Source organism: Telmatherina bonti, assembly GCF_933228915.1.
Source record: "Telmatherina bonti genome assembly, chromosome: 13".
NCBI lineage: Eukaryota > Metazoa > Chordata > Actinopteri > Atheriniformes > Telmatherinidae > Telmatherina > Telmatherina bonti.
In genome coordinates, this window is record NC_136611.1 from 24,241,685 (window position 1) to 24,529,324 (window position 287,640).

At 38.6% G+C, this 287,640-nt stretch overlaps 17 protein-coding genes across 28 annotated transcripts; 4 read left to right on the forward strand and 13 right to left on the reverse strand.

Moving 5' to 3' along the window:
* Positions 1–37,941: 37,941 nt before the first annotated feature.
* adrb3a (adrenoceptor beta 3a) lies at positions 37,942–39,207 on the forward strand (the record flags this gene model as incomplete). Its single annotated transcript, XM_079251689.1, has 1 exon — positions 37,942–39,207. One exon carries the CDS (start codon positions 37,942–37,944, stop codon positions 39,205–39,207), a length of 1,266 nt encoding a protein of 421 aa, XP_079107815.1.
* A 27,405-nt stretch (positions 39,208–66,612) lies between these two features.
* On the forward strand, positions 66,613–68,385 carry prlhr2a (prolactin releasing hormone receptor 2a; the record flags this gene model as incomplete). Its single annotated transcript, XM_079251437.1, has 2 exons — positions 66,613–67,061; positions 67,749–68,385. 2 exons carry the CDS (start codon positions 66,613–66,615, stop codon positions 68,383–68,385), a joined length of 1,086 nt encoding a protein of 361 aa, XP_079107563.1.
* Positions 68,386–70,584: 2,199 nt separating this feature from the next.
* On the reverse strand, positions 70,585–85,794 carry rab11fip1a (RAB11 family interacting protein 1 (class I) a). Its single transcript, XM_079251410.1, has 5 exons — positions 85,103–85,794; positions 77,152–77,588; positions 76,086–77,025; positions 72,352–72,457; positions 70,585–71,941 (listed from the first exon to the last, which is right to left on the reverse strand). The coding sequence occupies exons 1-5, from the start codon at positions 85,450–85,452 to the stop codon at positions 71,738–71,740; spliced, it is 2,037 nt and encodes a 678-aa protein (XP_079107536.1). The 5' UTR covers positions 85,453–85,794; the 3' UTR covers positions 70,585–71,737.
* A 1,153-nt stretch (positions 85,795–86,947) lies between these two features.
* On the reverse strand, positions 86,948–125,604 carry adgra2 (adhesion G protein-coupled receptor A2). The gene is made up of 19 exons (XM_079250928.1): positions 124,626–125,604; positions 105,830–105,901; positions 96,306–96,377; positions 95,317–95,388; positions 95,145–95,216; positions 94,787–94,950; positions 94,204–94,417; positions 93,842–94,006; positions 93,526–93,724; positions 93,288–93,437; positions 93,016–93,177; positions 92,625–92,825; positions 92,289–92,475; positions 90,444–90,652; positions 90,230–90,357; positions 90,011–90,134; positions 89,776–89,924; positions 89,039–89,128; positions 86,948–88,897 (listed from the first exon to the last, which is right to left on the reverse strand). The coding sequence occupies exons 1-19, from the start codon at positions 124,925–124,927 to the stop codon at positions 87,478–87,480; spliced, it is 4,152 nt and encodes a 1,383-aa protein (XP_079107054.1). The 5' UTR covers positions 124,928–125,604; the 3' UTR covers positions 86,948–87,477.
* Positions 125,605–130,706: 5,102 nt separating this feature from the next.
* pdlim2 (PDZ and LIM domain 2 (mystique)) lies at positions 130,707–167,525 on the reverse strand. Its single transcript, XM_079251788.1, has 10 exons — positions 167,269–167,525; positions 160,448–160,572; positions 158,472–158,623; positions 155,537–155,606; positions 153,898–154,046; positions 152,031–152,094; positions 137,509–137,627; positions 132,892–133,037; positions 132,373–132,484; positions 130,707–131,723 (listed from the first exon to the last, which is right to left on the reverse strand). The coding sequence occupies exons 2-10, from the start codon at positions 160,538–160,540 to the stop codon at positions 131,540–131,542; spliced, it is 1,089 nt and encodes a 362-aa protein (XP_079107914.1). The 5' UTR covers positions 160,541–160,572; positions 167,269–167,525; the 3' UTR covers positions 130,707–131,539.
* Positions 167,526–168,034: 509 nt separating this feature from the next.
* On the reverse strand, positions 168,035–189,556 carry sorbs3 (sorbin and SH3 domain containing 3). 8 transcript variants are annotated; one of them, XM_079251947.1, is made up of 21 exons: positions 186,954–187,056; positions 181,771–181,838; positions 180,853–181,041; positions 180,639–180,711; positions 180,293–180,426; positions 180,141–180,204; positions 179,431–179,469; positions 179,247–179,334; positions 178,105–178,213; positions 175,958–176,011; positions 175,692–175,799; positions 175,031–175,080; positions 173,659–173,729; positions 173,087–173,148; positions 172,927–172,973; positions 172,598–172,712; positions 172,377–172,502; positions 170,389–170,928; positions 170,166–170,257; positions 169,963–170,069; positions 168,035–168,881 (listed from the first exon to the last, which is right to left on the reverse strand). In XM_079251947.1, exons 2-21 carry the CDS (start codon positions 181,789–181,791, stop codon positions 168,862–168,864), a joined length of 2,109 nt encoding a protein of 702 aa, XP_079108073.1. In that variant the 5' UTR covers positions 181,792–181,838; positions 186,954–187,056; the 3' UTR covers positions 168,035–168,861. The 8 variants fall into 8 exon arrangements, with proteins under 8 accessions (XP_079108073.1, XP_079108072.1, XP_079108070.1 ...); XM_079251946.1 differs by having other exon boundaries at positions 168,035–169,461; XM_079251944.1 differs by lacking the exons at positions 168,035–168,881; positions 186,954–187,056 and adding exons at positions 169,521–169,815; positions 189,514–189,556.
* A 4,080-nt stretch (positions 189,557–193,636) lies between these two features.
* LOC306764515 (E3 ubiquitin-protein ligase NEURL3) lies at positions 193,637–196,707 on the reverse strand (the record flags this gene model as incomplete). Its single annotated transcript, XM_079251690.1, has 3 exons — positions 193,637–193,812; positions 194,243–194,752; positions 196,677–196,707. 3 exons carry the CDS (start codon positions 196,705–196,707, stop codon positions 193,637–193,639), a joined length of 717 nt encoding a protein of 238 aa, XP_079107816.1.
* A 3,770-nt stretch (positions 196,708–200,477) lies between these two features.
* Positions 200,478–202,305, forward strand: nkx6.3 (NK6 homeobox 3; the record flags this gene model as incomplete). The annotated part of the gene is made up of 3 exons (XM_079251415.1): positions 200,478–200,892; positions 201,484–201,653; positions 202,075–202,305. 3 exons carry the CDS (start codon positions 200,478–200,480, stop codon positions 202,303–202,305), a joined length of 816 nt encoding a protein of 271 aa, XP_079107541.1.
* Positions 202,306–204,097: 1,792 nt separating this feature from the next.
* On the reverse strand, positions 204,098–219,543 carry inpp5l (inositol polyphosphate-5-phosphatase L). Its single transcript, XM_079251266.1, has 16 exons — positions 218,755–219,543; positions 215,007–215,048; positions 214,593–214,693; positions 214,072–214,159; positions 211,449–211,512; positions 210,781–210,884; positions 210,503–210,555; positions 209,228–209,347; positions 208,888–208,972; positions 208,696–208,791; positions 208,535–208,609; positions 208,310–208,383; positions 208,093–208,204; positions 207,864–207,932; positions 207,718–207,777; positions 204,098–205,792 (listed from the first exon to the last, which is right to left on the reverse strand). The coding sequence occupies exons 1-15, from the start codon at positions 218,812–218,814 to the stop codon at positions 207,736–207,738; spliced, it is 1,185 nt and encodes a 394-aa protein (XP_079107392.1). The 5' UTR covers positions 218,815–219,543; the 3' UTR covers positions 204,098–205,792; positions 207,718–207,735.
* Positions 219,544–220,500: 957 nt separating this feature from the next.
* LOC306764216 (glycerol-3-phosphate acyltransferase 4) lies at positions 220,501–233,264 on the reverse strand. The gene is made up of 13 exons (XM_079251265.1): positions 233,161–233,264; positions 231,826–232,438; positions 229,955–230,024; positions 229,557–229,857; positions 227,256–227,330; positions 227,076–227,165; positions 223,976–224,069; positions 223,741–223,856; positions 223,440–223,495; positions 223,266–223,351; positions 223,006–223,134; positions 222,651–222,730; positions 220,501–221,829 (listed from the first exon to the last, which is right to left on the reverse strand). The coding sequence occupies exons 2-13, from the start codon at positions 231,991–231,993 to the stop codon at positions 221,721–221,723; spliced, it is 1,374 nt and encodes a 457-aa protein (XP_079107391.1). The 5' UTR covers positions 231,994–232,438; positions 233,161–233,264; the 3' UTR covers positions 220,501–221,720.
* Positions 233,265–233,871: 607 nt separating this feature from the next.
* On the reverse strand, positions 233,872–237,020 carry polr3d (polymerase (RNA) III (DNA directed) polypeptide D). Its single transcript, XM_079252009.1, has 9 exons — positions 236,887–237,020; positions 236,086–236,250; positions 235,901–235,944; positions 235,647–235,801; positions 235,420–235,544; positions 235,177–235,336; positions 234,777–235,021; positions 234,544–234,696; positions 233,872–234,366 (listed from the first exon to the last, which is right to left on the reverse strand). The coding sequence occupies exons 2-9, from the start codon at positions 236,242–236,244 to the stop codon at positions 234,241–234,243; spliced, it is 1,167 nt and encodes a 388-aa protein (XP_079108135.1). The 5' UTR covers positions 236,245–236,250; positions 236,887–237,020; the 3' UTR covers positions 233,872–234,240.
* A 4,909-nt stretch (positions 237,021–241,929) lies between these two features.
* phyhip (phytanoyl-CoA 2-hydroxylase interacting protein) lies at positions 241,930–244,734 on the forward strand (the record flags this gene model as incomplete). Its single annotated transcript, XM_079252081.1, has 4 exons — positions 241,930–242,097; positions 243,602–243,776; positions 243,967–244,084; positions 244,188–244,734. 4 exons carry the CDS (start codon positions 241,930–241,932, stop codon positions 244,732–244,734), a joined length of 1,008 nt encoding a protein of 335 aa, XP_079108207.1.
* An 887-nt stretch (positions 244,735–245,621) lies between these two features.
* ppp1r3c2b (protein phosphatase 1 regulatory subunit 3C2, duplicate b) lies at positions 245,622–247,340 on the reverse strand. Its single transcript, XM_079250985.1, has 3 exons — positions 247,060–247,340; positions 246,829–246,905; positions 245,622–246,628 (listed from the first exon to the last, which is right to left on the reverse strand). Exons 2-3 carry the CDS (start codon positions 246,846–246,848, stop codon positions 245,776–245,778), a joined length of 873 nt encoding a protein of 290 aa, XP_079107111.1. The 5' UTR covers positions 246,849–246,905; positions 247,060–247,340; the 3' UTR covers positions 245,622–245,775.
* A 2,769-nt stretch (positions 247,341–250,109) lies between these two features.
* gins4 (GINS complex subunit 4 (Sld5 homolog)) lies at positions 250,110–253,277 on the reverse strand (the record flags this gene model as incomplete). The annotated part of the gene is made up of 7 exons (XM_079251208.1): positions 250,110–250,206; positions 250,344–250,434; positions 250,539–250,627; positions 251,030–251,127; positions 251,206–251,319; positions 252,954–253,040; positions 253,179–253,277. The coding sequence occupies 7 exons, from the start codon at positions 253,275–253,277 to the stop codon at positions 250,110–250,112; spliced, it is 675 nt and encodes a 224-aa protein (XP_079107334.1).
* A 3,313-nt stretch (positions 253,278–256,590) lies between these two features.
* On the reverse strand, positions 256,591–263,725 carry arid5a (AT-rich interactive domain 5A; the record flags this gene model as incomplete). The annotated part of the gene is made up of 7 exons (XM_079251691.1): positions 256,591–257,814; positions 257,908–258,067; positions 258,153–258,250; positions 259,039–259,091; positions 259,208–259,376; positions 262,360–262,421; positions 263,605–263,725. 7 exons carry the CDS (start codon positions 263,723–263,725, stop codon positions 256,591–256,593), a joined length of 1,887 nt encoding a protein of 628 aa, XP_079107817.1.
* Positions 263,726–267,116: 3,391 nt separating this feature from the next.
* dbnlb (drebrin-like b) lies at positions 267,117–279,367 on the reverse strand. 5 transcript variants are annotated; one of them, XM_079251487.1, is made up of 15 exons: positions 279,240–279,367; positions 275,879–275,934; positions 275,544–275,656; positions 275,378–275,452; positions 274,706–274,855; positions 274,246–274,323; positions 273,619–273,770; positions 273,470–273,524; positions 271,821–271,895; positions 271,415–271,538; positions 271,013–271,135; positions 270,606–270,680; positions 270,359–270,417; positions 270,184–270,271; positions 267,117–268,341 (listed from the first exon to the last, which is right to left on the reverse strand). In XM_079251487.1, exons 1-15 carry the CDS (start codon positions 279,320–279,322, stop codon positions 268,205–268,207), a joined length of 1,443 nt encoding a protein of 480 aa, XP_079107613.1. In that variant the 5' UTR covers positions 279,323–279,367; the 3' UTR covers positions 267,117–268,204. The 5 variants fall into 5 exon arrangements, with proteins under 5 accessions (XP_079107613.1, XP_079107612.1, XP_079107614.1 ...); XM_079251486.1 differs by having other exon boundaries at positions 270,184–270,274; XM_079251488.1 differs by lacking the exon at positions 271,013–271,135 and having other exon boundaries at positions 270,184–270,274.
* A 2,353-nt stretch (positions 279,368–281,720) lies between these two features.
* Positions 281,721–286,700, reverse strand: ube2d4 (ubiquitin conjugating enzyme E2 D4). Its single transcript, XM_079251036.1, has 7 exons — positions 286,407–286,700; positions 284,819–284,882; positions 284,643–284,674; positions 284,450–284,527; positions 284,225–284,330; positions 282,958–283,051; positions 281,721–282,824 (listed from the first exon to the last, which is right to left on the reverse strand). Exons 1-7 carry the CDS (start codon positions 286,428–286,430, stop codon positions 282,779–282,781), a joined length of 444 nt encoding a protein of 147 aa, XP_079107162.1. The 5' UTR covers positions 286,431–286,700; the 3' UTR covers positions 281,721–282,778.
* Between the last annotated feature and the right edge of the window lie 940 nt (positions 286,701–287,640).

The window sequence follows — 287,640 nt, forward strand, 5'->3', positions numbered from 1 at the left end:
ACAATGTAGGATGTTCAAGCAGTGGGTAAAATATGTCCAGCACATTATTAAAGTTTCTGTCAGTTCACAGGAAATACCTGATCAGTTCTACAAAGAAATGGAATTTGTTACATTCAAGGTACACATGTTGTCAAAAATATGAGCCAGTCCACTTCACTCTGGGAGTTTTCTTCAAGTGCGGTTTTCAAGCAAGAATCAGGTGAAAAAAGTAAACCACAAAAAGGACCATTTCTATTCATTCCTATTCAGATGTTCATTGGCTAACTTGTTTTTTTTTTAACATTAAAACTTTCTCCATTCACATGACAGTCTAATTAAAATGGACTTTTAATTAAAATGGACTTTTAAACTGATCACTGTCATCCCGACGTTTGATGATCTTCTTAAGAATCTTAAGAAACCTGAGCTTGCTGTAATGCAGGTAATTTTTTTTTTTTTAGCTTGAAACTAATATTGTTGAGCCTTTGTTTGACTGTACATCTTCAGATTTTCACAAAAATGTATTTTTTTTGCAAAAGAAATACTACATAGATTTAATTTTTTTCCACATGTACAAGTTGCTATACAAAAGGGAGTTGTGATAGTGGCGGCAAAAATGATCATTTCAACGAAGTGACAAACTTTTTTAACATTAACGGCGGCAAGGGTGTCTTACAAAAGGAAGGATCCATGATGAGACAAAATCCAAGTGAAAATAGGTGTCTCCTTCGAGGAAATGCTGTAAGGGGAAAAAGAAAAGCTTTAAACAATTTTGTTTTTATGGACAGAAAGCACAATAAAATGGTCCTTTTGGACCATTAAGGATACTGCATTTCTTTGTTATTATATTTCAATAAAAATAATAATCAACATTGTCGTCATCACTTCAGTTGCATCACACAGCATCAGTAATGTAAAGGGAAGTGAAGGTGAGGAAAGCAACTGAAACAAAAACATTAAAAGCTGGACTTTGGTCTGAACTAGATGACCTGAGTCTTTGCATCTAAGAGCTCTGCTAGTTTTATATTCTCTAAACCAAAGATCAGTAAATCCAGTCCTTGAGGGCTACCATCCTGCAGGTTTTAGTGTTTCCATGGTACAACTCACTTGCTGTAAATGAAAAAGTTCTCCAACTACTTGTTGTCACCTTCTGCACATGCCTGTTAATGAGCCATTAATTTGTGTCAAGTGTGAACATCAAATTACTCATCAACAACAGTCAGTAGTATCAGATAAAATCAGGAAAGTTTTCTGATTAAAATGTTTTATAAGAACATCTTTAAAAGAGGATACTTACTCTGCTGACTCCTCAGGCAGCTCACTCCAGGCTTTTCAGGGCTGTAAGTGCAAAATCTCTGTCACCTCTGGTCTTTAGTCTCGTCTCTAAGATAACTAAATGCCCTCCATTATAGGCTCTCAAACTTTTGCCGGCTCATATGTCTAATAAATAAAGGAGAGTAAAAAGCCATGAAGGGATTTAAAAGTCAACACTTAGATCTTAAAATGAATTCTAAAACATGCTATGAGCCAGTGCAGAGGCTAGAAGGGGAATGCTGACATTTTTCTATCACTGATATTAGATATGTAGGGCAATCTATTGCTGAATTTCAGAATTGAACAAAATAATAATTTTTTTTTATTCCTTTCATGTGCAGCCTTGACATACTTGTAACAATAAAAAACGAAAAAATGCATCTTACTGAGTCACATCTTTACTCAATATAATATCAGCTGAATATTATCGACGTTAAACAATAACAAATATCTGTTGTTTTCTTGAAGTAATTATTGAGAAACTTTATTTTAGTTGCTGCAACTATAGTAAAAGGTTATTTTCATGACATTTGTCAGCTGTTAATGGTTGTCAGAAATCTTCCACATACCAAAAGTCTGAACTTTGTATTTCTGCTTCAGTGTTCACACACTTCACATTTGGGATTAGTAAACACAGCTAAACGCTATAGGTTTACTGAGTGCATATACATGCAGGAATTAATTGTTGTGTAGCGGATCTTGGAAAAATGGTTCCAGCAAGCTAGGTACTTCTTTTTTATCCCCATATGTCCCCATATGGCAACATGCTGACTTATTTGTGTGGCTCAGTTTCTCTAATGGACTTATCCTTGTGTAAGTCTGGCAATACTTGAATGAAAATGAAATTTTGTTTGTGTGAGACAAACTAACAGACGTGACAGGAATTGATTGAACCAGAACCTTTGACCAGGCCAAATTTTACGCTACTGCTGAAACAGTATAACAAATCACTAAATGACACTTAAAAATCTTTTATATCAAACATTTGGTTTGAGAGCTCACCAACGGTCCTGTCGGCCCTCAGCAAATGCATGAGCTTATCCAAGCAGCTACCAGATGACAGGTATGATACATCTTGGAGATGTCACCAGTTAATACAGCAAGACAAGACAACCACTCACACTTAACACTCACTACTAAGGAGAATTTAAATAGACCTAACATGCATGTATTTGGATGGGAAGAAACTGGAACACCTGAAGGGAACCCATGCATAGGGAGAACATGTGATCTACACAGAAAAACCCTTTGCACTTACCTGCCACCCCAGCATACATGCTTTGTCTTTAAATTTGTAAAACAAATGCAAATCTCACCCTGCAAGACAAGACGACCGGTTATTTTGTTAAGAACCATGCCAAACTCTGACTAGTACTACTTTTAATGTTTTATGCAAAGCACTTTGAATTTTAATGAACACAAACTGTGTTATTTAAACAAACTTGCCTTGTTTTATTCTCTCCTAATGCTTGTCTTTAACAAAGCTGATGGAACAGGTAAAAATGCTCAGCTATGGTGGCGGCTTTATTTTACTCATAACATTGTTCTCATATGTAAGAATAACAGAGTTTTCAATGTACAGGGTTTTTTTTTTTTTTTAAAAAAGAAGAAAGAATTGTTGAGGTCACAGATTTATGTTCCCCAATAAGTCCACATTGCGGACGTGCAGATCGAAGCTCTCCTGAGATGAGGCCCAGTCTAAGCTTACTTCATGCTTGGCTGAGGAAACAGGTTGACAAACATAAGATAAATGACCAGTCACTGTAAAATGAGATGGATGGTGTGAATTGGAGCAAGCATTAAGGTGGTTGTCATACGCATCAGCAATGTTTCCTGAGTTTGACGTCTCATCACTGGTCACCAAAATAACACATACGTTTCTGTCAGGCAATAACCACTGAACTATGTTGTACAGGAGGAGGATAATGCTTTCTCCTGCTTTGAGCCTGATTTCAGAAACCCACATAGACAGTCCCTGCTCATTGTCAAGACAAATTATGGATATATAAATAAAAAAGATATTTTTACTTTTATTTTTGCTTTTGGTTTATATGGTTAAATACAAGTTTTAGCTTGGTTTTGGAGATACGTTGTGAATGCTATTGTAGTGTTGTGTACCCAGCTGTATTTTTTATGTTCTTCAGATATCAATAGAGTTGCGCAAAATCATTTTACAACACTAAACAACATTTCCTGCAAAGTATTTTCCTGTCAAGATGTTTTCTCCTACACTACAAAGACATAAAACCCAGGTTAAAAAACAGGATAACAGATACTGTTATCAGTAACAGTAAACAGTTACTGTTTACTGTTAACAGTAAAAAGTAACTGTTTACTGTTGTAAAGAAAAAAGAAAAAATGCAGCTAAGTGAACATGTTTTCACCCCATTTGAATTATTGTTTATGTTCTAGTACAATGTGGAACTCAACTGTGCAACATTTGCTAAATCTTTCGTAATGATGACATTATGCTGACCCTGTTGGCTGCAGTATGGAAGTGGGATAATGTTTCTGTAAACTGGTCGAACAGAGCAAACAACACAAACGGGAGAGGTACTATAAATAGTTGTTCAAGTCAATTCAATCAATTCAATATAAATTCAAGAAAATAAATAAATAAATATATATTTATATATATATATATTTTTTTGTTTTACTTGAAAATATATATACATACATATATATATATATATATATACATACATATATATATATATATATATATATATATATATATATATATATATATATATATATATATATATATATATATATATATACATATATATATATATATATATACATATATATATATATATATATATATATATATATATATATATATATATATATATATATATATATATATATATATATATATATATGTATGTATGTGCTGCACGGTGGCACAGTGGTGGCCTTTCTGTGTGGAGTTTGCATGTTCTCCCCATGTATGTGTGGGTTCTCTCCGGGTACTCCGGCTTCCTCCCACCATCCAAAGACATGCATGTTAGGTTAATTGGTTACTCTAAATTGCCCCTATGAATAAGTGTGTGAGTGGTTGTTCGTCTCTCTGTGTGGCCCTGCGATGGACTGGTGAGCTGTCCAGGGTGTACCCTACCTGTCGCCCAAAGCCAGCTGGGATAGGCTCCAGCTTCCCCGCAACCCTGAATTGGATTAAGCGGTTTAGAAAATGAATGAATGAATATATATATATATATATATATATATATATATATATATATATATATATATATATATATATATATATATATATATATATATATATATATATATATATATATATATATATATATATATATATGTAAATATGGGAAGTTTTGTTGCAATATATGTTGACCCATGCAATAAATCATTGTCTGCAACTATTAACTACTGTTCAGGGGTGTGTGTCTCCTGTTCATGTCAATGGATGTCGTCCGAGCATATAGAAGCAATTTCCCTTGTGTTTTTGCTCGGATCTGCCAGGTTATAAATCTTAGGACCAGATGGGTGGTGAAATGGCAACATTATGAAATAACCTCTGTTCCAACTGATTATTGGATGTAGTCAGCATGAGGCTGGGAAAGGATTAATGAAGTATGAGTTTGGGCTGAGTGCCCAGCACCAACTGGAGAATTTATACTGAAAGTTCACTTCAGCCTGTAGGACGAAGCTCATTTCAACCCACAGTATGCTGCACTCTGATCTAAAGTTTCATCACATCATTAATGGTGAAAAAAAGATTAACTACCTTTAGTTGCTGACAGTGTGAAGCACATTATCAACATTCCTCCCTCTCTCTCTCCCTCTCTCTCGCGCTCTCTCTAAATATATATATATATATATATATATATATATATATATATATATATACACATAAAAATGTATATATATATACATACATATATATGTATATATACATACATGTACAAATGAAACCTTTTGGGGATTTTTTTTTCTTTTAATTTTTTTCATTCGACATTTAGAAATTGTATTTGAAAGGTTCATAAACAATAATCAGACAGTTTCAGACGCAGCAGTTTGCACATGTCAGTAATGGCTTAAGAGTCATTACTGATCATAGGAAAATTATTCATGACAACAGCAGTCTTGCAAGACTGTTATTCATTCCTATATGATGAAACAGACTGAAATAACTTTTTTTAAATGTTATTTTATGTTAATTTTCTTTCAATTAGGTAACAGATCATGAAGTCATGCATTCCTGCTAAGAATAAAAACATTCCAGATGATAACATTGTATAGACTGGGTAAGTTCGGTCCCAAACAACCATCCTGCAGGTTTTAGATGTTTTCCTGCACCTGATAAAAATTAAACAGAATCAAAAGCTTTAAGTTCTGCTTAGCAACTCATTAATTTAAACTAGGTGAGTTGAAACTTGTAGGACCGAACTACGCCACCATAGCCCATGACAAACTAAAGTAACAATTTCACAATCCCTGTGTTTATGTGGCTGCAGGTTCAATGACATTGCATTCAGATGACGTGCAGTCAATAATAGATGCCATTCATCCATTTTCTGGCTGCTGCCTTCCCTCACCCGAAACAAATCCAACTTACTGCTTACAATGGGCACCAATCTCTGGCACTAGAACTGAAAGATACTGTTCCTCCTCACTCCGAGGTTTGAGTATCCAGTGGACCCTTTTCTCCAGGACCTCTGAATAGATTTTACCAGGAGTGCTGATGAGTGTGATCCCCTTGTAGTAAGAGCACACTGTCCCATCCTCCTCCCAAAGAGGTCTGTCAGTCTGCCAGCCTTGAAGAACTGCCCCCAATGTCCATGCGTTTCAACCACAACAGCCCCACAGCATCCAGAACCTTAAGGAGCTCTGGGCCGATCTTGTCCAACCCCTGGAGACCTGCAACCAAAGAGTTTTTTTTTTTTTTTTAAACAACTTAGTGACATTAGTCCTGTAGATATGAGAGCTCACTCCTGGGTTCTGTAATCTGCTCTTAAGTATTCCTTCCACTGACTTACAAATTTCCCCCCATACCCAAGTTTTTGCCTCAGCGACCGCTGAAGCTGCCAATACCTGTTGAGTACCTGCCTCTAGAGTCCCACAGACCAAAAAGGCCCGATTGGACTTGAATCTTTTTCCAACATAGGTTCCCAGCAGACCCTCAGGACATGGTTTGGGCATGCCAGGCCTGACCAGCAGCCTCCCCTATCATTTGATCCAACTTACCACCAGGTGGTGATCATTTGACAGCTTCACACCCTACTTCACCCGAGTATCCAAAACACGTGACAACAAAATGTCAAGTAGATAAAATTAGGCTTAGGGTGTTGTGACGTTTGTATGAACTGAATCCAATTACTTCGATGTGAAATCACAAATATGTACATCAGCATTTACATTTTTAATATGTCAGCCATAGACTGTGTTACTGTTGAATTGTGGAGCTTATATTTCAGGTGTGGATTTGTCCTGACCTGATGCATCAAAGTGTTCAGCCAATGTAAGCATGTGGGTGGGTGAAGGATAGCGTCATGATGGTTATTACTAAATGTAGCATTGGTGCATCCATTAGTCCCAGCTGTCTCAGGTAAATGCCTGTAACACAACCGGGTGAAAAATGAAGTTTTAGATTCTGTACAAAGTCCATGTGACCATCGTTACTCTAAAAGTTGGTTCTCAAAGTGACTGCTTAACTCAACAAAGATAACATTTGTTATATAAGTCAAACAGTTTGCTAGATCTTAAGCACAAAGATGTGGTTGGCTAATTGGCATTAATTAGGTTTCATTTGCCTCAAAAACACACTTTAGTCCATTTTAGACCAGCTGTAAAACTTGTGCTCAGAAAATTGATTAATAAAGAAAGAAAATAACTGCACACACAGCGGCTGGACTAACAGCACTTTCTCTGAAGGAACACAAACCAAAGTCAACTGTATTTACTGAATATAAAAGAGGAATTATTACATGGTATACTGTAATTCCCTACCTTACCTAGTATATTTTTGTATTTCACCATAAAAGACTAGTTTAAGTTGACTTGAATTTATGCAGCATCTGCTTCCAAGTACTTCAATAAAAAAAACAAAAAAAACTTGAATGGAGTTCAGCTGTGGCGGGGGACGACCCAGAGGGTGGTCATTTGGAGACCAGCATGAGGGCCTGAGAAAAAGAAAGGAATGTAAGTGTACCAATTCACAAGCAACTGTAAACTATGGTTCTGGTACTGAAATAAACCCCACAGGCATCATAAATAAATATATAGATTTGTGTAATGGCCTCTTTTTTTTTCCTGTTTTGAACATATACCTTGTGTCTCAGTGGGATAAGCTATTGGAGAAAGTAATATTACTGAGGATTCTCATTGGTCTCTGTAAAGTTCACACAGAGTTCTATTGGCCATGACTGGCCATGTGTCTGTGTGTGAGAGAAAGGGATTAATCGTGCTGGTGTAAAGTAAACCAGACATTTCTTAGTTCACAATGTACATTCACCCTCAAGTCGCTCCAACCGCAGCCCAAACCCTCATTTCCCATCATCTCCTCCAGGAAAAACACTATATATTATCTACTGGATTGCTGATAATGCTAGTCTTTCAGATGCAACACTGTTTGTTCAGCTATTATGAACTAAATTCACCAGAAAAGCCTCCCTATCAGAACAAAACTTATTACCCAAGTCTAAAAACATAATTTTCTGAAAAAAAAAAAAATCCATTTGGACCAACTGTGATAAGGCTGTTCCTGTCACAATATCCAATAAGCTCATGGCATCACTGATGCAGACTCAGTTCTACGCTTCGGACTTCTTAGCAAACAGGTGGATGCGAGACTGAGGTGAAATGTGACATGCAGATTTATTTAAGGAATGAAAACAAAAAGGAATCTGATCATCTAATGTCTGTGTCTGGCTTTGAGAATAGCGCCTAACTGAAGTGGCACACCATCCTCCAGCCCAAGGTCGTTTCTAAAATAAAAGAGGAGATGAGACTGCAAGGGAAAAACAAGAGTATTGCCATGTGGATGGCAGCCTTGTTCTCAGACCACATGCTTAGAATGACACGTAGCACCTTTTTTCCCCTTTCTTTTTTTAAAATAGGAGATTGTGTATCACCTGATCAAATGTATTTTTACCTCATTGACATGAGAAAAGGATGTCTCCTTTCATAGTAACTAAAATTAACATTGTTTTGCTGACTTCATCTAAGATGTTTGTGCAGTGATGATGATCCAGTTCATGGGTTTCAATCTTCTATAAATTGCTGCTTATATTATGACAAGCTGTCAGAACCATCAGTTGGAGCACAGCTGCTGGACAGCCTGCCAACTTCATCACTCATCTACTCTCTTATCAAGGTGGCAGGGAAAAGTGAAACAGATACAATGCAAAGCAGGCTCAAACTCAACCTTTAAAACTGTACTTTTATTATCCTCATTCATTCATTATCCTAACCACTTAGTCCAATCAGGGGTCGCAGGGAAGCTGGAGCCTATCCCAGCAGTCTTTGGGCAAAAGGTGGGGGACTTTTATTAAGATACAATAAAATACTTTTGTCTTTTTGTTGTGAAGCTGTTTTCCCAGGGTCTTAAGAGTCTAAATGTGGTCAAGTTGTAATCCCATCATCTGGGCTTTACCTGCTCTTGGAACCACAGGAGGCGGTTTACACAGCACACAGCGCAACGCCATTCATTCAACACACTGACATGTTGCTTTGGAAATTTTCTTTGTACCATGATCACCTTGAATTTTGAAAAAAGCTCAGTCGGGATATTTGATTCATTCAGGTTCTGGGATTTGTTGCTGAAATACATGAGAGGAGACAGATTTGGAATAAACATAGTTTTCATACAGTAAAATGAAAATGATTGCAAAAACAAAACAAACAAATGAAAACAAAACCAAACCAAACAAAACAAAAAGTTATTAATCCCAGATGGAGAACAATACGTTTTAGATTTATAGATAGCAAATTTTTAATGTTTCAAGATAGTAAATTAATGAATAAAAGCTAATGTTTGTTGGCAACTTACAGTGAATGGTATTTTTTGTGTTTCTCAGAGACATTAAAGCAGCTTACTTGTGCATCTATGAAAAGGGATTTAAGATGGACGCAGTATGTGACTGACGGTGTGATCAAATGTTAAAGAGTCTAAAATATGCCTAGGTAACTTCAGGGGATGGAGTCCCTTATCATCAGTTTAAAATTAGAACCAGCCTGATTCCTGAAAAGACACCGTAAATTTAAATACTTAATGTCATATTACATTACAATTAATGCTTAAACAAGTAAGATATTTCTGTAAAAGTAGTTCAAATGTTCTAACTTGTTGTCAAAGGTAGAATGCACCTTCCATATAAACATATATGGACATATAAACTGTCTTCCCCATCAACGTCTTTGTCAAACTTTTCTCCTTTCAAAACGAGAGTTATGGGAGAGACATAACTTTGGAGGGTATATGGAAGTAAGTAAAAGAAGTGGACCAGAAATATTCAGCCAAACCTAAAAAGTCTCACCATCTTTCCAAAATATCAAATGACCAAAAGCAGATAAAAACAAAGATCAATATTGGAGAATACTGAGAGACCAGATTAATTTCAGTTCGGATGCAGAACTGGAAAAGTGTCTCCTCGACAGGTAAGCTCTGGAATTTTACTTAAATTAACCAATTAGTTGACTAAATTGGTGGCTATAAGTTTACAACAACAAATGTAATGATGTTTTGGCTAAGTGAATAGTGTGGTCTGTTAAACTTTTGAAATTTCTATCAAATATATTCAATAAGTCATGGAAAACAGGAGCTGTGTGACATTTGTTGATTAATGCAGCGTCTGTTTACCTTATAATAAATTAGCGTGTCTTTGTCTTATGTCAACTATAAAGCAGTAGTTAAAATTTGCAGAGTGCCTGCACCTTGATAACAATGTGTATGCTGATACTTTGGATGTAAACACTGCAGTTGGTGGGAAATGATTGCCGTTTCACAGCTGCAACAGACTATGGAGGTAAATGGACATCAGCTGGACATTTGCTGTTGTTTTCTGCGGCCAGTCGTCGGGCACTTTTGGATCTCTGCATACACTATGTGTGTGTTTGTGCAAGCTAAAACTTTCAGGCTATTCAATAACAAGCCACTGTTTCAGGCATTAGGCAACTTAGGGCACATTTGTGATTCCAATCCGAGTCGGTTTGCTCAAAAAGTCCGCTTTGTTTGGGGAGCTGTGAATGCGGCAAATGAAATCTGATTTGGACTCAAAGAAGCGGTCTTGGTCCGCCAACAAATGCAGGTCTTGGCCTGATTCATGCGGACCAAATACAGAAAGCAGACTACCAAAAAAAATACACTTCCTGCATTTGATGTTGCATTGCATTGTGGGTAAATACATAGCAATCGCGTCAAGAGTCCTCTGCCTTGTTTGTTGTTCATACTGTGGTCATTGTTGCAGTGTATTTCTGCAGTATACTTGCATCAGACAAAATAAAAAAAACCCAAAACAGTGATAGTTTTGTACTCTATGTTTAACTCACAATGGAGTTTTCTTCTTCACAGAGGTCTTGTCCAGTCTTTTGCTAAATTCTAGTGCAGCGCCATCTCTGGTAGGAATGGTGATATGTTATTGTAAAGGTTTGGCGCATTTGACCAAAGTGCAGCGTGAATGTAATCTCGATCTGAATGGATACAGCCCCCTACAACTGAGTTGAGTTCCCAATTGGACCAAGTCTAGCAGACTATCCTGATGTGGATGCACCCTGAGTCAGATTAGGCAAAGCCCTGTATGAGGATGAGAGAATCTCCATGACAAAGGAAGCTTAAATGGTCCAAATGAGCAACACTATAATTTTTTGTTATAACAACCCATCTTTTTTGTGTGATGTGGACTCATGTTATGTATGAAGGGCCACACATTTATACCAATCACCTTTCCAAAACCAGCGATACCAGTCCTCATTATGCTCACGTCAAGGTCTTGTAAACTGAGTCAGTGAATAAAGACAACATGGCCTGGAAACTTCAATAGTTTTATTGAAAAAAAAAAGACCAAAAAAAAAAAAAGAAAAAACAACAAAGAAACCTGAGAGTTGCCCTCTTTTTATGAAAAACCTTTGTAGACTGGCCGACTCCTGAGTCCAGGTATTTTGCTGGCGTTATGTTCACCATCCTTGCACAAACTGCAACCTACTGACACTCTCTGAAGGGGAGGGGGGAGGAATGCGCCCCATGTTTTTTCTTTCTAAATGCAACACTAGGGGTCACTGTCACTTATTTCACCTTTAAATCAGAAACCATTTTGTGATAGCCAAGGTTGACAATAGAAATTTCCATTACTCCATTTTCCTAAGTACGTAATCCAGTTTAGGGTGGTGAGGAAACTGGAGCCTATCCCAGCAATCATTGGGCGAGAGGCAGGGTACACCCTGGACAAGTCGTCAGTCCATTGCAGGGCCAACACAATTTAGAAAACCAACAATGGAAAGTTGGCCACATTAGTAAGTTATTACATTTAATCATACAAAAGATTTAGACAATAATTACATTCTGTGTTTCTTTGCTTAAACTCAGACTTTCTCTCAGGCATTCTCTTCAGGCTAAGCCTGGACCTGCCTGACAAGCATCAGGGATCCATCTGTGATGGGGCAGATAGGGGAATGCTTGAGACAACTTAACAGGCAACAACCCAGGAAACTGTAACTCCAAAAGGGAGGTGTGATTTTACTCTTAGATAAATGAAGAATTTCATTAGGAGACATCCTGTGAGACAGCAAAAAAGTGTAAGTCAGAGAGAGCGAGAGACAGGAAGGAAGTTAAGAGATGACATATTGTACATGATTTAAATGCAATATACAAAATTAATCCTACATTAAAAGAGCTTTGACTTCATGGATATAAACCACCTGTCATCTTCCTGTCAGCCTCAATGCTTTGACAGACTAAAAAAGGTAACACTAATCAAATCAAATCCCATCTTGAGAGCGCTGCTTGTTAGAAAAACCCTCTTGGTTTTCCCATGGCTCATTGTAGATACTTACATTAAATTTCTGCAATTAGAAGTGTGGGAATTTCAAAAATGCATGAGAAATCACTCAAGCATGTTTAATTAACTTTTTATTTGTGGCATTAACTCCTGTCGTACTCGTCTTTTCCAGTGGCCTCCTCCAGATACATTAGAGTACACAGACTTTATCTTCCACTCTATTAAGACTGAGTGGGTCATGACAATAGGCAGGATAATCAGATAGCTTTATTCAATTTTATCCAGTACAGATTCTTAGCCATATGTTGGACCTTTGTCAAACGGTGGGAAGGGCCTCTGTGCAGAATCACACAATATCAAGGCTTGTGTGTGTCCTCATTTCTGATTTCTCACTTGGAAAACTGGCGATCATTTCCACACTCCATGGAAAGATGGCCTGTGGACAAATATTTGTTTTCACTTTAGCAGCTTGTGTCCTTCATTTTGCAGTCTTCACAGACATTTCTCACTTGGCAAACTTAAAGAGAACAATCATTACAAAATGCAGTTTACTTTTTGCACTTCAGACACAAACACATATGGAAAATGTGTGCAATTAGACACTGTGTGCACGGATGAACAAAGGATCCTGCTCAGCTGCTCAGCTTAATATTTGACCAAAGAAAATTGTGGTGAATTCGATGAACCTTTGGCTCAGGATTGAGGGAAAGAAATCCTTGGATATGAGAGGGAAAACATAAAATGTGTTAATCTGCTATGATAATTGGACTTTGGTCTTCTGTTCTGACCAAGGCAATTGCTAATGCTACGAGAAAGCAATTACTCAGCAAATAAAATGTGTTTTGATTAGAACAGTATATCATACAGACCCCTTTGTTCTCTACAATAAAATCTGCAAGTGGATGCAAGGTCCTGAATCAAACTACAGCCACAATAAACTGCAGATAAAAGGTTCAATTGCATTGGCTACGGTTACATGATGTTTTTTTAATCAGAATTAAATAATTTGGAATTGACGTATTCTCCTACGAGTTTACATGAAAATAATAGCTCTGAATGAAGGTGTACATGAAACACGTCGTCACTTAAGTCCTCTTTAGACTGGCGGATTGGGAAGGGTTCGGATTGGACGATAGGCTGTATATAAAGAGATGGACGGAGCCTCTGTGACGTCACTCATAGGTTTCTGAGGTGCTGAATTGAAGCTCAGTGGGCGGTTCCTACCATCGCCATGTTGGCAGCGTCATGCACGTCGTCTCGCCCGGAAAATACAAATATGGGCAAAGAGGTGGAACTGAGAGGGCAGCCGGCGTGTCATGGTGGATGATTGACATCGAGTGAACTCCGAGCTTTCTGTAGCTAAAAGCTAACCGAGCTAACCCCGAGATAACGGGAGCTAACCAGCTAACGGAGGTAAGCGGGCTAAAGCTAAGTCACGTTGTTAACCGGCTAAAAACCGCGGTTGTTCTACGTTCATCTTACTTGAAGCCGGAGATTGGTACCTGTCAATCAAAAGGCCACGCCCCTAAATTTGCCAAACTTCGAGATTAAATTACTTTAAAACGGGCAAGTTAGAAAAAAATTCACTCCCCCCACAGTTGTCATGACGGTAAAACCTGACCTATTAAACATAAAAAGGATTTTTAAACGAGGCTGTAAAAATGTTTATTTCTGCTGTGAAGTTGGCCATTTTAACATGGGAGTCTATGGGGATTTGCTCTGTTTTGCAGCCAGCCCCTAGTGGATGAAGGGGGAACTGCAGTTTCATGCACTTCCGTATAGGCTTCACTTTTAACCGCCGGCGGTTGACGCTTAGATTGGACAGAGGGTGCATGTGACGTATGGCGCATACCGTAAATAAACAAATTTGCTCCCTGCTTCTTGTCCTTTCAGTCGTAACTTGTCAAAACTACATAATGAGTTCTAGTTTTTCTAGTTTTTAATTTTGAAGTACGAGCTCAACACAAGCATACTACTTCCCTTTTAGCAGCAACTGAGAAGGAGACGAAAGAAAGACCACTGAACACGGGAGGCAAAAAAACGTGCTCCATCGGGACAGGACAAGGTAATGAGCATGCACAGAACAACCGGGATAAATTTAGAGTGGAATGAAGGTTCACAGATGACAGAGAAGTTAAATAGTTCAGAATTAAAATGCGAATCAACCAGCCACTTACATTGTAGTTAAGTTTAATTCTGAATAGAAATTTGCATTAGGAATTAAATGTTTACATGGTCATCTTTAATCAGTTAATCAATCAAAGCAGAATTAACTTTTATTTGGAATTAAACAAGAATTAAAACTCCCATGTAAAAGTAGCAGTTATGTATGCATCCTTATGCTCCAATTTATCCATCAGTTTACACTGCATTTAAACTTGCTTTGTGAGGAAATTCAATCTAATTTGACCAATATTCCAGTTCAAGTATTTAGGAAAGTTTAATTGTTGATGACATACTTTCAGGACAATCACATCAGACATCACTGACAGCTAAAATAGTTTTTTCCCACTTTTAAAAGGAATGTTAAATCATTACAAACTGAAAGAACTAATTTTCTATCATGTTTGGCAGGTTCTTAACAAACAATATAACAAAACGAATAAAGTAAAAATAGTTTTGTAATATCTATAAGCTCATTGGCTTCTTTTTATAAAGCAAAACCTGTTCATTTTAATGGCAAATCAAATCAACCACATTTCATGCAACCAGCAGCACAAAGTGCCTTTACATTAATAAAAAAAAAAGCATTCACCCACCAAAATATTTGAAAAAACACACCACATAATAATCTCTGTCACACATGCACACAAAACAACCTCCCCCCAAACAAACATGAATTCCCATCCTTAGTTTCTGTCTCTTAACTGAATGTAGAAAAAAAATGTTAAGAGAAATAAACATCTGGCTTGACACTGCTGTGAGGAAACAATATCTTGGGGATTCATTCACAACAGGAGCAAGCCCCCCCCCTCTGCCAGAGAGGGCATTACCACAGGAGCAGACAAGACCCATGCAGGCCGAGGTCCACACCACAGCCACCCACAGCCTGCCGTGGGAACAGCCCTGCAGACCAGGCAGGCAAAGCCCCTGCTGAAGAGGAATATACACTCAGTAAGCAGCCACAGAGTTTGATATTTGCCTCAGCTGTAAGGGAAGACAGAAGCTAAGAGGAAAGGGAATTTGGCAAGTCAGACAGCAATTACTGGATGCTAATGTTATTATAACTTGTTTCAGCTGCAATATCAGAAGCATAAGCAATTAGAGAAGCATTAAGTAATTATTCCAAATTATGACATATATTTCCGTGTTCACTCTAGGGTATAATTGTACAGGTCTGTCATTGATTTTTCTCTTTATTGCTAAAAAATGCAAATGTATGAGAGCAATTTCTTCTAGGTCTGACTACAAAGCACTAAACACTTTCAACAAATCATCTGGGGTGTCACTTCCAAGGAGCAGACCACTACTTGTTACACTAAGAGTGATCAGATTTGTGTCAAACATTAATTTCAATTCTATCCAGCCAAATACTATGGCTTTTAGGTAGTGTTAGCCACCTGATCACATCCACATTACGCTATTGCCGATGAAGTGATGATTACAGGAGCAATCAAAGTCTCAGTGACATGTAATTCCATTAGAAACCTGTCATGTTCGTCTAAACTGTAATCAACACTGTAATCATACATCTGTCTCCCACCTCGTTACCCTTTAGATGACCTTGCTGGCGCTCCTTCTCTCAAACTTGACTGACTGGAAGTAAGATAACAAAAAGAGCTGTACAAACACTTGGAAATGTACCCAAAAGAAATAGGAGGTGTAAAACCATGTGTTTAAAATATAAAATCTGCCTAATATTGTGGGGTCACTCAGGCTTGAAGTTGGCAGCAAGAGTTGAGCATTTTATGTCCATATCTTCAAGAAACAGGTCACATTCAGGGCTATTGCTTATTATTTTGGCTCAGCAGCAAGAAGTACATCTAATGACTTGAGGATAGCGAGGCATGTTTCTTAAACCATGTTGTTGTTTTTCCTCCCCCTACATAATGAAGATTGGTTTTTCCTGAGCACTGAAATGTCCTGTTTGCATTTTTGAGCTGGTACGAGACTGGCCTTGCCGCAAAGGAAGAGCCAAACACAGGAGCCGGCTGTTCTATTTAAAAATCAGAAGAACAGGTTTAAGCTTGTCAACTGCCCACATATACCATTAGCAATGTGAGCAATGTTCCAAGGCAAAAGGAAGCTGTCTGAAGAGATGCTATCGCAGAATGTGAACCCATGTTTTCATGCCATTCATGTTGTCTCAATCTGCAGCCTAAAAACCTCTGCGAGCTATCTTCTCCTTCATGCACACATTCTGACATTCACCTCTTTCATTTTACTTCTTCTATCTCTGTCTTTAACAATGCAAATCAGGTATTAACTAACTAGTCAGGATTGCTCAAAACATACAGATAATCGGATAATTTTAGCCAGAAAGCAACACTAAGGTGTGTCTTTCTAATCTTACTCTAACTGACATTGAGGAGGTGAGCATGTCAAGGGACTTGCGTGCAGCGCAGGAATTTTATAACAAAGGAAGGCAGATGCCGCCTTTCCCCTACTGCCTGCTTGTCACTTTATCTATACAGTGCCCTGGGAAGCACCAGCAGAACAGCTGAAGAATTAAGCTTAAACTAACTAAAAACGCAGACTGTGATTTTATTTTCTGAAGCATGATCCCCAAAAATAAAGTTTAATAGTACAGTGTGTTGTTCTTCTCAATGAGGGATCATTCAGTACTAGATTACACATCCCAGTTCCCCTTCCTCTACATTTCCTTTTCTCAGCTTTATCTTCCATCAGCATGTTAGGCCTTATTACAATTTGCTTCCAATGGCGCCAGGGGCCGAGCCCTCTGACACAGTCTTAAAGGTGCAGTCATACTGGGCACCAATAAGTATTTATTTCATTTCTTTTCAATCTCTCACAATATATACAATAATGACTTAATTGAGTAAAATGCTTGACGACTAATCACGTGAAATTTTCAAACCATCATATTTTAATCTTGTAATCTGTGAGTGATAGTGAATTAGAAAGACTGAATGAATGGTTGAAAACATTTGAGAATGGGTCTTAGATTCAAATCTTAAAGTTGGCAAATCTTTACTTTTTGTTCGGTCGTTACTATTGTCAACACTGTCAAGCAACAACATTGTTACATAGCAACCATGTCCGGTGACAGCAAAGTTTAACATAGATGGAGGCAGTGACGATGCAAGACAGAACATTTACATAATTACATATCGAGATTCTAAACATAAAGTTTGTTGAACAGTGACATCAGACAAATTGGGATTCGTCCACCGCTGCGACTAAAACCCATTAAACACTGTGAAAACGTTATGGGAATGTTTTTGATTCAGGGTAAAAATGATAATGGTGGAAATTAAAAGACCACCACTATAAAAGTCTTGCAAGCAAAAATAGGAACAAATATCCTGAATGTAGAATGACAGTCCTGCAGTTTGACTGCTTCTATGATCAATGTCAACCAACAGCTGAAAGAAATGTATCACGGAGTGATTCGTTAGATGCTGGCATGATTGTATAAAACCTAAAACAGGACCGAACACCGCAGATGGAAGCAATACTGCACCAGCAAACCAGCAAAATATTTACAATCAGGTTTGTTTGGCTCTTCTTTTCTCTGTGGTAGAAAGAAATTTGTGGATTTTTTTTATATTCATAAAGCTATTTATCCCCCCTTGGTGCAAGCAGCGAAGATCTACAAACACAGTACCGACACAGCTTTTCATCCTTTTGTACTGTTTGGGTTATTTTTGACCCATTTTGATTTTTCGTAGCAGCAACATCATCTTCATGAAGTTCATGAACAGTTTAATTTGCTGTTAAGCTGTAAAAACTACGATGAAATACATCAGGTGGTAAACTTTTATATACAATTAGTAAAAAGAAGGGAATTTAACATCTTCTGATAAGAATTGATAAACTTCACCAGACTTTCCTCTGCACACAGTTTGCTCTGTTTCACTTTTTGACATTCTTTCCCATCCAATTAAACATGACATAACCAGTCCAACACTGCCCCTGTGCATACGCCTCTGAACGCTGAGAACTAAGTCTTTAAGCATTCCTAAGGCTGAAGGAAACTGATATGCAGGACCATTATGGTCATCCACAGCACCAACATGCAAAGCTTTGTGCCACAGGGTGGAAAAGTTTTGCACATCAAACAAGCATGTAGCAGTAAGTCCCTGAATACACAATGAATCTCCTTTTTTCCATTGGCATACTGAACAGCTCCTGCATCATAAACTTTCCTTCCTTGTGGTACCCCTTTTTAAGATTTTTCAGTATTATATGGTCGATTTTATAAAGTGCAATATATGTTACAAGTATAAAAAAATTTTAGGTTGACAGTGTTTATCAAAGACAGGATTTTCTTCATTAGAAATTAAAATTTGAACCATGCCAGACACTCCGATCTTTAAAAGATTATTTATACATAAATAAGAAAAGATAGAAAAATTACTGATACTTTGGAGCAGACATGGCCAACTCTGGTCCTGCAGTCCTGCTTGGGTTGGGAGTTTGACTCATGTCAGACTTAATGAGCAGACTTGTGTAGAGCTTGACATCAAACTCTCCTCTAGTCTGATAATTATTGAATCAGGTGTGTTGTGGCAGGGAAATTCCTAACACTTGCAGGATTGCGGCTCCTGAGAACCGGAGTTGGCCACATCTGCTTTACAGGCTGATTTTATCTTTAAAAAGTTCACAATAAAAAATAAACAAAAAGAAAACATGAACATATAAGCAAAAGCAAAAGAAAATGAAGTATGCAACAGTAGGTCATGCTAAAGACAAGATTGTGATTCATTCTTCAGACAATCATTAAGGAGAGATTCTTGGAACATGTCACAATTGGCCTTTATAAATGTCAAGGTAAAAAAAATGATTAAATAAAAAATAATCTGTAAGGGTTAATGAATACAAGCCAGGTCTCCGCTGCTGTATGTTTATTTTCATTTAGAAAGTGGAAAGTAATTAATGGCAATAATAAGAATAGTTCAAACTTTCAGCAGTTTGGCAAATAGTTTATTCTCTGTTTTCAAAAATCCACTTGAGAAGAAATTGAGGGTAGCATGGCTCTAGTGATAGTGCTGCTTCTCTTGTGACCTGCTGGTCAGAGGTTCAAGTCCTGCTCCTCTATGCTGCTGCAGCCCTGAGGAGGATTGCTCTCTAAGGACTGGTTTAAAGCTGGATAAATGCAGAGGGTTGTATCAGGAAAGGCATGTGGTGTGAAACATGTGCCAATTCACCTGAGCAATGATTTGCTGTGGCCCTGAAGAGGGACAAGCTGAAAGAGAGCAACAACTTGAGAGGAAATTGCAATAACTTATTGTGTTTTACATCACGACTGAAATGGCATGTTCACTGACTTTTTAAGTCTTATCATGCGAACAATAAACTCATCTCTGTATTCAATATTACATAATATCTCCACATTCCCAGTTATGAAAGAAATTCTCAAAGGAACTCTCTATTTTCTAATGTAGATTGCATTGTGGTAATACTCTTTTTTCCTCTTTTAGGATTCTTTCTGGATGGAAAAACTACTCTGTCGGCTGAATTATGTAATTTGTGCTGCAAATATACTGGTGACACAACATCAGTTGTATGTTCACTTTAAACAAGTCAGTGGCTTTAAAACAGACAAAAAATATTTTATATTTATTTTGTTAGTGAACGGAGACATAAATGTTGGCTAAAAAACTATTGATTATTGATGAATACAACACTTTGGAGCAATATTTATTAGTTATTTAAAGGTATTTTTCTGTCAAACTGGTGCAGTCTAAAATCCAATATGTTATGTTACGGCAGTCAGTTAGTGCAGGCAGGCTGATCTAAGCTGCACTGTGCTTCCTACGGAAACATTTCCAATAAATAAGTCTTAAAAGGAGAAGCTACAATGGCTGGAGAGCTGAATTTGTCTTTTTTGTGGGTCCATCACCACAAGATGGCTTGTTCATGTAACCTGTCAGGGTATAACCTAACCATTTAGAGGTTGTTAGTTTTTGTTTTTTTTTATCTTTAGTGTTTTCTCATTTGAAGTTTCTGTGGACAAACTTTGTTAATGTATTTGAGTGGATTTGATTATGTAATGTTTGGGAGATCAGCCTGTACACCAAGTTTCCCATTAGGGTTATTAAAAATGACTTAATTGACTTAATAAAAACGATGTAACGTGAAGAAGAGCATTAACAGCATTTAATGCTCTTCTTCTCATGAGCACAAAAAATCCTAAGTGTTTCTCCACCTCACCACTTTCTTGCAGCTTCCCGAAACTGCTACAAGAGAAAATACAGCTGTATTTATTCAAGCATAGAAGGAAAGAAAAAAAGCAGAAAAAAACACATCTTTTTCTACTCCACATGCAAATCTAAAAACAGTGTAGCAGCAGCTGACCATTTTGTAAAAGTTTCTGATAAGTCAAAATACATTCCTGATTCTCCATTAATGCAGAAACAAAAGAGACACCTGCAAATGCAAAATGTGGGTTGATGTGGGTCAGTCAAGTAAAACTATAACAAGGAAAATTCTGTGTAGCTGAAAAATTAGGACGCATGAAGAAATATGAAACTTGAAGTTCTCTTTGAAGTGGTAAAAATACTCCTGTGATTATTCTATATTGCAGTATAGAGATGCATTCTCAGCTGTATGTTGAACTCCCAAACATGTCCCAGTATGGCATAAAGTCCCCTTCAGTGTGGAATCATATCAAAAGGTTCTCAGCAGTGCTGATAATAACAGCCTTTTGCTTTAAGCTTTTGTTGTTTGATGGGGAAGTGATATGCAGAGGTTAAGAGCTGTTACAGTTGAAGAAAAAATGCCTTAAAAGGACATGTTGAGGCACTGTACATGAATAACGTGAAAACAAACAAGTGTGAAACTAGGTAAAAAGGAAAAAAAATAGCAGTGTTTGTTGGGAAAGAATGCCTTTAAAATGTCTCAAATTTATATTTGAAATAAACTTTCAACCCACTGAAGGCTGATATTTACACATTAAAAAAGATCCCATATCATAAAGTCTATGAGTGCTACTGTTACTGTTTCTAACAACATATTCCCTCAACAAATCCTCCTTACCTACAGTGAAAAACATGGACATACAAAGTTCTGTTTTTTTTTTTTTCAATGCCCAAACAGAAACATAAATGTTCACAAAGTTTAAGTCCAAAAGTCCTCATAATGAGGCAATGCATGTGAGATAAGAACCGCGGCAGCCCCTACCGATCCCGTAGGGACATTAGAAAAGGCTAAACATCTTGGACGCAGTATAAATATGGAAGTCAATCAGAGGCTGAGAAAGTCGGGCTGATATGGGAATCATACAGAAGCCTATGAGATTTGGAGAAAGTCTCAAAGGATTCAAATAAGATTTTGTGCTTTCATAGAAATCCAGATTAAGACTTTTCGGAGTTTAAATAAAATAGAATTAAAGTAGAATTATTACTAAAACCAATTTTCGAAGACTGTTGAAGAATGTCACCTGAATCAATTATGGAAAAATATTTAGTAAAAAAAAAAAAAAATATACAGGAAAAGGGCAAAATCCCATTTAATAATTGGATGCAAATTAAAGCCTGAATATAAATATATATATATATATATATATATATATATATATATATATATATATATATATATATATATATATATATATATATATATATATATATATATATAATTTAAAGGCTTTAATTTGCATCCAATTATTAAATGGGATTTTGCCCTTTTTCTTCCTGTCTCTCATCTGCGGTATGTGCAATAACTCCCTGGTTTCCATGGTAAGTAGGGGAAGGGGTCACTGGTATGCTGAAAACTGAAGTACTAAGCTGGATATATTCTTCAAAAGATCAGAGACCTATTTCACTTCAGATTATTGGGTTAAATAAATCTGTAGCAACCCTTGAAGTCATAACTCTTGAATAAAGCTTGGCAATAACTCTCACTTTGTTGTCTCATCCTTATTTAATTGAAGCAAATAATTTTGCATCCCTATGTTTGCACGATCTATGCAAACGAAATGGTAGATCATCAGGTTAAAATTTACAGTGGATCTGCCGGCGGCACAGATTTGGGATTAGGATATGATTCACTAAATAGTTGTAGTCTTAACGTGTGTATTTTAATGCTGGCAGATTTACATGTATTTTTAAGAATTTCATTTCTCCAAGTTGAGAAAATATTTTCAACAAATCACTGTGTATATTCATTTAGGTTTGTGATAATTTACTGCTTAATGTTCCATCATTTACCATAAAATAAAAATAGTTTGAAATAAAAGCAGATGCTAAGAATATCTTTTCTTACTTCTATCAACACCATTAGAGGTCATTCCAGCCATCACCCTCCGAATCAGAGCACTAAATTCTTCTATTTCATCATTGTTATTGTTAAATGAATTTTTAAAAAAAACACCCTTGTACAGCATTTTTATTTCCATCCGGAATAAAAAATAAATTTTCATGTATGTTGGTATAATCTTCTTGTTTCTTACCCACACTTTCCTTCCTTAATTTTTTTTCTAATAATCTGGCTGTTTTTAATAGATTTTATTATTGTAGGTGTATTTTGATATATTATGGTCAACTAGAAAAGCTCTAATTTCTCAAGCTGCTCATTTCCACCCATATTGTGATTTACACTCTAACTCATAGTCCTACATTCAGTATACACTATCATATTGCTACATTGACAGTGAATCTACAGTTTCTTAGCTATTCTGTGGTGTTTAATTCATGTTTACATCCTAAATTGTTCTGCATAGAATAATTATAAGCCTCTAATGACTTTTAATAAAGAAGTGAAGTGTGTCTACAGTTTGGCTAGGTTATTATAAATGTCATGTTGCTGCCTTTGTAGTAATGTCTCTGACAGGTGGCAGTTTTGGAGGTTTTTAAACCAGGATTTTGGAAAATCATACAGGTCTTACGGACCAAAAAAAAAAAAATCTTTATAAAATTATATCACTGTTTGACCAGACCACTTAAGTGCTGAACTGGTTTGGAAGGTGTGAAGTGTGCTAGCATCTTTCTTGATGAGAAACAGTTAACAGCAAATTAGCAGTCGCTCGATAACAGCAGCTAGCTTTTTCCCACCTGCCATGGTTGTGTAACAAGTAATGACATGTCACTGAGAATTTTGGCATTTTGCTGCACAGCAAAAATGGCCTGCTTTTTTGTATGATGCTGCTAACATTAAAAATCAAAATAAGCTAATATTTTTAATGAAATTGTACAATGCTTTAATGCTAACAATAATGTTTTTGAATTATTGCATATTTATCAACATTTTACACAGCATGCCAAATGTTTTGGAATTAATATTTTATTTTATTTTATAAAAGAAAAACTCATAAGGATGATTTTTATCCTAGAAAATTTCAGATATATGAGAGTGCATTGCAACCTTCAGTGCACAGGCATCAAACTCCGGTCCTCAAGTGCTGCTATCCAGCAGGTTTTTGTTGTTTCCATGCTCCAACACATCTGACTGAAATCATGGGTTTGCTGTTGGATCCATTTGCTATGAATCAGCTGTGATAGAGCAGGGAAACAACAGAAACATGTAGGATAGAGGCATCTGGAGGACTGGAGTTTAATACGCTTGTAAGTGCATATGCCTCTAAGAACTGCCATCAGCAACATGTTCATTTTTGTTGTTTAACGGCTTTTATCACATTTGCGTTTATTGTTCTTGAAATCTGTCTTGCCTTCCTCTAATTGTGGGGAAGCAGTTGACGGCAAATGTCAGTCTGTGTTACTCAATGTTCTACTCAGTTTTTCCACTTTGATTTTAAAAAATCTTTGGCACAACCTTATCAATCTAGTAATGTCTGAAAAACAAACAAGTGGATACTAAATCCACCTCTACAGGCTTGTTTTCTTTAATTGTCTTGATATAAAATACATATTTTCATTATGTCAACATAAGTGATCATGTTATCAGTATGTAGAAAGACACGGCTGCCAGAGTATTCCAGATGAGATAGAATTTGGCCCATTGAAACTACATAAATGACAAGTTGGCTTCGCTATGAAAACTCTGCTAGCTTAATTTTCACACAGCTTTAGCCATTATTCTTCAGCACACTTGCTGTCTGTAATCTGTTAAAAATATGACATGAGGCATTGCCGGCTACATATTATTGGGTTTCCTCTTCCACACACAATTATTAAAACCATATGCAGCCATATGAAATGTCCAGTGAACAGCAGCAGGGTATAAGACTGACAAATACTTGACACAGAGCAGAAAAACTGTGACATGCTTGAAAATATGCAGTCACAAGGAAATTTTAATAGTGGTTATTGACAGAGAGTGAGTTAAGCTCATCAGCAAATATGCAACTCTTGTCAGACATTTAGAAATCTGCTTGCTATCGTAATAAACCTCAAATAAATCAGGCAATAATATTTTAATTAAGTTCAGATTAATAACATTTTAATCATATTAATTTTACACAAATTAATAATAATTTGATTAACTGGGAAATTATTCAGTTTCTAATTAACTTGAATGTTGCTTAATTTTTCAATTCAGTTTAGTTTTACACACTGAGTGATTGAAGTAAGACAGTAAGTGTAATATTTACCTGTTTTTTAAGAGGAAAATGTGTAGATAAATTTACATTTCATCTAATGAAAATTATAGTTTATGGCGTATGAAATGACAATATTTGGAGTAAACCTAAAACTACAAAATCTATTTATAAATCCTAAGAATTAATTTGATTTCTGTATTGATTTATAGAAATGCACCAGAGAACCAATCAAACATTGAAACTTATGTTTATTTTTTTAACCATTTGTTTTATTTAATCATCATAAAACATATACAGTTGTGTAATAGTAAAGTAACAGAACTGATTGGCAGAGTCCCAGAGAAGCACAATCTTTCAGAAAATAAATGGACGTTTCACAATTCTGAAACTGTGTGGGCAGAAGAACAGCAAAACAATCATGTTTCTTTCTGCCAAACTGCAAAGAATTCATCATGTTGGGTACATAATGTTATCAGAAGACTCAGAGTGTGGAGAATTATCAGTAAATGAGGGACAAGGCTGAAAATCAGTTCTGTGTGAAACTGCATTAAAAAAAAAGTATTTCTGTAACAGAAATGATTTCCTCGGCTCATTCAGGTGATAGAGTCTGTGTGTTAAGTTTCCTGTCCTGGACTCCTTTGCATCTTCACCTCGTTGCAAAGTAAATAAAACGCTTGCCACTTTGAGCACTTTTTGTGTGTCATACACAGTTAAAATTACATGCTAAACAGTTCTATGTAAGCATGGTGATTTCAGGACAGTGCAGATCTGTCAATAGCCCACATATTGTGAAATTCATTCATCCATTTTCTTGACCGTTTAGTCCGTTTAAAGAGTCGCGGGTGAGCTGGAGCCTATCCCAACAATCAGTGAGGAAGAGGCAGGGTACACCCGGACAGGCTTCCAGTCCATCACAGGGCATATTGTGACATTTTAAAATGCAATACAACAAAAATGCTTATTAGTAGAAGGACTCAGCAAATAAAAACTACACCTTTCATGAGAATAGGCTTTCCTGTCAGCTATACAAAACATATGTCATTAAAACGAAAGGGAGGAAAAAGGATCCCTGTGCTACTGTGTCTCTTTCAAAACTGCAGGAATGGATTTTAAGATTTCAAGGATTAAAACAAGAGTAAATGCTGCACATAATACTGTCACATGAAACACGTCACAGGTATCAAACTCAAGACTGACAAAACAACATTTCTGTCATTTTCATAGGGAGATGAGTTTAAATGAACTTCAGATCATAACATTTTGGTTTTGCTCAGTATCCAAACTTTTATGGAAACATGACTCAATAAGATTTAGAGATTAAATTGTTTTGACTTTTACACTTTTGATTTTAGTTCCCACTGTGCACCCACACATCTGAGATTATCTGCCGCAAATGTTCCATGGAGGTCTTTTTTATTCTCAGTCACCCAGCATATATGCTGAAAGTACGTGTTTACACACTAAGTACATATAGCTTTTGTGTGGGAACAGGATGAATGAAAACAGCAGGGGGGTTGTTTTGGGATTTGCTCTAAGTTTAAGTGATGAAGGTTCATGTTAAGGTTACAGATTGAGCGTAGCGAATAAATAGAAGTCAGTGTAATGTCTGCGTATTATTAACCGACCAAGAATGAATGTGAACCAGCTTGATCATAGGTGTGTTTTTTCCATTTACCTTATCTGGTGGTGTAAAATAAAATGCACTGATTAGGGACCATATTATCAGTGGCTTCACCTGAAACAGAACCACTGCTGCGAAAAAACATTTTACAAGAAATACTGGGAGTACCTTCCTTCTGACTGCATTAAGGCCGCTGTTGAGGAATTGGTCTCTAATGAGAACACTTACTGTGTGCAATTCCTACCAACTTACCCACAGTGCAATTCAAAATACAACGACTTACCTTGAAACACTATAATTAGAGGCCATGTACATGGCAAGTTGGTGGAAATATTTGGTTACCACACTGCATGATTTGACTCAATCAAAAGACTTCCTGTGAGTCCAACTAAAGACTATTTATGTCCCAGTTACTAAAAAAAAGCTAACTGGCATCTTACACTGAATGACCGTCAAATGGTAGACTTCATGTAGCCATGGGTGTATGGGCGGTACAGGTTGTTTATTAGGCAAGGCCCAAAGGACTCCATCAAACTGAGCTGCACTTGGATATTTGTCTGGGCAATGTGAGCATATTATCCAGTCTTTCAGTGTGGCAGTACATACTGTGCATCATACCAGCAGAACAATAAGTGTTTGATGGTATAACAGCTGATACACACCAAAAATGTCAAGAAATAAGATAAGCTAAATGCCCTTAAATACACAAGCTTAGCGTAAATGGATAACTTTCTGTAACTCAGCGGGACAAAATTTTGAAGGGTGCAGCTACGGGATCTTTCTTATCTGAACTTGGACAAGCATGACTGGCCAACAAGGTTATTCATAGAACTACCCATATCTTGCAATCTTGAACGCAATGTTCAGTCTGTTCAAACCTGTCTCAGTTTAGCAAACAATCACTTTACACAGGTTTCAGCATTCAGATAATCCAAGCTGAAAGAAAAAGTGGTGCCTTCAAGTCTATGGGACCACATTCACATGCATAATATGCTGCTGCGTTATTTATTCATTGATTTATTTCTTTAGTTAGTTAGTTAGTTAGTTAGTTAGTTAGTTAGTTAGCTAGCTAGCTAGTTGGTTAGTTATTGTTTTAACTAACCACTTAATTCTGTGTGTTGCTCTTGGCTTTGTCTCTCTAGTGTCAGAGACGATTGTTAAAAAAATCTCTGGGACTGTAAAAAAGAGAGTGGGTTGCCTGTGCAGGGAGATGCTTAATCAGTCGGTAAAGTTCATAAAATACAAACCAAAACATTTTGTTTTGGGTTCACACTGTTCAGATTTATGCTTTCATTGGATGTAGATTGGATCTGCAGACTAGCATTAACCTCACAGCCACTATATGCATGTTTGTTGCATTAATTATCAATGTTAAATGGAACGCACAACAATGTGTGCAGAATCGTTCAATCTCTGCTTCTTACAGAACTCTGTGTATTATGGACTATGTCGGGGATTTCATCAATAACTGTGAAACTTGGTTTAACTTTCCTCTTCCGCTCCTTAAAAAATGACAGGGTGAAATTGATAAAGCTACCAGGGAAATTATCATTTTAACTTTCAGAGCATCAAGTTTTTTTTTAATAAACAGCAAAAGGAAACAAAAGAAAAATAACAAGCTAAAAAAAAGAAAATTATATATAAATGAATAAATAAATAAATAGAGTAGTGTAGTACAGTATACAATGAAGTCGCACGCAGCTGCAGTTGTGGCATTTTATGAATAGTGTGCCTTAGGCTCTGTACTCCCATATTTGCCTTGTGCTATTCTCATACCCTCATTTTAATTTCCAATGCTCAATTAACTTTGCTGCTTTGTCTTCTTCTGGGCTGACAAGACTGACATCAAGATTTCCCACATGGCTGGGCTTCATCTGGCATTTGTAGCTGACAAATTATTTTACTGGAGGATTTCACCTGGGCAGTCATCAATAATTCAGTGAGATCACAGGCAATAACGTGTAATCATGATGATTAATGTCAGCTAAACTCTGGCTGACTACAGATGGTCAACATACTGCTGACACTAGCTGTAGTCCCTGATCCCCACAGGACCAGATGAGAAGTGAAGCAGAGCCCTTCTTTCCCTCCGTTTGAGTCTATCTCTGGCGCCAGCTCCATGCACCCCTGCCTTTTCACTCTGTCTGATCCAGAGGAAGATTGCAGGCAAACCATATTTTTTATTAAGATGTAGACCCAGTGTCAACCGTTGTCTCTAATTTATTGATTGTCTTAAAACAATAATGACAGACCTTGTGGCTGTGTGTATTTTTGATAGCATGTTGTAATGGCAATCGCCAACAGCCTCGTAGATTTACAACCTGTATCGACCTGGTCCCTGGCATAAGATCTAACAGCAGAAGGCCAAGGTCACATTTGTTTTTGTGACAGTGTTTACCAAATCGAAACACCAGCATGGCTTTCCTCAAGTTGTGTTGTGACAGCGCTTTATGTTCAAACTGGCCAATCAAGAACTCCATTAACCATTTGGTAACTGAAGAACCAAAGACACAACTTGCTTTAAAGAGAAACTTTATGGAGAAGGACTACAGTTGTAATCCGGAGGATAAGCAGAGCTGCTATCAGCTCTGTAGGTAGAATGCACAGATGTATGGTAAAACCTGGATCCTTACGTACTGTATGTGGGACCCAGGCAAAGGAACCATTTACTCACCATGCATTATTCAAGAAATTAAAGGTTACATCAACATGATCACTTTTTTGAGTTCCCCCACAATCCTAAATAGTACAAAAGAAGAAACGGGTTGATATAAATCATGGTGCTTGGAGTGAGTCACTGAGCCAGTGGCAAATTGTGGGAAGAGAGGAAGCAAAGGTTGTGAACCTGAAAATTTAAAAAATAAGCTTCTTAATAATAACTTCTGATCAATTTCAGTGAAATAGACAGCAGAAATGATAAATTTTCTATACTGCTCAGTCCAATTCAGGGTCTCTGAGAAGCTGGAGCCTATTCCAGCAATTAGCAGGCAAGAGGCAGGGTACACCCTGGAGAGTGAATGGTGATAAAAGCTTTATAGTGGTTTATTAATAGAGAGAAAATTGGTTTAATCCTGGTGCATTAGTTTATTCCATGGTGCAGCATGGCAAACATCCTCCAAAAGGCAGATGTTCCAGGTAGGGGTAGGAGAATCTGGATTGTATCCAAAAAAGAAAAAAGGGAATGAATGGAACAGGATCACTGAATAAGTCACAACAGAAAAGCTCAACAGATTTTCAGGTGGCTGTACAATACTGCCGGCAAGCAGACAAACTGGCGCTGAATGAAGAGCAGACCCAGGCTCATATGATGCAGACAAGCAGAACCAGGTGCATCCAATAATCAGCCACATGCCGGAGAGCTAGCAAAAAAAAGAGGAGACAAAAACAAGAAACCCCGAAGGTCTCACTTGCAACTACATTTTGGTATTTGTTAACATTAATGTTAAGGACCTGATTTTGGATCCAAATACCACATGGTTGGTATGGGAACACATTGGCTTCAAGCAAACCAATAATTCAATTCAATTCCATTTCAGTTCAGCTTTATTTGTATAGTTCTACTTCACAACAATGTCACCTCAGGACACTATACAAACACATAATTCATTCATTTTCTGAAACCGGTCAGTCCAATGAAGGGTTGCGGGGCAGCTGGAGCCTATCCCAGCAGTCTTCGGGCAAAAGGCAGGGTACACCCTGGACAGCTCGCCAATCCATTGCAGGGCACAAACACATCATGAAAGCCAATTCACAATAAACAGCCCAGATAATAGAAACCAACATATTGCATGAAATCTTGACCTCAATCTGATCCCCCATCCTGAGCATGCAAAGTTTCACAATTGCTCCTTTTTTAAATGTGAAAAGTTGTATTTCTTTAAATGGCATCCATAAAAGCTCTCAGACTAGTTTAAAATGTTCTGGTTGGTTGTCATTTCTCAAGTTTTCTGTGGTTATCGTGGCAATTTTTCTTATTCAAGTGGGTGGAAAATCCCAATAAACTGTAACACTGATAGTAATGTGCATAGAGGCCCTGATTTACAGGTATTCATCATTACATAAAGGATACAAGAATGAGAACGGCTGATTAAGAGATAAGGTGATGAACTTTAAAACATGGAACAAATTAGAGGACATATTACATATTTTTTGCTCGTTTGTCTGAACAACGTACTTCAACGCAGGCAAGTTATCACATGCAGACACCTTAATTTTGAATCAGTCCACATAATTTTGATTCTGTGTATCTTCTATAAACAACTTCTTGGTCCACTTAAAATGAGCAAGCTGTCTCTGAAACTTGCTGAATTTAGAAAGGACACTGATCATTGTTTGTGTTTCCTCTCAGTGCCCGCAGTAGTGAACATTTACCATCAGCTTCTCCCCTTTGCAAATGACCACTAATGTGAGTCAGGGGACACTTAAGCTAAATCCTATCAATCTCAGAAGACCACTTCATGCAGGAAAAATCTCTCCTTCATTCTAACATAATGACAAACTATTTGGAGTAATGAAGGGTACATAAATAAACTAGAAGTATCAAAGACTGGGAATGAAATTACTGGAAACAACATAATGTCCACTTTAAAGAAGACAAATCGGTCTTCCTGTTTTTTTCCCTTTTATTCATGATGTCATCCAGTTTCTTTATGTTAAACACCTGCAACATCACAAAGGTTTACCATGAAGTCCAAACAAATAGCTATTGTCTCTCACACTGTCCCTGAACTGCCTAAGATGCCATGTGTTTAGTTCTCTCTTCACTTCGGCTCACTTTTTGTCCAGTCTGCCCATAGTCATAAATATGAAGCTACATCTACAATCTCATTTTTCAAAAAGATCAATTAATCACTCAAAATATTTGTCAACTAATTATGGCAAAAAGTGTGAAAGCAAAATGCAGAATTACCAAAGAGAAGCACTCAAAAACAGCATCGCCCATCACAGGGAACTTACAGTGGAATTACATAAAAGTGAATTCATCATTAGATTAAATTTCATTAGACTAGACTAGAAACTCATGATTAAACTGCAAAAAAAAAACTAAATGATGTAGCTGAACTGTTGTTATTTTCAATGCTGATTGTGTTTTATTATTGTGTTGAAGAAGAAATGAAGTACCCTAAATATCCTCCAGCTATGTGATTAATGGGACATTTTCCATGCCAGCTCAGGGAAAGTATGGCCTCAGCCTGCTGGTTAATTTGTTACACCTCAAACAAGAAAGAATAGCTGCCTTGGAATAGCTGCTGTTATGTACCAGTCAGAGCAAATGTGGCTTTTTGTGAGAAGGGGCTTTTTCAAAGAGATGAGGGCATTCACAGAGTGTTTCATACAGATGGAGTTTAGCAGTGCATAAGAACAATCATGTATTTTATTCATATCAAAAGACTGAACCAGTTTATTTCATACTAATACAGTCTAAGCTACCAAGCAAATAGAAAAATCCAAGTTATTACACACTGCAAGTATTGTTTGTTTTCTTCCATAAATGATAAAAAAAAACATAAAAAACAAATAAATATCTAATGCAGAATACAAGAATGTTGTTAAAGGCATTAAAGTAAAAGTCGTATTTCACTTCCTTGACCAATTTAATTTTATATTAAAAACTGAGACATCTTCTTTGTACTAAGCTTTTACTCAGTTTTTTTTCTTTTGTTTTTATTCAGAACATGTGTTTGAGATTTCAAGCATCTGATTTCGTTCACAGGGGGTTGTAAGAATGAAATGCTTAGGATGGCCCCCAGAATAGACACTTATCTGGGACATCTCTCCTGAGAGTGCTGTGTATGAGAGGACAGAGGCCATCAGTGCCCTTAACCCTTAGTTTTCCCTGTACAAATCCCCCAAAAACCTCAGCATGTGGATGCAATCTGCATATAATAAGTGTGATTTACCTACAACATGATGGTTGAAGGGGGGGGGGGCTGAACCTCTCAGTCTCTAATGCTCTCACCTCAACACATGGTTTCATGCTCTGCATCTGCTGGCAGATAAACTGCTTTTGGGCTTTAACCCCGACAAGACACACACAAGTGAGAGAAATGTTCTCTGGTCAAATCTAATTTTCATTTTCAGTTATTCTTTTTATTTTTTATTTTATTTCATTTTATCTTTGGATGTTACAAAATGTGCTATGTTCATGATTTGATTATACAGGATAAAATAAAGCCATCATTTATGCCCTGGAGTCTAAAGTTTTGTTTAGCTCTTGCAGCCACTCCTTCTCTGGCTAATGGAGAGTTTCCTGAGCTAAAAAAAAAAAAAAAAAAGGAGGGGGTGGGGGTGCCAAACAAACTCTAAGAAGGCATTCTTAAACATCTGAGGTACAGAGAAGTCACAACAACAATGATTGCAGTGAAGGTGTGGTGGAAAAGAAAACCCATTCCATCTTACATTCATTTATTGGATGGAACTTTAATAATGAACATAAAGGAGGATATTACACATGGCGTTGTAGAAAATGAGGCAAATGGAAAAGTTTCACCTACTTTAAATAGTATGTTTATAAATGCTTATTTCTTATTTAAAGATGAAGACATAAAACAGGTCCCCTCGTTTCCTTCTGTAAAAGCAGTAGGTGGTGCTACTACAGATCCAATAAACAACCCAAGGAGTGAGACTTAGAGTTAAACAAACTGCTTCACCATCAGCAGTGCCAAAGATGATGGCTGCACGCTCCTGCCATTGAGCCCGAGAGAGTGGATGCCTCTTTAGTTTTTTTCAATGCATGGGAACGTTGGCAAAGACCAGATGGACTGCACTATGAAATTAAACATGTGTTGGCAAAGTCCAGATGGCTGATATGGATCATATGTCACATATATTCTGTTTCTATCAACAGCAAAATAGCCCAGGAAGATTGCATAACATACAGCTTCTGACGTTTCCATGAAATGGAGGCAAACATTCCCATTGGGAAGAATAGATGGGGAGAGATTGTGTACTGAAGGGGCTTTATTGAGCTTCATGACTGCTCTGATGATTTACAGCCTGCCATCATAAAATGAGCAAATTCTGGACTCAACATAAATCAGGTTTTCTTTCGAGGAAGTATGCAGTTGTTGTCATATTCAACACTATTTCAGTGTAACAATCTATTTCACATGAAGCAGGAACCACTGCTATAATAACTTTAAGGACCAAACCCCAAACAACAGGTGCATCGGGTTAAAACCATAACATCCAAATGGCCTGAATAGGTAAGTGGCATAAATAAAAGATGATCATTCACCAACAACATACTTTAGAGTGAAAGTAGAGAGATAATTCGAAGCAGTGAGCCATTATTAGGTATAAATTAGTAATGTTATACCATTACAGCCCTGTCAGGGACAAGGATGAGTAAACTCATCACGGCTGAATTGACTGTCAACAACTTTGTGCGTGCCAGTTGCTCTGCTGGACTGGAGTAGGACCAGTTCCAGATTCACCAATGGCATCTTCTCACGCAAAGACAAATGAGCAGCTGTCAAGCTGTCAGCTCCCCAGCAATGACCTTCATCTACAGAAATGCTGTCAGATGGGCCCTCTTGGTCATCAAGTTTAGAAAGGCACCAGTGTTTTGCTTTTGCCTCCTTTTCCCTTTTGTGAATTCACTTCCAGCAGCACAACTTCCTGCCTGATGAGTGACAAAGTGACCTAGACAAATACAAAGAAAAACAACCCATTTAAACCTAAATGAGGGGAAATGATGTATATAGAGACCAAATAAATGGATTAAAATGATCTCCAATACAACACAATCCAAATATGCATTTACAAGCCATTTGTAAAAAAAATAAAAAAAAACTGCTTATATTATTAAAGTAAATCATTCAGAAAAAGAGAAAGAGGTATTTTAGTAAATTTGTTTACTTTTTTGATAAGAAAAGTGACAGAACTCTAGGATCACTATGTTAAACAGGAAGCTGGATCCAGCAGCTGTTAGCTCAGCTGGGTATGACTGAGAACAAGGGAAACAGTTAGCTTCTATAAAAGTTTGCAATTTTTCATGTTATATCTTGTTTGTTTAATCAGTACAAAAACAAAAGTGCAAAAGCTCAGACAAAACTCACTCACATGGAAAAGAGAAAAAATCCAGAGGTGCCAATGCCAGCCAAGCCTCCCCCATTTCATCGTCCTATATTTAGCATATTTTCACCCCCTTTCCTTGTTGTGAACACAATGGTCTCAGAGCATTGTGAAACTGTCAAACAACAAACCCTGTTCAGTGTAATTAATTACTTGGAAATTACTTTTTCATTTTTCTTTCTTTTTGTCTGAAATGACATGAAACAGGGCGAAGCTGGAAAAATTTTGTTTTCAAATGTGATTAAGTCTGCTTTAACAGACAGAGGCTGGTGATGTCACTCAAAAATCATTTAGTTTTATTTTACATTTTGGTACCTAACCTGTTTGGTAAGGATTAGAAAAACCTCATGTTTGCAGACATGACACGAAATTTTCTATTGCTTTGGTTTTGTGCTCTAACAATGGGACTGGCAACAATGCTTCCTGGTCGGTACTTTAATGTAAATACCTCAAAGTGCAACACTTCAGAAAACGCAAAAAAAAGTGAAAAGTAATATATTTAAGCAAGAGACTGCCTTGATTTCTCCTTCACCTTTCCTGTCCTCCGGACAGCCAGAAAAGACGGCTTGTATGTTTTTATTTGAGTCCTTTTTAATGCAAGCCGCAATTTGACCTAATCCCGACACAAAGAGTTTGTAAAGTCAAGTCCCATCCAAATTGCAAACGAGAGATCAGCGAAGAGTGACAGAAAATCAGAAGCTAAACTAACACAGTGTAAATGTAAACTTTCACATACTCGTTCCTTTGAAATAAAATACCAATAGCGTGTTTTCCTTCACACAGAAAAACAGTCCAAAGATGCAATTTTGTGAACAGATTAATGGCAGTTTCAAAAATTTACATCAAACTGTGTAGAAACAGACATTCAAAGTTGATCCAGCTGAAATATCAAATACCAATAGTAATCATTCAAGTTGTATTTTTGACCACTTTATAAACATTAGTTTGAATATGTGCTGGCTTTTCTCTGCGAGATATCAGGCTTAGCTAAATGCTAACTACTGTCCCCTTGAATGGTGAAAAGTTATTTTATGATACCATTTTTAAACCCTTTTTTTAGAAGCAGCTGTTTGCTAAAAGAGATACTTTAAACTTAATATGATCATAACACTTTTGGCATGCACAGTGTCTTGTCCGGAAAAAGTTTTTTTTTTTTTTTTTTTTTTTAAATGTTTGACCTATCTATCTATCTATCACCTAGAATCAGTACCACAGAGTCCCATCTTTCTTGTGTCAGCTGAAACAATAGTAGATAAATAAAACAACATGAATTAAAACTGTTTTAAAGGCAAAATTGCAAGGTATAAACAATAAAAACTACTGGAACTACAACTCCAAAAACAAATGTGAATCTGCATGCAAGCCATTTCCTATTATACAAGTAAAAATACATTTTAAGGTGTAAACTAAAGACCACACACAAAGACCAAATTAGGAGCCGTTCTGTTACAAGACAGCTCAGAAGAACAGATTGTTGTCTGATTGTTCTTATTTAGTGGAACATCTTGAGCAACAGCGAGATACCAATCTATTCTTTTCTTCACAGCTCTGATACAAAAAGAGGCATTTATTTCCTGCTCTCCGCAGATGGAGGTGCCTCATCTGTATTAGTGGAGTTGTGGACATAAATGGTTAGAATCACACTTAAGTTGTGAGATGATTTGTGTATTGCTGCTTTTACTATAAAGCCTTTACAACACATTTAGCAGAAAAAAGGCTGTTCCCAAAAGTTGAAGAAGTCAGTTATTTTAAATATTTACTTGTGAACTGTCTATAAATGAAGTTTAAGGTTACCCAGTTACTTCAACTTTAGAGTCTATTAAGAAGAGTTTCAGACCTTTTAAAAGAATTAATCACATAGCAAGCTGTTAAAGGGATATTCCTTAAATTTGGTGGGACTTCTATCTTTGTGAAGCTATGCCGTAAAGATTCTCACTTGAAGAATTGGGAGCTAAGCTCAGAAATGTTTCTTTTGCAATGGCAAACCGAGATTTAACAGTTGTCAGAGAAAAGGTTTCTTCTGGGGGCTCCACTGTGAGCAGGTGTTATGTCTTTCTGTCAAATTTCCTGTGCTGTGACATTGTCTACTGCAGGTAGGACACTGATTACTCATAAGAGTTTCATTCCTGCTCCTTTAAAGTTCAACACATTGGTATGACTGAAACCAGCTATTTTCCACCTGGTGGTTTTTGGACATTTTATTGAAAGCAGTGCTTGATCAGGGTCATATTTCAAAAATGCTTTTAGCAGTGACACAATATGCTGAATGTTACCCTCAGCGAGGCATCATTTAGTTGGTTTTACTCCTAAAAAAGTTGTCATGATGTCACTGAATAAAACTGAATAAAACAAAAGAAAAAGAAAAAAAAAAACTCTCAAAGACTAAAAGCAGACATAGATCAACGCGAAAAGTAGTTCAAACAGCTGGTTTATCCTGCATCTGCTATCGAAACATCAGGATTAATGATCCATAAATGTCATCTAAAATTAAATATAAATTAGAAAAACCAATCAGAACTAATTTCCTGCTAGTATGTTTCCTTAAATAGGATTTTTAATGCAAGATTTTTACTAATAAGCTGGATTTTTACATACATAAGAAATCTGAATAATTGCTTGGCACATATTTTTATGCGTTAATACACAAGTACTTCTTAGGTTCTTGTTAAGTTTCTGTGAGGGATCTCTCACATGTGTGGCTTCCATACACAGAAACAGTGTTAGGCTCCTCCCTTCTGCTTTCAGCCAGCGTGTGATTACAGCCAATGCGATCTTGGGCAACCTCACAGAGAGAGAGAGAGAGAGAGAGAGCAAAAGAGTGAAAGAGCAAAGGAAAAAGTGGGCAGCCACTTTGGTGCACTCTGGTGGTTCTTGTGACAGTGTCACTCTTTACTTGATCTCCAAGCAGTCCAACTGAGGCTTCGTGGCTCAGACAGATCCAGAGAGAAGAAGAAGTCCCAGTGGACATACTGAAGCGGACATAGTTGAGTTTTCTGCAACAAAACTTTTTTTTTTTCACTTAATGTTTAGACTTTTTCCTGGGATTCACTGAAGCCCTGCTCCAGCTCTGTGAGCAGTTTGGATTAATCTATCTGCAAAGCATGTTGCTGAAGACAAAGGCGTCCTCAAACATTCATGCCTTTGGAAGGATGGAGACCCACTATTCCTCTCTGCGTGCTGTACGGCAAGAATCTTAAGGAGTAAAATATGAGCTTCAACTTCAAAGAGAAGAAAAGGGAAGAAATGAAATTTTCTCTTATTCCTGATGGAATTCATGTGTAGATGCTTGTGAAGATTTTTTTTACTTTTTACCTGTGATCATTTTGATGTTGGAACAAAACAGCCTTCAACTTGAGGCTGAGCAAAAGATGAATTCCACCTTCCCATACCACCAACCTATGGGACACTGGATCCTTGTCGTGCTGGTCATCATCATACTGATCACAGTAGTGGGAAACCTGTTGGTCATCATCGCTGTTTCGCGCACACCACAGCTGCAAACTTCAACAAACATTTTCATCATGTCCCTAGCATGTGCGGACCTTATCATGGGGGTCCTTGTTGTGCCTTTTGGGGCTAGTTATGTGGTCACAGGTGCATGGCTACTCAGTAAAACTTTGTGTGACCTCTGGACTTCTGTTGATGTCTTGTGTGTGACGGCGAGCATCGAAACACTTTGTGCCATTGCAGTAGATCGGTATATAGCCATTACAAAGCCCCTGCGGCACAGAGTTTTACTCAGCAAGTGTCGCGCAAGAGTAGTAGTTTGTTTAGTGTGGGTTGTGTCTGCTTTAATTTCCTTTGTGCCAATTATGAAAGGGCTTTGGCATGTAAAGAAAGCAGAGAATAGGGACGCAGATGCTTGCTATGGAAACACCACTTGCTGTGACTTTGTATCAAACATTTATTTTGCAACTGTGTCCTCTGTAGTGTCCTTCTACATTCCACTGTTCATAATGATATTTGTGTACGCGAAAGTCTTTGCAATAGCAAAACGGCAGGTCCAGCTCATAGATAAGAGTCGGATGCGTTTTCAAAATGAATGTTCATTAGCACAGACGCAAATTAGCTCCGGTGTCAGCAATATCCTGCCATCAACATGTACTGGCTCCAGCAGTGGCAACAGTGCAGCTCGGAGAAAGAGTGCCAAGAGGAGGCCTTCACGATTAGTGCTTGTCAAAGAGCACAAGGCTATTAAGACTTTGGGTATCATCATGGGGACCTTCACTGTGTGCTGGCTGCCATTTTTTATTGCCAACATCATCAATGCTTGGGATACAACACTAGTAAACCAGATGGTCTTCCGAGTGTTAAACTGGCTTGGCTACATCAACTCTGGACTGAATCCCATTATCTACTGCAGGAGTCCAGAGTTTCGCACAGCATTCAAGAACATTATGGGTTGCCCATGGTTGTCCGTTCTGTGGCTACATAAAGAACTGCAGACCCGTTGCTCCTGCTTTCTGTGGCAAGCTGAAACAAGCACATCCAGCTCTTTCCAAAAGTCTTCAGCTGGTAGGACTGAAGGCAATGACAGCCTGGGCAGCAGAAGTGAGGAGACTTCCCTTGGTCCTCCGCAGTCCAATGGCAGCACACCGTTCAGTGACTGTTCAGAACCAGAAACCAAAAAGTAAGTTTCTTCTTCAACAATTTTCAATGTCATCAAAAAATGGGGACAGAAAAACCCAAAACCTTTTTTTTTTTACTCTTTCAGCAAAAAAAAAAAAAAAAAAAAAAAAAAAAAAAAAGAAAATCAGCAGACATCCAGTTATTTCTTTCACTACTTTGATAATAATTTCAACATGAAAATGGTCATAATTCTGAAACCTAAATGCATCTATAGGTAACTCCTAAATTAAAACTTACAAGTAGTTTGGACGATGGTGGTTTTGGCAGCTGCTTTGTTATCAATATTTCCTATTTTCTTCTGTATGTTACACCATTGTTTCACCATATGATGTGCAGGGAATCCCCAATATTCTGGAGCCGCTTTAAAATAAAACCTTACAGCGTTGAATCAGTGACACGGGGAGTTAGTTTGAATTAGCCATGCAATGCTTTGGGACATCTTGATGCAGACTGATCATTTACCAGAGATGATCTGCTCATGATAACATGCACGTCTTGTTTCAGGACACAAAACAAAAAAAGCATGTGGAATAGTTTAATTTTTTTAATAGAAATGAGTTGAAATTAATAACTCATGAAAACTGTAAAACTGTTTATATTATTAAAAGGCCTCATGTTGTATTTGCACATGCATAAAAATACACACACATACAAAACTATATTTACTTAAGTTAAAGATACTTGAAACATTCAACTGAATTGTGCAAAATGGTGGATCTCATAATGTGTAATATTAAATGTCAAAATTACAGATTTATCAGTTAAATACAAATTCTGAAAGCATTTACATGATTTGACTGAATTTGGATCTTTACCTGGTCATTTAATCATTGGGTCTTTTTTTTTTTATCAGGCTTGATAAAATATCAAAATATTTGATGGGCTGCTAATAAAAGCCATTATAACATTTTAAATTAATAGTAAATTATATTTGGTGCACTTTAATAAAGCAGAAATCCATATCTGGACATGCTGTCTCACATCAGCGCTTTGAAGCTCAGCAGAAAAATATACTGAGTGGAATGGACAAATATTTAACAGCTGAACTATTGGCAGATGTCGGACCTTCATAGCACTTGAATGAAACTTGATAATTGAAACTTATTAATGCTTTACTTCATAAAGATTTTTATCTGTTATTGTACTTGCACATGAAAAACGCACAGATGCTTACAATGAATTGGACTGAAAGCAATGCAATAAACCTATTCATGTAAGAAATTGGCTTTGTTATTTGTTATGCATCTTCCTAATTTAGCACCTTAAAAAAGGATTAATGAAAGATCACAGTGAGGTTGCTCTATGAGCCCAGCGAGTGATCTGTAAAGGATGATTCAGCAGAACACATGGCACACTCAAGCGTACTTCTAGATATTGCTGTGGCTGTGTGCCTGTCAGTGGGCCTCAGTGGGCCCTGCCCAACACCCTCTGCTGCAGATAAATCTTTATCACTGATGTACAAGACTTCCCCCTTTAACTGGACATACTGTTTACAAGATTGACAGCCAATGAGAGTGAGACATTAGCGTAGGTTAGCTGGGGTTGGGCAGCTGCATATTAAATTCATCACTGTTCCAACAAAGGCTTGCAGCGCTCCTGCTAAAAAACATGGTGCCAGCTGCCATGTGTTAAGATGTTATTGGTAGAGTCTAGTGAAAAAGAGCTGTAAAAAATTGGCCACTTTTTATGCTTTGGTCATAAATTTCCAAGTCAGAATGAAAGATATCAAATGTTGCCATAACAAAATCAAATGTTCCTCAAAATGCTAAAACGTGACTCCTGGATGATGTTTGAATTTTTCAGATTTCTGATTCTCATGAACAGATATGCAAATGATATTCTCCATAATCACCGGAGCTTGTGCAAAAGTCTGAACTGAAACTGTAGCAATGCATATATTTAATTTTACTTAAAGAATTACGAAGTAAGTTTGAAAGTGTTTTGACCTTGAAATCTTTTTTTTTAATCTGGATTATTATGGATTTATATAATGAACATAGAACATGAGTAAATCATTTGCACATAATCCAAATTTTCAGCTCATATCACTGGAAAATGCTTATCTGAAATGTCCTTCAATTTTCATGTGAACTCCCATATGCAATTAAGTTTTATGGGCCAGGGAATCGTCCTTTTAAGTATTTACTTTACACGTTATACATCATTTTTCATGACATCCTCTTAGTGGTAGTTTTACGGACATCAATGGGTATTTATTACAGGAAATATTTAGGAGCATATAAAAGTCTTCCATAAAAGGAGGCTGGTGTGTTCTATTGTAAATCACCCCAAGGGAAAGGCTCAGTGGACTCTCACTGCTTATTGAGGAGGATTACAAATCTAAGTGAGAGCAGGCCTTCCAATAAGCGTCTGACGAGTCTGAGACTATTTGACAAGTTTGACGAAGGAAATGACAAGCTGTTTGAAATTGAAAGGGCATTGTTGAAGATGTTGCTATAAAGCGCAGGTCTTGCCACCGTTTGACAAACTCCCTGTCACCATCAGGCTAACTGTAACCACAACATCATAAGCGGCATATTTCCATAAAAACCCCGGGACAGGATGCAATAGCAATGCTGTTAAGTCATAAGCTGATGTATTGCAGGACTGATAAAAAAGTGAGATACAACCGCTGAAATGCAAAGTTACTGCTCCACTCTGTAAAGTACAAACATTGTCAATAGTGTTGCTTTGTTTTCATAGAATGACATGCTGGCACACCAGCCCTGCCCTTATCAACATCCAGAGCAACAGTCTGCTTGTGTCACGCACACACCGTGTTACACAATTCTTCACAGATTCCCTTCATAGCAATTCTCTTTATGTTCGCATGACTTTTTTTTCACAGTTATTCTGGGTTTGCTTTTTTTTTTTTCTGTCATGTCACTTCTTGTATTGGTCCTGCAGAGCATACATTGGAGGTATTTTAGCGTGGGATGAAGGGGGGGGGGGGGGGGGGTGGGGGGGTGTTATAACACTGGTATAAAGTTACAAAGCAAGCAGTGGCTACTTAGGTGGTGGAATAAATTGAAGGCTGATTGTGGAGCAGAAAGTGAGACATGGTCAGACATAAATTCATTTACATCAGAAACATTTTGGGAGCAGGAAAACGTTGAGACTGTGCAGATTTTAGTTCCGAGCCTTTCTGATGTGTTATGAAAGTCAGTGCATTGCTGAAAACGTGTCTTTGTTGCTAGTTTGTAAACCAAGTAAGCAATATGCAGCTAAACTTTACTTTAGCTCATCTTTTCTATAAAGACTTGTTTCTGCTGTGTGTGTATGTGGAGTTTTGCATTGTAAATGTAAATTTCTGAATATTTGCAGTTCAAAAATACGTGATTGACAAGCTCTTTCCTGAGCTGCTCCTGATGTGTGGTAGCTTACAGCATCATGTGATCTCAGCAGAGTTGTGAGCATACATAATTAGGCATAATGTTTAATGTGGGGTAGGAGGAACCATTGTACACTTTCCTGTGACCCCGTCATTCTATGCTTTCCTCTTCAGCGTAATTGTGTTTCCTATTCGGCTTGCTAGCTTGTGCAATGTGCCTTCAGTTAGCTAAGAGTGAGATCAGAGCCAAGAGTGCATTAAACAAGGTGCAGAATGAAGAAAAACATAGAGATGTTGACCTGAGGAAACCCTCCCACCCCCTTCCATGCCTGGCTGAAGCAATCATACTGCATCAGGTTTTTCAGCTGGAGACACTGAAAGTTGAGCAGCCATCCAACAGCTTTAGATTTTTGAGATTTGGATTATTTAATAAAAAGTCAAACTGTAAATGGATATTTTTCTGTTCTTTCAAGCCATAGAAGCTAATTTAGAGGATGTTCAGGTGTATTTATAAGGGCTTTCACGTTGAATATTAATATAATCCACAAAATCAATAAGAATAAATGTACTTCCAGTCAATATTTTGGAAACACTTAGCCTTTGGAGGAAATGGAAAAAGTATGTCCAAACATTTGGCTTGTGTTATATAGTTTCATTTTAACAAGTTTTCAGGTGTTCAGTTTAAATATATTATTGGATAAAAGCTCTTTCTACCATTCATCTTCATAATTCTGAAAGGATTTTATTAGATTTTACAACTCATTTTAATGTCATTTGGGATCGTAATTAATTGATGTTAATGACATAGCTGCAGTAAATAGTTTCCAAATGTTTCAAGTACAAATATTTTTGTAAGCAGGTTTGGCAATATGCCAAATATTTTTTTGTTTTTAGCTGCATTTTGATGCTTTTTTGTGTAAACATAGGTTTTTTCATCATTTCAACAATATTAATTACAATACTACTTAACCAAAATCCAAACTAAAATCATCCAAAGTATGCTATTTTTAAAAAATTATATGAATAAATTTAATAGACAAAACTACAGCAAAGTGATCTTTCCATGAAATAAAACAATAATATTCCTCTGAATGATGGTACTTGCTATAAAACCACTTGCCTGTTCTTTCCACATTCACATTCACTGAAGCTCACAGTTCAAGTTTATGTCTTCCTGTGCAGACATGCACAGTAAAGGTGATAGCATCACAATGTGAGCCTTTTTTTTTGGTGGTGGTGGTGATAGTAAGTGTGTGTGTGTGTGTATGGTGGGGGTGTATAAAGAAAAGAATGATGATGTTTTCCACTATAAGCTCTAAGGTAATCATGAGTAACATGTAAGAGGACAAACAGCTGCTGCTGTACAGGGTGTATCCAGCACAAGCCATCAAGACAGACAATAATACGGAAACTACAGACCGTTTTGGGTTGGAATCACAGCAGCCACGATGCCACTTTCAGACCTCAGCTACTTAAAGACAGCACATCACATGCCGAGACACTGGATGAGTCTTCATGTAGGCAACTGCAACTGCATGTGTGATGCTGGTTTTAAGTAGATCGGGGACTAGTGCCCCTTGGTTCTCTTTACCCTCCACGTTAACATAATTTATTTGACACAAAGCATAATTTTTTCTCAAGGTATTTTGTTTTCTTTAAATATATTAATAAATACCTTATTTATATTTGGTAACTATGTTGTGGCTAATAAGTGTTTTGTAAAGCAGTATTATCTCTTCGAGCATTGCATTCTGAGTCCTAAATCTTTGAAAGATCGAAGCACACAGATTTTAAAGAGCAATGACAGGTTATGACTGCAGGACCTTCACATTGTGATTAAACTGTCTTCTGTTTTTCTTTTATTGAGACACAGAGATAATGTACTATGTGTTTGAAAGAGAAATATATGAGAAAGGCTGATAAAACTGCAGCGGTGCATGTTGGATTTGTCAGTGTTTTTCAATTTTAGGATAAAGTCAAAACAGCACAAGTATTAAATGGTATAATAATATTTGATGCCGTGCCGCTGAGGTTGGGTTTGCTAATGTGTTTGTTTCTGTTTCAGTTTTGCATTTCAGGAAAAGGACGGCTCAACTGTATCATGTCAAGCTACTGAAGCAAACTGTTACTGTGATTCCTGCACAGTCTGAGACCAAACATCAGTAAAGTCAAGCTAAAGAAAAGTAGATCTGCAACAGAATAAGGCTCGACCTGAACAGATGACTGGACTGACTGGAATCAGCTGATTTGGTCTGGACAGGAATGCTGTGATTACATTTTTTCACCCCCCCCCCCCCCCCTGAGCTGCTGTGGCACAGTGCTTTGCAGACATTTGATGACACTGGATGAACTTCCCAGAGTCGTCTACATGTTGTTTACAAAAGACTTTCTGTTCTTTAATAAGACAAATGCATTCCGGCAGCCCTTTGGACACAGTGTATAATGTGTGGCCTGTGGTACCGTACATTATCTGGTAAATTATCTATTTATGATACACTGAATCTGTAGCGAAATACAAATATTGACTATAAGTTCTGTATTAAACTGTCTTCACTGTAGAAGTATTGTCATCACACACATCATTCAGTGTAATATCCAAACTATCAAGCTGTGCATTGAAATACTCAGCCTTATTGTCTGTTGTTGAAGCTTTAATGTTTCTGTTTTGAGCCCTGGCTCGATGTTCGCACAATGTTTCTTATATTCCTTTGTCTGTGTTAAATTAAACTATAGCTATAAGAAGTAGCTGTGAAAACTTAATGTCAGGATGACTTTAATATAATTCTAGTCAATAGTCCATCTGGTCATGTTAATGTACAAGGTACAGTATTATAAACTGCAGGTAAATGTAACAAATAAGAAAGTTATATGCTATTTTGCTAACAAAATCTACTTTTATTCATTACTTTTTTTTTTTTTTTTGGTAAGCTGCATTGTAAGCTCAGTAACACAGTACAAATAAAGATTAATGATGGATTTGATGGCGGAAACTTTGCGTTCACAACCATTTTTTCACAACAATGGATGATGGACTACAGGGTCATCGTAGGTTATTAATTTTAGAGATTACACTGTAGACTGAGTAAAACAAATTCTGAACTGAAATAAGTAAATTTACAGGATTTATAGGATGAAAAAGTCATTTTAAATTTGCAAAAAAACAAAATCAAAAAAAAAAAAACCAGGGACAAAACATTGATTTTTTTACTCTGTAAATGTAATTGGTTCATAAGTCAAAATTTAATCCTCCCCCCTGCATCAAAGATGCACCTGAATGTCATATACACACTTTGATAGGAAAACACATCCGTTCAATCTGTGACATTGTGTCAATTAAATAACCCATTTGAATTTAGTGCAGCTGTGCATCACAACACCTATTTATTGCCTGCATGTTCATGTGCATTCAGGTTATTGGCTCTTCCCTGTCTGGATTCTTCCAGCATGATGATACAGTGATTCTAGGCGAACATCACAACCATTTTTATCTGAAAGAAATTCAATGAAGTCATCCACTGTAAACCTGACAAATAGTATGGCATGATGAGGTTCATGAAAGTGTGCAAAGTGAAAGCACACTTTCATGAACCTCATGGACTATATGGACTAACAATTAAAAATAAATCTTGTCAGTTTGTATTTTTTTCCAGTTATTCTTTTCTTTTTTTTTAAATCTGCAGTGAAACATATATGATGCGGATGTTGTAGTATGAAACCATGGAGTTATCCCAAAGATAACATCTTTGCATTGAAGAAAAAACAGGTTGAGAATTATTGTAAAACTTCAAACTAAAATCAATATTTTTACAGAAATAAAATAATATAATGTATATATATATATGTATATATACATATATATATATATATATATATATATATATATATATATATATATATATATATATATATATATATATATATATATATATATATATATATATATATATATAAATGGTTTTATATATATATATATATATATATATATATATATATATATATATATATATATATATATATATATATAAATGGTTATATATATATAAATTATATATATATTTATATATGTATATATATATATATATATATATATATATATATATATATATATATATATATATATATATATATATATATATATATACCAGAAACTATTACTATTGGAAAAATTTAATCTTGCTACAACTTTTCCTTGAGATAGAGATAATAAACTTGAAAAATATACAAAAAGAAATGTTTAAGTAATAAAATGTTGAAACTACTGACAACAGTTTTTTACCACATTAACCCCAACAGATCATCTTATTTATGCTTAAAATTATTCAAGTTTACAAAGTGAATTTAAAGCATTAGAATTATTTACTTTTTGTTTTTTGTTTTTTTCTTATCAGGATTATTTCCATAAAATAAAGCAGATGGATTTTCTTTTGAGAGTCCATCAGAGGTATATGACTTCATCATTCATGTGATTTTCTTTTCATGTGATTGTTTGTTTTTTCTTTTCTTGTCTTTTCCTTCTGACTTTGAGGATCTTAAACACTCTGAGCAGCTGAAAAGATTTGTACTATTAACAGACAAAAGGAAAACACTCAGGACAAAATAAAGATGATTCGGCGCACAAAAATACCTTGTTTTCATTCCTGTCCTCATCCCTAATTACCCCTCAGATTTATCTGAGGAGGTCCTCAGGGGTCCTGAACCACACACACTGGTAACCACTGTTCCACTACATTGAGCATTGTAAAACTTTTGTTGATATGAGCTCAAAATGCTGCACAACTTGTTATTCCAATGTTATTCCAAGTAATCCTCCGCCCACTAAAACGGCTGTCATCTCTGGCTCCGCTTCTCTTTGAGCGGGGATCATCTCCTGTTATGAGAGGAATTCCCAAAATTTGGGTCTCCGAAAAAAATAAACTGAGCAGAAAGCCAGACTTTTGAAAACAAACTACGGCCAGCTTAAGCTCTGCCAGATGGGCTGTGTGACTACTGAAATATCATCCGGCGAGAAACCACAACTCAAAGAGTGGAAACAATTACCCTGTCTGAAGTTAAACCACAGTCTTATCAGCTGATTCCTTTAACAGTGTTTTCCATAAGCGCAATTAGATTAAAATCAATTCTAAACATTTGTTTAAAGGAACATAAAAGACATTGATTAGATATAAATACAAATTGTTTGTTGTTTTGTTTGATTAAACACACAAACAAGAGTTTGCCAATGTGAATATGTTGATTTGGTGGTGAGAGGTGATAGCACACATATACAGCATGCACACATTTACAATTATAACAGATGGATGACACAGTTTGGTAAAGCATGTTTTTTTTCCACACATCATAGCGCCTACAAACAACGCAGGAATGCATGCAGAATGCATCTGGAAATTAAGACATTACCATTACCATTACTAAACGATCAAATTGGTGTCATTTGAATATGATTAAGTCACACTAATTGATTCTCTCACGTTAATTCACAATAAATATAAACTTGATCGGTGTTTTCATATCCAGTTAAAAATAAACTAGATTTAAGTGACATCAACAGTGTAACTTTACATGACATTAAGTTTATTTTCTGAATGTTTATATCTTACAGGCCGCTCACATCTGTTTACTTTCAACACATTGGAGCTGTTCCGGTTACAAGAAAATAAAATACTTGGAAAAAATAAAGATGTTTGCATCTGTCTGCAGGATGTAAAACGGCTGTCATCTCTGGCTCTGCTTCTCTTTGAGTGGGGATCAGCAGCTTATTGGTTTATTTAGCCAAACTCTTCACATTTCTAATGATTATGCATTACTGTGCTTTCAGAGGCCACACAAGTAGAGGTGATATAACGAAAACCCAGCTAATTTCATTGCAGTTCAAATAGCTGATCAAATATGAACTAACACTGCAAACTGATGATCTATTGAGTGGAAAAAAAATCACATGGGAACAAATTTAATTGTGACGTGGACAGTGGGATTTTATTGCATCAAATCACTGTGTCATGCTTTTGTTTATAGAAAGACATGATTTCTGGCTTCATTTTAAATTTCACTTAAACATCCATATTAAGCAACTTATTGAGACAGTTTGTGTTTCTTTGATAATTATGTAACTAATGTGCTTTATTAAAAGACTTTCTTACAAAGTATACGCCCTCTATGGGTGAACATGCAAATCTCATCTTTTTAATACAGTCGCTTGTTTAGGACAGTTTTTCTGCATTATTGAAGCCTGAGCCAGGGTTGGCAGCACAGTATCAGGACACAGATATTTCAGCCCAATAATTACGAATAATTTAGACAAACAGATAAGGATCCTTAAGCACTAAAGTCAGACTTCTGAAGTCGCCACCCAGGGCATCTTAAATCAAATGGAGTGGGCAGCAGATAGACTAGATAAAATATTGTCAATTCACCCTGGTGACATGGTAGCTTGACAACCTCCACCTTGTCATTGTCTTGCTCACTAATAACACCCTCATTATGTAACACCATCACTAGCGATAGGAGTACCAGTTTGTTTGTTTGTTTATTTGTTTTTGGGCAACCTGGGCAGTCATAAATAACCCAACATCTCATTGTCCAGCTGCTCCACTTCCCAGCATATCCAGCAAGCTACAAACAGGGTATGTTTTTCATGTTGTTAAGTAAATTCTGGCCTGATGTTCAAAAACGGCAGAAGATACACAGAGTTTCTGTGCTGACTGCTGCATGAATACAATACGGTCCAATTCCTCCCCAATAAATGTGTTACATTTTCCCTTGAAATAAAAAGGGAAAATAAAAGAAAAATTTTAAAAAAGAATTTATTATTAACCACATTTTGGTTAATAATAAATTCTTCTGCTGCTTTCTAAAGGCTGTTGTAAAGTATTGCAAGATTTATTGTGGAGGAAATTAAACTAAGGTCTAGTGAAAACTGAATCATTATGACACTCCCTCTCATGAGGCCCTTGGTTCGTTAATTGACAGAACTAATCTGTGTTGGCCATCTACTGCCATCTAGTGCAGTGATTTGTGATCTCCACCTTCATCGTCAAGCGCAAAGTCTGCTTCAGTTTTTTGTTTTCTTTCATATTGAAAATGTACTTTTCATTTAGACCTTTCTCAGCTGTAAGGATCTCTGTGTCTTCATCTCCTTGACTGTTATTTGGTCCTTTTCCAATAAAACGTTCAGTTTTTCATCTACATGATGCACAAACACCGTTCTGAGAACATGGGGTGGGTTGAGAGCTTTTTATTGTGAGTGTTTTTTAAATTAAAAAAGCTTGACTTGATGCAGCTGCTCATGCAGACAATGTTACCCATGTGCATTTTATTCATTCAATTGTCATTCATTCACTCATCCCCTGACCTCTGAAAACAACACAATATTAAAATAAAAAAAGACAAAGATCTGTGAAAGTCATGGATACACTTGCAGGTAATATTTCCCCAAAACAGGTCCAGGTCGTTCCACATGAACTAAACCGAAGCTGGCTCTTGTCTCTTTGCTAATTAATGAGAAGTGACAATAACTGAAGAGTCCCTGAATGATCCTTAGTGAGGACATGAAGGTCACGTTTACAAGTGATTTACTGCGACTGATGGTGCAGCAAAAAGCACCGGTGGTGCCTGTGTCCCCACTGAAACTGCTAACTGATCCTTTCATTTGCAGCAGTTCACTGTAATGGCAAATGTAAACTCAGCAGACCCACAATTTACCAAGTAACAAACTCATCCATCACCGTTGCCTGGGTGACTGTTTCCAAATGCGTGCTGCAGCTTAGCAACAGTGTATAAACAAAAGGCTTGCAGCTTGCGAGCTGTTCGGACTGGCTGGGTCTCATATGAGAAAACCCGAAAGCAGCCCTGATGAAAAAAGGGGTCAATCAAAATGGAGACCCCGGAGATCATTTGTCCATTTTTACCTGTACTCACACTGCAGCACAGAGACCTAATACAAGGTTATTCTGCACCTTCAAGAAAGACACTCAGAAAAGTTTCTCTGGCACAGAAAGGTGAGTCATCTCATTTTATGATGTTCTTTATTTGTTTCTTTTATGCAGAAGGAAGATTTAGTCTCCTCTGAGTACTGTAAGAATGACAGTGTTTTCAGATGGCTATACATTATTAAAGGTGTGCCGCAGGAAAACCTCTGAGGGGGTTGATAGAAAATCCAGATCCTCCTTTCCCTTTGTATCCGTCTGTACTGCAGTATAAAATCTATAACATTCTGCTTAGTTTTGAGCTGAGATGACAACGTTATCATCAAACTAGGAGATCGGTCTCCTGAGATCTCTCCACATAAAATATATTAAAGTCACAACTGATGCCCAGAGATCATTTTCCTTCAGACTTCAATAACAATTTAATGGAGAGCTGGAAGTTTGGGTTACTAGAACAAGGATTTAAAATTAATTAAAATCCACCCAGTTGTGGTTCTTGGACAGCTCCAGCATCAGAGGGGCAAAGCACTTATTTTATTGCACTAGTTTGCTAAAGAATTATTTCAACGCCTTAGGGTTGAGTTTCCTCTTACCAAATCATAAAGCTATAGCTCAGATGGTAACGGTGACGGCTCTGACTGAAGCTGTGTGCCTGAAAATAAACAATTCAGTATTAAAAATGTATGATATAGTTGTAATACTAACAAAAGAAATATTAATTGTTGGAATAAGCTGCAACATCAGGTAGCACCACATTTACTAATCTTTCTATTTTCTTGTTATCACTTATCTGTTTGTTGATAACAGTATAGTAGAAGAGCATCTTAATTTCTCAACGTGATGTAAATACATAACATCAGATCTGATTTAACAGATATGATGTTTTTTTTTGTTTTTTGTTTTTAAATGAGTTTTATTGCAGATGTTTAGAGGCTCCAGATGGTGAAGGGAGTTCAGCTATGGTTAGATAGTTGTTGTATAGTTTTATCGTATTGTTTTTAATCTATTTATCTATTTATTTATTTTCATTTAAAGCAGTATCTCGCAGCCCAGGTCTTTGGGGAACACTGTTCTACATTATTTAGTTTTGTCCAATTCCAGCAAAACTGGTGCAGATTAATTAAATGGCTCTAAGTTCTTTGCAATTCAGCTAATGAGTCTTTCATCTCAGCTGTTGATCTAAAATCATGAGAACAACCTAAATAATTTCTGTTCGATCCAGTTATTGTAAACTATACATCCAATACAGCACTATATCACTGGTTTAGCTTTTTATCATATTTTCAAGATGAAAATGCATTTGTTCAACTTGAAAAAGCCCCCCCAAAAAAAGGCCAACTGTGTCCAAACACATTATTGAAAGACATTTGCTGACTTTTTTTTTTTATATATAGTTGCCAGACACTGACAATTCACTTTATTTTTTCTAGGTGTGGGTAATATAATATGGAGTTGAAGATGAGAAAACAGAACTGTGAATGGAAGACAAGAAATGTGAGAAAAGCACCTCTGCACAGATGGAGGGCTTTCAAAACATGTAATATGCATACCCAAGATTACATTGAAGCCATACATTTACATTTCATTAATACGTGCTGTGTTGGCCCTGCGATGGACTGGTGACCTGTCCAGGGTGTACCTTGCCTCTCACCCAAGGACTGCTGGGATAGGCTCCAGCTTCCCCGCAACCCTTAATGGGACTAAGCGGTTTAAATAATGAATAAATGAATATTATGTGCATTTAATATAAATTATCTCCAGTTGTTGATTTGAATAGGAATGCTTACATAATCAAACCCAGAATTGGCCAAGTCAAATGAAACAAATAAGAATAATTTAAAAGCATGTGTCAAAATACAAATGAGCAAGCAAGATAAATTAAAGATGGTATTAATAGCATTTAACATAAATTACAATATATTACAAATAGGCTGTGCTACATGTTATCTATGAATGATATCTATTTTAAATTATCCACTTTGATGAATAATCTGATGGCAGAGGGGGAGAAAAAGACACGTTGAAAACAGCACTTAATAAAGTTATAAGTGGAGCTTAGACATGAAGATAAAAGGATAAAAGGTGTATGAATGTACATTGAACTGTAATTACATATTTGTAGGTCTTGATCTGCTATAGACATTTAATAAAATGTTGTGTACTGATCTTTTGCGCAGTGTCATCCACCGGAGACAGCAGGGATCCAAGGTATCTACGAATGTTATTACCATTGATGACGGTCGGCCTGGAATTTGTTTGAAGAAGCTTGTGGAGGATTCAGACGAAGCTGCTAAGCCGAGGCTGATAGTTCCGTGTCTGAAGAAGTCCTCTTTGAGGAAAGTCATCATGGTAACTGACAAACTCAGCTCTTCACAGTGCTATTAATTTTATTTTTTATTTTTTACTAAACAAAGGAGCAACGACTGTTTTATTGCAGACCTGATTCTGTTTTTTAACAGAGGCAAGAACTTTTCCCTTGTCATATGATGCCTTCACTGACACCTCGATTTTATGAATTTGAGATGTTTGGCCTGTGTTTATCTGGGAATGTAGTTCCTCTTTGCATATTTTCTCTTCCGTGTGTTCTATATGGTGAGAAACCAAAATAAGCATTGTTAAGAATGTGTGCTTGTTGAAAGAAGAGACTCCACATGTATTACTGTAAGACTGCACAGCTTGTTGCTGTTCTGCTTTTATAAAAGAATGCTGCAACTCTAATCTCAACTCAGTTTCCTCTCCTTTTCTGTTGTTGGATATTGTCAGACACAGATAAAAAAAACACACAACTTGTTCAGATTTGTTTTGGCTGACGTTTGTTTTCCATCAAATCTTCTGATCCTGTGACCCTGAGTTGGACAAAGTAGTATAGAAAGTGAATGAATGAACAAAATCCTCTGACATTTTTAGATGTGATTCTTGGTTTTCCATCAACACAGGACCAAGTCATGGTGACACAGATTCACTTCTTACAACTGGGTTGTCCAACATTAACTTCACTTCATTGACCAAGAGACATTTATTTTCTGTTGCCCCAGGTCCATCTTCAACCTGTTATCAGCACACAGCAGATAATAACGTCACACTGCTGTTTACCGTTGTGTAACAAACAGCAAATTATATTATATTATATTATATTATATTATATTATATTATATTATATTATATTATATTATATTATATTATATTATATTATATTATATTATATTATATTATATTATGAGATGTAAAACCATTCATCATGGTAAGAAGAATTTATCATCTGCACATTGCACAAAATCCTTAAGGTTGTCAATCATTTTCATAGATACTGCTGTAAGGTCTCTGCAAAGATTAGATTTCACAGCTAATAAGAAGACATTGGAGGGCTGGTGTATGGGTGTGTGTATGTGTGTGTGTGTGTGTGTGTGTGTGTGTGTGTGTGTGTGTGTGTGTGTGTGTGTGTGTGTGTGTGTGTGTGTGTGTGTGTGTGTGTGTGTGTGTTGGGGGGGGGCGGGGTTGGTAGAGAGAGGGTTTAGGGTTTAATGAGAGACCTTTGTTTTATGGGTATACATACCACAGAATGTGGCAAAACTGCTGATGTGCCAAATTCGACCAATGTCATACATTCAACTACTCATTACAGCATTACCCGCTAACCGTGAAATTAAAGCTAAATAGTCACAACATGGGCTGCACGGTGGCATCGTGGTTAGCACTGTGGCCTCACAGCAAGAAGGTCGCTGGTTCCATCAGGGGTGAAGCTCAAACGGTGGCCTTTATGTGTGGAGTTTGCATATTTTTCATTGTATGTGTGGGTTCTCTCTGGGTAGTCTGGCTTCCTACCGCCATCTAAAGACATGCATGTTAAGTTAATTGGTAAATCTAAATTGCCAGTAGAAGTGAGTGTGAGTGGTTGTTTGTCTCTGTGTTAGCCCTGCGATGGACTGGCGACCTGTCCAGGGTGTACCCAGCATCTCGGCTGAAGACTGCTGGAGTGCATTATTTGTATGACTGTATCTTGTCCATGGAAATGCTCATGAGGCACGAGGCTCATACTTATATTAACACTATAGTTTTCTGTCATGTTCTTTTGGGGGGGTATGGCTATGGTTGCGGTCATGGTCGGGGTATGGGTTTGGGGTTAATTGGTATTCTGTTTTGACCCAATCTGACCGGTGAACCAATAAATGCTCGCTTTAGGAATTTTATTCTGATGAGGTCTGCCAAACTGATAGAACCCTGGGCCCAGATGTCTGCAAAGGAAAGTTCACGTCTAGCATCAGATTGTAAAGGTGGTCTGAAAAAGGGAAAACTTAAAATTAAAGATAGAGGCGAGTAACAGTAAATGGTGAAACTGTAAAAGTGTTTCTCTTCTAAGCATGCAATTGGAAAGTTGCCAGATCACAAGTGAAATAAAAACAGCACATTGAAAACAGAGTTGTGTGTTCATTTCTTGGTTCTGACAGATTTTATTGCACTCGTGGTGATTTTCCTGCCAATCATTTTGCTGGACATGCGTTGGGTATATCATGAACAAAAATTCCCTCCTACCAGGCGATGTTCACAGATGTTTCTGCATTAACTTCTCTAGATAAGGCATTTTAGGACAGAAAACCCAAGATCACAGTTTAGTCTGGGTTAACATAGCCAGCTCAACCAGTAGGCCCGCTTTTTATTATATCCCGCTGGATGCCTTGTGTATGTGTTAAAACAGAACTCTCTCCTCTTATCTGTGCTGTCTCAAGCTGTCAAAACAGTGAGATCAACGTGGGTGCAGCCATCTGCAGGAGTGCTTGTGCTGGCCACAGTGCTCAGTAACCCATCTTATTGAGTGTTGAGACATGATTAATGAATTTTCCTCTGGGATTAATAAAGTTTTTTTTTTTTAATTTCATTTCGTTTCATGATATAGTATTAAAATAATGTTATCTTTACTGCTGTATCAGTAGGTAACTCTAATAATGGCTCCACTATTCCTCAGACAGCCAGGGCTTTATTCTATTATAACAAGCATCTGAACACTATTTGTTACAAAATTTGTGTTTTATTCAGTTCTTCTTCTTTTTTTTCTTTTTTTCTGGCAAATAATAAATTAAATTGCTTCCAAAAATGTTGTCCACTGTGTTTCACAGGCAGGGATATGTATGCTGATCAAAGCCATTTTAGGAGTGAACCTCAAATTTCAGAGTGACTCAACAAGGCAAGTTATCCAGTTTTTCAGGCATAAATGCTAAAAAGATTTAACCAGAGCTTTGAACTGAAACACTACAACTTTTTCACTTCACAAACGTCTGATGGGGACTAAAATAGAAAATGGGGACATCAATAATTAGTTTCCTTGCCTCTTGGATTTAAAGCAATTATATATCATTTTTAGAAATAATTAACTGGCATTTCCAGTGTGTTTTGCATATTAATAAACTGTAACAAGGTCTGTCACCCTGACTCTGATTTAATAGAATTAGAAATAGTTTTTTATGAGTCATTTTATACCTCTATAAATCAGTTTTTACATTATTCCCTCATGAATCACAGCCTTCTAAAGTAGAATAATATTATTTATTAAAAATTTGGTTGCTAAAAATATAATTATGGTTTTTCCAGAGTCCCATTTTCCACCCCGCTTACTGTGTAACTTTAGTTTCCTGTTTTTTTTTTGTTTTTTTTCATTGTATGTTAGCACGTTGAATTACTCTTACACAGGAGACACACATCTGCTCCCCACTGGTTGCCTCAATGTCAATCAACAGCTCTCGTCTGAACTACAGAGTCGAGTCCATCTGTCTGGCTCTGACCTACACATTGACAATGCCATTTATCCACATTGTAAAATCTGTTTGAAAGAGGCTTTTCGGTCTGCGTGAAACCCATTAAGGTTTACTTTAATATCTTCACTTTCATCCACTGTATTTACAGTTGCAGATCCTACTGTGATGCAGAGTAAATGTCAGTATGCTGATAAAGGCAGTGGAAAATGTAATACTTAATGAGTACTTGTTCAATTTCCTCTCACTTTCACATCAGAACTCTGTACAAAAGTGATTGCAACATAGGGCAGGCTGTGAAGGTCTCTGGCACTATGAGCCTTGCTTAGGGTTATAATCATGTTTTCTGTGAAGAGATACAGTAAAATATAAATGAGGCCAATTTTACTGAGGCGCTGAACAACTTTGGAGGGATTAAGTTATATTTTGTAATAAAAACCAAACAGTTCAATGTAAGTTTTTGGTTTTGTTTTGTTGGATTGAATCTTAAATGGGCAAACACAAGATAGATTGTTGTTTTGACTACACAGTTTTTGTTCTAATTTAACAAGTTACAGAGTCTCCTGTGTGCTGATGTGTGATCATTTATTAAAGTCATAACTCATGTCATATAAAGCTAATACATAAAAAAGTTGCCAGGCTAACAAAGCTAACAAAGTTAACAAACAACATAGAATCTTCTCCTCTGTTCATCCCTGATGCTGATCACGCAAAAGCCAATGTGTGTCAGCAGAGAGGAAAATTCTGCTCTGCAAGCTGTGGTCTACAGATGGACAAAGCTCATATGGTCCAAACAGATGGTTGTTGAAAAGGGGAATGTTTTAGAAATATATATTTTTTGGAGTAAATAAGAAAGAACCACAACAGTTTATCTGGAGAAGACATTGATAAAAAGGACTATTTAAAGAGGCATTTTTCAATTAGCAGAGCTTTCATGTCAAACTACAATACTTAAAGGTATTATACTAAATTTACTTTATAAAGGTTTTGTAAGGGTCATATGTCTCTGTAACCAGTGTATGATGCCCCAAAATGAGAAAATTCTGTCACCTCACGTGCTTGCTCCATTTTTCAGCAAATGTGTGCTCACATGGGTGAGTCTGAGATCTTTCAAGAAGGGAAACAACAACTTCCCTCTGTAGTGGCTATTCCTACCAGTGAAGGCCACATCTTCCCCTCCACCAGGGCATGGAGGGGGCACAGACAGGCATTGCTAATGAACATTTAAAGGGTTCAGACAGAGAAACAGCCCATTCTCTGTAGAGCTCTGTAGACTATTGGAATGGCTGAAATTGAGGACCAAGCTGAATTTGGAATAATACACTTTAAAAACAATGTTGCTGGACCTCTGAACCCCTCCATATTAAATAACTGAAAATGGTGATATGGGAAATTGTTTACATAACTACAGTTACAGAAAGATAAGAGTGTCATAAAGAGAAGTCATGAAATGAACTGTTTGTCGTGTTGATGTTCATTCTAAAACAGAAAGAAAAAATTGTGCTATTTTTGTGTTATTGCATACAAGGAGTACACAAAGTAACTACAGACAGAAGCCCTGAGTTAGGAGATATTCAGACTCAAGAGTCAGCTTTAGAAAAGATGTTGACAGCACATGCTGTGCCATCAGCTGCTATAAGAATTCACTGTGTTTCTTCAGTAAACAACATTTCAACTTCCTTTGAGTGAGTCTCATATTCTGTCTAAAACTTCTACATTTAATCACTTCTTTTGGTGACTACTGATTTTTCCACAGCTAAAATATTCTGGCTCATATAACAAATGTTCTTCCTTAACAAGATTTGCGTCACTGTTTCACTCATAACTACATCATATATGTCTCTCAAAAGGAAAACAGAGATATTCAAGAAACATGAACCCACATGATTCACATTTAAATCACATTTCCTAAAAGTTTATTTCCTGGATGCTACAGGTTTGAGAACTTTCATCGAAATGGAATTTGATTTGTACTGAATTATTTTTATGTGTCCATCAAATAATGTCATATAAAGTATTCTCCTGGTGCTGAATCTTTATAAATGATACAGAAAATTACTCTTCAGGTGACAGCATGGAGTAATAATTCTGTCCTGACCATAATTCTCATTCTGATTTTCCAACAGGAAACTATGTTCTTTGGGAAAACATGCTTCTTTTGTCAAACCAACTTTAAATCAGATGGGCTTTATTTTCCTTTTAGGTATGCCATTATTGTCAATGCATTCTGTTTAGTTCTTGTAAACAGGTTTTAACTTAGTGTTTAATAAAGGCAGTGCACTCCCTCTTTTCATTTCAGTGACCCAGAGTGAATAAGCAAGATAATCAACATGCTCTGTCATAAAGAGCTTGAGCCATTAGAGCCACCTACGCCTCTTTGATTTGCATCTTGCCGTGTTTGAATGCAGTGTGTTGCAGTTATTTCCCCACAACAAAGGTTGCAAATTTGTCAGACTGTTTATGTGCATCCTTTAAATGCAGCCAGTGCCAAAAATGTAGAAAAAAATCCCCCCAAATATGAACCTTTACTTGTGAAAAGCATTATTAAATGAGCAAAACTTCACATATGCTTTTAATATAGTGCTTGATTACAAAACTCAGCTGAATATTGAGAGGATATAAGAACAATTGTCATTCCTTTGATAATTATTTACCATTTCACTCTTAATTAAATCCATATTTGACCATCATCATTTCATTTTAAACCTCTCACATAAGCTCAGATGAGCATAATTGCTGTATTATTTTAGAATAGCAAAAACGATAATTGAAAAAAAAGAGAAAAATTTGAGCACTGAGACCGCATGCGAGCCCATGTTTCTTCAGGCTAATCACATGCCAGACAGACAAACAATTTCTCACTCAAACTTGCTGGAGCTTCCAGAGATCTTTGAATTATCACAGTAAACTGCTAAGCTATAAAAAAAAATTTTGGCATCTCTGCAGGCACCACAGAGTGGAAGTAGAGTGGAAGCTTTCATTACTACAGGAGTAATTGACTTCAGGAGCTCAGCTTGTCTGTAAGTGCACTTGGGTTTAGAACAGGATGCACTGATTGGCGGTGATCGGTGCTTAGCCATGACTGTGAATGCTGAACAAGAGCATTTTTTTCTCTAAAAAAGAGACTGTTATATAATTTAAATGCCAAATTGCTGCCAAATGGCCTTGCAGCGGAACACTTGTGTTGTTTCAGGCAGAAAAGTTCCGAGATAATTTGAACGGTGTCATTAATGTGAAAGTCATCCTGCTTAACCACAACCAGTCGTAATGGCTTTGACTTGTTTCTCCAAGTTCGGTAGGACTCATCAAGTCGTTTAGATGGATTGTAGAGATCAAATGATTATTCTGGTGATCAGCTGGTGTTGTATGACCAATATGATAAAGCATAATATGAGGAAATGTTGCACTAAGATTAAAATACTGTGGCACAGATCACCCAAGACACAGCTCCTGCACTATAAAGAGAAAAATAAAAAAAATTTAAGCTTAGACATGAAACTGGAGGGCACTGGATGATCACAATGTTGAAGTGTGTAACAGTACTTTTAGCAATTTCTTGGATGTGCTTTCACTAGACAACAGAACACTGAGAAGCACATTTTTCAATTTCTGGATCAGAGTTTTCTCTGACTTTTTTTTTCCTGTATGAGTTTCACATGTCTGCATCAGTGAATCAGGTCAGGGTTAAATTTAGAGAACATTTCCAGCATAGTATCAGTGATGCTTGCCACATCATAACATGCTTTCAGTCTGCTGCCATAACACTAATGTTTTTGGGGCAATCATCATCCTGTACTGGCAGGCACTGGCAGGTTTGGGATATTAAGACAGTTAACAGGATAAATGATGGTCCTGATTGTGGCACTTTATTGATATACTTGTTTAGCATATTTTTGTGACAACGATAGGTGAAAACTTCATCTAACCATCTGCTGGTGTTTCGTGAAAATGTCCATCTCTGTTTCTAGGCAATATCGCCCAGATGGCTCTCAGTGACAAATAATCTGAGACATCATACTATATTCTGGATCTGAGTGGAAACCATGTAAAGATCCAGTCTGCATAGTGAACAAAGCTGTCTGTAATTTAACAGGGCTGATCAGTTAATAGTAACTATTAATAAAGTTGAGAGCATGTGGGAAACCAATTAAACAGCAAATGTATAACCCAAACCAAACTGAATTAATTTTATTTTTTCACTGGAGCCCATTTTCTTTTCTTTTTTTTTTTTCCTCCCAGAATTAATTAGATAATAAACAAGATTCAAATACTAAATTATACATAATGTTTTGTAAGGTAAGTGAAATATGCTTAAAGAAGGATTTTTCTTTCTCTTCACTCAGTACTCTAACCTTTTGCAAGGATAAATTCTTTCAATGATAAAAGTCACATTGTTCGGGCATGAGAGTCTCCACATGCACACTTGGCACCAGGATACTCGAGGAGGTTGTTTGATGATCGACTTTGTATTCGCCTTGTCGTACTTGCGACCGCATGTCTTGTACACTTGGATGAAAAAAGATGAGGGGCTGTCAGCTGATCACCACCTGCTGGTGAGTTGAGTCAGATGGTGGGGGAGGATGTTTGTCAGGCATGGCGGGCCCAAAACATGTTGTGAGGGTCTGCTTAGAACGCCTAGCCTGTGTGTGTGTGTGTGTGTGTGTGTGTGTGTGTGTGTGTGTGTGTGTGTGTGTGTGTGTGTGTGTGTGTGTGTGTGTGTGTGTGGGTGCATTTGAGAGACAGAGAGACTATGATCAGGCTTGTTAGGTTTTATACTTTGGATTGTGAAAACTTGTAGACGTGGCTGTAAGGTCATCGGTGCCTGTCACAGCGGTAATCCCTGAAATTGCTGGTGGACACCAGCAGTGACGGAGGCTGTCAAGTTTAAAAAACGAGGTCCTGTTGGGCCTCCGCAGGCAGCTGGTGGGTATTGGAGGCTGTGCGGAACATTGCTTTGGTGGAGGAGTTAGGAGAGGCTACGGAGAATGACTCCTAGATGTATTTGAGAAGATTAGGCCCACCTTTCATTGGCTCAGGAAGGGAAAGCATTGCACCCATGACCACTGTGTAAAGTCAGGATGGAGGCTGCTCAGTTTGACTCAGGACGTTGTGGCTCAGTGGAAGAAAGACTTAGAAGGCCTCAATCTCACTGTTACGTTTCCCAATGAGGAAGCAGACCTCAGAGGACCCTGGGTTGGACTCCCTTGGATCTCCGTCCTGGCTTCCTCTTCCCAGGGGTGGACCACCCGATATCTGGGGCTGATTTAATACATAATTTGATACCATGCCAATTCTTTTATCCAATGCAGACATGCTAAGATACTTTGCCCATTTAGCCAGTAACTGTATCTGATGCACACTGAAGCTGCAAGTGCAATGGGATAGTGAACTTCTTTCTCGGACCACCAATTGAAATGTGTGAGTCTCTCCATCACCACTCAGAACTGCTGTATAGTGTAGTGTAGGCACAAAGAGCAGTTGGGACATATCCCCCTACCCGAAGGTGGAGGGAGTCTTTGTGTTCGTCCATCAGGTTAAACCTCTTTGTGCAGACACCAAGTCACACAACAATGAGTATGCACACGACCACGCTTTTGACCACCGCCCAGTTCACACTGCTCCTGACCCCTGTGGCCCCTCTGGAAGGTGGTGAATCCACAGGTGAGGAGGAGGCCCATGTCACCCGTTTCAGCTGAGCATAAACTGGCCCCATGGGCAAAGGCCATGGACTCCATGCAAGTTAGACAGAGCCCAGCCACCGGTCACTCACTTCCATGTACGATCCCCAGGCCTGGCTCCAGATGGGAGCCCAGATGACTCAGTGAGTCCAACAGGGACATAAAGCCCCCAAACACATAGCTCCCAGGATTTATGGAATATGGCCACCCCTCTACCATGGAAAGGTGGTGGCTCAGGGAGGGCATGGGAGTTCAACCAACCGGTGTGCTTTATGGACTTGAAGGAGGCATTTGACCATGTCCTCTGGTGGCTCCTTTGGGGGTGCTCTAGGAGTATGGCATGGTGGACCCCTTGTAAGAGCTGTCCACATCCTGTATGAACGTGCCAGAGCTTTGTCCACATTGCTGGTAGTGAGACAGATTCATTTCCAGAGAGGGTTGACTCCTCCAACACTGTCATAGATCCTGGTTATAACTTTTTTGTTGAAGATTTCCAAACACAGCTGAGGTGTTGAGGGGATCTGGTTTTGTGGCCCCAGAATTTGGTATTTGCCATTTTCAGATATTGTAGTTCTGCTGGCTTCATCTGACCGTGATCTCCAGTTTTCACTGTGGGTGATTCACAGCCATGTGAAGAGGTGAGAATGAAAATCAGCACCCCCAAATCAGAGATCATGCTCATTAGCTGGAAAAAGGTGGAGTCATGAATAAGGCCCAAGGAGAGGAATTCAAATATATTGGGGAGTTGTTCATGAGTGAGGGAAAGATGGAGACCGACAAGCAGACCATTGCAGCATCTGCAGTGATGCAGACTCTGCATTGGTCTGTCGTGGTGAAGCAGGAACTGAGCCAAAAGGTGAATCTCTTCATTAATTGTTATTCTTTGGCTCAATAAATGTCAGAAGCTGACGTGATTAGACTTGAGAAATACCTTTAGATAATATTTCTCAAACATAATCAACCTTTTTAAATATTTCACACAAAAGACTCTGATGTCTTGAAATTAGCCTTGAATGAAAGGAGGGCTTTAGTAGAGTTTTAAATGGCAGATGTAGGCAGTAGATAGCTGATAAATCGTAAATCTTTCCCATGGCTTGGATTGTCTTTCACTCACTTGGTTACCATTTTAACACTCGTGTCATTTTTGTAGTTAACATGGGAATATCGGTGTCCATAGTAACAAACTTTAAAGGTGTAGTTTTAAACCCTCACCCTGGATCCTAACTTTTTAAGTTAAAAGGACAAAAATCTTTAGAATACTGAGTGAAAACATAACAACCCTTAAAAAGCTTTAATGTAGACTTGTCAAAGAGTCATGTTTCCCTCTGACAGAATCAGAATGATTTGCGATCAAAAATAATTAAAAAATAAGTCCCCTGACTCAGCAAATATGCTGATTTGATTTTGATCTCCATCCAGATGGTTGCTGGTTGACATAAATACCAACATATTCTGTGTTCTGCCTGTTTGCTTCCATATATGAGGCTGTACTAAATATTCCATTTTATGTGAGTTTGTACTCGAGAGGCCAGAACAAACCTGATAAAATAGTTGATGACAAGATATCCAGAGCACTGAAAAGTTGGTCTGTGAGGTCTTCATTGTGTCTTTTTGTTTGTTTGGAGAGGAGATCCTTTCCATACTCAGCAACAAAACCAGTTATTGCAGGAACACCAGCAGTTTTTTTTTTTTTTTTTAAATCTATGTGGTATTTCAGGAGGTTCCCATTTGCTTTTATGCCATTCAGCTCTCTTCTGCCTCTAGTTTCATATGACTATTATTAAAACAGAACTAAACTAAACTAAATTAAATGTGCTTTATTTATTCCAGAGGGAAATTACAATGTTGCACTGGACTTAAAAAGAAAAAAAAAAAAGGCAATCACTGAACCTGAAACTCACTGTGTTGTTTAAAGGTTGATCATTTTCATCAGCTCCAGTGGATCCAGCATTATTACCAACAGAACCAGCCTTGATCAAGTTGTAGTGATATTATAAGTTAAAGTTTCCTGTCTCCTCCCACCACATAGTTTATTATTTTTAGCCTAAAGGTGCATTTGTTCCATTGTTATTTTATATTTTCTGTTCCTGTGCCCTGACTTCTCTTGGACTTGCGAAACCCTGCCGCCCAGGGTGTGTGGATGGAATAAAGGTTGTATGCAGAATGAACAGTGCACTTAAACTTCACAAAAAACAACTAAACTCTTGCAGCTTTAAATGAGCGTACTGAAAATTCAAACACATTAAATTCAACACCCACTGTGAGCTTCACATCAGGTCAACACCACATGAGGCTGCTGATTCAGAATCAATACGTTAATGACACCATGAGGGTACAGCAGTTTCCCTGCATCCTAAAAACTTGGTTAGCACAAATGGACCACCACACCTAGCACTTGATCTTTAAAACGTCCTCCTCACAAAGGCCATTCAGCAATCACAATATATCACCCCCTTATCACTCTGCCCCTCTGTCCTTTTGACAAATATTTGTGACCATGGAGCGATGACGTTTGAGGGACCGTAGTAACATGGCAGTGGGGCACACTCTAAAAAGACCTTTAAGGCATGGTCATGGAAACAAGTCCTTATAAATGATTTTATGGTTTCTTTTTCTTACAAAGATTTTTTTTAAGATGGCTAAGTGAATAGCTTTGTGATAAGTTTCCCCGAGGAATTAAGAAAAAATAAACTAAATTAGTTTCAGCCTGCAGGACTCTTGATGGGAGTGTGGGAGTAGTGCCATGGTTTGAAGGTTCAGCATAACGCACGTGTCACCGAGTCTTGAGAAACGTCAGTCAAGCCCAAGGCAGCTATAACAACGAGTCGTCCCCACCAGCTTGTGGATCATATCTGGTTTATCAACCTCCACAACACATCTGCAGCAGCTTATGAAAGGTTGAGATGCGCAGCTTCACAGTCATGCATTCATTTCTATGAAGAGCGCGCATCTTTCCAGACGCGCAAAGAAGCGCAAACAGGATATATTCCGCTGTGATATTCTGCATCCAAAAACCCCTAAATCCACGCACGGTAGGTGTGATTTCTTCCCTCCAAGAAGGAATAGCTTATTCTTGTATGTCTTGTTGAAAATGTATTAGGCTTGGTTAAAAGTCAGGGTATCGATTATCTGACAGGGAGAGGAAGGACAGACAAGGGTGCAGACGCGCCTGACATGGTTTGAGCTGAAATAGAAATAAGTAGTAGCTATATTTCATAATGTTTTATTTTACTTTATAGATTTGGAAATAGCGCGTGATTTAGAGTCTGTGTCCCAGAAAGATGCACTTTCAGCCCAGAGTTGGCTTGACTGGATCGAGGTATGCGTCGAGAGACTGATGCCTCATTTTCATTCCTGATGATTGTTTAGCTCTGGTTTTGAATATCATCTTTTTTAATCATTATTTTTCTTGAACGAGTTGATAGAGGGGGTAAAAAGCTCCTCCTGGCAGAGATGAGTGAGATGTGAGAGTCCGATCACATCGTGGAGCTTTCCCATTTTTTTTGCCTCACAAGTGTCATGCATTTACTCCTACACAGTTATGGGACTGGATAGATTAGAAACACCTTGAATCAAATGCCACTTTGGTTCACATTGCAAAGAAAATCTAAATGCTGTGTTTTCGACTCAATGCACAAGCCGCGCGTGTTATTCCAGGACACGCTGAGAAACAATAAGATGAGCGAAACGATTACAAATAAGACATTTTAATACATAAAAGATTAGAAATGTCCATCTTCAAAAACTGCATTTTTATCCTGATTTTAACGGAACTATTTTTTCCTTCTGAATCTATCACAGCAGATTATTGGGGGAGTTTTTGGTAACAGCATCTATAAAACTGCGGATCGCTGAGAAGTTTCTTGAATACAGGCTTTATATTTTCTTGGATGTTGATTTTTTATTTATTTATTTATTTATCTACGGTTTGTTTGGTTTTTTGTTTTTTTTTTTTGTTTTTTTCTTGTTTGTTTTGACTTTGTCTTTTGTTTTTCTGTTCCTGTTTCTTTTGTATGTTGCATGTTACCCACACACCCACACGTGTCAGGAAGCAATAAAAGTTAGTTCCGATGTTTAGTTTTATATATATATATATATATATATATATATATATATATATATATATATATATATATATATATATATATATATATATATATATATATATATATAGGTCTTAGCAGGTTTTCTGCTAAAATGTGCAAAGATTCAACATGTAAGATCTTCCATCTGGGAATTCACTTTACCAACAATACTCATTAGTCATGCGAGTGTGATCGTATTTGAGCCTTAAGCTTTAAAAAGTTAATCGGTTGAGCCAATATACTCTACCTGGAATAAACACTGTGATTTGATATGAACATATTGTCCAGAGCTTTTCCGTCGTACAGCAACATTCACTTCAGTATTTACAGTTTTTGGAGGAGGTCTGTTGAAAAAACTCAACAGCACCATGAATCAAGAGCACAGAAAGCCATATGTCGGGTTATAACACTGTTATAACTCTCTGTTTCTAAAATAGTTAGCAAATGAAAACTTTGTTTTCTAATAGTATTAAATTTCTTCTTTTTAGAGCTCCACCAGACTAAAATATGTGGTCATTAATTGCAAAAAAAAAAAGTAGTATGTTAATTAAAAGAACGTTTTCTTGGTGTGTAGGTTAAGCCAGCATATAGTAATTGCATATGATAGTAAACATTGTATCTCCCCTGCAGATTGACACCAGCCTTTCTGGATGGAGGGCACAGGCAGTGGTTGTGCTGCTGAACTCACCTCCTCATGTGTGAGTGGGAATGATACAGGTCCAGTGTTTGAGGTGGCTCTGCAGAACAACTCCTCCAAGCAGAGCCCCCAGTTCGTGGGCGTCGAGCTGCTGCAGTCTTTCAAGCTGCTCATCATCCCCTGCTATACTCTAGTTGCTCTGGTGGGCATTTTTGGCAATTACCTTCTCCTTTATGTGATTTGCCGCACTCGTAAGATGCACAATGTCACCAACTTCTTCATTGGAAACTTGGCTTTCTCTGACATGCTGATGTGTGCCACATGCGTTCCCTTCACACTGGCCTATGCCTTCAACCCTCACGGCTGGGTCTTTGGCCGCTTCATGTGCTACCTGGTGTACCTCATCCAGCCAGTGACAGTGTATGTTTCAGTCTTCACTCTCACTGCCATCGGTGTGGACAGGTAAGGATCCAGTGGACTGTGGAAATGAAAACAAAGTGGACAGCCCAGTGTCAGCAGAAAACATGTAATAGGAGGTGCCATTATCCATTGGGACATCCATCCATCCATCCATCAATTTTCTAAACCGCTTAGTCCAATTCAGGGTCGCGTTCCTTTGGGACAATTACTCAATAATGCCCAGGAAATGAAAGTGCAGCTGAATATAGTGGATCCTTGTGTCCACAGAAGCAGTGAACACAAACATATAACAGTGATTTGGGCCTCATTTCTTTCCAAACAGAAGTCATCATAAAAGCCCTGCTTTACACTGGAATATTTTATCTAAGAGGGGATATCCAAAAGTCTTAATAAAACAACTAATTGTGGGCTGTTTTTCTATCTGCACTCCAGATTTTTTGTCAGGCGCTAAAGCTTTGAAAAGATTTTGACTTCTGCAACCTTTTCATTTACTCAAATGTAAATGTGTTTTAAAGAGGATGGAAATGTTTTTATCAGACAGTAGTAGTTTACTCTCCTGCTTGGTAGCATAAACTGTGTTCTGTCTGACCTTGAATAGGCCACATAGATTGAGCTGAATTGGACTTGATATTTGTGAAGCCATAAAGAAAATGATGCCTCCCCTTTCAACTACTCATGGATTCCATTTTCCCATAACTTTACATAATTTTAACTCTTCTTTTTTTTTAGATATTATGCCACTGTGCACCCACTGAAGAAGCGCATCTCAGTCTTAGCATGCACCTACCTTCTGTCTGGGGTCTGGCTACTGTCCTGTGGTCTTGTGGCTCCAGCTGTGGCTCACACCTACCACGTGGAGTTTAAAAATGAAGGCTTCATCATCTGCGAGGAGTTCTGGATGGGTCAGGAGAAGGAGCGGCTGGCATACGCCTACAGCACTCTCCTAATCACCTACGTCCTGCCTCTGTCAGCGCTCTGCATCTCTTACCTGTGCATCTCAGTGAAACTGCGGAACTGTGTCATACCCGGCCACCACACCCAGAGCCAGGCCGAGGCTCAGCGCACTCGTAAGCGCAAGACGTTCCGGCTGGTGAGTCTGGTGGTGGCAGCATTTGGCATCTGTTGGATGCCCATCAGCGTGTTCAACGTTCTGCGGGACATTGATATCGATTTGATTGATAAGCGCTACTTTCTGCTCATCCAGCTGCTTTGTCACCTGTGTGCAATGAGTTCATCTTGCTGTAACCCCTTCCTCTATGCCTGGCTGCATGACCGCTTTCGTGCTGAGCTGCGCAAAATGTTCACATGCCGCCGTCGTATTGGCATCTCTGCCAACAACTGCGCCACAGCCAGCGTGGTTTTGTGAAACTTTTCTCTACAGATTACAACATCAGTCTCATTTGGATGATATCTATGTTGAAGGAATGAGGTAAATGTGGAATTTCTGTCTCTGTGGTGATCCAGCTGTTACTCGAGGGGCCTACTGTCAGACATGTTGTTTACCGACGGACTAAAAAAAAGGCATCTCCTCTGTTAATGAGATGTATTTTCCACAGTTTGACATAAAAAAGTGCTGTCTATCCTCCTACAGTTTGGTTAGGGCCGAGTAATGAGGAACAACCACAGTCAAGCACAGTTAGGCACAAAATTCAGTGTTCCAAACTGATACGCTGTCTTTAAGTCACAAAACAGGGAATTTTCTCCTAATAAAGTCAATTTTACCATTTTTTCAGGTGTTATTTGAAAGTGAGACATTTGTTAGATGTCGAGGTGTTTTCTTCCCAGTCACTTAGGCATCTGTACAACCTCAGCATGTTAACATTTCGAGTAAATGTGGAACAATATGTACTGCCAATAAGAAACTTGCACGACATTGAAATATAGTCATAGCAATTCCGTGCTTTTACAATAAGAAAATGAGTTTCCTGCTATTATAAGCATTAACGAGAATTTTGCAATGCTAGCTGTGCTTTTACCACATGATTATATTGCTGTAGGATTCATATAAGATGATGGTGGAGCTTGTTAGTTACATGGAGTGCTTGTAAATAAAAGTACCTGAGTTGCAAACACTTTTTCCAATCCGTATGAAACACAGGGAAACAATCAACACATTCAAAAGGTTGATGAAAAAACTTTGACTTTTAAATACTACTTTTCAGAGGCGACCACAGCTGGAAAAACCTTTTCAAATGGAACTGTTTCAGCAGGAATGAACACCGGCGCTTGCATTTGTTGTTTACAGCAGATGACAGCTCTACTGGGAGCAGGTCTGGTATGCTCGTTCCTATTTTATTCCACATCAAGAGATTATCTTTTATTATTATCATTTCTAAACATGTAGCCTTCTAGAGGACATCTTTTAATGTTTTTGCTTGAGCCAGATCCTGTTAAAGCTTGAGCAGTAGACTGATCACCTGCCATGTGTCTGTACAGATGCTATCCCCTGAGTAGCCTGCAACTTTGCAATATTGTTATATTTCTTAAATGTTTGCCATAAGTCTTTTATGAGGACACTTTCTTTGAAAACACTTGTTTATAATATTGAATATTTTGGAGTTAGTGTTAGGGTATTTAGTTTCTGTCTATTATAAAAAAGTAAGAAGAAACAGAAACTTTAGACTATCCCAGCAACAAATTTACAATGTTGTAGGTACCGTTTGATGAGACAAATTTGTTATGATTCATTACTAATACATATCAGGATTATATTTCTCGCGATCAGTGTGCGTTTACAGTTGTGTTTGATAGTCAAATTGAATTAAAACAATTTCCTGAGAAAAATGCGGGACAAATGATAATCTACATTGTTGCTTGTATTAAAAGTCCGTCCTGATTGAAGTTGGTCCTGCATTCTTCCAATTCAACAAAAATGGTGTCAGTGCTTTGTGCTACATTTGATTTTTAATAAAAGTTTCAGATTAGGTCAAGCAGCCCCCCCCCCCTTACCGTATATCAGACATGTGCTATGCTGCACTGTTCTTTTAAACATATATATTTTATTGCCCATTACTCACAGGTATATATATAACTTTTATATTTTAATATCATTGGAATTGTAGAGAGAAAAAAAAACTTAACACCTTTTTCTTTTGGGGGGGGGGGGGGGCTACCTACTTTAAATTTCATTTAATATATTTAAAACGGAAGCAGTACAGACATCGCACAAACCAACTTGGTTAGATCTAGGCAAAACAAGTGGCTGGATGAACTTTGATGACCCCCTGTGAACTTTAGTTAAAATCTTTAAAAGGCTAGTTACATTAACAAGAAATGTTGCTGCACAAACTTTTGATTTTATTTTTATTATATTTGAAGTGTGAAGGGGAGACTGAAGTTGTGTATGAAATCTGGCATGTGCAGTATCTTTCTATGATCCCATTCATTTTGTTTAAATGGTGACACAGACAATGTAAACATTTTATTAGAAGTAAAATTGTGAATGCATTATACACCATTTGAGCATTAAATGTTGACATTTATACAGAATAATATTTTATTAAAGTGTGTGTTTCCAACTGAAGTAAAAAAAAAAAAAAAACTTCACTGCCAATAATGTGGGGTCACAAATAGTGTCTTTATTTCAAATAAAACCCAACTGCTCAATATTACATCTTTCGAATGTTTGCATCAGCTGTAGTTTATTTTCATGTCAAACACTTAAAAAAATGAAACTACATGCTTCCAACAGAATATTTTGTCAACAATTCACCATCTTTCAATTCTTATATAAAAATCTGAAAAAAAGGCTTGAAGGCACATTTTAACCATTCTGTTGAATATTGCTTTTATTTCAGCTGACATATCAATTAGTTTGTTTATAAAGGCATCCATATGTGTTGCTGATATCCAAAATCAATGTTGGTTATTACACTTTCTTTGTAGTAGCTGCTGATTACTTTGTTGATTGCTTTTCATTACGTAACCACAACAAATATCACAGTGATCAGTTATATTGCTTCATAAAACTCTGAACTGTGGGAACAAGCTTTACAACCACAAGGGAAAAGGCTGCAGCAGCTGCTATGCTATACAATCATCGATGCACGACTGCCAGCTTATAGTTGCTTGTTTTCTACATAACAGCAGCAAGAGACACATCTTTTAAAAGGACTAAATGACCAAACAAGACTCAACTCTGTGGGGAGTACAGAGCTTTCAATGTTGTTCATTATCTGCTTAAAAGAACATTTTAAATGATCAAAAAAGAAACTAATTAAGACTTTAGTGATCTTAGTGACGTGCAATATGTGTACAATATGAAATAAATGGATGAGGTTATGTAGAGGATGATTCATCAGGAATCTTTGAGTTACATAAAGTCCAGAATAGAATAAAAAGGCCAGAAAACAGCTAAAGAGAAAAAAGAAACTATATAAAACATAATTCAACCTTGATTTCATCAGCTAGAATATAAGGATATATAGAAATCAAAACTCTGAATTTAACATTATCTGACATGTTGTTAAAGCTATTTGTAGTACCTTAGTGTCCAAAGAAATACATTCAATTGCTTATAAAGATTTCTTATATCGTTTTTATAGATAACTTTCCATCACTAAAACTTCTCTTACTCCATAACTGAAAAAAGTGCATATGCTCAAAAACCTCCAATAGTGGTGACTGTAACTGAGTACAGAGTGACGACAGCAAAAACACTCCACACCTGGAACATAACAGTCCTTAGGAGAGGCCCTCTCCTTCCAGAAGACATTCACTTAGACTTGCTTAGCAGAGTTGAGGGCATTCAAGATAGTAGGTTTCTCTTCTATGACACGAACCAGCAGATTGTCAATGTACTCTTCAAGCTCAACGATCTTTGCATCCTTCCTGGACAGGTCCGCCTGCTGCTTCACCACCAGAGTGATGAGCTCTTCTTGTGTCAGCTGACTGTAAGGGCCGCTTACTCCTGACTCTACCACCTGAGAGTGAGGAAGAGAAGTAAATACACCAGTTTCTGTGAAATTATACTGAGATTTATGAGAAGTATTGAAATGCATAAAAACATGCTGATGATCTAAGCCTTCAGATATTCATCTAAACTTTTCCAGCATAAGGGCTTCCTGGTTTTAACAAACAAGAAAAACTGCATCTGTCGAGTGGAGAACACCAGAAGTTGGTCATGAAACAACTTTTTGGGAGATTAGAATTGCATGTAACCATTTACTGTATAACTAGTTTGTAATAAACAAACAAAAAAATCCCAATTATATTTATATTCAGATTTCTGAAAACTAAATCAACAGAAAGGTTTATTCAGCCTACAATCCCTCCACTGAAAATACTATTTAAATCTGCCATAGTTTTCATCACTTATGCCAGCATGACTTACCTTGATATTCCCTGGCGCACCGTCTCGCACCTTTATCTCTTTCACAGCAGGGCTGCTGATGTGATGTTGGCTCTCAGCTGAGCTCATGGGTTTCACAGGATGAGGCCTTTAAAAAAGAAAAAACAAAAAAACTGCAGCTTACTATGAAGTCCACAAAGACAATAACTTTGTGCAGAGACTGTAAGTAGCGCAGGTACAGAACCATTAAAAAAAAAAAGAAAAAGGGAAGCATTCACCGTCTGAAATAAAGATTAATGAGGTTGTTTGTTTGGTTTGTTTTTTTCTTTGTAGCCTGAAAGTTAAAAAGCCCCACACCAGAGATTATAATTGCCTCACACAGAGGACTCCTTAACTGCTTGAAATGCCTCGTTCTTTGTCATGTTTTTTTTTTTTTTAATACTTAACATCAGATAACCCCGGCGTGGGGGAGGGCTTTACAGACGGAAGTTAAACCAAAGCATTTCAGACAGATGTTGATAAGTTATGCAAGGTAAATTGTGAGTAAAACAATGTTATTTGTTCTTTATTAAAACATTTTAACCTATTATAGCAGACAGCCCAAACAGAATGAACAACATGTGAATACCAAAATGTGGGCTCTTTAATCAATGTAGTTTGAATGTTAATTCTCCAGATAATTCTTCAGTGCATTTAGACTTTACCTCAGAATAAGAAGAGTTGCCAAGAGCCCAAAACTACACTAGTACCCAAGGAAAAATACCACCAACATGGTTTTTGCCTCTAAACACAAAGGGACGAAAAGTCCACAAAAGTGAACTGTATAAAGAGTCTGTTGAATCTCACCTGCGTGGAGTAAAAGCTAGCCCACTTCCACTGCTACTCTGAGTACTGACAGGCTGAACTTCAGAGGGTGAGACCCATGCTCTCAAAAGTGTCTTTCCTCCAGATAAATTTCCTGCCTGTGATGCTGGTTCCTCCATGACTACTGGGATGGATGAAGATGCTGTAGGAACATGAAAAGGTCCAGCTCCAAATGGATCCTCTACTGCATAAAGACTGTTCTGCGTTTTCACATCAGCGTGAGGCTGCAGAGTGACAGACGAGTTGGTGATATCTCTTGCAGAGAAACCTTGATTTGCTGTGGGCAAGGTCGTTCCCTCTTTATATGATGCTTCTTGTTGAGACACGAAAGTCTTATTATCTGAACGACCAGTGGGTGAAGGAATCTTCTTTCCTCTTTGGGAATTTTTTCTTTGAAAAGCAGGACTAATTTGTTTTGAATCTTCATCCCATCTCGTGGAGTCCCTCTGTCTGTCTGAATCAAAGCCATTAAAATTAGCAAATGGATCAGTTGTTTTTTCTTGATTGAAAATTTGATCAAGCTCATTAGCTGTCATTCCCAGATCTTCAGGTTTTAGTTCTTTCTGCACATTGCCAGTAAATAGGTCTAACTTTTGATTCTGCTTCTGTTTTACCTGTGGATCTTTGCTGAAACTATGTGTACTGGGAATTGAATCAAAGTCTGCAAAGCTCTCTATTGCCTTTTTGTCCCCACTGCTCACATTTGGATTGGTCTGGATGCTGTCACCCGCAGCAGTTTCTTCTTGCCATTTTGAGTCTTTGCCAAGAACCCGCTGTCTCGGCTTAGCTGTGGGCGCCTCTTTATTCAAAACATCTTGCACTTTCCTTTCATCATCTAATGGAATTTCGTCAAAACCCACTTGGCTTGATGGTCTTGGTACAGATGTTGGTCCGGGTGAGGGTTGCAGTGAATTTCTGTTTCCTGCAGACATCCTGCTCCCTGAGGTGTTAGTTCTTTCCGGTGCCAAGAGTGCAGGTGGATTTGGCCTTGTTACAGATTGGGTAGTGATGCTCTGGCTCTGTCTTTGACTGGAAGCTGAAACTGGTTGAGGGAGTGGAGTGGCCATTGTTTTAGGAGGGGCTGGGGCCAAAACTTTTTTTGACGAAACAGGCTTGGTCTTTTGATAATTCCTTGCAGCAGGACTCTCCAGTGATATGGAAGATCTTGGACTTGGTTGACTCTCCTTTGGGTCATCTACACTCATTTCTGGGCCTAGAAGTTCAACTGGAAGGTCTCTATGTCTCTGATTGACCTCAGCAATTATGTGATCCCATCTGGTCAGCCCTTTTACTCCATGCCTCTTCTGAGGAAAGAGTGTTTCGTAATCAGGAAGTGGTAGAGACAATTGTGTTCCTTGTTGTGACCCATCTTCCTCCACATATGCAGGATTTTGTATCTCTCTGACAGGAGCCTGATGTCCCTTACTCTGGTTGCCAACTGCAGGATATGAAGGTGGTAGAAGGGCTCTTCTTTTCTGATCTGCCATGGTGGGTAACGACTCTTTTGATCCCACAGAAGATAAATTCTCTGTGCTGCCAAGAGGAGAACTGGATATGCTTGAGCTTTTTTTCGGCGGAGCCAATGACGAGTGCAGGTTTGAGAAAATATTGAGGGATTCAGGTGGAACAGAAGAGATGGTGGAATCAGAGGTGGCTGAGGAAGGACTTAGCTGACTGGGAGTTTGGCAGTCAGCAGGTTCACACTCCAAAATTTGAGCCAATCTGCCAAGGAGTGCAAAACAAAGGCCTACAGGTCAGTGTGACAAAGGTCGCTGTCACCAATATACAACCCATCACCAAATGAACCAGGGTGTCACATGTAAGAAGCTGGAAACGGCTACGAATAAATTCCTGTCAGTGATCTAATATAATCTATGCAAACAACAATAGTCTATAATTAATGCTTGAAGCTTTATAAAGAAAACATACATCTGTGGTCTGTGACAAAATAGTCTGAAATAATTGGCCCACTGTCCAAAAACCCAGACCAACCATTAGACAAAATGTCTGACATCTTGCAGATCACTGACTATTCAAAGCTGTGACTCACTATGACCACAATGAAACACCTGAATGAGTTCATAATATTTAAACCAACATCATGAGAATGATATTAATACCCTTGACTGCCTTGAGTGTTATTTGCTTTCTGACAAGCATTCTTGACAACAAGGACAACTTAAAGAAACAAAACTAACAGTCTTACCATTATAATGCAAGAATCTCCAATTTAGTAACAAAAAACATATTTATATATATATATATATATATATATAAAAACAAAATAACAAGAACAAAAAAAAACTTCAGTTATCCTCGCCTTGGACACGGAGTAACACTGTGGCTCAGTTGCTTCTTATGACTCCTTAGAAGCTCAACTTGTTCAACAACATCTTCACAAACACAAGCCACACCTTGATTATCACCTGTTCTCACACCAAACTGGTCCAGCTGGTCTGACAACTACTTGAAGGCACGCTGTGTTTTTGTCATTCAAGAGCGTGACGTTGTCGAGTCATTGTGACCACAAACAGGACAGAAGAGTTGAAGTAGGCTATACACAAATTTCCATGTTTACAATTTATAAAAAACAAATCGGAAGCAAATGTTTGAAGTTTTTTTAAATTAATATTTCTCTCACTGCTTGCAGTATACAACAAAGCGGAGGATAATAAACACATTTTTCTGCTTTGCAGTCACTGCTGGGCATTTAGGTTGAAATAAAATGCAGCAATTATCCAGATGAAATCTGTGTGAGCAGTTCGACATGCAGGACGATTTTCAAAACCCAGCCAAGCAAAACCATAAACAGCTGATGGCAACGTATGTGTCAGGAAGCTGAAATAAAGGATTATTTATTACATAAGAGTGATGCTTGTTTTGTGTACGTGCAGGGTGAGAAGAAGGCCTACCTGGGTTTCACAGCAGACACTTTAGCAGTGCGGTTGAGGAAGACCATAGCAGACGGGGTTTGAGGCTTGCGACTGTATTTCTGGTCATCACTTGGAAATTTATTAGTGTTTGTTGGAGGATCTGAGCTGAGGGGAATGTCTTCAAATGGGTTAGTGGAGTGGTGGGGGGCGGGTTGATCTGATCCTTTTGAGTAACTTTGAGGTGCTGGGGTGGGCAGCTGCTCCTCTCTAGGTTGCTGCTGCACCTCCTCCTTTTTCTCCTCCTTCTTTCTGATCATTCCAAACAGGGATGACAGCCTGTCAGCCATGGAGGCTTCCTCCTGACGTTTCTGCTCCTCTACTCTTCTACGCTCCTCCTCAAGCCTCTGGTTTTCGGCTGCTTCCAGCATGCTGAGTTCTTCTTCTTTCTTTCTCCTCTCCTCCGCTTCCTCCTGTTTCCTTCTCCTCGCTTCATCCTCAAGGATGTGCTTTCTCCTTTCTTGCTCCTCTTGCTGTCTACGCTGCTCTTCCTCCTGCAGTCTCTTGACCTCTGCCCTGCGTTTCTGCTCTTCCTCCAACCTCCTTGCTTCTGCGAGATGGCTCTCCTCTGCCTGCCTTCTCGTCTCCTCCTCTTGATGGCGCTGTTGTTCCATTAAAGCTTTATCTGTGGATTCGCGGCTGTGGACAGGTACTGTTACACTTCTTGAGGAATCTGCAGTGGCATCAGATGAGTGTTTGCGAACATCCTCCACAGAGCCTTGGCCTGAGCTGTTCAGACTGAGAGTAGACCCGCTCTTGGCCTCAGCATCCTCAGCGTACACGTGGCTGCCGTTGATGCACAGGTTGTTCAGGTCACTGTTGCTCTGCTTGGAGCGGCCCAGTAGGGAAAACGCACCCAGAGACACTTTGCTGTCAGAGCTGCCTGTTCGCTTGTGTCCCAGGAATTTGAATTTCTTTTTCCCTGTGGGAAAAGAGAGACAGAAAAGCACGATGTCATTGTTGACATGCAAAACATTATTTAGCTGTAGTCGTGCAGTGGATGACTGCAGAGCTGTCAACATGCAGGAGAGCATAAAGGTTAACTTACCTTCAGGGGAATCTACATGGAGGCCAGATGAGCGGCTGCCACTGAGAGAGGAATTCTTTTCAGGGAGTGTCCCAAGCGTAGACATGGACTGAGAGATGTTGCGCTGCAGGTTAGTTTTGGGGGCAAACAAGGTTTTTAGCTTAGATTTCTTTTTTGTTCCTGGAGAATGATTAAGTGACTGTGCATCTGGCTCTCCCTCACTGTCTGTGAGGACCTGGCTGACAGGAGGAACAATGGCTGAGGCAGAGTCAGAGAAGCTATCCCTTTTCTTCCCACGGACTTTGTCTTTCAGTTTGGAGATGCGAGAGCGCGGTTTGTCTTGCATTGAAAGGTCAAACATGCTAGCTGACATGTTGTTTCTCATAAACTGAACATCTAGGAGCACCTCCCCTCGCACCTTGTCCTCCTTTCCAGTCTTGTCAACCAGCTTGAACCATCTGAAATGACAGAAAGAATAAAATTTAAAAAGCATTCCTGGAAGGTTCACCAGGTGAAATAATCACAGCTCCAATCTCTCTAAAAAAAAAAAAAAAAGAAGTTTAGGAAATAACATTTTTTGTGTCAAACCTTCTTAGTTTTGGTACAACACAACATTCAGTCACAACTAGGGCTCCATAAGATTGGAAAAGACAGACATTGTTTTTTTTGTAGCATATATATATTGCAATATGAAAGAAATATGGAGATAGAGCTTTAAATAATGCAACACTCCTGCCATCTTGTTGATCATCACTCTGTGCTCTCTTTTTGAGAGTGATTCAAGTATGGCTTTTGTCTGTTAACTTATTCTTTTATTGCTTGTGCAGGGTCCCGATTAGATGCTTAATTTTATAAAATGCAAACATGAATTGTGTTTTACCGTAAAGGTTTTACCATAAAGGTGCCATTGGAAATAAACAAATCTGTGTGTCAGGTAGCCATGAAATTGATGAGGACATAAAGTTAATTTGCCTCCAACATTGCAGGACATTGGATGTGACTATTACACACATATGCATTGAGATGATGCTCAAACTATATACACTGCTCAAAAAAAAAAATAAAGGGAACACCTAACCAACACAATATAACTCCAAGTCAGCCACACTTCTGTGAAACTGAACTGTCCACTTAGGAAGCAACACTGATTGACAATCAATTTCACATGCTGTTGTGCAAATGGAATAGACAACAGATGGAGATTATAAGCAATTGGCAAGACACGCCCAACAAAGGATGGGTTCTGCAGGTGGTGACCACAGACCACTTCTCAGTTCTGATGCTTTCTGGCTGATGTTTTGGTCACTTTTGAATGCTGGTAGTGTTTTCACTCTAGTGGTAGCATGAGATGGAGTCTACAACCCACACAAGTGGCTCAGGTAGTGCAGCTCATCCAGGATGGCACATCAATGCAGCTGTGGCAAGAAGGTTTGCTGTGTCTGTCAGCGTAGTTTTCAGAGCATGGAGGCGCTACCAGGAAACAGGCCAGTACATCAGGAGACGTGGAGGAGGCCATGGGAGGGCAACAACCCAGCAGCCGGACCGCTACCTCTTTGTTTGTGCAAGGAGGAACAGGAGGAGCACTGCCAGAGCCCTGCAAAATGAACTCCTGCAGGACACAAATGTGCATGTGTCTGCTCAAACAGTCAGAAACAGACTCCATGAGGTGGTATGAGGGCCCAACATCAACAGGTGGGGGTTGTGCTTACAGCCCAACACCGTGCAGGATGTTTGGCATTTGCCAGAGAACACCAAGATTGGCAAATTCGCCACTGGTGCCCTGTGCTCTTCACAGATGAAAGCAGGTTCACACTGAGTACATGTGACAGACGTGACTGAGTCTGGAGACACCGTGGAGAATGTTTTGCTGCCTGCAACATCCTCCAGCATGACCAGTTTGGCAGTGGGTCAGTAATGGTATGGGGTGGCATTTCTTTGGAGGGCCGCACAGCCCTCCAGGTGCTCAACAGAGGTAGCCTGACTGCCATTAGGTACCGAGATGGTGCGGTTGCTGGGTTTCTCCTAATGCAAGACAATGCTAGACCTCATGTGGCTGGAGTGTGTCAGCAGTTCCTGCAACACGAAGGCATTGATGTTATGGACTGGCCTGCCCGTTCCCAGACCTGAATCCTATTGAGCACATCTGGGAGATCATGTCTCGCTCCATCCACCATCGCCAAGTTGCACCACAGACTGTCCAGGAGTTTGTGGATGCTTTAGTCCAGGTCTGTGAGGAGATCCGTCAGGAGAACATCCGCTGCCTCATCAAGAGCATGCCCAGGCATTGTAGGGAGGTCATACAGACACGCGGAGGCCACACACACTACTGAGCCTCATTTTGAATTGTTTAAAGGACATTACATCAAAGTTGGATCAGCCTGTAGTGTGTTTTTCCACTTTATTTTGAGTATAACTCCAAATCCAGACCTCCATGGATTGATACATTTGATTTTCATTGATAATTTTTGTGTGACCTTGTTGACAGCACATTAGACTATTGAAAGAACAAAGTTTTCAATAAAAATATTTCATTCATTAAGATCTACAACGTGTTACTTGAGTGTTCCCTTTATTTTTTTTTGAGCAGTGTATTATGCAACTCTTGTCACAACTATGAAATAATATTATTAAGGGACTTTTTCTGCATGTAAACAGTAATGGCTTAGTTAACAATGTCAGAAGTAAAATGCCACTAGTGGTTGAATGATGGCTAGTCCCATCTGCTTCCTCAAAAATAACATGGCCTTTACTGAAGTAATAATGTTTTACAACAGAGGAATCTGCCCAGATGTGGATCTCTTCATTCATGTTTGTATTACAAAACCTGCTTTAATATTCTCTTCCACGTGATTGGTTGAAACTTTCATTGTGATTAAAGGTAGCAACACACTGATGCTAGGACACAGTTTAAGTGAGTATCCATTCGAACTCAGTGAAATTTTTAAGAGAGATTTGGTTTGGTCTCAATCCCAGTGCAGCCCCCTACTATGCAGTACGAAACCCTTCCTACACATCATTTGTCGTCTACAACCACTCCAAGAAAACACAATGAACAGATTAATAAAAAATAAAAAAAAAGATCATTTGAATTGTGGCTTCTATAATGACCCATATGTATGGTATATAACAATAATTACAATATCTATGGGATTCACTTTCAAATGAGAGGAGTGATGGTCATTTTTGTGTTGCGATTAGATTTGACAAATATGCCATGCAAGCAAGGCATTGTATAGAACAACCTTAAGTAGGCCAAAGTAATAAACTAGATCATTCATTTCAAGCAACTGTGAATTCAAATATTTCCCACCTGTTGCTTTAAAAGTAACATATTGCTATAACTAAGAGTGATGCATATCAGTAACTAGTGTACAGTTTGTTCCAGTTCCTGTAGGGCGTACCGCAATAGCCTAACAATTACAGCTTTGTTCAGCCCCCACCCCCACGTCCTTTTTTGTTGCACAGGATCAGCACTAATTGTCTGCAAGGGAAAGGTTGGAGTATTCTGGAGAGACCTATTTTAAGTCAAATCAAAACAAACAAATTAATGCCATAACATACAAGCATTTTCTGTTTTTATTATCTAGGCCTTGCTGTTATAATATGCACTAATAGGGTAACAAAAATGTTTATAATGGCAACACTTTGGTGTTCAGCAGCAGTTATACTACTGTTACACTTAATTAAAGGTTGCCTTCATGAATTTCTCTTACTTTTCATTCAGTGATATATAGACCGTATCAATGTTCAGTCTACCTCTGGGAGAGTTAACCTGATAGCTTCAAGCTATCTGTTACCGTACAAGACAACCAGTCAGCTCATATGGGGTTTAATTTAGCAGGATCCATTTTCTTATGTGGTAGCAGAAATCCACACAGGCTTTTCTAGGATAACAGTCAGGAAACAAGTTTGGGAGTGAACCAACATTCCTCAAACACATTGAACATGGAGGGAGGTGATGGACAGCACGCCATGCAACAAGTTAAAATGACAAACTCAAACATTCCGCATCTCCCCTCCTAAACCAAGAATGTCAAGTCAAACAATCACTAACCCTGTCAAACCACAAGCACGTAACACTTTCTCAAGCCTGTCAAGAAATTGTTCAGTGTTCTTGATTATAACCATTACACCAGGGTTGGATCTGAGACGACAGTAAAAAACACAATGCATTGATGCATTTACTAATAGGTTTTCTGGGTGTTCCAAGAGATGTATTGTATGCAAAAAAACTATTGAGCCTTGCCCCTGATGGATGAGCTCACTGGTCCTGCTGGACAGGTTTCCTCTGTTAACTGACACTTGCACTTCTCTCTCACATGTAATGATTACCTACGAGAGACTGTTAGACTGTGAGCAACACCCTAAAGCATTCAGCCAATAAAATAATTTGGTGTAATATAGAGTAATAAAAATAGATGGCAATGAAATCATATTGTGGTTGTTGATATTATTCACTAACTCATATCATGCATTATTTGGCTGAAGCTAGGCTCTTCTGTATCATTAAGAAATAATATCCAAGTTGTCTCAACAGGAAAGCTGTATGTGAACTTACTGAAAGTAATTCTAATGTTAGACTAATACAGGATATTGTTTGTCAGGTCAGGAGGCGGAGTACCAATGCCATGCTACCGGTATCCACAATAAATAGAGGCATATCAAATGTCTGATTATATGAACTCGACTCGAAAACTGGTTCTTTGACAACTAGAACTGATCCATTGTTAATGTCACCTTAAAATAAATGTATAATGTAATGCAGCTATCATATGTTAAGAGTGAGGAGGATAACCAATGCATTCAAATGTAAATGGTTTTTAAAATAGCTGCCAATGAATTTCAGTTTATTAGTCGGTGACACTGCCGAATGCGTTTTGCATGTGAGCCAGAAAGCTGACTTGTAGGTGATAGGTGGGAAATGAACAGTAGTAGTACATACATATCATCTTCAACATATCCAAACTGTTGCAGCGTCACCCTCAGACATTAAGTTTGGAAATGTTATCATCTGTAATGCTCACACTGCAAGGCAAGGGAGTCCATCTGTTACAATGACACACAGGCACATTACAACTTCAAATGTGCCAACTGTCCATTTAGGTAGTTAGCAAGCAAAATGTTGAAATCCATGTGACTCAACATAATCAGCAGTTGTCTTCATCTGTGTTTTCTTTGTTTTCAAATTTAGACAATCTAGCATGAAAACCTGAACCCCTAATTCTTGTGCATACACCAGTTATTTTATAGACGTATGGACCAATCAATCTAGTGATAACCAGAATTAACTAGTTTTTTACATAATATATCTGAAGCAGGACTGCTACACTTTCAGGGTAACTTTGTTAACAAGTTTTAGGTCACACCAAACCATCTCCATACTGACAAAAATCATTTCATTCCACAAAATCAAGGTCTCCTTCCATAATTCATGTCAGGTCACTAAAATGTTTAGACGGTCTGAAAATTTTGACTACTCATGTCTAACTTTGAATGAACATGCTAAATGGCGCTCTATTTCACCACCATGAATAGTGTCGTAATTTTTTATGAAAGAAATGGTGTTGCATCCCTCAAGCAGAATGAAGACTGAAGCTGTACCAGCGGTGGATCCAACACTGCATTATGTGTGTTTTTTTTCTCTTTAATTTGCCACACGACCGTACATTTTCTCCATGATTAATGAGAATGATTAGTAGTTAGCACAGAGTGGTAAGTGATAAGATATTATTCGTAAAGGTCCTTTTTTACAACATAAAAGTGCCTCACCATTACAACTTTAAAACAGCATATGAATCACAGTGATTCATGTGATAACACAATGTGATAACACAGATAGACAATGTGTTGATGTAAAGAATACAGATCAACTTTTTAGTCTTAATGTTTGTATACTAGTGGTAAGAAGTGACTTCCAGTCATGTCTTAAAGCTTAACGCTAGAAACTCATCTTGTACGCTCGTATTAGAAAACTGTAGATATCCCTTTCAGTAGGAATAAGAAGTCTTGAATGTCACACCCTGTGTCAGCACAACAGAAAAGCAGTATAGCAATCCAACACCACACACTTCCAGGCAAAAACAGCAACATCCAATACCTAGAGTGCATGCTAGATCTGAAAGGAGACAGAGGCAGCACAACAAAGTGAGAGAATAAAGGAACTCATACATCAAGAGGAAACGGTAAGAAATTAACTTTGCCATAAAGTTGTGAAAACAAACTGTGCAAACACGAGATACGATGGTACAATAACTGACTAAGTGAGGTCATTCCAGCCCGATATGAAGGCAGTCCTTGGATGAGTGATAACACACCGACTCACTCACTTTTTCCAAAGGTCACTTTAAAATGAAGGAAGCTGTTACGAGGGTGGTGTAAACACATTGTCTACATCAACATGTCTTTATTTCTGTAGGGTGTGTGTACGTCACTCTACCCAACTAAAGCCTATTTATATAATCAGCTGTGTCTTATCATTGAATGTTTTATTTTGATTCCTGTTGCACCCATATTACATCCATGCCACGTCAAACCACATGTCATGTAATGCGTATCTGGGTGTGAGCAGATGTATTATAAGTAACTGAACTGCCCTGAGGATTGTGTGAGATTATGAGTAGCACAAAGACAGGATGATTTGCAGGTATGCCTCAAGGATCAAGTGACAAGTGGTAGTGTTCACACACCAATTTCTGAAGTGAAATTTTCAGACAAATGTTTATTGTTGGTCCAAAGAATGCAAACATGAAAGATTAAATTTCACATTTTTGCTGCCTGAATCTAATAAGCAACAAGGGAGTGGGATTCTATTAAAGCTACAGTATATGGCATGATTACATTAATATAGACTTTTGTGAAACAAGAACCCTATAAAATAAGCTAGTTATATCCCCAAACCCCTGACAAGTTGCATTGCAGCCGTTGAGAGTATTTGGTTGGTTGTAATTTGCCATTTTTGCCACTAGATGCTCTACACCTTACATACTGAACTTCTAACGTGTACATATTTTTATGCTCAATTAAAAATGCAAAACTATAATGTTCTTTATTTGAGTATCATTTCTCCCAAACAAATCTTTATCAGTGCTACAAGGCAAGAACTCCACAGTGGCTAAAACAATAGAAACTCACTAAATAATTTCCTTTTTCTCTGATGGGTTGCAGAATATAAACATGAAATGCTGACTAGGTTTCCCTTCAAACAAGATTATAGGTTTCAGTGGAACCTGCTGGTAAGATCAAGGTAAAATAAGTAGTGAAGACTGAAGGGCTTCTCCAACATATGTGGCCTACTGCATAAATGTGGTAGATAAAATTCCTATTTTTCAACTTGGTTTAATGCAAACCTTAGAGTTCAAACTATTTTTTCATAAAATAAAAAGAAACACCAATCATATGTTTAATGAAGCTCAACAATGTTTCAGATAATAGGAATAAATATTTTCTGCTTTGACTAAGTCTAAAAATGTGCTGATATGCGTATATGTATTAATAAACAAACAAACAAAAACAAAACTGACTGTAAAGATGCATCTGCATAAGTTGCATAAGTAAAATTACAACCGGACCCAGTTTGGTGAAAATCCTTTTTGAGGGACATGTTTCTTTAAGGCTGATTTAAGCTTCACCACTGAGGGGGAAAAAATGGAAATATGTTAGAATTATGTCAGCTAGGGAAATAAATGCAAATGAAGAGTGGGGCTTAAGTCACATCTTTTTAAATTTGTATTTTAATACCTATGTTTTGGATTATGACACCCTTCACATTTCTGTAGTGAAGTCTACAGCGTGTTTATGTTTGGAGTATTTTAATCTTGCATGTGTGTATCGTCTTTCTAGAGTAATGTTGAATTCAAGCAACGAAATTCTTTCATAAATGGACATATGTGTTACATTTGGACAGTCAATTGTAAACACCTAAATATCAAGGGGAGAAACATAACAGACTACAGATTTCAAAACTGTCACTTACTCTGTCTTTTTGCGAGACTTGTTGTCATGAAGATCCAGCAGGTTTATTACAGCTTGGCCCAAGAACTTGTCGAGCCCCACCTGAGCACGGTGCATGACTATGATGTACAGCGTACAGCGCTCCGCGTTTCCAGGGTGGAAAAGTGGCAGGTCAAACGAAGCCTCTTCCTTCCAGACTGGAGCAACACATTTCTCTGCCACAGATGTAGAAAACTTGTCTTTGGCCACCTGGATGATGGCATAGGCGTCGTTGGTGCCATTCTTGCCCTTCACACGCAGGTTACGAGCTTGATGCACCGTTACCTGGACACTCGTAGGAAACCACTGCTGGCTCTGATCAAGCAGTGACATTGCGTAAGTCCTTTAACTTTAACTAAAAGTTACTCTAAACTATCCAGTTATGATAATTTAGGCGTCCGTGTTTTGGTCAACCTTTTTCCCAAATGTTGTTTTCACCTTCGGCGTCCTCTGCAGTCGTAGGTCTTGGTTACCTCGCGCTGGACTTCAATTCAGGAAGCTCAGTTTGATGTCGTAACGCTTCAACCTTTTTTCTTCTCAAGCTATTTCTGAGACTCTAATAACACTGAGTTGACTTAATACTTGGTTAACCAAGTCAGTGCTAATACTAGCCTACTTGACCAAAAACAGGACATCACCGCAGTGCGACTATTTCTTTTAAGAGACTTTCATAAACATAACTCCTCGGCTGTGCCTCTGATACCAAGTTTCACAGTTCACTTCCCTGATGGCACAATGTCCCACCCATGTTCTACACAGAGTTTACTGATTGGCTGAAATTTATGTCAGTTTTTTTCAACTCTATAAATGATTGGTTAATAAAAGAAGAGGGCGTTAAAACTCGTACCGTTAATTTGTTTTTTATTTGTTGATAAGGAATCAATAAATAGAAACGTTATACTTGGCTGTATGTCTGTAAAATGAGTCATAAAGTTGTGAAGAGGTTATGAGTAAATAGGAAATAGCAAAAATGGAATAAGAAACCACTGATTAGATTATGTGGGTTATTAATCCTGGATCCAGGAATTTTAAAAATATTTTTCACTCAGTGGAGATTTTGCCATTAAAGCTTCTAAATCAAAAATAATTTCCACATTGTACAATTGTACAGTACCTACAGAATTTATATTAAATTATGAACAACACATGTCTATTTTAGGTATCAGGGTGTGAATCAATGTCATATTGTGGCTGTGACAGATAAAAATTCCCATGCCACACAAAGAATTTACAACTCTACGTACAACAAATATAGCATACTGAGACACATCAGACTAACAATGCACACAATCTGTTTTAAAGTATTATGGAAAAACCCACGACAATGACTTGCATGGTAGAGATGCTATGTCCTGTTTATGCAATGCCCTCAATGGCAATTGCATAAGACAGGTTTAAAACAAAAGTAGTACTCAGGCTTTTGTAATTCTTATCATACTGATTAAAACTATTAAAATTGTTATTTAGTTAAGTCTTTTTATTTAGCATGTTTGTAGCATTTTTAATCCTAGCCAGATGCTGAAAAGTTTGTCCAATATCCATGATTTTATAGCCCACATTAGAAAGGGTCTTCATTTTTCTGGACATGAATACCATCAGTGGATATGAAAACCCCTGGTTTATTCTCTGAATTTTAATCACCCATCCATTTTCTTTCACCAATCTGAAACTGATATATATCTTTGTGAATTTATTATACAAGGATCGCTCCCTCACTGCTGAAGAGCATAGAAAAAATGCAAAAGCTTCTATATTCAAAAGTCTCACAAATTATTTTTAATTCACTTTGAGATTCTGTACAGCCACATTCATACAAGTCATCCCTTATTATGTGTGTGCACATACACAAACATCCCCCACACACAGACACATGCACATTCACACTAAAACTCAATAAACAAGTGCATACATGAACACATACAATCATTTGAAGCAAACATAAGGAGGAATGGTTGCCCTTAGATTAAATGCATATAGCTGTACTTTAGAAATGGACCATTTCAAATTCCATTTAATGCTATAGTTGATATGCATAGAAAAATTACAACTAAAACAATAAAGCTTTCATTAAACATCCAAAATTAACATTATATGCCAACTTCAGAAAGATCTTGTACATATTTTCTAGTGAATAAAATAAATGTGTATCTTATGCTTGAAAATGACAAAAAGAATTACCTGCCTTAATACTTCACAGCAAACTCTTAGATTGCTACAGAGGCAAAAGTACCAGTTTTTGGGTCCTGAATGCCTGCATGATATTACATCTTAAATTATATCACCATTAAGAGACTATTAAAACATAACCCAATAATTTCTATTAAGGTCATGCATAGATGTTCACCTGTAAGTGTAGGTTTACACAGTGGTTTCACTTTTCCACAAACCACTCTTCATTCCTACAGAACTTTGGGACTGGTCTGTGCCACTCATGTCCTGCTCGAGCTCAAGCACTGAGGTTTTCAGGGTGCCGTTTGGGGCAGCAGCCCCTGGCACAGTGGTGGTAATACTGTTCAGAGGGTAAGAGCAGCGCTTTGTTTCTTGCTCTGCAGATGCTGCCATCTTTAAATTGTCTCTGCTGGAGCATCGTCTCTGAGCACCGTGCATGGCCACCCTGCTAGCCACAGAGGGTGGAAGAGGGTAGGGTTTGCGGCTCCCACTGCTGCCCCCATCACTTCCCTCTGATGGGCTGGTGGCCGCTGACTCTCCTACCCGCTTCCCGTTTGTCAGCAGGCTGGCCTGGTTCTCTGAGAGACTGTGGTGGATGCTGCCATTCTCACTCGTGGCTTGTTTATAGACACCATGTGATGAACTGAGGTGCTCTAAACTTGGGGGTCCTAAGGCTCCAAGACTGCCCCCACCACCAGCAGTCCTTAGAGCTTTGAGACGATAGTGGCCTCTGCCCTCCCCCCGATGATAATACTGACTACTCCCTTGTTTAGTTCTGCAACTTATTTTTCTTCTCTGGGGATGTACAGCAACTGCAGAGTTAACAGAAGGCAGAACATTGTTCGTTGGTTTGGTGATGTTGTCAGTACTGGTGCTTGTATTGTTGCCTGTAGGGGCACGGGAAGTGTTGTTTGGACTCTCTTGTGCCACCTGCAACAAGTTGGTGAGCTTACAAGGCCCAGGTCCAACACTGCTGATCCCACTCGGCGTGGAAGATGACCTGGCTGATGAAGAGTTAAGAGAGTCAGCTGGTGGATGGCAGTTGATAAAAAGATGGGATCCCTGCTCAGAGGTCTGCACTCCACTTCCAGTTGTGCAGGTTTGTGTGTAAGTAGACATAGGATGTGAGCGGTGATAGCCTGGGCAGCAAGACAGCCATGACGCCTGCACATCAAGACGTCGAAAGCAGTGATGTGCCACCAGAAACACCCCCAAAGTTGTGGCAACTATTCCATAGAGACAGCTAAATAGCAAGCTAATGTGGCCTGCCAACCACACCGCCATGGCCCCACAACACCACAGAGCCACAAACAGGAAGTGGGTGGCTACCAACACAGAGAACTGTGTCTTCAGAGAGTACTGGTCCTCTTGAGGAGCAGCTGGGGTTATAGGTCCCACCACTGAGTCAGTTGAGAGGAGGCTGGTGCTTCCTGCCAGTCCAGGATGACTCTCAGTCCCAGGAGAGGTCAGGGTGGTTCCTGTGCATTCTTTGGTCACACGGTGCCTCAGGCGAAACACAGTGCACAAGAAATAAATCCAGGTCACCAACACTACCAGGCCTGCAGGGACAAAGAAAGAGCCCAGGCTGGAGCGCCAAACCAACCAGCAGCTGCAAGAGGCAGAAAGGATGGAAGAATCAATGCAAACACAATAATGTCTTTGTGTGTTCAACTTAGTATTATTCACTCAAGCAGCAAACAAAACAACATAAAGTCAAGGGCTAAATGCTTGAAGGAAAAAAAAAACTCACTAAGGGCTGTTGTCTCCGTAGTTGTTGATATTGACAGCTGCAGTAATCCCACAAATGATAAGAGGAACTCCATCAGCTATTAAATAGAACCTTGAATAATAGAAAAAAATGAATCAAAAAGTATTTCAACAATTTCTGATATGAAGTGCAGATCTTGCCCATGCCATGGTATACTGATCCACCTTTCAATGTTAAGATGTCGTCCCACCCCCATCTGTTTATTGTCTGAAGAAAGTGGTGTGATCTGTCATTATTTTAGTGACTGTTTCTATAGTCAGTATAGACTCCAACAGTCAGTGATTTATCACAGCCTGACCTCTTGTGGCTGTGTGGGCAACAAAGTGGTGTAGTGTATGACTGCAGCTTTAATAATACAGGGGCAGGAAAGCAGGCTGAGAAACAGAAGGGAATATTGGACAAGACAGTGTCCCCCTTTGAATCCCTGTGCTCAGATTTATTACAGTTCCTATTACTTCTTTTCTGTTGGTGTCATGCCTTTTTTTCCCCTCCTCTGCTCCATATTCATTTGGCCTTATGGCTTATTTGCCCCTATAACGCCCCACCAAGGTTTTAAAAAGCAGTGACTTTGTGTCATTGGACACAATGATTGCCATTGATGCTGCACAGTTTGGGTGGTCCACATTAAGAACTATTGCATCTGTCTAAAACATAAACCATATTGCTCGCAAACAGTCAGGGAATTGGGGAAAAATTTTTAATGTGGCTTTCTCACTGACCTCAGCATGGGTCGCTGAGTAGGCGGCACAGGAGAATCTTCCTCGGTCTGTCGTGGCATTCTCCACACAGCTTCTTTGTAAATTACCCTGGCGCTGACGCCGATCCAAAGCAGCGTTGACAAGGAGGAGTAGTGCAGAGAAATGCCCACCTGTCAGGTTTTTGCAGCTGAATCAGACATCAAGCTTGCATTAAGCTGAAAGTAATTTTTAAATTAACTCTAAATTCAAAACTTACTGCCCGACAAACCACAGGATAGCTGGTCAAGCTAATGCCTCCTGCATAGATGGCTGTTGTCATGGCGATGTGGAAACAGGTATTCAGTAACGTATGCCAACTTTTTCTTGATATATGAATTGAGCTGTGAGAACACAGAAAACAAAAAGCTTATGAGATGATGCAGCAAATAGTAAGTAAAAGGAAGACGTTTGTTACACATAGGCTGTGGTAACTGACCTGTGATGTAGTATGTGTGTAATAATGATGGTGAAGAGGCAAAGGAGGAGCAGTGCAGTGCAGGCGTACACCACAGGGTGGAGCACCCTCACAGAGTTTGTATTGTGGTTCGGGAACTCAGGCACTTCCTAGAAAAGAGAACAGGATACAGATGAAAGTCTCATTCGTCCATGCTACTGCTGAATGCCCAATGGTAAATTCAAGTTCGTTCTACCTGCAGCACAGCATAGTTGCCAAGCAGAGAGCAGCGCATCGTGGAAGTACTGCTGTCACTGTGGACAAGCTGACAGCCCTCTTGACTCCAGCTTTCCTGTCTCTGCAGTCCATCAAAGCGCCAGTGGGCTGCCACTGCATCAGTGCCAGGGGACAAGTGGCGCAAGGACACCCAGATAGGCTCCGAGTAGTTATACATGCTGCAACCGTCTGTCACAGAAAGAGGAATTTGTCAAAGTAACACTCAGCTGCAGTTTTACAAGTGAATTCCACTGAAAAAGTATTTTGATATACTGGTATATTCACTGTATTCAGTTAGTGATACTTCACACACTGTATTTTCTATTGGCCTGATGACTTTTTTTTTTCATATTTCTTCTTAATTTTAATAAGTGTCAAGAGAAACAAATTAAACAAAATGATTTATCATTAATGGGGTGTTTTGTATGGATCACACTTTGCTCTGCTTGTCCTATTTCTGGATCAGCCACTTGCTCTGATCAGCCTTACATTTCAGCCCTGTTCTGTATCTGAATTCTTCTGAACCACGTTCTGGAAGGACAATTGATCACAATGAGTCATTTCTCTTTTTTGCAACATTATTAAGTCTATTGGGATATCCTGGACTACATTGCTCCCTTAGCAGTTCTGTCTACTGATAACCAGCCCTGTTGGTCCCCCTGGTAACAAAATTACCTAGCAAGCAGGTCACTGGGGTTACAACTCCTGTGCCAAACAGATCTGCTACAAACAGATCTGCTCAAGCCTTCCTAAATATCCAATAAAGACCCATATTTTTACCCCTGGGGTGTCCAAACTCAGTCCTGCAGGTTTTTAATATATCCCTGCTTCAACACAGCTGAGTCAAATTAAATGGCTCCAACAACCTATGAAGTTCTGCACAATGATTTGTAAATTTAAGTCAGGTCTGTTGGAGCAGGGAAACATGGAAAGCCTGAAGGGTTGTGACCCTCAAGGACTGAAGCATATCACCTCTGTTTTACCTGGATCTTTGTGTTGTAATTGAGACCTTTTCACCCCCGTTTCAATATGATAGGAGCATTTTACTTTATCTCGCAGCAAGTCATTAGCACATCAACACGTCTCACATTGGAAGTGAGATTGATTTCTATTGTTTAAAGTCCAAGAAAAGAAAATTTAGAGATTTTTACTTATTTACTTTGATAAAAATGTGGTGTTAGACATTAGATATCGCTAAAAACATGTACATATAATAAGGCAGAAACATGTGTTTTATTGTATATTGGGGGTCAAAATTCAAAGACTCATAAACTGAGTGGGATTATATGAGGAAATCAGCTGATACTTCTAAACAGATCTGCTACAATACATTAGCCTCAGATTAGCAACTAGCTAACTGTTCTGCATCTTTGCTGGATACCAGAATTTCTAGATCTTAGGGTGTCTATTCAAATCAAAGGAACAACAAGACTAAGAAAATATGGATTCACTTGCTTTAGAGTGAAGAATATTTAAATAATTTTAAGTGTTGTGTGAATTTAAGTTTTACATTTTAACCATGTTGGTAACATGGTAAAAAGCTTCAAATGTTTTAGTGTGTGCATTTGAAATTTTACATCTAAGCAGTTTGCGATTATTTAAATGAGCTTTCTTTACTGCTGTTCATTTACAGTGATCCAACATCACTTTAAGGTCTTCAGTGGCCACACCTTCAGTTTCTAAGAACAGACTACATAAACTAGAACATTAAAGGGTACATAAAGCCAGTGTGTAAATAAAAAAGAAAAACTGTGTTTGGACATTCTATTTCAAATGCAAAAATAAAAGTTGCATATATCACAGTGAATGATCTTTCATTTCTTACCAAGGCCAGCAAAAATGACGGGAGTGTTGATGCTTCGTCTGCGAGAGTATTCAACAGTACTAGAGTTTCCAGACAGAGGGAAAAAGCTGCCTGTTCGAAAGGCTACAAACTGTAGCTTACAGTCTTGAGCAGCATCCGGAGGAAAAAGAGTAGCAGGAAGAGTCACAGAGGCCAGAGCTACAGAATTCTGGAGAAAAGACATGCAAATCATACTTTTAATGATAAATCAAGGTGAAACCATTAAAAAACACAATTATAACCATTTAGAAGTGGTTGCTAATGGCATGTATATGTATGTATTAGAGGAGGACAAAAGGCAGTGCAAGAAGATCTTACCTTGAAGGGAAAGCTGTTGAGGGACGTGTTATGAGAACCAGTATTACAGCGGAAATGAAGACTTTGTTCATGTGGAGACTCTGACATTTCCACTCCAGGTCGGCCTCCTAATGCCTCACGGCGCTGATATGCAGTGCAGGTTATACCAGTGAAGTGGGCTGGTCGAACTAGATGGGCTTTCATCACAATGTTCTTAGACACCTGTACAAACGAAATTAAATATAGTTGTTCAGGAAAACATATTGCCATTTAATCAAGTCAGATATTTAAGGAAAAATCAGTCAAATTTACATTCTGATTTATATTTTATAGATATCCCATAATTTTGTTTTATGACACAAGCAAAATCATTGTCTGAAAGCTGAAAACTTAGGTTGATATTTTTCCCCACCACAGAAAACTCTTGAGCATGACTGTGTAGCTGAGGCCAAGCCAAGGTCTCCAGAGAGTAGACAATAGAGCTGCAAGCTCTCTTCTCTCTCTGAGCAAGTGCAAGTATCTGGTCATCCACTTGCATCAGGTTACTGCCCATCTCAACCATCACCTCCGACAACTAGAACAAACACAGATATCCATACTGTAAGGAAGGAATAATCAAAAGAAAACATGACCAAGAGACGCTTGTGGATTACTGTCTTAAAAATTAAACCGAATCTTTCCCACCTCTCTCAGCTGTTTGACATATTCCATAAACTTCTCCATGATCTGGGCCACATACAGCACATCCACAGAGTCGGTGAAACCTGCAGCCTCCAAAGTGTATGTTCGCACCTGATGTGCCACAGTGACGGCATTGGATGCATTAATGGGCCTCTGAAATGCAAAAGTATTTTTAGTACGGTCATAAGCATGTCATGACTGAACAGGAACTACGTGCTGTGGCACCGACAGCTATACTGACCAGGATGAAGGTGTGCAGGACACGAGTGATGCCGTTGGTGTAGTGACAGTTTGAGTAGTCGCCCTCCTGCCACTTTCCAGAGCGGTCACAGAATCGAGAGGCTTTTTTCTGCTCCATTCCCCCCTCGAGAGACAGGGAGGGATATCGCAGCTGTAGGCAGTACTGATGAGAGGTGATGCCTGCCAGAGTCCTTGGCCACCTGTGGAATAAAAACCAGGATTAACTGAGATGCTAAAACTTAAATTTACAAACAGCAACAACTAAAGTCTATTGCATGATAGATGACAACAGATGATAATGTGTCACAATAGCTAACCTGAACTCTCCACGGTTGTTGACAACTTTATCTTCCGGACAGAAGGAGGCGCTGTTTTCCAGCACTACTATTTCAACAGTCTTAGAGATGTTACCCCGCTCAGTTGTAACCACACACTCCCAATCACCACTGGCTTCCACATGGACGTTGAACAAAATAAGCTCGCTGAATGAATGAAGAAGACGTGAACAGCTCATTACAACACTTCACCAGCACATGCTGAGCTTTTCTTCTTCATGCACTCACAGTTGTCTCTAACTAAAAACCTATGAGAAGTAAATAAGTAAGTAAGACAGTGTCATCAGGGCAGATTATGTTGAGATAAAACTCAAAGAGAAGCTGTGAAACTCCAGTTACTACACCTGGTAATGAAGGTGCAGTCGTGCAGCACGCTGTTCTCCAGCTGGACGCCCGTTTCTGGGTCTGATGTCACCACCTGTCCATTGTGACGCCAGTGTAAGGTGGTGAGCTTGTCCGCAAAGGCAGCAGTGCAATGAAAGGGGAGCCTGTCACCTCTGAAGACCACCTGACGCTGGGAAGGTAGCAGTGATAAGGTGTGCAGCTCCAGTGGACCATCTGAGCAACATGGTGAGTGAAGATGAAGATGAGCCCGTTATATTTTACTCTGAATTATTTCCTCTTCTCACTGACAAGTAAATGTTAGTTAAATATTTCCACAGAAGCTATTATAAGTCTGCTTTTCTGCAGCAGACTGGATGCAGACAACATTCCATAAAGGCAACCCATAGGATTAGCTGTCAATGCAGTTCACTGATACTTTCAGAAAAATGTCCCTGGTGAGCTTCTGGGACAAAACTCTTAAAATAGCTCCAATGATCTTCAGCTTCATAATGCGTTTGCTGTCATTTTTGTTCACAGCGCAGCGATCTGTGAAATAAAGTGGCAAACCACCTCATTCATGTCTCATTGTAGCCAAGCTCTCACCACAGTTCAGCTGGCTTTCCCTCAGTCCACGCAGGGGCTTTCCCCTCATGCTCCTGGGGTAGGCACACAGGGTTTCGTCCCCCAACCGTGCTGAACTCCGGCGTAGGAAGTTTGGAACCCAAGCCAATCCACAATCACATGACAGGTAGTCTGAGCTGAAACTCCTGGATAGAGAAATGATGATCAATCATCACAGAGGATTCAGGTTTAACCATGCCTAGCATGAAGATACTGAACCACACCTGCACATGAAGAACACCTGAGGTTTATTTCAATCTGTAACAATTCTTTTGCATACAACAGATTTTTATTTCCTGCTGCTTTTAAAGGAGCCGCATTGCTATACATGAAAACTCACACCAGCTTCAGAGACGGCAGCTCGTCCAACACTCCTTCATTGAGGGTTGACATGATGTTGCCAGAGAGGTTTCTAAGAGATCACAAATTAGATATGAGCAAGTTCTCTTAATAGCTTTACCACAAGTCAGAAAGTTCAATAGTTTTATGGAACCAATCAATCTGTCTCTTACAATCGAGTGAGGTTGGTCAGCCCCTGGAACATGTCTGCAGTCAGACAGCCAATGCGGTTGTTGGAGAGGTCGCTAAATTGTGAAAAAACAAAGGAATGTGTTAGTCATTTTCAAATTAGGGAACATGCCTCAACACCTCAACAACAGATTATTATGGCTTGACTCATTCAGTGTCAGATTAAATGTTACATATTCATACAGTTCTATTTCCTTGTGAAATTTCAAGGATCTTTCTTTTTTTTTTTTATTTCTACTACAGCATGCAAACTTCCTTTTACAGTCCCAGATACTTTTCCTTATCAGGACTCCATAGGACCTGAGTAAAAGGTTTATCAACAGTGGGATAAAAGCAGGGCCCCTGTTCTGCAGTCCATCGCTGAGTGTGATGTATAGCTATAGCCAGAGAAGGATCTGCTCTGTTGCACCTCTGACACTACCCAGCAGAGAGCTGTCCAGAGCATGTGTTTATCTCCCCCTGTTTGTTTTAAGAAGCCCCAGACCTTGCAGGGAAAATACAAGTAGGGGGAGGAGGGATGTGGAGTCACGCGGTGCGGCGCAGGCAAACACTTTCGACCCGCGCTACAACCAAAACTCAGTGTCCAGAAACACAAGGAGTGAGAGACAAGCAGCTGCAAACAGCTGTTTTGTCACATTGCAAGACTTGTAAGAAGCCTCTTCGTGGCTCTAAGGGTCCCTCAGCAGTGACAGAGATGACATCTCAGGTCTTTCTCAGGATCGTTTAATAAAGGAGATCCTTTTATTCATACTGACACCAGGAGCTCAATACAGTGCAAGACAGATGTCATGAGATGCAAAAATTGGTGTATAGAGGAGTTTGACTGCTGTTCATGTGGTGAGCAATTATAAACAAACTAGGATCTACTGTCTTATGCTATAACTTCTCTGAGACTATGCTTGTTATTACTTATGTTTGTATATTTGTTGCTCTGAAACCAACAGGAATGCAGATCATGCTAACATCCACTTACAGTTTCCGAAGCTCAGACAGGCCCTGGAAGGCTCCGGGCATGATGGTGCTGATCAAGTTGTACTTAAGGTCCCTGGAAAGAGAGAGAAGGAAAATCAAATGCTTATTGGAATGATTCTGACAAAAGGATTGCTCCACATTTTGGGATTTGCTTATAAGCTTTCTTATAGGGAGTTATATTTTCAGATTTGCATGTTTTGTCTGAAATCATGGGCAGACAGTCTGCCAAAATCTTCCCAAAGGCAACTAAATCTGTCTCCACTGTAATGTGTTTGTTAGGAGGTTCCTCAGCAGCACAGACTCAAGAATTCATAATGTGACAGAAAGTGAGATCTAGAGAAAAGGCAGTCTTCAAATTTAAAGTGGAAGAGAAGGAACTCATTCCTGTGACCTGGCTCCTCCATGAACACAGCAGGATACTTTGGCTCAAATATAGAAATGTTATCCCATCAGCCACCTGGGTTTAAGTCGAGCAAGATGAAAATTCTTAAGAAAATAGAAATATTAGTTTAATGTAAAACTGCTGCCAAGAGGCTTCTTTAATTTTTTTTTTTGTCTCAATTAAAGTTCTCCCCACAATAAACATGAGCCTAGAAAACCATTAATATAGATTTTTTTAGACCGCCTTTGAAGATCTAATTTCATACAATGCTTAGCACTGATGCCCACCCTTCTCTCACACCCATGTGTTAAACTACTCAGCCAGATGCTTCTCCATCACCTAACCTGCATTAGATTTTTGGTCCAAATTTTTTTTGTTTTTTTTAGCCAATTGGGACTAATAAGTTAAATTTAAATGAAACAAATGGCTATCAACAGGACATGCGATTCATGTTCCTGCAGCATGAAAACTTCCTGTTTCTGTCAGACTTGTGATGGAGTGAGATTTTCTTGCAGGAGTTCAAAAGCATCTTTGCAGTGGCTATATTTTTGTCTATTTCTTCTTCAACCACAGAGCCTCTGTGGAATGGAACCCCTAGGGGACTTTCTTTTCCTTTTTCAACAAAGATTGTCTGTCATCGCTTCCCTTGACCACACAGCCTTACACCATGCACAACCTCAAGCATCTCTTAACCATTGTTTTGTCCACTGTCCAACAGATGAGTTTTTTTCTGGTCAAACCAAGGCAGGGAAATTGTTTTAGAAAATGGCCTCCAGCAAAAATTGCAACATGCATGGCTGAAAAGATCGGGGCTTTTTGTGTTGGTCCATGTTCTTTCTAAGCCACTGCTCATATTTGGATTTCCAGATGAAAGACAGGTTGTAATGACGGAGCAAAAAGCCTTCTGAACACAGATCAAAATAAGACTGTTGTGTTTTACTCTAAGCGTCGTCATGGAGAGCTCTGCCTTGTTCTCTGAGTTTATGCCAGCTTATCACACAAAGCATTTAGTAACAATTTCACAGCTTTTTAAAAAGGTGGATTTATCTTCTCCATACAAAGAAGTAAAACATGATAAAATAAAACGCAGAATGATTGATAACAAATAACAAGTCTGCAGAGTGTGTGTGTGGCCTTGTAGGTCTGTTATGTTGTATGCAGTAATTGTGTGCCTGTGTCCCAGTCTGCGTATGCATGTGTTTCAGTGTTTCTGTCACTGTATAGGATTTGTTGACCAAGGCAGAAGGAGAACAATACTGCTGTTTCCAGTCTGTGTGTCGCGGGGCTCATTAGTGCCGTGCTGAAAGACGAAGCACTGCCCACCATTTCCTCTCTCTAAGTCCGTCTCCCTCCCTGTCTGGCCCTTTCATAGATACACACAAGCAGGCATTTAATGTGGGACATTGACCTTTATGTTTAAGCACTTTCACACACTCTGCACACTTTCAAACTTGGATTTACAATTAGATTTACAATTAGGTTTGTAGTGATAAACCGGGCAGGGACAAACCATCTTTCTTAACTTAAAAATGTTACCTGATGAAGCTCTTCTTTTCAGACTGTGTGTTTTACATGTTTCAAAAGGTAGTGATTTTTTTTTGTTTTCATATCTGTGCTTGCACAACAAATGTTCTGCAGGTTTTGCCTTTCAGATTATATGTTGCATGATATTAACAGGAGGAAATACAAGAAGTCTACTGTGCATTTTTACTGAGACAATTTCTTAAAGACAATGTCTTAAAATGAATATTTGTTTTTCATAGATTACTTCATAGGCTTTATGCATTATATAGTGTATATTTATGCTTAATGTTTTAAAATAAATGTATTACTGGGAAAAACGTGTTTCCAGAATAATTTGAATTGTGAAAAGTGCAAATGAAAAGAAAGAAGAATTTATAAATCACTTAACCAGATAAATCATTAATAGTGCTACAAATACAACATATATAATGTTGAAGAATGAATGCATGTGACAAATATTTTCATATTTATAAATTTATTCCAGTAGTACATTTAACATCCTACATTTTTTAATTAAGTGTTATTAAGTGTCAAGAATTAGCAATGTTGAAATAGATTTCTTTGGCACCTAGATTTCATATTTAGTAATATTCTATTTCTTTGGACATCTTTAGCTGTAGGACTTTTTAAAAATAAATTAAAGAATTTTAAGTTTTTGATTTGTAAGACCAAAGGACAGCTTCAAGCTTCACCTTAGTTAGTCCATCTTATATAAGCTTAGAACAAGACAAGGCATGATTTTTTTCTGGTCAGAAAGCTCTACATTAAAAGTTGACATATAATGTTGAAATGAATCAGTCATAACATAAACACACGCATTTTTACCTGCAAACATGGATATGCATGATCCAAATCCTCAAAGTGCATCATGCCAGATAAAATAATCCACATGCAAACACTCCCATTAAGTTTCTCCCAGAGAAAATAATTCTAACCAGGAATGCACGACGCCATGCGCTGATACTGATGGTCTCAAACTCAACAATTCCTTAAACAGTCTGAGGGCAAATCTTTAGATCATTGATGTTTAAGACCAGTATTATATTCATGATATGGATCAAACTTCTACACATTAACTCTGCTTTGGTCTGCAGTGCAAATGAACTCTGATACTCTCTTATCACCAAGCTGGGGAATGTGAAGATGCTCACCAGAGACAACAGGACTTAAAGTACTGCCAAAGCCCTCAACCTTGCTATGGTCCAATGTCAGCTCCTGTTCACCGCCACAATCAGTGATTAAAAATCTCTGCTGCTGCCCCCACAACTCTCCTGCACACCTCTTCATTTGTTCCCAGCTTTATCTAAAAACCTTAGTATTTGAGCCGAGGCTTTATGTCACACTCAGGTCTGTGCCCTCTGGAGTATCCAGCACCCACCCTGACAAGTTTCACAGCTCAGTGGCCTTGACACTGATGACAACAGCTGTCACCAAGCAAGAGGATATTAGTGGAGACAAGAAATTCTTCAAAGCCTCATGCTTGTCTGAGATCCTAGAAATTTCCACTGTATTGGGTTTTTTTTTTTGCTTTTTTTTTTTGTCCTCCTCAGTAGCAGTTCAGAAAGTCACATTTTCTTTTTCAGTTATCCTTTGTAACCTACAGTACGGCGCTTGACCACATGTGGCCCGGATGATTGGATTGTGACAGACTCAGGCTCACTCCCAGCCAAAAAGGCTCCATTGTCTCCCGCCGCTATGCCTAATACCAGAGGCTGCCATTAAGAATGTCCCCCCATGAACTCATCCTAATAAATGGAGCTGATCCTCTGCCATTCTTAAGAGTGATTGCTCTGTAGGTAAAAGCAACGAGCACCTGGGCCCCATGCAGGCTGGAGAGGAGCGATGTGCTTGTAGGGCAGCAAGAGGGTAGTAATGAAGACATCCTCTGCAAAGCTCTGCAGACATGGAGTGCTCCATTATCAGGAGCACAGTGGCAGGGAACTGGAGTGGTGACATTGTTTGGGCCTTTGGACTGGAGAGAGCTGGGAAAATGACTGAAGCCAGGGAACGACTACTCATTATCACCAGACTGGAATCAAGAATTTCCTGTCGGTGGAAATGTTTAAAATAAAGACGTGGCATGAAAAAGAAAACTTCTATACTTGAATTATACTCTTTTGTTGACACAGACTAATATCAGCAACAACCTGAAGTCAAACAAATATGTCTATGGATTAAAGGTATGTTGGAAAAAGAAAAAGCACAGAGAATTAACCACCTTGGCTCTTGACAGGGGTCACTGGAGACCATTTCTGTGCCGCGTGTCATTTCCTGTCTGGTTGGCGTCTCTAGCAGAGGCCCTTGCTCATTTATTTTTACAGTTTCCTTTTTCTCCTTTTTTTTACTAGCTAGCTTTCCCCTGTAGGGAGGGGCAGGTGGGTTAGGGGATTCAAAACTAAGCAAAATTGTCCCTGCGTATGGCCCTGTGGACCCCACCTCCCTACTCAACAACACACTTGCTCACAATGGGGGCTCTGTAACGCCGGCTCCAAATGCTCTCTTGCCTTCCCCCAAAACAGGAAACCAGGATTTGCAGAGCTCTTGTTTTTCTGCTAATTTCCTGCTTTGCTACCCCTTCCCCAGATTATTTTCTTTATTTTTTTGTGGTTCCTCTCAGATTGGATACACCTGATCAACTTTTTGTCTGCAGTCACGAATGCTTCACTGTAGCCAGAAAGTAAAATACCTGAAGAAATATACAGTTCTGTTAGACTCATAAAAGCCTGCTGACATTTGAGTTGTCAGTAGGCACGTGCATGATGATTATCTATTGCTAATGGCAAATTCATCTGCACATCTGCTCATGACTGACAGGGCCGTAAACCATAGATCCGACTGCGTAGTCGTTAGTGGGATTCACAGAAATAGCAACATATATTTATTTGAAGTGTAAAATTTCCTGAGTTGATTGCATGTTTCTATAATCTGCAGCACAAGGAGATAAATGATATTCTGCCAAGGAAAACTCTCGAACTATTTTGGAACTATTATTGACTCCAATTCTGGCTTTTTGAGTGGCCAAGTGGTTTTCATGAGGCCCACCAGCAACCAAAGCGTCCAAATGAAATGAAAGCCTTGTTATGAGTTTAAAAAAACATGTAGTAAATCATACGGTAATATTTTTTCGATTATTGATGATGTTAAACTTTCTCTGCGTCAAATGATTCAATTTTCATGGACAGCTTTGTCCTTGATAACAAAATACAAAATAAGATTACCAGTTTGTCAAAGAGATTGACTGGAATGATATGACAGTCAGGGGCAACAGAAACTAACACTTTTCCGTCAAGTTTTTCATGAAAAGATATTTCCGAGGTGGCCTGTAGCATACAGAGAGTGTCAAATGGGAAGAACAATGAAAGACCCAGCAAAGTGGGAAAAGGGAGATGCAAAAAGAAAGCAGAAAAGGAACACAAACGGAAGTGGGGGGGGAGTCAGTCCAGAGAAATCTCAATTTCCACCATAGAAAACTGCCATTGAAACCATATCAAGTTTGCCCAAAGTGTATGAGAGAGAGTTACTGGCATATAAAGCGTACAATTAGGTAATGGGCTTATGAAGGGGCTTGCACACTGTTTCAATAAACCCCCAGAGCCATGACTGAGCTAGGCTTGCAATACAAACACACCCCGTTCCTTCAGTTTATCTCAAAGACACATCTGGAGTCTATCAGCTCGAGCAGCACCCCCTTTCTGTTTCCACTCTCCAGCACGCTTAACCCCTTCCTCACCCACTCCACCCCTTAGTGTCATGCACTCTCATTAGAAAACTGTTGCCTAAGCAGGAGCCACTCAATGGCGTGTGCGGGAAAACATACAAACACAAATGTTGATTTTTTTTTTTTATTTTTATTTTCTGTGAGGCAGGAACCAGATTCCATGTGCAAACTCTACAGCTTCCTTTTGCTTTCTTCAGAGAGGTCTGCTGCTCCCAGACTGGACCAGACAGAGGGGCTCCTTACCATTCATACACATTCTCCACTGTTCTTACATGCTAAAGTGCAGCTCACCTCAACTATGTTCCGACTCATCAGGATAATTTGTTTAGCCTGAATGGAAATAATGTTAATCTCTTGCTAAAGAAAACAGCCTCAGACTTATACAAGACAAAGTGCAGGAGTGTGCTTTCCTTCTTCTCCGCTTCTCCCCCCCCCCCACTCTTCAGCCACCATCATACCATCTTTAGCCATCTCGGCTCCACTTCCCCTGTGTCAGATGGTAAAATTGTTTAAGTTGGACCTCTTCCTAACCCCAGCTGCTCAGAATGGCAGACGCGATTTCAAGGTTGGCTTTGGAGAGTCTCAGGCACTGAGTCTGAGTGGTCTGTCTGTTTTTGTAAAGCAAACACTATCGAGCTAAAAACGTTGTAAAGTGGTATACACATTCATAACTATAATGTTACAACTCTACTTTTTAGCAAGTCTGGACAGGCTCATGCAATGTGTGCCTTACTGGTCACAGGCTGAATTAGAAGCTTTCCTTAATTCTGGTTGCTTTACAAGCACAAGTCATCCAACTTTGTTCTTCCTTCTGCTCTTGAATGAAATCAGAATGAATCGCTGATAAGATTTGGGTTATTATGTTATCATTTCTGCACATACTCTTCTGCAGTGCAGCAGGTACAGCCATATTTTGCAGATTCCTCCAGCAGAGTATGTCATGTTGGCAAAGTCTATTATACTGCCAACACCTCGAGCCTCTGAACAGTCCTAACCACAAGGTTCACTCCTGCCTCTCAGACCTGTCCACTACGAATGCCCTGCTGCTCCCTCATCCATCATCAGTGGTGCCCTTTGCTCCCCCCCTGCCCCTCCCACCATGTTGGGCGAACAGACCTGGTAATGAGGGCCCCTTGTGCCCTGCCTGCCTGTCCTGTGTCCCATGGTGCAGTGAGGCCCAGTTGGATAAGAGCCAAACAGCTTCGGACCTTTTTGCTCATTATTCTCATTACTTTGCCTCAAATCAGCGCAGGACAGGCTGCTGGGATCTGTCCACAACTCATAAAGTTCCTGGCTTGTTAGTGCGGCTGCCAGCAAGTGCTTCTGTCACAAAGGGTGTGCAGAAAGGTGGAGATACTCTAACAGGTACATAAGTACAGTTTCTAAGGCCCGATGGTGCACATGAATGTGACTTATACTGCACTGTGCAGACACACATGGAAGCAAGGACCGATACAACTGATGTTTTCATCCCTAGAGCTGTACGGACACAAGGTACTCCAAGATCCCAATGTAGCTGTTGGATGGCAGGCCTATTAAAAAAGAGCTAGAAAAACAAAGTGGTCCGGTAAAAGGGCAAAAAACAAACAAGCCTAAATTGCTTCTCCGTACTTGGGTGGTTTGGCAGGTTTTGAAGGTAACAGTGCCTACGAGGTTTGTAGCAATGAAAGGGCTAACTGTGTGTGATTGCTGCACTGTCTGAGCCAAGTCTGAAGGACGGTGGGCTGCCCAGGAGATGAATTATACCACAAACAACAGCAGATCAGGCTGCATGCAACTCTGACTACATGTCTGGTGTGAGCATGTCGACGTTAGAGTGTGTGTGCTGACAAAATTACCAGACCCCTATAAAAATGACTGAGCAAGAAGAGGGGGCTACCTAAACTAGGAAACACTCTCAGAAGTTACAGTAGACACTGAAGTCACTGTGTGTGTGTGTGTGTGTGTCTGTGTAGTTATGGGAGCAAACTTTGTTTATTCTTATCACATCAGGGCAGAGATGCAGTGTAATCCCCTGATGTGTGTTTACTCAGTCCTAGTGGGCTGGCCTTTGATTACAGCGTTGACCACATAATATGAGTGTTCACTACTGCTGCAAATGACAAGCACATGTAGACTGGGAACAATGAGAGGACCTGAAGAGCCATGGTGGGCTAAAGAGAGAAAACAAAACTGAAATCTCTCAGTATGAACATGAAGTAAACACAGACTAAATTTCAAATCTCAATTCATCCCCTTCAAACCTTTCCATCACTGCAACTGTGAATTTCAATGTGGCTTTTTTTTTTTTTTTTTTTTACAACCAACAGCAAATTTCCCATGAGCTCAGATGTAATTATAAGCTATGTGCAGTGCTCAATTAAAGGTTAAAGATGTCAGAGTGACGGAATAGACCTCCACCGCTCTGTGTCAGAAAGCCAGAAGAGGTTGAGGCAACGCACGGAAACAAGGTCTATATAATTAACGTTAAGTACTCGCCTTCACCGGACACCAACATCTTGGGTAGACCTCAAGCAAGTGTGTGGGTCGTTCTTAGTTTGTGTCCAAGGTTTTGTCTTACTCTCCATTTTGTTAGTGTTACTCCACCGTGTTGCCCCCTCACCAGTTTTATCCCTGCTCCAGGTACAGGGGCCAGTTACTGAATAAGATCAGGTTACCTGACCTGTTGACTCTGCAGCGCTGTAGGGAGCCTCATCTGCTCTCAGAAAAATAAGCAGCATCGGGTCATTTTACATCAAATGCTTGAAGCTACAGATCTATTTTTGTTTTATATTTATATCCACTATTATACAAGTGACATTGGCACCAGGACCATGTTGTTGTGTGTTCCTGCCAACAGATTTATCTACATCTGTGGTGCATGACTGTTGAGTTGAGAACTGACAACTTGGCCTTGAAATTATTCACCCCTGGTGTTCTCATGCCAGACATTAAAAAACACAGCAATCTCAGCAAATTTGGCTTTTTGTTCTCGACTGGCACGTCTGGTGCGAGCTCCAGTAGGTAGGTACTAATAAGCTAACAACTGCAGCAAATTACCATATTTGTCTTTCTTTCAACATTTTCAAGCTTGTTATCCTCATGGGTGGCAGCTTCAAGTGGCATGTGGAAGTAATATCCCTTCAACATACCCACAATCCCTCCCCCAAAAAAATAAGTGTCTGCCAGACTACAGTATCTACACTGGAGCTGCTACATGTGTTGTTCTCGTGAAGCTTTACTGGAATGCTTTGTGAAACAGCACACCTTGAAAAGAATTGGGATTTAGTGGGCAAAAAAGTAGAGGACACAAGTTTTACATTAAAGTATCCCATGGCCCCTTCACAAATCTACAATGAATTTCCTTACTTTGCCATCAATGCAGCAGAAGAGCCAAGAGCATGGTTCAGTATGCTTCCCTCCCTGTCTGTCGCCAAGGACCCCGAGCATAATGTCATAGTTGCCCAAGAAGCAATATTACGCATAATGTGTCTCACACCTGATTCATATATTATGATGCTATGAAGGAGGGCCAGACTGTCTGAGATCCACAGGCAAAGCTGCCAACACAAACCTCCTGCTTGAGATTTCCTTATCTTGTCCTGTGGAGCGGGGCTTACCAGATAATGAAGGACTGAAGTGTAATTATAAGAAGTTTTCAACATAATTCTGTGATAGCCAGTCTAAGTGAATCATCCTCCCTGCTGGACTTAAGCCCACTGTTGGCTATATGCACATAGAGCTGTTCAGATCTGGTCAAATCTCTCTGATATCCTTAGTATCTATGAGGCTTGAGGCATGTGAAAAAGCAGCTCACACATGGACTTAATGAAACATAAACATTAATATATGAAAATGGAGCATATGCAGGAGTTAATATTTAACAACAAATGAATGAAATGATAGGAAACAGAATACTTACAGCTTATCCAAAGTGTTAAGTCCAATGAAGGATCCATTTCTAAGAACTCTGATTTTGTTGTGGCTCAGTATCCTATAAAAAGCAAAAGCAAAGTATTGTTAGAAATATTTCACTGTGCTTCAGTTGAAATTCTCACATAGAAAGTAACCAGTTAAACCAGTTTCACGGTTTTGTCACACAGTGAGGCACATGATTAGCCTGACATTTCTCAAAATTGTTTCCAATAAATGTGAGACATCAAGATAAGAAGTGAGGCTATGATCTTGATAATCATTCAGCGTTCTCACATCAAAGGGGGACTTCTCAGATCAAACAAAATGGCAAAAGGATTTGTTAATCAGATCTGTCCTCGCTGGCAAATCATTTAGCTTATGGGGCTCTTATCAGGCCAAAGAACAAAGTGCTGGGACATACTGGAAGTAAAGCTTATTTCATTCGTTCTCACAAAAAAAAAAAAAATGCATTGGACATTTTTCTGTTATCCCTCTGCTCTGGTAAACTTACCAGTCCCAAAAATGACTAGTGCAGACTTCTAAACATCTGTTTACAGGCAGGGGTGGTTTTGTTTAGGGGCCAATATGTTTTGTTTTATCTTTCTTCTTTGCCAAGTGTTTCATAAGAATACCAATACAATTTTCATATTTGAATGCTAAATATGAAAATACTGCCAGAAATCTGCCAGCTTAGCCGACATTGCAGCCCAAGCCTCAATGTGCCCATGCTCACATGCTCTGAACCTGTTTGGAAAACATCAAACCATTTGGATGGTTTTGGAGATAAAAATTTACATTCTTGTCAACTATTGTCTTAAAGATGTTATTTATACTTTATATGGCTTAGTAAAAAAAAAAAGAAAAGAAAGAAAAAGTCATGCTTAGGATCGGCAAAGAGAGAAGATGTATTCAAAAAATGCATTTACTGCAATGTTTTACAATGATTTCCCTGTAGTGCACAAAAGAAGGGAGAGGATGGGTTAAACACCTGGGCAGACAAAACTAGGTTGGTATGGCATGCCTCTGCCAGTTGTGAAGTTTAACCTCTAAATCATTTGAGGCTAAAGACAGGAGAAACTAGAACAAAATCTGTGCAAATCCACTAGACAGACTCCAGGATTTATATCACAACTATGTCTGGATCCAGAGACCTGCTACAGCCCTGCCCTGGTGTTAGGCCGGCATCATTAACACACCCTTCAGTTTCACATCATCTTCCCTCCCACCACATGCTGTTTAATGGGCTGTTTGTGACATTAAGTGTGTTTTTAATCGAGAGAGTGGAGCGGTGTGTGTGCCTTTAAAAGAGGGAGCTGACTGTGAACAGTCTGAGATTTACAGATTCAGCAGCTGCAGTCAGCCCCTCTGTTTCCTGCCACATCAATAAAAACACTGCCTTCAGCTCTGCGCCTTCCAACTAACTTAATGACCAGATTTAATTGTCCAGTCTTGGTATACAGGCATAAACTAGCCTGACTTACCTCTGCACTCAGTGCTTTACTGAGAGCCACAAAATAAGGACAATTTCAAGATGGAAAAAACAATATGGAAAGTCACCTTTGGTTTCAATTATCTTGAACAGTTTAGTCAATAACAAATTATTCACCAAAATGAAAAAAGGAGAAACTTGTTTTTGAACTAAGTTGTATTGAAGAAACTGGATATGCTCCACTGATAATGACTGTAATAGTGAAACCCAAGCACCTCTGACAGGTTTATTGCCCATCTGAAGCCAAAAAAAGTCTCTTATAACATGTGAAAGAATTGCTATTATAGAATCTCCATTCATTCCCATTTCACTTGTAGCCTCAGAAAATAATTTCAGTCTAAATCAGAGCTTTATTTCCAGCCTTGAGGAAGAAAAAAAAAAAGAAAAGGGGAAGAAAAACATATCATGTTCACAAATCCACACTGAGACGCGGAAATAAATCACTGTTAGCGATGACGATCTAAAGTGCATGTTAGATGAGAACAGTCCTCTCGTGGCATAGCCTGAATTTGAACCCATGACTCCTGAGCCTTAAGGTCTCTCTCTCAACTTTGGGCACAGAATTGCTCCTATAAATGGATGCAGGCCCAAGATGAAAGCTGCAGAAGATCCGGAACTGCCTGAATAATTCAACACAGATAGGAAAGGAGAAAGTCACATCTGGCAATGACACAAGCCATTTAATTAAACACAGACCGTTCAGACACAGATTTTTTTTCTTTTATTATTTAAATAAGCTTAATAAGTAGGAAAAATAGTCATTAGATGTTTTGGTGTGCTTAAATGTCCATACGTTAGCATGTCATCTCTACGGAAACTTAACATTACTTTTATGTAATTATAATGTGAGTGATGAGTATTTTATTTACAAACTTTCACAGGTTGCACAGCATACTTAATAAGTACAGCACTGTGAATGTCCAGTAATCAAGATCCATAATCTAAGACACATAATACTTTACTTGGCACACTAATATGACTTTTTTTTACATCTTGAGAGCTGACATGCACAAATAAACAAAAGCCACAAAGTGAGCAAACTGAATTCCTGCTACAGACAACCAAAGATGCACATTTCCAGGAATGCAGAGGAGCTGCAGAGGCTGGATACTTCTGCATAATTCCCAAAGCCCGCATGTTTGGAGCACAGTTGCAGCAAAGCACATTGTTCTTTCATAAACAATACAGGGAGTTCAACTCTGAGAAAGAGAGACAAGCAGAACTCTGTAAACAGACAGAAATAGTCAGCGTTCCCATCAGGCTAAACAGGAAACCCAGCCAATTAGCTGTTTATTCAGAAACCGGTCTCAGAGGTCAGGGGTTGTAGAGAGAGCACTTCCTGGACGGCCATCAGACAGACAGAGCGGTGTCCGGAGGCAGGTGACAGCTGAGACACAGGAGGATGCATCTCTTCATCATGGCAGTGTACAGAGGTTAACAGAACTTTACAAGCAGAAAAGATGACTAGCCTCTAAGTCACAGAGGTCCATGCTGCTGGAGGGTTTTATTTTGCTCGTTGCTGTTTCACAGCTGAAGCTAAACTGTTCACGAGTGGTTTGTTTCTGTGCTCCATAAGTGACAGATCAGATGGCAGATTGACTTAATCTGCTTTCAAGAACTATCAGATGTATGGTGCATGCAACTGTACTAATTCGGTCCAGACTATAGATGGTATCTCAGAACTGCATTTGCAATCTCTTATTCGCTTAACCCTTTCAGACCACAAAGGCCTCTAAGAAATCAGATGAGCTAATTGAATCCATCTAATCAGGAAAAAAAGAACAGGGCCACATGTCAGGCTCCAGGATCTTGTTCAGCCATTTAATGTAATTCATTTACACGAAGATCAAAAAGCAAAAGGTCATACAAAAAAAGAGACAGGTCAAACAGAAGCACAGACAGCAGCTTCTTTTCTGCATGTTCACATGGGTTGCAGAGGTTAAACTTAGTGGGTGAAAGCTCACAAATACCAGTTGTAATGGCATCATTGGAAGTCAGCTATGACTTGGACTTTTATTTATGGTTAAATATAATTCAGTTCATCATAAGTTTTCTGACATCAGCTAATAAATGAAACAAGTTGCAAATAAAGTTCAAACACATCTTGTAATTTCCCAGAACCTCACTAACTCCTAACGGCTAGGACTGACGGATTCTGTATGAGCACATGAAAAGATTTCATCTGACAAGCACTAAATGAGTTGACTAACACACAGCACAACAGAAAAGTAAGTGTAGAGTTTGAAATCACCTTGTGGGTGTTTCAAAGGATGAGGAAGAACTGCTGGAACACTAATGCTGAGTGAGCTTACCTTCACAATGAAAAGCTGCTGTCCAGGAAAGGAAGCTCACATTCAAACTTAGATAAAGTCCAGAACTGGCCATAAAAAAACACCAAGATGAAACCAACAAGTTGTTCGTCAACAGTGACCACAGATATGACAGGACGGGTAAAGGTATTTAACCCTGAAAGAACTGAACCAGCCCTGCGATGGACTGGCGGCCTGTCCAGGGTGTATCATGGCCTTCGCTCAATGATTGCTGGGATAGGCTCCAGCTTCCCTGCAATAGTTAATTGGACTAAGTGGTTAAGAAAACAAATAAATGAATGAATGAATGAATGAATGAATGAATGAATGAATGAATGAATGAATGAATGAATAAATGAGAACTCTAGCAATGTGAAACAAAGTATAATGAATTGGATATTGAAAACTCTGTCACACCTGGTTCTCCAATGATCCAATGAGACAATGGACAATGGCTCAAAACACAAATTAAAGAAGACCAAGTTTAGGAGAGTCTGTTGAAATTTTTATCTTACCAATATTAATGATATGTATAGTTGTGGTTCCTGTTCCTTGGTGGGCGTGGTCAGGATTCTGGAGCAACACCTGACCAGCAGCTGGCAATCAGCATCGCCTGTATTTAAGACCAGCCCAGCCTGCTGATCGTCACCAGATTGTTGCTTGTAACAGCTCTTGGCCCCTGATTATTTGCTCAGTGTGAATTCTCAGTTAGTAACCTGTCCTGTGTTTTTCCCTGCCAGAGATCCTGCCTGCCTGCCTGTTCGCCTGCCTGCCCGCATACTCCCATGCTTGTCTGTTTCTCTCTTGTCTGCCTGCCAGCCTGCCAACCAGCCTATTTCCATGCATGGGAGATTATCAGAACCCAGAAAATACCTTATAAACCATTTTCTGGAATTCTGAATGGTGTCCACTCTCTGGATCCAACTTGCACCTCCGCAAAACATTATATTATACATATATATATATATATATATATACATATATGTATATATATATATATATATATATATATATATATATATATACATATATATACATATATATATATACATATATATATATATATATATATATATATATATATATATATATATATACATATATATGTATACATACATAGAGAAAGGGAGAGAGAGAGACTTTATCTGCCAATGCAGGATGCTGAAAGTTGAAAACCTTACAGTTTTACAGATGTACAAGAGTTCCAACCTCGACTGTAATTCCTTAATCCCAAAATCTGTAGGATGCCTAAAATGTTTTAAAACAACATTTAGCATGGCTTGCGCAGCGTGTGAAACTTATCAAATAAAGCCTACAACTACTTAAGGTTTTTCTTGTTGTGCGTTGGAGTGAACAAAAGTAAAAAACACAATACAAAGAGTGTTATACTTAGTAAACCACAGCAGCTCGTCACTTTACTTTGTCAGTGCGTTCAGTTTACTTCCTAAATCCATAAAGCCTTCGAGGGCCACATAAGGGTATGACAGCATGTAGCAAATTGTATTTGCTCACTGATTTATTTCCACCCTGCCCTCTGAATTTTAGGGGAGTAGCAGTCCTACTTTAAGGTACTGCACCAGCATTGTGGGATCAGTCCTGATGTGGGTGTGAATGTGCATGTTGATATACTTAAGTGTGATGTACACTAAAGCTGCCTTCGTTTTAGTTCATTGTCAGCCAGTCAGTTCACTGAGGAACTGTAGCTGCGGTGGAGCTGGGAAAGCCAACTGTGCATTGTGGAGCATCAACACAAGGAGCAGATCACAACCTGACACACTTCTATATCCGGTCCTGACCACGGTCAGATGCCATACACTCAAAGCAGGATGTCCTGTTTGCTGGTCTTCAGCATTAACAGTTTGATGGTAGTATGCTTTCACTCTTCAGCATGTCTCTCTGCCAGATACACTTAATACTTCAGTTTTATTTTTTTCTTTTGCTTTTTTTTTTTGTTTTTTTTTAAGTTGGAAGCACATACAGGAAATGCTCCAGCCTGGTTTGGCATTTAGTGTGGGACATGAATGAGATGCACTTGAGTAAAAAGCTCTGCTTTCAATTGGCCCATGTTGGCCTCTAAATATTTAGCTAGACTGAAGCAGTGAGCTCTGGGTTGCTGCAGGCCTCCACCGTTAAACCACAAGAAGAAAAATGCTTTTAAGGAAAGATTTATATTTAATCAAGAATCATCTACAGGCTAAACTGCCTACTCCCATTTACCTATGTATTACCATATTTAGCCTTTTAATAATAGTGGTGACTTCTTTTATTTTGACAATATAGCAAACCAGCATCACAAGCACAATCACGATCACCAGCTTTATTCTGCGATGAAACAACATGGGTGATAATTAGACACTCCACCTCCTGGCCCTTCCTTTGCATTTATTTAACCTTCTGAGGCCAAAAGCCACAGCAGAGCACAGGGTCAGTGGGATTAAAAAATAAGAACTGTTGTGTAAACATATTTTAACTTTGAACTGGTCTCTTACTCACAAGGACCACACAAAAAGTGCAAGACAAGAACCCTTGAAAGAGATTGGCAATGTGGCAAAAATCCAGTTTAACTCAGAGACCAATGGGAGCCAGATAATGAGAGTGATTTTAAATGAGGGTCTCCAAGAACCATTATTGAATTAAGTCTGCTTTAATTAACATACTGATTTGATAATATACATGCTGGCCTGTGGCATAGCAGTGTTTAAGTTCATAAAAATAGAGATTAATACAAATTGAACCTTCAGAGCCTGAACTCTGCTGAGAGCTATTACCCACTTGTGCACAGCTTGTACACATCACATTATTGTGTGAGTCGTTTCATTTATGGTTGCTCCAAACCTTCTTAACCATTTTTTTACAGCTTTTAAACTTGTTTCCCAGTAAAGCATCTCACAAGAAAGCTGAGTGGGCAGGAAAGTGTTTCTCTTTATAAACATATCACACACTGTTCATGGCACTGACAGTAATTTGGAAAGATGCAGAAAATTAACAAAATACTGTGGTTACTTATTTTGGCTTTCCCCAGTTTCTCCATTACAGCCTGCTGCATCTGGATGCCAGGCACAATGATTCAGGTGTCGGGAAAAATCTGAATCACACAGCAGTTTAACCTCACAAAGAGCTCCCTCAAAAAGAAGGAGTTTTATATGTACTGGCACATGTCAGCAAACGCCAAAAACATCACTGTACCTGTGTCATAATAGAGCTGTCACAAATCCACTACAAATGTACATTTTCACAGAAATGTATTGAAGCAGTTGCAGAAACTTGGACTCCTGTAAGAATACACTTGAACTATGCCAGGAGTCTGACAATGAAATAGCTAAGTGAAATGAGACGTTGCTAAATTTGATAATTAACATGTGCCAACAGAGCAAGTGAAACCAAGTTATAGTAAGACATAACTGCAGCAAATCAACAAAATACTGTAATATGTTATTGTGGTAGCAACACATAACTGTTTCCTGCTGATGTTGATATGATCTGATTTTTTTTAAACACAAATATTTGCTTACAAAATATGAACAATTTCTTAGCAAAAATGAATAGTATATATATATATATATATATATATATATATATATATATATATATATATATATATATATATATATATATATATATATATATATAAAATAATAATGTTTATGTTGAAAGTGGCTCTAGGGGCTCCTCAACATTCAGTAACAGCGCCAGTGGTACACACTGAATAAAGATATTAGATATTAGAAGTTTTTTTCAAAAGGAGGAATATGAAATGAAATTCAAGCTGCTATCCAAAGCTCTTTTACGGAAACATTTAAGTTTAAATGAAATAGGGAAAAAAAACAAAAGCAAATGGACACATGACTCTTTTACGCCTATAAGCTGAACTTGTTGTGTAAAACTGCCAACAAGTCTGAGTCAAATTCTTGTTCATGAAGGAACAAGAACTAATCATAGAGCTCTCATATAATTAATGACAAAATGATCATCATTCGTAAGCTTCTGGTTAGTGCTACTGAGGATGTTTGATCTTTATTAAAAATAAAGATAAATATGAAAGATGAGGGCAGTTATGGAAAAGAAGCATGCCTGTTATCTACTCCCAAAACTTTCAAGTCCACTAATTGCCTAGATAATCACTGTTGATCTCTGCAAACAGAAAGGAAGAAATACAAAAAGAAGTCAGGAACTGTATATTTATATTCTTGTCAATATAAAAAAAGATATAAATCAAATACAATAACTGTTTTTACCAAAAAAAAAAGTTGTGTATGTACACACATTTGACAAGATTGTATCATTTCTAATGCTTTCTTTATGACCTTTTTGAAATTAAGGTAATTTTTATTACATATGTATTTTTGCTCAAGACAACGTGTGCAATTCAAAGAAAAGAAGTAACCGGTAGTTCTGTTCAGATGGAAGATAAGATGTTTTGCATAAAATGTTTAATTTAGTCTCTGATTGCTGGGGTTTGGCTGGACTGAGTGTGGTTTTGTGTGGTCACAGTTTGGGCAGAAAATAAATTGACATTTCAGGAAATGTGTGTGTGTACGCAGTCTGTGGAAAAAGGAAAAAAAAAATCCATAAAGATCTCCCTTTGGCTGGTGTGTGTCTACCGAGCCCAGCAGAATGACTATTGTGCAGATTCAATATGGTTCAGATGCAATAATATGGATTTAGCTACGGTTGTGGCTGTGCATGACACTATATTAATAATGCAAAAGATGTTTATTTTAATTCTTTATAAGGAATGAAATATATCCAGTCCAATGAAATTAAAAGCAGCTGTTTACGAATCCAAGGTTTCTCACTATGTTTGCATCAAGCTTCAGAATCCTGCACCAGCCCAACCCTTGCCTCCAAGTCTCTTTCTTGCTAATGGACACTTCTGGCGAGATGAGAAGAGGATGGAGGATGGAAGAGGGATCAAAGAGACCATGAGCAGAGAGATCTCTCAGACTGGGAGGTGGTTGTGTCATCTTTGTTACAAGAAGTACTTTACAAGAGGCCCACAGACTGCGCTGGCTATTCAGTGCATGGGTCCATCCAAATAGCTTAACCCTTTTGTTGCAAAAAAAAAAAAAAAAAGAAAAATTAAAAGACAGAGAGCCACCTAAGACAGCAGACCCAGGAGCCCCTTGCACCCTGATCCTGTCCTCAGAGTCATGGCACTGAGTGCAACACAGAGACTAAATGCCCTTGAGCACAACAGGCACTTTAGCAGCAAATGCATGTCAAGATGTGAATGTGCCCATTGTGCCTGACCTACCAGAGGGCCTATAGCAGCCAGCATGGAACGCTGCCAAGCCAGAAGCCCCACTTACCGCCTATCGTGGAAAGGAGCATCCATGTAATTGCATGTAAAATATTTTTCATGAAATCATTCTTCAGAGCTTGATTGAGTAATTCAGTCATCAAACAGGGAGAGGAGGGAGAGAAAAGCCACATGAAGAAGTGGAACACATTCTTGTCATATGTGTTAGTGACGAAAATTTTGAGATAGATGATTTATAGTATGTAAAGAATCTTGCTCTACTCGGATTTACCATCATAGTTTTGTGCCCCGAGGCTCAGTACGGGGGAGTGTACTCCTGCATCTAATATGTGCAACCACTTATTACAGAGTATGCCGCATTGCGCTTGGGTTAGCAGGCTGCGCCATGGAGTTAGGCTTTGTGGTTTGTGGGTGTGTGTGAGTGTGTGTAGATTTAGATGCGCATGTGTGTGACCTATTGGATTTATTTATACGGAGAGAGTGTATGTTTAACTCTATGTATGTGTGTGTGTGTGTGTGTGTGTGTGTGCAAATGTGGTCCAAAAACTACTAGTCTAAAATTAAAATCTAGGTTTTTGAAATGTCTCTAATTAGAGAGGGGAGGACTGAAGGCCTATTTTGAGAGCTGTGGCCATGCACGCCCTTCCCACATATGTGTGTGCACACAGGCAAGGAGTAAGTCTTATTAGGTAATTTATCGAGTTTTGCAAACAGCAGCTGTCCGTGGAGTGTGGTTCTATGCGCAATTTATTACAGTTGAAAACCAGTGACCTTAAACAACATAAACAACAAGCTGCCACAAATATTAACATCCAGGCAACACAAGCTGAAATACGACTGCTCTTAATGTAAAGCTACAATAAATTATTGTGATATTTGGAGTCAAAGACTCATCAAAACAGACCAAATTGGTAAGTTTATGGCTGCAGAGCAGGAACACAATGGTGGATTTAATCACTGTTTAAAGTGTTTTTACAGCGTTAATGAGGCAATTTAGTGAATTTAGTTGTTTGAGACAGTGAGTGGAATGTGGTGTATGCCTGGCTAACATTGTCTCATTGTTCTGTCTCATAACCAGTCTCTGTTTTCTGCTACTGAGCAAAGACGGCTGAGAAAATAGGCTGCCTTTTTTTTTTTTTTCTTTAAAAGAAAGGCTCTTCGGCTTAAAATTTTCTGCCCCAGATAATCTGACTTCTTTAGAGGTATATGTGAGGAACAAACTCGAAACTTTTGTTTGGAACTTGTTTTGTTTGTTTAATTCTGTTTTTTTTCTCTCTCCCTCTCTCTCCCTCTCCCTGTAGGTCTTTTTTGTAAATCACACTGATTGTTTATTGACCCAATCCTAAAGCAGTCATTCCCCGCAGACCAGTTTCGACACCAGAATTTACCACAATTTATTAAACAACCATGAGGTTGGTATTACAAAAGTATGGTAGACCAACATGCTTTCCAGTGGATGATTTGATTATAGTTGAATGAATACAAACTATTATATCTGTTAACAGTGATTTATGGCTTCAAAATGATTTTGATAAACATTTATTGCTTTATTTCATAACTGGCTTTGTTACTTTGACCAGTTCTGTAAAAAAAAAAACATCTTAGATAAAAACAAAACGGATACATACAGTATATTAAATGATTTTATAACCTTGCTATAATTTTAGCGGTATTCTATTTGGATTGATGGTAAAATTATTAGAAAAATGCCTTGTTCATCTGAATTTAAATTACTTAATCAGACAAACAAATCATGAATAAATGTTATATTTTGATTTATATGTAAATGTATTTCATAGTGAGTCAAACTGGGAGCAGTTTGCACACTTTTCTTCATTGGCTTTTCAAGTGTTTGAATTTAGCGACGAATTCCACTCCACTAATCTGACTAGTTTAGGCTAAACCATGACAGATGATGACAGATAGATGGTTCACCCAATCAATCAAAGCAACTGATAGATCATTTTCAAAGAGCCTCCCCAATTCCCACAGCTTCCAACAAAATCTTCCCACATGATTCACTGCACACAAAGTTAGCAGCATAGACACAGCACTTGCCGTAGCAAAATTTATTTACTTTGCACATGTATGCGGCAATTTTCTATTTGACTCTGTTTGATATCCGGAATTAAATTTAAAAAAAAAAAAAAAAAAATTAGGTATGCTGTAAAGTAAACTTTTATTGATCTTGTCAGCTCAAAATGCCTTGACAATGATGAACATATATTTCAAAAAGGCAGCTCTTCAGTCAAACATTCAGGCTTTCTCTGCCATTTTATGACAGAAAAAGAGAAAAAAATGAGTGGTTTGATAGAGAATCTGACTGTATTAAGACAGCGGCATGTCTGGACAGTAGAGAAGAGAAGCAACTAAAGTGACTGACACGACATATAATGTAAATATGGCATCACGAATATACTGATTATCTCATGAGGCCCTGTGATGGACTCGCTACCGGTCCAGGGTTATTATAAGTTCCAGTAACTGTCTTATATGATTCCCATACTGTGAAACTGTTTTTTCTGAAGCAGAGACTGAAAAAATGCTGCATTTGATATTTATCACAATATTAATAAAGCGGTTCACTTGGGTAAGGCCTCATAAATTTGGTTCTAAGATTCAGACTAATGAGACAAACAAGGCAAGAGTTTCCTTGTTTTGCTGTAAGTGTCTTAAGCAATTTCAGCAACTATTTTTCAGTCCCATGCTTTTGAGCCACGCTGCATATATCTCTAATACATTGGTGCACAAAGGTTGGGAACCACTGGCTTAGCCTAAGGGAATGAAGGGAAATAAGTTATTCATTTATAATCAACCATACAAAAGAGAGGTTTACAGGCCCTTGAAGAAATATTCATTAGATTCATTTCAGGAAGAGTCAGGTCCAGTTACTTGTTTTCAAAGTTTGGACACACTTTCCCATTAAATCTAACAGAAAAGTGTGTCCAGACTTTTGACTGGTAGTGTATATTTTTACTTAACATATTTGTGAGCCTTTGAAATCCAGTAAATGCACTACCGTTGAGGATTAGTTCTCAAGTATAAGCATATCAGGAACACAAACATGCAAGGACACACACAAACACACACACACACACACACACACACACACACACACACACACACACACACACAAACATGCGCACACACTTTGACCACAGGCATTCCCACTATAGACACCCATTATCTCCATCTGTATCCATGTGTAGCCGACCCCAAGCAGGAACTCTGGGGGCTGCTGTGGTCAGACACAGGGAGAGGGAAGTTAGCGCTGGCAAAGAAAAGCCAAAGTCAGGCATTTTTGGAGTAAGATAAGAAGAGAGCAAGGAGAAAGGAAAAACTAAAACAACAAAAAGCCTCTTGGGGGTATGAAATTACTATGACAACACATTGCTGTTTTTGCCAAGTTTTGAAATATTGCAGGGTTTTATTCAACAAACACAACAAGGTGACAAGTGAAAATATGCGTTCATGATCCAGACAGGCAGGAAGCTGCAGAGCTGTGCAGTAGGTGTGTGCCAAAGTCCTACTATGGTCATGGTACCTTGACCTGATAGGGCACAATAAAATCCAGTGCTTGTGTGGCACTGGCAGGTGCTGCAGCTGCAGTCTAAAGCTCTGAGTATCCAATGTCAGGTCTTTGTTTGCTTTTTTGATTTATTGCTGACCACTGCCCCACCAAACATGTGCAGAAGAGAACCAGCTCCCCCTTCTCTCAACACCTTTCCACACATAAATAAATCCTATCACTGCAGGAATGCCTAGGGTCCAGCATTCTGCCTGCCACTGGAATTCTCCCAGCTGATAAGATGAAGGTTTGGGACATTTTGTCCACATCCTCCCATCTCAACACATAATGGCTTAAGGTCAGACAAATGGGAGAACGATGATGTGGCGCAGAAGATGAAATAGTGACTCGGGTCATGCTGTAGTCGTATGTGGGCTTTGAAAAGACACAAATTCAAAGAACTCATCAGATGTAGTAAACTATAACAGAGAGCATGATGGTCAACTAAACACAACCAAAAGTGGATTCAGAAAAATCAAACAATGTGGGATTCGGCATATAAACAAGGTAGTCGTTTCCATCAAAGGCTTCATTCCACCAGGATATCGGTCAAATGTTGCTTGTATTGTACTTGCTGTTGCAGAATTATTGTTATATAACCCCGTCAACAAAGCACAAAAGCAAGTTACTCTTCTATTTTTTGTGAACCACAGATACCTTTTTCTAGCTCAAATAGTCGTCCCATAAGTCTGTTACCTGTGCCAGGGAAAATAATAGAGACCACAGTATATGAACAAGTAAATAACTATCTAGCAACCAATAACATAATCTGTCACTCGCACGTCTGTCACTCGTACAGAAAAGCTCATTCTAGTGCAACAGTGTTAATAAGTATGTCCAATGACTGGCTTACAAGAACTGAAATGTAGAAGCTGGTAGGGATTGTTTTCTTAGACTTCTCAGCTGCGTTTGATTTAATTGACCACCATCTACTACTAGAAAAACTTGCCTGTTATGGCTTTGAACAATCTGCACTTACTTGGTTTTACAGTTATCTAACTAACCGAACATAAACAGTATACTTTAATGACTCTTTTTCAGAAAATCAAATTGTCCAATGTGGTGTACCACAAGGGTGTTGTCTAGGTCCTCTCTTATATTCTCAATTTTTATAAATGATCTACCTTACATACTCGAAAGAGCTAAGATAGTTATGTATGCAGATGACTCAACTATATATACATCAGCAAGAACAAATAATGAATCGGAAAGTATTATGAATAAAGAACTAGTAGGAGTGGTTAAATGGGTGAACGCAAATAAGCAGATATTAAATATATCAAAAACAAGTAATCCTGTATTAAACATTAATACTGACAATTCTCCCATAAACAATGCGCATGAGACTAAACTTCTGGGAGTGACAATTGATAACAAATTATCATGGAGAAAACACATAAATAATATGATTGCAAAGATGGGTAGGGGGATCTCAATTATAAGAAGACAGGCAACTTTTATGATTACTGCCCAGTCGAATGCCACAAGGGATGTGTTAGACAGACTACAACATCTACAAAATAGAGCTGCCCGAATGGTACTGAAGTGTGATTTCAGGACAAATATCATCACAATATATAAGAAACTTAACTGGTTGTTGGTCAAAGACAGACTCTTATATTCATTGACAGTTGTAATTAGAAATATATCTGAATTAAAATACCTGTTATTTATTCAATAACCTTACTTTTAGTGGTGGAAATCACAAATATACCACAAGACATGCAAAAGATGTAAATTTTAGCTTGCCTAAAGCATAATCAGATGCCATAAAAAGAACTGTTATGTAAAGAGGCATGAAAATATGAAATTCATTACCGAAGAACATTAAATTAACCACTGACCTTAAAAACTTTAAAATATTATTAAAAGACTATTTTTCAAAAGTACAGGTATCAATATAAACCAGAATAAAATAGATAAAAAGTATAATAAATACAAATGAAAGTGTAATAGAGTAAAAAAAAGTTGATAATGTGGAAAGAGGTGTACTAGAAGATTTCTTTTATAGATAATCAAATATATAGGTTGATATTCAATAATGAGTAAGTGTATTTTTGTGAATGAATAGTTTATATGATACGATGTAACATGAATGGATATGACATGGATGCATTTTAGTATGTAAAAATGGATGTAAAGAGATGGATTTGAATATGTAAATAGCTTGTATTCCAGATTGAACTGAAGTCCTGATGTGCTGTGTAACGTTTTACAAGTTTTTGCTTTTTTATGTTATAACTGAGCCGGACCCCAGGAAGAATAGCTGTAGCTTGCTACAGCTAATGGTGATCCTAAATAAACTAAACTAAACTAAACTAAACATTTTATCCTAACATTTGAGTGACAGGGAGTAAGGCCAGGCTTTTTTGGGTCACAAATGTTATGATCATAAATGACAACAATAAAACCATCTTAAAATACTGTTGAATTCATTGCTTCATTTAATCTGCATTTCAATCCATTCTAATTGTTTTCAGTCCTCTTTAAGTCACCCAACTTTGATGGAAAATTAAACAAACTTCTATTGATTAGAGAAGATTAAGTTATCAGAAAAGCCTCAAAGAGACAGGCGTTCAAATAGCGGATTAGAAGAGGAGAAGAGGATTAGGAGCAACAAACAACTAAATAGGACTTTTTTTTTTATCTTTTGTAAATCCAATAAAAAATTAAAGTCCAAGATTGAGAATGGGAATGAAACCCTGGGAAAGTAAGGGAGCTGATCTGTACTTTCTCATCTAAAACAATGAAGGAAAAAACCAAATGAAGAATGAGAAATAGTTTGGAAAGGATGCTTTTCTGCTTTGGTTAGTTGTACAAGCAGTTGGTTTGCTTAGCCCAGTGGTTCCCAAACTGGGGGGTGAGGGAAATAAGTTACTCTTTAGTAATCGGCCATGCAAACAGAGGCTTTACTATTCCTTGAAGAAAGATTCAATAGATTAATTTCGGAAGACTCAGTTACTTGTTTCCTGCTCTTATCAGTTGTCAAGCTAAGCTAAATACCTACAAACTGCTCCTTTCTCTTTATAGCATGATGTGGTTGTTCAAGAACAGCCTCATCCACAACTAGATGCTGATGCTCCTCACAAACCATTCCAACAACCATTACGCTTACTGTTAAAAAATATTGTCCAGTTAGAATATTTTTACATCCTTGACTACAGTCCAACAACGATTACATTCATTCAGGCATCAGCTGCAGCTGTCTTAAGCAAAAGGGCATCAGACTACGACAGGGTATGCTGACCCCCCACCCTGAGCATCTGTGCCCACTCATTAAGGATGGCACCCACTAAGCCAAGGCCATCAGTCACTGACAACGATGACAACAGAAAATGCAAAAGGGAGGAGTAGAGTTTTGACTTTGGTAAAAACCACAAGCAGTGGAGCACAAGCACATTCGCACATAAACTGCCACTGTACATTTTCCTCATTTGTCTGTTATCCATTAGAACACCGAAACAGACACAGCTGCTACCATACAGCTCTGAAAGAAGCGCTTTTTCTCTGTGTTTTTCAGGACAGTAGAAATGTGAAAGATATATTCCTTCCCAAGAATTTTCCCCATTTCCCAACAAACAAATCTTTCTGCTATACAATCTTCAAAAGACTTGTAATAATAGAGACATGGAGCATTGCTTTGGAAGCAGAACTTTGTTGCTACACTGTAGAGCCTTGCCTCCTCCTCCTCCTCCTCCTCCTCCTCCTCCTCCTCCCTCTCACCCCAGTGTTGAAGATCTGTTAGTCAGGGGCTGGGGAGTTTCGGGTCTCCAGGGGCACATCCCTCTGAACCGCCTGCCAAGCTTCTCCCCTCTCTCCTTCACTCTCTTTCTTTGTTCCCTCCTTCTACTTCTTCTGCTCCTCATGTTAAACTTTCTTCTTCACTTTGGCATCTTATCAGCCTCCCAGTTTAATTCCTTACTTTTGTCCCTAAAATGTTTCTTCTCACTCTTACAGTCCTGTCGTTCCTTTCTATACCCTTCCGCTCCTCTTCCTAACCCAGTGATCCAGCTCCTTTGCAGCCGTGCATAATTAGGCCTAAACACAAGCCTGTGCAGCCTCACATCTGGAAGGAGTTTGGACATGGCAGTTTCCTACCAAGACGACTAAATATTTAGGTTGAGAGTTACTGCATGTGGATGAACTCATGATAGTGGGGGTGGGAAGGGGAGGGAAACAAGAGGCTGGAGATAAAGAAAAGGGGAGAAAGTGGGACAGATGACTGGAACTCGTGGGGAGAAGAATTATGCATCAATAAGCAAGTGATAAGTGTGAGTTTGTTGAAACTATACAGTTTATCAGTTGAGTGTAATCAAAGTGCAGCTCAGATCCTGACAAGCAAGGAGGTGATAATATTGAGGTGACTTTGTGCTCCTTTTTGGCTGGCAGGAACAACAAACAGCCAACTAATAGTTTTAATAAACAAATCCCTATTGGGATTTCCCATGAGGCTGAGGGACCTCAGCTGGAATGTTCACAGGGGCCAGCTGTTGTGCATTACACGTAGCAGCCGGCCCCGGAAGCCCAGGACCCGGTGTCCTCCAGCCTTTGCCTGCTCAGCATGAAGAAGAGCATTCCTCCATGCTGCCTGCTGCCCCAGGAGAGAGGGCAGCGTGGCTTGGCTTCTCAGGCCGGGCACGGAAAAAGCTTCCCCGCTGCACCTGGGATACTGTTCTTCAGTCTCTGAGCGGCCTGAGGAATGTCAGGAATAACACGAATATCAACACAACTTCCCACATTCCACATCTGGAGCTAATGTCATGAGCAACGCTGGGAACATAGGCACATTTCAAACTCACCGAATTATCAAGAAAACAAACTTTCCACACACCAGCGTTCCCAGTCAAGGTAAAGAAAAATTCTGGTGGAATTGTTTGCTCTTCATAAACGTGTCGCAGAATTCCAAACATCTGCACAAAAACAACTCAACCAAAATGAGTAGGTGCGGGAATAGAAGATTATCTTCAATCACCTCAACCACTACCACCCAAGCCATTTTTTTAAAGAGTTTACAGCAATGTGTTCCCCAGATGTTTATCCTGCCTTTATTAAGCAAGAAACACAAAGCCCTATAAATGGACTGCTGGCTGGCTTCAGCTCTCCTGGGGCACAGATCCCCCTGCTTTACTTCATGCTTCTTGCAGTCGGGCACTTAAACATGTTTCCTTACTTTTTAAAAAAAAAATATGCTCAATGTGGACATGTGTAGCTTGCATTTTTCCCACTGTGTCAGAGTAGAAAAACAGCAATGCACTGTGGGAATGAGCAACATCTTAAGAAACTCTGAGCAGCTGTGAAGAAAGTGCTGCATTGCAACGGAACAAAACACCACCCAAAAAAATGTGTCACTAATAGATCAGCAATCTATCATGAATGATAGTGTGTTTTGGCCCATGATGGGGTCCTTTCAAGTTTGGTCCAAACAGACCACACAAATAAGCGCCACATAATTAAAAATATCAAACCAAACTGGCCTAGAATCAGCACTGTCCTGTTCTCAGATGTTTTTTTTTTCCTCCCTCTTTGCCAGAAGACAGAGACAGGGTGTTGCTGCCTTTTAAATGGGAGCCAGTCCACCAGTTAAGCAAAAAGTCTGACAGGAAATACTCAGTTTGTTTCTTTTTTATTCTAGTTTTGCAAGGCCGCGTCAGCTGGACCATGTGCACAGGGTGGAGGGCAAAAAAGAGTGAGCCTAACAGACTGCCTGGCTGACCCAAATTTAAAGTGACAGCGTTGTGTTGGGGAGGCAGGTCCCGATGATGAAGCTTTTAATGCTTTGCAGAAAGGCAATTCTCAGTCCTCAGCTGCAGGGATAGAGTAGATCAAGATGTAAACTTTTGACCTATAACAAGCTACGTTACTGCCTCAGATCCTGAGCAAAGTTAAAACTGGGAGCACACAGGTCATGGTTACAACACAAAATTTAAAATCTGTAAATATTGTGTTAATATGAGTTGTTGTAGCTACATTTAAGCTTCACATGGCATAGTTTCCTGATGGAAACACTTAATTTCAGACTTCTTAGATTCATTGGTTGACAATTATTGATCTTATAATAAGAATAATACATATAAGTAACATATATGAGATTTTAAATGACTCTTTGTGAGCCAACAGAATGATCATGATAACATGATATTAAACTGGCTCAGAGGTTAAAGTAAAGTCCCAACTCACAGTGTGACTGTCCTGTTGGGGAGCAAGCTGGCATCCGGAAGTTCATTCAGCTCCGCCTTGCTGCAGCTGACCTTTCTCCCCACAACCTGGACACTGTGCGCTTTGGGGCGCTCTTCCGTGCAGCTGCAGCCGCTGGTGGAGGCGAGTATCCCAGGACAAGCCCGGGAGAGCCTTAACTCGGAGGCGGACAGCAGGAGCAGCATCAGTACCAGATGCCTCGGCAGCAAAGGGATGCCAAAGCCGGGCGCAAACATTGTCCTTCTGCTGGATCTCACCTCAGCTGCACCCCCGCCTCCAGTCATCCCATATCTCCACCATGAAGTTCTCAAAGTGTTCAAGGAATGAAAAGAAGAATTCAAATGAGCTCCTATGACTTCAATGGTTCAGTTGGAGATCCTTAATAATGAACACACATCATCCGGTCACTGCAGAAATAACAGCTTCTTTTCTAAGTGTCCCGTTATGTCATGGCAGCCGGGAGCACAAGCTTCTTCGGTACCGAAAGTTAATAAGTCCAAAAGATGTGTGTCCATCCGATTAAGAGCTATGACATCGATTTAGTTCAAACTCTCAAAATAGTGATTTCCCCCCCCCATTAATTATGTGGCGAGAATAACAGTCATTTCATGGGTTCTTGGGTGTATCCAGATTAAAGTTATCCTTCCCTCTCAGTCTGTCCAGGGGTTGATGAGATTCCCGACTAGGCAGTCCCAGACACCTCCAATGTCACTGTGTCATGCATCTAAAGAAGTAAAGAAAAAAGTTAAACGTGTAACTTTTCTCTGTTGTTTCGAGGCTCCTAAAAGTTTTCCTCTGTACTTTCTCTGATCCCGAAGATCCTCGCACACTCACGCGCAGTTTCCTATCAATTTAAAATGGGTTGGAGAAAAAAATGATAAAGTCGGGAAAAGAAGTGACCCGGTCTTCTTCGGCTCCTGTGAAATTCCTAAAACCAAGCGGTTTTGCCTGCTTGTCTCTGTCACTCTCAAACTCAATCCGTTACTACCCAAAGTGCGCCTGTTCCGTCTGCGTCTGCGCGCTGGTCCCCGCGGTCCTAGCGCGTTCGGCTCGGCGCCGCACGTGACCAGGAATAAACCCACCTGGGCTTAAATCAAACACTCTTAGGTGTAATACTTTAATTAAACCCACTGCAAATGAATATTCGAAAAAATTGAATGAGTTTTCTAAGCTATTCGTTGTATTTGTACTAATCTTTCGGTCATTTGTTGCAGTTCATTACATCATGAAATCACAAAACACCCAAACTGTGAAGTCATAAACGGAAAACAGAAAAAAAAAAATGTTTTTTTGCAAAAGGTGTAGATAACCATCGACTGTTTACATGACACATTGGGTGGGTTTAGCTCCTTGTTGTTTTGAATGAGCTGTTTCCATCCAGAATATACCGGAAGGTCTTGATTTCAATGTGAGGCTGAACCTGGAGAGCAATCTTAAGTTATGAATGAAGGCAGAAGGCCTCTTGTGTATTGTGTGACTGAGCAGATCAAAGACTGTTCATTTAATCAGCGGGAAAGAGAGGAAGCAAAGACTTTTATGGCCTATACTTTAGCAGAGTCCTTCTTGGTGCTGCAGGAAGACTATGTATGTACAGAAAATCTGAAAACATTGCCATGTGGGTGATAACTTTATATAAGCTGGGACATTTTTTTGCTTTGGTCCACATGAACCACAGCAAAAACAGCAATTTAGAAGTTCAACTTTTAGCTTTTAATGAGTCTAACTGGATAAACATTAACAGTTCAAAGTCAACTGAGACTGACAGCGTTGTTTATGTTGTCAGAGTGGATGAAATATGGGCTCACTCTACTGAACCCGCTTGCGTTAGTAAATGTGCTGATTAATCGATTACTGGGCTTATTCAAAGGGAAAAATCATATTTCTCTTTTTTTTTAAAAACGAAACTCTTTTGTTGAAAGACATATTTTGGAAAAAAAAAAAAATCCTTCTCAATTTCTTCACAACTGTATCCTTCCTTAAGGTTTCTGGTTCACATTTGTCCTGTGTGTATGGAAAGCTCCCAAAATATTGTAAGATATTTCTGTTTTTAAAAATGCTTTTTGATATACGAGAGGCCCAGGAGGATGGAGACTGTGGTGATTCAAATCTGGAGAGCATTTCCAAATATGAGACGGTGAGGCAGGAAAGATTTTGAAAAGGGAGTTTATGCAATTGGGCTTGACGTGTATGCACTGACATATTCAAACTGCAGGCACCTCAGTCATGCAAGCAGCCTGGCAATATAATGCTGCACTGTGCTCTGACCCACACAGCGGACCCCTGGTTTGTTATTCCTGTATATGATACTGTACACTGGAGCAGCATGAGAGAGCTAGCATGATTATTGAAGAAAAAAAAAACAAAACACAAGTAGTAGATGGGCGCCTGCTCAGCAATGAAACAGAGGTCTGTTTATCCAAGCTGTTAAATAAGGCTTCAAGTACAACACCCCCCTCCAACCCCACAGGGCCCAAATCTCTCTCATCTGGAGAGCACAGTTTCCATTTTAAATGTCACGTCCCAAACTGCACATTACATCAAATTGTACTTAATGGCATCCAGACAAACTTTAATGTCGTTCCAACATTTTCTCTCTATGCACTCCTCAGCCGCCTCGCTCCTTATAGCTAAGCAAGCAGTTTCCCCTTTCCCTGTTCCACATCTGGACTCCATTCCAGGTGGAGTATTGAGAAAGGAGAGCACATCAGGAAGGAAAGGTGGGGCGCAGAAAGGCTTGGAGGCACAAAAAAGTGGAGCTGAGATAATGTCTTCTGTTTGGTTTTAGTGGACGTTCTGCAAGCTGTTGACAGATGAGTGATGACAGATGGGAGGAGGGATGTTTCATGATTCTTTGTAGGTACAGAATATTTATATCCTATTCCAAATCAGCAGAAATAATCCAAAAATAAAGGGGTGTTAGTGCAATCTGAGACACAGAACAAGCTCAAGATCGTGTTTATTCCAGTAGGAAAACAAAAGAAAAATTCCAGCCTGGAAACGCTTGTTGGATGTGCAGTCTTTCCTGATGAGGCCATGACATCTAGTGGTGTAACCAGCATACAGCTCACCTTGTCCAAGCTCCTCTGTAAATGGACCAGACAGTCCTGCAGCTGTTTTTTTTAGGAGGATTTAATGAGGACATTAAATGCACCGTTTTCACTTTGTGCCACATTTTCATCTCAAAACAGCTACTAGCTTTTAAGGATTACAAACCCATTTCTAGAAAGTTGTAATGTAAAAACAAAAAACAAAAAACAACTTAAATCTGCAACTTTATCAAATAAGACAATAAAGCAATGATTTTCTTAGTCTTCACTGTCAATTTAATTGGATTTAGAGAATATAAACAAATCTATAATTTGATGTCAAAACTCAACTTAAAGTGAAATTATTAGAAAGGATTTTCAGCAATCCTATTGTATCCTTTCTGCTAATAATACAGATAATTCTGACTTTTAAATATACTAAGACAAAGTTAAATTAAAAACTATAGACACACACACACATAGATGTGCAGCTCAGCAAAGCCACTAAAACCATGCTGTTAATAAGAAGCAGTGGGTAAAAATGTTAATAGGCTACTTCCCAACAGTGTCATTTGAGAATGAAATATTAAATATAAATCTATACTCCAGCATATAATATTAGAACAGTGTTATTCTATTTTTCTTTTGTTTCTACCAAGTTTAACTAAATATTTAAATGATTGAGGTTTTTCATCACTTTTTCTTTGATCACAATGATGCGATGGACTCTGGCAGCAAACAGCTTCATCAGGATTAACATATAGATTTAAGTGTAGGCTGAAAAAAATATCCGGTAAACCATCTAAAAAAAAAGTGTTTATTTATTGTCCCCAAACACCTGCAGAAGCTGTCTCTAGGACATTTTGACCCAAAAGTAACCACTATCAGCACACAAGCCATCAGAGACCATGCAGAAACCAGAAATCTGCTGACTCACTAAGGTTCATGAATGATGCTTAGAAAATGTTTTCACGTTCAAGAAGATAATTTAGCTCAGAAAGACATCAGAGACTAATTGAAGCTCGTTGGTTTTAACCAGTGAAGACAACCAGTTAACCAGGCAATAACTTTTTTTTAAAAATAACTTTGTCATAACATTATCAAGCGTGCCTGTGTTGTTAACAACCAACAGACTGACCAACTAGATCAGATCAGATTAACTGGGATTAATGGGTTTTTATATTCAGAATAGAGATGTGAAGCAGCGCAGCTTACCACTCCTCCACCACCACCATCATCATCATCATCATCATCCCCAGTATAGCTGAGGAAGGTCCCGCTGCTGTCGAACTGTCAAGCATATTTCTAGTGATTCGGCGGCTTTTTTCCCTCTTTCTATTTGCACTAGTTCTGTTTCCTCTCCTCGGTTCTGAAAGGTAAATGTCAGGACATAAAACGTTGTGCTGATTGGATGAATTCATTATTCGGGCGCAGGCACCACGGCCGGGCCAATGTTAGTTATTAGGGCCATCGATCGATTAAATTTTATGGACTACTCAGACCGATAAATAAATTGTGTTGGCTCCCGAACAGTATATTATCCCTCCAGGAAATGCCCGAAATGACACTCCCATAAATCAACAATAGTAGCAAAATAAAATAAAACTGGAACACGATTTAATGAAATATTTGTGTAAAGATGCCGTTAAGAATAAGTAAATTTCTTGCTACATTACAAATTACTATTTGCTGTCAAAGTGGCTGTTGGCGCCTCCTTGTGGCGGGTCGGGGGAATTACAGGTCATTTCTTTGTAGTCTAGACGTCACACGGAAAAATTTATTTAAAAAAAAACAACAACAAAAAAACAAACAAACACAACTAGTAGGGTTCCTAGTGGGTATTTTGGGATTGTAAAGCAGGCACATGTTATTACTATAACTGGTCTTTCTGCTGCACAACAGAGTTTTGAGCAAACTGGTTTAATGAACTAAACTCAATTTAGTAATGATATTTTAAAATGTTATTAGACCAACCCCTTTCTTAAGAATTGGAACAAGAAGCAGGCTGACAACATTTTGTGCAACTTCTGTTGCAGGCTGTGTGCATACGGTACACAGACTGAGATCTTGGGTTTTCCTCCAAACCACTGCTGCAAAAAAGAAAAAAAAGTGCCAGAGGGAATCAAAGCGGTTTATACATGTTTTACATTCAACTCATCAAGCTGGGTAATTCAAGATCAAACCCTTTGCCAAATCCTAGCAGGAAAATACAAGTATAATTAATACTATTTGAGGTGGATAAATTTTGATTTTAACTACCTGTATTTTACTGCGGATCAAAACAGTCATACGATCCTTGTTTTCACACCATTTAGTGATTAGAGGCTGACTAGCACCATGGTTCAGATTTGATTAGAAAAAAATATCGTCCCATAGAAATTAAACAACAGGTATGTTTACACACACAGCAACATGCAAATATTAGAACAATATGAAACAACACTGCTATGCGCACAGATTTTGACAATCTTGGTCACATGTAAAATTATGTATATTAACATATGGTTAAATGCTGCATTTTATGATACACACTGCTGCTTTATGTGAAGAAAATGAGAGATTCTGGGGGTGAGGATGGACTTAAGTATTGCCTCATGTTTTGATGGATATGGATATATTGATGGCTTTGGATAAACTGTACACTCTGTGATATGGGGGGGGGGGGGGGGGGTATAATGTAGGTCTGAATCATTATTTGGACTATCTTCTTTGATGTGTCAGGAGAAAAATGAATAAACACCTCGTACAACTGTAAGATATGAAAACAGAAACTGACAATGCAGTGAACAGATTTTAATACAAACATGACTGAAGGAGCTTTGTGCTGTGCCATTTTATTAAGTGCCACATAAAATGTTAACATTAAAGTATATCTCTGAGTATTGCTGCAATGGGACAAGTGTTGTATCATAAATTCTTTTCACACTAAATGTCCTGTGCATACATTATGCATTTTAAATGATCTATAGGATAGAAAACATTTCAATCACAAAAACATCCAAAACATTGCTATACTAAATATTTCTAGTCCCTCAAAAGCATCAAAACAGCCCCAAAAAAAGTCAGCAAATACACTACCAGTCAAAGGATAAGCACACCCTCTTTTAATGAGAAAATGTGTCCAAACTTTTGATCCTTTCAGTACTCTCATTAATAAATTCATAAAGATAAATTTAAGGACTTTGGGTCAAAATCTAAGACAAAATTCACAAACAACAAATTGTTGTCTGTAACAACAATCCCCCCTCCAATTTGGCCTTACTTTTGCTTTGTTCATGCACACACACACACACATCCACATCCACACCCCCACACACACACACACACACACACACACACACACACATATATGAAGAGAAAGCATTCAGAAGTCACCACAGTTCTGTATGTGAAAGCATGCATCCATACACACCCCAGGCAGCTGTGTGTGTGTACACCTTACAATGGCATGCGGAATAGATTCAAATTTGGTCCCTTGTGTCAGCAGGCAATTCTAATGTTTTTCGTATCCTCAGTCAGTCGTGTTGAGTCCCGACGCAAATCTGGCCTTAATTACAATGTGATGTGGCTTGAGTACATGGCAGCAGTTAATTGTGGAGCCAAAAATAACCTAAAGAGAGCATAGAAGCTGGGCATTATGAAAATAAAAAAAAATTGCCCCGATTCTTATACAGATACAAGTAAGGCAAGAAAAGAATATGATATTGCAAAATATGGTTAAATGTGATCAGAAATTATTCCCCTTAATGTCCGCCCCATGCATCATCCCAAGGTCTATAACTCCGATGGAGTTGGAATCAGATGAGATGGAGTTTCAGGCAGATAAGCAGCACTCCCTGTCCATAATGGGGCGAGTGCAATGTGACCGACTCATTGACGAGGGGACACGGTAAAGCTGCCTGGACCCTGGTACCTCTCTTTGGCATGTTTCTCGCAATACATCACATCTCCAACCCAAAAGTGACCTCTCATCCTGAGGTTAAGCCCACAATCTGTGCAAGTGTAGCACTCTGGGTGGCGGAAGCGATCATCCGTGATGCGCACTGCCTGCGTGCTGTGAACAAAACACACAAAAACACAAATTTTCCTCATTTCCAAGGCAAATCCATGGGAGAATTTTAAAGGTCACCATTGATCAACACTACCTTACATAGCTTCTTCAAGACAAGTGAGGATCCTTTCTATAAATATAAATGTGCTGTTCTCTTACTTGAACCTGTACAATGTTTGGATGATCAAGTCAAACATGACAAAAATACATTTTTTCTTTATGTTCCATACCCCTTTTTTAATGCTTCGTGTACCATGTTCTATGTTGTATCTTATGTGTTTCTAGCTGTATCTTGTGGTTTGAGCTTTTTTTTATTTGTACTGTATGCTATGATTAATATTTCTCTGTGAAAATTACGTCTTGAAAATGGTTAATTACAACACAGACTTATTAGCAGCGCAGTCTAAGGCTGGCAAATAGTTTTTTTCCAAACTAATTTTCCTTCAGTATAGTTAGTTGGCCCTATCACCACACTAAAACAACCCAGAAAAAAAAAAGAAAATATATAAACAATAAGGCCATAACTACACAAACTTAAATATCCTCCGGGCTGTGAGTAAAACTTCTATCTGCTTTGCCAAATTGTTATGGTTTAATCACCTGTGCATTGACCATCAGTGTGAGACACTGAGACACATGGCTAAACACTCACACAATGCTGGTGCCACACTTCTCACAAGTATGGTACTTGCTGACTCCTCCCACTGAAGTGCTTGGTTTCGGGGCACTGGGTGAGAGCTTCCCTGGAAACCGGAGGGCTGCCTCTGAAAATGAACACACACATAAACATCAACACACACGTACGTATAGCTGCTACTTACAATATACTGACCCACTATTTATTGCATCAGCAGTGTTCATCTACACTGCCCTGTCAGTGGAAATTGATTGTGTCTCCCACCATTTATTCCACATGGGACATGTCTTAGAAGCGACAAAACATTGTACATTACCACATCATGAAAGAATTTTTATCACTGCATGACTTTATTTACACTAGTATTTAGCAAAGTAAATAAAGATAGGAAAGGCACAATATGAGGATTATAATGTGAGCTGTAAACTGGACAGATCTTCTCTTCGTCCTGCACAAGTGATGACCAAATGGAATAAAGTCACTTGCACTTCCTTGTTCTGTTAGATGCATATTTGACAAGAATGTGGTTCTAACCTTTCTCATCTGCCTCCAAGACCTCTTGTAGCATCTTAAAAGTGTTTGACTGGCGAGGTGCTGTGCGGGACTCCTTGTTCTCCTGGATCATCTTGTAAACCTCTGAATCCCTGTCGAACCTCTGCATTGCTAAGTCTGAACTGGAACTGTTGCAGAAGAAACCCAAAACATTATGTCGCAGGTTATTACAATGTTACTAGGCTGTACATCAGAGAACTGCCTTCAACTACTCATCACATACATCATAAGAACTACTCTATAATCACTTTACCAACAAATTGTGTGGCTATTGATATGATGTCACTCTACAAGACAGGTAGGAAAAGAGAGGGAACTTTTTACAAGTTGACATTTAATTAGTGGAAAAATTACAATGGTTTGTGTTCCTAGCCAATTATTTCTCCTTGAAGTAGTGGAAAACAATGTATTTTACTGACTCTCACTGATGTTTGGTTGAATCCAAAATTTGGGTACATTGTAGAAAAAACATTTTAAAGTATAAACTGACTGACAGATGTATTAGTGCAGAAGTAAAAACACAAAGTTCATTTGCAAAGTCCATGTATCTATTTGCAAAGATCTGCGAGTGTTTGCTGTTAGTAGGAACCAGTTGTTCGAGTACCCACGAGTCATACTAGGTGTGGGTTAAAGCCTTCCATCTGCTTCCAACCTGTCAGCTAAAATCATTCAGCTGAACTAGAATGGCTGCTCCACCTGTTGCCACTCATAGCATAAACACTCATTTAGTTGTTCAATGAACAGCTGTTGTGTAGAGCAAGTCAAAGACCGAACCTTGGAAAAGCTATAACCATTTTTTTTTTTTTTTTTTTTTTTTAATGGTACAAACATGTATGTAATCTAGACGGTGTTTGGTATTTGGTTGTGTTTTTGTAGAAGGACAAAATGAAAGTGTGTAAGAAGTTGTACAATGAGACTAGCAGCAATCAAAAGCCTCAGATTTGGATAAAAAAAAGACTGTATGACTGTCTTTTTTGACTGTATGAAAGGAGAATGCATAATTCATAAGGAAGATTGGGCAACTAAGAGATTGATGCATATTTTTTTAGTATAATTCCCATATTCTGCTAAAATGATTTTATAAATCTAAAATCCTGGACAGTCATGTCAAATTTCATAGAACTTCCATGTCGTGATAGTATTTATGAGCTATTGACATTTGCCTTTTGTACTTTGGTTGACAAATTTGGTATTTACTCTGAATTTGGACTTTGGCTGATGACATGACAGACCAGGCCGGTCAATAAAAAAAAAACAAAGAAATCACAGCTTGTCTAAACGATGGGGGGAAAAACTCCCCTGTTGCATAGATTTTATGTTTAGTATCAGAGTTCGGTTGCCATGTCCAAAAACTGACAGATTCAAACAGTTCTTGGGTATATGGTTAGCACTCATTTATTATATCTAATATCATCTCTATCAAACATGTTCCGAGTGTTTTCATAAGCTCTATATGTTGCTGTGTGTGCATCTTTTGTACTGTATGTGTACTGTTATAAGTGTATTAATTTCAAACACAATAACATGAGCTTCACATAAGACAACAAATATGAGAACAAAACAGACGCTCAAAGTCTTTCCTCCATGTCTGTGAGCATGGTTCAAATTGAAAACAGACTTCTGCAGGACAACCTCCAAGTTTTCCACATGTTCCACTCCACCCTTGCTGCTCATTTCCCCTTTTTAACTCAATTTTCCCTGACATGCAATCTCAAAACAAATTAAATCAAAGCTAATAATAGAAGTGAGGGCAAGAAAATGGTATGTTTTTGAACAGGCACAAAAATCCATGAAAATATGGTCAAACTCCAAACAGTTTGATTGTAGTACTGTAACTTCAGGATAAGAAAGTTGTATTTTTTAACATCTACAGAACAGAGAAGAATCCAAGATCTAAAAACTGAGATATATGCTGCTGGCTTATAAACCCAACTTGGTCCAGGCTAGCAATGATAGCAATCTAGTCAAAGCAGACACTCTACATGTATGTAGCCATTACACATTGTAGATCACACAGCCAAACTGCAAACACATTTCTGAAACTGACATCATTGCAGTACAACAATTACAACTAAGGAGAAAAGCCAAATGACACAACTCACCTCTGTATAAAAAAAAAAAAAAAAAAAAAAAAAAAAAAGAACAAGGTTATAGATGCATGATTCCAGAAACAGTTCCTTTATTTCCAACACTTCCCAACAGTTCAGAATAAGAAGGAGAGAAAAGTTACAGCACACACAAATACAGAACACATAACCATCTAAACCAGACGAGACAGAAAAACAAGATTCTGACTGAAAGGTGTGCCTCTGGGCTTAAACTCATTGGCCACGCGGCAGAAAGGGGTGTGTAGATGGGTGTTACTGAATCTGTGATTGGCTGGTGAGAAGCAGGGAGAGGCTTATTGTCTAGGCTGGGGGCTCCAGACAAGGGGGCTGATCGAAGGAGAAGTAATGAATCTTTTTTGGGGAACTAGAGCTTTTGGAATGGACTACAGTTGCTAACCCGTCATATCTCAAGCCATACCAAGGGGAAACTGGGGCCAAAGTCAACTATCCTGTACTGTGCAAAAACAGGCACCAGATATTCCAGCAGAGTGTGTGCACACAAAAGATTATGAGAGCAATGAAAAGAAATGGGTTATTTTTGCTGAGGGAAAAACATAGTCACAATGGGAAATTTTAACTACAACAACTCGGGGAGGCATTAAATTTTTCAGAGAATTACAATTAATTTGCATTTACTGACACAACATGCAAGTACAAACATAAACAAGCACTAGGAAACAGATGTACAACAACTTGAACTTCACAGCTGACGTTTTGCAGATTTTCTCAGTAAGGCACCTCTATCCATCCATGTGGTATCCTACCTATACTGGTAAATCTCTCCAGCTGTTAAGACAGGACTCTTATCTATTGCTTGGCTCCTATCTCTCTATCTTCCTCCCATAATGTCTTTTTGCATTTTTTTTCTAAATCAGTCACAGTGCGGGGTTCAAAACAGCCAGTGTGCTCACATTCGCTGAGTAGCGTGTAACACAGTGGATGAAGTGCAATTCAGCTGCGACATCAAATGGCATCCTGGAAGAAAAAGTTGTATAATGCGGTTTCCTGGCCTCTGTACACTGTTGGGCAGTGACGGCTCCAGAAATGATCATCATAGATGTCACTGTGCTGTCAAATGAGCCCAGAATGCAGAGTTTAGGATTGGAGAGTTATTTAGTGCATCTTTGAATGACTTTTTCATGAATAAATTTCAGAAAATAGAAACTAACCCCCAATAAAACGAAATCTTTCAAGGAAATGTCAATGATAAAAACATTCAGTGCCTCCAGGTAGTAACAAAGAAAACTTTATTTAGTCCGTGTGGACCAGTTGTCGAGATGTAGACAAACACAATGAAGCAAAACTGTAAATACTATCTATTTTACATTAAATACAAGCAACAAGCTAGTGGATTTCACCATGAGTCTGTTTCACATGTGCACTGGAGCCCCAAAATTTTACAGATACTTTCTGGAATAACTGTATAAAAATGGGAGATTAAGTGGACTTTGGAGTTTATTCAGATGGAATTCTGCAGCTGTATATTAGTTAAAGAAAACCTTAGACTGAGTCAATGTGTGAACAGAGTATGTGATTCACTACAGAACTTAGGAGATCAGATGTGAGGTGCTAAACACCCTCTGCAGGCCAACCTGGAGCCTTGTGGGGCATTAAAGAAAAATTTCAAACTTTTTGGTCAAATTTAGGAACTGAAAAATAAAAATACAATTAGGAAGAACAAAAAGATGAAGAATATAAAGAATAACAAAGACAAAAAAAATTCATTTTTGTTGAGACTTCTGTGGTGATAAGTTTCATCCTTAAACTCTGTATACCACAAATCACATGTAAAACTAGGTTAAATACTAGCTGTGTTATTGGGGGGCAATAATGAGTACTGTGTAAAGCAGACGAGAAACACACACCCTATGCACTGCTCAAAATTTGAAACTTTAAAATCTAGAGAAACATCTGATTAAATCAAACACTACATCTAAAATGTCTTAAACAGCTTTACACATTTTCCTGACAAAGAAAGCATGTGGTGGACAAATGTAAGGTGGCATCTTCATGCTGTTCTAAGCAGCAAAAGCATGATAAAGTAAAGTCACGTGTTTACTACAGCAATTTCACAAGTAGGCAGAAGCAAGTATTGAGAAATGTATCAAACATTACCCAACAGATTTCTAGCATTGGGAAAAAAGACCTCCAGAACAACTTATATTTAGGGCTAACATCTGTAGTTGTACATTTACTTCTACACCCCTGTAGGTGGCGCTGAATGTTTGCCTGTTGAATGTGCTCTTGTTTGGTAGTATGGCATTGCAATACTGTGAAGAAGCTAGTCTGTTTTGGACTCGGGTCACTGAAGCTTTTAAATCACTGAGAACCAATGCAACAAATGATCTCTATGATCTCTATGATTTGTGAGCCAAAGTTGTGGATACAGAAATGTTTCAGCGTTGACATCAGGATACAAGTTTTAAAATAAAGGATTACAATTTCATATGCATGTAGTAAGTAACTAAGATGGAGCAAAAGATGTGTTTACCTGCGTCGAGGGGACATGGGTACATCCCGATCAATGGGGCTATGTGGCGAGTAGCGTCCTGGTGGGGTCGGGGTCCTGCTGGACACTGAGTTATGTCTTAAGTCCGATGAGAAGAACTCCTATGATAAACAGGACAACAACAAAGAATGAAAGCGAATATGAATAGGCATGAAAGGGACCATTTATGTAGAGGCTGAAGCCTATTCAACTCCACCAACACAGAGAGGAAGTGATTAGACTTTGATGCAATACAACTGTATCAGAGACTGAAAGAGCTATGTTTAGCTCTGTAGCAGGAGTCCCATCACGCTGTTTATGGATTAGCTCTCTACAAAAGGTGATTGGCTCAGGAACAAAATACAACAGGAAGCTCTAAATATAAGAAAATTGCATACATGACAGCCTGTGTTACAAGTTAAAGCTGTCTGGTCAAAATAACAACAGAAGGGATCTATCAGTAGCTTAATGCTATTTTTTATTCCAATGGGTGATGTTTGTTCCAAATGCTATTTGCAATTGCCGTGATTTGACACTATATAAATAAAGTTGAATTAAATTGAATTGAAAATTATACTTTCACTGTGTTTGGTGTTCACTGTGGGTTTTTTTCTTATGAAAATAACAACCAGCATTCATGTCTGCTAATGTCTCAATTATAGCAATGTACATAAAAAATTACAGATGATTGATTTACTTATTTGTCATCTCAGCTTTGCTTCACTAGCTCAGCTAATAGAGGTTAGATGTCAAGGCAATATATATTTAGTATCAACTGCAAGGCTGGTATGATAGGAAGGATTGTACTTCAGTAGTTTCCAGATTATGCTCAATATCAGAATTTGTTCATTTGTGGTAATCAGGGTAACCTCTGGGAAAAATTGGGGGAAAAATAAATTAATAAATAAAATACTGCACATTCAGCCGAAGCTTTAAAGCTTTAGCGTATTTCTCTTTTTAAAGTTGGCTTTAAATGTACCTTTTAATGCTTTCTGTACCATGCTGTAATGCTTAAATGTTATATGTAAAGTACTTGTGCAATACAAATCAATGTGGCTTTTCAATGCAAAGACTTACTTTATAAAATGCTAATCAGTGAAGAAAATGTAAAGCAAGAAAGAAAAAAAATTTGCTGCCTGTACCATTATATTGCTAACTGGACTGCAGCAGTCTGAATAGCACCTATCTGTGATTTCCTCTACTGTTTGATTTCTTACTTGTGTTTTTCTCACTGTCATATGTAAGTCACTTTGGATAAAAACTTCTACCAAATGACTGTAGACTAGACTAGACTAGAATAGAATATTTACTTAGGTAAACTGGTTAAATTGACAGAAGAGGGCGCTACATACCAACTGAAGACAATTAGCTTGTAAATGAAGGTCTCAGCAGATGTGACAGTGACTTCTAACAGTTTTCAATAAAAACCACAATGTAAAGCACACAGATTATTAAGTGAAAATGTTGACTTATGCAACTTGGGTAAGCTGAATGCTGAGGCAAATGGCCCAAGGCACATGTCCATAAACCCAACACCAGGACTATGTCTGCACAGCACATATATCATTCTAGACACTTTTACTGTCAGGAATTCCACAACTACAATGCTGTTTGGTATCCACCATGTCCACCTGTAATACTGACCACTTACTGATCAAAAAAGCATGCACATATACTGGAATATTTCAATCACTAAGTTGACTGCATAAGTGCTTCAATTTCAAGAATTTTCTGAGTAAACAAAGTCATAATTTCATTTTAGTCCTGGTTACAGTCCAGCTAATCAAACAGCCCACAGACAACTCAAGGGAATATCGTTCAAAACACAGATCATTGAGTTTTTCTTCTTTAAAAGTCACCAGTTAGCATTAGTGTTACACAGGCTGCAGCAGAGACAGAAATGACTCCACCCTGCTCTCTGAAGATCAAATCTTCAGATAGAAGTTTGAATCTTCAGGGAGTAGATTCAGTATAATCTGATACATACACCAATGCCTGACACAGTAGTTGGATGGAGTCAAAGATTTTGGGACCAATACCCGATTTCAATTCAGCAGCGTCTCTGTTCTCAATTTAGTCCAATTTTCCTCTTCTTTTGCTATAGTCAGTGAGCAGATTAATGGTGCATGCCAGGAAGCTTTTACCAGAAACGATCATGGAGCTGCTCCCTGCGATTCCTTCCAGAATAAACCCAACATAATAACTCGAGGCTCATAAGATCACGCATTTCATATTATTGGAGTCAAAGAATAGAGACATCCATGTCCTCTCCTGTGGTGAAGCAATCTAAAGGGCATATACCTGATGGACATACATGCTTTAAAGATTCCTCCAGGTAGTGCTAGTGAAGCCACACAGTATGTGCATAACAATCCACACTAATGCAAACCAAAAGGGTCTTATATAAGTGTCTGGATACTGACTGGATTTTCATGATATTCAACAGCATAAAAATCTATGAATAAAAATCAGTTCTCTGATCTATGAGACCCAAGAGAATTGCCATGAACTTTACAAAAACAAAGACAAGAAAAAACAAAAAGAAAAACAAGCAGCAATGTAACATGGAGTATGCACCTGTGATCAAACCTAATTTTTGTAAAATGTAAAAAAAAAAAAAAAAAATAAAATAAATGTTAATAACAGAATACAATGGTTTGCGAATATTTTCTCCAATTTTCAATTAAATACACTACAAAGACATTTGATGTTCACATAGATGAACTTGATTGTTTTTTTTTTGCAAATAATTACTAATTCTGGATATGATGCCTATAACACCCAAAAAAGCTGGGACAGAGGCAAAAAAAAAAAAAAAAAACAAAAAAAAAAAACCACTGGGAAACTTGAAGAATGCTCACAAAAAAAAAACCTGCTTGGAGCATTTCATGGGTGAACAGGTTAACTGTAAACATCAGTATCATGATTTGGGGATGCTACTTTTATGCCCAAAGACTAAGTAATTCACTTGTAGTGATGGGGTGGGGAACCGCTTGTGAACATCTAAATGAGCAAACAGTCTCCATACAATTGGAAGGAATTTAAGGATTTTATGATCTACAGTACATAATATCATCAAAATATTCAGAGAATCTGGAAGAATCTCTACATATAACCAGCAAAGCCAAAAACTAACAATGAATGCCCATGACCTTTGATCCCTCAGGCAGTATTGGATTAAAAACTGACATTTTGTAAAGATTATTATGATTATTATTATTCCTTATGTGGGCAAAGGAACACTTCAGAATACCATTGTTTCTTGACACTGTTTGTCGCTGCATTGAACAATTAAAACTTTGCCATGCAAAGCAAAAGCCATATATCATTAAAGCCCAAAAATACCACCAGATTTCTTGGCCAGAGCTCAACTTAGAGGATGACTGACGCAATGTAGAAAAGTATGCTGTTGTCTGACAAGTACACATTTCCAACTGTTTTTGGAAATCAAATACATCTTGTCCTGCAGGACAAAGAGGAAAAAGAACTATCTGGATTGTTACCAGGGGACAGTTCAAAAGTCAACACCTGTGATGGCATTGTGTTACTGTCCATAGCATAGGTAACTGGCACATCAGTGAAGCCACCATTAATGCTGAAAGATACATCGCAGTTTTGGAGCAAAATTTGTATGTCATCCACATCTTGCTCATTTCAGCAAGACAATGCCAAGCGGCATTCTGCATGTGGTACAACAGCGTAGCTGCGTCCAGATCTGTCTCCCGTTGAAAGAGTGTGGCACATTATGAAGCACTAAATATGACAACAGAGACACCCGACTGTTGAGTGACTGAAGTTGAACATGAAGCAAGAATGAGGAAGAATTTCACCTGCAGAGCTTCAAAAATTTCTGTCGTCAACTCTCAAAGATCTATTAAGTGTTGTTAAAAGGACAGGTGATGTAACGCAGTGGTCAACATGCCCCTGCCCCAGCTTTTTGGGAAAGTGTTGCAGGCATTAAAATCAAAATTAGTGAATATTTGCTAAAATTAGTGTGAACATTAAATGTATTGTCTTAGTATTGTATTAAACCATTTTTAAAGGTAATAAAAAGTTAAAAAGGATTAGGAAGTCATTGTATTCCATTTTTATTTACATTTCATACAACGTCCCAAAATCATTAGAAATGGGGTTGTAGAAACAGTACACACAACACAAAAGCAACTGCACATGCAATTCACTCATCACCTTCTTCTATTCAGCCAGATCTCATACCAGAATTTTACTGCAGTAACCATGGCACAACTGGCACCGACCTGAAACTATTGTATGTTCTCTACTACACCTTTGTTTTAAAATCCTTACTGTTCCAATGCCACCCATCAAACCATCACTCACGGCTGATACAAGAGCTACAATGCATGTGATAAACTGTGCCATAGTAGTGCCAACAATGTCCCCATGTTTTATGCACCAGCAAATTCAGGGAGGGGCACAGACAAACTGAGGAAAGCCTATTATTTAGTCTTGGATAGAAACATGGCCATAGATGGGAGAGAATGCAAGAGAATATCAGCCAATTTTCAGTGGTTCCTGTGGCTGCCAAGAGGAGGAAGCTCTGATTAAAGCTGCACTGAACTGTAATCAGGAGTTCACAGTCAACAAACCCAAAATCATTAGAGCCAATCACTGGGAGGCTGGGCTGGTTTTAAGTTGAATATACACCAACACATCAAGTACATTACAACTTATATGCCAGCCATTTTAAGTGTCATGTTTAGAGGGAACAAGTGCATGCACAACACTCCATAGAAGTCTGTAGAGAAAATATTTGGCATACACGTGACTTGACTTTTTTTTTTATAAAGAGAAAAAAATAAAATAGCCCCTGTTATTTCACAGAAGTAACTATAAACTCAAAATCTCAGCCTTTAGTTTGTTTGGAGCACATTTGTGCTCTGTAGGAGACATTGATTATGTTTGGTGTATGTTGGGAGGGGGGAAAAAACAGAAATTTTAAGTATATCACTAGTAAATTATCTATAATACTTTGGTCATCTGCAAATTTTACATGTTAGCGTACTGGCTAAAGAAGCATGGTGGGTAGTGCAACCAAACCTCACCTTTTTCAGGGTTTGTGTAACTTATTAACTTTAGGTGTCACTGCTAGAATACTCTTCTGAAAAGAAAAGAAAATGTGTATTTACAGAGATGCAAAACTTATAAATCCAGTTTGGTGTGCGGTAGCCCGAGCTCAGTTTGCTAATAGGAGCCCATATGCTTGGTAGGTTGCTGTAAGCTTCCTTGTCTGGTATCACACACTTGAATGGTGAATGAGCGTAATTTTGAGTTCAAATAATTCTCTTGCATGATCATGCAAAATGGTGCACCTGGTTGAAAACGAAGACCACCCTACTGCTAAGGCTGGCTGCTAAAAACATTAGAGAAAGTAGATGTTATTGTCAAAGAACAACATCAGTAGTAAAATAGAATTAAAGCTTTGTGTATGACTGGGCACCACAAGAAACAAAAGGAAATAGCCAACTGAAGTGAGGGCAGCTGTTTTAGATCAAGACCAATAGGAGACATTTAGGGCAATGTCAGCAAAGGAGTCTTCAGTCTGGCTCCAAGCAAGCCACTCTGCATCATCATTACCACCCTGCAGCTTCAATTACAGGGCATTGGACAGCAGTTCATACAAGTGAGGCCTGGAGCAGCTTATATTTTGGGAATCCTGGTGCTGCTGTGAGACAGTGCAGTAACTGCTCAATCTGTCTCCACCACAAATATGAATGATGCACTACAATGAGGCAAGGCAGAGTATGTATTTTGGGCTGGGTATAATCAGAGTAGTGTGCAATGTTTTCTATCCATCAGCATGCACTGCTGGAGGTCCTGAGCAAAGACTTCTGCTCATAGTAACCTACTTGTTACCCACTGCCACTGATGCCCGATGCCCTGTGCCTTATAATTACATCCAATGGTGCATTACAGTATCCACATTCTGCAACAAATAAAACAAAATCTTGTTGAAAATTAGACATTATCTTGTATCAACAAGTCAGGCAATAAACTGTGTTTACCTTTAATTTTCCCTCACATCTAACTGCTGTGGGTTTATCAAGAAGTCCGAACTATAGTGCTGACTGGAATAATGATGTGACTAGAACAGTTTGTTGATGGAAACATAGCAGCTCACACAGTCAGACCATCTGCAGGGCGCTGTGTCAGCACACGAGAATCATCTGGCAGCCCCAATCATTTCTGACACAGAAATCAAAGAGGGAGGTGTGTGTGTGTACGTGTTTTTCTCTACCAAAAGAACAGTAAATAACTGCTTTGTTGCATAACACAAAATTAAAATTTATAGCGCACACTATATTGCTAATTTGGAGAGGGTCTCATGTTGTGAATGGGATTTGGGGAAAAAATTACTGATACTGATAAAAAAAAAAAATACTGCATGAAATACATCAGCAATGAGATGCTTATAGCAGCAAAAAACTTTCAGTGTGTTAGACTATATATTAACTACAGTCCCTTTAGAACATGAGTAGGCAAGTTCAGTCCTAGAAATTTGTAGTCCTGCAGATGGTCAATGTTTCCCCATTGCAACTTGGCTGATTCAAATTAAATTGATTCAATAACTTAAAGTTCTGCTCACAGACTCATTCATTTGAAGCAGGTATGTTGAAACAGATAATCAAAAACCTGTAGGGCTGTAACTCTCTAGGGCCAAACTTTCCTACCTGTTATAGAATTTGCTAAATGAAATTAGCCAATTTGTTTTACTCTAAAAGTGTCCTACAAGTTAAATGAGTACAAGTAAAATGCTTAGAGGATTTGTTTTTCACATTTAATCCATGCATTTTTCAAAATAAAAGTGATAGTCAAATTACATAGGCTACACTGTACAGAACTCATTCCTTTCTGTAGGACACAGATGGCTTTAGGAGTACTCATTCTTCTTGATCCTCCAATGCATTTGACATGGATTCTTGGCATAATAATAACAAGAACTAAAGTGTGGGAGATTGTGTGGATACCAGGGCTAATATGTCCTCTGATCCCCATTCATTTACCATGACCACACACCATCAAACTGCTGCAGATATAAACCATATGTGAAAGATTAGAGGTTAAATGAACAGTGGAGGGAATATGACAACAGGATTCCTTAACATACAGTAATTCACTTTGTGAACAGTTTAGTTCTTGGTTAGAAAAAATAGATTTTATCTAAATGCTTCTTAAAAATTTACTTTTAAACATGTTAGACAACAAGACCATCTTCATAGTTGAGTTTTTGTTCAATAAGCCTACACATGATGTTTGACTCCAGGACGATAAATGAGGTTAAGCCTGAATGTGTGAATTATGAGCGAAGTAATCGCACAGTAAGTACTTTCAGACCCTGAGAGAAGCAAAAGCCGTCTCATATAATCATAACGTTGGTGGTCTGAGGGAAGTATTCACCCTCACTGCCACCAAATTTTAGTAATACAATGAGGGATGGATGTCATTCTCAAGGGTTTATTTATACATGTAGAGCCATGAGCAACACATTTTTCACCCCCATAAAATAAAGCCAAAAAAAGTTTCATTTGGAACAGCATATAAAGCTCATTACACATCTGCAGCTCATTATGGTTGGACTACAAATCACTGGACTTGAAAATTCTTAATTTATCATCATTCAATGCCCTTTTCTCAGTTACAAAAAAAAAAGAATAAAATTAAATTGATAAGATAAAATTTAATGGTATGGCCAAAATTGTCATGATGACAGAACACATTGAGTGAACCCCATCTCTGAAAAAATACTCTCCAAATCCTCCTGTGCTTTTTTCTTTTTTTTGTTATTTGTCGAATCTTTGGCCTTCCCCTCTTCAGGCAAAGTGTGAAGGTACCTCTTTTTTTCCTTTTTTTTTTTTTTTTTTTTAAAACCACCCACTCATCCTTCTTAATGTAATCTTTTCCTTATCCTGCATTTTTAAAAAAGTGTGCCGCTTTGCGGCTGCTGCTTCCATCTGCCTGATCCTGTTTATGTCACATGGATGTTGTTTTGTCTACCCTTGGACAGGTTGTATTGGAATTAATTTCATTGTGGCAGGATGCTGGCTCAATGACAAATAATGATTCTGATGACTATAACAGGCCAAAACTGTATAATTCAATTAGGATACAATTTAAACTGCAGGCACCAAAAATGTGTTAGCTCTCTATCAATTTCCAATTATAAATGAACGTGAATATAGTTTAGTTAATATACCCCACAGAACTTTTATCCTGTAATTTCAATGGTAAATTAATCTGACAGCATCATAATCCATTTCACATAAACCTATAGACAGGGTAACAGTAGCTTCAATGTGCAATCATGTAATACAGTGAAATAGAATACTTGATATTCATATCTGACAGGATTCTGCAAGTAAGCCAACATAAATCTGAAATGTTGGCAGCCTATGTATTTATAGTCTCACAATGTAGCAAAATTATTCCAGTTTTTACTGCAGAAGTCATTTTAAAAAGAAAACTATTTGGATTTATGGCCAACAAATGCAGCCCAAGTAACCACTACTCTAAAACATAGGTATTATATGATGTTAAACTAGGGAATATAAACCAACATGTTTGTTGGCATGAATGCGTTGACAGGCAGTTTTTAACATAGTTTCCTTGACAACAACTTTTAGAATGTTGACATATTACAAAACCACTTTCATAAACAGTACCAACTAGTGAAAAGAGCCCATCTCTCCACACCAACATTTCCCTGTAAAATCCACAGGGCCAGCAGTCCCCATGAGGGCACCTGGAGGCCTGGAAAGCACTGGGAATCAAAAGTGCACCAGTTTGCTTTTCCACTCCAGGGGAAAGAAAAACAGGCAGCATGATCAATCAGTGAGGATGATGAGAGGCATGCTGCCCATGGAGGGGCCACAATGGACCCCACGCTTAACGGCTACCAGACCACGTGAAAAGGCCTCACACTGACCAGTCACATAGCTCACTGTGCAGGAAAAACAAAACAAAACATCCCACTGCTAATTGGGTGCTGGGTGCGTGCTTGGGGTGCATTTTGGAGGGATTCTGACATGTGCCTGGTTAAATCAGCTTTCCATACACAGAAACTGCTAAACACGTCTTTAGCTGCAAATGATTTAAACACAATGGTATGTCCAACTTTAGGGAATCTTGGAGAATTTACTTCTTTTCTCATGAGCTAGCAGATATTGAAGTCTATGAACAGTCATTTACATTGTTTTATGACAAAAACAATTACTGTTAACATATCACTAAACACCCTTCATAAACAGTACCAACTAGTGAAAAGAGCCCATCTCTCCACATCAACATTTCCCTGTAAAATCCACAGGGCCAGCAGTCCCAATGAGGGCACCCGGAGGCCTGGAAAGCACTGGGAATCAAAAGTGCACCAGTTTGCTTTTCCACTCCAGGGGAAAGAAAAACAGGCAGCATGATCAATCACAGGGGATGAGGAGAGGCATGCTGCCCATGGAGGGGCCACAATGGACCCCAAGCTTAACGGCTACCAGACCACGTGAAAAGGCCTCACACTGACCAGTCACATAGCTCACTGTGCAGGAAAAAAAACAAAAAAAAAACATCCCTCTGCTAAAGCCACAGCCAGCAATCCTCCCTGGACACTGGCTTGGCTTAGCATAGCATCAACATGCCAAACCAAACAAGAGGCCCACTCATGTCAGCCCTAAAATAGTGCATCACTGAAAACCATCACTGTCAAGTTTAAGATACACATTTGTGCATTTAGTGTTGGATGAGAAGCCACTATAGGTGAGGCACATTCCCCTTCTATAACTTTCCACTCTGGATGATAAACACTTTCTAGCTTTAATTATTTACCAACAGTGTGTGCAATATAAAGTTTCACAATTTGGCTAAATTGAAAAAAAGACATTAAAGATTATTTCTACATCTGAATGCCAAGTCTTTGTTTCTGCTCCAAATCAACAAACACAGCTTTACACTCCAACCTGCCACAACCTTGAATATAAACACTAAATTTACTGCTGGTGTGTAAGCCATCAAGCTTAAGAAACGGTGGCTGAAAATGTTAAGATAAATCATGTACACATGCCTTGTTAAAAAAAAAAGAATTTGATTCAACATTTCATACCACCAAGCCCACTCCACCCAACTTAGCATTGAGAGGAAGAGTTTGGTTTACCATGAACTGAAATTGTGTGTCATTCTGCCATGCATAGCTGGCCATCCTACTCTTGGCAGAACATTTATACAGCAACCTTCTTGTCCCTGCACGGCATCAGGAAGCCTACCAAAGAAACCCTCAGAAACCTCAAAATGCAGCAATTAAAACCCACATGGAGAACCTGGTCTTAATGGCAGAAAAGCGGGTCAAGTCTCATAAAAATGGTTTCATTTTGCCTTGTTCAGCGCAACACTGATCTCATGGTCACTTCTTGATGATATAAACAGACACTCTGAAGCATGACAGGAGCAAGCCCCATTAACTCATTGGCTGCCAGGTATTGTTACAGCAGAGAGCCCCGTGCATTTTAGAGCATTTTGGCTCATCTGTTGGGACTGAGGAATGTGTAGGGTCAATTTGGCCAGGTGCGTATGTTGGGCCTTTTTGGGGTGTGCACTCGGAGCACATTCTCAACATCTTGGGTGGGTGGTGGGTGCTGGGTGCTGGGTGCGTGCTCAGGGTAAATTTTGGAGGGATTCTGACATGTGCCTGGTCAAATCAGCTTTCCATATACAGAAACTGCAAAACATGTCTTCAGCAGCAAATAAGTTAAACACAATAGTATGTCCAACTTTAGGGAATCTTGGAGAATTCACTTCCTTTCTCATGTGCAAACAGATATTGAAGTCTATAAACGGTCATTTACATTGTTTTATGACAAAAAAACAAATTACCATCAGGTACGAGATTACACATATAAGTTCATTGATACAACTTGTAACTTTACTTACTTCATCACATGAAGTTTTCCTACAACTGTCTGTCATATTGCACTATAATGTATTGGTAATCTGTTTTTAGCATAGAAGCTGAAATGTTAATTAAAAATACTTCTGAGGTCAAAGTTTCCATTAACAAACCTTTTAAACATCTCAATACGTTAAAAGAACAAATATTTACAAGTGTCAAATAGAATCAATAAAATGAAAAAATTAAAATGCATCCTATTATTTGCAGCCAAGCACAGTCATGGCAGAACGTGAGGAGGTGCATTTAACTTGAGGCCCTTTACAATAATATCATGGGATGTATATTTCAATTTTGAACATTTTTGTCAGATTTTTGCATTTTATCACAGACATGTTCTTCTGGTGCTGCAATATTGAAATCATAAAGATAACATTCCTTTCCTTTGATTAAAAAGTTACTTTGGTGATTGACAAACAGCTTGGGAATGTCAGAAAGCTCCCTGGTGTCCACTCTGCTTCAGGCAGACCCCTCTGTTCCGGCTCACATCACAACAACAGGACTTGTGACATGAGGGAAAAGGCAGCACCAGCCATTCACAGCATCTGCCATCACAACCACTATTGTACATGGGGCCTTTTCTCAGGACATCCAACACCATGGAAAAGGGGGGATTCTGTTGCACATCCCAATTTCTCAACTCAGAGAGCCAAAACAAGGGTGGAAAAACCTTTTAGTGCTTTTCAGTGAAGTCGATCACCTGATACAGCAGCACTCTACACCTCTCAGATGGGACAGAGGCCCTTGTCATGGATGCACTACATCTCAGTGCTCACTGGGCTTCTGTGTTGATGCCAGCTAGAGCAGAATAATGCACAATGAGCGCAAGGCAGGCCTCTTCCCCACCCCAGCCATATCCCCCGCAAACACGATGGAAGAACTCAAGTCTCTGTTACAGGAGGCTCATCATCACTTAAAAAGAAGTAGAGGTCCCCAAGAGGAAGGTTTCCGGCAACAAAAACTCACACTCACTAACCCAATATAATCTTAAGATAGATCTAAATGAACAATTGAAGAGCACTTAAAAAGGCCAGAGAATATAAGGCAGAAACCGTTTCTACATAAGAAAAATTGGGGAAAAAGAAATTTCAAAAGGGCAGAGATGGTTGAAGAGCAGCTTCATAGATATGAACATTTCCACACTGCCCTGACAGAATGCTTCCAATGGCTCTAGGGATAACAAACCGAAGCTTGACGCAACATCAATCAGCTGTGATGTGCATCAGCAACCCGATGAACAGGATGTTACAACTCAGCTGTAAACAAAGACCAAGTTGTACTTACTAAGTCAGGATGTCACTGAACACTAATCCTACAATTCCCAAAATGCACCACAAACACCACAAAAGTGTCTTTTGTTACTTCATATCTTTCTGACAACAAGCCTGTATGCACTGAACTAACCAACAATGTTAAGCAAAAATTATCAATTTAACTTTAACTGGCAGTGACATGCAAGTAGAGCCAGTGATGGAGTATAAATATACTACAGGATGGGCGAGCTGACAGCTGTGCCTGAAAATGTAAGACTTAATGCTATCATATCCCAGTGCCAGTACGGTGAACATAATCTAAATCAAACAGATTAACAGTAGGATCCTTAATAGCAATATTTTTAAAATAACAAAAGTTCCCACAGCAAGTGGAAATCATAGCATCCCGAATCAATATGCAAACTGGGATGCCTGAAAGGACTGGGAGCATGCAATAACTTACATTACTTCATAAGCAAGATAAATAGACCAGATGATGGTTCCCATCTGAGAATAAAATATAATATGTCATGCACGTCAGCTAAGTCTTCAGCCAATCAAAGTTGTGTTGTTCAAGAGTAGTCCAAGACCATGCAGTTGACAAAAACGGAACTGCAGCACCCAACTAATCCTGGCTGCCTGGCAGCCACCTCACATATGCAAAGTTTTAGGTTCTGGGTCCCATTCATTTCTAAATTTTGCACATAAAGTACCCCTTTTCTTATAGGGATCAAAGAGTAGTGATTATTCAGCCATCCAAATGGATCGGCTATGTGTCTCTTCAGTTACTAAGAACATCAGCTCTGAATGATCACGTTCCATATTGTCTTGACATGGTGACATCCTGCAAAGTCACATCGTGATAAAAACAACTTTGAAAGAGTCTAAATAACACATGCTTGCAGTATTTAAGAGAAGTGTTTCTGTCTTGCACTAGTAAAAAGACTATATTATTTGCCTCACTCATATTTTTGTACAGTAGGTGATGTATAACATAAGCCTTTTATTAACAACTGGTGGTCAAGAGTGTTTAGAAGATCCCCACAAGGCCCGCTTGGTCTGAAGTTAGAGCATGGCCAGATGGGTCAATATTTCCATTGTAAAAGACATAGAAACTATCTTGACATGAGCAAACAGTCTCAGACTTGACAGTGTTGTGCATTCAACAAATAAAGTTGTAAATAAAGACTCCAAACTCAGTGCAAAAATCTGGAAGCTTGACATTTCAGATAGCTGCCTCTTGGGAAAAATGCTTGAATGTTTTTAAGTTCAAACCCTGCATATTTATCTAACTTTATGTAATGTCCAAAGTTACAAAAATGACTGGAATTCTTTGTGCCATGACAAAAGGTCCTGTATGTTTTTTCTGCTTTGTCATTTCACATGTTCAGCCTTCAGTGGGACCCTTGCTTGAGACTAAGTAAGTAAGCATAGCTGAAATAGCTCATGATGAACTTTCCCACAACATTTTCTCTCTTTAACTCACTGAAGTCTTTCCAGACAAGCTAGTCACCCCTCCTACTGGTTTTGTTGCTGGAAGGGTAAATGGATCATAGTATTTAGAACTCCAAGTCAATATTTTGCTTTTTTTTTCCCTCTACATTTTACCACCCTCTGAGACTAATGAGTCTCCATTAATACAACTAAAGGTTAGGGCATTGTTCTGATACAGAGTAACTATTTCTATCTTGAAACAGTCCTTGAATTAAAACACAAACTGCTGTATGGCACAATGCCACATACTTTCAAAGACTGACCTTTATAGCTTATGCACTGCTTGTTGTAAAAATGTCAAACCCTGTCTGTAACTTGCCCTCATAGTGACATCCAGTACGTCAACCACAAACTCCTTCAAGGTATCCAGGCTAACAAATGTATTGTTCTTTAAAAACTGAGATGTGCAGTTAAATGAATAAACTTTAATTGTACTGTCAGAGTGAAATGCAGAGATGAATAAAAGACAGCTTTAGTAATATGGTCCATGCCCTGAGTCGATAATACATATTTCCAAATTAAAATAGAAAGCATCAACAATCCTTCATTTATTTGATACATTAATTCATTTTCTTAACAACTTAGTCAATTAAGAGTCATGGGGAGCTGGAGCCTGTTTAATTTAGTTCAAATTTAATTTATGAGGTGCTTTTCCAATATAAACAGTGCAACTCAAAGCGCTTTACAGTTTAAAACCATTCCTGCACAACCAACCCTCCAATCCCAATTATTACAGACAAAATAGAAACAGACACACACACACACACACACACACACACACACACACACACACACACACACACACACACACACACACATCCAGTCAAACTAACCTGAGACAGTGGTCTTGACAGCCGGTTGCTTTTGTCCTCAGGTGACCATGAGCGCAGCTGAATACTGTAACATATGGACAGAAATAAGTCAGTGATACACATAAACTGTATAAAAAAAGGTGAACAGAGCTTCCGTGACATCACTCATAGGTTTCTGAAGAGCTGAATTGAAGCTCAGTGGGTGGTTCCTACCATCGCCATCTTGGCAGGAGCATGCATGTCGTCTCGTCCGGAAAATACAAATATGGTCACAAAGGTGGAGCTGAGAGGGGGGCTGTGAGCATCATGGTGGATGATTGACATCGGGCGAACTCCAAGCTGCCTGTAGCTAAGAGCTAACCTGGAGATAACAGGAGCTAACCAGCTAACGGAGGTAAGCTGGCTAAAGATAAGTCACATTGTTAACCGGCTAAAAACCGCGGCTGTTCTACATTCTTCTGACTTGAAGCGGAAGATTGGGTACCTGTCAATCAAAAGGACATGCCCCTAAATATGCAGAATTTTTAGATTACTTTTAAACGGATGAGTTAGAAAAATTTATAAACCTAACCCATTAAACCAAAAATGGATTTTTGAACTAGGCTTTTTATTCTGCTGTGAAGTTGGCCTTTTTAACATGGGAGTCTATGGGGATTTGCTCTGTTTTGGAGCCAGCCCCTAGTGGATGAAGGGAGAATTGCAGTTTTATGCACTTCCACATAGGCCTTACTTTTAACCGCCGATGGCTCTGTCCATCTTTCATATACGGTCTATGGTGATGCATAGATGGTTTTTGAGAAATCTACAGTAAGCACAGAGAGGCAGGATACAAATTCTCAGATTTCACCAGATTTTGTTTGTTCTTCAGTTTTGCAATAAACCTTTTTATAACTCATCTAATCACCAGTCTAAATATATAAAATTATCCTCAAAAAGGACATAGGTTTGAAAATTGTAAAATTAAATGTAAAATTCCTATTGTAATATGATGTTTTTTAACAGATGGTAATTAATTAAAAGAATGTGTCAATACATTTTCATGAGTTTAAGTCCAATAGAAACCACATGAACAACAAGGCAAAGAACAAAGTCACTGTAATTCTTTTGGTAGGCCTCTGTACTTTACACATACAAATAAAATTGAATAATAGGTAAATTTAAACAGTGAAAATGAAGTTGAAGCGATCACGGTGAAACACCAGAAACACCAAAAGGAACTGATTAAATTACCAAAGTGGACAAAATTGACTGCTGGGCAAAACTAAGCAGTCCAGACAAGCAAGAAAAACTGTGGTCCATTAAAAGCTCCCCAAGAGTGTGAACAAATGTCTTTGTATAGAGAAAGCATAGTGAAAATTCCACATTCTACCTTTTGTTAAAGTGAATGCAAAGGGAGGAATGTGATATCCTGTGCATATCCTTTGTTGCAACAGTATAAGCCCATGGCTCCATTTTCTGTGGGTCACTCTCGTACCAATTGACTTGTCTGTTGTGGAGTCAAAAGAGAACTTGCTACAGCCTTTTATAAAAAGATACAGGCCTGTTTATGTAGAGAATGGATGTGTGCTGAATAAAACTTAAATGTCCATGTGAAATGTGAAACTTTTAAATTTCTTTTTAGGCCACGTTCATGGTAAAAAGATTTCTTTTACTCCAACTCCTTAATAATGACTCCCCAATCTGTAACTTCAAGTAAATGTAGAGACTGTGAAACATCAAAACAGTGTAAACCTTTCTTATGCTGATAATTAAACCAAAAACTGCAGAAAACTACTTAGGTTGGTTTGTGAAATGGAACCCACCTTTTTACCCTGTAATTTAATTTGAATACCTGAATGAGGTCAAGCATTACATTAATATAAAAACAATCAAACAAAGGGGGGGATACCTCTTGTTCATGGTCAGTGTCAGCATATCCTTTCTGTCAGGGCTAGCAGGAGGATCTGGGGAATAAGGTCCTGGGGACAATGATGCAGGGCTTGAGATTGTGTACTCTCTGTAGTTCTGGTTCTCATCTCGACTCACTATGACCGCTTCCTGCCCAAGAAAAAATATCAACACATGTTTGAATAAATCACAAAATGCACCTGAGCAATTATATAGTTAATGAGAGCGCAGCTTGATTTACCTCCTTAAATTGCTTTCGGTATTGAACTGATGCTTTAAGGCTATGTCTTATTATCAATGGTGGTTTGTAGGGTAAAACCAGGCAAAGCAAAGCAAGCTCATCTGTATTGCAAATGTCATACATAAAAGCAAATTTAAATAATTCATATTATGCTTTACATCATAAAACAGAGAAACACTTTTAATAATATCAAGTAAATTAAATCCAGGCAAAAATGCAGATAGAATTATTTAACATGACTAAATTAAATTGATAAAAAGCAAGCAGGAGGGAAGATCAGTTAAAAGATGCATGCATAGGTGCACAAGAAAAGAATAAAAATCAACTTGAATTGAAAAGTGTCTAAATGTGGTGAAAGTTTAGTCTCCACTGGATGTTTGTTCCACTTGTTTGTAGCATAACAACCAGCTACATGCTACTTCTCTGTGTTTGACCAGAAGAGCCCTGCTAGGTTTATTTCTCTGAACACATCACACATGTATTTTTGGCCTAAATTATTATGGAATTTGTAAACTAGAAAAATTTATTATTTTGAGTGACTGCTCACGAGTGCAAAATATGCTAAAACTGGTATGATGGTTTTTAGATCTCATAATCTTTGTTCAAACTAGCAGCTCTGGATGAAAAGCAGCTGTTTAATGCTCTTTTTGAGATGTCCTGTTTAAAGACCATAGCAGATATGTTGCAGATGAATGCATGGATGAGTGTCTCCTGGTCTATTTTTGGAACCAAATCTTTTAAATCTCTTAAAGTTTTCAAACTGGTTTAGAAGCTGCCTTGGTAACAACTGTGATGTGAATGGTGAAAGTCAGATCTAGTAGTCTGTAGTACAATTAAAAAAAACTGTTTAGTACAATCCAATTTTCTAATACGAGTCTAGAGAAGATCACACAAGTCCTCAAAAGTAAACAGTAAGTAAAAAGCTATTTTCTATCCCAAATCGTCTAGTTCAGTCGCGAGGAAGCTGGAACCTATCCTACCAATTAGGCAATAGGCAGGGTACACCCTGGACAGACCACCAGTACATCACACACACACACACATCACAGAGAGACCATAAACAACTCACACTTACTCCTAAGGAGATTAAGAAAGTTAGAGTGATTAACCTAACATGCATTTCTGTTGACTGTAAAGTAGCATCAGATTAAATATGTTCTTGTTAATGTGGTTCTTATGACTTAAAAAATAAAAAATAAAAAAAGAGTAATTAATTGTTTTAAGCACTTAATGGCTCTACACAACCACATTGTATTATATACACTGAAAAGACACTGCACTAGTTGCGAGCGTTCCCAGGAAGTTTAAAAAGAAGACACTTGGGGGTACCAGTAAGACTTTTTTTTATTAATTGCTTGTTTTTTATGCACCAGAGCATGGTGTCAGGTTCAAAACTTACCTGGAAGCGCCCAGTGAGTTGTTCAGGGGTACTGATGCCGTTGGTTTGTCCAGGACTGGAAGGTTCAGGTCTTGAAAAGCAGACAGAAATTTAACTTGTAAAGACATAACACAAAAGTTTAATTCTGCAGGAAGCTTAAGGAAGTTTATGCAAAATAAATAAGCCAAGTATAAAAATAAAAATTGTGCAAAAGAACTTGTAAAGAAAATGCTGAAAGATGGAAAAGTAATCCACTTACTAAAAAGGTCACAAGTGCAAGAGAACCTTATTCAAAGTGCGAGCTAGTAAAAACAAACCTTTTTGATATCCTTTTGCTTAATGCTCTGGCAAATGTTTATTCTACATTCATTCTTGGAGAATGCTGCTGAAGATGAGTATTGCAGACTCAGTTTTGAAAAGTCCTTACTCTCCCACCTCCCTTGTACTTTTCTTTATTAAACATAAAACAGATTTTAAGCACTACAATTCCTGAATTTGGAAGGGGGGAAAAAATAGGAGCAATATGAGGGCCAATGCAAACATGGAGTGGCTCTCCAGGACCAGAGACTGACAGCTTCCATGGTGCAGCCTGAGGAAAAGAGGCACACAGGAAGGCTGAAATGCCTGTGGTGAATCACCCAGAAGGCACACCTCTTGTGGACTTGCCTCCACATAGCAAGCAGAGAGAGGAAAAAGCCAAAAGTTAATGCAGCGTCTGTCCGACACATTTACCTCACGACCTGCTGTTGGCATGAAAAAGTCAGTGATAAAAGCTGAAACTATAAAACTTGCAATGGTCACCATTTGCCTTAAATTTCTACTCTGTTCTGCATATCTCAGAAGAGCAACAGATGACAGACTGTTTAACGGTCATCTGTTGTCATCTTTGTGACCTGGAGTTAGCTGCCTCCAAAAACAATCTGCTCTGTAAAATACTCCTTATACTTCTAGGAGGAAAACACAGAGTTTAAGAGGATTCAGTTCACAAAAAAAGTGAAAGATTTGGTGTTCAGATGTCACGTATTGCTGTGGTGACAAAATGTTGATCAGTTGAGGTATGGTAAAAGTCTAAAACAAACAAATAAATAAATAAATACTCTGAGATAATAATGGTTTTCCTTTTGATGCCATGTTGTAAAGTTAGATCCCCTTAATCCCACAAGGCATTAGCCGCTCATGTATTCAAGTTAACTTGTAATCACTGTTAGCACGGAGGAAATACCTTTGATTTTATTCCAAAAATCACCACAATATAGACTAAAAAGCATAATGTAATTTTCTCATTAGGTTGTTGAATAACATTTTAAGGTTGTAATTTACAATAATCAAAACCTAAATTTACAATAGAGCTCAATTTTGATTGATTAGACTCATAAGTGGTGAAATAATTCCACAAAATGTGATGATACTATTTAGGTACATGTTTCAATAATGCAGCCAAACAAGTACATAGTTAAATGAAACTTCACATTTATAAGTTTTATGGTTTTACACATACAGTACAAGTTAAAGTTTGGACATGCTTTCTCCATTAAATCCAATGGGAAATGTGTCCTCAATAAAAAAAAAAGCAAACAAATAAAACATTTATGATGAAACAGTTAACTGCATCAGACTAGATAATTAGTCCAAGCTCCCAATGTTTTGCAAGCTTACTCCTGTGCTGTACCAGCATATCTTTGCTCCACCCAGGAATTTCTGTCGGTTTTCCTCCATTACAGAAAGGAACAAGATCAGAAAGTGGCAAATGCTTTGGTCAACATGACATCATCCACAAGCCATCAATAAACAATAAAATCTGAACAAGAAGTTCCAAACAAGATAGATGAAAATATTTTGGGGTTAAGACAGTGATAGTGTAGTTGCTTTCTTAACTGACTATATTTTTATAAACAAAATATGTTCTGTAGATTTGCTGACAAATAACCTCAGCATATCAAACCAGATAAAATAATAATGATGACTGAAACAAATTTTTTTTTTTATTTATATCAAGGTCCTCCAATAACAAACTCCATCTTTGTGGTTACAGCCACTATTTGTTCGAGCCAGACTCAAAACATATCCTTTACTGAAAATAAATTCTCACCTTAGCAAAGGACAAAGTAGGCATTATAGATTTCTGGCACTCAGTTACCATCTTCTTGGGAGCTTGCCTGACATAAGCTAAACAGTTGAGGGGTTGCATCAGGACAAAAGTCTGTGAGGTGCATAAAGAACCATGGGTGCTGAAAACCACCAATAACCAACAGTGGGATTAAAAACACAGCAGATCTACACAGTGGCACTGTACTGGACAGGCATGAAATAAATGTTGTTTCTAGCTTGGTGGGAGACATGAGGTCAGAAGGGAAAAATTCACTCACATAGACGTAGGACATCCGAGAAGGAAATACGTGGAAACACGTGTGCTAGGGTGTGTGTGTGTATTTATGCTTGTGCATGAAATAAGAAAGGGAGACTTTATTTAACAAAAACAAAGCAATGGGGGAGCAACAGTGACCAAATGAGGATTAAGGGAGTTGCTTTAATCAAAATGCCAGCCAACAGCAGTTCTGGCTTAAAGGTGAAGCTTTCTGGTAGCCAAAGGCCTGCCATCCAAACAAGGTCTTGGAAAATCTCAAAACAAAGTTTATTAGGAGGGACCAGGCAAGGGAACACTGTGGTTCTCATAGACGCTGGCATTTCCCCTGATTACAATCACTTGTTTTGTTTGTTCAGTGCAAGCTTGATAGAGTTAAAAGCAGTGTAAAAAGATTGTGGCCTTGGAACAAACAGAGAATTATGGACATAGAAGATATTTATATGAGACACTGCTGCAGATGGTTGTACTGGTCAACACTACAATACACCTTCAATAAATTAAACAAATAAATAGACAAATGGCAAAGAAAAAAGCAAAATAAAACTAAGTAATGAAAGTACAATTATTTAGCATATTGGCATGTCTGTATACCTTTCCACCACTAGTTCCAGATGGGTCTTTGAGTTCTTAATTTTGTTCTGGGCCTCCACATTCAGCATGTCCGCTGTGTTTTCCCCATTGATCTCCAATATTATATCTCCAGGTTGCAGCTCTGCTTGCTCTGCCTTGCTGCCCCCATTGACCTGTTAAACAGAAGAGTGACTTCCAGTTATTTCATTGGACATAACCCTTTAGGGATGCTCTCTATTTGCCAAGCATAAACACTTAAGTGTGTGAACAAGCTAATAATGATTGACACAGTAAATGAGAAAAATCTTAAGAGTGTTTCAAATTCTTAACCCACATGTGTCTACTCATAATCAGAGCGTTTATATTAAATACCAGCACATGTATCAGGATTTTGCCCACCTAAATACATGGAACAAGACAGAGTTGGACCATGCCATAAACAATCACGATTCTCTCAAAGTGTGACAAAAGTTCATGGTTTGATTAGGTCTGACCTTTGCAACCAGCTTCAACAGTGTGCTACACCACTACATCAGAAGGAATTCCTCAGTAATGGGCCAAAACATTACATCCAGACCACCACTTTCAGCTCCGTTCTGGTGTCTCCCAATTACAGTCACACAAGCCTGAAACTAAAGCAGGACATTAATGTGTTTTAACTTTAAGAAATTAGGATGCTACGTGTCACACTGCTTGCTTTACAAATAAAAAACAGATAAGTTAAAAAAAAAATATAAAAAAAAACGCAGAGCAGAATAAATGGAGCCAATCAGCAAAGATTAAATCCTGTTTAAATGGAAAGTGATACATCTAAGAGAACATCAGCAGGTTAGTTGTTGGTCTGTTATGCCAAGTATGAGGGCAGAAGTGCCATGTCTAGAGCCCAGTTGAGAGGCAAACAAGCGTTGCTGTGGTGACCAACAATAGTGCATGCCTTGTCTGATCAGGATACGCCTGATTTCACATAAACTAAGATCAGTTGGGGGTTATTTTCTAGAGTCTGTGCCAAAGTAAAATAGGTTTAAACCATCTGTTAGGCCAATAGCAATGAAAAAGAGGGCATCCATGTTATTGCTAAGTAAATGCCAATCCTTTCAGATGTTGTAGCTGCCTAACCATTGGTGGGGTAAAAGGTGTTTCTCAAGCGGGTTTATTCTAACTAATATCCGTGCTGAAGTTTGTCTTTCACAAGTGATTCCTTTCACTTGCAGAAGTTTAGAAGTAAATATTTTGGTGTTTACTGAAAATAACAACAAAACCTTAATTTTAGGCAATTACATGTCAGCAGACCTGTTTTTCTCGCATAAATTGTTATAATACAGCAAAACAATTCATGTTTTTTTTTAAAGCAAAAAAAAAAAAGAGCATGAAGCTCCATCTGTTTGAAGCACTGGTACCCTGCCATAGCCTTGCCATAACTTATCCTTAATGGTCTGAGAAGCTGCTGGGGAAGTCTTGCTACAAAAGGGGGGGGGGGGGATTGTGTTGCAATACCAGGATGTACAAAGGGCAGATCAGGGTGTTTCTGGCATGCAGAAGTGTCTGAGCCAGGTTTCCTGGATGCGTTTACCTACAGCAATAATATTTCCACCTCTTCTGTTCCAACTTTTTTTCTTTTTAGAATGAGAAAATATGGCCAGGAAAAACAAAAAGCATGTTTAAGTAGAAACTGTTTTGACACACGTGGCAATACACGAGCAGTAGCACAGGGACCAATGAAAAAACATGTTTCAAAATCAGGAACCCTTTGCCTCCCACTGTAACTGTAATCAGTGGTTTCCTACTAATACAGTCTACTTCCACCTTATTCTAACAGGTTCAGCAGACGAGGAAATAGGTACAACACAAAAACTGACATAAACACATGCCAGAAGAGAGATGTGGTAAGGAAGTTTGCTTTACGTAACACACCATTACAAGTCGCATTTTAAGAAAAACAGAGGATATAGTTAGAGAAGTGTGGCAAAGTTCAGGAAAATACTTGTGTCCACTTGTACCTTGGATATAGTTATGGCCCTCTTGAAATCCCGTCCTCCAAATATTCTGAAGCCCCATGGTGAAGGACCAATCAGGTTCACTGTTAGTGCCATTGAGGAAATGGATAAACTCTTCTTGTCAAAACCTGGGGGGAAAAAAAAAAAAAGGAAATGTCTTTCTTTTTTGTCTTATAAGCGATATTTCTGAACTTCACATATCTACGGCCGAATGTTTTTATCAGTTTTCATCATATTTCTGCCAGCCAGGCTTAACATTTGTCCAACTGGTGGAGGCAATGAACATTTGTATGATTGTCCTTTCATCTCCAGCACCACGTCCCTTTGACTGGTCTAAGGCTCTTTGACATGAATTGTGCAACCACATCAAACAGGCATGGGAAGAATCTGAAACCAAAGACACATGACTAACATTGCTTAAATGCCTGCAGAGCCAACGAGTTTGATTGAATCCGAATGCTCTGAGAATACAAGGAAAACAACAAACAAAATGTAAGAAAACACAGAACATTGGATCTAGGCATTATATAGTGGTTAACAGTACCATCTATAATGTTTATGAATTGATTATACAATGGCTTTGACATGGCATGCAACACATATCGCAGCTCTTTCAGACATGCATACAATGCAGGTTATAGACAAAAAGACTTGTTTTAGCTGTTCAGTTGATTTGTTTAGTGGTTTATATGGCCTGGGTCTGCATGATTATGTACATATTTCTGAATCCATCACTATAAATCTAGTGTATAAATCCCACTGTAGATTCATCATTTAAAATTGATAAAACCATGTAAAGACTTTTGATTGCTTGGTTTCTAAAAGACAAACTTTGTTTTTTAACAGGATTTACATGTCAAATGTTCACAGCTTAATTGAAGTTTGTATGAACTGATATGGAGCAAATTACTGAAACTGAAGTAGTATACATAATATTTTAGCACTATTACAAAAATGCACTCAGATTCTGCCATTACTTTATTGATCAAGTTTATCCCTCAGAAAGGTGGAAAGCTACATGCAGAGATGAATGAGAAACAGATGCACCAAATGGAGAGCTTTAATCATCGTTTGAGTGGAAAGTCCAAATTATTACACAGTACAGCGTTATGATTGGTGAAAACATAGTTAACATGGAATATGGTGTGCAGATTTTCTCACCAAGCCTCTGAGGCTTTTTGTAGACATAAAATACAGTTAGCTAAAAATAAAGATACTTAGTAAATGAGCATTTCCAACTTCATGTTGCTTGACTTAAATTCCTTTTTTTTCCGGTTATACAAGCTGTCCTTGATTTATCACTGTGTTGGCTTCTCCAATATGAACACAATGACAAGATGATAAATGATGAAGTCCCTATCAGTGGAGTACAAAAGGGTAATCTGACGGGTTGCAAAACATGACACTGGTGTCCCTCTGAGTGAAAAGGCCAAAACAACTCTCAAGGACTATTTTCCAAAACTTTCGGTACAAATGAGATTCAGTTCCAGTCATGAGCTAAACTCAGTGATTCAGTTAATAATTCACAACTTCATACAAGATATTTATGGCCTGAAAGATCTGCATAATGCAAACACATACATACAAAATTATGCCTGCAACCACTTACCCCAGAATTTATGTATTTATTTAGGAAAGACATTATGTCAACAACATACTTGACTTCATCTCTAGAACTAAAAAAAATGAATACAAGACAACAGTTTTCAATGTTTAGTCTTTGTTTTAACTGACAAACTTAAACATATAAAGTCAATATATCTTCCTATAGCAACACAATGGAAGCAGATGAGCATTTGGCCTGAGATGTTAATTGGACCTTTGCTCATCTGGTTACATGAGGTGATTATGTCATCATGCTTTACAACTTCCTGGCAGGGTCAAACTACAATACTTAAAAATATGCCCATTATCAAACAATGTACATGTATGTGGTATACACACAATGTGACCATGAGGAATGTTAATGATCTTAATCAATGTCTTTGCAAATAAAGTAATAAAAAGGTCTGTCAATGATTACATAACTGCATAATACAGTTATTAGAGTTCCTCAAAATAGGAGAAGCAAGTAAGACAAACAACAGGTTTAGTGGATCTAGCCATGCTACTCTCTTATACCCGTTCAAACACTGGTCCACTTCATTGTCTGCACATTCCACAAGTGTTTGGGACAAACAGTGCATACCTACTTACTCATTAAGTGTGTAGGCCAATTAAGAGGGCTACTGGGCTCACCATCATTAGGGTCTCTTAATTGCTGTGGCCTGCAGAAATAAGTGCAGCTGAGATAATGACAGAGAGAAGCCGCCTCAAAACTTTCCCAGCCTCTAGGGGAGTCAATTAGTTCCATGAGTCTCAGCAGACTTTCCTATACAGTGAACATTACCAGCCAAGCACCCTGCTAATTCTCTGTAAACCTTCACTGTTTACATCATAAAAAGGATAGTGGACATCATGATGAAAGGATGCTGAAAGCATGCTGCAGAGCTAAACAGACAACAGATGAGGGAAATAACGCTCCAGTATTAGGGATAACTGGCCCACTCATGCGCTCTATTTAATTGGTGTCTGACTGATGAGTTTTTACCAGACTGCACAGCAGCGCACAGAAAGCAACATGCTGAATACAGACTGATGAAACCACCCTATTCCACAAAAAGGTGCTGTTGGGCAGCTGCCAATACACATAAAAGATCAATTCTGTTCTGGTGACATCTAGCTGCTTTGCTGCCAAACCAATTGGCAGCACAATTTAACACAATGATAAGAATTCTATTCATGAAGTCACTTTTATGGCTTCTAACCCATCCTCAGCAGTAAGAGCCCAGTTTGATCAGAGCTGGAATTGTGAAACTCATTTCCAAAATACATCCCATGTACTTGCACACATCAAACAAACAGTGAAATGACATGTTTGACAAATGACAACAGGCTGTTTAGTTTCTCAAAAGTATTTCTTATTTGGCTCACATTCAACATTGAGAGACTATGCCATAAATCTAGCTAAACTAATACAGCGTCATTGTTTTATGAATATGAAAATAATCTCTATAAAGATTTTTTAGATGCAGAAATGACATATATTAAATAAAAAATCTAAAATAAGAATAAGAGATTTTTCCTGAGCTGTGATGCTCTGTGAATCTACGCTGTTCTCAAGAATATCTGCATTCTGGTGATGCTGTGGAAGAGATGATTCCTTTGCCAGGCCTCTTTACAAATTCTGATCTTTAAATTTGTGCAAATGACATGATTCTCCTTACCCATGTTTATAAAGTATGCTCTGTAGAACAATAATGGGTCTTTCCTTCATATATACAGCTTGATTTTGCATGATGGAAACACTTGCATGGAAGGAATAAAACTTATAAAATGTAATTATAACTGAGGTCTTTATCTATATTTTGAAGAATTCTCACATATATTTTTGGTCATTGTTTTTTCTTATGTACAGTTCCTGAAATGTAACTTTATCTACTTAGCTAAATCCAAACAAAAACAGACCAATGATAAGAAAAAGACAAAAATTCACATTCACATGCTTGGAGGATGGTACACATATCTATTTCCAAGGTTGTTTTGCTAGCCATTATTGTTTTCCATGTTTGATTGGATCAAATGAGCCAAAATATCTGTTTAGCATTTGTTGTAAAAACAAAGATTGTTTGGGAAATGACCAAGTACAGGAGCCAGGAACTGAGAAAACTTACCAAGCTCAATACTATGAAATCAGACTTCTTGTGGCATTTCTGTGACTTTTTCCAAGTCTAAGATAAAAATTCTAAGCTGTTCTCAAATGCAGCTTTACTTCACTATTTCCACAAGGACATTTTTGCTGTTCAAGCATGCCATGTATGTACTCTATATGTTTAAGGCATTTTGGCAGTTGTCAGGTCTGAAAGATTGTCCCTACAGGCTAAATCAGAAACGGAAGGTATGAAAGGGAAGCACAAGCCTTTAGTTTTAGATTTAAAACACGCTGCTACAACATGCAGACATCTTTCAGTTTGATTAGCTCAAGTAAAAATGGACATTGTCATGTCAAAATCACATCTTCACTGGCTTTTTTACAACTTTGTTTTATAAGAAGAAAAAAGTACTTTTTTAATAATAATATTTCTAAGAAATACTGTTAAAGAACATGCTGTGACGTAACCAATGTTTAAATGTACTGTAAACATTGCAGGGAACTATTAGCATCATCGCATTTAACAATGCCAACCCTGAGGATTAGCAGCTCATTTATAACATGGCATTAAATGTGGAAAAACAAGTTGTTACCATATGTACTGGACTGGAAAAATCTTAATACAAGTGGATGGAATTAAAGCAGACAGGTCTTATATTGAACTTGCCACCTACATATACCCATAATCTCTCCTTATGAGACTTTCTTTGAACTCTGGGTCAAAATGCATTCAGTCAAGATTAACATGCACTGGTTCTCCGACACGCCAATACAAAAACAATGGCTGATGAACACAGATTAACACATTCAATTTAGAGCTCTGACAGAGCTTTGATGTGAAGGAACACTCCTAGATGAACCACTATAGCTTCAGGGGAATATTCCTGTTATGAATCACACACTTGTCAAGGTTCTCACTTGTCACTAAACATAAGTGTAAACTTTGAACAAGCTATGTCAGCGATGCAGTCTGCTGCTGTTGACTCCAAGCTGGGTGTCATGCAGTACACTGTCAGGGCACCACCTACCTGGACACACACCCTCTTGATACAAGGGAGAGGAATGCAACAGCAAGTTTCTGGACCTCATAGATTGTTCAGCAAGTTATTTCATTCTCTAAATCACACCCATATTATCCAATATAGCTGCAGTCTCTAAGGAGACAAGAAAACATCAAATAATGACAAATGTTTGATGATGTATAATAAAAGGATGTGAACTCATGGGATTGTCTGCTGTTTATTTTGGCTGAAGTTTTTAATTGTTCATGTGTCATCAAATCAATTATGTACTGAAACATACCTGTAAGTTTTGCGGGTTACTCCCTTGAGAGGAGCAAACCTAAAGGGTGGATCATCCTGAGAGTTTCATCTTGTAAAATAAGTTTCAAGATAAAATTATTTACTGCAGCACAACAGGCTGCAATATCGTCCCTTTATCACTTTGCTGCTGCACTGCTACAGTAGACAAAAAACTTCAACTTTTAACTTTGATTGATATATGAAGAGACAGAACATTTGTCTTTACTCATCACTCTGCATCACAATATCACTGTTCACACTGAGCTCATCTAACATTACTTCTAGAGAAAAATGCCAAACCACATCCTCTTTAACTTGACGTTGCTTTTTTGTGAGAGGCGGCAAAGCAACTTTTTTCATAACGTGCACTGTGTGATGCTGCAACTGCAAACCTGGCAGGCACATAACTAATGCTTGTTCAACACTATCTGATAATATAAGAACATATTTAGCCTCACAAATTTTCACAAAATGTCAAGAGAAAGGAACAAGAGTCAAAACACGCCCTGGCTCTGCCTCTGCTAAAATTGAAAACCACACTTATGTGATCCAAAAAAAAAAAAAACCTTTCATCTTTCAGACTTACTTCCTGACTACATGTGCATGACAGAGCAAAGCTGCCTATTAAAGAAGTAGAACAAAATGCAAAGCTCAGAAGGCTAAAAATATTTGCATACTATAGTTAAAACGTTACCACAACTGCAACACAAAGGAAATCTTTCCCTGAGTGAGAAGATCAAGAGTTGGCTCTTTCTGTGTTTTCTTAAAAAGCTACTGATTTGCTCCATCCAAAATTACAGTGGTTTACTTTTGGTTCCTGAGCGTTCACTGAGTAGAAAAGCAGCAAAGCCATCACACCAGATTCAGAGGAGGGTAGGTACAACATGCACATGAGGCCAGCAGAGCTACAATGGAGAATAAATCAAACAGCAGCACTGGGGATAACAGAACATGAGGGTTTCATTGGGACTGTTCTGGGTTTTACCCTGAAACACCTTCAATTGTTTCCCCATCTACTGAGCTCACAGCCAGTTCTATTTATTTCTAAACACCTTTAGTGAACTTGAAGTGGGGGACTGTATGTCTTGAGCATGGGTGTCCAAAGTCAGACCTCTAGAGCCACTGTCCTGAAGTTTTTCACACACCTGGCTTCCATTAAATGGATCCAACAGCCAATGAATTTTGCGCTACGACTGATAAATATGAATCAGGTATGTTGGAGCTGAAATATGTGGAAAACCTGCAGGATTGTGACCCTTGAAGACAACAGCTGGACCCCTGCTCCAGACATCCTGTCCACATATTTTGTAACTGAAGTGGACGAGTTCATTTATAGTCAACCCCATTAATAGGCTCCTCAAACGGGAACTGAGGAATCAAGTTTAAAACAATAGAATAATAACTATTTGAGTGTTTTAGAGGGTTAGGCCTGGTCCAGTCTCTCTATAAGTCAGTCTCCTGAATACAAGAGGAATGCTGGAGGTTTTCCCTCAGTTTGGAGGCACAAGGCATCATCAGTCAGCAGCTCATGTTTAGGAACTGCATACTTTTACTGTACAGATAACATACATGAACAAACTTCAAGTGCATTTTTAGAAGTTCTCAGAGAATTTAAAAAAGTATCAACCATAATATTATCAATAAATTTTTTTGGTATATTTAAAACTAAGTGTGCAGGGCAGCAAACCACATGTTCAGTGATTAGTTAAACTAAGTCCAACACATCAATTTAATTTTTTTTTTTCAAATAAATTTAACTTTTTTCCCCACTTAAGTCAGAGTGACTCAGATTCATTGACTCTGAGATACTTTTATTAACTAAATCGACTTACCAATTTGAATGAGATGTGATTTAGGTTTTCTTAATCACAGGGTTATGTCTTTCTTCACCTGTTGTATGCGGGGTTCCTCGAGGAAGAAGAAAAAACAAAAACCCTTCAACACCCAGCAGGTCCCAGTTCACCTCAGTCTCACCACTACTGTGTCCGAACCGCAACCAAAACGAAGCAGCTTCGACTACTTTCCTTCTTCAAACACACGCACAGCTAAGCGTAGCTGCTCCCGTCGTTCTCTCCTTTTTCTCGTCTGCAGTGTCAAAGAGTGGCACGAACGAGCCCTACCTGTGACTGCGCGCGGAGTGCTACACTGAGACTAATTCACGGAGCCATGTGCCGTTACCAAAATAAAAGGTTGACAGAGGCAACATCCAGAGGCGTGTCGCACCGCGGAGGAGGGAGGAGAGACTGAGAAATGGCTGAGATGTGTGTACGCGCGCCACCTGCTGACAGGATGCAGCAGCGCGCGCCCCACCAACAGCAGCTGCAATTAATTTGAAGCTTTAAAAAAAAAAAAAAAAAAAAATTGGCTTTGCATTTTTAAGTTTATAAATTGGAAACCACTTTAATTATATAAAAAAAATGTCAAACTGAAAAGATCACGCAATTTTTTCAGTTTTTTTTCCCGACAATCGACAAAATGCCAAATTCTAGGTCCCAGAAGAATAACTAAAACATAACTTTGTACATTTCTTTATTCATAACTCCTTTTAGATTTAACAATATTTTAAAACATATAAAAATGAATTCAGTACACAATAGGTATCACTCTGTAACGTTTAATAGATTTTCTATATAAATTGCGTACCATACAAATGTAATACATCGGTTTTTTTTTAAGCAAATATATATATTATATTTTCAGTTTTATAAACTGTAATAATCTGTACAGTTGTTTCATATGTCTAAATTAGATCAATTTTACAGCGGAATCAGGAAATTGTTTCATAAAACTACAAAACCACTTGATGATAAAAGTCTCCACTTAGTCATAGAAACTTGTCAAAAAAAAAAAAAAAGTAGCCTGGCATAAATACAGAGGATTTTCTGAATACTGATTTTATAAGAGAGCATGTTAACAGAGTACATGGTAGAACAGCAGCAGCAGAGTGGGACTAAAGTGACTTGAGAATGTTTTGTGGACAGCTGATCAGTGACGTGTCTTTATAGATTGGTTTTGGCACAAACTGCAATAGTTCAGTCACCTCACATAAGTAATTATTCAACCATCTGCTCCAGAGATGTGCATACTCAATTTTTATACAACACAGATATTTTTTTTATATCTTAACAGGGATTTGAGGTTTAATTTTAAAACATTAAAGTTGAATTAGAGCATCCAGACAGTGACAAGTCTTTCCTTTCTCCTTTGACAGAGCATTGCATTGTTTCAGGGACCCCTGAACATCTAAATTTCATTCTGCAATAAATATTTTACTGAAGATACAACCACATGGATTTCTTATTTTCATAACACTCTTGAACATTCTTGTGGAACAAGTCTTGATTTACAGTATCTGAGCCATTATCGTGTTTTATTTTTAGCTATGTCTACAGATGTTGGTGCTGTTTCCTCAAGCTTCAGGTTTTTCAAGGATCTGAAAGAAAATCTGGAGAAAATATTTGAAGGAATCATTAATAATCCATCAAAAGGTACAAAATCCCCCATTCATAACTCTCAGCAGTGGTTTGTGATGGCGTGGTGAAGACAAAAAAGCTGAATGAAGCATTGCACTGTTTCAGGACCTCAGAGGGATTGTTACTGTTAAGACGGAAGGAATGCAAATTTCCCGCAGCTGCAAATAGTTGTGGAGCAAAAAAGGGGGGAAAAAAAGTCTATTATATGCAACTGAAACAGTCACATCAGCTTACATTCTTCTCTAACAAGTGGTGTGTGAAAACACTCCTCAAGTCTCTGTGAAACTCAAACACACAGTCTGTATGTGCACACACATGCAGATTGGAGAGAACAGAAACCTACAAAGTGTCCCCTTCTTCTTTCTCAACTGTGTGAGCATGCAGGCCTCACTAAACCACGCTTAGGAGTGTGGTCGGTAATGGGACAAAGATATCATCATGGCACGGCTCATGAGTGTCTTCAGATGTGGACAAAAAGTGAGTGAGGAAGTCAAACTGGTGTCACATAATTCCCAGGAAAAGTCCCAAAAGCACGAGTCCTTTCTGACGTACCTGCACAGAGTAGAGCACGTTTTGTGGTCAACCATCACAAACAAATAAGCTTATGGATATGGTATAAAACTAGTCAGCTCTAATGACACTGCAATATTCCATGATGTCCACTATGGGGTAGTGTGGCATTAAAAATGCTTAACAACAGGCTGAAAAAGTCCAGTCCTGGAGATCTACTATCCTGCAACTTTTAGATGCATCCCTTCTCCCACACACTTATCAAAAGAATGTCTCATTACTTGGCCTCTGCAGAGCTGACATGCAAATGAGGGGATTCATCTGTTTGATTCTGGTGTGTTGGAGAAAGGATAGTTGATCTGCAGGACCGGACTTGGCCCCCCTCTGCTTTATGACCTTTCAAATTATATGTGAAATAAAAACAAAAACATTTATAAGACATTGATAAGATTATACAGTCACATGATCGTTAGAACTAAAATTTTATCTAAAACAGTATATAATCAATTACTATTTGCTGAACTAAACAACAAAATTCCTTACCTACAAACCAGCCATCATCACATTTCTCCATCACTTGAACAATGTCTCCTTCTCTGAGCTCTAACTCATCCGAATTCTGTGGTTTATAGTTGTAAACGGCTTTGTATCTAAAATTGAAAACATGACAAAAAAAAAATAAAAAAATGAACAAATTGTATAAATCAGCCTCACTAATGCTGCAATTTAAAAAAAGACAAGCATACGGTTGGTGTGGCACCACTGTTGAACCAGAGTTGTTTGGCACTTGTGAGTCGACATGTACGTGAGAAGGAGCAGCTAGGTTTGGTATTGCACCCTGGGAAAGAATAAAACCTTCATATCAGGCATTGTGACATAATAACTGATGAGTCATGCTCCAAACACATGCAGTGACAGCACAGGTGTGGACATGCTGTGAATTTCTAAGGGCGACAAGTGAGAGCAGACCTGTGAGGAATCAGGGTGTCTGGGAGTGTTCGCTGAGGGAGCTCCTGCTCTGTGCACAGACGCTGATGACTGAGTAGAAGGAGAAGCGGCTCTAACCATGGAGCTCTGGTTGGCCAAGTGTGTTGCAGCCCAGTGGCTGTTTTGGTTGGCGGGTGAAGCAGCTGTGGCGGTACGGTGGGGCATACGACTGTGTAAGGGTGTCTGGTTGGGGGATTGTGACTGTGAAACTGGGCTGCCATATGGAACAGGGGAAGATGGTTTCATAGGAGAGTGCTCAGGTTTGGGACTCATGGAAGTAGGACTGAAAGGATGCAGTGGTGACTGTGGGCAGGGTGAGTGAACTGGGCGTCCTGGACTCTGTGGTCCAGGTAAGACAGGCGACATGGGGCCCACTGAATACTCATCCATAGAGTATTTAGTTCGAGGCATCTTGTTGACCTGGACATAATTGGCTGGGAAGATGCCACTCCGGCTTGTTCCAGAGATCCTGCCCTCCAACCATTTATCATCAACATGCCTGGTTACGCTGATCACCTCCCCCTGGAGGAGAGAACAGCACTTAGAAACACAACAACAAAACCAAAACTACTGAGAAAAATGTCAGAAAAACTAAACTAAATGAAATTTGCACGATAATAGGAAGAGATAAAATATATAATTTCATTATTGATTACTGCAATGATGATCCAGTTTGCTACCTGTAAACAAATATTTCAATATCTGGTTCAGAAAGCACATCACTGACACAAAAACACAACATATCACAAAATAACAACAAAACAATCAAAAAATGTTTCTCAAAACATTACACAAAACATGGCAACATTTAAGAAAAAGAAAATTAAATAGCAACTAAAACCACAAGAAAATGTTTTATTTAAACACTGTACTTTTTATTTCATCCAAAAGCTGATGTTGTCTTATTATGCCCATTGTTTTGCTTTGTGAAACCTTAGGCTTTCTAAGATGTTGTTGGTTTTTGTTTGTTGGTTTTTTTTCTTTAATACTTTGGTGTTTCTTAGATTGGTTTTTGTATTTTCTAATTTCTGTGTGTTTTGTGAAAAGAGCTCAAGTTTGGGGTTTTGCTGTTGTCATCCATTAGACAGACAGCATTGTAACTTATCTTGCCAACCTGGATTTAGATAATATTTATAAAGATGTCAATGAAACTAAGGAACGCTTCAGTTTTGCTGAAAGAGGAAGATTTAACATTTAGTTACGGGATTAAATATTAGTATTCTGCTGTTGTAAAGTTCGTCTGGGGACGCTTGAAAATACTCAAGACCTGAACATCTCATGCATATGACGTATAAATGGATTCTTTCCACCAGTCACTTAGCTTAACCACTCAGTTTTTCTGCACTTTTAATAGCCAAAAAGAGGCTGGCTCCATACAATAAGTTGTTTTTGTGAAAATTAAACAGACAGCATAACTCATTAAGTCTTAGCAGGGCTGGCCAGTGGGTTTTATCACAAAACCAGGAAATTTACAAGAAAAATCATAAGCAAAAACAAACAAAACAGTAGTGTGAATGTTGTCAGATAATTTCTAGAAAGAGAGTAATTAACCCTAACCCCATAAAGCCCAACATGACATATCTGATACATCCAGTTTCTGAGACATTTTGCATAACTGTATGATGAAAACTTTACTTAAAATCCTGTTCACCACAAACTGACACTTGTCTTAATGGGTACCCCCTGATAGAAACCAGGAAGCAGAAACATGTCACATGGTGACAAATGGTAAATATACCCCCACAAAAGACTTACTTTTTTGGTTAAAATTTGTAAAAGAAACAAACAAATACCTCATATTAATAAATTATATAATATCATTTTTTCATGTGTTCAGGGGAATTTAAAGGCCAATCAGGAACAAAAGCATAATACTGTCTTTTCCCTAAATCTTAATCTTATAGATGAGCTTATGTGCCACAATGAATACAGAATTATGAATAATGAATAATAGGAAATGAACCACTCACTTTACGAAAAGAAAGTTCAACTGGTAGGTCACCGTTGAAGTTGTACAAAGCTACAGCTTCCCCGTAGTCTAACACCTGAAGCGTGGGGGACTTAATAGGTGTCGGTTTCTCTGTAGGAGGCAGAATCTAAGAAGGACATGCACAGTGTTGGTCAGCAGCTCCTGGCATGTGATTAAATGCATTAAAGAGAAATAGTTTCAAATGAAAAACATGATTTTTACCTCCACATACGATGTAGGAAAAATACCAGCTCTTCCATGGTGCTCTCCTTCAAACCAGTTGGCATCTACCTGCCTGTGGATGTAAACTATATCGCCTTTCTGCAGTGTGAGCTCTCTGAAGACAAGAATAAGGGGAAAACACACGAACAGGAATTCTTTAGTCTAATAAAGTGAGTTCGAAGTGTGAAAACATTGTTTCATAAGCACATCAGGAAAAAGATTGGACTTCAGTTTTGACACTGAGCTTGTTACAACTTGACGTTTTCTGTTGATGGCGCAAGTGATTATATTAGAAAAGCATATTCTTAGTAACAGCTGACAGGACTCACTTGGGCGACTGTGCCTGGAAAGTAAACTTGGCTCTTGCTGCTTTTATCTGAAAATACAAATAAATCATTCAGTGTATTAGCAGACCTGCAGTTATCAGGAGTACAACTCATCACATGACATATTGTAACATAAAAAGGCAAGAAACCTACACAAACATACCTTTTTCTCTTCTTTTTTTGATGGGCGCTCCATTGTTTCATTTGTAGGGCAAAGACGCTCTACTGAGGAACACAGCAGGGACACAAAGGTGTTATAGGGGTCTAATTTGTGCTCTGTCTTGCTTTGCAAGCTTGTATTGGTTGCTAAGTAAATGCTATCACAGGCGTAACAACAACCTAACTTTAAAATGGATCTTGAATTTCAATAGAGCCATAATCTGTAATCTGTCTTCCAAGTCTCACTTCCTATTTAGGGGACTTCCTCCCCACCCACCTCCAGCTGTTTCTACAGGAAAAAGCTGCAAAGACTTTCCACGTTCTCATCAGCTTCTTTTAGCAAGCAAAATCCCAGAGTAGAACACACAAACAATGGAGGAAAACCAAGAGACCATCTGAATATATTAGACCATTTAAAGTATTCATTGGATCAGTAGTCTGTTTACAGATCTCTCTCTTTCCTGAACGTTTATTCAGCAAAGAGAGAGAAATAAAAGCAACACATGGATAACTGGTTGTAAAAGATAAACTGTGATGTGAATTGCTGATTCAAAAGCGAATAAATCCCATGTTTACCATATGCAGGAGCAGGTCCTGATAATGTGCCACCAGTGCTCTGGACAGGTCGTTTTGATGCTGATGAATTGCTGAAAGAGTGAAGAAAATATATGCCTTTTAAGTTTTCACTACTCTCAGTGAGTCACCTTATCATGGAGAGCAGTTTCTAATGACAACCAAATACAGACGCAAATGAATACAGTCGGCTGAAAGAAGCGTATGTGGTGTTTTCCAGCACAGCTGTTTGCAGCTGGTTTAAATACACTCGATGGACATGAGACAAATAAGCAGACAGCCAGAAGGGCCAATGTGTGGGTCTTTGTTGTCCTTCAATTGAAAATCTGTTTTTTATGAGACATTTAGCTTCATTTATACTCACAACCGTGACAGTCCATCTATGATCAGAATCACGAGCCTGTGGGGGTCAGGGGTGAAACCCAAAACCCAAATCCACCAGCCTGCCTGGATTGCTGTAAACTTATTTACATGTTTCTGGACAGTGTGATTGTTGTGCTCCAATGTTTTCTGTCTGCAGCTGGACACCACTTATAAGTAAGATCCCTTATACTGCACTTTTGAAATTCACACATCCACAATAAAATCTTCTTCAGACTGAAAAGGTCACAATCCATGAGCTCCATTTTTCAAACAACAGCAACAATCTTGCAAGAATGCATTACACACATGATGAGAAATGGGGAATGCTGTCAATTCTTTGAAGTAAAAATCATGAAATAAATAGAAAATACTGAACTTGAACTTGTTAAATTAACAGTTTTCCAACAGAATGTCTAGCTCAGAACATCACATATCATGTAACAGGCACCCAGCCAGATATCGGGGGATGTTCTGTAAAATTACAGCACTGGAATTCCTGAAGGAGAAGGAAGAATGCAACAATTTCCACTAAATGATGATGCAATATCAAAGTGGATTAGAAGGAAGGGAGCTGTACCAAGAGGAAGTCTGTGAGGATTGATCAGGGATTTTCTAGTAGCCTATACCTGCATGAGTCTCTTGTTTAAAGAAAAAACACATAAAAACAATGCAGTATCTACATCCATACCATGACTTTTCACCTACTTTCAGTTTCTTGGATACCCTCATAGTATAAAGCATATTTGTTTGTAATGTTGACTTATTGCCATTAGTGGTAATGTTTAAGGGAAAAATGATTACATTAGATTGAAATCATGTAACACAGCAAAGGTATGAATTACAGAACAATAAAGGGAAACAATCTGCTCAGAAAAATTCAGTTCAAATCTAAAGAATACATTAAAAGCTTAGTAAAAGTTCTATTCAAAGCAACAAATTATCTTGAAGAGTAATCATATATCTCAGGTTTCTACATTGCGATCACATGGTAACACTTATATCATTGACTGACCTGTTGTTGGTAGCCTTTGGAGCGCTTGCTGGATCCCTGCCTCTGGCCTCCTACAAACAGAGTGAACACTGAACACAGTATGTTCCCTGCAGCCCCCCTCAGCCTTCTGTATTTCACAGTTCAGTCTCACAACAACTCAGACAAAGTAGAGGTGCTGACCACTCCCAAAGGAGCAAAGAAATCCCCTGGGTCCTATCCTCCTCGAGCTACCAACAACACTGCTCGTGATCTGTCTGAGCTGTCTGTGATTTCAGTCAAATTACAGCCCATGAAGTTGATTCAGTCACACAAAAATCAAGAAAAGAAGGAGAACTAACATTTTTGGCAAGTTGCAGAGGAACTAGAAAGGGAAATGCCAAACAAAATCATGAGAAAAATACAATTAAAAGAAAACAAAGTCTCAATTTTTTGGCAGTCAAGTCTACATTTGCCAGCTTGCAGGGAATTGGCAGGCAGGTGTTTTAGAAAGCTACGCGATATGAGTGCAAGGCAGGCAATTCTGAGCTGGTCACCCAGGTCAAACTGGGAAAAATGCAAATATTCAAAGCAAGCAGAAGGATCATACTGATATGCAGCTTTTATGGGGAGAATGAAGATTTTGCTAGATTGGATATTGCTACAGGGATGCTTGAACAGAGAGTCAGGAGGGGGGGCTCAGTACCTCACCCCAGCGTCGACGTTGCTTCTTCTGGGAAAGTGTCCTCTCCAGACCCTGAATCTCCGAGTCCAGCTCAGCCTCAAATCGGCTCAGTTCAGATACCAAACTGGCCTGAGCCCCAGCAATTACGAGGGTGGAATGCAAGATTAAAACATGACTGCAAACTCTGATGTTTAGTGCTAATGATGGCCATTCTAAGTGTTTAAATATTAAATCTTTGTAGGGTGAATTAACAAACTTTGAATATCATTTGTGTTATAGATGCTCACCTCAATGGAAGGAGACTTTGGTTTATCAGATTGTTTTGGGGGGGATAGAAGAGCCTACACAAGAAAGAAAAAATACCAAAGTGTTGATTTAGAGATAAAATAGTTACCGAAACATGTGCCACACAAGGCCAGACCAGCCAGGCAAAGCAGAAAACACTTTGTAGTAATAGCAACATGAAAACCTCATAATAAGTGCTTGTCCAGATGACTTACAAATTTGTTCAGGAATTTCAACCCTATGTCAAAAATAGTTTGGAGATTGTGCAAAATATAAATAAAAAGAACACAATCCAGGAGCTATTTAAAATATATATATATATATATATATATATATATATATATATATATATATATTTATATATATATATATATATATATATATATATATATATATATATATATATATATATATATATATATATTAAATAGCTCCTGGATTGTGTTCTCACAATCTCCAAACTATTTTTGACATAGGGTTGAAATTCCTGAACAAATTTGTAAGTCATCTGGACAAGCACTTATTATGAGGTTTTCATGTTGCTATTACTGCAAAGTGTTTTCTGCTTTGCAGAATATATATATATATATATATATATATATATATATATATATATATATATATATATATATATATATATATATATATATATATATATATATATACATAAGCTGCCTGGATCAGCACCGGTGAAAGAGAATGAATGAATGAATGAATTAATGAATTAATGACTGATTGAATTCCTTATTTTATAACATGGTGTGGAACGTCTGAACCATAAATGAACCATAAATGGTTCTGGTTGGAAGGCAACTGTGGGTGGCACATGTTGCTCTAAAACCTGTATTGACAATGTTCTATATGCAATGTCATGGGCAGATATGCATCCCTCTACCATCATGGATGCTGAACTACGGCTTTATGGATTAATCTGTAAGGTGGTCCCTTTCCTCTTTTGCATGAAGCACTCATAAACTTTAGTTTATCATAATGGCAAGTCAAAGTCAGACTTGAACCAAAATAGCATATTAAAATTGTTACAGAGTTACATTTAAAAATATAGTAGAATAATTATAATTTGCCAAAACATATTTAGACAGGTCACCATAGAAGCAGATGCGTTGATCAACATATTAACAACCTCTTTGACTTTCTTTCTCTTTGACTTGACACCACTACCAGCAGATTATATCAAACATTGCTTTAAAAGGCTCTGCTGCAGAGAAAAACCGACTCCTGCTTTCTTTTCTTTTTCTTTTTTTAATGTCAAAACCTTGGCTGAATGTATTACTGCGAAAGCCAAGTCACCCTCCACTCCCCTAAATCCAGCTTCATGTTGGAAATCATCTTTTTTACAATAACAGAGCTTAATGTCACCAAGAAGCAGCACAACACCCGATATGGTCTGCGAGCTGGTTTTCTTAACACTGTCTGGGGGATACAATATTGACCACTGTCATGAAGAGGAAATGAAATAAGTCTCCATGCTGTGAGCCATTATACACCACAAGAGGTTAACACCATAATACAGATCACAAGACACATTAGCTCCCATGGGGGAGTGGAAACAAAGATTTCTTTTCTTTGCAAGTGTAGGCACAAGCACAAAATTCACAACAGATCTGGGACATTGTTTTAAGAGCCATAAAAAACTTCAACACCTTTAAAAGACACTGCTCCTCAACTCACAGAGGGTATTTAAAACACACAAAAAGCAAACAAATAAGCACACACTAATATACAACAGTGTCCAGACAGCCCAGGATAGACAGGATTATAAATAACACAATCACTGAAGCCTAAACCTCACCACCTTATTAATCACTCACATTCAGTAGGTGATAACTGACATGAATCTGTCTTTTTTTGTCTGAAAAACTATGAAGTTTTGAAACCAAAGGTTAAGCAACCACAAGCAAGTGTAAGTTACTGGATACCTTGCGTGTGAAGATGAAATACGAGGAGTTAGATTATAGACTAATCCTTAAGGTAAAAGGTGACCTGCTCTGGAGATCATCTTTGGGAAAACAAGACTATACACAGTATTACAGTTATCAGAGGCAACAAGACTGCCAAATAAAGCTAAATCAGAATGATCACATAGATATATGAGCCTATCTTTAAATTGTGGGTGTGAGTGAGTTCATACCTTGTTGCTGCTCTCTGAGGTAGTGCTCTTTCCAGGCTCAAAGTCGAATATACTTCTTGGTTGAGGGTGCTCCTTTCCTGGGTCTGACAGCTTATCAACATCCTTGCTCCTGAAACATAACACCACCACACACACCCACACACACCACAGTTGGCAACTTTATCATGTCTTCATTGTGAGATGCCTGTAAGAACAAATCCAAACATGTCTGTCCCACACAATTTCCCTCCACTGCTCACGGCCAGCCCATTGATTGGTTGATATTTAAATAAGACATCAACTGTGGTCTGTATCATGTATAAAATAATTAAAATGAATATATAGTTGCTTGCTCCAAAGTACCAATAAAAACAATTCTTGAAACTAATAATTTCCCATTCTGTGTTCATGTCTTGCACAAGCTAGCAATTTCTTACGTTTCTAGATGTATGCTAAGCTAACTACCTGCAGCTTTGATATTTTCACGGGTGAAAAGGGTTTTTTCTATATGTTTTGGAAAAAAGCAAATAAAATAAACAAAACTACTCCCAACTCCACAGAAAAAATCCTGATGTCACATTTTAACACAATGGCTTCATCTTTGACATGATTTGTTAGCATTCTAGTTAGCAATTTACATTAGCCTCATGCTAGTTATGTTGCACAAAAAATTTCAATAAGCGGTTGGGAGGAGGTGAAGTAAAAAGCATTCTCTCAGTCTTTATTTCACAGCCTATGTATGGCAAAGCTCGTGTATGGTTTGTTTTTGCTTTTCTGTGGGAGCTAATGTGCTTTTCTGTTTTCTGTGTTTTAGTCTCAATGACTGGTTTAAGATAGGTACACAACCCACTTCTCCAGCAAGCTTCTCCTTCTAAAACAGTTTTAGTAAGGACCTCGTGACACTAACAATGTTGGCAAGGAACATTTTCTGTATAATGAAATGATATCAGGTATGTTTCAAATTATCCCAAGGGCTGAGTTGGTATGTGTTTGAAGGAATTTAGATTTTGCCTTTTAAATTTCATCCCCCCCCCAAGGTTAATTATCTTACTGTGTGCAGCACAAAACTTAAGGCTTTATTAAACTGCTCAAAGGTGATAAATGGGTGGTTGTCATGTCAAAGTGCCATGTGAAGTAGTTTTATTGAATCACAGTAAACTCACCAGTCTGGCAGGGCTCCATGGGGTGTTAGTCTGAAGAGATTTTTGTCTGCTTCATTGCTTTTTTCTGTGTTTGAAGACAGCTGGAGACCTGTGGATCAGTCAACCACTGTAGATCAGTCTCAAAGTAAAACATGTACTATACAACCAAGCAAAATAAAGATAAGGATTTTGTAGCTTTACTTACGTTCTACTGACCACCGCTCAGAATCCTCCAGATCAGGTTCTGATGAACAAAGGGATCATTTTTAGATTTTTTACTAAACTAAACTGATGTACATAAGTATCACAACTAGTGTTTAAAACTGAATAATGTGGAGGTAGTTTCATATTTCTTTTTGCTTTTTAAATTATAATCTTGCATAATTATGTGATATGTATATTCAGCCTCAGTCAACAGATTTAGATGATGAAAGTTGTGTTATGGAAAGAAAGGTTCTGCAGTCAAAATGCAAAATAAAATCTCTGTAGTCAAATTACTTTAAAATATATATATATTTGAGTAAATGCACTTTTCAGTCGTTGTGTATTCAGATGTATGATTACTCTTGATAAACAAGTTAAATCCTGTCTTTGTTATGCCAGACATAGAAAAAACAAAACAAAACAAAAGCAGTGCAGTGGCGTCATATGCCACACAGGCTACAGTGAACAGATTTCTATACAGCTAATAAAGACAAATGATCAGCAGGATCTGGGAGGGGCTGAGATAAAGAGCTGGATTATTGTCAGATCTCTATAAGCTGAAATGACATGATGGTTTAGGACTCTTTCATAACGCGTTCTTTGGCTGCTGCAATAATCAGCTGGATCAACTCTACGCTGCCTGACATATTGACATAGTGGAATTTGCTGTAGTTAAGTGTGTGAGAAGAGAAGAAGGAGGAGTGTCCTTACCCTCTGGCCTCTTGTGAATCTGTCTGAACATGCTTTTGTACCAGTCTCGAGGCTTATTCACGCTCTGGCACATAAAACGAGGAGAGGAGTTGAAGCAGAAGGTCACATCACGTGTAATAAGTATGATAACTAAAGTTCTGTGTTTATCTTACAGATCTGGAGGCAATGGGCATCCCAGTCTCATCCACTGGACCAATTCCTGAGAACTTGATAAACCTTCCCTCCCTGCTAGGAGCCCAACTACGTGGTAGAGTAGAAGAGCCTTGGACACCATTGTACAGTCCACCTGTGATAAAGTCACAGCAAGAAGATTTCATTCATTTGATTGTTTAATTATTATTAGATTGATTTAGCTTTAAATTATGTAAGCAAACGTGTTCATTTTATTCAAAATAAAATAAAAAGCAAATTTGCCATTTTTACATTTTTGAATCTCTTAGTTTACATTGCACAGCAAAGCACTGATGTCAGGCACAGTGTTAAAAACCTCAAACTTACCTTGTGACTGTGAGGGTCCATAATACGATCCAAAGCTAAGTTTTGGTGAGCCTCTTCCATTCAGCTCTGGACCCTAGTTTTAAGACATGTCACACAGCTAGAATTTTATAGCATGTTGTGCTTAAAATTTCCACAGGGAGGAGCACTTGTTTTGTTGTTTTCCCTTTCCTCAATTTAAAAATGTTGTTAATGCTGCCTGTAGGTTGTTACATACCTTCACCTCTCCAGATGGTCGCCTCGCTGAGCGAAAAGGGCTCAGCGGAGGAGTAGGGAGACCAGGGGAGATGACTACCTCATGGGTGAGCTCTGGAGACGTTAATATATGCTGGCTTGAAGAAACTTCAGGATTCCTGGAGAAAATATTCTGGGAGTCATTCTGATGGCCTGCAACTTCCGCACTTTCCTAAACACACAGGAAATGAGAGATATGGATGAACAAAAACAATGAGTGAACTTTGCTCCTGTCATGTCCTTTTGTGGGCCCTTGGTAAACAACGCTCTCTAGGGGAGGTCATGTGAACTTGTTAGTGGTCCATTTATTCTCTAAAGAATAACTGGCCTCTGTGGGGGGAGAGTGTGATGTAAAAGCCCCTAATTTATTTAAAGTACGAGCAGTGGGAAGTGGTGTTCAACCCTTTTTATCATCTCTTCTGCCGCAACTGCAGAAAGGCCTCATTCAAGGTGCAGAGTGGGGAAACTGAAACAGGAGAGGACCATTCTGAGCTCATTTACTCCCTATTCATCTGTCCTGCAAGTTGGGGGGGGGGGGGGGGGGGGGGGTCAGAGGAGTTGAAGTTGGTAGGGGCTGTTAATTTCAACCTTGAAGTCCAGTGGTCTCCATGGTGATCCTTTATCTCCTGTGTCAGCCCATGACGGTCATTTCGTACTCCTCTGGAACTTTATGTATTTGAATCAGGTGCTTTTGTCGTCCCTGTGTGGTTGCCAGGGCTCATGAGAAAACCCCATGTGCCTCCAAGTAACAGTGCAACTGTTTTCTGCACTGCATGTTATTGTGACAAAGACCGCACTTACTAATGTTGCAGGGATTTTTTTCTTTTACTCAATTTACCCAAAATGCAAAAAGAAAATCAAAACTTTTCAGTCAGACAGCTTTAATATGGTTTGGATTTACCTGAGTCTGCATATGATCCATTGTCCTTCACTGGCAGATGTTAAACTTTTGCACCCAACATCAAGTATCTGCAAAGACATACATTTTTTATTGAACTATTATTTTTCATTACCGTTGAAATGTAATCCCAATGAGTTGGATGTTAAATATGAAGACATGCAGTGTTTAAATTTCATTTAGGAATGTTTTCTGCCTCTTCATCAGAGAAAAGTATGGTGTGACAGCCTTCAGTTCAGCTTGCAGTTTTTCTTATATGTGCACCACTACATTGATGCTAAATCATCATTCATAAATGTATTTAAACCACAACACTTGTTTATACTTATTAACAGAAAATTATTCCGGATATTGCACAAACAATCCTTCTTTTCGGATTAAACACTGCTGCTCCATTATCCCATCTCACTATTTTTCCAAAGAGGGAAAGTCAGCAGCCCCCTCTTTTCCCTCAATCTATGGAAAATTCATCCCAAACAATGAGTGACTCACATGCCTGCCTCATTTTTCCCAGTCATACAATGCCGTAATGAGCCTGACTTGAAGGGGGTGGATGATGGAGAAGCTCAGCTACTGAAAGTAGAGATCAGCCCCTAATCAATTGCACCTCAGAATAACATATTATGTCTCTGCTTCAACTTCAAAGGCATTTTGAAAGTGAGAGGGAAAATGTTTCTATTCCTGAGTGTGGCAGGCACCTATAGGAACTACAGTAAATGTTCCATAATGACAGTGTAGGCAGTGTTCCTACTACCATGTAACTTTGGTTTCAGAAACGGGAAGATGTTCAATGTTTTTTAATCTTTATTGCATTTACATTTTGATTGCAATTAACACTTTTCCAGAAACAAAACCAAGGTTAAAGATTCAACAGAATCATGGAGTCGTTTTATTTATTTTAGCAGAGAGAAGCTTTACAGCTTGACCAGGGTACAACAGGGAGAGCTGCCCAACACTATTTGCAAGTAATGAGTTTTCCATGTGGAATGTGCTGCTGAACATTAGAGTCTATAATCGCTGTGGTGAAAACCAAACTATACACGCTGTGTGTGTTTCTGTGCAGCACAAAACCTATGCACTGATAGAATCAATGTTCAGATTTTCAGACAACAACCTACTCAGCTGAATCATCATCTCCCAATAAACTGCGTTACATAACTGGAAAAATATGGGAACCGGACAATGGTGACAACAACAATGGTATTACTGCTCGGGCATGATGGATGAGCTGTCATCTCCTGACTGCAATAACAGCTAGTTGATTATCCAGCTTATAGGAAGCATTGAAAACAAGCTGCACCCACAATGCAATATGTAGAATAGCTTTACCTTACTTACACACTGTTTGACATACTGGTGTGTGTTCAGATCTGATCTCCTCTAATCATTCAAGCATAGTAATACAGAGTCAAAGACACCCCCAACCAGTTCAGTATTGCACCTCTAAGAAAGTTCATAAGACGTCAAGAATATGTTTCAAATTCTGCCTCCTAACGTTCCAATAATCCAACCTATCATTTATCAATCAGTCCATGCTTGCCCCAGGTCATCACCATGAGCTCATCAGTGAAGGATTATACAGATACCCTAACCATACCCCGTCAGACAGTTTTGATGTTTAATTCTAATACAGATTTCCTGAATGGTATTAGAATTATGCACTTCTACTTTCTTTTACTACATTTAAAAACTTGTGAGTAATTTATTGCAGTGTTCCTGAGCACATGCTGTGATTTCCAGCAGAAAATAGCATCTGTTATAAATGCAATGCTGTCTGAAGGCTCAAAGGTCAAGTTTGGACCTTGGCCTTGTCCCATGCATACCAATATGTGATCTGTATGCATACCTGATTTTCTGAATCTTTTCATATTTTTTATATTTTACAACATCTAAGGTGGGAGCTTCAAAGTTTTTGTAATTTCATGTGAAGGAATTTTTCTGTGCAAATAATCCACATTTTTTAGTAGCACCTTGTCATACACTGGCTCACCTCTGCTAATCTGTACATCGGAGGTCCTCTCTGAAAGGATCATTTTACACCAAGTCATGTTACTGGCCTGTTGCCAGTTAACCTAATTAGTCACTCTACTTGTTTTTCATTCATACCAATTACTTTTCTTATGTTATGTTGCCCAGTTTTTTCGTGGTGCTGCCATCAATTTCAAAATGAGGTCATATTTTATATGAAATGTTAAAATGTTTGAAATGCAGGATAAAAGAGTGTGTTTATGAGATTTGCAAATCATTACATTTTGTTTTTTTATTGACATTTCACCCAGAAGCCCAGATTTTTTGGAAATGAGTTGGTATATAATTCAAATACCTGTGTCAATCCTGTTTACTTTTCTTTTTAAGAGTAAGAACTGAAGTATTCTTTTTCATCCAAGAAAACCTCTGATGACTAAGCTCATGTCATAACATTGACTATGTGTCTCATTTCACTGGGGAACAAAATCCAACATTGAACTGCTCCAGCATCAAACACAAACTCCCTTTGAGAGCACCTAACACAATCCTACCTAATAAGGAGAAATCTTTGTTGATACGTTGAAGGGAAAGGTCCACTCCAAAGATCTGGCCCTCCCTGGGTTTGTTCTGAATGCTCAGTGCATTCTTATGAAATTACTGTGATTCAACCCAGGAGGCAGCTCCAAGTTTCTACACACAAATCTGGTTTTAGAGCTGCTGGTGCCTGGATGCTATCTTTGTTATAGCCCATGTATTTACAAGCTGCGCACCCCCGCAAGGTGAGAGGTCCATTATCACCACTGGATCGGATTTGGGGAAGAAGAAAAACACAGCCTTAAAAGGCCCCATGTGCACCTCAGATGAAGAGATGATGCTCAGCTTCAAACATGCTTTCATGACAACGGGATCTTATATGTCCTGCTGGCCTCTTATCTTCACATATTTTACATTCAGTTTAGAGCAGTGCAGCTGAGGACATGCAAAATGAGAATCAGGGGATTGTGATAGGAAAATCTCAGCATCTGTTGCCAGGAGACTGAAATGGTGTCTCCAAAGGATTGAGCCAGATGTTTAAGTTCAAATGTGCAATCACCCAAAAGCAGAAAATGACATGACTCCATCAGAAACACAAAATGAACTTAAAGGAAGTTAAGTAAGCAAGATAAAAAGGACTTTTTTCTTCTTCTTTAGATCCAAAGTATGAGGATGTGAAACCAGGCTGTTGTTCAATCCTAGCATACCTACTCAGCAGATACTAATTCAGTGAACTTCCCACTCCTGTGTGATTCCTGTAAATCAAAATCACAACAGTAAACCATTTGTACACTTTTTCAAAAACAAACAAACAAAAAGTCTTAACTTAAAAACAAAATTACCTGCCAGATAAATCTCCTTCAGCACCAGAGCAAGACCAACAGATCACAAAGCAGCCACTCACAAGTAAACAGTTTTCTGGTGTCCATAAACAGTGGAGACCATTTTTTATTTAGCAGGACCTTGAGCCATGACTCCTCTCTACCACACACAGGGAGCTCCTTGCATTGTTCTCATAAAGAAAAGGGCTGTCAAGGTGACTAAACAGAGTCCAATGAAAAACTGTGACAGAGTTGACCTATGAACTGATGTGATCACCATCTAGGAAAGACATGATTTGTGGTAAGACCAAGGATCACATTGTTGGCAAGTCAGGAATAAAGGGCTCTAATGAAATGAATCTCCATTCATTAACACATTTTTGTCTTCCATGCAGTATTAAGAACAGAAACATCTAGTTAATCATTGACTCAGAAAGGCGGGAGTCGTTTTGCAGCAGTTTCAACTCATGCTCCCATTTCTGTAGAGCTTTACAATATCCAATCTTCATGTAGTATACAAAGATTTTGATCATCTGATGAGGTTTAATTTTGTGGATATTACTACAACCTGTGCTCTGAATTGATAAAACAGAAAAGTTTTATCAGTGCTTAACAAGCACATAACGACTGCCTGACCAGTTACACAACAAAATTGTTAAACCAAAGAAATGTGCCTTCAAAAAAACTCTTAGATGCTAATTACCAGCACATTTCTTGGGTAAATAAAACAGGCATTACATAAACACAATAAATTAGTCACCGTGCAGCTATGTGAGAGGTCAGCTCTGTTAGGTCGATCATACAACCGCATTGCCCTTCTGCAGCCAAACAGATGTTCAGACAGAGCCCATACAAGGTCTTGCAGCCATGAGTTTATGATATGCAGTTATTGAGGGGAGACACGCATTTATCAGGGAGGGAAGGATTTCACCTCCATGTATGGTGCTTCTCCAGCCTGAGCAACAGGAAGAGCCTCTGTGTATGTGCTTCTTGTCAATGAAGAAGCAATGTGTTCCCAGGAGAAGCCCCATGGCAATAAATCACAGCTCCCCTCAGCATGATGAGCCAAATGCTGGGTCCAAGTTGATTAGTTTGGTCAGCTCTTGTGAAAAAAAAAAAATGTAAAAAGAATTCGCATCATTTGAGATCATTCCTTTTCTTTTTTTTTGAGCTTGTGTACAATCTGCCAGACAGAGCATGAGAAAATCCACACTCAAAGTGCAGTCACGGGGAAAAAAAAGTCACAATTCCCCAAGCCTGTCATTTTACATCTTCTGCACACTGTGGCTATGAGCACTGGCTGCTGAAGTCTCCGTAATATCACAAAGGGAGTCCGGGCCAACTGTGGAAATCTCCCTGACAGCAAGGAGGGGGCTTGACAGGACAGTTCTGAGGCCATTAAGCTTGAAATCAGCAGAAGGATGAGGAAAAGTATCCCAAAAGAGCCAATGATTATCTCTGACTGCCTGGAACTCACCTGGCAGCTACCACTGTACACCTACCCACTGGGCAGTGATAGAAGAGATGACATGTTGGGAAACACTGCCCACAAAGTCCTTTGTGTGTGTACATGTGTGTGTCGCTTGAGCTGCTCTTTTCCTCATTAGTCTAAACCTCAGTCAGTCAACTCCTCTTGTTGATTTCAACACCAGAACCACACTGCTTACACGCATTACCTCATTTTCAGATACACTGCAAAGACACCAACCTCATGTGGCAATAAAGCTTTGAAGCAGCAGGTGAATCCGTGAGCAGTCAGACAGGTTACTCAACACACTTGCAAAACAACACATTTCTATACAACCGCAAAAGTTACAATCACTCCCTGTTTTTTAAAATCTCAGAGTCAGTGAGCATACTCACCTTCCAAGTGGCACCAACCAGTGAACTCACACCTCTTTCTGTCTGCCTGTGTCCTACATGAAAACCGCACTGTAGACCCTCTCTACACTTTCTGTCTCTGACTCTTGAAACTAGCCAGGACACACAATCTCTCTCACACTCCCAGCCCTCGCTCTGCCTCCCTCCAGAGAGGACTTCCCGGTTGACAGGCATCGCCATAGCAACACACTCCCGCCCATGTTCAAAAGGCACCCTGCACTTGGCTTGTCAGTTCAGAGGGTACCTCCTTCAGGAAAGTGGTCCTATTGTTGTGATAAGTTGGTATTTCTGAGCATGGGGTTAACTAAAGGGGGAATGCAAACAGTTTATTGCGTTGTACCTCCACCTACCAAGCACTGCCCAGTGACTCCATCATGTCTGCTTCTAACTTTATCTCCCAAATTCCTGAATCTCCTTTTGTGTAAAAGGCTTTATTTGTGTGTCTGAGTGTGTGTATTTGTATGTGCACAAAACCCAGGTCACTGGCTAGCCAAAGGCATGAAGAGAGAATAGGAGTTCTTTTGTGTTCCTGTAGCTCTGGTGTTTTGAGGTGATTATTCCATGTAGTCAACCACTGACATTTCTTCCTGAATTTCTTTTCTCATGATCACAAACATGCAAACAAACAAACATACTAGATATAATTTTGAGAGAAGATGAGAGAAAGCAACTTAAAACCTTAGATATGTTTAGTCACTGCACAGACAAATTATTCAAAGTAGGACACGTATTGCATGTGCAGATAAGTCAGTCAAATTCAAACTTTGTAGTTGGTCCAGCCATGCAGCCAATGACAGCTAAAAAGAAATGAACAGATACTGAGAGCCTGCTGCCTCTCTTGCATTAAATTCTTGTCCAAATAAAACCAGGATTTCCAGTTTGCCCACAGTTCTTGCCAAAAAGGACACACAGACTGATACCTAATGTGCTGACAGCTTCTGGCTTTAATCAGTGTGGTCATCTGTTAAACAAATGTAAACTCCCCATATTCAAGTTATGTTTCAGAGGCAAACTTAAAAGAAGGACATTGTTTAATGAGTGATCTATTTACTTGTTTTAATATTTGTATGCTGGCAAGTTCCACCCTGAAACAGAAGTACTCAGCCCTTTTTAATAATTCAGTGGTCTGGCTGAGCAGAGCAAAGCTCAGGGCAGATATCCTTTTACTCCTCACAGGGCTGTTTCTTGCCAAACAGTTAGACTGGCAAGCATGGGCAGAAAGCTGAGCAATTCAGGCTCTCTAGAGGAAGTTCAGGTCATAATCTGTGTCCAGCTGGAGCAGAGTGTCACCCCGCTGTGATCACATCTGACATAACGTCAGTCTGAAGCTGAATGAGGTAATCATGCAAAAGAAAATCGCAAGTTTGGCCTGTAACTCGACACCTTTCCCATAATGAATCATTGTTTTCTGTTCTGTTCGCAAAAACAAACACAGGAGCTAACCCATTTCTAGCTCCATGTCTTTTCCTGACAGAGATAATGAGGACAGGAAGGAAGGTGCAGGATCTGGTGCTCCAGTCCTTCACTGAGATGGATGGATTCCAGCAGACCTTTGCTGCGCTGTAAAGACCAACCACTGTCCTTTCACACAGTGTCATTATGTTCCTACACAGACTCATTACAAGGATAACAGCCAAAGATTCCAGCAAGTGAATAAACCATGACATAAATTGGTTACATAATCAAAAACTACATCACTTGGTGACTATAGCACTTGGCTTTCCTTTTTATTCCCCACCAGCTTCTATAATTTTGTACAGTCAGTCTGTACGAATCACAGGACAAAGCTATCATCAAACACAGATATAACCGAGAAGATATGAGTCCAGATTAACCAGCATCATCTGAGGGATAGACGACAGATAAAGAAGCTACAGATCCAGTGCAACAGGTTGTGGAATGTCTCTGGGAACACAGACAAAACCATCAGATTTACTTTGGCAATAAACAACATTTTTTTCTGCCTGTAGATTTTGAGTTATACTGACAAACAACTAGACATAAATCATAAATGATCCACACTGAGTTTATTTTCATACTTGGATGGGGAAAAACAATTTTTTGAGAACTTGCACACATACGAAAATATTCCAACAACAACTGGATGAGGACACAGCTTTTAGGATGGAAATCTGATGATAATCATCTTTACTCAATGGTTGCAGCAGTTCCACATACCAATATATACATCTTTCTTATTTTATACATACATACATATATATATATATATATATATATATATATATATATATATATATATATATATATATATATATATATATATATATATATACATTCTCAAGAAAACATAGTGCTAGAATAATTGTAAATATTAGTTACATAATTTCTTGTTGCAGTTGTTACCATTAATATGATGCTCAAATTAGTTTCAGCAGTTCTCATAAAAATAAGCAGTGACGTGATAGAGAAGCAGGAAAAAAATTCAGCTTTTTGCATAGCGAATATGCATTTCCTTGTCACTCTAACCTGTCCTGAACTGTTCTCTAAAAGAAGAGGAGGCTTTAGGTTGTGCAGTACTTACAAGCGAGTGCCGGCAGCTCAGTGAGATCTCCTCAGTACAGAGGGAGAAAGGAAGTGAATGAAAAAGAAGGAGGGAACCACTTCTGCTCCTCATTCCTTGTTTTCCCTCCCTCTTTCTTTTTCTAAGGCCAACAGGGTGGCTTTTATCTTCAGTGAATGATTTGGCGTGGTTCTGAATGTTTGACTGGCTGAACGTAGGAGTGCAAGTATGTGTGTGTGTGTGTGTGTGTGTGTGTGTGTGTGTGTGTGTGTATGTGTGTGAGCTTACACAGTAAAACTCATCAGAGAGACGACACTCAGTAATAGTTTCCATCCACAGCTGGAAATAATACAGATTCCCAAACAGGCACAGGCTCAGTAGAACCACCCTCCAGTGTTTTATGAGGAGGAGGGCATTTCCATAGCCGTCTCAGTAAATAGGCCTGGGTGACACACATATTATAATAACCCAGTCTGTTCACTGTTTCAGCTCTTTAGATAGTGTGTGTTTCATATCTGTATCAAGCAAAACAGACAGTTTTGATAGCTGTCTACTAGATCAGATGACTTACTCAACTTTTACCTGCCAAAAAACACTTACTGTCAGAATTTTAAAATAAAAATGTATCTATACATTCACACTGAGGTCCCGACTCATGTAAACACATGGATGGATCAGTGTTTCCATATTTTACTCCACTTACCTTTACCGTAGGAGAAACACAAAGTTGCACAGCCCAAAAAAATAGTGCTGCATATCTCCTGGAGTCTACAGTATAAACATATAGGTGAACTGAATTTGTTTAGAAGTATGAAGCCTCTTTTAGACTCCAGAGCAGTTTATCTGCTGGTTCCCACTCCCACTTTTGCTTGTTCTGTGAAACAGACATCTGGTAGATTCCTTAACCCTGAGATCAGCAGCAGCTTGGCTCTGCCATCCAAGATAAATGTTTAACAGGTAGCTTGCATGATCAGAACACAAAGGTCGCACACATGCGTCTGTTCCTGAAGTTTGCCCACATGTCAGGAGAAAACCATGCTGCCACACACACACACCCACAGAGAACCTAAATGATTTATCTTGGACAAAACAATGAAGATGTTTCAGATGATAAAAGCTTTTCTTTTGTCACAATATGTACTTCAGCTCTGTTATATATGAGAAAGGTAGTGAAGTTTTTTTTTTTATCTATGGTGTAATAATTGCAGGAAGATTAAATTGAAATTTTTAATTTTAAAATAAAGAAATATTCCCTGTGAAAAAAAAAGGTGAGTGAGAGAGAGAGAGAGAGAAATCAAAATACAATGATTGGAAGACATTTAGTAAAACATATTACAGCTTGTGTGACTTTTAGTTTGTTGTACTATTGCGTTCATAATAAATAGTACTACACTGACCTCTAGTTGTCACACAGAAAACTGCTGGGAGTACATTTTATTTGAGACAGATGTCGCCAAAACTCACAACTCACATCAATCTGAAGTTATAATTTCAAAGTACACACACACTCACACTTACTCACACACACACACACACACACACACACACACACACACACACCAAGAAGAAGTGCAATATGGTAACTACAAAAGTTATTTTCCAGTCTGTCGTCGTTTGCTGATAATATGAATGGTTGGTGTGTATCCTGATAGCAAAGAGTACAAAAAATGTAAAGTTTATTAAGCTATTAGACTATTAGTGTCTGGCATCACAAGTAGAGTCACTGCCGTTAATGGAAAGAAAGCAATATAACTGGTACTTTATCCTGCAGAGGGTCACAAAAAGCCAGCACCCATATGACATCACGTGGCCATCTGGAAGGTCCTCTACTCAACGTGACAGACAAACAGCACCAGTTCAACCAGTTGAGCGAACCAGCCTGATCCTTACCCAAATCTATGTACTCTGACCAACTGGTGGATCTGTGGAACCCACATGGGAACATTTTGATAGCTAGCAAAACCAAACAAACACAATCATGTCAGGAATCTGTTTCCTCTCTAAAGAATGCAGAAAAACAGCAAACAAGAAGAAGACAACATGTCTCACGTGTCACAAATCAGCACCCAAAAAAAAAGTTAATCTTTTTGCAGCAGTGATTTGATACATTTACTGTTTAACCAAACACTGTAAACAAATCATGATGAAACTAGACGATTGCTGAACTTTCATATTTGACAAAACATCAGACCTGATGACAAGGTAAAAAGGCAGCATGGATGACAGAGTCAACACAGAAACAGCCAAAGTGTAATGGATTATATGACATTTTTAAAGTTTATACATGAAAGCTAAAATGTACAGGTAAAATAAGATTTAAATAAAATTAATTAAAATTAAAAAAGTCATGGACTTCCTCATAAATATCTAGAAAAATAAAGATCTCTGGATCTATCACGTCATGCCATGAATAAATTTTGCAGCAACAACGCTTCAGCACTGAAAATAAACTTGTGTGTTGCAAATCAGCAACACACTCATGCTGCTGATTTCTTTAATGGTTTATTAATGGTTTATTATTAATCTAATAGGATTTTTCAAAATGTGTTACACACAAAAAAGCGCTGTTGTTGTTAAAAGCTTTGGAAACTGATAGCTTCAATTTCACAAAGTGTAAATAACATTGGAGCTTTGGGCAGCATTTTGCTTAATTTTATCCCCTAATACATCAGATCTCTCTCCTTTCACTTGGTTTGTCCTGGTCATGTTGGACCAGTCTGGCTTAACTGCTTTTGCATTATGAAAATAAATTAAAAACAACCATTGGAGATAATCATCACCTTGTTTTATTTAAAACATTTGAATTTGAACAGGAATCACATTTCAAGAAAACCAGACAATCAAAATGGACAATCTTTATGAGGATCAGGTTGAAGTCTGCCTTGTAAATGTGCACATCACATTTAGAGCATGTAACAAAAACAAAAAAATTAAAAGCTATTTTACTGTTAAAACATTTGGATTCTGATTAAGTTTATTTAGTGCAGCATGAAGATTTAACTTTATTTTAACCAGCTTTGTTGATCATTGACTTTAGTGACGCTCGTTTTATGCACTAGCTGTTAAAAAATTATTGGTATAAAGAAATCATAATGAAACTGGCTGATTGACTTTCACATTTGAAGGTCAGTAGAGATACTGATTTGAGAAAAAAAACAAAAAACAAACACTGACTTGCCAGTAATGGGAATTATATCCAGATAACCTGCACCTGTATGCAGGTTTGCTTTCATATCCCTGCTTTATCCTGTTCAAGATCACAGGGGTCTGATCCCATCCTATCTATCAACAGGACATGTGATAGGTCCAGCTTTGATGATTGTTTACTTTGCTGCAATTATAACAGAGTTTTTTAGTGCAGTTAAAAACTGTTAAAAACTAAAATAGTAAACAAATCATAACGAAACTAGCTTATTTGTTGAACTTTCACATGTGAAGATAAAGTAGGATACAGTCCATGTGTCAAATGGTGAAGTTATGTCCATCCATCCATCCATCCATTATCCTAACCAATGAAGGGTCACGGGGAAGCTGGAGCCGATCCCAGCAGTCTTTGGGCAAAGGGCAGGGTACACCCTGGACAGCTCACCAGTCCATCGCAGGAAGTTATGTGTTGAATTTTTTTTTATTTTGCCAAACACTACCTGATCTATAATTCGCAAGAGTACAGTTATGAGTTGTGTGTATGTGCAGTAAACATCTCTGTTATTGTCATCATTTCTACTACGTGCTCACATGTCTTCGTGACACGTTTCTGTTTAAAATATGTCCCTTATCTGGGAACGTGGATCAATTTCTACCTTAAGGCTATGTTGATAAAAACATGAATTTCTTGAATCAGATAAACGCAGTCTGGAAACATGTCTCACCCAATAAAATATCTTTATGGAGTCTTAGGCAAATAAAATTAAAAATAAAAAATTTGCAAAACCCACAAAAAATCATAAATTATTTTTAAATAATGAGAAGCAATTGTGTTATTCACAGTAATATATAAAATTTACATAATGAGTAAAGGTTTCCTGGTTTGACTTCAGCTGGAAATTCTGCAGGAATACATTCAATATGTTTTTTTCACAGTGTTTTCTCTGTTACAGTCTCTCAGTAGTTTGCATTTCATGCTTCCTGTCGGAGGTTTTGGAGCTCAAACAACCTCAAACAGACTCTTGTGCACTGATAGAGAGCTGATTTTCTGTCGACACAGTGGGCAGGTGTTAAACTCCTCCATGACTCTGGAGATGCACTTATTGCACAAACACTGGTGACCACACGGCAGTTTGACTCTGGCCTCCATCTCCATGCACACCACGCAGCTCAGCTCTGTAATGAAAGGGAAGAATCACAATACAACACTGACAGACTGACAGTTTTAATTCAGCTGACTGCTTTCTCCTCTTCTTTTCAACAATTGTTATGAACAAAGCCAGGTCATGTTTGCAGGAGGAGAGTCTTCTTACCAGATGGGATTTTCATGCTCAGAAAGGAGATGCAGTCGTCACTGTTTCCATTGAGTCTTGATACATCATGATATAAACCATGATGTCTGTCATCTTCAGTTGTGGGAAGGACCTCTGGTGCAGGACAGGATCTTCTAATGTAAAATGTCCCCCTTTTCTCTGAACCTGCAGCAGAGTCATTTATAATAGTCAGACATCCTTTTCTCGGTGTTAGCACACATGACATGTTCTGCTAACAAAGAACAAGAAAAACAGGCTGTAAATCAAACAAAACATGGGTGTTATAGACTTACGGAGGAGGTAAACGGCACAAGTCTGCCCGTAGATATCTATCATGGCCCAGAGTGGCTGGCTGATGTCAACCCCTGATAGCATCTTGTGTGCCTTGTTGTTGGTTGCACAGTATAAACTACCACCTGCAGAAACCCAGAACTCCAGCACTGAACCTTCACGACAGTAGGACTCATGCACAGGAGCAGCCCAGTGGCTGGGGTTGCTGGTGAGGTTTGGGATTGCTAGGCTGGGCAGAGGCAGAGGTCTAGTAGAGGGTGATACGTTGGTGAAGCCCACACGCAAAGCTCCTTGCCAATTAAACACACCCTTCAGCACTCTCACACGAATCCGCTCCTGGATCTTCACTGGGCGGCTGCTAAATACCAGGCCGTTTTTGAACGTGTTCATGTTCCTCTCAGCAAGTCGACCCCCGTGGCTCAGGTGGGTTTGAGTCCCAACAGCCTGAGAATGGAAGGTCAGAGGGCCGAGGCAGAGCATGTTGCAGCTGTGGGGCTCTGCTGGCTCAGGAGCTGCAGGGGAGAAAAAACAGTTTTGATTCTTAATGAGCATTGCATCTCTTTGAAAGGTAGAGAGTTAAAAGTCATATTTAAAAAAGTTAGATTTGCAAAGAATTTTACAAAAATGTCAACACCCCCTTAACAACATGATGTTGAAGGTCAAACGCTGACAGCCTGAATGGTGGTCATTTTAGCAGGAGGCCAGTTTATGACAGGTTTAATTACAATAATCAGATTGATTGCAGGTTGGATGACAAAAAAATCCTATTGTAAAGGAGTAAAAATGAAACCTACAATTCCCTGTAGTTTCACTTTTCAACACGTGAGCATTTGGCATCCAAGCAAAGTTCAGCACTTATCATGTTTTTGTTCAAGAGCCAGTTACAGGAAATGAGCATTAATCTGTGGAGATTTACAGATGAATAAAAAACTTTGCTCAAGCCTTTTTGTAGCTGCATAAAGCATAAAGTTAATGACGATGCATTTTTTGACATGTATTTAAGAAGATGACTATTCTACTTCCATTTTTTTAACTGATTTTCTCTGGTATTTATCGAGCTGTGACTGCAGATATTATGATGTTTGGTCCGTTTTGATCTATTCTGCCATCTACCTGCAAACTATTCCCAATTTCTCTGACAGAAATATGTCCAAACTAGAAAAGCCCTTGGAGACCTTTAAAAAGAATTCCTGGATCCAAACTGTGATCCAGATTATCACCAAAATTAAATCAGTTCTTCCTTTTCACATTTTAAACAACTCCTGAAGTTTAATGAAAATCTGTCCATAACTTTTTGAGTTATGTTGAACACAGACAAACAGATAAACGGCGGTAAAAACATAACCTCCTTGGCAGAGGTAATAAGACCAGTAATAAAGAACTGGAAAAGGCATCCTCTTTTCTTATACCCAGCATAAAGCTTGAATCAACCTGACAACTTTTTTTTTCCCTAATAGATACGATATGATCATCCTTGCAGCTCCTGTTTACTACCATTTCTTAGTTGAATTAAGAGCAGAGGAAACAGCTACCTAAAAACACCTTCTTATCTTTTTACAAGGTTTTTTTGCTTTATAGCATCCCTTAGATAATTCTTCAGGCGCACGGCAGTACCTGGTGGTGTAGACTGTTTCTGAGGATTAGATTTAAGGAGATTTGTAAAAGCGTTCAAATTTCCATCAGCCTTCTACAACTATAAACGAACTAGATATGTTACACCTCCTGGCCCGTAAGTGAATTTGGGGTGCCAAAATTTTGGGTAATGATTGGTTATTTTCTAAACTCAATTCAACATTCACACACTTTGAACACTTGGCATGGTGATTCTGTCCACTGTAGCTGTCTATAGATGTTTTCATGTGTGATATTAGTTGTCAAAAACTAATATCATACTTGAAAACATCCTAAAAACAAACAAACAAAAAAAGATGTCCTACAGACCAGCTCATCTTGCTCTTCATCATTTATTCAGGTTGAGAGAAAATACAGTGTTGTGAAATACAGGTGTGAGTCACACAGGATTCCTCTTCATGTTTCCTAGAAACCCTTTAGTAGCAAGATACATGATTCCTGTTAAAATTACAGTGTCTAGTTTATCTTATCTGCACTAGCGACTTTTTGTGGCGGCATTTTATTGTTCTTCGTTTGAAGTCTTTCTCATGTACTTATCATCGGTCGACAGTGCGGCAGTGTTTTACATTTCTCCAGATTTCTGTTCCCCTCAATCAGGCATATAATCTCTTTCTTTACTAAGACTACTGCATAAATATTTCTTCCACATTTACATAAATATCTGTAATAGAATGATCAGTTTTATTGTTTGAACTTGAAATTCAGGGATTAGATTTATACAATCTTTAGCTCACATCATTGTTTAAAGCAACATATCAGCTTGCTTCTAAATTCCCCATAAAGAGTAAAATTAAAATGTCTCACCAGAGTTGTCAGCGCTGTAGTCTTTCATCATCCTGAAAACAGAGTCAGAAATCAGCTGTCGTCCTGAGAGAGGTTGTGCTCTGTCTGTTTCACCTTAGAGTTATGATGAAGCAGGCGTGTTGTCTGGCTTTAAGACAGGGTGCACGTGTGGTTTTGAAAATACAAACATTACAGAGACAGCAAAAAAAAAAAAAAAAAAAAAAAAAAGAAGAAGGAGGGGCTTTAAGGCTGGAGGAGGGAGTAAAAAAAGTTTGGAATTTTACCTAAAGTTGGCAAAGGAGGGGATACATGCCAGCCTGTTTGTCTGATGTCATCTCTGTTTAAAGAAGAAAAATAAATAAAAACTCAAAGTGAAGGCAGGATAGGGTGAACTTTCCCCTATTCATACATGTTTCACTTTTCTTCTTTGTCACTACTCTGGAATTCAGATTAAACAAAAAAAAAAGGTTTTGTGTTTGTGCATTTCTGTGTAGCTGGCAAAACCTTCGCAGATATTTCTGTATTTCTCTGATGTTTAATTTGATGTTCACAACTTATAAGCTTGACCGTAATAAGCACTTGACCAAATGCAGAGAACTCGGGCATGATTCAGTGCTGTGGACCTCAGATAAGGCAAATCGTGTAGTTTATGGAAACACATCATGGAAAATCCCATCAAACATCTGGATGTCATTTTTCTAACTGCCAGTCAATTCAAAGAAACTTCATACATAGTTATGTGATGAGAACATTCAAGTCTACTGAACTAAAATCCCCTCAGTTATAGATGAAGATTTGTCACCCTCCTCCAAACATGTGGTCATATTTCGTTAAACCTCATTGGCTTAGTTCCTGGTCATGTGACGGAGCGAGGCAATGACAGGAAATCCTCAGTGAGATAATCACTCATGGAAATTTACTTGCTTGTCATCTGCTACAACTGTGAGCCACATTCACACGATTTATCTTCAAAAACACTCCAACCATGCCTGGAGGATTCTGCCAGCCACAATTTTAAAAATACCAGCTGACTAGTTTAGCATGTCTAAACATGTCATGAACTACAGCTGACTTTACAGTAAGGAAACCAGATCCTGCTGTGTGTGATTCTGTATTGTAATCACAAATATCCCTCATATACCCTTTAAAACACACACACGCACACAGCAGAGCTTAAATACATTAGTGGGGAAAGAGATAAGGCTGTATTTGTGAATCGTGATTTATTTATACACACTGAATGCTTAAAATAAGGAAAGGCTCTACTGTGGAGCCAAACGTCAACAGACCATATGACTTACAGGAAAAGAGACGGCAGCTACATAAAGGGTTAGGAAACGCTGCTGTTGCAACACATCAGGAAACCAGGTGTGTTTGAGATAAAGGCTGAGAAATGCAAGGTTGTAAATCAGTTTACAATCATCTAAACAGTTACTCAGTTTATTATGTTCAGGGTTTACCTGACCAGATCTGGTGTTTCCGCAACCAGTGTAGTTAATTGGAGATTCAATGTTTTATGCCTCAGAGTAAACTTCTCTTATCTTTGGGTTTGTTTGCTTCTTTTTTTTTTTTTTTTTGCCCTACATTCCAACTCATAGATTCATAGGGGTTGCTGAATATTTTCATCTTTAAACAGGAGAATTGTGTAAATATTGCAAAGTAAATGAGAGAGAAAACAACTCAAGTTTTATAAGAAACAGATCTGAAACAAGAAAGAGAAACCTACAAAGTTATTGCCGAATATTAAAAATACCAGAAAGTGTTTCATCTCACTGGGAATTAAGGTCAATCTTCATGTAAAGGACACGGTTTTCAATGTGTTTAAGCTTAACTGTGCTCTCAGTTGTTGGTTTAAATTGATGATGCTCATCCAATTATGTGTATTGTTGGAATCAGCAGTCTGGAGGTGGATTCAGAAACCAAAGAAAAGAAAGAAACCTGAGACTGAGTTGACTGTGGGCCAACCAAGACTTAGGATGATGGACAGAAAGGTCAAAATTTAAGATATTTTGTGCAAACTGCTATAATGGTTATTGCAGTCAGACAGAATAAAGAATTGTTCAGTTACCAGTAACAGTCAAATGGCAACGGGACTTAAACCCAGGTCAGCTGCGATGAGAACATAAAGAAGGATTGCTCAGCTGCTGTTGGAGCCTAACAGCATTTAGACTGCAAACAAGTGGAATAATCTGCCAGTGGAGATTAAACTAAAAAACATTTCTTTTCTCATGCGCCTATAAATGACATCTGCATGGTAACTTTTGATTAATTCCGCTTTTAATTATTTTTAATATAATTTATGATTTTATTGTGATTTTGCTATTTGCATTTTCTTTTATGCTTTTTTCTTTTTGTAATGCTTTTAATGTTCCACGTAAAGCACTTTGAATTGTCTTGTACATGAAAGTTGCTATACAAATAAACTTGCCTTGCCTTGCCTTCAATTCACTTCGATGAGGGCTTCGATCCTTCAGGATTCTCATGTTTTCCTGCTCCAACATTCCAGACACAAGTTATGCAGAGCATCCATTAATTTGACTTGGATGTGTTGGAGCAGTGAAACATGAACAAATTGCAGGATTGCAGCCTTCAGGACCAAACTGAACAGCCCTGACTTTAAGTCTCTGTACATCGATTGCCTGATAAACCTGGCATCCCAAAGTTGATTCTGAACAAACACATAAATCACTCCATCTTGCAGACTTATGCTATCCATCCATGAACTCAGTTTTGCAGTCCCAACGTTTTCATGTAAAACAATCACCCTAAAAACACCTCAATGCTCTGCAAAAATCCCTCGGAGAAGAAAGAGAAGGATGGGATGCGGCAAGTCTCATCACAGCCACGACAGTCATCCATAATCATCCTGTGAAACTTGTTTAGGATGAACTTCACAGAATAATCTGAAACGTACAAATAAAAACTGCACAACAACCCTGCGCATGTTGTCAGTCTGCATGGAAAAGATCATGCTAAGTTATTTGTAAGAAAGAACTGGAACAAACTGTTCAGATGTTTATTTTGAGGAAGCAAAAATCCCAATTCAACAAAATGTAACTTTACATTGATTGGCATTTTTTTTGGGTGGGCGGCATTTTGCTGTATACCGTGAAAGGACTGTAATTTTAAACATGAGCGGCTTATTGTCAATGCATTTTCATAGCAGAAAATAAGAGAAAACATATATATTCATATATGTATGCAAGTTGTATACATATTCTTCTATTTCATATATTTATTGATTCAGCATGGAAAAAGCAGCTTGGACCCCCCTCCCTCCCCTTTCTCCTTCTCTCTGTCCTCCAGCAGCAACACACTTGGTCAAACATGGCAGGCCATCAAAAAATCTACTTGTTCCCACTCCACCTGTTCAAAAAACTATTAATCTGCTTCTGTCCAATAAAAGGCTTGGCTCTCATCGAGGAGCCAATAGAAAGGCATTAAAGCTGCGAGACCCAGGCCAATCCCAGGCTGCATTCTAATGTGGCCTATCTTTATCAAGGTGCCACTCCATTTCCAGATACTGCTTATTTATTTTTTTCTGAGGACTGAGTCTGCAGGAGGCATGTGTCTGTAGGAAAACTCCAGAATCAGTGTCCACGAGGCTCGCCCGACACATCAGACATGGAGCTATCAAACAACAAGCTGTGGATAACCGCTGCATGGTGCATGTGGTAGCAACTTTGATAGACTTCGGGGACTTTTCTAAAACTGATATTTGTGCAGAGGGTGTGGTCACAATCTGACCATCTGAGGTCTTTTCCAGTTTGGATCTTACTGGATGTGTTCCTGATACTTGAGGACAGCGGCAAAATACTTCCCATGGATCCAAACATCCAAGGGTCTTTCCTGTTCAACAACAGCCTGAACCAGTTCCCCTCAGATCTCAAGGCACCAGTGTGCCAGTACTCAGTGTCCAACTCTTTCTACAAGCTGAACCCGGGCCTTAACAGCCAGCTGCAGCCAGGGACACCTCATGGCATCAGCGACATCCTGAGCCGCTCCATGGTTGGAGTTGGATCCACGGGCACCACTACCCTGCTTTCTGGATATTCCACCATGGGGGGGTTTGGCCCCTCAGTAACCAGCACCTCCATGTACTACAACCGAGACTACAATGCCTCATTGGGTGGCTTTTCCAAGCCCGGGGCAGAATGCCCGATGAAGGGTCGTAGTATGAGCTGCTGGGCAGAGAGCAGCTGCGACTGGAGAGGAGGAAGGCAGCAATGCACCAACAGTGAGTCTTTAAGTCTTCGCATCCTGCTCATGAACACAGCACAACTTTACGAGGACTCAACAAGAGGTGTTATACTTTACAAATAGAGACATGTGTTGCAGAGATTAGAACAGATGCTCGATTTGAAGACAGAATTTCTATTTATTTTATATTGTGAATATATCATTCAAGTAAAATCTGTGTTTTCTTCAAACATTTTTTAATTAAAAGGTGTAATCTTAACAGGAAAATAAACATTGGACGGATGTTAAAAGTTTTAGCATTTTAAAAATGCTATCAATTCTTTATAATGTGAATTTTTGTAACATTTGTTGGGACATTTGTCAGATGTTAACATTTAATCGGACCCCAGGGTACATTTGTCGGACCACAGGAAGAATAACTGCAGTTTTCCTGCAGCTAATGGGGATCCAATTAAAGAGAATAAAGATGAAAGAATTTAGTGAAATTGAAATAAGATGCAGTTGTTATGTTTAAATATGATCTTGTTGTACACACATGCAATCAAAGCAGCCATTACCAGAAACTGCAGTATCTCAGTAGACTTAAACAAATAAATAAAAACATTCCTGTCTGCTTTGACACGACCAGGCACCGGTCCTCTCGGGGAAATGCCCAGCAGGAAGAAACACACCAGACCAACATTTAGTGGACATCAGATATTTGCTCTGGAGAAAACCTTTGAGCAGACCAAGTACTTGGCCGGGCCAGAAAGAGCAAGACTGGCTTATTCTCTGGGAATGACAGAATCACAAGTTAAGGTGAGGTCACACACACATTCCCATTAAAGCATTCATATGAAGAAGGCTGCTAGTTGTCAGGTTACATTTGTATATTTATTTATGACTGAATAATCCTGCATTTTCATTGAGTAATTCCCAGTGTAATGTAAATTTTTAAAGGCGCAACAGCAACTGTGTGGGATTATTTACTAGAGCAGGAATGTGGGTTATTTTAAAAGGGAAGTTATGAGAATGAAAAGTAGGTCACTGATATTTTAACCCTGCAAAACAGTTATTAGTGATGACAACACCTTTCCTGTAATGCCTGCAAAAGTGATCTTAAACAACACATTCCTATTCACGAGGACTCACACCTACATGCTCATAAAACTCTGCCCTGTGTGTGTGTGTGTGTGTGTGTGTGTGTGTGTGTGTGTGTGTGTGTGCGCGCGCGCGTCAGGTTTGGTTTCAGAACCGACGCACCAAGTGGAGGAAGAAGAGCGCATCAGAGCCGAGCTCCACGCAGGCAATCCACGCGGGGCAAAGCGGGGAGGCCTCTGAGAACGAGGTGGAGGACGAGGAGTACAACAAGCCTCTGGATCCCGACTCTGACGACGACAAGATCCGTCTGCTGCTGCGGAAGCATCGCAGGGCTTTCTCCGTCCTGCGCCTCGGCCCACACCCCGTTTGACAACATTTCACGCAGATTGAAATCAAACACACACCTACACGCGCTCCTCGGCAGACATGCATGCTGTGATAAGTATAAATAATATTGAGTGAAACACGTTTAATCAGTAAATCAGTCTGGCACGTGAGGAAGAAGTCACCCAGAAGTGCATCAGAAGGCTGATGGTGGAAAACTGTCACGTGGACTTTGACTTTGCACAGAATTCCGTAGAAAGTCTGGAGGAATCTGTGATGCTGTTGGTGACAGAAGAGAAAGATACAGCCTCTCTGCTCTCGTTGAATTTTAAAATCAAATTAAGATGTCAGGAATTAATTGGATTTCCAAATAAATAAATAGATAGGCTAAATAAATTTGAATCGTTTCTATGGCAAGGATTACATCAAAACAAACATTTCTTATAGTCCACACATTAAACATTCTGACAGTGACCGGCTTTAAAACTCTAAAATTTATTTCAAAGGCAAAAACAAGTATGAGAGTGGTGATCTGCTCTTGTGTTATAACCTGCATAATATGGACTGTGTAAATATGAACTGTGATCTGCTGAATGTTTGACTTGAGTTTTCTTTTCAATGTCTTCCCTCAACATAGTCTACTCTGTAAAAATATTCAGTTGCACCATGAAAATGTGCAGAATAAATTATTGTGAGTTATTTATCAGACCAGGGCGTTCTGTCTGCTTATGACTGACAAGTCAAACATACACAAACATCATTTGACTGCAGTAGGAGCTCAGTCTGTACAGTTGCCATCAAGTGACTGGCACAATGGCTGGGGAGAAGGTTATAGGTCAAACCTTATGTGATTTACTGGTGTGGTGCGGCCTAATTGAAGACAATGACCCCTGCAGCCCACTCAGATATAAGATCAATACCATTAAAAACCATTTACCACTTAGGCCCATAGCTTGGCCTCTGTATGGTTTACACAGCTGACATCAGGCCAGATTAGGCTGCCAAAGAAAAGCCAGAAGACTGATGTGCAGATACACCTGCAAGGTATTACTTACATTTAAAACAATAATATACTCTGTGTTGTAGTAAACAGTGTAGTTGTGCTTGTGCATGACATTTATTTGCAGTTTTGCCAATATGTAGATTAATTCCACTTGAGTCTCCTTCTGCTGTCATTCAAAAAGTAGACTCTACGTCCAACCATTGAAACAACTCTTGACTGAACCAGTTATAAAAGAGAGAATTAATCACAAGTTCATCTGCCTTTTGCACTGCTGGAGATTTTCAGTCTAGTTAAAATCTGCCAAACAGCCCACTTATTCTTATCTTAATATTTCTTCTTTTATCTGCTGCACAATGACTTCAGCTCACCATGACTGCATATTTAACTATGGAAACCAGATGCATGACATAGACCAACAGTAAAACAGCTTGAGCTGCTGGTGCAGACTCAGTGATCACTTTACAGCTGGCTCATACTTCTCTAATTTGACCCACAACATAAGTCTGCACTGGCATAATTCATCCCTTTGCAAAGAACTGCACTTCAGTAAAGCTTTGCGTCACTGTTCCTTTAAATATCGCCTGTCAGAACATTATGTTTCAGCTCCATCAGCTTTCATGGGAAAAAACACAAAGAGGACTTCAGGTGATCTGGTTACATTCGCAGTATTTACTGTGGGCAGCATTTGCCAGACCAGCTGCAGCGTAAATTATCTAAGATGTATCAATTAATAATTGTACATGTGAACTCATAAATAACAGTGCAACATATTGCAGAGGGTAACACTTTATTTACAAAAGTAAAATAATACAATGATGTAGTGTATGACTGGAAATGAATCTAAATTTAATACTGGCCTTACAAGCAACTCTGCTTCTGTGACATTATATCACATTTTCAATCTACACAGACATTTGCATTACTGTTTCCTCATATGGTGAGGTTACAGTCTGACTGCAAACGTGACATAGTAATCAAAACTTGATGTATAGGAGAATTTAAGCATGCCTTTTGGTATAAAAACAAAAGGTGTACTGCATCACCACCAATCACACAAAAGAAGCCAAATACCTCAAAACAGAAAACGTATTTTACATAATTAGTTGTCAAAAATTTGAAACTGATTATGTGAAATTTTAAAACTTATTACTGCACTCGTGCTACAGGATATCAAAGAAAAAAGATATATGGACAATTAAAAGCAAACAGTGTGTTCTGTGTTATGTGGGTGTACATGTGGATACAGTGCTGTGTACACACAGGAATTAGAAACATTTTAAACAAGAGATCTGGAGATCAAAACATCCTTGTTCATGAACTGATGAGGTAAGTCAAGAAAAAAGGAGGACAGCTGATACGTTCTGGGAATGATATTAGACAATGTCAGCCAGAGCCGCTGGAGGATGCTGAGAAGCTTATAGCAACCAAACACTGCGTGAGGACAGCAAAAGGAGGTAAAGCTAAGGAGTACTTTGTGAAATAAAGCACTTGGTTTTACTAGTTATTACATATAAATAATGTTACCCAAGTTCAACAGTGCAACACTTTCTCTTTCAGTTACGACTTCATCTGCTTTCACAGAAAATAAAACCTACCGCAAGTGGTTTGTTGTGGCTGGAAAATGTGACCGGCCTCGTGTTACACATGTCACTATATAATCAGTAAACATCTGACACTGTTTGAACTGTTGCATATGGCTGCACACAACATAGCGGTGAGAAATTTTTAAATCTGTCTTTATCTATGGTTATCAAACTGCACACTTGACAGGAACACAGAAAACAGCATTCATTCTGTGTGAGACGCCACGCTAATGAAAAAAAGAAAACAACAAAAGCCTGAACTAAACACTTCATGGCATTATCTGTATGAGTCACACCTGGATAAGTTTTACAAAATCAACTATCTTCAGAACTAGGTCATAAGTTTCTTAAACTTGAAAACAGGATTTTAAACTATCAACGAAGAGACCTAACATGTGGCTGATGGTTTTAAGAAATTATTTAGGCGCAGTCAGGAATAAGTAAATCTATCTTTTTTTTTTTTTTTTAATTTGTATCTATTTTTTTACACTGGCTGCAAAAAAGGCTTACATTCACAATGGCAAATCATTTAGTAAAATCTCTAATAAAAATGTATGATGTGTTACATCCATTGAAGGTCCATTTATGTGGTCCCATTTAAAACGCAATCTCCATGTCTGATTGCTGGAATTTCAGGAGCTTTCATGATGACTTTCAGCTTTCAGGTCAGGAGAATGAAGTTCTTAGAGTAGGATACAGGATTTGAATAAGTGCAGACAGATCTGTGCTTGTAGCACTGGTTCTGTGGTCCACAGTCCACGGTCCACAGCTAACTGGCAGTGAGATTAGAAATGAGACTCTAGTAGCTTGACAGGAGTTTTCACAATGCAGACTGAAGTTATCCCCGCGCTCTGCAAGAGGCTGGTGGGTGGGTTGTAGTGGCTAACCACCATCCTGATCACCCACTGTAGCAGAGCTCTGGGAATGGTGTGACTATAAACCTGTAGCTGACACACACATACATACAAACACACATAAACACACTGTAAATCAAGTACCAACACCAATAAAATTGTAGGAGTGAGATCAGAGAGGTGGACTATGAAGCAAATTCAGCACAACCAGACTTTATTCGCACTGGATGGTTTTACAAAACAAATTGTCAGAGATGATGGGTATTAGGGTTGTTAAGATCTTTTTATTCATTAACTCAGGGTTTCTTATTAATGCTTTTCTGCATTATTTTACTGATCAGCTGGAATTACATTCATATGACAGAACCAACTGCATGAAAATATGTCTAGAAGATCAAAATGAACTAAATATTTTCAGACATTGAGAAATCAGATATTAGTAATCCAACAGCTTGATTACAAACTGGAAGAAGGTATAAAAACATGTAGATACAGATCATTTTGCATCACTGACAAAGCATGATTCCTACGGCAACACGCCAGACAATCTGAATTTGGTTATGGTGAAACTGCAAAGCTTCTTTGGTGGAGAAAGTTAGGCTCAACATATCTGGATGTTTATTGTGATTTCTTCCTCTTTAGTATTAAATGCAGTTGAGGTCAAAAGTGGTGACTTTTAAGTGGGATTAGAACCCACTTAAATGCTGAAAAGTTGTCAGTGAATTAGGATTAAAGGTGATGATTAACCTGCAAATTAATGATTAAAAAAATCACCAAAAAGGTGGTACAACGGCTGACTTTAAGATAATAGTGGTATTTTTGACTCACTGTCATAAACCTTCACTGATATTTAAAGCTGGGGGAGGTAATCTTGCTCAGACATGTTTTTTTTTTTACTCTGGGTGAAGTCGGTCCATGTTCTGACATGAGTCTATACATTTTGTAATCATGAACATTAAGAAATATAGTTAGACCCCTCAGGTTACTGTGAATCTGTAAAAACTCTGACCAATCCAAACATTTGGACTGAAATGGAGTTGTTCATTTCTTATATAAAAAAAATCAAATTTGGATCATGCAAGGAGCAAAACCAGAGGGGGAGGAGCCAAGACATGGTGCCACTTTCTAATCTTGCTAGCTCCCCAACATTACCTACTCCAGCTTTAAATCCCATTCAGCTGACTGCTGACTAGGATACCATCAGGACCAGATCCAGTGATGTGATGGGACTTTTTTTTTTAATGAAAATGTAAAATCTCCTATCATGAAGTGCTCCAGAGCCTGTGAAGTCACTAATCTCAGTTTGCAGTCCACCTTTAGATATCAAACTCCATACAAGCACTGCAAAACCCTCTTCTTCAACTACCTTCTAAAATATCTACTTTAACCTTTATAAAGATCATGGATGTGATACTGTAAGATGTGGAGATCCTGAGACAAGCCACATACATGATGTTGAAACTATTTTTTCTGTGCAAAAAAATAAGATTTCTTTTTTCACAAAAGGAGTTGTAGCGTCTCTCAAGTGCCTGTGTTGCATTGATCTCACCATTTTAAAGAAGGGCAATCATGATAAAGTAGTCCATCCTTAAAAAAAACATTAAAATGGCAGCAAAACAAAATAATGGCCGTAAAAATGCCAATATGCCGTTGGGCACAATGAATGTGTCTCTGGCCGACCATCCTTATGGTAATTAATGAAAAGAGGGGCTGCAAAGCACCTAATGTGAATCCACAGTGACAGTGGAGAGGATTCAATAGACATAGATCAGTAAAAGGTGCTGATCGTCTGTGCTCTAACTACACTGGACACAAAGGAGTGCTTGTGTCCCGCAGGCACTTCATCTTAGTTCATATCCAGACTCTACTGGGCCAGCCTGGTTATGGCTCTCCTGGGAGACCAGCGAGATTACTGTGATCGCTCTATGAATCTACCCAGAAGCACTGCGTTTTCACATGTTGTGCCAAACACACACACACACACACACACACACTTACTCAATAACATGTATTCTTACCATTGAGAAAGATCAGAGTCAGTGGTTATTTGTCTTCAGTGTGAAGGACAAAAAAACAGGCTATAGGAAGAATAAAGTACATGTTAGAGTCACTCCACACAGCTGATTTATTACTGGCACAATACAGATGCTTTTTAAACTCTTACCTTATGGTCTCCCATACACACATTAGGACCTATTGTGTTGTAAACAACACTCTTCTCATCGTCATCTCCCTGAAAAGAAGAATGAGCTTCTAGATCATTTATATCTGGACCGGTAACAAAATGTCACATTCAACAATGGAGCCCACACATCTGGATAAAAGATTTGAGTTTAATCACGCGTGCATGGTCAACTACTGTCCAGTAGTAGTTCAAGTTAATTATTACACACCCTGTAGATGAAATCATGAGCGGTGTGTGACATGAGGATGCGGTCACACCAGGCAGGACAGCGAGTGTTCATGTACTGCGTAGGTTTAGTGTAGTCTTCACTGTAGGGATAGCTAGATGTGGGACAAGAAAGCACAAGAAACTTGTCATTTTTAAGGAAACCAGTAGAATCAAGGTGGTTTTGCATATTTTCTTCACAGCAAGTGTCTCTGTCTGACCTGGGTGGAAAAGTGATGTCTTCTTCAATAATAACATCATGAAAGGCTGTGACTTCTTTGTCATATTTCAAAAGCTGAGGGATAGAAGTAATTACTCCAAATGTGACATTGACCTTTTTCATATATTTAGTACAGTTATTCATTGTGCTTTGTTTCTGCTGAAAGGATTTAAATCTGTAATGTGTTTATTCGATGAGAAGGTGAAAGCTGAGACTGTGTTCTTACTGCTCTGCCGTTGTCCTCTCTGAAAACTGCCTGGTGCAGATAAGCAAACAGCTTCTCCTCAATGTGAAGCAGCACCTGCAGGGGAGACAAATGGGAGTGAAGCAAAAGCAGGACAAAAAGATGAATGATCGTTCAATGTTTTAATGAGTTGTTTTAATTACCTGGTGGTCATTGTCTTTTTCTTCCCATATCATTTTCTCCACTTCATTACTGCTGTCCTTCCTCACTGTCTGCACATCCGCTTCGATGGACAGATGCTGGTCACAGGACGACAAGCACAAATAAGGCTCTCTGTCTGACTGATATGTCTCCGAATCATTTGACTTTCTTGGAAAATGAATCTTGTTACAAACCTGGACAAGACTGAGAGTGTCCAGACGGAAGTTAAAATCTCCAAACAGGAAGAAAGGCAGAGCAGTGTCGCGGTTGTCGGATATCCTGGAAGGAAAAGCTACAGTCAAGCATCTTCCCTTTCCTTTCACCTTTACTTAGAGGGAGTCCAAATTAACAAAAGGTCAAAGTTAATGCAAATTTAAAAAATTGCCTGTTTTACACCATAGAAATGGCTGGTTGATGATATGAGCCAGGACAGTTGTACACGTCTTTTTATAACCCTGTAAATCTTTGCTTTGGTTTACCTCAGTGTTTGACAATCACGTTTTTTGCCCGGTTACATGCCGCTGCAGAACTCACCTGTTGATGACATATCTGAGGGCGTGTTTGCGGTTGGCAGAGTAAATAGATGGACTAGAGTTGCAGGCAATGAGGTTGGAGGCATCGTGGAACAAGTGGATGTTAACCAGGTCTAGACCTCTGTGACAAAACAAAAATATCACAAGCATGGCTCAGGTGAAAACAGGAAATCACCTAATAGCATCAACAACTGATAAAAGATAGCAGTACTGTGTGGTTTATTCTGATTCATTTGAGGCTTGTGTTTACCTTTAATTTAATGCAAGGACTCCAAATACATGATCATGTACGTAAGTCTTTTAATATTCTCTGTATGACCTTGTTTTAACAGTATACTGCACTATGTACATACCGTTTCTGAATATCTGATTTAGTAGTTTAACTATCAAAATATATCATTTGAAAATTTTTGTAAACAATACAAATGAAACAAACCAAAACAAAATGGTTTTAGGTGACGAGACATTGCCTTTTAGCATCAGTGATTGACTGTAAATGCTGTGCAACTTAACTCTGACATGACGTTGAATATTACACCACAGAATTTCCTTGGTATTAAATTTAAATACCTTTAAGTAGTAAGCAAATCAAATATTTATTGAACAAAATAGTAACTTTTTTTCTCTCTCACAGCTGTTTACTTGTCCTTTGCAGGGCAAGAGAAACAAGCTGCGAAAACAACAACATTACCTGACAAGGTTGATGAATATATTTGGCCCAGTTGAAGTTAACATTATCTGTTTTTCCTTAACTGACGTGCCTAAAGCTAATGTATTTATCTGTGCAGCTGAACTGAACTGGATATTCGGACAACAATTACCAAATTTATTCACAAGGAGTCATTCTAATTATTTGAAGTAATTATATGAAACAGTGATGACAAAATCTGATCACAACAGTTTTGAATGTGAAATGATTTATGGTAAAACTGTTTAATCTTAACAATTACTATTATATACTACTGCACCAATAACAAAAGTCATGTCCTGTATAAATGATAATTAAAAAAATTTCTCCACCGACGTGAGGACACTAACATACAAGAGGACATGCTTTCTTTGTGTGACATCATGTTATTTAATTTATGCCTTTCATTCTTCATGCTGTTATTAACACTCCCTTTCCAGTTTACTGGAAAAGATCCCACGGCAGCCAGTTTGGTATGCTATTAGAAGCTTTTCCAAGGCCGTCTGATAACAGACATGATTTCTCAGAAGTCAACAAACAACCAAAAGTGAAAGTGAGCAGAGAGCCTCAGTATTGTGAGATACGTACTGGTTGTGTATGATCCAGCGGGTCCTCATGAAGCCTTTTCTGGACCACTTAAACTGCAACACAGAGAAATTGAAGTGCTTCACTAAACAGCAGTGAGCTGTGTCTTTAAAGGGCCAAACTGATAATTATTGATTCTTCCACATAATTTGTCTCATATGCCTGTCAGAGCAGGCAGACAGTCCCAGCAGCCCCCTATAGACTCATTTGTCCCAACATCTCTCTTTGGCCCATGGGTACCCCCCCACCTTTTCCCCACACACTCTTGCATACATACTCACATCAGGCCAGAAATTCTTTGGGAATTTTTCTTTTTCCACAGTGGTGACCCTGTCTAGAGACCCAACATACTTGTTCTGGCCCTGCACGGCTTTAAAATCCTTAACTGTGAGAAGGGAAGGCAGCGCGACAGTGGTGACATGGAAAAGAGTGAGAAAACATGCAAACAGCAATCAATAAACTGGTGTTAACCTCATCAGAGCAGCATACGTGATGAGGGAATCTATAAGAGGGCCATTAGACTGTGTTTGGTGAACGACAATCAGTTCGGGCCACACAGCGAGTGGCACCTCCAGGATGTTTATGGTTCTTCCATAAGCCTTTCTGTGGAGCTTTTTCACACCTAACGTGACTGGACTATGCAGCAGCAAAATAACCGCTCCACTTTAAATTCTAGTTTTTTTTGGTTTTTTTTTTAGCAAATGTCTGGCTGGGATAGCCAGAGCAATAAAAGGATCATTACACACAGATACATCTTTAAATTCCCTATATTAAGAACTAGAAATGACAAGGATTTTGCCAATCATTTGCAACAGTGCTCTGGCTCCTTTTCAGGTGGAAGTGATTCATCAAAACAAGAGTTTGGAAACTATCTTTACTGAAATGGAAAAACAAGCAAATATTTGTTATAATCTAATGCAACAACAATAAAAAATAAATGTGTTTTTACCATTAAAGTCATACTGATGGACATTTTTCAGAGTCTTGTGGATGAAGTACATGCTCCCTAAAGCCTGCGGAGAGAAAAACATACGTTTCTGTTAAATTAATAAAGCAAACCTCAAAACATTTTAAACCAGTGAAAGAAAAAGCGCCTAAATGTGTTTTACAGATTTTCATATTTAACTGTTTTTTTGCTTTGTAAAAGTGAAATATATATTTTTTTTTCTTTTGATTTATTCACGCTGGATTCTCACAAAGATACCAGAGCAACTAACAAGGTTGGGAAACGCAGAAATAATCTTAAAACCTAAAATAATTCTTAGTTTGGCATCAGATAAGCTGAACTTTGAACTTCCTATTAAGCAAAATTCTCAACCCAGTATATTTATTTACTGTCGGCTGAGACACACGAAACTTTAAAGGATAAAAAATGTTCCACATGATCATTTCACTGTGCAACACACACACACACAAACACACACACACACACACACTTTAACACCCAATCATCCCTGACATGGGGCTGACAATTTTTAATGCACTAACTGCCTGCTCCACTGATCTGATTAATCATACCCTGTGAAATCAATAAAGACAGAAAATTAAAACCATTTAAAAAGTATTAAGCAGTAGGCCTGCTGTCTGCCAGTGCTGCCACTGCAGCTGCAGAGGGGGGGGGGTCGAAGAAAAATCAGTCAGCACACGCTCAGATCTCGGGGCGTGACAGAACGCTGTGCGACACCCCACCCCTTCACACATACACACACATATATATTCAGTCACAGCATGAGAGATCTCTCCCTGAAGAGATCATTTATCTCACGTGCCAAAGTCATCCACATTTAATGAAATGGAAGTGCCTCTGTCGTCGGCTTCAGTGAACAGCAATTAGCGATCAACTTGTCTAAACTAAGGTTAAAGCACAGCTACGGATTTGTTTGTACGACTTGGTGAGGGAGATGTTTTCGGTTTCTGAAAAGTTATTTTTAAAGAAGTTACATTGCCTTCATTTCATAACTGGCAAAAAAGAAAAGTTTCAAGTCTTGAAGGTAATTTAACTGGGAGTTTGTTGGATCAGTAATACCGTCATATACAGCGATGTACACGTGCACACAGACACACACCCTCCTCTACATACTCTGCCAAACACCGATCGCCATCAATCAGGTTTGTGCACAGTTTAATAAAAAAAATATTGACTTTCAAATGATTTTTTATCAAAACACCATTTGTACTGGGAATGCATGCAAGTCTGCCCCCTCTACTTCTGCAGCCCTAGTAAAAAAAAAAAAGAAAAGACCCCCCCCCCTCCACCAACTCTCTCTTGGCTTTATAACTGATGATCTGAAGCCAAGAGGAAACAAATTGAAAATCAATGCAGGTGGCACAGCCGAAATGAGAATGAGGCATTAGCTGGTGTGTGTGAGTGTAAGGTGGGGGCTGCAACCATTTCAGGGAAAACAGTGGAGGGTGCAAACACCAGGACGCAGGGGAAACTTTGTCCCAGCTGTCCTCCAACCCCCGGACAAACTTAATTTATTGTGTACAAATGGACCAGAATCAATAGTTTTAATCTGGAGTTAAATGTATTGACTTTGGCTTGTCTCTCTCATACCTGGCCACTGACACCCCCCCTTCCCTTTACTTCATGCACTTTCAGTCTACAGATGCAGACATTGACCCCTACTGTCATGCATGCAGTGTGAAGGTATCACATGGGAGGAAACAGGTTAATAGTTTAAGAAATACTCTTTCACTTTCCTGTAATGGGGAGGTGTTTCTTCTAAAGGCATCAACATTCCAGGAAAAACTAACCCTGATAAACCCATAAGCATGGAGCCAGAGAAAACTGGATGCAAGAAAAAGCCTGAGACTGAGCCTCTGACCTGAACAGCATCCATAGCTGCACTCTCGAGTTCAGACTGGAGCTACAAACACAGATTCAGGCTTCAACAACAGATGACAATAAGACGTGTCAGTGGCAGGCGTCTAACTGAACAAACCTGTCTTTAAGAACATCTCCTCGCTCTGTGCACGTACTGTGCAAAGACTACCACATTGTTTCACACTACATCCATATGATCTATGCCACTGATATGATGTCATTGTTTTGCACGTTTGACAATGCACTGTGGCCTTGATCTATGAAACTCTATGAACCCGTAAAATGAAAATCCCACTCTCTCACACACACACACACGCGCGCACACATACACACACACAAGAGGTCTGACTCTAGCTGCAAAAGGTAGAATTTGAGATCAGCCTGTTTCATCAAACCAAATTATGGTTTGAAAGCTTTTGTACAAGAAAACTGCTTAAAACTCAAAAGCTACAAGTATGTAAAATCTGAAGGTACGTGAAAATACTTCCCCACATCCAAACTCTGACTTAAACATATAATACAGGACTGAGATGCTCTCACATAATTTAAACAAGCAGTCAAATGAGGCTTCTTGCAGCAAAAGCAAAAAAAAAAAAAAAAAAAAAAGGCATTTTGTGAAATCCACTGGAGTCTGCGGTTTAAACCTTTACCATCAGCCCCTCAAGTCGTTGCAGAGCCTTCGTTTATTTGGAGGAGGACTCCATCTTGTGGAAGGATGCTAGAAGCGCTGTGGCATGTTTCTTACCGTAAAGCTGTCTTCTGCTTGGAACTGGTTGTCCACATAAATGCAAACCCGGTCAAAATCTTTCATTTCCTCACTGGATTCAATGTTCCTGAGAGGAGCACAACAGAGCAATCACAGAGAGACACACACAGAGGAAAAAACGCAATCAGTCGGTTTACTTTCATTTGACATGTCAAGATTTCATTTGCTGAGAAAAATTATTAGAAGTTATAGTATGAGGTTGCAGTTAAACTTAATTAGACAGTGTGTCTTGGCTGGTACTGTATACCATAAGCACAACTACTACAACTTCGCTTGTTTGCTTTTATTAATGATTTATATGTGTTTAAGGTGTAGGCTGAATTAAATCTGCTATGTTTCAGACTTTGTAGAGAAAACAATTACCAGGTTAAAAGGTAATAAAAATAAGTGAGCTGCAGCTGTGTTCAGTTACATAAGATAATCTGTCTCTAAAACTGAACAGGGCTCTCCATTTGAAACAGTGTTACAAGCAAGGATTGCAATCTGCACTTGAGCCCTACCTGAAGAAGTTTTCTGCATTACCCATGTTGACCATGTAGTCTTTCCCTCCCACCTCCTGGAAGTGCAGGGCGATGAACTGTGGCTTGTAGTTGTGGATGGTCTGTGACAAAAGCAGCACAATCAGTATGAACCAAACATGGAGGTTTACATTACAGAAAAGGGTCAGTCTGTGTGACAGGATTAAGATGACCGTGCATCGTAGATTTTCCAGTTATTCCATTTTAGGAGTCATGTGCTATTATTTATGTTCTTAGCGTAGAACCTGTTTTCCTCAAAAACATTAGGCACTTATGTAAACTAGGGTTCCACCAGTGTAATTAAGCCAGGAAACTGTTATTTTTAAGATATGGTAAATTGCTAATAACATGTTAATAAGATGACTACTACTAAAAAAAAAGGTAATATGTACTGACCTTAAACAGTTCTTGTAACCATTCATTTTGAAATTCACCCACCTGTGAAACAATGGAGAATACATGGTAAAATTTTAAGTCATCTTGGTATTAAAAATGCCACAAAACCATGAAAAACTTAGTTTTTACAGTAGTTTTTGCAGTAGTTGTCCAACCATGCAGTCATTAAGGAGCGCAGTGCAAGGAAACAGCTGAGGCTATTAATGACAAGCAAATCCATGTTACTGTCAAATACTCAACTTTATGTGACCAAATGTGGAAACATTTCATTTTAAGTTTGTTCCTAAAATGGCAAGATTAAAGTAGTAGTAGGATTTTATTCAGCTAGAAGATAGATCATATTTTTGCTCCTTCATTTTATCAGTTTACTGTTTGACAAGCAGAACCTGCAACTAGCACCCCTCCTAAAAGGAGGTTTGCTCATTTGTATCATCTCAAACCAGACACTCGATGTAAGTGTGTCTCTGGAATTGTACAGTAGATCTCAAAGTATGAAACGCATTTTAAATTTTGACCAGAGTGCAATTTGTCCAATCCATTATCTCTCAGTTTGTCCAAAGCAGTTTCATGTTGTGATGAATGCAGCATATCTGCTGCTGCAGGAGCTCCAGCCACAATCATAACTTATTAAATGTCAACACAAATGTCAAAAACGCTTAATGATCTACTGTACTGTATAGTACTGTAAAAGGTCGGTTGGACGGCTGATTTAGATATTTAATGTTTCTTGGAAGGTCAGTTGTGCTTTTATCCTCATTATATCATCTTTATTTCCAAGTGGACGTCTCTTGTCTCCATTTAAGAAACATTTTCCATATTGTTTGTGTATTTGACTGTATTAATCAGAGCTTTGTTACTTAGACATTTTCAGCCACTATTAGAGTAGATGTCATTTGTAAAATTAGAAGCAGCGGACTAAAAGACTGAAACATGCTGAGTTGAGCTACTGGGAGCTTCAGAGATATGTGATAGTTATCTGTGGGGGTTTATTAGAGTAGGTACAAAGATCGAGTGTATGGGAAGTCATGAAATCTTGTATCTAAACTGCAGACTGTAACAAAATAAATACACCCCTTCTTGCTCCTTTGATTCCAAATGTGTGGGAAATGCTGTCTGCAAAATCCACAAGAAGGAAGCTGTTTGGTTTGACCCAGCTGAGCTCCTGTATTAAAACACCCATGGAACAAGTTGACATCAACATCAAAACCATCTATCAATGTAAATACCTCATTTGACTGCAACAAAGACAGAAATATTTTTAATTTTTGCATAATTTTGAATGCTACTAAAAACAAAGCTGGATTATTATGAAGCATTTTGAGAAATAAAATCACAACATTAACAGATGTGTTGAAAGAAACTCTGCGGTTCAGCAAAATATGACAGAAAGCATGCCGATAAAAGATATAGAGCAGCGTGTAACACTAAAGTCAAGAAGTCATATATTACAAACTTCAAGCAAACTAAACAAACTAGGATTGCCTAAACACGTGATCCTGTGTTTTGTTGGTTGTGTTCCAGGACGTCTTTTCAAGTGCACGTGAAACAATCTGGTCAGCTTCAACACATCATCTGTTAAGGTGTGTTTAATAATACATACTGAACTGACAGGTGAGTGTTTGGGTAAGTGAAAGAGAGAAGGAGGTAAAATTACACCCATGAATTTTCCTCTGTTGGGAACAAACAGATTTCCATTAAAAGGCTGGCAAATCCGTTTTCTTCTTGCAGGAACATCAATTTCAACATTAGATATTGATTGCTGAACATAGTTAATTATTTTACTTTGAGTCCTTCAAACAAAGCAGCAGATAGTTAAAAAATGTGCCTAGACAGGACAGATGGAGAAGGGCTCGTGTAATCTTGGAAAAAATCTGAACACAGTGCGAAGTTCCTTTTGTGAGAACTCAAAAACCACTTAAACTTCAATTTGACCTTGTTATTTCTTTCTACGCAGCATAGCTGTGGAGAGACTTGCAATCTTGTGCCGCGTCAGGTGGACTTGTATAACCAGAAAAAATGGCTTTGCATAGTGTATTTGCATGACAGAACGACTGTGGCTTCATCTTTGTGACCCGAACAAAATGTGACCCAAACAAAATGACCCATTTACACAAATGAACACAAGCATGAGATTAATGTGATGTTTTGACCAACTCAACCCCACACAAAATAAGAATTTATTTATTTTTTTTTTTTTTTTTTTTGCTTCTATGTCTAAATTTGTGTCAGGCACCCGATCAAGGACATACAGCAGTTCTGATCTAAAACCATTATGGTATATGGTAATTGGCGTTTGTCCATACTGTGTTTTACTAACAAGACTTGGTCATAATGGAACTTATCTCTTAGTCTGTGCACAATCATATACAAGCACTAAATAATAACAATGTACAACAGTGGGTCTGAACAGTACGGCTCAGTTGTTGAGCTGCTCTGACAGGACATTGTTAGTCCAGCAGTGTGAAGCAAGAGGATTTATTCTGTGATGTGCTTAAGATCCCGCTCTTATCCCGGGTGAATGTTCAGGAGTGTTTGTTTATAAGAACAGAGGGGCCTAAGTAAGGAGAAAAGCTCAACTCCCATGGGGGGTGATAGTCATCTGTTTACGACAATGGGATCTTGCATGTTTTCACTGGAGCCTGCTATGACGAACGGAAATATGGTCCTGAGCCAAATTTCCATGACTTTAAGAGCCCTCCTCCACACAGCATCCATAAGTTTTATCAAGCCAACCGAGACCAAAACAAACAAAAAAAAAAATGTCTTGGGTATCAAGATATGTTTAGACAAGTTTGATAATACAATGACTCCTTCAATTTAAAAAAGAATGCAACATAACGCTAAACTTTGGCTAAATAAAAACATCTGAGACGGGGCTATAAATGCCAACTTACATAACTTTATAGTAATAAAGTGATGACACAGGAGCTGTAAACGCTCTACTGTGTGATAAGAAGACAATAAATTGGCCTGTGAGTCACTCAGACCCTCACTGTGGTAATATTAAAAGTAGTGATTATCCCAGCGTATAATGTGTGATCATTTAAGCGTTGGGGAAGACACCATAGTGGACAGGGGTGTGGAAGATTGATATAGTCTTGCAGGTTAACTGGAAGTCATGGATCCTCTATTATAAACTAAACTGGCAATTAACTTATGTTAATAATCTTTGTATGTTTTCAGGAAAAGGTCTAAATACATGTTCAAGTATTACACTAAAGTTAGTCCCTTTCAGTTGAATTACTTCATTTAACTAGGGAGTTTTATTTTGATTAAAGATATTCAAAAAAACAATTTTCAGACAATAAATCTATTCATAATGAAGAAAAAATATATCTAAGGACATACGTTTATAGTTGCACTTTTAATTGATGTCTCTGTGATTGAGGATTAGGTGACATTTCAAGCTCACAAGCCTCGAGCGTCTTAATGTTACAATTTTTACAGGTTGTGAGTCACGTAATTGGCCCAACAGGTGCTAATGAGTCTGAATTCAAGAACACGGTTTGGTTGCATGTAATTTATACAAAAAAACCGTCTCGGTAACTCGGTGAGATATTACACATGAATCACAGAGTAACGACTCATTTTTGCGCCACAGCCAAACATCCTTATACCAAAGATGTCTGCTAGCAGTGGAGCTGCGTCAAGGTAAACGCACCGTGCTCCCACAGCAACTACACTCAGTTCCCTGTCAACCTAACCCCGTGTTTAGCAGTTGTCATTGTACTTTTACTGTCCTACTTACGTTGTAAAAGAGCGAGCCGACGTTTGCAGTGACGAGCAGAACATCAGCGAACGAGTCCATCTTAACCTGCTGCTTTCACAGACGCTCCGCGAGGAAACTCCGTATCGTGTCAAGATGACGCGCGTGCAGGCCCGCATGCAGCGACTCTCCGGAAGCTTATAAAGGCTTTACTCTGTGTGAGTCCAAGTCGCTTCTATCAGCTGTCGATTCAAACACAACAGCATCTCATTGATGGCGCGTTTCTTGTTATCCGACTCGTTTGTTGATGGCGGGTTGTTGTGTCAAGACAGTCACCGGAGCAGCGCTTATATTCATGGTCAAACCCCATGAGCAGCAAGTTAATTCTGACTGCCTTCATGCGTGGGTTTCCTCAGCCCTCTGGGTTAATTGGACTAGTAGCTTCTTAACGGACTAAACACAGCCAGGATGGGGCATCTGTTGCCAGCCGCCTTCACGAGCGCTCAAATAACAGGAGCAGGCGGTGTGTGTGTTGTCTTCCGTAGTCGCTGCTCCGCCCTTTGCTGCCTAAACACAGCCTGTTCATGTGAACACATCTGGATACACACTTTAAAGTAACAACCTTGAGTCAAGTTGGAGTTCTGACCCTTAAATCTGCTCCTTACATGGTTTTTCTATCCCATTATACTGCTTTTGATAGAAGTACTTGAACTTGTAACCCAAAAAGAAAACTTTTAACATTTGTACTTTTTTTTTAAAAAAAACAAAAACAAAAACCAACTCAGATCCAAGAGAAGAGGCATTACATAAGACACAAACCTTCATAATATAAAAATGAATATGCATATGTAAAGTCTGATTCTGTTCTCTTCCCACTTCCTTTTCTTCATCTTAGATTCAGTGCAGCTCAAAATCATTTCTATTGAGCCGATGGATCTGTGCCAACCAGGAGTCTAGGTTCCTGCAGAGTCAAGTGAAGATTGTTGGGCTCCTGCCACCTCCTCTCCATGGCACTGCTAATGAGCTGTTAAACCATGTCATGGGTTGCACAACCAACCTTTTGAGCTCCTCTTCCAACTTCCTCACTCCTTTCTCTGAGCACTTTGTGCTTTATGTGTTCATCAGTGTCAACAAATCCATTTAAAACTGTTCCAGCAACGGAGCTTCCTAATGCTTCCACTTCAAACACCCCAGTTTGGAGACAAAAACAGCTTAAAAGGGAAGTTTCTTTGTGAGGATGCCAGAGTTGTTTACAGCATCCAGGACACGCCTGAGTTTCTGGATGAAGCACATTTCCATTAAAAGAAGTCTTATTTAGACCAGATCCTCAGTACAAGGGGAATTAAACATTAGAAGAAGGGGAAAAAAAAAAATCACAATTAAATGGTTGATCTTTATGTGAGTTGAACTGTTGTAGTGAATTCTACAAAACAAACTTAAAAGGAAATGTTTGCAAAAACATAAAAAAGAAGAGAAAAGCCATAATAAATCAATGAAGTACAGAAAAAAAAACCTGTTTATGTTTCAGAAAAAATTGCAAATGCAGTTTTGATCCATTAAGTTCACAATAAACTTACGGTTTGTAGTTCTTTTCAATAAACACCATACAGTATGGTATTTAATGACTATAAATGTAGTGAAAAAAAAAATCTATAGCTCCTGTACTGTTTCCCATAGGATTTCATTGAAAAGTATGTCCAAACTTTTGACTGGCACTGTATGTTAAACATTTCATAATTCCATAAAACCACAAAAGTCAAAGTTATTAATCACATTCTTGAACATTTATTTGATGAGCGGATAAGACACAATCTAAATGACTATCCCTGATAACACCAAACTAGTGAGATAACTAGTCAGGGCTGTCCTCCATTGCTTACGTCCAGAGTAATGCAAAGTCCAGATTACAGCTGCAGTTTCTCCTCGAGACCTCTTTGAGGCCGCTAAATGCGAGGAAGGCTTTGATGAGGGAAAATAAAAATGTTTGGAGTTCACTCCTTCATTGAAACAAAGGAGGCATGATGATAACTGCACAAGCAGGAAGCTAATGGCATGTTTGGAAATGGATTTTGAGTATCCACTGATTGCCATTTATGCGTGTTTCAGTCAGATGACCACTTAATGGGCTTTAATCTACACCGTCACCTGTGCGCCGTAAGACTCAAGGGGACTATGCTTAAAGTTCCCAATGAAATGCTTCAATGAAGGGATTTCAAATGCCTTTCCTCAACTAATGCTGAGTAAAGTTGAGTATCTGCTTTAATAAATATGCCTCCATTCAAATAGCTGTTAGTGCACAATTCCCACTTCATAATGTGTAAACTTACACATTCCGTGGAAAACACAGAAGCCCACAACATAGATTCTTTTCTGCCCACAGTGACATGTTGATACAAGTCTTAATTTAAAACACAAATCTTAAAATACAAGATTTTTTTTTCTCCTGGAAAAAAAGCTCATAAAAATATCTGAAGTGTACAAATCCTGGCATTTTTGCCCCGTATTTTAGGTGTTCATCAGTGATGAAAACCTCCTACTCAGTCACAGGGTTTAGGTTTAAAGGAAAGTAGATTTTTATCTACAATTATCCTCTTTTACATTTCAGGGGAAATCCTGTCATTAACTTAAACACAGTGTGACACAATGAACATGAAGTAAAGTCTTGAAAAATAAAAGTCACAACTATCAAACAAAGACCAGAACTTAATAAAAGATGATCGCACTAATTTCCCCTCAAAAGATTGCCACCAAGGAAGACTTTCTGCGTGCTCAGTGTCTTTTCAGTTCTAAAGCAAGCAAGGTTTCAGCCAAGCTATTCCAACAGGAAGCTGCCGACCCCGGAACAGCGATGCCGCTTCACATGTCAGAGGAAGCCAAATGGAAAACTGTTGACATCAAGGAGAAACTTTCCAGTCCAGCTGCTTCAACACTGGGACACCGCTGCTGACTACCTATTTAGTCAGATGCCCAGTTGCGTCTATGAACCAGTCCACCTCCATCAATGTGCTTCAGGAGCGGCTGCGGTCCTCCTGGGTGCCCACCAGCATTTTACTGTACAACTTCTGTTGCTCTTCTTTGAAGGTATCTTTTACTTTCGCTCGCTTCAATCCTCCATCCCTACAAAAGAATTTATGCAGCATTAATGATGTCGTGGACAGCTCACACATCAATGTTTCACCCAGTAATGAAATGCAAATCCAACATACTGGACCAGAGCTTGCAATATATGACAATGCAGACAACATTTTATCCAGTAGTGAGCTCAACACAAACACGCCGCAATATCAAAACCATTAGCTGCAGCATTTGTCCATAGATTTTCACTGTGATAAAACCGTCCAAACTGCCAGGAAAAGATTAAGCTCTCATCCAAACTCCTCCCACTGTTCTTTCCATGCTTCTGGACTATTTCTACGTTTCCTAATTTAGTTACAAGATTTTATTTTTGTACCATTATATAATAAACCTGATTTTATGATTAGCAAAGGCCTGTATTCTGCTGGAATCTCCATTTTGCACAGCATCAACTTCTCCAGAAATGCTGTTGTACAGCAGTTTCCTTCATCACAGCAAACACTGCAACAAGATAATTATATGTCCAATCCAATAAAACTTTGAAGTCTCTGATGTTGTAACAATTATAATATCCAGTTCAATAATTAAAACAAAAAGTCAATATCAAAATAAATACAGGAAATAACTTTTTACTGAATAAAACCATTTTGCACAGCTGCAGAATTTAACAATAATACATGTAGACCACAAGGAAATGTTAATAATGCAGTACTAACAAGCAGGGAAAGCTTAAAAATTCAATAAACAACTGCAGTCAGAGAGTAATTACGATCCATATAATGACATAAATGCAGTTCAGCCAATAATGTTACAGAATACCTGAGTGCTCATCTGGCAATGAATGAGTGTAAAAAATATCTTACCACAAGAGGTCAACCAGTCCACCTTGTCTTGCTATGGCTGCTTTTACACGGTTGGCAAACTGGACAGCGTCTTCTCCCTCCTGATGGAGAAGACTTGTGTGAATAAAGAGCTGGCAAACAAGCTGCCACAACAAATAAGTAACAAAAGATATTATCAAATATAAAATCTCTGGCTGAAGCACCAAAACACAGCTTGCTAAGGCTTGAATCCCAGCCTAGGTGCTTTGCTAAATGTCAAGCTAATCAAGCTACTTCACTACTCCAGCTCAAATAAACGCCACCGGTTGTAAAAAAAAAAAAAAACAAAAAAAAAAAAAAAAAAACAACTTGAACTCTGTTGATGTTGGAGTCTGACCTCTCTAGACATGGGAGGAAGGTACCACACACTGCAGACAATGGCCCAGCTGCTCATCATACGTAAAAGGTAGTTGACCATGCCGAACTTGCTGCTATTCCAAAATGCATCTCCAAATCGTGGATCATACTGTAAGGAGTGCATTAGGAAAAAAAAAAAATCAGTAGAAGTATACAAACTAAAGACAAAAGCTAATAACTGACAGGTGAAATAACACCGTGCAGGAAATGAATTAATAAAACCAAAAGAACAGATCATACCTTAATGGCCACAGGGTAGACTGTGGCGCCAATCTCAAAGCTACCCTTCTTGAACATCATTACTGATGTGTTGTTTATACAGGTTCCTGGAGGGTGAAAATAAAGATTGAATGGGGCTAAAATATCTTCAAAAGAAAACTAGCGAAATGATAAAATTCTTCAGGAGATGCTCACCTTCTGGGAAAATTAGAATGGGAAGTTTAGATTTATCTTCTACATGATCACTCAACCTGGATTTTAAAAAAAGGAAGATGTCAGCCATTATTAAAAATATTTCTAAATGATTAAATCACAACTGTTATTTAAAAATCAATTCAAATAATGAGACAGTCCAATCCAGTTCATAAAGCATTTTAAAACAACCACATTGAAGCAAAGTGTTGAACAGTCAAAAAGTTATTTTTTTTAACATGGTAAGAAAAGAACTGCAACTCACTGAAGAGCAGTCACAGGAAAACATCGGTTGTAATACTACCTTTTGGCCACTAGATGTCTGTCTTTTACTTCTGATCGTTCAAACCAAATATGAGGGCAGGCCTTGACCATGGATCGCTGAATAACCCCCATCAAGCCACCATGAATTTGGCCAACCTAACAACACAAACACAAGCAAATAGCAACACATCTATTTCTAGTGGAAATGTCACTTGAACAAGCAGCTGCAATCAGAACAGAGAAGAGTATCAAAGTTGCAACAGATTAATAGTTACCATGGCATAGCAGCCGTCACTGGCAAGGATAATGACATCAATCGGTGAGGTATGGTTTGCAACACAGATACCGCCATTCTTGGGTTTATTCTCACTACGGTGGTAGAAACAAAAACTGTTTTACTTTAAATCAATGACAGCAGGATTCCTCATCAGAAACTGTAACAGCGTAGATTGTGACAGTGCCAAATTGCACAGCCAATACCAATAGTTTACTGAGAAAATCTATGGTACCTTATGTTTATTAAAATGAGTGTACATTCAGCTTTGCTGCCTTTCCTACTCTTTGTGGAGAAAACAAAGCCACCCATAGTCTCTTTGATAAAAGCTCTGACCCCGAGCTTGTGGACCGAGTCCACATTCCAAAGATAGAGTTACAATCTTAAATAGAGTTAGCAACACTTCCTATGTCACTTGATTATTTTTAGCACAATACTAGGGAAGAACATGATCCACACATACGTTCCCATTTCCATTGGCCTAAAAAGCTGGCCATTATTACTAGCTGGTGATAAATAAATGCTTACACACTGGTTTTAATTTCTGAGACATCAATTTGTGTCTATCACCTACTCTTACCTCTTTAATAAACTCATAAAGTTAGGATTTTACAAAACAAACTTAATGCACTTGCAATTATCAACCTGCTTCTAATTTAGTTGGCACAATATATGACCACATTAAAGCTTTGGTAGGTAACATTGGAGAGCTAGCAAGATCTGAAAGTGGCACCATGTCTTGTCTTGCCCCCCCCTTGCTCCTTACGTGATCCAAGTTTGTTTTTTTGTTTTTTTTTTAAAGAATTGAACAACTCCATTTCAGTCTGAACATTTGGATTGGTCAGTTTTTACAGATTTGCAGTAAACTAAGGGGTCTAACTATATTTCTTATTGTTCATGATTACTAAATATATAGACTACTTTCAGGACGAGGAACCACTTCATCCAGAGGGGAAAAAAAATGTCTCTGATCAAAATTACCTGCCCCAGCTTTAATGGTAGAACTTCCTTTTTAAATAAAATGGACAACCTTACAGGCTGCGCTTTCTTTACCCAGCTGTTGCAGCTGTACTTTATGAACAAGTAGACAAAGCATCAACTTCCTCTTCTACATCCTGTTACATGGGACATCCTCTCGATAAAAATGCTGCCCTAGTTCATGCCTCTCCTAAAACTGTCATATGAAAACCTGAATATAAGCTAAAAATAACACAGCATATCCAGTATTTCTAATAGTTTACCTTGATTTGGAGTATAAGAACATAACTCACTTAGTGCTACACACAAGCTCAAAATGACTGTTGCAACAAGTATGCATTCAGACAGTTCTGGTCTTGCCTCAGGAAACTTCGCTTTCATGTTCACCCTGTAGGGGCTTAGATTTCCACTGCTAACACACTGTTTTTCTTTGAGAATACCTCATCTGCTGTTATGTAATCGGACAGAAACCCTTTTCCTGTCAGGGCATGAGGTCTGCCGTGGTTCATTTTTTAGAAAAGAATAACAAGATTTTGTGGATTAATTATCTGCTAACTCCAAAATAAACCTTCATTAAAAGCAATGAACTTTTACTTTTCATCTCTTGTAATGTTTACCTCATATAAAAACTGGTAAAAACAATATTTTACCAAGAACTCTAATTTCTGCATTTATGGCCTTGGCAAGTATTATAATATGCAATTATCTCTTTTAAAAATTAAAAAAAAAAAAAAAAAAAATTATATATATATATATATATATATATATATATATATATTTTTTTTTTTTTTTTTTTTTTAAATTAATATTTAAAAAGAAAATTTTAAAAATATGCCATTTTCTCAACATTACATTTTTTGTTCATTCCTTCACCATATTGACACCTTTAAAAGAGGCTTTTATCCAACACAACCTGCAAGTTTTGAAATCTTAAATGAGTATTAAATTTCTAGTTCTTCTTAGACCACAATGTGAAAGTCAAGAAGTGCAAAGTAAGGTTGGGTTAGGTGTGAAGATAAAAAAAAAAAAAAAAGTGTTCAAAAGGTTCTTTGCAGCAGAGAAAGTTGCCTCTCTGACAGTAGCTGTATCTTGATACAGCAACTTTAAATCCACAAATTGTATGAGTGAAGAATAGCCTGGAATAAAAATGTCTTTAGCATAGCAAAAGCAGCACCACATGCTGTCTCTAAAGAAACCCAGTGGTTGAAAAAGAGACAAGAGTTTAAATAAGTACATGCAGACCCTGTAGTAACCCAACAAGAGATTAGCGACATGAATTTCATTCAGTAGTTCAGTGAGCAAAGGACAAATGGATATTTAGACTGATCAAACACCATACCTAAGAAATAGGAAATAAATACTTGGTCTACACACTCTCTCGCTCTTCCTCTTTGCCGAGGTTCACATGATCAAAAACAAGCAAACAAACAGCTAGTGGAAGAAACCTTTACAAAGGGGCAAGAACCCACTGTTCCAATTTATCTTTTCCAGAACTTATAGCAAGTATTACATCAGAACTATGGCACCAATCAATTTCTCATCAAGAAAATTGATACATGCATTTAATTAAGTAAATAAATGTTTATAAAATCTGTTGCATTAAATGTCCTATTTAAATAAAGGTGACTTTTCTGGACTTGAAAGTAAAATTTAGTCTTAATGCTAGCATTTCAGATCAGTTCAAATTTTCATAGAGGACTTGAAATTGGTTATCAAGGCACTTTATACACAAGAAACTGCTCAAATCGCCAAGTTGTCCATACTCTTCAGAATTTTAGCAAAAAAGTGGAAATAACAGGCCACCAAAAATTGTAACCAACCTGCAAAAAGAGTAAAAAAAAAAAAAAAAAAAAAAAAAAAAAAAAAAAAAAAAAAAAAACCCAGAAAAATAATGCAAATTTCTTCTAGTAAAACAGAAATTTATATTTGCAAACCAGACTGCTATTGGATGTCAGTGTAATATTTCCTAACTTCTTTATGTCTTTTGAGAGTATCAGGATGCATGTGTATACATCTGCCTTAGGAAGATGTGGCTGCATGCATCTTTTCGAAGTCAAACGCTTTACTAAAGACATCAGTCACATAACTTGTAGGGATGTGGGAAGAGTGTGCAGGTCCTTTACCTGTCATGATAAGTTATGATGGCAGTCAGAGCTCTGACACATATTCTGTAGCACATCAAATGTACGTTCTCACTCAGGAAATTTTTCATCCTGTATGAAAAAGTGTACAAAACATGATCACATCAACAAATCTGAGATTATCATTTGAATAAATTTGAATAAAAATGTGATCTGTATCACCTTCCATTCGGCAGCAGCCCAACAACTGAGGTGAGAAACACAAGGAGGCCAACGCCAGTGAAGGCAAGGGTAACCCTGTGAAGAGACAGCACGTTACATGGGTGATATGACCCAGGATTTTGCAGTAAAAACATTGATGTCAACAAGGTGCTGCTTTTGTACTATCAAGTGCCAATAAGAAGAATGACTATGCAGCAATATTTCCCAGGAGATTTTGCTATTCCGCATCACAGAGAATAAACCAGATAACCTCTAGGATGGCATATTAGGCAATGCTTAAGATGGTTAACAGGTTCACCTAATCTGGATGAACCAGTCATCAAGGGTTGAAGAAGGTGCTGGCTAAATTCAGAGAGGATTAGAAAAACAAAAGAGAGGACATGGTTTCAGGCAGGTGGTAAGCAGAGCCTATATTTAACAGGAAAAGTGCCAAAGAGCATAAATAGCTGGACAAGAGACTACAATGTTCAACTGTGTAGCAGTGGCCTGAATCGTCTCCCCACTGGCGACTGGACGTGAGCCAATCAGGCTTAGTAATGCGTCACCCTCCCAACGACTGTCTAAGATGAGTCTGATCTCTTTTACTTACAGTGGCTACACATTTAAGTGCTCCTGTGCTCCAACAAGCACCGGTAATCTCCATACAATGTGAACAAATAAAAGCAGCTCTATGCTAATTATGAACAAATACGCTTAGAAAAAGAAAATAAATAAATAAAAAGAGAACAGCTTTCCCACAAACTTCAACACAACTATGAGCAATGCCATTCAGTTAGTTTCTCCTTATTTTTTATCTTCTTGTGTGTCGATATCCATTTCTTCCCTCAGTCAAAGCAAATATTTAACAAGTGGACTGGAAACCAAATTTCCTGCAAATATGTTCACTTGTACTTATGTGCTGGACAGAGATTAGTTGGGTGTGTAACAACTCTGCAGCCAGTGTGTGCCAACAGTCTGTTTCTTTGTTTAAAAAAAACAACAAAAAACGTATCAATCGACAAGGTCTTCTGAACTACCCCACTGCACAAGCTGGTCCATATCTAGACTAGATTTACCAGGATTTTCAGTTTCTCCTCTGGTCCCATCTTCCTTTACAACACTTCATCTCACTTACTGACCTATTGTTATTCCAATCATTCACTCAGGCACATCTTTGGACCCAAAGAGCAGACGGTACTCAACACAGGCTTTGATGAGTTGAACATTATTTTGTTTACATAAGGTCCACTTAACACAAGCACAGCCAAGATGGTCATTTTAAACGTTTTAAAATGAGCATTTTCCATGACCATCTGTAAAATTATGAAGCCTTGTTGGTACAAAAATCCTGTGTGTCTGTCCACACCGGATTTTGTAATTCTGTACTACTTTTATATGACTGTCATTCTGGATCAGAATAGAAGTATTCTGTATATGGCGGTATGCAGAGATGGATTTATGCTGTATTTTACATCATACTGGATCTTGTTGGGATAAATGTCCACATCATCAAGAAGTGCACTGAAACCCAACCATGTAAGGGATGTCTGCAGAGGAAATTCCAGCAGTTTATGAAGGAACTGCTCAACAAATATTGTTAGTGACTTGTTACCAGTTCACCCGAGCCAAAGAGTTGTTCCTACTTGTAAAGTATCTGAAGATGGCTTATAAGTTTAAAAAATTATCCAAATAGAAAAGCTGCTGAATCAGAACATGCAACCACCAGCATTAATTTGCTAGAAGTACACTGGAATAGGTTTTTCTTTTGTTTTTGGTCCTACTTCAGTGCTGGGAATTATGTTGGCTAATGTAAGCAGGGATGAGCAGATTTAATATTTAATTCATCACAATGCAGCACGTTTCGGTTCAATATCGATTTGTAATTGTTCAAAATAAAATTAATTTTCCAAATGATTAAAATAACAGGAACATAGTGTAAAGTGTGGCAAGAATGAAACGATTCAGAGGCGCGGACTGATGCGTCCCTTTGAACAACAAAGATACCAAGGCGGCAGCTCGCCTTTCAGCCGCGGTTACTGAGCCGGACATTTACTCGTCTGGTTTGAAGGTTAGCGTTTAGAAACCAGCAGAACACCTGTTTTTGCTTCTAACTATTGTTAAGACATTTTTCCAATGCAACATTCATAAACTAACTCAATATTTTACTTTACAAGCTTTCTTTTCAACAAAGCATGGAGCAATGTAGGATAAAGAATTTTCCTATCTTACCTTTTGTATTTTTTTATTTTTAGCATTTCCCCAAGCTTTCAGGGAATGTGTTATTATATTAAACCACTATTGTGTTTGAAGTGACCCTAATACCTGAGTGGTAGCAGGAAGCCATAACGGATCAGGAGGCCCAGCCCCCATAAGACGGTCAGCCTCAGGCTGATGTAGTGGAAGTTGTAGTTGCTGCGGGTCAGCAGATTCCAGGACTCCAGCTCCTCAGCAGAAAATCGCTTTGTCACCTCATCATCCATGATGCTCTCCACCCCTCGCCGGGCAAAATAAAAAATATCAGACATCTCAAACTCAGGGGCTGAGTCCAGGTCTTTGTTGCTGCCACTCCGCCGGATCTCCTTGATCTCTTCCTCCAAGGAAGTGGGCTCCTTGGCAATGATAGCTATAGCAACACAGACAAACAAGACCGTTACAACATTAATCTGTAATGCAAACACACTTAATGAACACACATTTGCAACAATGATAGTCTATCTTACCATTTGAGTAAGGTTTGTACAGGAGGTGATTCTTTTCTTTGGCTCCTCTCTCTATTCTGAGTGTGGCCCACTAAAAAAAAAAAAAAAAAAAATAGTTGGAAAAACTGCATAAATATACACAACAACAAAACACTGTTTCTATTAATATACTGATTTTATTTCTAAACTGAAAGACAATGTCTAAAGAGTTTTAATCAGCTCAGACCCTGGAGGAGACATTATGGTTTGAGGTGGCTTCACAGCCTCAGAGCCATGGCTTTAATATAATTATAAACTAACCATGTAACTGACAAGATAATGTACGGTAATTTAAAGAGAGCAAAGCTGCATCTAAGATAGGTATTATTCATTGTTTTAAGTGTATTTCACCACAGCGTGCGACACATGTATCCTCTGATTCACCTAAAGCGGAAAATCCCGGGCTTTAAGAACACTTTGTACATGAGACATACACAAACTGAAAGCTAAGATGATGACACAGTGTTCTTCTGGCTGTAAAACAAGCAGGAAAGATCAGGGAGTCATGGACTGGGATATGCTGGATGAGATTTATTTAGCCAACTATCTCATGCTGCACCACCACAGCACGTGCCAACTTCAAAGTTAGCTTTTTAAAGACCAGTCAGATAGTAAAGAACCTGATATTGCACGTTTGTACATATACTCAAGTACAATAATGCTGTGCAGCAGTTTCTGCATATGTCAGAAACAGAATTAGACAGTAAACTTGTAAAGAAATATTTTAAGAAAGTTCAGTGACAAAGTGCCTGTTGCTAGTGGCTGCATGTGTCCCTCTGGAAAAAGTCTTTCAGCTTAAAAACATGTTTTTTCATTATATACCATTGATAAAATGATTTTTAGATAAATTAAATTTAGCACATATCACAGAGCGTATTTAAGCTTTCTCGTAGTGCTCATAATTCAAGCCAAATGCACGTACAGTTCTAACCATTCTGGCATTTTTACGCCTTCCCTTACAGCAACCTTTAAATCTTGTCATGACAAGTTGTATTATCGAGTCAGCCTACAAAAAACGCAATGGCAGTTGAGAGCAATTATTCCTAGAGTGAGCAAAGGCTGAGCTGCTCCTTCTAATGAGGCAGGAATAAAATAACCAGGTATTGTGTTAATCTAATTCTGATAAGAGTTTTTCATAATGCATACACCACTTCAGAACATTGCTCAGTTATGCACCTGTCCTTTGACCCTTTTTCTCAAAATCTTGCACCGGCAATTGGAACTGGGAAGCAAGAACATCTCTCAAATGTCCCACTGGTTCATTTATTTCTGGCACAAGAGCTGCTCTCAGAGGCACAAGCCAGAAACAGATGACTTGCTTTACTTGTGATGTTACACCAGAATAGAGCAGCTGATATGCTTGCACCATTGCAGGTGATTAAAACTCATTTCTTAAGAGTTAACTCCCATCCAGAAAGCATCAAACTCATGTTAGAGCCAGCACTTGCCGAGAAGGTCTGTCAGGCAGTTGCCTGTCGTTACATAACAACAGAAAAATACCCTGTGGGCGTCATGTTAATCTGCATCAGTCAATTAATACAGCAGACACCGGTTGGATGCTTAGGACAAAACGCCAGTGCCAGCAATGCCTCAAGTTATGCGCATGAAAGAAGGGATTCCGTAACAGTAACTTTGCTTGTGTTGGATAATAATTGTGAAGTTTGGTGTCACTAATGTTTCTTTCTTTGGGTGGTGCAAAGTGTAAAACACACACAGCTACACTATTATTTAATATTTTTTGTATTTAAACTGTGCATTTCATCATTATTTATGATCTCAAACGGCAGCAGACATCCTGTTTCAACATTTCTGTAAAAAAGAAAAGAATTAGCTATTGGAGAATAAGTTCTTACCTCAAAGATCTTCAGCAATGATTTCATATAAAGACGCCGGATGCCAAACGACACCCCAAAAATGGCAGGCACAATAATGAAGACCAGCAGCAGGGTGAACCACACGGTGAAGGAGATACCCAGCAGGATGCACACCAAGTTATCAAAAGGGTTGAAAAATAGCTCCATGTTGATGTGAGGGGGCAATTTCAAAATCGTAATTGAAATTACAGAGTTGAGTTGATGTCAGAGGAGGTAAAAGTTTCCACCTCCTGGCCCCAAGTGGCCCTTCTCTTTTGTCACAAAGGAACCTTCATCAAGATGACTAGGAAATGGAGCTTCTTCTTACATTGAATGAAGAATCAATAAAAGCACAAGCAACCATCTTGACTTTGCCCTCTTGGACACCATCCTTGAATTTCTTTAGTTTCACTGTGAGTTGGAGTTAATGCAATTCCAGAAATAGGGAGGTTTTTGAAGCTGTTGCACTGTGGAAAAATAGACAGTCTCTGCTACAGATGTCCTTTGAGAGATGAGTCCCGCTGATGACAGATGTAAACAAAAACGACTGGAAACAGCAGGTGGTCTTCTTGTCTGGTGAAGATCTGGGGGGGGGGGGTTCAATGTCGAAAACCTGCCAAGATGTATAAAAAGTCGGTCAAGACCATCTGAATTACAGCATTGTATCCCCCCCTCCGAGTGATAACGTGTAATTCAATGCCAGACAGAAAACATGTCCGCATCTCCTGAACACCTCTTAAATACCGGTGTTTACATTTATCAGTAGCCCATTATTTTACTCAAAAAGAAACCGATCCCCGTAATCTTGGAGGATGTAAACAGTCGTGTATGCTTTTACTGCGACTGGCCAGATAATATAATCAAATGTTGCTGTTATTAGCTGCGGTGCAAAGATAAGGTTAGCTGGAGGCCCTCCATCCTATCTGATGCAGGACGGCTAACGGGAGCATCCATCCCGAATAAAATCAGTCTCGCCAAATGTTAAAGGATACCCACAGCTTTGGAAAAGGAAGCAGCCTTCCAAGCCACGAAACATAGTTAAAATGTACCGAGACAAGAGTTACTGTTAGAAGCTGGACCTGAAGACTGTTGAACCCATGCCTGCAAATTAAATGTTCTGCTGAAGTTAGCCTTTAGCTTTGGTGCTAACACTTCTGCTAAATTGGCGTGCCGCTCCTCGTTCTGCTAACATTAGCCTGCTCTCATCCGACAGTGCAGGCTGACATGCTGAGACAACCTTTTAGAGGATTTTGTGTGAGAACTCAATAGCTTGCTTCGTGTTGTTATCGCTACTTTAAAACACACAAAGGGTATGATGGGATATATTTGACCAACCTTCTTTCACTGGAAAGCCAAAGTCGATACAGCAGGGTTTCACTCGTCCATCACTTTGTCTTTGTCTCGCGGACTGTGGCCAAACTCCTCCCGCAGGACAACACGAGCTCACTACCGGCGGTGTAAAGCAGCAGCCTACGTATTTGTAAGGACCAGCCCCAGACAGACCTCATACAAATCCAGTACAAAATTCAGATCTGTACTGACCCCTGGTGGACTAAAGCCATAGCACTGGCACGCCTCATCTAACCACTAGGGGGCGCGAAAGAGCCAACTTTTAATTAGTGTTTGATCGTCCATATCTAAACTCAATCTGCACAGCTTCCAGTCATAACAAGGAAAATAAGATTAGGCTATGATAAATATCAAGCTACACATATGTCCATTTAAATAAACAAAAACAGAAGCTGAGGAACACACGGTACAAGTGTAAAAAAACTAAAATCTCTACACTGATGGCCTACATCAATGCTGAAGAGAGGATCCAGGGGGTGAAAAATATTTTCCAATTGGTGCAACTTTATTTCTCCTGCAAAATTCTTCAATACTTAATTCAGCAGAAACAGAAAGGCAATGGATAGACAAATAAAATAATAAATACAACCAATATTTTAACTGCGTAGTTGGATATCTGTATTGAAATATAAGTCAAAAGAAATGTACATACAGCATTCCTGTCATTTCAAGTAAATCAGCCCTTTATATTTGATATACTGGAAAAACAAAACCATTTTTATTCACACTTTTACATCCATGTACAGTTTTTTTCACCCCGCGAGTAATATCAGAAACAAAACCACCACAAAACTTGGCACGGACTTCAACTTTTGAACCATGATTTAATAAGCTTATTCCTCCTGCGAAAAATAAAACCTACTCCATGTTTAGTTTGTTTCTATTTAGTGTATGTTAGTATAACCATAGCTAATCTGAAAATCAAAATAGGCAATTAATTGCTATCATATTTCTATTAGGTTTTGGAATCCAAGGGGACAAGTTCATAGTAGTATTATACTGTCAACATCGGCACAAGTGCATCTGTTTGCCAGAGATGGCTTAGTTCTTCTCTTGGTTCTGCTTCTATGAGAATCGAGTTCTGTTCTCCAAAAGAGACTCAAAGTCTGGGGAGCAAACCAATTTGTGTTTGACATTCCCTAACACAGTCAAGTTGCCAGTTTTCCCCTCTGTATTAACAGAAATCAGCTCCTGAGAAAAGAGAGAACAGAACAAACAACAAATTATGTGTCAATATATGAGTAAATACACTAAAAATGACTAAATAATCTCTGTTTTGTTAGGAGGATGCTAGTTGATAAACAGCTGGACTTTATAGAAACCAAACCAGTATGGAGACAACAGATCAAAGACAGAATAGCAGCATACCTGAAGGAAAGCGCATGACGTTCCTAGAGACACATCAAGTGTCACCTGTCCCAGTATGAGCTGTACCCTGCCAGACTTCCGCACCAGCATCTTTCCCACAACACCCTCCCGCAGATCTTTTAAACTGCAGCTGCTCTCTTCTGCTTCCTCTTCCTGTTAAAAATTTTTTAAAAAGCTATTTAAAAACATAACCCACAGCCATTTAGTAACACCTCAAAACCAGCCACTTTTACCTGAGACTCTTTCAAAAGCACAGACTGTCCGTCTTCGGACTGCACCTCAGTTTTCACCGGCCTGTGCTCTTTGGTGGGAGGCTGGCCGGGCAGAGAGTCGGGCAGCTGAATGAAGAGAAGCTCCTCTCCTTTACTCAGACTCCATCTGTGCAGCAGATCAGGAAGAACTTCAGGCTCAGGCAGCAGCGGACGCCTAAACGTTGCCTCTGTCTTTTTTATTTCAATTTCCTCCGGCTCCTGTTTCACTGAAGTCAAGGTAATGTGTGTTAGAGAGCACAACCATGTATTTGGACAGGATGCTTGCACAATTCCCAGCAGTAGCATTTTCAAAGCTAATTGTAAGATTAGATGCTGAACTCAAAGTTGCTACCTAGAATAAGTAAAGGACATCTACAGTTACCTTCAACTGCAGACTCCATGGCTTCACCATCATCCTCTGTCTTCTCCAGTTTAACAGCAGCATTACTAAATTCCTCCTTGAATCCCCATCCTGACACAACAAGGGGGAGCTGGACAGGGCAGCTCCTCTGTTCACTCTTCAGGAATGGGTCATCTATATACTACAAGAGTGCAGAGAGAAAAAAAAGTAACATTTGTGGAAATGCACAGCACATTCTTAAAAAGTGAAAACTAAAGAACTCACATTTTCTCGCTCCAGCTTGCGCAAAATCTCTTTGGTCTCCTCTTCAGTCTCCCTCTTCTCTTTTTTAATGTTGATAATGGGTGATGGTCCCATGCTTGGAGCATCTCTCTCACTTTCATAGCCACCTGTGTATGATGATTGGAATCACTTAAACTACAATGAAATGTACATTTCAGCCTAAAGTGCATTTGTTAAATAAATAAATGGATCCAGGCACATTCTCACACCTCTTCTTTTCATCATCATCTCTGCTGGACCCTGCTCAAAAATAGAGTGGGACTGGATGATCTCTTGGCGACCGCGACCCCTGCCTCTATCCCTGGGGCCCCGACCTCGGTTCGCATCTTTCCCACCTCGCCTCTGTCCACCTTCAACCTTTGGTCTGTTGTGATGGATGCACATAATCGTAGAGTGTTAAGTAAATACTTAAATACGCAGACTCGGGTGCAGCTCATTTGTTTCAGGATGCGTATGAACTTACTCTTCTTTAACTTTTCGGCTGATAATGTTGGGTGTAAATGTTTTCTAAAAACACAGCAAAACAAAAAAACACACCATAAATATGATGGAAATTTAAATCACAGTTGGTGCTACATTTAGACTCCTCATTTTGGTGCAAGTTTATCCTCCTTTTCCAGAGCATTCTGCCTTTTTTTTGCCTATTACTTTCTTTACTCCTCCCAGGGTGAGGTCTCTTGATCGCATTGTGGGAAGACGGCCAGGAGAGATGCCGGCTGGTGGTCTTCGGCCCATCTCCAGGGCCCTACCTCTGCTGACTCCAGGAGTTGGAAGACGTTGACCACTAGGGTCACCAGAGTCTGCCATTCTGAACTATAGCAAAGCAGAGGATAAAAGCAATGTGCAATCTGCTTTTAAATAAGCCTGATACTAGCAAACAGTATGAAACACAATCACTAATAATGACAACATTGTTAATAATTTCTAATGACACACAAGCAGCTCCAACATTTTGTATTTAATTGATTATGTTTATTTTATGGTTTATTTAGGTTATAAGGAATATTTTATGGTTATATTTTTTTGGGTAAAAAGTGTCTTTGTAAAGGTAATAATGAAGTGAAAGTATTTTTAAAAACTTCACATGGATCTAATAATATCGGAAGCTAAAAATGTTATTATTGTCCAGTATGAACATTTAGATCAAAGTGCAGGTAAACCTGAGGAAGAGTTAAACTAGGTTTTTTGTTTTTTAAAATAAATAATAATAATAATAATTATAATAATAATAATAATAATAGTTTGAGATATGAATATATGTCTTTTTCTGAAGTCAGCATTTTCCCCACTGTTACGCTTAAATCCAATGACCAAAATAATGCAAACAGACCAGAAATCTGGAAAAAATAAAAATACCAACACGTGGCAACTTTCCAACCCAAAACATAGACATACTACTTCACTAAGGTGTGACAACATAATATATGAAGGGTTCTGCCAGATGCTTACTTTATTGTTCCTCCGAGGTCCTCATTTAATACTTTACAAACCGAGAGTAACTAATTATTTCTCGTGCTGCTGCTGTTTCTGACGGTGCATGACAACGATGGACGGTGCCATGACACTTCCGCTTTGTCGTCAGCCTTCTGCTCACGTGGATCAAACTTGCGCAGAAAGCGCAACATTTTACGCTTTGCGCTAGTCATATAGTCAAATATAAACAGAATGAGGCGATTGTAAACTGGTCCCAAAACAATAAGTTACATAACAGTCTAATGCTGGATAAAACGCGATGTACAAAGAACATATTCACCTCATTACTCTCTCTCTCTCTCTCTCTCTCTCTCACACACACACACACACACACACACACACACACAAACACACACACACACACACACACAGATACGGTTATATTTAGACCACTTGCTTTGCTGATTCCACAACATAGTAACGTATCCATATTGCAAAAATGACAGACTATTCCTCACTTAAAGTGACTCCAGAGGCATTAATAACAAAAACACATTAATGAAGCAAGATATAATTATCACAAGAATGAATCAACTTAGAAAATAAGGTGTGTGACAGCGAAACGTATACCTTATTTAAAGAAAAATTTCATCATCAAAAAAAAGTATTGCATGACATTACAATATAAATAAAGGCTACAGTATATAAACTAGAATTTACATTAAGACAGGTAGGAATATCAGAACTGGATATAAAAGGATCATAAACTGCAGACTTAGTCTGCCCATGTATAAAAGGGTTTGTGGTTCACAGACAGCCCTCCATTATAGGCCATCAGTACATTGGAAAAACGATTTTCCATCAGTCGTCCACTGCTGCAGCTGAAAATGTAACATGAGACTGTTTACACAGGAAGAAAGCCATTTAGACACATTACTGAATTCCTTGGACAAAAGTTGTCTCAAATGGACAGAAAGACACTGGATGCCTTCCGAAATCTAATTTTTAGCTTGTTTTTGTGACAGTAAATATGTCTTGTTTTAAGTGTGAAAGTTGACTGTCAAGGATGTTATTAGCAATGGTGCAAAAACTAGCATTTGTAGGGGTTTGGGTGTGAATCCATGCCCTGGCCAAGTCCCATTATTGCAGAGGTATATATACAATATATACAGTCAGAGTTTGGAAGAGAAAACTGGCCTCTTCAAGGTTATGTCTTTTCCCAGACAATGAGACAAGCAGGTGGTTTATTAGAATTTACGCCTTTAACTGTCTGCTCTACCTTACATTTGGTCGAGCAAATTTTTCAGTGTCTTTAGTGAATCATATCGCTTTGTGTATATAAACGTGCTTGAGACATCTCTTCCACTTGGTTTGGGTCATGCCAGTAAATGCTTGTCATCCTATTTCTTTTTCAAGTTTTGCCCATTTCAGCATTAACTGTTATCTCAACAGTTTCTTTGAAAAAATTATATATATTTTTTTTATCATCACTGTACAAAGGGAAACAAAACAGGCAAAGAAAACTTATTTCCTGCATACTATTCTGGTTCTTTATTATCTTTATCCATGTACAGTGAGGGAAACATCTCTGCAATTATGACAAAGATCATATCTAATTATATGTGAAAACAGTAAAAAGTATTATTGTTCACATCACATCTGAGTGAAACACACTGTGTAAACTCAGAATGACATCAACCTCAGCAAGCGTTGAACCACGTCATTTTTTGGAATCAATTAAATTAGCATGTGTGTAACCATAACTTTAAATGCAAAACAACCATAAATGGTGTCAGATTCCTCTTTATAAACATGCCTAAAAAGCATCACAAAAAAGCTACTCTTACATCTGGAGTGGCAAGGGTTACTCGGACACCCTGTCATGCCATGACTAATGATGGATGATCACAGTTTAATTACACTTTGAGGGTATCACACCTCTGCGGCTGGCTGGAAATAAATGAACCTGCTCGATATTGCACACAGTCTGTGGAATTATAGCAATATATCACAGTCATTTCTCAAACAAATATTATGTGTTTGTGAAAGGACTGCATCCTCACTGTGAGTTCAGCTCATTGTTATCTGTCCTTATCCTATGCCCACGGCTATTGTTTTAATCTGATTATTGTGTTAATCTGAGAAAGGTTGCTTTAATCCCTAACAGAATCCTGAATGAAATCATCTCATGAGGTTGAACCAGTAAAAAACATCATAAACCAAAAACAAAACAAAAACACTGAACTCCCCCTCCGGAAAATTAATGCCAGAGGAAATCTGCTTACTTTGGGCTTACATAGTGGCATCCCTCGCCTACAGATAAACTGGGGGGAGAAGCCCTGTGGGGTTTGTCCATATGGCATAGCAGTTGGCACATGTATATTTTTGAGGTCTTGCTGGTGCTCTTTGTCATTTACTAGGGCATCACGCAGAGCTTAATCTCTTCGATAAGCTATTGAACAAAAATGTAAAAAAATGGCTATTTTCCCCCTTTGCACTTCAAGTGTTGACAATGTCTCCATATCCGAGAGGTTGACATTTATGCAAGTAGCTGAGTGTTCAGAGTATATTAGAGTGTGTGAGGATTTTGTGCCTCAGGACAGATTTACTGCCAAGTGATGTGTTGTGTATGGTTAGCTGGCGGAAGAGTGATGCTGACGAGGTTGAGTGCATGTCCCACTGTGGTCACACTGCAGTTGCAAAATTTCCCTTCATCTTCATAATCTTCTTTTTTCGGTCTCTTTTTAAATATTATTTTGAGTTACTATTTATCCTGTGTGGCTGCACAGGATTGAAGTAAACATCATGCAGCGCTGAGGGCAAAAAATGAGATGGGTGGGAGGGGAGAGAGGGGAGGTGGGTGGGGGAGTTAGGCTGTTTGTGTGACACAGAGAGTGAGACAGGAACAGTCAGGAAAAAGAGGAAGAGAGGAGCCTGTGCATTCTTTTCACCTCCGAATCAGTTTTCCGGGGGGATCTGTCATCAATACCAGAGAAGGCAAAAAAGACAGGGGGGAAGAACAGGGAAAGCAGACAGGGCAGATCAGCCTGGCTATTTCCCATCACAAATCCAAGCCTCACACAAGTAAGTGCTGTAAAATGACTGTTTATGGATGGTCTAATTCCTCTGAAAAGTGTTGTGTTATCTTCTATGTTAAATCAAAGTTTATGATGTGGTGTTTTATTTGCATGGTGTTTTGCTGATGTACATGTGTGATGAGATTTTTTTTTTTTTTTACAACTTTGAGTCGATATTACATCAACCAATGCCATTTTTCTTTCATGAAGCTGCACTGGCTGGTTTATGTACTGAGATCAGTGCTCATTCTCCTGAATATTAATCTTGTAAATTGTGCAGAGGAACCCGGTGCTTTGCAAGATCACCCTTTTTAAGAGCATGTTTATGGAACTTTATGGATTATATTTGTTTTAGGCTCTGAGATGGCTTTGCCAGCGTCCACCTAAAACTGTGTTGAGAGAATTTCCTTTTCCCTCATACAGAGATTAATAAGTAATGCAATTCTCCCTAGAAGGAAGAAGAACTTTTGAACAAAAAAATCTTCTGTGTCCCTCTTCATATGCGCTGCACCAGCAGCATAATTTGTGTTTGTTATGTTACAGAGCAGAAACAACTCGATGAATGCGTGTCTGGATAAATTATGGTTTATGATACCAGTAATCCTCGTAATTATCAGTTAGTACCGGCTGCCTTATTTGGAGCAGCTGTCTATCAAAGCCATTATAAGAGTGGAAATAATTGGCTCCCTGTTTTTCCCTTTTTTTCAGACAGATTTATAAATGAGGGCAGTGGATTTGTGTGATTCGTGTGGAAACCTGTGTTTGAACTGTGTTCACATGTATCTGATCTAAAAAGTGGTGCACACGCAGAGGTGTAGGGCTTTGATGAGCTGTCCTGCGAGAATCTCCTCTTGCCCCAGTTTCAGTCGCTGAAACGACACCACGATTAGAAATTAGAGCAGCAGCTGGAAAACAGAGGCATGGAAACACACGTGCGTGATGCAACTGCGCTGTCTCCTCTGCACAGTCCCAGTGTGAGCCAGCTAAATCACAAATTTCACAGTTCACAGGCTTTAATGAGCTGGTGCAGACTGTCCATCATCCCAACTGCAGAGCGACCTCGCAGACCCAGCGGTCACACAATAACTATGCTTTACAAGTGGCATTTGAAGGATCACACAAACAACAAAAAGAGCATGTTATTTTTAGCCACTTCTGTGATCCGGCATATGCTCAGAAAGAGAAAACTGCTACATTGGTGCAGACATGTTGGTATTTGAGTGATGCTTAAAATATTGTAGGAGATGATTTCGCTATAGTTTGATGGAAAATTACAACTAAAGAAAAGATAGGTACCTCTGAGGAAAACTGGTCCATTGGAAGAGACTTCCCATCAGGCAAGATGTGAGAAGGTGACAGGTAATGAAAATCACCCCCAGCATAACACTCAAGGCTATGTGCAGTCACCTGAATCAGATTGCTGACAGGCAACTGAGGAGATATGATCATACATCACCTGCTACTACTGTTGTTTAAACCTCCCTACTTTTGCTGAAAAGAGCTATTTGAAGCTTTAAAGTCGCTTGGTCAGCTTTTTTGCATGCATTTGAGCAAGGAGGCACAAGTATTTAAAATGTTTCCTGAAGCTTTAATTGTTGCTGACGGGTGCAGAAATGTGTTTGTTTATTAACCCTTTACTGAGAATTGCAGAAGAAGGATGAGGGAGGCTGCAGATGTGTGGTTGCTGGGAGACTACTGTAGGTGGGTTACGAAATGCAGAAGGAAAACAGAGGCCACTCACCCAGCTGGGAGCATATTGAGTTGTGTAATGATGGAAAATGCCAGTTAAGGGCAGGGTAGCGGAAGTCAAGAGAAAAAAGGGATTAAGACAGTAAATAAGACGCTGGTACAAAAATTCCTTAATTAGAGGTTAATTTAATTGAGTTTGACTCCATTGCTTGTGGCGTTGTTCTAAGTACCCTTATCCATCCAGCTTTGCTATACATTCCAATTTAACTTAACTATGCATTTTTATATGTAATTCTGATGGCAGGTGACAGAAATGGAAGCCCCTCTTTCCACTCCGTGCAATATCAACATCTGTGAAGTGACCTGTGACTCCTTCCGCATCATGTGGGACATGGCCCCTGAGGACACTGCCAGAGCCACACACTTCTTCATTGACCTGAGTCGCAAAGAGAACACGGACCCAAACCGCTTTAAACACAGGGTCTGAAACTGCTGCATGACCTCATGTACCATCCCATGCCTGTAGGGCGTTTACTTAGTACTACGTTGCCGAGATTTAAGCTGCTCATTTTTCACAATTCAATATACAAATATTTTCTCATTTATCTCCATGCAGAAGCAAGACGGAAAAACACACATTTTAAGTGTAGTTTGTTTAAGAGATAGTTCTGACTGCCTTATGATTTTCTGCAGTAGCTTTAATACAGTGTGGTTGCGCCCTTTCAGTCACATCCAATACAAAACAGAAAGGAAAATATGAGCCGTCAACAGCTCCGGGCCAGTGACTCACATGCACATTGTTTAATTCAAAATGTACAAAAGCTGACAAAGTCCACTTCAGAAAAGAACAGTTTTCAAGTTAATTGCTTCCAATACACAACATTAAGTTAATTATTTTATAAAAACAAAAATAAAAAATGATAGATAGACGTATGTCAGTTTTACATTATATTAAAAATTTCATTTCTGTTCATGTTAAGCTAATACTTTCTATAGTGTCTAAATCTCTGCATAAAGCACATCTCCATAATTCAAGTTTGAAGCACAGATGTGTTTCCTTTTGGCCACATTAACAGCATGACCACAAGAACTAATTGCATTCCCATTAACCACAGCTGTACTTTGAGCTTCATTTCATTAGTGAACGTCAGCATGCTAATAGGCTAAACTTAAATGGTGAACATGTGGTGATTACTATTTCAGGTTCAAATCTGCATTGTACCTTTTTAATTAAGTACAATGTGTATCTTGCAGTGTAATTATATGTGTGACTTTAGTGTTTAAAACAGGCATCTTAAATTCTGGCTCTCAAATTGCCAAAGTGCAAGATTTAGGTGCTTTCTGCTTCCACACACGCAAAAGAATGCAACATCAGTATGTTCAATTAATTCCCATACACCATTCAGCTCTGTTTGCCCCACCATTTTCATCATCTAATATCCTTTTTTTCCCCCTTCTCCTTGTATCCTTTTTTATACAATTTTATATTTTTATTGCAACTGTTGATTAAAATAGGAACAAGTTCCAAGATGCTAAACAGACAGCAATTGTGGCATGTTGTTCAGGCTGCATTTAATGACTATAAACGTGCTTGTGGGAAGTGAAGGTGAGGATAATACTGAGTGAGTTCTTCCTGAATGAAGGTTGAGTTCTCTCTCAGATAGCTGCAGACTGTGCCACAAACAAACTTGCATCACAGATGTTGCCATGGATATATGGACAACTGAGCCTGCAGTAATTAGCTGTGCTTCTTAGAGACCTTGGCTAAAACAAAGCCGCTGATTTGATTAGATGTATCCTAGATACGGCAGATGGGCTCAAAATGGAATATGATGCTAATAAAGCAAAGTTTTTTGGAGGAAAATGGTTGGCTTCACAGTCGCATTAACATTTTCTTGCTTTGAAGTGTAAATTAAACACACAGCAGCCTGTTTTAGTCTTGCACATCGCCTCTGGTGCCATCTCTTTCATGCTTTATTCTCCAGGATGTGCCAACCAAGCTGGTGGCCAAGGCTGTGCCTCTCCCCATGGCAGTTAGAGGACACTGGTTTCTCAGTCCACGGACAGAGTACTGTGTTGCTGTTCAAACTGCTGTCAGACAGCCAGATGGTGACTACCTGGTGTCAGAGTGGAGCCAAGTGGTAGAGTTTTGCACTGGGGGTAAGGCATACTGTCATAAAGTAACAGTAACAGCAGTCATGTGTGCAGCTGATTATAAGAACTTTAATCAAAGTGATGCAAGATAATGGGGACGCGCTGAAGTGTTGAACAGGGACAAAATATCAAATTGTATTCTCAGCAGCAAGTTGTTATTGGAATTTGAAAGTAACACTTATCTGTGATTTTGCAGACTATGCTATGGAACACCTACAGCAGCTTCTTGACAAGGCCAAAGGCTCAGCAGGGAGGCTGTTGAAATTTTCTGTGTTTTATCGCAACCAGCACCCAGACTACTTTGACTATGTCAGGTGAGTGCTACTTTTTTTTCTTATCCTTACTGTATTGCTATTGTATTGCATTACTCTGTGCATTTTGGATCAAGACTTGTTTCCTTTTCATATCTTGAATCAGGAGAGAGTGTGGAGGATTGATGCGTCCAGCCCTAAAAGACAGCAGTGGGAGTCATGGCTCTCCTATCAATGGCAAACTCCAGGGAGTCTTCTTCAGCTGCAACACAGAGTTTGACACGGGGCTTCCTTCCAAAGACTCTCCGTATGGGCCTCTGAGATTCCAGATTCCTGCTGGATACCTACTGAACCCCAACATCTCCCTGTATTTTGCAGATTTCTACTGCATGTATACAGCTTATCACTATGTGGTGCTGGTGCTGGCCCCCGTTGGCACAGAGGGAGATGTCTTTTGTCGCACCCGGCTCCCAATGCTGGACTTGTCCTCCAACCCCTTCCTGACATACACTGCACCCCAGAGTCAGGGGGAGGAGCCTCTCTATTGCCATGCTAGTGATGTCATCCTGGAGGTGCTCTTTACAGAGCCGGTTCATTTGGATCAGGGCACTGTGGAGCAGATCAGCGGGCACCACCAGCTCATGAGTCTGACCACAGCCAACGCCAAGAAGGACCCAAGCTGTAAAGTGTGCAACATCAGTGTGGGGCGCTGAGGAAGATGCCAGCCATGTTTTTGCCTCCACAGCACTGAAAAACACAAAGCTGGACAAGACAAAACAGTCGAGCCCATCATGTGTAGGCCACCTATTGGCCTGAGTGGAAGCTGCTTTCCACTTTCCCTCTTGCCTGGAGTGGAATAGTGGGTTTTTTTGGAGGGTGGGGGGAGGGGGGGTCTGTGAATGCAAATTCACTACCATCATGAACATAGCTGGGAAATCAGCATTTTCCATACATGGAACATGTACAACATGAACATTAAACATGTTAGGATTTAGTGTAAGCATTCTGTACTTGTTGATATTCATCTCTTCAGGCGTCTTAATGTTTACTCAGTATTTCCCCCCACGATGTGATTTTCATTATTTGCTTCCTTTTTTAGATACTTTTTTTTTCCCTACGAACTTACTGCCAGATGTTTTGCCATCTAAAACATACTGATAAAGCCAAATGTCTTGTCATCAATGCCACTTTTCTCAAGCCCCAGTCTGCAGCATCATTACTTCTTTGCAAACAGAAGTTTTCACTGAGAAATCCATCATAATTTGCTTATCATTAAGTATTATGAACCCTATTCAGTGGGCTTAGATATTGATCATATTTTTAAATTCCCTACAGAAGCTTTGACAGGTTGCCTGAAATCTGTAAACAGAGCTGAGCTAAGATTAGCTTCTTTCCTGCTATGGCGCTTCTGTTGGCCAGTGATCAGTAACCTCTGACCGGATTCTAGCAGTGCCTGCATTGTAAGAGATCCCCTTACCTCGTGCACTACAGTAATTCAAGGCATTTACACTTGGCAAAATGTAGGGCATGACACTCAAGCGTCAACTATAAATTTGAGGCAGATCAACTGATAGGTTAAAGAAAAAGACTCCTGTTGAAACTAAACAGCTACTTTTATTGACAAATAAAAACCTACTTTGGAGTGACAATTGATCAAATGCAATAATAATAAAAAAAAAATCTAATACACTCTAATTCACAATGGGTGCATGATAAAAATAATGATCATTAACAGGCTGACTTTATCATGCCCTTTAATTGAGACTCTTCCCGTGGCAGAGATGCGAGTTCACACATATTAATATGCTGTAATTCTGTCCATTGTTATTGTCCCAAAAAGGCTCTTTCTGACCTGCAGGAAGATACATCAAACAGAACTCTATCTTTCTCTTTGCATCGAGCACTTTAGGAATTGCTATGTCAAATTCGAAGATATCCGTCTGAGGTCCTCCAAAGCGTTTCTGCAGGTATGTGCAGGGCACATCTCTGTAGCTTTGCCAAGAATCAAAGGTGATGCGCACGCGTACATCCTTCTGGAAGCTGATGTTCCTAACTCGTGCAGTACCTTGCAGGGTGTGTTCACTAACGGTGCAGTTCTCCAGGATGACCATGCTCTCTGCCAGTTTGGCACGAAAGGCCTGGAAATCTAGAGAAGGCTGTGGAAAGCCCAGTTTGAGCTGTGTTCCTGGGCAGCAGGTGCTGACCGTGCAGCTATAGCCATCCTCCGTCATGCTTCCTAAACCCTGCAGCGAGGGCAGTGGGCCCAGATCAGCCTGCTCCTCTTCATCAGAAAACACTCGTACGTCTGTTAGAGGGAATCCCCATGAGTCGGCAAAGACAATGTGCTTGTTTTTGACCGGGATCAAAACATCATCATCCAGGTCATCCAAGAAGGATATGAAAGGGTGGGTCAGATGGGCTTGGCTCAACATGTCAACAGATAACTGCTCTGAAACCGGAGGACGGATGCAAGGCCGCAGGGGTTTCAGGATGGGAACCCACACATGAGGGCAAAGCTGTTTACTTTGGTTTAAACACAGCCTGACAGCAATCTCCACAAGTCCAGCTGACTGGGCCATAGACCCCAGGCCAACCACTGGCAGGACACTGGAAGGAAATAAACAGGGAATTTTAATAGACTGCTGCCATTAAGATATGATTATATTTATACATAATTTGCTTGTGAGGTGCATGAAGAAATGCATCACAAAATCAAAGTCAATGTGATCAATTTATTTTGCCTTCCTTTGAAGAAGCGATGGAAGATAATTCACCCCACAGAAGCAGTATCAACATCAGTCACTTACGTTTGGCTGGACATTTCCATGCTGGTGGCTCTGGTGTTAGGTGATAAGTGCGTTATTCTTGATGTCCGGTTGGAGTTCTGCAAAACAGAAGAAAATATTCTCAGTTAAAAACACATTTTGTTAAAAATGGCAAACACTTTTTTTTTTTATGTGTGCACAATGATTGTGCAACAAAACTGAAAGCTCTAAAAGGATGATATAGTTGCTAGTATTTTCAAAAATCCTACTTACAAACTCCTGCGATCAGCAAGTTGGAGCATGTAGTCTCAGTCATCTGTCACTCCACAAGAGAATCTGCCTGTACGGCCTATTTATACTACCTCAGTTAAGATGTCATGTAGTATACTCCGCCCATCTCACTCTCCAGACCAGTCAGCTTTGCTGTTCTGTTTTTTTTGAAGATGTTTTAGATCTGGATTTACCTGACTTTACAACCCTCAAAGCAACTTTGTTAAGTTGAACTGACATGTGCTACTACTATTCAACTTTACCGTCTTTGTCATTTCTGTGAGCAATGTCTTTTCCTATCATCTACTCAGTCCTGATTGTCTCGTGTCAAAATGGTAGAGGGAGCAAACGAGACCGCCCTGCATGTAATTCTACCCTGCTTTGTGGAAAATATCCCAGTCATCCTGGGCTCTATTCTCAGACCTGTCAGTGGACACCTATCCTACAGAGTCCCAGGCCTGGGTCCAAGCCTCTGAGCTGGCTCCTGCTCTGAATGGATCGTTGCCCTGCAGTTCAACAGCGTGTGACGCACGAGAAGGCCGGATTACACATTCAGTCATTTAACCAAGAAAGATTAATGGAATCTGTCCAAATACATCCGTAGGTTACGCAACATCTATTTTACATAGCTGACAGACATAATGAGATGAATTTTGGGACTAAATGTGATACTTTTATGTATTGAAATGACCTGAAAAGGCTAAACAAACAGTGATATTTAGTATGTCGAGATGAGACACAAAAAGCTGTTGAAGCTCAGATTCTGATGTTTGGTGTAGCATTGAATAAAAAAATTTAAAAAAAAGGAAACTCTTAACAACCATGTAAATTTTTCCAAAGGCTTTAATTTTTTTTCAAGTTTTTTTGTCAAACAATGTCAACATCTCAAGAAACATGTTTTTTAGTTTAAAACATTTGCATCACCAACCACACTGTGATGGGATCATATGAGCTGGATCAGCAGTGCAGGTCAAGACGAGAGTGTGCTGACATGCATCTCGGTTTAAATGAGCCAACTCTCATCCTTATTAGTTCCAAATACTGAGCAATCTGCACACAGTCAAATGATAACCACTGATTGCTTCATCTGAAACTCTTACATAACAGAGCTATCGCAATAATTATAGCTCAAAGACAATGCTCATCCCATAAAGGGTAAAGCTACATGGAGACATACAGCCATAGATTTGAAGGGCGCATGAGCAGCATGGAGACTGACAGATTTTATGTGACTTCATATAAATAAAAAAAAAAAAAACATATGCAAGAGTGGCTGTCACACAAATTAAGACTAAAAAACTGTTAACATTTGCACAAACATGTACATGAGCACTCACACTTTGGGACTGCAGGAATAATGATGCCAAGTAAACTGATGAAATTTCACCTACAGGTCATACGATGCATCCTGTTACTGAGCTAAAAGATGAACTCAGATGATGTGCTGTTTTGATACATGGACACATTTAGAAGATAACATATCAGTCTCATAGACAACACCGCCAAAATAACAGTTACATCCCCACTGAACAAAACCCCTGCAAAAGCTGGACATGGTTCTGCAATCACTCCTCACTCAATATGAAGTAGGAGTGGAAAACACAGAGTCATATTTTTTGAACCCGCAGTCTGTTACGTGTAACCATTTGCAGACGAGTTAGTCCTTTTCCCAGACGACAGTGAAGAAGAAGAACCGGTCTTCTTGAAGTGATCTCTGTAGGAAAAGTGATCTTTCTTTAATAAGATTCTGTTACAAAAAATAAGCAAATGCATATTTCTTATGACCTTCTGGCGTGAAGACAAACACACCAACAGTCATGTCAGCACATGAAAACACGAGTTAAAAACGCCAATTCTAACTACAGTCAGGTCCATATATATTTGGACACTGATACAAATTTAGCTATTTTAGCTGTTTACCACATTGTATTCGAGACACAATCCTCTAAACAAAATGGGCATGAAGTGCAGACTCCCAGTTTTAATTAAATGGAATTGACATATTGATTGGAGGAGAGGTTTAGGAATTACAACTCATTCATATTTTGCTGCCTAAAACTATGCCCTCATCACCAGTCCAAACAGGTAACAGGTCTGGAGTTGATTCCAGGTGTGGCATTTGCATCTGGAAGCTGTTGTTGTGAACCCACAGCATCAATCAAAGCTCTCAATAATTGTGAAACAGACCATCCTCTGGCTGATAAAAAGCGAAAAACAAATTCCTCAGATAGATAGTTGAAATATTAGAAGCGGCTAAACTAACAGTTTGGTTCACTTTGATAGAAACAGACCGCTGAGCATGAACTCAAAAAAGGTCTGGATGTCCATGGAGGAGAACAGAGGTGGATGTTGGCAAGATCCTTTTCATTAGGATAAAAAGATCCCAGCACAACATCCATCCAAGTGAAGAACACTCTCCAGATAGTAGACAAACCCATATCTAAATCATAAATACATAAGCCTTCAGTTCCATCCTGGAACAGGATTCTTTGGAGAGATGAAACAAAGATGCACCTGTATCAGGATGATGAGAAGAAAAAGTATCTACAAGGCTTGGAGGGCTTTGTGATCCAAAGTACACTGTTTGTTTTGTGAAATATGGTGGAGGCAGTTACCCTTGAATGAATAGTCTTTGCATAAAATTGTTTGTTTTAATGTTTTAAATTTGTCATAGAATAGTTTTGTTCAAACCCTTGAAATAAAACTAAAAAGTCTGCACTTCATTTACATCTCACATGCTTCATATAAAATCCTCCATGGTGGCATGCAGAGCCTAAGATCATGACGATTGTGCACCTGTTCAAATATTTCCAGGCTTAACTGTGAATGAAATAGCAAGTATCACATCCTACAAACATAAAAAAAACACACTTTGTTTGCTGCCAAGAGGCAAAAAATGTGAGCTAAAAATAAATAGAGATGTCACTGCTTGGCAGTGGCTTATGTAAGATCTGCAGAAAAGAATTACCAGATGTGTGTATGAGCATGTGCGAGGACACTATGAGTTAACAAGATAGCACAGTGCAGACTCAGTGTTACTCACCTGAAATTGTTCAAATTAATTGCACAGCTCCACTTGAAACAAGTGGTGCAATAGTGCGATACCGCATCAAGTGCTGAGAGCCCTCTTCAAGATCCACAACATACTCTCTGATAGAGACAGCCAATAAATGATCAGTTGTTATAATATCCAAACAGAAATAAAGAACCGGGTGAGATATGGGAACACTGCCCCCTACTGGATGTAAAACGTTATAACACATAAGGAGAAATGTAGAATTAAGCACCTCTGATCGTCCGTTTCAGGCTCAACCAAGATGTTTTCCTGCCTCTCCTTCACCCGCAGAAACACAAAAGAGTCCAAGCAGGGCTCAGGAACTGGGGTTACATAGAACAAATGAGAATTGGATGTCAATCAAAATGCCATTTCCCATGCTTATAAATGGAAATATTTTAAGCATGTAGACAGGGCAAGACTTTACCTGCTTTGAGCATGTCGACACTCTGTAAGTTGGGGGGCATGCGCTTCAGAGCTACAGCCTTTAGGTAGGCTTCTGTGTTGGCGTAGTACCTGTATGACAATGTTAATTTTATTTATTTAGCACATTTAAATCAACGCTAGTTTCCCTAAGTGTTGCACAATTAAACCACGAGAAAAATAAATAAATAAATTAAATGAGCAAAGTAAAATAATGCATAATAAAAACATAAAAGCTTCAACTGCGTTCTAAGGTCAGTGCAAAGAGATAAAATTTAGGAGCAGCCACTGAAAAAGCTCTGCCACCTCTGGATTTACATCTGTAAGCCTGCTTCAGCAGTTCTCTCTTATAAGAAACACTCATAGCTTTAAAAACAATAAAATCTTAAAACTGGATGTGAAAACTAATAAGAAGCCAGTAAAGCACGTGAAGTGACACACCAGATGAATGTGTTCTTTCTTCTTAGCCTCAGGTCCTACAACAAGAAAACTTACTCTTTAGCAAAGGCAAACTCCTCAGGAGAAAGCACAGATGGTTCTCCTTCAACTCGAGATTTTTCTTTTTCCAGGACATGAGGGAAAAACTTCTCAATCTAGACAGAGACATCAGAAAGATTGGTCAGTTCTGTCAAAGGACCACACCTTTGTCTTACACTCTCGTGTAGACGAACCTTCTGAAGACGAGAGCGCAGGTAGCTGCTGAGGACGAAGCGAATCCTTTCTATTTCCATACGATGGATGCTGGCTTTGGCGTCGCCTTTCTTCACTCGCTGCAAGTTAGATTCCTTTTGGTGGAGAAGTTACAGCATTGTCATGAGTTTATAATCATTTAAAGTGGAACTATTTTGAGGATTTCAGGCTAATTTATTTTTATTTCTGAAACCAGAAGGGCTGGGATTGATCGAGTTATTGTCACAAATCTCTTTATTTACTTCAGACCGACCCTCTCCGTAGGCTGTCAGATCAGCCTGTGGGCAAAACGAGTGGATTGAGACTCTTCCGCATTAAGCCCCGCCTCCCGCCACATCGGGACCGCGCACCGCACATGCTTTCGCCGTCATTGTAACTTCTCATTAATAAAAGGATTAGGCTAATATAAACTCAACTAAAAAAATACAATGTCAACACATAGCATACAGCCCTACATGTTGGAACCTGAATCAGACCCTGAAAACAAAGTGGAAAACAGCAACCCACAGCAACGAATGCAGCAGAATGTCTCTCTTTGGTAAACTCACCAGCCATCGTTGGAAATAACTTTATCCGACGTTTTCCACCTGCCTGATGTATTTGTACATGTCCTTGTTAACCAGTAGAAGGTAACCAATCACCGAACCTTATCCCCCAGGATGTCACAAGGATTTCGAAGTAGAAAAAACTCTCTAAAACGACGCGTTTTTCGTTGCCATGGAAACTGAACGGAGAGCATGCTGGAACTCAACTCAAATTCAAACATGCGTTTAGGTGATAAAAAACAGTGCCATTCACATGTCTGATGAGGATTCAACACTGTAACACTGTAGAAAGCTCAGAAAACTTGAAATACCATAATAGCACCCCTTTAACTCAACGTGACTTTTATTCACTTATTGTCCAGTGTTCACCACAGACAGGCATCATATCAAAGCATCTCTTTTGACACTTACATTTTTAGACTATAAAGAAAATTCCCAGTTTCAGCATGTATTATCAGATTAATCATTTCTGTATCTGAAGCTGGTACAAACTGAGTGGCAAAAAATCTATCAAAATAATGTAAACGATTAATGTTAAAAGGAAGTCTTTAAACTAAGATGAGTTAAAAGGTTTTCTGTTTATATGATTTTAAAGTGTGGCCCTGCAATGGACCAGCGAGCTGTCCAGGGTGTACCCTGCCTTTCACCCAAAGACTGCTGGGATAGGCTCCAGCTTCCCCACCACCCTTCCTCGGACTAAGCGGTTAGGATAATGAATGAATGATTTTAAAGGACTGGTGACCTGTCCAGGCCGTAACCCAGCTGGGATAGGCTCCAGCATCCCCCCAACCCTGAACTGGACAAGTGGTATAGTAAATAAATGAATATTTTTTGTACTGTCTTGTACAAAACATGCATTTTGAATGCATTGCTTAATTGGCACTATTTTGTTTTTGCATATTAACTTTTTGACAGTTTCATAAAGATGTTAAGCCTTCTGGTATATTTCCTGATATTCTTGTTTTCACTTTTTACTCAACTCCCCTGCTGTGACAGCAATGGGTGATTCTTAACCTACTTCAGGATTGTACACAGCAGTCAAACTCATCTCCAGCTGATATCAAACCTTTCAGCACGCAAAGCTTAGTTATGCTACTATTCATTTAAGTAATTCCAGATATTTTCTCAACCATTGCAGGCGTGCATTGTTGAGGATCTGAAACAGGTAGTCCCTGGTTGTTTACCATATGAGTCAGCTGCTCCATCACACACTCCACCACCTCTGATTTGTTCTCCAGCAGCTCTGGGGAGAAATTCTCATTCAGCCAAGCCTGCGAGTCAAACAGAGGAGAACAAGTATGAGGGCAGCAATAAATGACTAGTAAATATGGTACTCTGACAAAGCTGCAGACGGTCGAGGGTCATACGTGTCACTGTTAAATCAGATAACTGAGAGTAACATTGCTTACTTCTTCCAGTTTTGCGATAAGTTCCGCTGGGGTCATAACATCCTCCTGGCTGTCCTCTTGGTTGATTTCACTACCGTCATCAGACAAAGTGTCCGACATTGTTTTGGCTTTTAGAAGCAAGCTGATTAAAATGTGCTAAATGCCAAAAACGTATGTTGAACTTACAAACAATAACTTAAAGTCACTCAAAGAAAGTTATACAGTGAAATGTACAAAGCGACAACTTCTGACAGCACGGCAGCAGCGTTTTGTACATGAAAAATCCTCTTGTTTGTTCGCGCCTTGGAAGTAGTCTCGCGAGAGTTACGTTGTCTGTCGACCCTGAGTTTTGCTTTTAAGGCAAGAACAGCCAATGATGAATGTGCTGCATATACCAGGAAATACAGCTTTAACGCTGAATGAGTAAATAAACTTTTGTTAGAAAACATTAAAGAAGACTGTTTCCTTTTTTATACGTTTCCTGTGTGTCTCTACCCTTCCTGCCGCAGCAGTCTTCATGATAACGTGAGGGAAGCGGCCTAAAAAAAAAAAAAAGCTTTAAAAAGGAACACATGCAGTCGTATTTTTCACCAAAACACAGTTGCCTTTTATTTAAAAACTTTCTGTTTTTGCTTGTAAATCTGAGTAAGCCTTGCTTTAGATTAAAATTGGAGTATAGTAGACCACACTAATGCCACCTTTGCACGTTTACAGCAGATGTTTGTCTTACAGTAAAAGGTTCCATATAAAGTTTATTATTATTATTATTATTATTAGTTATTATTAACTAATCTAAATTTTCTTCACCTGCATTCACCAAGCACCCCCGCCCCCTCCAAGAAGGCCCACCTTTAATTGACATGTTCCATTAGTTTTCATTAATTAAGTCTTTCATTTATTCATTTATTCATTCATTCAGTCATTCAAAGGGTTTTCAGTGGCTTTTAAAGTCTGTTTAAATGTTTTTGGAGGTTATTAAGAAGTTACCAGAGCTTTAAAAGTGTTGTTTATAGAGTAACAGTTCACAGGGACTCTCTCACAAGGCATTTTCTAGTTCCTTATTCTAACTTTAATAATGTCTCATTGAATTTCTCATTGTAATCCCTCTTCTAAACCCAAAACCAAGTCTTGTTATATCCATTTGTGCCCATGAGAACAAATTGTTTCCCTGCAGCCACCAAAATTTTGAATTTGTGCATTTAAAAGAGCTGCTATGATCTGCTTTGCTTGACCCAGCTGTTTCAAACCACTTTGTGGCCTGCACCATAATGTCATATGTGTATTTCCTCTTTCTCTTTCCTCTTCATTGCTTTTGCCACAGAGTCCTTTGTTATTTTCGCTGCTGATGATCTTGCATCCGTTGTGGTACTGCCACCATAATGATGTTCAATATCACAGACCACAGCAGCATCCTCTGCGTCAGACCTACAGGACTGAAAACACCTGAGCTGCAGTCACTTTTTATAGATCAAAAGAGGAGATGAAAATCATAGTGTGTGACAGAAATTTATAGGATCTGGGGAACTCAGATTGTTAATAAAAAGGGATGTTGGTACAGTATTTACAACTCCAATTTTTAAAAAAAAAAACAGTTGGGATGTGAATGTAAATGAAAACAGAATAGTGTGTTTTACTAATCATACAAATTGATATTTTATTTCCAAAAGAATATTATCAACATATCCAATTTTTAAAATAAGACATTTTCCAATGGAAAAAATTAGCTAATTTTGAATTTAGGATTTTAGCTTCTCAACAGTCCTGCATGATGCTCCAAATATGTTCTGTTGGTAAAAGGTCTGGACTTCAGGCCAAATTTGCAAGAGCTTCTCTGAAAAAGGCACTAGTCCCTTCACAGATGTGCAAACTGTGAAGGCTGTAATGGAATGTACTTATACAGCACTTTTCCAGTCACATCGACCACTCAAAGTGCTTTACACCGCATGTTGCACTCACCACACGCTCCTACCCTGATAGACACGTTGGTGAGCACTGCAGGAGTTCAGTGTTCTCAGGGGAAGCCGGTTGGTAGAGGATTACTACTCAGTTCCTGAGCTACAGACACCCCAAGGGCAAATTTAACTTCATTCCATCAGATACACCGGTTTTTATTTATTCTGTCAACTATCTGCTGATAACAAGTGGAATGGTCCCTTTCCCCTTTAGAACAAAGGACACAATCAGCCCTGGTTTTCAAAAGAATTTCCCTTTGTGATGAATCTCACATGTTCATAGATAGGGACTTCTGGAGGTGTTCCTGGTCACATTCAGTGGTTTCCAGTTATTCCAAATGTTGTGGTGAGTTTTAATGTAAAACTACACATCATACTGTTTTCATCTTTGAATGAGGAAACTTCATGCAGACAGAGAAATGTCTGACTTACATCATGTGGTTAAGCTGATCTGAGACATGGTGAGATTCTACTGTTACACTCTGGATGAAGCTGTGATAATGTTGCCATTGCAGCCTTAAACCAGACAGGACCAAGTTTTTTGCAGTTTAATCTCTCTGTGTCGCTTTACATATAAATTTTATTTTAGTTTTTGTAGAGGACAGAGGACATAGTTGTAACCACTGGTACAAGTTAACCAAGAGCACCACACACACACACACACACAGATTCACTGGACATACATCTCACTGCATGCAGGCATGTGAAGTATCATGCTCATAACTGTCCCACACACTATTTATACAACAAGTTGAAGTAGTGATGAAATGTTTCTGCTTCGGCATACAAAACATTTTTTGTGTGAATATTTGTAGGTTGCAGCTGCTCATACTTTGTGTTTCACGTTCTTTCAATAAGGCAGAACACGTTTCATGTTTTTACAATAAGTCTATTACATTATAATGCCATAAAGTCATATTTTCACCTCACGGGTGGCAGCACTATGCTTGTGTACAATCAAAACAACAGAAAAAAACAAGATTATTTCAACAATTTTATTTTTCTTTGTATTTTTCTATAAATACATTTGAATGAAAATACAATATATGTATTTTTTTAGACCTAGAACTATTTTACACGTATATAGGTGTACATAAACTTTTCTGCATCTTGTTCTACAGACTTCACATGCAGTTCAACAACAAATAGTTTTGTGACTTTTTTGTTTTCAAAAACAAAGTAAAGAACCTGTGCAACCAAGGATGAATTAGGTGAAACTTAAGCTGACCAGATCAAACATCTTGAACTCATTTCGATGTGTTTAAGCTACCAAAGTCACATCATGTTCAAATTTGATAATTTTTTCCCTGTATTCCTAATTATGACTTTCTCAGAAAAGAAAACAATACAATATGATATTTCATCAATTTGTAATCAACTGATTTATTTTTCACTATTTCCCATTATTTCTGCAGTCAGCTTCATTAAAACATCTAGGCCGAGTTGTGTGTTAAGTGAAGACTGAATGTGCTAAAAGAAAATCACAACTTGTGAGGATAAATAGGATTGATGGCAGGTATGGTATACCCAGTTTGGGAATTTAACAGAGGAATGGGGTAGGGATATGGGTACACAGTAGGCCCGATGAGGGCAGAGTGACTTAAACCCACTGGCACATGACGGTACATTAGTGGAGACTGAGGTAGTCTCATTCTGTGGGGGAGAAACGTAGGGTGTAATAAGGGAGGGCGCCGACGGTCTCTCGTCGATTTGTCGCAGCTTGACAGTACGCATGACGTGGGCAGAGTGGCAGTGGAAGGAGGCAGACTATGTGGAGTAGGAGGAACTTTCTGTGGCATTGTCCTGGATCTCTCTCTCTTCTCTGCCTGATAAGGCCATGGACTCATACTGTCCATGAGCTTCTTACAAGTCAGAGAGATGTCCTGCTGAGGCAGCTTGTTCTGGGGAATTTTATAAAATGGCCGAATAGGAGAAGGTCGCAGAAGCTGCCCAGATTTTGGAATAACTTTGGTGAAACTGGAGGTAGATGTTGAGAAAGAAGAGAGTGGAAGGAAAGGATGCGTGAAATGTTTGGCTGCTTCTTTGTAGTAAGTCTTCCAGGCAGAGTCTTTAATCTGGCCATTTACTGAGTCAGTGCTTGATACTTGGGCGCTGACTTGAGATGTATCCTTATTCTGTCCTGCAGAGTCCGTAGATGTCCCCCTGCAGCTCACAGACATGGTATCCTCATGTTTTTTGACAGTGCTAGAGCCATTCTGGGGAACCTCTGAGCTTGGTGAAGATTTATCTTCCATTTCTACTGAACTATCCTCTGATGACACAGACAGAGGCGAGGGGCTGCGGGAAGATGAGGAAGATAGAGGAAGAGGAGAGCCATCGGAGGAGTTGCCGTTCCTGCTAAAAGAAGCCCGGGCTGGGGACTGGGAGCAGTGGATGACAGAAGGCCTTTCTTTGTCCTCTCTCTGAGAAATTGGCGGTATGTTAAGGCTGGCCTGAGCCATTCGCTTCTTTTTCTCAAGTGGAGAGATGACCTTTCCAGTTGCTGATGGGATGTGAGAAACCCAGCGGCTGGATGCAGGGACCTGCAGAATGTGGCCATTGACAGAGGAGCAGAAATCGGTGGCAGCTCTGTTTGACTGAGAGCAATCTGAGAGACATCTGTCGGAGGGAGCCCAGAGAGTAAAGTGAGGATGTATCATTGCATCATTTTGACAGGATACATCCGGACTTCTTCGGGGGAGTATCTGGAAGATAATACAGAGAACATTTTGTCACTCACAAGCGGAAATCAGCATATTTATTTGTATTAGATTTCCACCAGAGATGTTAGCTGGTACCTCCGCATCCATTTCTCTCTCTGAATGAGTCCTCTTTCTTTTCCCCTCAGTCTTGTTAACTTTGCTCTCCAGATTCCTCTTGTATGGTTTCCTTGGTTTGCTTGGAGGCAAGGGTTTATCTTCCTCCCCTTTTATATGTCTTTCAAAGGGAAGCACCAGCCTGTCAGATAAGCAATAGATGTCGCGTTTACAATCATGATTTGAAAAAAATAAGTAACTCAAAATGGGAACTGGATTACTCTCACCTCTCATAGTGTCTTCGAGTACAAGTAGCAGCACTGGTGCTACCTGGGCTTCCTCCTAGCTCGTCATAGACTTTCTTCCAAAGTCGTCGGTCTGTCACCTGTTGGGTAGCACAGCGAGGTAAAATATGAATAAATAAAACGCAGATTTTTGTCAAAACCCCATCAGAATTACAAATTTTATTACGATATCTACGTGAGACTATGAATCTACTGACAAAATGCTTACTGGGCTAACAGATCATGTGAGCGGCGGGTCATTTTGACGGCAGACAACACTATCAGTAAAGAATGTAAGTATAACACACATGCATTGGCTTCATTTTGCAGCAGCTCAAACTATCTTCACAAGTTATATTCAATCTATGTACCAAACACATTCTGCAGGAGTAAATAGATAAGTGCTGTTTAATGTGTTTGGACATCTTGTTAAACATTACTGTGCTTGTTAATTTTTTGCATGTCTTGAAAAGTAGTTATATTGTAATGATAATAAGTAACTTTCATCCTGTGGTTGGAGCTAAGCGTACCAGCTTCAAAGTCTAATTTGACATATATCTCAAAGGAAGGTTTGTGACTGGTTACACTTTAAATGCCATATCCGCTTGTGTGTGTTACTAAAATAACACCTTCATTTTTTTAAGCTTGCACATATGTCTCTCTGTGCAGTGGTCAACTGTAGGTCTTGTCTGGTTTCATTTCAGTATGAGTTTCACTCTCAGAACATGTCGACAACGGCGACATCAAAGACAACAGAGCGTGATACTCAGAGCAGAGCAGTCGCATTGTCCTGCTTTGTGGTAAAAGCCAGTATGGTATGTAGTGTCTGCTTATTTTCCACTTAGAAAAACCAGCAAACTCTACAAGGTTCATGAAAAAATTAACTTACTGAGTCATAGCCCCCAAGTTTATCAACAGCTTGGTAGATCCCCCAAAGATTAACTGCAAGGAGGGAAAAAACAAACAAAAAAATCATGATAATCTAATTATTTTCATCTCAATTCCTCCTATATTGCATCCATAAAACAGCAAGTACAATGCAATGAATGGTAACTCACTCTGCTTGAAGCCCAGATGTGGGATCCTTTCTATAGGTGTACCTTTGTCCTTCATGAAAGTATACAAACGGGACACAAATGTTTTCTCCTCCATCTGCATCTTGTTGGGCCTCGCCTCTTCCTCACATTCAGTTGTAGAGTCGTGAATTTCGATAACGCAGGGAGAAGCCTGAGGTTGGAAGAAAACAGAAGTCTCTGAGAAAATACATCTTATCAATCTGATGTACCTCCCGTAAATGTGAGGTACCATCGCACTGTATAGCAACCTGTCTTACAGTTGAAGGCATGATATGATGGATGGGGAAAAAAAAAAAAACATAGTCATCTCATGAGACTCAAGTGTTGAAATGAAACATCAAAATCAGAGAGTAGGGTTTTACCGCTACTTTCAATAGATAACCACTACACATCCTGTCTGGAGAGAAAGCATCAGACTTGGGAGGTTTTTGGTCTAGAGTTGTCAATTACAAGTATTCCAAATGTCACTTTAAAAACAAGCTTAATAGTAAAGTAATAAATACTGTTGACAATAAAGAATACTCGTTCTTAATGATAGTATAAGGTCTTGCAATATCTAGAATATGTGTGTTTACCGTATATTGGTGGGTTTTTTTTTGTTTTTTTTTGCAGAGCTAATATAAAGTGATGAGGGCTGATTTCAAGCTACCAAAAACTGAGATACATCACACTTCTCAAAACTCTAGCATAAGATATTCACAATGTTGATGTTTGTGGTTTTCAAGAAAAGAGAACTAAAACAGTAAAGGCAAGCAAGATAATAACTTTAGTAAAGAATCATTTAAAAGCAGAAGTATTCAACAGAAGGTACCAAACAAACAAATGAAAAAAAAAAAACCTCTTGTTAATGTTCATGCAGTTTCTGAATTTTAGCTGTGATAATCAAGAATGGTCAACTTAACCTATACTAGGCTCTTTTTCAAGTCCCTTATATTTTGGGTCCTCAAAGACAGCTTTACTTGCTTTAATGTAAAACAAACAAAGAAAAAGCATGAATTTTGGTTTATGCCACATTGCTGCAGCATTTCTCGTCTGCCCGCTATGGAGATTCAAATAAGATTTGTGTTCTGACTGGTTATTGACAAGTGTGTATGTGTGTGTGTGTGTGTGTGTGTGTAGGCAGGCAAGCTATGTGCTGATGTAAATACGTAACAGAAGAAAAGCCTGGCCCACCAAAAAAAGTGTGTCACACAGCACAGAAGCAGGCTCTTATGAGAAACACTCAAGGATTTGAAACTTTGCACACCTCTCACATGTTATATGAGCAGTCAGGAAAAAACCTAAAAAGAAGGTGATGTCTTTTGTAATTGTACTGCTTTTTTCTTTCTTCTATGTTTAAAAAATATACATAGACCAAAGTTTGATAAAAACAGGCAGAAAAAATATTACTGAGAGCTGCAATAACCTTCTCCATTCACATTTTGTGAAAAATGCTGAGCTTATATAATAACATTAATGATTACATGTGCACTTTTTTCAATGTGTCTAAGTTTCGTACCTGTTCTATTGATATTTGTTTTGTTTTTTTGTCATAGACCACTACACTTTCAACTTGTCGGATGTAGGGAGTGTTTTAAACCTGGATGCTGCCAACAGTTAAGCTCACTTCTTGTCCTGCTCCCACATATCGACTGTAGTCGCCACTACATTTGGCCACTCCGCTGTTCCCAGCCAATCACCAACAGCTCTGGCTTTCTGCTCTTATTCTTCATCAGATTTCAAGGTATGATAACGTCTCAAGTCACTTGTGATTGATTAAGTTAATTGCAAAAGTGAAACACAAGATTACAGAATTCACACTAGATATTCAAATGTGAACTCTCACATCGTTGCTGCTGTGATCAATTTCAACTGGCTGGATGTCAGTGGAGACCACAGTGGATGCCAATATCATACTCTGAATCATCTCAGCTAGATGCTTTGGCTCTCATTGTACAACAAAACTGCTCATGGTGGTTTCATATTGAATCGAGTTCCTCTATGTGGTTCCTGGTTCCGAGAAGTAAATCTGTGAAGTGAGTAATAGTGAAGGTACTGGGCTCTAACCAAGATAGTCCCGACTGAGTCACAGTTTAGTGGCTCCACTGCTATTTCCAGCTAACAGCCAGCAACTATGACTTTCCATTCTTATTTTGCATCAGAACACTAAAAATCTGCTTTCCCACTGCATAGATTATGTTTGTGCATTAAAAAAAGAGAAATGTTTATCAATTATTCTCACACAACAGTTTACATACTGCATGTATCTCCATTTCTGTGATTGGTCAATAAATGTGATATAGAAAAAAAAAGTATATTTAAATTATATTTTGCAGCTGTGTCTAAAATCACATGACTACGATGATTTTATTGGAATCTTACATGATATTCATCGTCATTGTTTTTCGGTCTGATTCACCAAAGTTTCAGGTTTATGCATCAATGGTTGCCTACAGGAAACGTCTGTGCTATAAGCTGTATAGTGTAGCCCCTTGGTTGCATTTCTCACTCCGCAGTGTAGAGCGAATATCATTGTGAAACAGTCAGTTGATTTTCACCGATGAAATTTTTTGGAAAACTGTGTGGGTGATGATGTCAGTGTGTTGATATGTGATTCTCACTATGACTGTTGGCGGCGTTGAGGATTGATGCTATCTGCAGGGCAGAAGTCACCACAGAAACCACCAGGCTTTCAACTAACATCGACTATGGAAATTTGATGAGCTAATTTGTGCTTCTCATATTGTACCTCTCACTTCAGTTACCAGAATAGTGGCTGCAAGAGTTTCTTCATGCGCAATTAAATATTGCAGTGTGTGAAAGGCGTGTGAGTTTTTTAAATTTTTTTATATGATCTCTGTTAAATTAAAAAGGGAGAATCACGTTTGTTTGTTACTCATTTCACAAATCAGGAAAAAGATAAAACAGCTGTACACACACACACACACACACACACACACACACACCCAGCATTTGTCTCGAACTGACTGAAAAAGAGAAACGAAAACACAACACATCACTCATTCTGAGTAGTCCTGTATGCTGTCAGAATAACTGTAACTGATGGAAAGTGCCCATCATGGTGCCACAAGACCCATGTTTCACAAGTATTATGACATTTCAGAAGCAGTAAATGAGGTTTGTAACTTTTTCACCCGTACCTTTTCTTCATCACTGCCTGCTGTTTGTTGCGACGTCTCACTCTGGTCCTCTTGAGCTTCATTTGAATTACAAGAGAAAGAATTTTTAAAAAAAATTTTTTTTTTAAAAAGTCACCTCAGTATGTGAATTTAAATTCAAAGAACCCTAATGATAAAGCCCAGCACTCCCTCCTCTCAGCAAATAGTCAATGCAGAAAATTACCTAAAAGTTACCCTTGCATGAGTGTAACACTTGCCAGGTAATTGATCTCACACACTCACACATGCAAACACAAAATAGTAATCTGTCAAATATATTGTTGACTGAGTGTGATATAAAAACCACAAGTTGCAAAACCGCTTCCTGCTCAAGAACACAACCACTTGTATGCAGCACTGTAAAATAATGTGACACTAAATCTACAGTATTTCGCAAATGCGAGATCCCTCCAAACAAAATATGATTCCAGTTGAGCATATCCACCTTCATACCGGTACACAGATGGTATTTAAGAGATGGTGAAGAAAAAGGAGCCCCATAGCAGAAAAAAATGTGATGTGATGTGATGTGTATTCTTTCCATATTCATTTCTTTTTTATTTAGTTTCAGTATATATTTGCTTTCCTCACACATCTCCATATTCAGTACCATATATATTTGCATTTTTGGAGAAACTTAAAGATTAATGCTGAAATTTCAAGCTTGGGAATGAGTTGTGATTCTGAGAAAGAGATGCCACCGACCGCTATTGGCAGCTACCTTGCAGCCCTCCACCCACAGTGATATCATTTTTCTGCTAAACCAATATGCTTCTCTATTGAGTTCACTTATTTCCTGTACTGTGGCTTGAACCTTTAATTCTGCATTCAGTTGCTTCCTACTTCTCTATTTCACAAGATGAAGAAATGTTTTTGCCAATACTTTTTTATAACTCCATGTATTAAAAGAGTCATATGCTGCGGGGATTTTCGCAAAGATGAATAGCTGTCAAGTATTCTAGTCTATAAATACCTAACAAGCTGAAAAGTTTCTTGAATATTACTACTTTCTTAATCTTACAATTTCTAACAAAATACATGAATGTATTTTTGCAAAAGCGTAACTTTTTATATACTCTACACAAAAGTAACAATATTTATAAGTTGGATATCAATAAATAAAAAACTTTTTTGACAAGTCTTAAAGTTTTACCTTCAATACATTGATTTAGTAAATATAAATAGTTAGTGGTTTTGTTTAAAGATAAATATAGTTCTCACCCATTTCCAGAAGTTGTCTTCTAGTCACTGGCTTCACTGTGTTTTGTGACAGTAATTCATGCGACGCTCTCTTCAGCTTGACACCACGAAATAGGAAGATGTCTCCGCAGGACAGTTTCATTGGTTGAATGATGACACCGCTGCAAATGAGGCTGGGAAACTGAGTTTTTTTTTTTCTTTCTTTAACTACTCAAGTCTCAGAATATCTCTTCTCTCTGTTTCATCTTCTGTTTTTCAGATCAGAAAAAGTACCTGTGTTTACATTGTTGGTAGTGTTAAATGAATTCAGTTTTAAGATATTTTGTCAAATTGAGTCGCATGTCATGCAATAAACAAAACCGTGCTGTTATATTATAAATAAAAATGCATTGCTGTTATCACATCTAACTGCAATATGATTTTAGACTGTATGTATTTTTGCAATTTTTCAAGGTAGAGGCTTTTTCCTTTTTTCCCCCCTCTTTTTTTTATTGATTTAAAAAGAACATAAACAATGACAACAAAAGCAACAACAGGGGTCTAATACAGACCAATGCATAGTTCCATGTACAAAACCTGTAACCTTGGAAAACACACACACTCACACACTAAACTACAACACATAAAAGAAAACCCATCATGTTTTTGTAATTTATGTTTTCAGAAAAAAAAACTTCAAATGTTTGCCAACCTTCTGCTTTGTTTACATACGTACATTAACATAGAACGGAAAAATATGAAAACCAGTTAACAGTGACTAACAATAGCTTCATCCTTTATGCATCAATGTGAATGTTTTCTTTTAGTTGAAACAGACCTTTTGGGGAAAAAAAGTGTTGGCACCCATGACACACAGAGAGGACTCAAATTCAGCTAAATTGCTTAAATTGGGGGAAGTGAAAACACCACTCAACCAATGTCCAAATAAAGGTTTAAAAGCATCTAACTGTCAGCACATTTCCTGGATGTCTACTCAAACAATAATTTTTTAAAGCTCTTCAATAAAGGAAGTAAGACTGTGACATGTACAGTGGGAGAGATATTTCTATGAGGCATTATCCTGCATGGTGGGGGTTAAAGTGCATGGAAGAAGAGACATCATTTTCTTGAATATAATAAAGTATAACAATATTTTTTTTTTTAAAAATGACACAACAGAATTGCATTTGGAAACATCTTTCCTCTCTAACCATTTACATCCCCTGGGACTGGGAACTATGATGGTACTTGAGCTATCTGTAGCAAATCCTTTCTTATGGAAATTATTATGGATATGCAATTTGAAAGCAAAAAACAGACACACATCACTAAAAAAATAATACCAATTTTGATTAAGTTTGCTACATTGATCTGTAAAACAAATACCTTCTTTGACTCAAATGTAAGGTTGAAATTTTAACTGCTGCAGCCTAAGTTGAAACAACAAATCACGCATCATTTAATGAATAAGCCACAGATGGGCATTTGATTTAGTTTTGACCCCCAGCAGCTTATAGTTGTGTGAACAGCTCACATGTGGGTAAATGAAAGTTGTGAGGCTGCAGTCTGTTGCTGCCTGGATTTAAGATTTTAAGGAAGAAGGAATGTGCTACTTCTTTAAAACAGTTTCTACAGACCATTGCCCAGAGATATTGGTTAAAAATAAAATGCCAGGACAATGCAGAAGCTGCTTTTTCCATTTAACATGAGTGACTGGCAAGTAAAAAACAGCAGTGATGTACTTGCTTACTGCTCATCATGAGTCAAAGGGAGGTGTCTTCAGATTTTAGGACATTGGCAAGCAGTAGTCACATCAAGTTTGAATACAACTTATGAATTTAAAAAAAACACAAGTGCCTGATAGATAAAAACCAGTCTTTTTGAGGTCATCTCTCCAGGTCAAACTTAGATTTTACTGCTTTTTTTCCCCTTCATATTCTTAAGGCTGTCTCACGCTCTGTAAAATCTGGTGATTCAGTCAAGTAAAGAAAAGCTGCAGTTGACACTATCCACGTTTCCTCCGCATGTTTTTGATCTCTTAAAAAAGGGGGATGCCCTGTTCCTCCACCTGTTGCGGATAGAGAATGACATTTGAAACTGATTAGCATCTAAATGTCAAAATAACCAAATATCTCCAAACTGCCCAAATCTGACTTTTCTGTTTTCTTTCTTTTTTTTCCACCAAAGATGCAAAACAAGTTTTTGTTTTGAAGAACTTTGTTAGTTCTCAGCGCAGCTTCGTACTTTTCTTCTTTAAGGTACCACATAATTTAACTCAACCTATATTGTAAGACAAATAAAGTTTACTGTTCCTAGCAGCCCGTAGTAATTTATATAAGATGGCAGACATTCAATCTGTCCTCTGTTAAATTTAAAACCATCCAGACTTTATCAGGCAAGCGTGAATGTAGCGCCATGCAGCCATTAGGTCTGTAATGACTTGTACATATTGATGTGGCGACGCTCGATGGGGTATGATCATTTCATTATTTATTGTAGCTTTACATAATGCTTCACTTTGTGTTACTGTGTTTTGTTTTGCAGAACTCGAGAGAATTTCTCTCTCTTCTGCAGCCAAAAACAAATGTGGAGATAATGAGCAAAAAACAACGGACTGAGACTGAGAAAATCCCCAGTTATTCATTTCACACTTTCAATGACACAGACATATGAGGTTGAGGTGAGGGCAGAACAATCTAAATGAGAATGAGTGGAGAGAATATTATTATTTCAAAACAGAAAAGATTTCCTGTCTGAAGTGACTCATTTTCCTGGGAATGATCAGCAAACATCTAACTAGCACACAAGATTTAAATCCAGAGCAGACTTGGAAAATGAGCTTCTTTAGATGGAAATAATCATTATTACAAAGGGTAGCAAGAAACTTTCAGAAATATATTTGTAATTATTCAAAGGTGAGGTGTAAAAGCTTAGGAGTGGGAGCAGATTTTTTCATCTTTATAGTCTCTTAACTGTGTGGGCGGGTGTGTGTGGAATTTATTCTGAAACTACATTAGCTGATTCATTTCTTGCCAAAATATCAACAGCCACATCTGAAATTTAATACATGCGAAATATATAAAAAAATATTAATAAAGGGTGGGAATGAAAGACAATGACCTCTTTTTTAAGTATGACATCATTACAGGCAGTTTGGCAATTAAACATGAGATGAATAATGCCAAGACTGAATGAACTTTGCTTCTGAAGAAAGATCCAGACCAGGCTGGGGTAACACCGGTGGCAGAACAGTAAAGTTAATTTTCTTATTAACTTGAACATGAATTAGCTGAAAGATGTAAAATCAGATTTTCACATGAAAATGAAACCTATGCATTAAGAGGTGAATTCCCCAGCTGTCGCCACATTCCAGGAAACTGACTACAGAGCAAAGCCTGCAAGTAGACGTCTGAGTTCCTGTTAAACTCTGGAAATCCCTCAAGATTCTTACAGATCTAACCGTTTTCTATTCATCCAGAATTTAAGGGAAAAAAAAATAGAAACAGCTTGCATTTTAATTTTTTTTATTATGAAGAATGTGTGCATTACAATAGACTCTGAAAAAAAAACAACCATGAATAATGCAGTGGATGTTCAATGCCCTTTACTATGCACGTCCAACTTCATTTATGTGACCCCAAAGCTTCAAAGAGCAATGATTTTATTCTATGATTTAAAAGTTGCATAATTTCTTTTTTCAAGCTGATCATCTGTAAGGAGCATTTCTGCATTTACACAGCCTCATCATCAGCACCGTTGCATCTCATTATCAGTTATCGGAGATCAGTTTTACACTAAAACTCAACCTCAGCCCAGCAAGATCCAAGTTAAATAGAAATGAATGCTGATTTCTGTGTTCTTCTCTTTAGCTTGTCCCTGAAAAGGATGTTGAAATGATGTGGTCCAAATGAGGAAGGACTTAGAAACTATTTACTCACAGTTAAAAAAAGGAACTTAGCCGTTTTCTGCACTGCTCTAGAATTATCAACACTCCAAAACACCACAAATATCACCTGCTTGTTTAAATACTCACTTCAACCACAGAACAATACAAGTTTGAAATTCACACAGGACAGAAGTTCAGTCACGTAAAAAGGATAAATCAGTATGCCGGTAAAGAAAGGCAAAAACAAAGCAAAAGATTAGGCTATAGCTGGTACCACTAGCTTTCTTTTTTCCTGAAATGGGTAGGAGCATCTGCTACAAGTAACGACTAAATCATACCTGAAATAGAACAGAAGTCACTTTATAAGGAATGCAATCTCGAAGTGCTATTAATTCTCACAACTGAAGTTAAAACTGAAGGGCTCATGTACTGATCTCATCTACAGGTAAAGGGACTGACTGTATTTGGGGCCAGTGAGGAAAATTTGGGTCAGTCTGCATATACTATGCCATCAGCTGTGTTTAACATCAACAAGTTTGTGGAATTACTTTCTTGAAATGAAGCGGGACCTTCCAAAGCTTCTGGCCCACAGTTATTATCTGTTTGTTGGTCCACAATTTGGAGACTTGTATGCTCGATTTCAGCTCTTCCTCTTGCATGGGAGGACTGACTTTGCTGTGTGTTGTGTGACTGCAGAGGTCCTCAGGGCTTGATTCATTGGTGATATGTGGGAAAGTGCAGGGTGTATATGCCAGGCTAAATTAGCTCCACGTAATTGGCCGGGAACATTCCAAAATGGCCATCTGGGCCATACCCTCGCCACCAGCCCTCATCTATCATCTCAATGCCGGTGATGATTTCATCAGGATCAAAAGAGATCTCTGTGTCATCAGCTGAAAGAGGAGAGAAAAGTCTCATGAACATGAGTGTAATAACTTTGTGGTATTAAAACAGTGCATTTAAAATCCTATGTTTGATACTGAAAATTCAACTTTACAGTAGGACTAAACAGGAAATCAATCGTAGAGTTACACATAAAAACATACATATATAGTACATCTGTCGCAACACTGAATATGCTTTCTGTTTACCATCTTTGAATTGAAATTAGTTTGTTAATAATTACAATCTATTTTATTTACATTTCAAATATTGTCCCAGCTTTCGAGAAAAACGGTTAGATAAGAGCAGTTTGATTTTGTGGTTTATTCATAGACTGTATATAGAGATGGACGGAGCCTCCGTGACGTCACCCATAGGTTTCTGAAGAGCAGAATTGAAGCTCGGTGGACGGTTCCTACCATCGCCATCTAGGCAAAGGCATGCGTGTCGTCTCACCCGGAAAATACAAACATGGGCAAAGAGGTGGAGCTGAGAGGGGGGCTGTGAGCATCATGGTGGATGATTGACATCGAGCGAACTCCAAGCTGTCTGTAGCTAAGCGCTAACCGAGCTAACCCAGAGATAACAGGAGCTAACCAGCTAACGGAGGTAAGCGAGCTAAAGCTAAGCCACGTTGTTAAAATGCTAAAAACCGCGGTTGTTCTACGTTCTTTTTACTTAAAGCGGGAGATTGGTACCTGTCAATCAAAAGGACACGCCCCTAAATATGCAGAATTTCGAGATTAAATTACTTTTAAACGGGCGAGTTAGAAAAAAATTACCTCCCCTCCTACAGTTGTCATGAAGGTAAACCTTACCTATAAACCAAAAATGGATTTTTGAACCAGGCTGTAAACATGTTTATTTCTGCTGTGAAGTTGGTCTTTTTAACATGGGAGTTTATGGGGATTTGCGCTGTTTTGCAGCCCCTAGTGGATGAAGGGAGAACTGCAGTTTTATGCACTTCCACATAGGCTTCACTTTTAATCAGTGGAGGCTCCGTCCATCTTTCATATATGGTCAATGGGTTTATTGTTTCCATTGCTAGTGTTTTACAGCACTTCTGATGACCCTCCACTAACTCTGCTGCGGTAATTAAAAAAAACAAAAAAACAAAAACAGAATAAAACGAGGCAGTAGAATAGGATGCAGACAATGAAAGGAAATGGGTGAGTGCACAAACAGCTGAATGGCATATGCCACAGAACCGCAAGATCCAAATAGCACAATGTAGGCCAAAAGCCTGTTTTACACACCATTCTCACCCTACATTTCTTGTCAAGTTGCTTCACATTTAAGTGTCTAATAAAAGAAAGGCTTAAACTGCAAACCAACAAAACAGAATATTAAGAATGAGGTGAGAAAACTAAATGAGGTGTCAGAATTAGGTTTCCCATGGTTGAAAGTTTCTTACACACTTAGGTAGATTCAGCCATAAAGTGGTACAGAAAAATGGCTGCTGGTGAAGACTTTAGAAAGAATTTGCTAGGAAGTCTGGATCTTTGGAGACTTTTTAAAAAAAACCAAATCTTCTATTTGCAAGCATAGTAGTCATTAACATGCATCTTCCAAAAATACAACTGCCTATTCAGCCCTTAAAATAAGCAGAATATATAAAGTGCAGCGCACAGCAAAGCCAAACTGTAGCTGCATTAATGAACCAGCTGATTAATGCGTTGCTATGGTAACGCCTGAGTGATACAACTTGGTTATGCATGCCAGTTGGCATTAGAATTATCACTGACCATGGCTTAAATGAAAGGAATAGCTAACGTCTACTGGTCAAAACATCTGCCCATCCCTTTGCCCCATCAAAATAAAAAAAAAATAAAAAAAAAAACCCTCCAACTCACCAGCCTGATAGTCATACAAGGCTCTGGCACAGATGCCTCTGTCAGCTGTGTCTTCTGGAGTCACCTCATAGGTATTACTCTCCTCCACCTGCTAAAGAAACATCCTTAACTTGTGTTTCAAATTCCCTAATATGATGAAGAGAGGTTGTCCTGCTAAAAGGAGCTTAAATCCCACCTGGGCAGGCTCTTCATAAGTGGGCTCCTGGATGTAAGAGTTGGCAGCCGGTGCCTCCTCTGAAAAAGAAAACTGCCATGAGAATGACTGTCTAAGTAGGACTGGCCATCTGCCAGCAGGTGGCAGCAAAAGCAACAGCAGGGAGAAAAACCTGCATCCCAGCAGCATTTTTCCACTAAAGCAGATGGAAGGGATGGGAAGCGGATGCACTAAAGAATTAGGCCAATTTATATGAAATGAACCCCACCTTTACACTCCTGCTGGGGGCCAGGCTCCTGCTCATCATACTCACACCTGGACTCATCATCATCCACCTCAGGCTCTTATCACCCAAAACACAAGCACAGACATGCATGTACACAATGGAATACATTCACAAGTCCACACAGGCTCAACGCCACCACCATACTCAGGTATTGAGGAGTTGTTGGTGTGTTGCACTCAATGACAAATAAAAATGAGCCCAAGAAACCAGTAAGTAATCTCAATGCAAGCTTGGCTAAAGGTGAAACCTAAAATTACAAGATACATGAGGATGATGACACATAGGTGTAACAATGACAAATGGAACATTGAGCTTTTGTTAAGACTGAGTCTGAAACCCCATAAGTGGTCTAGGTGTTTTTCGTCTATGTGTGCGTGTTAAGCTCACACCTGTGGCACGGACAGGAGAGGCGGAGCCTGCTGGCGCAGGAGAAGCAGAAGCTTGGCTCTGAGATGAGCTGGCTCGCTCAGATTCACACACTTGCTTAGACAGAAAAGGGCTTTGAAGACGCCCTGAGCAGATACAGACAATGACGCCCAAAGCATGCGAACAAATGGATGAGAGAGAAAAACAAAGAGCAGACAGAATAAGAAGAGGAAGAGACGGCATTATGGTGACATAGTTAAACATGATTATGAGACAACAAACAATCTGATGAAAAGTTTCAATTCTGAGGAAGGAACGCGTAGGGAAACAGAGAGGCTCAGAAAGCTCTGCACTAATGCAAGTGTATGCGTGTGTCACATTTGACATTAAATATAAAGAAGAGCCTATTTACGCTGAGGCAATACCTGGCTGAGGGCTGGCAGGGGCAGCATGGGGCACATCTGAGTCACTAGGAGTCATTCCACGCTCTCTCTGTTTGAACATCTCTCTAGGGTTCACAGCACGCTGGGAGATTAGAGAGGCAGCCTCCTAAACAAAAAAACAAAAAAAAAAAAAAAGCTTAAGCAGTTTGTTCTGAATGTGGTGGTGAGTGTTGCGAATAGAGAAAACAATAGAAGTCAAACAAAAACGATCGAGATGTCCCAGCCTATCTTTCATGAACATGCCATGAAAGATACGCTAGAAACATTCATGTTCCGCTGAGTTCCACTGGACTCAAGTTTGAAGAGACACAGAGGCTTTGCTAGAGAAAGGCAAGAATAAAGAAGTTGGATTAGGGGAAAGAGATGGCTTTTCGGAAGGGGAACTCACATTGGCCTTCTCCACCGATTCACCTCTCTTGAGCGATTTCCTCTGGGTTGTCTCGTTCTCCTGCTGCTGCTCCTCCTGATGATGTTGATATTAATGTTGGTACTACTGACATTTGCTAACTTCCTGACTTAAGACAAGACATGGCAGGCAAAACCCCCCATCACCTGGTTAATTGATGTTTTATTTCTTCCTTAACATGCCTTCTTTCTGACTAGTATGAAGAAATGTGAAAAATAAACATTTTAGGTGTTGATTACATCAAACTATGACAGCTTTTAAAGTTTACGTTCTTACACAAAGCAGAGCAGTGTGGTGGTTCTCTGAATCCGGGCATATTTGCTGAATGGTGTGCTCACATACAAACGTGACTTTTCCCCTCATCTTAGCAACTGAACTTATAGTAAAAGGGCGGGTTTCATGTTAGGCGCAAACTTTTATTGGCTGGTCTCCTGTTTGGACAATGTCATTGGTTCATATTGGTCAGGCGAAAAGTTTGGCGGATTTCCTGTTTAGCTGTTGCTGGACTTATTTAAACAAAATGCCAAAAGAAATACGTCTATAATGTTGTCAGAGAAGACAACAGAAAAGTTCATCAGTTCGGAGAATCGAGTTTATGGGCATGAAGCTGTCAATCAAAACGGAAGAGTGGTGATAGATAATTAATGCACAGCACCACAGTAGTGTCTTTTAGCTCAGGAAATAAAAACTATATCATGGTTACATTGCTATTTTATAGATTTCCTGCATAGTTGTTTATATTCATCTGACTGGATCATATGTCTGCAAATACTGCTTTATGACTAAAATATGTTTAAATATTACAATCCACATGAAAAAGACCTGAGAAAAAGGTCATTTTCTCAGGAGGGGTGCCAGCAGTAGATGTATGAATGTGTCACTGAGTTGCTGAGTTTGTGTTCAGATGAAACTCCTACACATGTGTGATGTCCATCTGTCAGCTTTAATATGTTAATAATATTCAGTTTTGCTGTTCTCATTAATTTGACTACATAGAATTCTGTAAAACAGAAATGTGTTGAATTTTACCTTCAAAAAGTTTAAGGGCCATTTTCTCTAAAATTTTTTCCCAACTTACTCATGGTTACTCCAAATATGCCAATTATTCTCCTTTCTGTATTTCTAAAATTCTTTACAGAAAGATTTTTTCACAGCCTGATTTATACCAAAATTTAGGTTTTTCTGGTTATTGACAATATTTTCTTAATTGAGAAGTGATAGCAGAAATATCCAAAATCCCCTCTTTAAAAGCTTTTACTCTAATATGTCAACAACATGCAAAAAGATTTCTAACCCTAATCTATTCCGCTCAGATTTTTGTTCTGGAAATGTATGCAAATTAGTGCTTTTTTGACTAAAGACAAATTTACATATGTAAACATTAAATTTCAGGAAATTTGCAAAACAAAAATAATAGTCTCAAAGAAGAATAATTTAGCAAAGCTTTATGACACATCAGTTAGTTATAAAAAATTCACCGTTAACCTGTAGTGTCTTGCTTTAAGTGTTGATTTCCTCACAACCAAAACTTATCGGACACATTACAGGCTACTTCACTTAGCATCTGATCTTCAAGCCTGTCAGGTGACTTCAAAGCACAACATTGTGGGGAATTATAGTGAAACACTCACCCAACGCTGCTTCTCCTGCTCTTTACTTTCTGCTTCCAGCTGCTGCTGGTACTTCCTAATAAAACAAAAGGACATTTTTATTTGAGAAGTTTGATGGGTACTATTATTAAGTGTATACCAGTGCATGTTTTTAAACAGTTTCAACCTACTTCTGTTGCTCAATTTGAGAGGACCTCTCCTTGTCCCTTTTCTCCCTCAATGCCGCTTCCTTAGCCTCCCTGTCTTTCCTCTCCCTTTCCAGCTTCTGGCGCTCTTCTTCAGCCTTACGTCGCTCTTCCTGCCGACGCTTTTCCTCTTCTTTCTAGAAGTCGACCAAGCCAGCAAAGTCATGGTGGGTACTACAATTTGTTAATTTTATTTAAAAGCTGAGAGTCAACATCTCTAAGAAAACGTGAGAAAATGAGCAAAACTTTCTGCAATAAATATGAAAAAGCACCAAACTATTCAACAGTAGTCAGTTAGATATTAAACTCATCTGACTGGAGTTGCATGTTTCATTGAGAAAAACTATATTTGGTTTGTTATTCCTTCTTGTTTGAACATCTAAGTAAATGGCTTTTTGTGAGAATCATTTGAAACAAATGAATTGTTGTAATAACTGCAATGTTTTCTAATAATTACAAGGAACTGTAGCGGGTTTGCTAAGTCAGGGATCCAAAATAACTTTCAAAAACATCCCCTACAAAGATAAAATTAGAGATTAAAGATTATAAGAGCTGTTTAATGCATCCTTCACATTTCTGTGTATTGGGTTAATTCAAGTTTTTCCACTGTACCTCTGCCTGTGCCCAGAAACTGTCTTTATTGGTCTTCTTGATTTCTGACATCGCGTTGGTTTTCTGATACACTGAACCCTGTAAGAATAAAAATACTATTTAAAACGGTAATCATATTGGCATAGTTTGACTTGAATTATAGAATTTTTTTTTTAAAGGCTCATTTCTTGAGTTTACTTTCTTGTCTCACTAAAATTTGCCAATATCAAATAAAAGCTTAGAGTATTGAAAAGATCAGGATATGTATATAGTAAAAACTGATTATAAAAAAGTCTGATAAATGAAAGCAACAAAAAATAATTAAATTACCAAACATCTGAAAACTTACTAGAAGAACTCTCTTTATGTATCCAAAAGAAATAATACATTTTCCAATGTATGCATGTTTTGAAGAGTCACGTTAAGATAATTTCCGAAAGTTACCTATCCCAATCAGAAACAGACAATCAGAATAGCATACCACAGGCCCCTGAGGACCACTATCCTGGAAACGGCTGGAAGTTTCTTTGTGGAAGCTGTAGTTGGCTCCTGATGCTTTGGCCACCTTTTGCATGATTGCTTCAGGTTCCACATCTTCCTCTGCTCTGGCATTAATGGTGACATGAGCTCCCTGAAACAGAATGAAAGAAAAGCTCCTTTCAATTCCCAGATGCACAGGGAAGTATGCCCCTTTTTGCTATCTAAAATTTGTTGTATCTTGGTTCCTGCATGCACCACAAAAGTATCCTGCTTGCAGCAGGTACGACATGAAAGTATAACAGAACTCAAGAATCCATCACTGTAAGGGAATAATTCATTTTAGCATTTTCTTACAGTTTTCTAATTTTTCAGACTTCTTACACACACACACACACACACACACACACACACACACACACACACACACACACACACACACACACACACACACACACACACACACACACACACACACACACACTAACACAAAGCCTTTTAAAGAACAATACCAGCAGAATGCTGTTTGCCTGTTGTAGGCTATACTTACTTCAATTTCTGTTATTTTGTAAGGCCATCACAACAATGCCACAAATACACTCTAGGTCACTCCAGACAAACAATGGAAAATAAAATGCATATTTAAAAAAAGGGAACACGAAACATTGTAGGTTACCTTAAGAAAATTGGCCATGGAGAGGACATGATTTGCACATATTCCCTTTCTGGCATCTTTTACGCCTTCTCCAGTCTGAAACAAAAGTGATTTGTTCTATAAGTAAAAAGGGCGGTCCTTTTAGAGAAAACATTTAAACATACAAAGACTGACATGAAGCACTTACCCAGTTGATGAGGACATATTTGGGCAGACCCGAATTAGGGTCCTCAACTCTGCAGAATGCATACATAATTTTTCCACTGTTGAGTTCCTCAACCAACTCCTCCAGTCCGCCATCTGACACATAAACATTGTGAAAATGTCAAATGGTTACAGTGGTTTCTTGTGCAACTGTAGACATGTCCCCCACCCTCTTGCAAATGATGGCCTGAGAAATCAGATGCAAGTGATCATTTTGTGCCAGTACTGCAGCACTGAAACTTGCTGACAGACACTCCTACAAATATCTGATAAAATTGTGTTGAGATCTTAAAACCTGATAACTACTCATTTACTCACCCCCTTTTTCTGCCAGGCGGATGTCATTGCTGTTTCCCTCATATGTGAATAAGGCCCTGTGGATAACATCAGACCAAAGACATTCAAATACTGGCACTGATACTCATCCCTTCTCGCCAAAGTAAAGAAGACATGTTTTTTTTTTTTTTTACAAGTATTGTAAGCATCTGTGACAGTAACACCATACTAACACATTAAACCCATGTAGATTAAATAACATTTCAAGGTTATAATCTGGCTAAAACATGTTATAGTACTGGAAAGTAAGCCAATTGCAGATAATTGCAATAAGTTGTAAGTTATTGTTACCTACAAAGTAATCATTCAACAGCAACCAGTCATCACACAGACTATAAAAATCTATGTAAGTTAGACACAGAAAACCAGTGGAAATTCAGACCATTTCTTCCCACTGTTATGATGGGCAATATGGGTTTACTAGCCAACAAGGTCTGAAAAAGAATGGAGTATTATGTGCTTCACTGAGACATGGCTGCATGAACACATCCCAGACCCTGATGTGTCTGTATACTGCTGTAAGACTTTATGAGCAGGCTGTGATAAAGTAATCAGTTGAAAGCTTAAGAGAGGTGGAATTGCAGTCCTTTTTGACTACTGTTTTGACCATCCTAGACATGTCACTCCAAAGGGGTAGGGAAAACAAGGGACATTTAGCTGTTACCTTCTAGCTCTCTATCATATTTACCCCAAGAGTTTAGGTGTGTTATTTTGGTAGCGGACCACATTACCTACTACCTGAACACTGCAGACATAGCCTGTGACTTCATTACCTCCGCCAATGACGTTATGTTTTACTGCCGTTTAGCTGTTTGTTTGTGTTCGAGATAACTCAAGATATGGATGGATTTTCATGAAACTTTCAGGAGTTGTTGGAAAGGTTCTGAAAATGCTTTTTTCTGCTGTGAATTTAGACCTTTTAACAAAGGAGTCTATGGGGATTGACTGTTTTGGAGCCAGCCTCTAGAGCATTAGAGGGGAAAAGCAACTTTGTATAGACCTACTTTTAACTGATGGAAGTTACTGGTTGAAGACAAAAACAACTTAAACATACAAAGATTAAGAAGTGCAAGTAGAACTGCAGGAAAAAGTTTAAAAGAAAAATCAGCTCCAACAAAACCAGAGGTAAAACATACAACAAAAGATCACAGACGTCAAATTAAAGGGTGATCAGACTGATGGAATTCTGGACAGGCCTAATGACCTGAAAATATTTTTCAGTTCCCCCACACCTACATACAGCTTTCCTGTCACACCTTCATTCTGTCACCGTGCAACTCAGTCATGAACGTACTGACACCTCCTCTGCCTCCACCTTTAGCCTCTCTATGTCCTGCAGTCAGGTGAAGAAACAACTGCAGAAACTGACCTGGAACTGCACATCCGGATGGTTTCAGCCTCAGGCATCCTTAAAAACCTGCTCAGAACAACTATGTTGGATTCTTCAGCACCTTTTCAACACCACCCTGAGACAGAAGAATGCCTAAAAATCCCAACCATGTGAACCAATCTCCACAACCACCTTGATTTATGACTATCCGACAAACAGAACAAAGCTTGTAAGACTGGAAAATGTGTCTGAGATGGTGGTCAGCTAAACATTAGCACCACAAGGGACTGTACTCTCTCTGTTTTTCTTCACAATGTAGACCTCAGCCTTCAAATACAACTCGAGGTCTGGTCATCTTCAAAAATCCCTTGATGACTTTGTAGATGTAGGGTGTGTCAGTAATGGAAAAAAAGCTGAGTATCAGTGCATGTTTTAGATGGTGCTGTAAAAATCATCTCATCTTGAATACATACAAAAACAAAAGAGATGATTGATGACTTCAGAACAGGAACAGGAGCAAACAAAGCACTGACTAAACAGGAAATTTGAAAAAATAATTAATCTACGAACGAAAATGGATTAAGCATAATTTACTTCTTAGGAAGCTAAGATCATTTAATGTCTCCACAAAAATGTTGCATGTCTTCCACAAAGTTCTTCAGAGCCAGAGACTTAGAGAGACTGAAGAAACTGAACAAGAAGGCTGGTTGTGCGCCGAGGATGCCGCTGGAGCTAAAAATCCATAAAAAAAATGCTGTACAAGCTGCTGAAAATACTAGATGATTCTTCACATCCTCAACAGTGTGTTTAATGTGAGGCTTTGTCAAGTCTAAATCAAAACAGGACAGTACAGAAGATCATGCCACCCACCCCCACTCATAAACACTACTTAGAATGAACATAAAAGAGTCTAATTAAGTGACAGAAAGGGAAATTTTGTATATAAATGAGTCCCATTTCAAAGAAAACATTGTATTAAAATATGACTGATAATTAGATTAGTATTTTACTGTCAGCTACTTCAAAAATAAACAAAATTATGTAGATGTGTGTGTGTGTTTACGTGACAAACCTAATATATTATTCAGGTTTTATTTTGTATTCAAATACCAAAATTAATGCTTGCAGAAGTAAATTGATGAAAACAAAGCCAAAGGGCATTGATCAGGCTTTAATGGTAACCCAGTATGTCCTCTCCACTGTACTTCCTCCCAGTACAGGGCACACAGCATTTCTGAAGAAATAGGAAGTTGCTCAATCTAAAATTAGTCCACAGAAGACCATTTCTTTATTATCTCACTACTTTCCCCTGTCAGCACAACTTAAAAGAAGTATTAAAAGATAATGCACTGCAAGCAGGAAACGTAAAACTAACCTGTGAAATGCTTCAAAGTGTGTGACATTCATTTGAAAACGGAGCCAGCAGGACCCCCTCTGAGAATTGGCCGTTTGGATTATTTAATTAAGGTCACCATTAAACACACCAGTAATATTCAACAGGTTTGTGCCACAAGGCAATACCTCTCTAACATTAAGTAATGCAGAAAGGAAGTTCCTGGATTTGTCTCGTCTTTGGTCATGTTGAACATCCTATCTATCCAGGAAGTGGGTGATGAAGCGAGAAACTTACCCTGTTCTCTCATTAATGATATCATTCAACGCAAGCTAAAATTACAGCAAACTATTTTAGGTGGACAGGGTGCCAATTTTTTAGTCAATCAACATTATTGCAAGCTATTGTGTTTGCAAATCCTTCATGTAAGGACACAATTGGGGCAAAAGTAGATTGTGAGGAGATCAAAGCCGATTTAACCAGATGTTATTATTTAACCAAAAACTAAAAAGTCTGATGTAGTTAACACATTAGCATTGAAGAACATTAATTCTGAGATAGTTTATCCAACACAAAGGTTCACGTCAACTTACTGGACTGACTCAAAGCTAGCATATAGGCTGTAGCTAATCAACCATCCAGCACAGAGCTAGCACAAATTTAAACATGTTGTTTCTTACCAGTTGGTATTGGACTTTTCATCTACTACTTCTTTATATGCTGCTGTCAATGCAGGGCCATTTTTGCTGAGGTTTACTGCCATCGTTTTGCTGTGTACAGCTAGCCAGCTAGCTATCCGGGGAGCGCCCTTCCTATAGGAGGAGTGGCGATGATGCTGGCTTTCAGCTGTTGGAGGCTAGTTTAGCTAGTAGCGACATTTCTGCCAGAGCATCCTGCATATATCATAACGTGACACTCCAAAAGCAAGGATCTTATATTTGTTTTTTTAATAACTGTGAAGCCAACGATAAATCAGAGCTAAATTATTCCCTCATTAATGAAGAAATACCAGTTTATCAATTAAGCAAATTGTGTTATATTGAAATGACTCCCTAAGCAAACACTTTATAAGTCTACACAGCAAAAACTTGGTATGGGTGTTTAAATCAAACGTACCCCAGGATGCAGAGCCCGCAGGTGACCAGCGTGGTGGTGCCACTTGTTTATTGTAAAAAATAACCAAATAAATAAAACTTTTTCGTTCAGTGTTTTTAAGACCCCCCCCCCCCATTGTATTAAAAAAAAAAAAAAAGTGCAAATATAATGTTGTGTACATAATCCTTTTGTGTTTTGTAATTATGTCTACCTTTTTGTTGCCCTTGTGGCTGTTAATTGTCCTTTTAAGGCTTTTATTGATCCTATAATTGACTTTCCAAGAAGAAAAAACTGACAGGCTGGGCCCTTGGTCTTGTGCTTGCACATTAAGTGAATTTTGTCTGTGCCTGAATCAAATCTTTATGTCATTCTTCTTATCCTAGCCTGACATTTGAATCATGTCTGTACATTTTCTCATTTCATTAAAACATTTATTCTTTTAGATTTAAAAGCAGATGCTCCTCTTATTACTTGATAAGTATGGCCCATCATACACACATCATACACACAAATAACTGCAAACACCAATAAACCAAGATGAGTTTTATTGTTGTAACAAGGTCAGTTATTGTGTTTATACCACGTGTAGACATGTCCATTCATGATGGCAGTTGAAGCACATTTGCCTCAAATTTTAAAATGCATGAAGGCTGGTTCTGCATTCTGAGAAAAGCCAAATATTGGTACCATTCAAGCAGATTTTCATGTCTTTAAATGAGATGAATAACCCATTTTTGGGATACAGCCCTGATAGCAAATTTACAGTTTTTATAACACGTCCTCTAGACATATAAAATGAAGGTTAAGGCTAGACTTTTAGTTTAGTAGAGGTGTTAGGCAGATGAATTGTAACGAAATCCCTGATATCTGGCAAATGGCTGAGAGAGGTTTTTCCAGAGTGCAAAGCATGCCAAGCTGCCTATCTAAACATTACTAAGCACACTGGACAAGGGAAGTCAATGTAGCATCTCTTGTATTGATTTGAGGCTGCATTCGGGGAGACAGTGGGGAGATACTCAAAAAGCCAGATAGACAAACTACAATGCAAGCAGGAATCAAATTAGTTGCAATACAACTGAAATCTATTTGTTCTGCTTATCCACCAGACTAACAGAAGGAAAAGTATAGGTCCCAAATGAGATCTTGCAGCATTTTGCTACTTTTGTAGGCTATAATTGCAAAAAACCTTTATAATACTGTATTTCAGGACTTGTTTTGACTAGTTTCTCTACAGCAGCTATAAATTCTATATTCAGTGCCTAAATAATGGTGTTAATTCTACAATGAAAATTTCTAAAATCAATATTTAATAATTATGAACCCTTTAGAATGAATCCATTCAATAATGCCTCAATAGCAGAATTGCTTCCTTTTCTTAATATTCACCAATTCCCTTTCTATTGGCAGCATCAGCATACAACTCCTGATTTTTTAAAAATCACTTCTACCTTATTCCAGCACTTACAATGGACTATGTTAAAACTATTACATTATGACATATCACAATCATGTTCCATTTTTGCATCACAAATGAGAAAAATAAGTCTAAAACTAAAGTTTTCCGAGATACAATACAGAAGTCACAAATGTTTCACCCACATTGTTTTACTGTCAGTGTGGACTATTTAGTCCAAAATTGGACAAAAATGTGTAGACCCTTTCATGAATGTGACTATAAACAAATTCAAAGCTCCACAGCACCTGTTATTTAAAGCAAATGAAACATCCAGGGCAAGTTACTGTGTTTATTCACAAGTAACTACATGCTCTTGATTTAAAATGACTGCATTCTGCACAATGTGAACTCTGTTCAAGTCCCAATTTGAAAAGAAAGGGACACCACCTAAAACCTAAGGCTGTTTCATTACAGAATAATTTATGTTCCACAACAATATTCAGAAGCTGTTTAAACGCTGGGTTTGTTCAAAACAAATAAACTAACAAATAAACCTGGAGATGAATAGTGAGAGTGACAGTACTTCTTACACAGCACCTATTCTTGTGCAAAACAAGAGACTTTCAGGAGACAATGGCTTGTTAGGTGAAAGGAGGTGAATGGAGATGAGTACTATTTATACAAGTATGATATGTGCCCTGTTTTTTTCTTTTTTTTTTCTTTATTTAAATCATGTTTTGATGCTTGTCAAGGCTGATGATGTGGTTTGATACCTGAGTTACTGTACTGAGGAGGTGGCACACAGCCCAGCTTTATGCCAAAAAGTAACTATGTTCATAGCAAAACAAAAACAAGTCAGTCATATGACAGTAGTATTATGTTCTCTATGAATATATGAGCCATTAATGGTTACTTATATAAGATCAAAGGGCAATGACAGCACATGTGACAAAAGGGAAATTGACCATCACCCAAAAAAGTCCCACAATAGCAAGTCTGGGCCTGACAAGTCTTAAAAAGCAGTTCTTCAGTGTCTTCAAAACTGCTAAACACTGTTTAATTTGCAGTTACAATGGATGAGAGAAACCAATCCTTTTTAAGCATTTCACATTGTTTCGGGGTAGAGACAGTAAATGCCAACAGATAAGCCGCTGGTAATGGCACTGTGCCATTTTGTGTTCAACAGGGAACATTCTGCCTCAATTGCACATATACCAAAAACATAACAGAGAAAGGCCACTAAATACATGGAAATACAGTACTAACAAAACATCCAGTGGGACACAGACAGTACTTCTGAAATTAGGGAGAGTAAATCTCCTAAATAAAAAATTTTGCAACTGAGAAGCATAATGATATGACTCACTGACAATGAAAATAAAATGTATGAACAGCAGGAATAATGGTAAGAATCCCAATAGCAGGAGAAACAATGTAAAGTTCGAGTGTGGCAATAGGGACTGAAGAAATTCCTGTATTCCATATGAGAGCGCTTTAGGAGTCCATCACGTCCTGCTCTGCAGATCCATACAAGTTATGAAGGACAGCACATGGTAGCAGCTCAGCACATGGAAAGCCAAGTGGCACTGTACCTCATTGTATCACTTCCTCTCAAAACGTGGGTCGTTGCCCCCCCCCCCCCCCCCCCCTCTGTTGCTTATTTGCTTCAAGTTACAAATCCTTTGTTGTTCTTTTGTTCTCATTTGTATTTTGATCTCTCTGATGTTCTCACATTGCATACTTCTGTGTCCATTCTCTTGCTAATTTGTTGTACCTGAAAATAAAAGAAAAAGAAATAGAGTGATTGTTTTTAAGTTTAACTTCTAAGCTAATAATTGTTTTTTTTTTATTAACAATAATAATAATAATAATAGTTAGGTTAAAAGATACTCATGTTTTGAACTCACTTTTCCCTGTCAGCTTTGTATGTATGGGCAATCTCTGGTACCAGGGGGTCATCCGGATTTGGATCACACAGAAGAGAGCAAATTGACAATAATACTGTGGAAGAATACACAAGAAAATAAAAGTTAGGGAATCGCTAGAAAATAAATTAAGACTATTAATGAGATATTTATTGGTCCTGTTTAAAGAAGTATAAGCGACTTATGACTTTTTGCAAAACATGCCATTTTGACTTCTTTCATAATTATCCAGTCCCAAAATGTAAAACTCGTACAAATTTGACAAACTTATTAAATGTGAACCAGGTGACACTTGTATTACCCTTTGTGCACTACAATTACTGTGATGTAAATTAAATCAAACTGGAAAAGTTTATTTTGCATTTACTGCTTTGTAAGGTATTTTCTAAGCTGCTTGTCCATTTCTTGCTCTGTTGACGTTTAAACAAACAAAAAAAAAAAAACTCAGAATGGTTGAATGTTAAGTGTTGATCTGCTTCAGTTATATTTACTTCAAATTACAACCTGTAAACTCATAAAATGTAAGACCTGATACCTGAAATAGCATACCCCAGTATTGAACCAGTGCGTCCTACTAAAACTGTTGAGAAACATAAAAATCTGAAATGTTCACCTGGCCTCCAAACCTCCAGGTACCAGTCTGAAGGGATCTGACATCATCTTTGGGAAGCAAGTCAAATTCACACAAACTTTACCCTACATCCCACAGGACCCAATAGACTTATGACTCTAGGACACGTTCATAGCTCTTTTGTCCTAAGTTATAACGTGTCAGTGATTTAACAGGTGGGGAAACATATTGAGCTACAATAAAATAAAGACATAAGATAGAGTAGAGTCCAGCTCCAAGAACAGATTGTGTTAGCAAATTCTTACAACTTTGAAGAACAAGTGAAACATCGAGGAATTCGACTGACAAGAGACCTAATTGAACGGTTTTGTAGAATTTTAAATGTATTAATTTTTCTGTTATCATTTTAAAATTTCATTTAGTTTTCTAGGGACAAGCTTTACAAATTAATATATCATAAACACTATGAAACTTGCATTAGAAATCGGTTTTTACGTATTTTTGTTTCCATCTATGCGAGTCACTGTGGGAACTTCCACATCCTCAGCACACCATTCCAAAATTAGGAATTTGGATTTCTGACAATCACTAATATACTATTGAAGTATGATACTCAGATGAATAAAAGTTCTAAATACAAACAGTAATTCCAAAAACAATGTCCACAGTAAATCATACCTTTTGATACTGTAAGTGCAGGTGACCACTGTGACCTCAGTATGTCCAGACAAATACTTCCATTGCTGTTGATATTAGGATGGTATATTTTTGTTGTGAATGCAACCTGTTCAAAACATTTAAAAAAGAAAAAAGAAAAAAAGCAGAGTCAATTATAGCTACCAAAGCAGAATCCACAAGTGAATTTAAACTAAAATTATTGGCGTCAATATGAAACAATCTTACCTTTGGTGGTTTGAAGGGGTAATCTGTTGGAAAGTGAATGGTGAGGAAAAACACCCCACTCTGATAAGGGCTGTCGCTCTAAAATATATATAGAAAAAAGTAAGGATTAGTTGAAATTATTCAATAGTGGGTTTTTTTTCCATAATTAGATTCATTTCAAACATTTAAGCTGGGTTAAGGTAGTGTAACTTACAGGACCCATTATTGTTGCCTGCCAATGAAACACTGTGAATAAAAAAAAACAAAAAACAAATTGTTGGATGTAAATTCAAATTATACATTGTGAAATTCTACCAGTTTAATCTTAAAACTATATCTCACATAGCATTATACCGTGTTTAGGAATTCAGCAGTTTTCTTGCTACTTACAATCATCTCCAACTGGTCCAGCAGAGCATTGGGCAGGAGGGTCCCTCTGCAGGTCTGACAGTTCCTGAAATCAAGACTTAAGTCTTTAATGAATTGTCCACAATGAAAACATACAAATTTAAAATTGATTAAACAAAATATGGATTTTAGAATTTTATTTATATTAACAACAAATGCCAGTAACTAAGTACAGCTGCTATACAAATTACTGATCTCTTCTTTTCCTATTCACTTTATGTCAATATTAGTTTTAAAATGGCACTGACTCTACAGAAAATGTTTAACTGGACTTCTTTGTTTGATTTATAATAACAATAATAATAATAACAATAATAAAACACACACACAGCATCATGTGGAATCGGAAGCCACAATAATGTTAAAGGATACTCATAAAAATTAAACAGTCAAAAAGTGCCTCAAAACAGCCAGTGATGTGGGACACACTTGGAGGGAAAGCTACACAGAATTAGATCTGGAAATAGGATTAATTCATATTATTTATGGCTTTGAGTAAGCGAAGCCATCCAAAATTAAACCTAGTAGTGACCTATGTAGGCGACTGAACCTTAAATCCAAGCCAGGCTATTACTTCTTCATGTCTATTTATTATTTGTGTGTTGGCAGTTATAATCCACAGTTGTGAACATTGAAAAAAAAAAAAAAAAGAAAAGCTGATCATAGAACATCTGACTCCATCTTAATTCTTGTCATTGGTCCAGATTAGCCTGTAAAGTTCAACTACAGAGGTCACAACATTTAAAAGTGATAATTTAGTGCTACAAGTATAACCAAAGAAAAGAAATATGATTCTATCTTAACTTGAATTAAACACTAAGTAAGTCGCTTAGTTCCATTAGCATCACGCATAACACGACACTGAGCACAAAATAAACAAAAACAAAACACGAGGTGCTTAAACAGAATTAAGTCCGTTATTCAACGTCTCTTGAAAGGAAGCCTATCTATTCTGTTATATAAATACACACCATGGCCTGCTTCAGTGCCCCATTTGCCATTCCATATATGGCAACACTGACTAGGGTTCAATTTTGGCAACCATTAAGCAGCTGTCATTCAGCGACTAAACACATCATCACCACAGAGTTAGTGACAAACTAACAAGGATAAAGGCAAGTGACGAGACGGGAATTTAAAGGCAAATCTTAAAAATGCCAAATAAACAACCCAAAGAACACACATACGATTGTTAGCAATAAGAGCTAACCTGACGTCGTGTTGACGCTGAAGCTTTTAACCTAATACTGACATAAAACTTAGACACTGTCCCGAAGTAATACCAAACATTTACAGCAAACCAAAGGCAACGTTGCAAACAACAAAGGGAATAGTTTATTGGTTTCTGAGAGCCACCATTGCAGTAGCAATGCACCAACCAAGGCCACCGGTGGTTAGCTCCCCTTTGTCTTTGAATTATTTTAGAAAGGGACACAAAAAACAAACTGCTACGGATAATTCGACAATATGAAAAAGGTGCACTATGATACAATTTAGACAGAGTGTGTCAAATACATAACATCGAATAAATAAATCGTTTATCGGGGACATAAAGAAAATAAACACTCACCTTCTGAATTCTTTTCAACGCCATTGCTTCAATGGCTGTGCAAGTTAGCCTATCAGCTAACAGTTAGCACCTGACACATACAATTTCAATTCAGTGGCCGCGTACTCCCAACTCTTACTTTAGGCACAGTCAACAAATCACGTCTGACATACAGCAAGTTTAAACGTTTGGGTTTTCGTAACAACCAATGCGACCAACCGTGTGTTTTAGGTTGATCTTTTTCAGACTACGAGACAACCGAGATATTTTGCTCTCTCTCTCTTTCTCCCTCTCCTCTCCTCTCATCCCACTCCTGTCCGTGCCAGGCAAACATTTAATATCGCGAGACTTCTTTCAACTTTCAACTTCTTTCCAAAACGTACGTGATTTAAAATACCGATTAAAAAAAAAAAAAAAAAAAAAAACTGCGCCAAATGATTAAAGACCGCGTATTTTCACTACAAGTACAAGTTAGTACCACTAAAAAATGTTTATATAAGATTCATATCCTTTTTTCTACGGATATTAAATTTTTACCAGAATATGCCCATATTGAAACCACACACATTCTTTTAAGACAATGTCGTCAGGTATTGTCTTGCTAAAATAAGAAGGGCCTTACCTGAAACAGCTTTAAATACCACGATGTTGTCCTTTTAGCAATTTGCTTTACAGATTTACTTCAACTTGTACATCCTAAGTGGAGCGCTAAAAACAAATTCTAACAACAGCAAGATTAAAAAAAAAAAAAAAAAAAAAAAGGTAACACATCTCAGTATCCTAATGAAGGATGACTAAAGTATTCATACCTGAGTGGTTTATGGGTCAAATAAATGACCCAAATATGAGTAGTCTTTCATTCGGATATTGAGATGTGCTACTCTTTTTTTTTTTTTTTTTTTTTTTTTTTTTTTTTCAATATTTCGATTATGCCAAAAAAGAAAAAAAATCAAATGCTTTTTAAAAAAATATTTACAAATCAGAGTCGTACTTGTTCTTTTATTGGATTGCAAATCACTCTGTGAAAGTATTTATTCATCTATAATATTTTGTGTGTGTGTGTGTGTGTGTGTGTGTGTCAGAAAGTAATTTTACTAATTACACAGTCAGTACAACAGTATATTTTTTTCATATGATCAGAAAATTTGTATGTATTGGAAATATATCAATTTTACACCAACCTCCGCTTGTAAGCTGAAGCCAGGTGTCCACAAGATGTCACTATTTGAAAGGAACTAACAGAAATTACATAGTA

Coding starts and splice junctions, on each gene's coding strand:
- rab11fip1a (XM_079251410.1), bottom strand. CDS start 85,452: ATGTCACTGCTTGATCAGAGCCAGCAGTGGTTTCCTACGAGTGTCCAG. Junction 77,026..77,151: donor CCATGTAGATTCCCCTGAAG/GTAAGTTAACCT, acceptor CTTTTCCCACAG/GGAAAAAGAAATTCAAATTC. Junction 71,942..72,351: donor GTGCGCCAGGGAATATCAAG/GTAAGTCATGCT, acceptor CCTCACTCTCAG/GTGGTAGAGTCAGGAGTAAG.
- adgra2 (XM_079250928.1), bottom strand. CDS start 124,927: ATGACTGGAGGCGGGGGTGCAGCTGAGGTGAGATCCAGCAGAAGGACA. Junction 94,418..94,786: donor GGAAAGCCAGCTGAACTGTG/GTGAGAGCTTGG, acceptor CATGTTGCTCAG/ATGGTCCACTGGAGCTGCAC. Junction 90,653..92,288: donor CGTCATTTTTGCTGGCCTTG/GTAAGAAATGAA, acceptor TTTCTGTGACAG/ACGGTTGCAGCATGTATAAC.
- pdlim2 (XM_079251788.1), bottom strand. CDS start 160,540: ATGGCACTAACAGTGAACCTGATTGGTCCTTCACCATGGGGCTTCAGA. Junction 158,624..160,447: donor GGGCCATAACTATATCCAAG/GTACAAGTGGAC, acceptor TCTGTTTAACAG/GTCAATGGGGGCAGCAAGGC. Junction 131,724..132,372: donor AAGTGTGGCACCAGCATTGT/GTGAGTGTTTAG, acceptor TTTTGTTCACAG/CACGCAGGCAGTGCGCATCA.
- sorbs3 (XM_079251944.1), bottom strand. CDS start 181,791: ATGGATCATATGCAGACTCAG. Junction 179,470..180,140: donor GATTCACAAGAGGCCAGAGG/GTAAGGACACTC, acceptor TTTGTTCATCAG/AACCTGATCTGGAGGATTCT. Junction 178,214..179,246: donor CATGGAGCCCTGCCAGACTG/GTGAGTTTACTG, acceptor GTTATGTTTCAG/GAGCAAGGATGTTGATAAGC.
- inpp5l (XM_079251266.1), bottom strand. CDS start 218,814: ATGGACTCGTTCGCTGATGTTCTGCTCGTCACTGCAAACGTCGGCTCG. Junction 215,049..218,754: donor TCGGCTCGCTCTTTTACAAC/GTAAGTAGGACA, acceptor ATTGTTTCACAG/GTGGGTGAATTTCAAAATGA. Junction 207,933..208,092: donor CTCATGATTTCATCTACAGG/GTGTGTAATAAT, acceptor TCTTCTTTTCAG/GGAGATGACGATGAGAAGAG.
- LOC306764216 (XM_079251265.1), bottom strand. CDS start 231,993: ATGGAGCTATTTTTCAACCCTTTTGATAACTTGGTGTGCATCCTGCTG. Junction 230,025..231,825: donor CATTGCTGAAGATCTTTGAG/GTAAGAACTTAT, acceptor TTTTTTTTTTAG/TGGGCCACACTCAGAATAGA. Junction 229,858..229,954: donor GTACAAACCTTACTCAAATG/GTAAGATAGACT, acceptor GTGTTGCTATAG/CTATCATTGCCAAGGAGCCC.
- polr3d (XM_079252009.1), bottom strand. CDS start 236,244: ATGGCAGACTCTGGTGACCCTAGTGGTCAACGTCTTCCAACTCCTGGA. Junction 235,945..236,085: donor CCCTGGGAGGAGTAAAGAAA/GTAATAGGCAAA, acceptor CTGTGTTTTTAG/AAAACATTTACACCCAACAT. Junction 235,802..235,900: donor AGCCGAAAAGTTAAAGAAGA/GTAAGTTCATAC, acceptor CCATCACAACAG/ACCAAAGGTTGAAGGTGGAC.
- ppp1r3c2b (XM_079250985.1), bottom strand. CDS start 246,848: ATGGAAATGTCCAGCCAAAC. Junction 246,629..246,828: donor ATGGAAATGTCCAGCCAAAC/GTAAGTGACTGA, acceptor ATTTCCTTCCAG/TGTCCTGCCAGTGGTTGGCC.
- dbnlb (XM_079251486.1), bottom strand. CDS start 279,322: ATGGCAGTAAACCTCAGCAAAAATGGCCCTGCATTGACAGCAGCATAT. Junction 275,453..275,543: donor AATATGTCCTCATCAACTGG/GTAAGTGCTTCA, acceptor CTTTTGTTTCAG/ACTGGAGAAGGCGTAAAAGA. Junction 274,324..274,705: donor GTGGTCCTCAGGGGCCTGTG/GTATGCTATTCT, acceptor TTATTCTTACAG/GGTTCAGTGTATCAGAAAAC.
- ube2d4 (XM_079251036.1), bottom strand. CDS start 286,430: ATGGCGTTGAAAAGAATTCAGAAG. Junction 284,675..284,818: donor TGGACCAGTTGGAGATGATT/GTAAGTAGCAAG, acceptor TTTTATTCACAG/TGTTTCATTGGCAGGCAACA. Junction 284,528..284,642: donor AGGCAACAATAATGGGTCCT/GTAAGTTACACT, acceptor TATATATTTTAG/AGCGACAGCCCTTATCAGAG.